The 288,358-nt window shown below is 42.7% G+C and overlaps 2 protein-coding genes and 1 long non-coding RNA gene across 20 annotated transcripts; 1 reads left to right on the top strand and 2 right to left on the bottom strand.

Moving 5' to 3' along the window:
* Positions 1-31,251: 31,251 nt before the first annotated feature.
* LOC135973146 (SRRM2 protein homolog rsr-2-like) lies at positions 31,252-33,641 on the bottom strand. Its single transcript, XM_065554842.1, has 2 exons — positions 32,728-33,641; positions 31,252-31,772 (listed from the first exon to the last, which is right to left on the bottom strand). The coding sequence occupies exons 1-2, from the start codon at positions 33,272-33,274 to the stop codon at positions 31,252-31,254; spliced, it is 1,068 nt and encodes a 355-aa protein (XP_065410914.1). The 5' UTR covers positions 33,275-33,641.
* Positions 33,642-113,463: 79,822 nt separating this feature from the next.
* On the bottom strand, positions 113,464-251,181 carry FBXW11 (F-box and WD repeat domain containing 11). Of its 18 annotated transcripts, none has more exons than XM_005284091.5 (16): positions 250,916-251,181; positions 239,511-239,590; positions 229,081-229,182; positions 218,811-218,894; positions 182,532-182,594; positions 179,385-179,610; positions 155,727-155,913; positions 154,792-154,882; positions 132,119-132,256; positions 131,367-131,485; positions 130,082-130,331; positions 128,701-128,819; positions 127,873-127,983; positions 126,519-126,597; positions 124,750-124,938; positions 113,464-115,997 (listed from the first exon to the last, which is right to left on the bottom strand). In XM_005284091.5, exons 3-15 carry the CDS (start codon positions 229,129-229,131, stop codon positions 124,777-124,779), a joined length of 1,680 nt encoding a protein of 559 aa, XP_005284148.1. In that variant the 5' UTR covers positions 229,132-229,182; positions 239,511-239,590; positions 250,916-251,181; the 3' UTR covers positions 113,464-115,997; positions 124,750-124,776. The 18 variants fall into 18 exon arrangements, with proteins under 18 accessions (XP_005284148.1, XP_065411956.1, XP_042706700.1 ...); XM_065555884.1 differs by lacking the exon at positions 250,916-251,181 and adding an exon at positions 243,337-243,370; XM_042850766.2 differs by lacking the exon at positions 229,081-229,182.
* A 165-nt stretch (positions 251,182-251,346) lies between these two features.
* On the top strand, positions 251,347-281,330 carry LOC103307590 (uncharacterized). The gene is made up of 3 exons (XR_510180.4): positions 251,347-251,720; positions 279,203-279,289; positions 280,123-281,330. It is a non-coding gene; the product is annotated as an uncharacterized LOC103307590 (long non-coding RNA).
* The last annotated feature ends 7,028 nt before the right edge of the window (positions 281,331-288,358 follow it).

The following is a 288,358-nucleotide window of genomic DNA, read 5'->3' as shown; positions in this document are numbered from 1 at the left end:
TGGCGAGGCTCGGGCTTTGGCCCCCCTGCCTGGGCAGTGGGGCTTGGGCTTTGGCTCCCCTGCCCGGGGTGGTGGGGCTCAGATGGGCTCAGGCTTCAGTCCCCCTTTCCTGGGGTCATGTAGTAATTTTTGTTGTCAGATGGAGGTTGCGGTGCAATGAAGTTTGAGAACCCCTGCACTAGACCACACTGCCTCTCCTAAAAGTAAATGAAAGGGACAAAACTGGTTACATCTATTCTTTTACTTTTCCAAAGAACCCCCTTCTGCCCCCACCCTTCCCTCTTTTTCATTTGATACCAATTTGCAGGGCAATGCTGTTACCAAGAGAATCATGTCTAACAGGATCTCTAACTGCCTTTCACATTGCTATGAGCGGATAGGTATGGAACTAGACAGCCATGTCCAGCTCTATTAGAGCAAAGCAGCCTCCACTGCCTGCCTCAGGGATGTTTCTTTCACAGCTATTTGCAAGACAGCCACCCATTCAGAAAGCATTATTGCCAGGATTCAGCCACCACGAAGGGGACCTATTTTTGTCTCTCTATAGTCCAGATCATTTTTATTAGTTTGTATTACAGTAGCACCTAGAGGCCATACCCCTCCCCACCTCCGAACATACACATCACAAAGAGATGGTCCTTGCTCCACAGACTTTATAATCTAAGTATAAGACTATAGACAACAGGTGGATGCAGACAGACAGGGGGAGCACATGTAAACAAAAGGATACTGGACAACATAATAAACTGCGGTCACAGCAAACATTTACTAAGCATAGGAGGCCAAGCTTTTCTGTCTGGTATTTGGGCTGGCCAGTTTTATTGTAGGGTTGGTGAGGATCCATGTCACACGTGATGATGATGAGTGGTATCTCACCCCTCCCCCATATATGCATCCAGAAAAAAAAGTCCCTATAGGCATTGTTGCTCTGGGCTTTAATGGCAGTATCTATTGCAGCTTTCCTTTCTCATTTATTACCATAGGACATTCCTTGAGCTTCTCATTCTGCAGGAGCAAGAACTCTGGTGGACAGTGGGTCAGATCTTCAGCTCCAGTCAATGAGCATAGCTGCACTGATGTTCAGCCCTGGGCCACCCCAAGACTGGGAGAGGCAGAAAATTGATGTAGAATCACCTTTCCCACCCCACCCCCCACACTTGCTCAGGGCTGCAGAGGAACAAGTCTGCTGTTGAAATACGTTTGATAAATAATAAATACTTAGATGCACAGATGGAAGGTGCTGTAGAGTTACAGTCTCAATGTACTTTATAAACCTTCATTCATTCCACCTCGCAGCTCACTGTGCAGCGGAGAAGCACTATCCATATGTTACAGATGGGGAAGCCGAGAGATTAAGGGCCCGACTTTCAGTTTACTCAATAGGAACTGCAGTACTCAGTTGAAAAAAATCATTGAAATTTCAAAACTCGGAAAATTACAGCCAGCTCAAGAGCTGGCCAAAAACAAATAGTTTTCTCCCCCACACACACCAGATTCAAAGTTCCAACAAAACATTTCTTTGAAAACTCGACATTTGGCGTATTTTGGCCAGCTCAAGTTTTGGTGTTTTTATTTTGCATTCTTCAATGCCTTCTACTCCAAGAAGATCATTACTACTGTAATTTAACTGCCCCCTTAATCAACAGCAAAATGAATTCATAATGAGCCAGGTTACCACCTGGATCCTCAGTACCCAGAACAGTTATTACTAGGATGTGTGAAATAGCATCTCTAGCTTTCTCCATAGGCTGCTACAATGTGTATGCTCCATTGGCCTCAAATGGTCATGGAATCCATTAATTACAATGCTATGGTTTCAAAACTTTCCAATAAGATCCCTCTTCAATAGGTTGTGTGTTACACACACAAACATTTGTGCAGTCACAAAATATAGCATAACTATCTTGAAAAAAGAACAGGAGACTAACACGTCTGCTACAGTGAAACCTATCACTATCTTGAAAAGATGTTCTTAAGATATAAGTTCTTTCTAAACAATGCAGTCAATATTACAAAGAAACATGAAGGACAAGAGCTAGTCTATAACGTGATTATGGGGTTTTGCTATTATTTATTACTACCCTCCATTCTTGTGCTACACCTCTCATTATTTATATTGGTTTAGCGTTTTATTGTGTCCTTTGTGCATGTAAAATAATCCAGTGGAGGAAAACTTTGCAAGGGGCTATTTCCTTTACAACTTTCAGAACAAGACACACACACCCCCATCCTTCCCTCCCCAGCTTCCACTAATTACCCAATTTAAAAAATGATTTGCAGGATTTCTGAAGTAGAACAGAGGAGCAGGACTGAAAGGGGAAACCTTTACGGAGCACAGGATGAAATGCTTGGTTGTCTTAATGTTATATTCTTTTAGGGGTTTGAGCCTCATTTAGTTAAATCATTAACAGTAGTGAAATGTACATAATAAAAATACTTTGCAATTATAATGTGTATTCACTCCAAGAATCTCAAAGCACTGATAAAGAGGAAGGATGCCTTGCTGGGTACTGGCTGGGATCCAGGAGAACTGGATTCAGTTCTGGTATCTAGTACAAACTTCCCATGTGACCTTGGCTAAATCATTAAATATGCCCATGCCTCACTTCCCCATCTGTGAAGTGGGGGATAAGGGGATACTTCCTTTCCCTACTCTTTTCTATATAGACCATATGCTTTTTTTTCATAGATTCTAGGACTGGAAGGGACCTCGAGAGGTCATCGAGTCCAGTCCCCTGCCCGCATGGCAGGACCAAATACTGTCTAGACCATCCCTAGGGTGACCAGATCACCAAAGAAAAATATCGGGACGCGGGTGAGGGGGGGTGACGTGGGGGGGCGTGGCAGGGGGCGGGGCCAAAAAAAAAAAAAAAAAACTTCCTCCGCAAGTGCTGGAGGGAGGCCCGGGAGACTCAGGGGAAGCGCGGGGCCGGGGTGAGTAAGAGTCCGGCCTGGTCCCGAGCAGGCAGGACTCAGTCGGGTGGTAAGGAGAGGAGGGGGGCGGCCCGCGGGGCCAGGCGGCGGTTGTTCTCCCCCCCGGGCAGCAGGACTCGGGAGCAGCCGCTGCTGCAGCTCCCACTGCCGCGGGGGAGGAAGCGGCCATGGCGCTCCGCGGCTGCGGCTCTGGCGCCCCCGAACCCCCCGAGCCGGGGCCTGCTGCGGGGACCCAGTAGCGCGCACGCTGGGCCCAGCCCCTGGCCAGCGTCTGGGCTGCTGCCCAGCTGGTGCTATCCCGCGGCGGCCCCGGAGTGGGGGCAGCAGGCCCCAGCCCCCCCGTCCCGCAGGGGAACGAACGGGGCTGGGCGGCCGATGCCTCCACCCCGGGGCCGCCGCGGGATAGCACCAGCTGGGCAGCCCAGACGTGCCTAGCCAGGGGCTGGGCCCAGCGTGCGCGCTGCTGCAGGCCCCGGCTCGGGGGGTTCGGGGGCGCCAGAGCCGCCGAGCGCCATGGCCGCTTCCTCCCCCGTCGCCTGGCCCCGCGGGTCACCCCCCTCCTCTCCCAACCACCCGAGTCCTGCCTGCACTGCGCCAGGCCGGACTGTTACTCACCCCGGCCCCGCGCTTCCCCTGCGTCTCCCGGGCCTCCCTCCAGCGCTTGTGGAGGGAGGGGGAATGGTGAGCCCGGGGAAGAGGCGGGGATTCGGGGAGGGAGCCAATCGGGGGAGGAGGGGGCGGAGTCGGGGCAGGGGGGGGGGCGCGAGCACTTCCGGGCTCGAGGCTCGGGGCATTTCCTTGTTTGTCCGGTTGTCCCGACCGCATGTCGGTCGGGACGCGGGACAAACAAGGAAATATCGGGACGGTCCCGATAAAATCGGGACGTCTGGTCACCCTAACCATCCCTGATAGACATTTATCTAACCTACTCTTAAATATCTCCAGAGATGGAGATTCCACAACCTCCCTAGGCAATTTATTCCAGTGTTTAACCACCCTGATAGTTAGGAACTTTTTCCTAGTGTCCAACCTAGACCTCCTTTGCTGCAGTTTAAGTCCATTGCTTCTTGTTCTATCCTTAGCGGCTAAGGTGAACACGTTTTCTCCCTCCTCCTTATGACACCCTTTTAGATACCTGAAAATTGCTATCATGTCCCCTCTCCGTCTTCTCTTTTCCAAATTAAACAAACCCAATTCTTTCAGCCTTCCTTCATAGGTCATGTTCTCAAGACCTTTAATCATTCTTGTTGCTCTTCTCTGGACCCTTTCCAATTTCTCCACATCTTTCTTGAAATGTGGTGCCCAGAACTGGACACAATACTCCAACTGAGGCCTAACCAGAGCAGAGTAGAGCGGAAAAATGACTTCTCGTGTCTTGCTCACAACACACCTGTTAATACATCCCAGAATCATGTTTGCTTTTTTTGCAACAGCATCACACTGTTGACTCATATTTAGCTTGTGGTCCACTATAACCCCTAGATCCCTTTCTGCCGTACTCCCATTCTGTATGTGTGAAACTGATTTTTTCTTCCTAAGTGGAGAACTTTGCATTTGTCTTTGTTAAACTTCATCCTGTTTAACTCAGACCATTTCTCCAGTTTGTCCAGATCATTTTGAATTATGACCCTGTCCTCCAAAGCAGTTTCAATCCCTCCCAGTTTGGTATCATCCGCAAACTTAATAAGTGTACTTTCTATGCCAATATCTAGGTCGTTAATGAAGATATTGAACAGAGCCGGTCCCAAAACAGACCCCTGCGGAACCCCACTCGTTATGCCTTTCCAGCAGGATTGGGAACCATTAATAATAACTCTCTGAGTATGGTTATCCAGCCAGTTATGCACCCACCTTATAGTAGCCCCATCTAAATTGTATTTGCCTAGTTTATCGATAAGAATATCATGCAAGACCGTATCAAATGCTTTATCCACAGGACTCGTTATCCTATCAAAGAAAGCTATCAGATTGGTTTGACATGATTTGTTCTTTACAAATCCATGCTGGCTGTTCCCTATCACCTTACCACCTTCCAAGTGTTTGCAGATGATTTCCTTAATTACTTGCTCCATTATCTTCCCTGGCACAGAAGTTAAACTAACTGGTCTGTAGTTTCCTGGGTTGTTTTTATTTCCCTTTTTATAGATGGGCCCTATATTTGCCCTTTTCCAGTCTTCTGGAATCTCTCCCATCTCCCATGATTTTCCAAAGATAATAGCTAGAGGCTCAGATACCTCCTCTATTAGCTCCTTGAGTATTCTAGGATGCATTTCATCAGGCCCGGGTGACTTGCAGGCATCTAACTTTTCTAAGTGATTTTTAACTTGTTCTTTTTATCTGCTAAACCTACCCCCTTCCCATTAGCATTCACTATGTTAGGCATTCCTTCAGACTTCTCCCTGAAGACTGAAACAAAGAAGTCATTAAGCATCTCTGCCATTTCCAAGTTTCCTGTTACTGTTTCTCCCTCTTCACTAAGCAGTGGGCCCTACCCTGTCTTTGGTCTTCCTCTTGCTTCTAATGTATTGATAAAAAGTCTTCTTGTTTCCCTTTATTCCTGTAGCTAGTTTGAGCTCATTTTGTGCCTTTGCCTTTCTAATCTTGCCCCTGCATTCCTGTGTTGTTTGCCTATATTCATCCTTTGTAATCTGTCCTAATTTCCATTTTTTATATGACTCCTTTTTATTTTTTAGATCATGCAAGATCTCGTGGTTAAGCCAAAGTGGTCTTTTGCCACATTTTCTATCTTTCCTAACCAGCGGAATAGCTTGCTTTTGGGCCCTTAATAGTGTCCCTTTGAAAAACTGCCAACTCTCCTCAGTTGTTTTTCCCTCAGTCTTGATTCCCATGGGACCTTACCTATCAGCTCTCTGAGCTTACCAAAATCTGCCTTCCTGAAATCCATTGTCTCTATTTTGCTGTTCTCCCTTCTACCCTTCCTCAGAATTGCAAACTCTATGATTTCATGATCACTTTCACCCAAGCTGCCTTCTACTTTCAAATTCTCAACAAGTTCCTCCCTATTTGTTAAAATTAAGTTTAGAACAGCTTCCCCCCTAGTAGCTTTTTCAACCTTCTGAAATAAAAAGTTGTCTGCAATGCAGTCCAAGAATTTGTTGGATAGTCTGTGCCCCGCTGTGTTATTTTCCCAACATATATCCGGATAGTTGAAGTCCCCCATCACCACCAAATCTTGGGCTTTGGATGATTTTGTTAGTTGTTTAAAAAAAGCCTCATCCACCTCTTCCACCTGGTTAGGTGGTCTGTAGTAGACTCCTAGCATGACATCACCCTTGTTTTTTACCCCTTTTAGCCTAACACAGAGACTCTCAACACTTCCATCTCCTCCTATGTCCATCTCTACCTCAGTCCAAGTGTGTACATTTTTAATATATAAGGCAACACCTCCTCCCTTTTTCCCCTGAATATCCTTCCTGAGCAAGCTGTACCCATCCACACCAACATTCCAATCATGTGTATTATCCCACCAAGTTTCAGTGATGCCAACGTCATAGTTGTATTTATTTATTAGCACTTCCAGTTCTTCCTGCTTATTAGCCATACTTCTCGCATTTGTATATAGGCATCTAAGATACTGGTTTGATCTTTCCTCCCAGTTTTGTCTGACCCTCCTTTCTCTCTGCCAATATAGCCCACACTCCCTCTCGTTTCCGACCCATCTCCCAGGTCTCCATGTTCCCCACTTACCTGTGGGCTTTGCTCATCTGTCCCCGTCGAACCTAGTTTAAAGCCCTCCTCACTAGGTTAGCCAGTCTGGGTCCAAATAGGGTCTTTCCCCTCCTCGAAAGGTGAACGCCATCTCTGCCTAGCAGTCCTTCCTTGAATAGCATTCCATGGTCTAGGAAGCCAAAGCCCTCCTGGCGACACCATCTTCGCAGCCAGGCATTCACCTCCATGATGCATCTGTCTCTGCCCAGGCCCCTACTTTTGACAGGAAGAATAGAAGAGAATTCCACCTGCGCTCCAAACTCTTCAGGACAAGGTCTCATACTATGTGTTTTTATTATGTCTAGCACAGTGGGGCCCTGAGCTTGGTGAACTTCTAGCCACTCCTGTAATACAAATAATAAATCTTGACTCTTTATGCAGTAGACTTAGGATCAAATCCTGAAGTTCTTACTCAGGCAAACTCCTCATGAACTCTAGTTAGCTTCAAGGGAATTGGTCTGAATAAAGATGGAGTAAAAACTAAGGATTTGGCCCTTGACGTTTAATCCAAAGGTCAGTTGATTAAACGCACTCTTTCCAGTGAAGTTTATGCCACCATGTGCTCTAATTAAATGTTGATATTTTGTTTTGCCCAGTGCTTCTTCCAATATTGCTAGTCAGCCAAATGTACAGTGACTTTTTTATTCCACTCCAATAATACCTAGAATAATATGGACAGATTGACATAAAGGAAACGTGTGAGTCAAGGCATCTAGGGTAGGAAAAATAAAGGTGACCCATAAAGTACTTCACCAACTTTCCTAAAGACTTCATGTTTGTAACTTATAAATCATGGAAGTTTGTTCCATAATGGCTTTGCCAATTATGCTACATTGCACTGAACATCTTTAAGAGCTCATGGTGACACAATGACTTGTTGACTGAATGTATTTACACAAAATTTCCTACATCAATCTTGGGGCACAAATGGAGGTGATGTAATAAAGCTGTGAAACAACTATCAACTGTGAAAAAAGCCAAAGCTGTCTGGAGGGCTGAGAGTCGCATTTCATTTCCAAAAAACTTATGCTGACGGTCTGTGCTTTGGAGTCAAATGTCCCCATGAGAGAGAGCTTGGAAGAAGAACTTTATTTAGAGCAGCGAGTTTCACATTGTGTCTGACTAGTGCTTCAGTGTAGTGGTGTCCACCAACAAGAGCCACTGCAGTTAGAAGCATATCAATATTTCCTGGAATTTATAACTCAGCCATAAAAATGTGTTCCAGACCTTGGCATTCAGGATCTCAGCCTAATACTCAACAGAACACATTGGGGGGAAATGGGGATGGGGGTTAACTAATTTGCAAAAGAAAAATCAGTTTATTTTCCATTTAAAATTACAAGAATCTATTTCCTAGATTTCCTTGGCCAATTTTTGGAGTCTCTATAGGCCAAATTTCCAAAGAAACAAACAGATGATCCCTCGGAAATAAGCCTGCAACTGTCATACTCCCAAAACCACATATCTACGCTAGAGAAGAACCCCACTAACGAAGTTCAGAGCTGATTCTAAATTCACAGCCATTCTGATATAGGGGCATTGGTTCTGCCTATTATACAAATGAGAGCTAGAGTCTATTCTCTGCTAAGCTCACAGGTGTTTAGATCTGGCATTATAGTCTGGGCCCATTTCCAATCTGCATATGCTAAATGTGTGCTTATAGGTAGGTAACCAGCTTGTATATGCAAATATATTGGTTTTTGCTTACACATGCATCTGTTTTAACTCACCCATGAAAACTGGGTCACGTAAGCGCAGCTAGTCTCGCTTTTATTAAAGAATCTGCTGTAGGCATAGAGCGTGGCGGGCATGAGTAAACTTGCATACAGCTTGATTTAAGTGCAAGATTAAACTGAAAACAAGGGCCTGACAGGCTGAGCGCTGCAGACTATGTTTGCAGGCTAATGAGATAAGTTGAAACACTTTGAACTGACAAGCTCGAAATGTAGATAAGGTGAGTACGTAAGAGATTGGTCCTTACATGATCCATGCAATGTCCAAACCAATTAGATTCAAGAAGTAGAGATAGTAGTAGCTAGGAAAAATGTTTATCAACTGTGTAGTGTGTGATATGATTTGAAATTGTGTATCACCCTGTACCTAAACCTTCTGCATCTGAGCCTGTCTAGTGGGGGCACAGAGCTGTTACATGCCAATAAAATAACATGAATGATGAGCACGAGTCAAACCGAGGTTTTGGATCCCAGAATGAAGTGTTCTCCCAGAATTGGACAAAGTGTTCTGGATAAGGTGACTGGAAAAGGTCTTGGAGGGAATCCCAACATCTGCATATATTTTAGGTCAATGTACTGCTCTCAAAATGGGAAGCATGGATATTCTGAGGCATATAATTATAGGGTCCAATCCAGCCCTGATCTGATAGAGGCATATGGACAGATAAGGTAACAGACTGAGGAAAGCTGCAGCTATGAGTCTGCAAAAATGAGCTGCAAACCTTATGAGATCAGATGTCCAGTACGGTGTAAATACAAAGAACAGCTTCCTTCGTAGTATCAGTCTAAATTATCAAAAAAGCCCTTTTTGACCTGAATATCTATGAATCTATTTTGGCCCTCCCCATTCTGTTCCTGTCCCATGTTGGGATGCATAGAGGCTCATGAAAATGAACAATAATGAGAAAAAGCCCAAGCAGTTCCAACTTGCATAAAGGGTTTGGGTTGCATTTTGGCAAGAGGTTGGTTCTAATTCTATCCCATCAGGTTCAGGCAAAAATAATACAAATAACCAATTCTGGGTCACAGGTGCATAAGGGTAATGGTGCCCCTTAAGCTTTTCTCACTGGTATTATTTGCATATGGTTGTGGGAGGGATACAAAGCCATCTGATCTAAATCAAGCTGTGTATGATCATTTTTGATATTGTGCTTGATGGAAACTCTCAGTGGGGTTTTAGTGCAGTCATGTGTCTAATATTATGAGATGCAACATTACATAAAAAATAAGGTCGTGGGACAGCAGACTGACAGACTGTAAATTTAACAGTAATCCAGAACTATTAAAAACACCAGCATGGCATCTATTCTAAACCAGCCTAACATCTGGGATATCAAGTCATAAGAGAAACTGTCAAAGCTGCATCTTTTCACAAGGAATTGCAAGGATGCTTGCCAGTTGTGTGAGGCATGAAGAGTATTACGGACCATGGCCTTTTTAAAGAGGCTATTTCTCTGCCCAAGTTGTCAGTTCCCATTATTAACAGTACAGCTTTCACTCTCCTGGCCCTGAACTAGAGAGGCCTGTGTGCTAACATGGTTTCAGGGGAACCCTGAGAATGGTGAGTAATTTGGCAATGCTAATCTAAAATTCACATCTGCCAACAATTACACCCGCTCACCAGGCACAAAAGAATTTTGCTTGTTTGTACAAAACTGTAAATGAAACATGGCATTGGCTTTCAAACACAAAGATAAGCCTGTCATTACCTCAATTGCACATTATCAAACTTTTAGACATGCCAGCAATTAGTCTCTGGTTTCCAAATTGTAATGTGGCTGCATATTAACCAGCATTGTTTGCTACCCCTGCATATTCTTTTCATTCAGAAGAAATTAGTCCAGAACCAAATGCATGAATATACCTTTTTATAACAGAATTAATGTATATGTAAGCAAATTCATGAGAGTTCCTCTGAATCAATGCATCAGGGGGTAGCCGTGTTAATCTGTATCCACAAAAACAACAAGGAGTCCGGTGGCACCTTAAAGACTAACAGATTTATTTCTTCTTCAAGTGAGGTTTTTTACCAACAAAGCTTATGCCCAAATACATCTGTTAATCTTTACGGTGCCACTGGACTTCTTGTTGTTTTTCTGAATCAATGGTCTCTGGGTTTAGAACAGCCAGCTGTTATAAAACAAATAGATCAGGGTCCAATCCTGAAAGGTGCCGAGTGCCTGCTGGGACATGCTGAGCATCCCTAACTCCTATTGATTTCAATGCGAAGGTATCTCAAAGAAGGTGCTCAACACCTTGCAGCATTGTGCTCTAATTATGAAGAAGGGTGAAGGTGGTTGGCATTAAAGAGAAGAACAGCACACTTGGCTGTATGTACACTGCAACACAGGTGTATCAATGGTTTTGGGTGAGGCCTGGCATCAGTGATGCATGTTCCTCTTGCTCCTGGAAGTGCACCTCATCTTCATTCATAAATACTCTGCAAATGTACACATCACAGAAATACAAAATGGCAACATCGCTGCTCACTTCCATTGAAAGAAAAGTTCTGGACTGTTAGCAGCACAGCAAATACTATAGTAAGAATTAACTAAATGGGCAATTAACTCCCTTTGTAATTAAATCACAGATTATTACACCACTGTTAGAGAGGAAGAAAAGATAGGTATGAACAAAGGGCTGGTCTACACTGAGGGGGGGGGAGGGATCGATCCAAGATACGCAACTTCAGCTACGCGAATAGCTGGGGGTCCAGATGGCACGGGATCGATGGCCGCGGCTCCCACGTCGACTGCGCTACTGCCGCTCACTCTGGTGGAGTTCCGGAGTCGACGGTGAGCACGTTCGGGGATCGATATATCGCGTCTCAACGAGACGCGATATATTGATCCCGGATAAATCGATTGCTACCCGCCGATACGGCGGGTAGTGAAGACGTACCCTAAGATAAGAGTTTAGTAATACTACCAGCTATACAGATGTGTAATACTGCCCAGCTAAGTGGGATAAGAATCCCAGGTGTTTGTAGTTTGTATCAAATGTGTTTTATGGACTTTATAATCGTGTCCTGGACTGCCTTGTGGTACAATGAGTTCAATTCCTGGTCTCTGGGCACTAGGATTGTCAGCCATCCAGTTTTCAACAGGAATGCCCAGTCGAAAAGGGACCCTGGTGGCTCCAGTCAGCACCGCCAACCAGGCCATTAAAAGTCTGGTCGGCAGTGCTGCAGGGCTAAGGCAGGCTAGTCCCTACCTGTCCTGGCTCCGCGCTGTGCCCCGGAAGCAGCCAGCAGGTCATCTCCTAGGCAGGGGGGCCTGGGGACTCCACGCTCTGCCCCCGTCCCGAGCACCGGCTCCGCACTCCCATTGGCTGGGAACTGCAGCCAATGGGAGCTGCAGGGGCAGTGCCTGCGAGTGAGAGCAGTGCGCAGAGCCTCCTGCCCTCTCTCCCCCGCCTAGGAGCCAGACCTGCTGGCCTGTTCCAGGGCACAGTGCGGAGCCAGGACCGGTAGGTACTAGCCTGCCTTAGCCCTACTGTGCCGCTGACTAGGAGCCGCCTGAGGTAAGCCCAAACCCTGAGCCCCAGCCATCACACCCAAAGCCCACTCCTGCACCCCAAACCCCTCATCCCCGGCCCCAACCCAGAGCCCAAGCTGGAGCTCTCACACCCCCTGCATCCCAACCCCCTGCCCTTTGAAAGTGAGTGAGGGTGGGGGAGAGTAAACCACCAAGGGAGGGGGAATGTAGGGAGCGGGGGGCAGGGTGGGGCCTCGGGGAAGGGGCAGGGCTAGGGTATTTGGTTTTGTGCAAGTAGAAAGTTAGCAACCCTACTGGGCACCAAGTGTTTTCTCAGCTACTTCAGGGCAGCTGCTTTGAAGTCAATGGCAGTGGTACTGATGGAACCAAGATGAAAATGTGGCATTTGCTCTCCAGAGGGAGGTTCAGGTGATGGGCCTGTGGTACTTGAGCTGGCCAGGTCCCATGAGTGGTATCTCAGAGGTAAACAGTAATCCAGGGAGTTGATTTTAGACAATGGGGACCCTTCTTTTGGTAAAATCAGTTAGTACAGGGGAAATGGCCATGAGGTAGTTGACTGATAAGCTGCTGCTGTCCACAGTCACATGGGCAAGGAGAGGGGGAAACACAAGAGTCAGTGCTCCCAGCAATGAGCAAAGCAAGGAAAAGAAAGAATGAAAAACTACCGGTATGTCTACACAGCAAAGAAAAAACAGGTCAGCCATGGGTTTTTCTTTGCTGTGTAGACATACCCTAAGGGTACAGTGTTGCTCAGTGCTGTGCTGTTAAGCAAAGGAATTGTGGGGAAGAGACCAGAGGAAGACTTTTGCGCCTAGTGCACGATCTCTCCATAGCACTTGAGAACAGTAGGAGACTGGCTAATGCACCAGCCCCATGGGCTCATGCTGTGTCATGTAGGTAAGTTCTGACCCAAACTAGGCAGCACGTACAGCCCTGTCAATGAGAAGCACTAGCTGAGAGCACACACTTCCCGCAATCAGGGCAGCAGCAAAGTGCAGTCCTGTGTGTGTCCCTTGAGCCCACCCGGGATCCTTCTGGCCAGAATTCCGTAGCAGCCAGCAGGATCCTGGTAGCAGAGGATGCACCTGCAGAGGGAAGGATGGAAGGGGGAGAATCCTGCTCCCCCCGCCCTCTGTGCCAGGCAAGGAAGGACTGGGCCCTGAATGTGTTCCACTGAAATACTAGGAGCTGATATGTAACAAAACTGCTGAATTAGAAGCACATGTGTTAGGGTAGAAGTATGTGATATAACTGGCACCATAGAGACTTGATTAAAGCAAGACATTGACTTGGAGATTAAATTACTAGAGTACTGAGCTAGAGAATGGATGAAGGAAACAAAGAAGGAGGAGGAGTGACAACAGGGGAAGGGAGAACATTGTGTCAGCAGAAAAATGAGAGGGGGGAAAAAGGAGATTTTACTGACCCAATAGAAACAATTTAATTTAAATAAAGAAGGAAAGCAGAAAAGCTAGTCCTTGGCTGCAGATATCCTGGCCCTCAGGCAGGGTGGGAGACCAGGATATGTTTTTGAAAAAAGAGCAGGTGGTTGTAGCAGTCAAAGAGCCAGATGAGATAGTGTGTGAAAAAGCCAAGGAGGTCACAGTTCTGTGTGCTACACAAACTGAAGAAAACAAGGTTGGAGGCTATTCTGGGCTTAACTACTTGAAATAAGCCAAGCATTACCCAGCAATAAGGGCTTCTGCACATAATATGCACACCACAGAACTGTGTAAACCCCACCGAGCTAATGGAGCATTAGCATCCAGGAACAAGGGAATAGCACCAGACAATGGATCCAGTAACAAATCAGGGATCAGTTTCCAAAGATGAAAGAGAAGTCCAGCATTAAAATAAAGGATGCCAGGGGAACACAACTTCCCCTCTTCTCCTTGGCTTGGGTAAGCACTCCCTCCTCCTCAACTGGTACCATGAAAATTCCTTCCCATTTCAAAAATTCTGATTTAGACTTTAAGCTCTTTGGGGCAGGCACCATAGTGCCTAGAGCAATGGGACTCCCATCCTTGGAGGGGCCACTAAGTGCTACCAGAATACAAACTGAATCATACATAAAAACAACAGTAATATTTACTTTAACTACTGGAGGAGGAGCTCTCGACAGATAACAGAATAAGTGATGTCACAGAATTGAAGCACTTACAGTAGACAGTATCAGGCCTGGATAACTTTCTCACAAACATTAAAGGAAGGAAGCACAGACCGGTGAACTTTCAAATACTATTTGATTAATTCCATTAGACTCCAGTCTCTCCAAAGGTTGGAAAGTGCCCAATGTAACAGCATTAATTTTAAAAAGGGTCAAGAGTCAAGCTCTGGGTATCCCTAAGCCTTCAACTGCCAAAAGCTGGGACTGGACGACAGGGGACAGATTACTCAATAATTGCCCTGTTCAATCCCTCTGACATCTGGAATTGGCCACTGTCAGAAGGCAGAATACTGGACCACTGGTCTGACCCAGTATGGCCATTCCTATGTTCTCCCCACAGCTCTACTACTGGTTTTTAGTTTAGCCCTTCAGGGACATGTGATAGTTGAAACCAGTAATATACCAACCTTGCAGAGGGATTTCTAGACCAATCTCACTTTACTCATAGGTAGCACAAGAGATATACAGATCTATGGGGAAACAACTAAATCTACACACAAATCTCTGCCTCAGTTTCCTCACCATTCTTGAGCATTCTGTCAACATCTGTTCAGGACACCATAATTTTGCTGCACCTCCTCTCCTGGACCTCACTCCTCTGGCTCAATATTCTCTTCCTGTTCCGGTCAGAGAGAAAGCTATTCAGAGCAGACCTTGTCCTTTTAGAACTTCCAATCTGTCTGTCAGGTGACCAGCCTGATCAGTCTCAAACCCCTGTCAGGTGATCAAAATCCCAATCAGGTGATCTATGGCTTGGTTAGTAGACCACCTGGAAGAGGAGATCTCCCTGGGTAGCAGCCAGTTCTTTGTCCAAGGGTACTTCCATTTGAACAGAAGTAATGATCCTCCACTCTTAACCCTCTGCCAAGTATTTCTCCTTTGTGTTTCAGCTCAGTATGGAGACTACCAAACCAAGGGGAAGGCACAGAACAGTTTTACAATCAAAACAGCCCTCACAAAGCAAAATGGACATTCCAAATTGCTATAAATACATCCAGACAGTCATTTTTCACAACAGGAAAATATTGACATGAATTTTAGGGGAAGTTTGCCATATGTTGATGAATGTCCTGGAAAAGCTCTAATCAATGAAGGACGGATAGGAATTGTGGTTAATGACCCTGATGGGTTACCTTGAAGATATTGCTACCATGATAAAGTAAATTTAAATGGGTGTCTTACCAGTATTTGCCATTCCCAAAAGTCATGAGTCAGACTCCTAAAAATCATGAGTGTGGGTTTTTTTTGTTTGTTTTTTGTTTTTTTAAGTAAAATGATGTTTTTGGTTTGTCTTCTGATTTTTGAACTCCCCCTGGAAACCCCCAATGTAAATGTGAGTCAAAGAGACAGACAGACAGACAATGACAGTACTGCCAACTCTTGCAATTTTTCACAAATGGCAGGATTTCAGAAGGTGCTGGAGCTCATCTTGTGATGATGCAAGAAGCTCCGGGGGGGGGGGGGGTGTCTCTAAGCTGCTTGCCATTCTCACATGAGAGGAGAAAAGAGCCCAGCCTGGCTCCAATCCCTCTTCCCCCCTCCCCTCCTGTGAGAAACAGGGACAGAATGGCACCTTTACTCTTTCTCCTGCCATGGCAGCACCCAACAGAGAAAGGGGCAGAGGGAGGCAAAGAGCGCCTTCAACTGCCCCCCCTCATGCCCAGCCTGGGAATGGGGAGAAGGGACACTGTTGTGCCCCCTCAGGCATGGGAGAGGGGGCTGAAGTACCCAGGAGGAGCAGAGGTGAGGCTGGGAAGGCAGAACTGAAGGGGGCTGAACTGATGGGAGGACTGGATGGAAACAGGATTAGTTGCTAGAAAGGGACCAAAATGGCCTTACACACACACACACACACACACACACACGATAGGCAAGGGGAGTTCAAAAATCAAAAGACAGACTGAAAAAAACAATTTTTTTCCCCAAGTCTTATGATTTGGGAGCCAATCATGATTTTACAAGATCCATCTCATCATTTTTCATCTCTTGAGGTGGTTTCCCTCTGTGGAAGAGTTGACAATGGCATGATGGCTGGAGTTCTTTGCCTTCATGGCCAGATTGCCTGCATTGGGGCCAAAATGACAAGAGGAGGCAACTCTGTATTAGTGTCATTGATGTCAGTGGGAGTAAGGTACTAAATAAAAGTAAGAGCAGCAGAATAGGACTCTTTATTATTTCTATTAAGGTAGGATGCCAGTTGAGATTATGCTCTCATTATGCCAGGTGATGTACAAACACACAGTAATGGCCCCAAAGGGAGATCACCAACTAAACAGACAAGACAAAGAAAGGGTGGGAGGAGAAACAAGAGTGACTTACCTCAGATTATATGGGGGGTGGGGGGTCAGTGGCAGAACCCTTGTCCCCAGACCAGAGCTATGTGAACAACACATTTTTCAGTTTTCTGGCAATTCCAAAAAAATTATTTCAGATCAAACAAAATTTTGGGAATTTTCAGCAAATCAAAAAAGTCAAAAAAAGATGTAATTTGGGGTCAGTCTAAATGTTTCATTTCAATTTCACCAATTTTTAACGTTTCCTTTTCCCCCCCACAAAATTATGAAAATTTTATAATAAAAAGTCATTTCAAAGCAAAAAATTATATTTTTAAACATATCTTCCTGATGTCAAAACTTTTGGAATTTTGTTTGGTTTTTTCTTTTCTCTAAATGAACAATTCAGCGAAACTGACACATTCACAAAATGTTTTGATTTTGCCACATCTGCATTTTTTTACCAAAAAGAGTTTTGGCTGAAAAGTTTTGCCCAATACTAATCATCAGTCCCAATCCACTACATTGCTGACTGTCCTTCATGCATTGACATCTTGCCTTTTTCACTGCTGGAGTATTAAACAACATCTAAGTTGTTCCATCGTTCTAGTGCCTCTTCACTAGCAAAAACTGAAAATACACCCCTTTGATTGTGCCATAATTTACATTTCCTGGCCCTTGCCAAAAAGCTTTTGCAAAATTTGCAGAATGCCATGGATTAGAAGAGATCTAGAATCCAAGAGAAAGGAAAGGTATATTGGGAAACACTCAAAATTCAGGATAAAATTTCCACCAGGAAAGTTTTCAGAGTTTTCCAAACCTCTTGAGGAGTTATTGGCAACCTCACTGCTGCAGAGAGCTAAACATGCAGTGTTAGGAGAGTATTTCAAAGACACAATATGTAGTGTCTGAAAAAAATACCCTGGGTATAAAAGACGAGAAATAGGACATTGCTCTTTTAAAATAAACGAGTGTCCTTTATAGTTAAAGTGAGGTTCACTAAAGCACCTTAGTATCCTTTTAGAAGGAAAGTTACTACTAGACTTTAAATATACCTATGCTAGTATTTTTATTATTATTTTGTATAGGAAATATTAAATATGAAAATCACATTTAAATGTTATATGAACCTGAACTGATAAAAGCCAAGAAATCCCAAGTTAAAACTGGCACTGTTCTCATCTTAGGCAATTAAAGGGGAGAAAAAAAAATATTAAAGTGCCATATGGCCCAAAAAGGGATTCTATAAAAATGACTTCTCGTCTTACTCAGCACATCTGCTCCCTGTGCATATGTTCAGAATCATACTCCAGTTAGAAAAATAAGCTTTGACTCTGGAGTACTAAGAGAGCTATGCCAGAACGAGTTGGATTCGATTCTGGCTCGTACATCATCAGAATTGTTAGCTGGTCCATTTGCATGCCCAATGTAGCTGCATAGATATAAATGATGGAAAAATTTGGGTTGCAGAATCTGTTGGTAGAAATTACGTGCAATCCAGAAAGACTACCTGGACTGTCAGATTCCAGTTTGAGTTTGCAGGGCTGGCAGTTAGAAAAAACATATTTTTACTTGGAAACTAAAAAATGACTTATTAGGATTTATTGAGATCCAGATTTGTAAAGGTATTTAGGCACAAAGATATAGATGGACATCTAGAGGCATCTATCTGCATATTTAGGCATGTACATACCTTTAAAAATCTGGCCTTGAGAGACAATCAACATGGTTCCACCTGATGCCAAAGCTACTTTTTAGAGCAAAATTTCATTGTATGGGAAAAGGGGTTGATTTAAAAGAAAAACACAACTAGCCTTACTTTTTGGGTCTGCAATTTGCACACACAATTATTTATTAGAGCAATTGTGTGAGTACACTTATTGAAAGTGAACATCAATGTATAATTTCCAGCAAACTGTTCTAAATGAACATTCCTTTTTCTGAACAATTCCTAATTAGAGATTTTGTCCTTAGAAAGCAGCACAATGCAAGGGTGTCCTCTGTCACCTCATTCGTTTGTCCTATCTATTGAATTACTTACAATACCCGTGAGAGATTCAAGGAATCACAATCCATAACAACAAATTGTATTGCTCTTTTTGCATACAATATCCTGCTTTAGCTCAGTGAAATACAAGCCTCCATTCAGTGCCTTAAATAAGTCTTAATGACCACCAGCACTACATCTGGTTTCCACATAAACAGGGCTAACTCAGAAACAATGCTCAATTATTTATTCAGTGATTTTGATTAATTTTCCCTGATGAAAGTCTCTAGAAGAATTCAAATACCAAAGGGTACCAATCTCATCCAATTTAACTAAACTCATAACTAGGGAAGGTCCACAATTTTCCATCAATTATTTTCAACAAATAATTTAGTTTTCAATTAAACAAATATTTTTGCAGAAAGTGTCTGCTTTCCTCCAAAAAATTTGGTTTCGCATTGTAAAACCTAAAACCTGAACATTGAAATTTTGTCAGTTTTTCATCATTTTGGGCCAAATTTTTCAGTCAAAATATTTTTGGATTTCAACAGTTTGGGGCCAAAACTTTTAGTTGCCAAAAACTGAAACAAATCCAGTTTTGATTGTCTGGGGAAAAAATTCTGATGAAAGTTTTGACAAAAACGACACAGCTTTTGTCAAAATGTTCTCGGGGGGGGGCAGACATTTTCTGACTAGCTCTGCTAATAATGCTGAATCTGCAACACCTTTAATATATCTACATCAATGCCCATCTATAAAAAGGGAAATAAAAACAACCCGGGAAACTACAGACCAGTTAATTTAACTTCTGTGCCAGGGAAGATAATGGAGCAAGTAATTAAGGAAATAATCTGCAAACACTTGGAAGGTGGTAAGGTGATAGGGAACAGCCAGCATGGATTTGTAAAGAACAAATCATGTCAAACCAATCTGATAGTTTTCTTCGATAGGATAACGAGTCTTGTGGATAAGGGAGAAGCTGTGGATGTGGTATACCTAGACTTTAGTAAGGCATTTGATACGGTCTCGCATGATATTCTTATCGATAAACTAGGCAAATACAATTTAGATGGGGCTACTATAAGGTGGGTGCATAACTGGCTGGATAACCATACTCAGAGAGTTGTTATTAATGGTTCCCAATCCTGCTGGAAAGGCATAACGAGTGGGGTTCCGCAGGAGTCTGTTTTGGGACCGGCTCTGTTCAATATCTTCATTAACGACTTAGATATTGGCATAGAAAGTAGACTTATTAAGTTTGCGGATGATACCAAACTGGGAGGGATTGCAACTGCTTTGGAGGACAGGGTCATAATTCAAAATGATCTGGACAAATTGGAGAAATGGTCTGAGTTAAACAGGATGAAGTTTAACAAAGACAAATGCAAAGTGCTCCACTTAGGGGGAAAAAATCAGTTTCACACATACAGAATGGGAAGAGACTGTCTAGGAAGGAGTACGGCAGAAAGGGATCTAGGGGTTATAGTGAGCCACAAGCTAAATATGAGTCAACAGTGTGATGCTGTTGCAAAAAAAAGCAAACATGATTCTGGGATGTATTAACAGGTGTGTTGTGAGCAAGACACGAGAAGTCATTCTTCCGCTCTACTCTGCTCTGGTTAGGCCTCAGCTGGAGTATTGTGTCCAGTTCTGGGCACCGCATTTCAAGAAAGATGTGGAGAAATTGGAGCGGGTCCAGAGAAGAGCAACAAGAATGATTAAAGGTCTTGAGAACATGACCTATGAAGGAAGGCTGAAAGAATTGGGTTTGTTTAGTTTGGAAAAGAGAAGACTGAGAGGGGACATGATAGCAGTTTTCAAGTATCTAAAAGGGTGTCATAAGGAGGAGGGAGAAAACTTGTTCACCTTAGCCTCTAAGGATAGAACAAGAAGCAAAGGGCTTAAACTGCAGCAAGGGAGGTCTAGGTTGGACATTAGGAAAAAGTTTCTAACTGTCAGGGTGGTTAAACACTGGAATAAATTGCCTAGGGAGGTTGTGGAATCTCCATCTCTGGAGATATTTAAGAGTAGGTTAGATAAATGTCTATCCGGGATGGTCTAGACAGTATTTGGTCCTGCCATGCGGGCAGGGGACTGGACTCGATGACCTCTCGAGGTCCCTTCCAGTCCTAGAATCTATGAATCAAGACTTCAGAGATGTGATAACTAATATTATTTATGTAGAGCTGAGACAACTTGATATAAATGAGGGTCCTTCCTCAAGTCTTGTACTTCCCACAGGTCCTACTGGTACTTCTACTACTTTAGAAAATAGAATGCTACTACTTTTCTACTTTAAAAGATAGAATAAGCAGCTGTTTATGGCAGGGAAAGAGAATTTGCCTTTTAAAGGCCCAAAGACAAAATGAAAGGTGATATTAACCACCCAACTGGAATTCTGTGGCTCTGCAGCGGTAATTCAATGTTTGGAACTGATTACAATGTACAGAAACTCAAAAGACATCCACATGAGAAAGCATTGAGGCAGCCTATTATTCCTTATGGCAACAACAGTTTGCTCCTTAACAAAATAGACTGTGTCCCACGTTAGGAACCGCTCAAAGGAAATCAATTATCTTGGAATAATAATACAGTTTTTATCCACTTCCCAGATACATGGGCCACCAAGTTTTCCTTCATGACTCAGTCAATCATGGGAGAGTTTTTCCAGGGGATAACACTACTTAACTCTGAATAGCTGAATATTACATTCTTTCTACCCAGGGTCCCTCTGCTTATTCACACCTTACCCCTAAGGAGCTGCTCTCTCCTCACCACAAGTGCTATTTATCATTTCCATCTTCAGGGCCTTTATGGCTTCTTCCCAATGCTCATTGTTTCTTGAACCTGGTAACTTCTTCTGGGTCTTCAGAGTGCAGTAGGTCTGCTCATGTCTTTTATGCTCCCAATCCATGGAGCAGGGAAATGGAATGTATAGAGAGGCGGGGTGAGGGGAGTGTTACCACCATCCTATCAGCAAAGCAGAGGAGGGAAATCCTCGCCCTCCCTCACTGCAGCCATTGTAGATCTTTACATCCTGAAAAAGAAAACATTTCATTAAATAAGAGGGAACACAGCTCTTTCCTCCAGGCAGAAATGTCAGCCAGAGTCCACCATTTTGGAATGTGCTTAAAGGCCACGCACTAAAGAGAATTCTTGTGGTGTGCTCCTTTCTGACAGGAAGAATTATTGTGGTCTGTCTTTGCAGTGCCATAAGAATGTGCTCCACCAGAGTAGCCTAGTCCATTACAAGGTGGCATTGTGGAAACCATGGTGACCTGTCCACAACCTGAAAACACTGCAGAAGATGGTTTACAACCCAAGCGTACACAACTTACTCTACCAGAACACCCCATCACGACAAGACCCAGAGTTGTGGCATTCATGCCTCAGTTTCTCCACTACAATCTTCAGCCTACTCCTACTCCCTCCAGCCACGCTACTTTAAAGAGTTCATCCCCTTCCAGGGTAACAGAGTCTCTTAGTCCACACCCAACACAACAGCAATACAAAAGGGTCTTTGGCCTTGCTAAGCTTAGCCTTCTGCTCCCTCCTTACAGGCGGGCTGCCAGCAGCACTAGCCTGTCTCACTATCTATCCTCCTACCAAAGGCTTCTGGCAGGCCACAGTCTTCAGACAGTTCCTAGCTCAAGTCTAGCTTCTCACCTCACATCAGAGCAATCCATCGACTTTCCTCCCCAGCCAGAGAATTCTGACCACCCCGTTCTGCGGGGAACAGCTCTTCTTAACTCCAACACCCAGCACAGGTGGGGGAAGGGGGTGCTAACTAAACAGGGCAGCCACTCTGTTACACCAAGTAAAACCCACCCACAATGTGCTTGTCCTGCCTTGAAACCATTATTTATTCACCTAAACCATTTGAATGTTATATTAACGTACTTCACGTTAAGACGTTGGGCCAAGATTTTCAAAAGTAGCCTATAGGTACTTGCTATGTAAGGCATAGGCATAAGTTAAGCTAGTAAAGCCTATAGGCCTCAGACCTGTGAAACAGTAGCTTAGCTAAACAAGGCACAAGACCCCAAAAAACTAAGCAAAAAACGTTAACCAAGCTATGGTGCTGGAACTAGGGGTACTGTGTGTGCTGCCACACCCCCTGGCTTGAAGTAATAATAACAAACATCAAATACATGGTTTCCATCATCAGCACCCCCACTATAAAAATTGTTCCAATACCCTAGATCATAAGTTATAACAAGATAGAACCCTGTAATGATAGAATGCTGGTAACCACAGGATGCTAGTTTAGACCAGCTTGGGATATTTTAAGTTAGAAACATCAGTGGATGTCTGACCACTAGAATGCCATGGTAACTAATGGATGTATGTGCTAATGAACCTTGAGGAAAACAGATTAGTTACCTATGAGCACCCCACCATCAGTAGGGTGAGGAAATACCAAGAAGGAAAAGAGGATGAAACCCCTACTGAGCATGCATTAGACAGAGTGGCATCAGTAAAACACATTATTCATTTTGTATCTCAGCCTGTGTGCCTTGGGAGATGTAAATCTGGGGAGATGACAGGATGGCTACAAACCCACATTCCTTTCATTATTTATTTGGTCATGACTTGTTTTAAACCTGTTTAAATCCTAGCTAAAATGATCTCCCTTCACCCAGGACTACATCTCCATCCTCCTTCAATACAGCAATAACGGAGTCAAACAGGATTACACCTTAAGTCAGCTGTGCTGGGTGGCAAGAAACAGGACCAAATTCATCCTTTTTTTTATTCCTTTGACCTCAATTTGGCCCTTAGTGTTAAAGAAAACCCTAGGTCATTAGTAAAGTTACAATATTTCCAGGGCATTTTACCATTCTGACCCATTATCCCCTTCTCAATCCCTTGTTTTAAGGCCTGTCTCTCTCTCTCAAAACTAGAACAATCCCAGTCAACCAGGACATCTGGTCACCCTAATGAAGGGCATATGGAGAAGGGCTAGGATCATATGAGGGGAAAGGGGCTGAAATTTGCCAATAAGGAGGCTGATGATGTAGAAGCTCTAGGACAGATTCCAGGACATGTAACTCTTGTGTCTCACCACTTTGTAGAGAGCCTCACTGCAGTAGCTGCCCAACTTGATTTGCTCCAGCAACAGGTGACATTCTGCTAGAGGTCTTTAGATAGATAAGATAGATCCCTCTTGTATACTCCTATGCTACTTACAATCCAGAAGAACCCCTAACTGCTTCACAGCTCTGCTGCAATGCAACCTCCTTTGGGCTGTGTCATATAGATATAAAGGATCTGGGAAGTTGTACACCAGTCAGTCTAACTTCAATACCTGGGAAGATACAGGGACAAATTATTAAACAATCGATTTGTAAGCACCTACAGGATAAGGAATAGCCAGTATGGATTTGTCAAAAACTGTCGTCTTTGACAGGGTTACTGACCTAGTGGAGGGGGGATGGGGAAGAGGACCGTACATGTGATATATCTTGATTTTAGTAAGGCTTTTGATACAATCTCACATGACAGTCTCATAAGCAAACTAGGGAAATGTGGTCTAAATTAAATTACAATAAGGTGGGTGTACAACAGGTTGAAAGACTGTACTCAAAAAGCAGTTATCATTGGTTCACTGTCAAACTAGGAGAAAGTACTTAGTGGGGTCTCTCAGGTGGTCACTCCTGGGTCCAGTACTATTCTATATTTTCATGAATGACATAGATCAGCATTCACATTGAACTCCCTCTCAGTACCCAGCACAAGCCATGGAAGCTAATGGGCCAATCGGCAGACCGAATTCCGTGATAAATCCTAGTCACATGCCACCTGAGGCATATTGCACATACACTAAGAAAAAAATTAATGACTTGGATAATAGAGTAGAGAGTATGCTTATAAAATTTGCAGATGACACTAAACTGGGAGGGTCGCAAGCACTTTGCAGGACAGGACTAGATTTCAAAAGGACCTTAACAAATTGGAAAATTGGTCTGAAATCAACAAGATGAAATTCAATAAAGACAAATGCATAGTTTAGTTGGAAAAGAAAAATGAAGTGCACAAATAGAAAATGGGGAACAACAGGCTAGGCAATAATACTGCTGAAAAGGATCTGGGGGCTATAGTGGATCAGCAATTGAATATGAGCCAACAATGTGATGCATTTGTAAAAAAGGCTAATATCATTCTGGGATATATTAACAGGAGTATCATATGTAAGACACGGGAGGTGATTGTCCTGCTCTACTTGGCATTGGTGAGGCCTCAGCTGGAGTCCTCTGTCCAGTTCTGGGTGCCATACTTCAGGAAAGATGTGGACAAATTGGAGAAAGTCCAAAGGAGAGCAACAAAAGTGATAGAAGGTTTAGAAAATCTGACCTAGGAGGAAAGGTTAAAAAAAAAACTGAGAAAAGATGACAGAGGGGGGACCTGCTAACAGTCTTCAAATATGTTAAGGACTGTTATAAACAGAAAGGTGATCAATTGTTCGCCACATGCCCTGAAGGTAGGACAAGAAGTAATGGGCTTAATCTGTAGCAAGGGAGATTTAGGTTAGATATTAGGGAAAACTTTCTAACTATAAAGGTAGCTAAATTGTGGAACAGGCTTTCAAATGAGGTTGTGGAATCCCCATCACTGGAGATTTTTAAGAACACGTTGGACAAACAATTGTCAGGGATGGTCTAAATTACTTGGTCCTGCCTCAGAGCATGGGTCTGGACTTGACTTCTCAAGTCCAGTCTTACATTTCTATGATTCTATAGGAGGTGGAAATTCCTCCTGGAACTTCAGCACTGTGACAAAGTAGCTTAAAAGGCAGCAGGAGACAGGTTCCATGTTCTATGGACAAACAACGTCCCTTATCTTATAGGGCCCTCAGATACTACTGTCATGATCGCTTTGGAAATGCTTGACCTAATAATAATACATTTCCAATATGAGTGAATCATATGCTCCAGCTAAACTATCCTGTTCTCTATATCATAATGTATGTAGAGAGGTGAGTCATATAGGCCACATATCTGACCACAGACCCTCAGCCAATCTCGCCTTAAAAGCCAACTGCTTTTCTTACCCTGCTCCTACAGACCAAACATCTTTCTCTCTAGCTGCTTATAGGGTGCTTCTGTCACCCTAGTGTCTGAGCACCTCACAGACATTAACAGATTTATCTGCCCAACACCCTCATCTTATTCTTGTTTTAGAGAACGGGAACAAAGGCCCAGAGGAAGGAGTGATCTGACCAATGTCACACAAGGAGTCTATGGCAGAGTTGGGAGGTGAACCCACATCTCCTGATCCAGTGCCTTAGCCACAAGACCCAGCTTCCTTCGTCCCAATTTCTCACTAGTCAAAAAGCCACATCTTCACTCCTCCCACCCTCCCTTTTGAGTAAAAACCACATCTACCTCCTCCTCTCTGCAGACTGGAAATTGTCTGTTAATTATTATTAATCATATTGCAGTAGCACCTACAGGCCCTAACCAATACACAGGCCACACTGCATTGGGCATCATACAGACACAGTGAGAGACAACCCTGCCCTGCAGAGCTCACAATCTAACCAGAGAATAGACACAGGGTCGGAGGAGAACAAGAGATACAAAGAGGGGAAGTGATTTGCCCAGGGTCATGCCCCAGGCCGGTGGCTGGAGCTGAGAATAGAGCTCAGGGTCTATTACTTATACTAAAGTCCCTTTATACCACCCTGCCAGAGCCCTCTTAATGTAAAGGAGACTGAGACCCCAGGTCTCCCGACTCCCAATCTAGAACCCTGTCCAGTAGGCCACACTGCCTCCAGGATTTTCTGTATCTTACTGACTCTTCTGAGGTGGGTCAGACACGCACACACACAAAAGAGCTTTTAAATGGTGAAAATTACAAGGCCCATTGGAACCACAGTCCTTTATCACTGTCCTTACTGCTGCACTTCCTTCTCCTCCATCTGTACTTTGTGATATTCACACTACAGGCTCTCCAGGGCAGGGACTTGTCTCCCCCTACTTTACCTGTAAAGAGCCAAGCATAGCATGGGCACTATCCAAACAATAAAAAACATTGTTATTTCTGGTTTGTAGTGCCTAGAGGTCAAAATCAGGGCCCCATTTTGCTAGGGGCTGTACACACACATAGTAAGGAACAGTCTTTGCCTCAAAAAGCTTACAGTCTCAATCCCCCATCCTTCGTCTGTCCTGATCAGCATGAAGCCCAATGTGTCTACATGTGGCAGACCTCCTGTGTGCAGTAGAGTCATTCCATTCCTGCCCAGTGCATTTTTAGTAGATAAGGTACCTAAGGTCTGATGTCCTGGATGGAAATTGAACTCAGATCCCCTGAGTCTCCTTTCAGTGTTTGAACCACAAGACTATTCCCCTCCAAAGCCAATTCCATCTTCAGCCTTTCTATTCTACAAATAGTTAATTTAAGGTCTGTTGTGCCCTTCTTCTTCCATCCTGTTTGATTTTCTTTTTCTGTGTTATGTCCAACATCAGTCATATCTGCAAAGCCTCAAAAACATGCCTGATGATGAGAGACTTAAGGGCTCAATTTATTTTGCTTATCAAAGAAAAGATTAGACCAGGGATCAGCAACCTTTGGCACGCAGCCCGTCAGGGGAAATCTGCTGACGGGCTGCGGGAAGCGGCGTGGGCCAAGGGATGTGCTGGCCACCGCTTCCCGCAGCCCCCATTGGCCTGGAACGGCGAACCACAGCCAGTGGGAGCCGCGATCGGCCGAACTTGCGGATGCTGCAGGTAAACAAACCGTCCCAGCCTGCCAGCGGATTTCCCTGATGGGCCGCATGCCAAAGGTTGTAGATCCCTAGATTAGACTGTGATCAAGTAATCTCTTAAATAGGGAAGAGACATCTGAAAGTAGGGGCCTTTTTGCTATAGCAAACACAAGCATAAGAAGATCCAATGGCTTGAAGTCAAAGATTGAAATATACAAATCAGAATTAAGACTTAAATTTTTACCCTGCACATAATTAACTAATGGAGCAGCTTTCCCAGTGACATGCTGGAGTCTCCATCACTTGGAGTCTGTGATTCTTGACTGGATGTTATTCTAGATAACACTCTCTTGGTTCAACCACATTATTAGGCTCAATAATGTTCGCTTGGGCCTTGTCTATATTAAAAGTTCACTGGTTTCACTTTCAATCAATTTAGAAAAATAGTTAAATATATGCAACCCCCGCGGGGACACAGTTTGTTTTAAACCTGGTTTGTACTGATTCAGCTTAATGAACAATCATATTAGGCCAAATCAATATAAGGCAGGTGTGACAGTTATTGCAAACACATGCAGAATTTTTGGGGACCATATAGTATTTTTTGTCTAAACCATGAAAACCTCCAAATATTGAGTTGGGCTAGACAGCATGAGCTTCGGTATATTCACAGTCCTTTGCATCAACACAGGTGATGTGTGTGTGTTCCTGGCTCAATTGCTGCAGAATCTGGAATCACTAGCATTTGATAAATGCAAATTCCCCATCACCATTTATGCAAAAAGCCTTTGAAGATCCCCAAGAGAACCATTGACTAGTGCTCACCTGCTACAGGACTCCAGAGATTAAAGGCCCTAATGGTATAAAGAAATGGCTGCACTGTGCCAAAAGGGTCCAGTTCTTGATCTGAAACCTAACATGACCTGGTAATTAGGAGAGCAACCCCAGCTGACAAGTTTGAAAGATTGATGCCTATACCAGAGCCCTATGGTGGAGTTGGGGGTGAGTCCAGATAAGATTTATAATGTATGTGCATTGATGTACTGTTTTTTGTTTTTTCTGTAATAGTTTTGCCCTAGGCATAAGTGCATTTGGCTTTGTGAACGCTGGCTGGTAACTAGTATGCACTGTTGTAGTCCTTGGAGAAAGGGTACCCAAAGGTGCTAGGCCCCAGTCAGACCTGCTGGGGAAATCACACTGAGGTGCAGAAGGACTGCTAGTCTAAACCACCAGTCTGGAGGCAGAGAGACAGGGTCTCTCCCCTAGAAAGGTGACAGCTAGGAAGCCTGAAAGTTTCAGCGGGTGCCCTCAAGGAAGGCCAGGACGACGATCCAAGGGACAGTTAAGCCTGAAACTGTGACACCAGGTTGAAATTGATTTGTGAGTGTTCACAGCAAGGATTTCTCTATCTTAAGTAAATCTGCTTTAAAATGACACCTTCAGTTAAACTGGGGCAACTTTGCATGTAGGCAAGGGGTCAAATTTTCCAAAGCCTCTAAGCAACTTAGTCCCATTTTCAAAAGTGATGTAGACACTTAGGAGCCTAAATCTCACTGAAATACAATGGGATGCAGCCTCCTCAGGGTACATCTACACTACAGCGGGGAGTCGGTTTAAGATACGCAAATTCAGCTACGTGAATAGCGTAGCTGAATTCGACTTATTACAGCCGACTTACCCCGTTGTGAGGACGGCGGCAAAATCGACTTCTGCCGCTTTTTGTCGGCGGCGCTTACTACCACCTCTGCTGGTGAAGTTAGAGCGCCGATTCGGGGATCGATTGTCGCGTCCCGACGGGACGCGATAAATCGATCCCCGAGAGGTCGATTTCTACCCGCCGATTCAGGCGGGTAGTATAGACCAGACCTCAGTCTTACAGTTGTTTTTGAAAATTTCATCCAAGGTCTTAGATGGCAGGAGAGAATCAATGCCCCTCTACTGCAGGGGTCACAGCGGGAGGTTTTATGGCCTGTGTTATATAGCAGGTCAGACTAGATGATCCTAGTGGGTCCTTCGGTCCTTAAAATCCACAGTCTACAGGGCAGGGATCTTCTCTTTGTAGTTGTCCTGTTAGTCAGTGAGCACAATTGTGTGTGTTGTGCGACAACAACAACACACAGCATGGCTATCACCATAGCCACTGAAGTCTCCTATCCAAAAGTACCTTATCCACCATAAATCAGCTGGGCAAATCATGACATGATCCTACTAGTATTCGTTTCGTACCAGGGTAAGTCAATTGAGTTTATGGAGACGCTCCTGATCAATGCCAAAATAAGTGACAGGAGAATTGGCCTCATAATGCTATGGGTATGTCTACACTACGGGATTAATCCGAATTTATATAATTCGGATTTGAAAAACAGGTTGTATAAAGTCGAAATGTATGCGGCCACACTAAGCACATTAATTCGGTGGTGTGCGTCCAAGTACCGGGGCTAGCGTCGATTTCTGCACCGTTGCACTGTGGGTAGCTATCCCATAGCTATCCCATAGTTCCCGCAGTCTCCCGCGCCCATTGGGATTGTGGGTTAAGGTCCCAGTGCCTGATGGGACAAAAAACATCGTCGCAGGTGGTTCTGGGTACAGCCTCACCTTCTCCCTCCCTCCTCCCTCCCTGCATGAAAGCAACGGACGGCAGACAACCATTTTCGCGCCTTTTTTCCTGGGTGGGTGAACACTGCAGACTCCATACCACGGCAAGCATGGAGCCCGCTCAGCTCAAGACAGCAGTCATGAACATTGTAAACACCTCGCGCGTTCTCGTGGAGTTTATGCTCAGCCAGGACCAGAAAAACGAGGCGAGGAGGCAGCGGCGGCGGCAGCGCAGCGACAAGCATGATGAGGACATGGACACGGATGCAGAATTCTGTGAAACCACGGGCCCCGGTGCTTTGGAGATCATGTTGTTAATGGGGCAGATTCTATCCATGGAACGCCGATTCTGGGCAAGGGAAACAAGCACAGACTGGTGGGACCGCATAGTGTTGCAGGTCTGGGACGATTCCCAGTGGCTGCGGAACTTTCGCATGCGTAAGGGCACTTTCATGGAACTTTGTGACTTGCTGTCCCCTGCCCTGAAACGCCAGAATACCAAGATGAGAGCAGCCCTCACAGTTGAGAAGCGCGTGGCGATAGCCCTGTGGAAGCTTGCAACGCCAGACAGCTACCAGTCAGTCGGGAATCAATTTGGAGTGGGCAAGTCTACTGTTGGGGCTGCTGTGATGCAAGTAGCCAAAGCAATCACTCAGGTGCTGCTGCGAAAGTTAGTGACTCTGGGAAATGTGCAGGCTATAGTGGATGGTTTTGCTGCAATGGGATTCCCTAACTGTGGTGGGGCGATAGACGGAACCCATATCCCTATCTTGGCACCGGAGCACCAAGCCACCGAGTACATAAACCGCAAGGGGTACTTTTCAATGGTGCTGCAAGCACTTGTGGATCACAAGGGACGTTTCACTAACATCAACGCGGGCTGGGCGGGAAGGGTTCATGACGCTCGCGTTTTCAGGAACACTACTCTGTTTAAAGGGCTGCAGCAAGGGACTTACTTTCCGGACCAGAAAATAACTGTTGGGGATGTTGAAATGCCAATAGTTATTCTTGGGGACCCAACCTACCCCTTAATGCCATGGCTCTTGAAGCCGTACACAGGCAGCCTGGACAGGAGTCAGGAGCTGTTTAACTACAGGCTAAGCAAGTGCAGAATGGTGGTAGAATGTGCATTTGGCCGTTTAAAAGGTCGCTGGCGATCATTATTGACTCGCTCTGACCTCAGCCAAAGAAATCTCCCCATTGTTATTTCTGCTTGCTGTGTGCTCCACAATCTCTGTGAAAGTAAGGGGGAGACCTTTATGGCGGGGTGGGAGGCTGAGGCAAATCGCCTGGCTGCTGATTACGCGCAGCCAGACACCAGGGCGATTAGAAGAGCACACCAGGAAGCGCTGTGCATCAGAGAAGCTTTGAAAACCAGTTTCATGACTGGCCAGGCTACAGTGTGAAATATCTGTTTGTTTCTCCTTCATGAAAACCCGCCCCCTTTATTGACTCATTTTCTGTAAGGAACCCACCCTCCCCCTTCCCCCAGCTTTCTTTCAAACCAAATAAAGTCACTATCATTTAAAAATCATTTATTCTTTATTAATAGATTAGAAAAAGAGGGAGGGAACCCGGGTGGTATTTGGGAGGAGGATTGCTGGGAAGGAAAAAGCCACAAAGAAAAGGTTAAAAAAATGACAGCCTTTTGCTTGGGCTGTCTACTGGGGTGGAATGGGAAGGTGTACGGAGCCTCGCCCCCCCCCCCCGTGTTCTTACACGTCTGGGTGAGGAGGATACGGAACATGGGGAGGCGGGAGGGTGGAACAGGGGCTGAAGCGGCAGTCTGTTTTCCAGCAGCCGTTCCTGAAGCTCCACCAGACGCCGGAGCATGTCTGTTTGCTCACGCAGCAGCCCCAGCGTTGCATCCTTGCTCCTCTGGTCTTCCTGCCGCCACCTCTCATCTCGAGCGTCTCTCCTCTCCTCACGTTGGTCCCTCCTCTCCTCACGTTGGTCCCTCCTCTCCTCACGTTCACTGGCTTCTTTCCTATACTTTGAAACTGTTTCCTTCCACTCATTCAGAGGAGCTCTGTCACTGCGGCTGGATTCCATAATTTCAGAAAACATCTCGTCTCGCGTTCTCTTCTTACGACGCCTTATCTGTGATAACCTTCGGGATGGAGGAGGGATGCTTGAGGAATTTGCAGCTGCTGTAGGGAGGGGAAAAAAGAGAGAATTGTTTTAAAAGCTACATTTTGCAGAACAATGCTTATACTCTTTCACGGTGACCAACACTATTCACATTACATAGCACATGTGATTTCTGTGCAAGGTCGCATTTTGCCTCTTAATGCTGAGTGCCTGTGGCTTTGCTGCTAGAGATCACAGGTCTGGGCAACAGAATTCGGCTTGCATGCGGCCATGGTAAGCCATTGTTTTACAGCTTCTGCGCCCTCCTTTCCCACATACCAAGCATAGCCTGTAGAGTGCTGCGGTTTTTCTGTTAACATTCAGCAGCAGCAGCAGAAAACAAACTAACCACCCCCCCCTCCCGCCATGAATTCTCTGGGATGATCACGGTACCCCTCCCCCCACCGCGTGGCTGGTAACAGGGAAGTTCCCTGCTAGCCAAACGCGAAAAACTCAGGGCCAATTTCCCATCTGCGCTTGGCTAACTGCAGGGAAGGATTTCTTTTCCGCCACAGGCAAACAGCCCAGTAGGAACGGCCACCTCTGTCCCCTTAATTAAGTTCCCGTATTTCAACCAGGTTACCAGGAGTGATATCACTCTCCTGAGGATTACACAACAAGATAAAGAACGGATGTTGCTTGAATGCCAGCAAACACCGGGACCATACGCTGCCAGGCTTTGTCAGGCAATGATACCAGATTACTTGCTGCAAGCATGGCGTGGTCAAGTGTCCTACCATGGAGGAGGGAATAAGGATGCACTGCCCAGAAACCTTCTGGCAAGGCTTTCGGAGTACCTCCAGGAGAGCTTCATGGAGATGTCCCTGGAGGATTTCCGCTCCATCCCCAGACACGTTAACAGACTTTTCCAGTAGCTGAACTGACCGCGAATGCATCCCAAGTCCTCAGGGCAAAGTAATCATTAAAAACCGTTTGCTTTTAAAACAAGTTTTATATTTTAAAAGGTAAACTCACCTGAGGTCCCTTCCATGGGGTCAGAGTCTTGGGTACTGGCTTGGGAGGCTTGGGAGGGTACTTCAGTCAGGGTGAGAAAAAGATCCTGGCTGTTGGGGAGAACGGAGTGCTGGGTGCTCTCTGCAAGCTCATCCTCATCCTCCTCCTCCTCCTCTCCCCCATCGGCAGAATCCTCAGGCGTCGCTGATGAGACTATCCCCGACCCAGAATCCACGATCACAAGTGGGGTAGTGGTGGCAGCCCCCCCTAGAATTGCATGCAGCTCGGCGTAGAAGCGGCATGTCCGCGGCTCTGACCCGGAGCGACCGTTTGCCTCCTTTGTTTTTTGATACGCTTGTCTGAGCTCCTTGACTTTCACGCGGCACTGCTCAGAGTCCCTATTGTGGCCTCTCTCCGTCATGCCCTTGGAGATTTTTTCAAAAGTTTTTGCATTTCGTCTTTTAGAACGAAGTTCTGCAAGCACTGAATCCTCTCCCCATACAGCGATCAGATCCAGTACCTCCCTCACGGTCCATGCTGGTGCTCTTTTTCGATTATCAGCCTGCATGGTTACCTGTGCTGATGAGCTATCTGTGGTTACCTGTGCTCTCCACGCTGGGCAAACAGGAAATGAAATTCAAATGTTCGCGGGGCTTTTCCTGTCTACCTGGCCAGTGCATCCGAGTTTAGATTGCTGTCCAGAGCGGTCACAATGATGCACTGTGGGATAGCTCCCGGAGGCCAATACCATCGAATTGCGGCCACACTATCCCTAATTCGAAATGTTAAAATCGATTTTGGCGCTACTCCGCTCGTCGGGGTGGAGTACAGAAATAGATTTAAAGGGCCCTTTACATCGAAATAAATAGCGTCGTTGTGAGGACGGTTACAGGGTAAATTCGAATTAAAGCTGATAAATCCGAATTAAAGTCGTAGTGTAGACCAGGCCTATGTGTAGTTCATAATTAATTGCTAATAATCCCATCAGACAGCTAGGTAGTTGAAATATTTCTGACAGAGTGGTGGGATAAGGTGGCAGAGTTAAGGGTGTTTGCAGAAGCTTAACTCTGCCTGTTCCGACCTTCAACAGTTTAGAGCCCGATTCTCCATTGCCCTGCAATTTGTTCAAAGGGCACCAGGGCAAAGTGAGTGCAAAATGCTACCATTCTGATTTGCACTGGTGTAAATGTCTGCACAGATGGCAGAGGAACAATCAAGTTATTCATTATTTTAATTACCCAGATCTAACAAGGGCTTTTTCACTCACTGCATACAGACAGCCAGACCCTTAGCGGACGTAAATCAGCATAGCCCAGCTGAAGCCAAGACTGCTACCATGATGTGCATCAGCATTCCATTCTGAATACTATCTTGCTTGGGAATAAAACTAACATTGCATCTTCCATTAACAGATCCCCACTCCAACCATTGTCTGATTCACTTCCTCCTCTGGTTGAGAGGCTCCCTGAAGCACTGGGAGAGGAACACGTCTCCTCATCTACTGTAGATGTGATCTTAGGGACATTCTCTGGAACCAAGCCCTGGAGCAATTATAGCTGGCAAGAGTGCTAGGAACCTGTGGATACGCCCCCAGACTTTCTGCTTTGGGTCATCCAGTCTGGGCGCATCGGCATGATTGAGATACCCGAGTCTAGCAATTGTAAGCCCAGGTTTACAATGCAGTGTGGACGCTCAAGCGTGGACTTGGAGACACTGAGTCCAGAGGTGCAGGCTCACAATGCAGTGCAGACATACCCTTACAGGGAGAAGAGGGCTGAGTTGTCTGGATAATACTGCTTTGCACATTCAGACTCTAATGCTGACTCAAACGCTGGAAACAGAATCCAAACCCTAGTGGCTTTCAGCCTTGTACCTTCAACCTAAACACTGACCTTCCCCTTGCTTTGGAAGCTATTTAATAATAATCCTCAGCATTTGTTTAGAGCTTCCCATATTCAAACTAATTTTATAGTGCACACTAACTAATCTCCTCAGCGATATTAGGATCCCCGTTTTACAGACGAGAACAGAGACGAAGCTGATTTTCCCAAGGTCACACAGTAGCTCAGAGGCAGAGCTGTAGCCTAACAAATGATCATTTGGAAGTAACTGCGTCACTGACCACACACACGTACCATGCTGCAGTACAGTGCACTCTGCAAGATGTGTCCAGTCCATACAGCATTTTGAAGCTTGCTTTATTGTGTCAGATACATAGATGAATATTTTCCCCTCACACAGGAGTTCTGACCTGCTCCCTTTCTGATCTGGGCCAGTTCACCCCTCCTTAGGCAACCTGGTGACCCCAAGCTTCCAGAGATCACCATATTGATGCCAAACGTAGTGTAGACACCCGATCTGCATGGCACATTGAAGCCCAGAACTCCCAAGCTCAAGCAATTTGCCAGTCTCCGCCTCCCAAGTAGCTGGGATTATAGGCGTGCACCACTGCGCCCGGCAGGTAAGCAGACCACAAAGAGAAGACGAGCAACTGCTGCCTGAGCAGCCAAACCTGTTTGCTCAGAAGGTAAATCACCTTCAACGCCAATGTGCTAAGCCAGAAAGCCATTAATTCAGCATACTGGAATGGCAATATATAGGAGGAGCTTTCTGTCCTTTTATGGCACTTTTGTTAACATCACACTCAGTGGGATTGTTAAAGAAGTTACAGCATCTGTCTGCTGTACCTTAGCAAGACCAGTCAGAGCAGGGGAACAAACAAATTGAACAGCCAAACGTGAACAGCCCTCCACTCACTCCCCCCAGATTTACACTGTTTTAACTCCTTTGGGCCAGATCTTTTAATACACATCGAATCTTGATTTTAAAATTGCCAGTAATGGAGAACCCACCACAACCCTTGGTAAATTATTCCAATGATTAATTACTCTCCCAATGAAAAGTTTATACATTTGCCATCTGCATTTTTGTGGCTTCAGCTTGCCGCCATTGGATTGTGTCACACCTTTGTCTACTAGACCAAAGAGCCCATTGTCAAATATTTTTCCCCAAGTAGCTTCTTATAGACTGTAATCAAATCAAAGTGATTGCAAAACAGTACTGTTCTGATTTAATAGCATTTACTCCCATTTTGCACTCACTTTACACTGTTTAAATGACTGCACAAGGGGCCCAGTATGAATTGGGCCCAGTATCAGAAAGCTGAGAGGTCATCCGTGTTATTTTCAGTCCTGGGATGAAAGCACCCCAAAAGGCATGACATTTGAGAACAGCTGCACCATGTAATCCATTCCTTTTTCAGGTTTGGGTGAGCCTGCTCAGAGATACTAGAGCAGCTTGGACACGGCAGCTTTTTACAAACAAGGACATGCACCTCTGGGACGCCTCAGCCAACCAAGTAAATAGAAGCTTTATTAGGGGCTCAGTCCTGCAAAGTGCTGGGCACTCTGGCCTCATCCAACACAGTGCTTAAGTATACAAGGGGTCCTGCTAAGTCAGTGGAACTATTTGTGTTCAGCGTTAAGCACATTTTCAAGTGCTCTGCTGGACTGGAGCAGACAGCTTGTCCACCCTTGCAGGACTGAACCCTAAGGGCTGGTCAACACTTGGTTTAGTAAGTTTACCAAAATCAATATAAACATATTTATACTGCTCAAACTGCATCCACGCAAGGTGTTGCACCCATGAAACAATAATTAAATCAATGCAAAAACTGCATGTAGACAGAAGCCTAAGGGACTACTTTGACCAAATTTCTTTTCATTGTTGTTCCTAGATGTAGAGTTATTCCCTTCCTCCACCACTGTGTAAATGAGATTGAAACACAGAGGAGGAGCCAGTTATTTCCCCCTACCCTCCGTAATGTAATACTGAAACTCTGTGTGTAGATGGTGCATGCAGAAAAACCTGGTTGAATCAACCAAATCCACTCAAATTAACATCCAATTACCAAGCCACTAATTGTTTATGGGTTCATCATCAGAGGCTGCTAGAGAAGCCAGTTAGGTAACACTGCTTAGTGGAACATTGATTACCCTGGGTTTGAGGTTCTTTTTGTGAAGCCTCTTTCATAGTTAGGTTACATCAGAGCTGCTAGTCATGCCAGCTAGGATGCTCTCCGGGAAGTATCCCGGCACCAAACTCTGATGGGATCCTGGAAACAGTTGGAGTGTGTTCCCACCCAAGTTGGGTGCAAATATGCAGTGCAAGTTCTCTGCTTTTGGGGGGAGCAAATCAAAGAATCAGCTTGCCATTTCAGTCTAATAGAGTGTGAAAATGGCTCTGCTGAGGGACCAGATTTCAGTTGTTACCCTTCTAGTGGAAGACCCAGAAAAGACCCAGAAAGCAGTTTAACAATCAAGCAATCTACCATGACACCAACCAACAGTATGATCTTACCATAAAGCACTGTCCTTAAACTAAAATCGTTGACGCAAAGGGCTGAGATGTGTGGCAGTTCTGGATGCAACCTTTTGAAAATCTGGCCCAGCAGTGTTTGTTGGAAGGCAAAACTGCAGAGAAAGACCTCCTGCAGTTTCTGGTGTAAGGGGATAATGTTCACAGCAAGTACTAAATGAGTCCCTAAATGGTTTTTTTGGGACATTAAATGCTGAAGTGAAACTATAAGCTCCAACCCATGAACAAGGTTCCCACTGGATGACAAGACTAAAGAAGAATGAAGAAACCACAACATAGGAAGGGAAAAATGCTTCTCTTACCTCAAGCATGTCTGAAAAGTCACAGCTGCTACTGCCTTCTTGAGCTTTCCACTGACAGCACTTAGAACAACTACCTCCCAAAGGAGGGCTTGGAAAGTAAATCATTGTTTGAGGAAGCAGCTAGTGAGGAAAAGGAATGACATGACTGGAGAGGCACTGGGTCAACATTTCAGATCACCTCCTCTGAAGTGCAAAATTTGAAGACCCAGCTCTTTGTGGGCACCCAATGGTCCTAGACCCCAAGCCTGCAAAGACACATTATTCTTAACTTCACGTGCCATGAGCAGTCCCACTGAAGTCACAGAGCATCAAACACGGTACACGGGCACATGTTTGAAGAATCAGGGCCGTAAACTGTACTCTTCAGGGCCTAGAAACAGGTCTATCTTTGTATTTGTACAGGACCTAGCCCTTGGTGCCTAATCCATATTGGGACTTCTAGAGTTGTACCATAATATAAGTAATACATGGTTACTTTGCATGTGAATTGGGTAGTTAGATGTATTATTACCTAATCTATGCACATCACATGGTACTTCTTAAACCCCATTTTCACAGAAACCAGAAGGGACATGAGGTTTTTATTCCTCCCTGCTTTAAGGAACATGAATTACTGCCCTTTTTGTTCACTGTCAAAGCCCATATTTAAACTGTGGCCAGCACAGTCAAGTTTACTGTTTAGAATATTTGAGGTTACTTTAAGTTGTGCCTAAGTGGATGTTTTGGAATAGTTGGTTAGTTTTGGCCTCTCTTTCCATAATACATTGTGTGTGGTACAGCCAGTCACCACATTTTCAGTCAAATATTTTGATGCTTGGATTTGGTTTGTTAAAGGTAGGAAAAATCAAACGATTTAGGATACGGGGACAAGATTTGGCCAGGTTACCTGTTCAAAGAAGCCTGACAAAAGCCTGCTGCTTTATAGAGAATCAGAAAGGTAAGGCTGGAAGGGCCCTCGAGAAGACATCTAGTCCAGCCCCCCTTCTTGAAGCAAGACCATGTATAACTCGACCATTCCTGATAAGTGTTCATCTAATCTCTTAAAAGCATCCAAATGGGAATACCACAGCCTCCCTTGGAAGCCTATTCCAGAGTTTAACTACCTTTATAGTTAGAAAAATTTTCCTAATATCTAACCTAAATTTTTTTTGCTGCAGATTAAGCCCATCACTTCTCATCCTGCATTCAGTGGACAGGAAGAACAATTGATCACAGTCCTTGTTACAACAGCACTGAACATATTTGAAGATTTTTAGCAGGTTCCTCTCTCAGTCTTCTTTTCTCAGGACTAAACATGCCGAGTTTTATTAACCTTTCCTCATAGATCAGGCTTTCTAAACCTTTGGAGATAGTCCAGAGGAAAGCAACAAAAATGATTGATTTGTCCACATCTTTCCTGAAGTGTGGCACCCGGAACTGGACACTATACGCCAGCTAAGGCCTCACCAGTAACAAACAGAGTAGGACAACGACACTCCTGTTAATACACCCCAGACTGGTATTAGCCTTTTTCACAACTGCATCAAATTGTTGATTCATATTCAGTTTGTGATCCACTATAATCCCCAGATCCTTTTCAGCAGTACTACCCCCTAGCCAGTTATAGCCCGTTTTGTAGTTGTGCATTTGATTTTTCCTTCCTAACTCTAGTACTTGGTACTTGTCTTTATTTCATTTTGTCTTGATTTCAGATCATTTCTCCACTTTCTCAAGGTCAATTTGAATTCTATTCCTGTCCTCCAAAGTGCTTGCAACCCCTCCCATTTTGATGTCAGCACAAAGTTAGAACTGAGTGACATCATGAAGTCTTTAGAAAGTTGGGGATGAGCTTAATTTGTACAGTGACTTTCAAACAAATGAGCATCTTATATTAACTCAATTCTCACAACTTTATCACAACTCTAATGATATTTGGTGTTTTTTCTTTAACCTTCAGCTCCTGGAGTCCTGTGATCATGAGAGACTCAGTTTTCATTAAAAACAGAAAGGAGGCTTCTAGCCCTCATTTTTGAAGAAAAGCTTGAAAACATGATCAGAGTTTACCCAGGTCTCCTGAGTCCCAGTGCAGTGCACTATCCTTTAGGCCACACTGCCTTCCCTGGCACATAATTAATTATCTTCCACTTAAGTGCACAAGCACTTAAAAGCAAGGAAGGGAATAATTATGGATATCCTAAATCTTGGGCCACCCTTATAACAAGTACATTATTCTGACCAAGTGTAAAGTAATTCATGTTTCATCATTTTCCTATTGCTGACCTTAAAACTGCCTCTTATACAAGTCAATCTCAAAATCATCTTGCATTTCAACTTTTTGGTGTAGTGTGATTTTAAAGCAATTTGGGACACTGCAGACTCAATAGATGCCAAATTACTGATTTGACAAGAAGAACTGGGAAAAGGCGGCCTCAATCCTGCATAATCTTCACACATGTAACTTGACTCATGGGAGTAGTCCTATTGATGTCAATGGGGATATTCATGTGAATAAACTTAAGCATGTGTGTGTTTTCAGAATTGAGGCTTACATTGCTTCCTATTCTCGGGCCCATTTTTCCAATTCTCCATCTTCCTTGTTCAGTGTTGTTATTCATTATTTGCTCTGACTGGAGCCTCTAGGGGCTATCACAGCCCGGTTGTGCTAGATGGTGTACATGCGAAATAAAAAGACAGTCCTTGCCCTACAAGAGCAAAGCATGTGATGAGAGAATAGCTGGAGAAAAATAAATAAACGAGAGGGGCCAGGATTTGAAGGCTGCCTGGGGACCCATGGACCCTCACAGTGTCTCCCTACTCCCTCCTTTCATATAGCCAGGGTCTCTCCTCTGTCCCTTATAGGTCCCTAGGTGAAGTAAGAGGTGTGAAGCCCCATCTCCATCCCCACCTGTGGCACTATAATTCATGACTGAATTTGGGGCCTTTGGATGAGCATCTCTTTAAAGTACCAGTGGCCCCTTCACATGATCTTGCCGCAGTAGCTGCACAAGCCTGCCTTCTACCTGGCTGTGGCTCCATCTGTTTTCACATCCCACTGAAAGCATTCATTGCCTATAGTGCAACTAACGTGCTTTCCTAGTGTATAACTTAGCTCTATAGCCTCCATGATTATATGCAGCGGTGTTGTAGCAAGGTCGGTCCCAGACCTGAGGAAGAGCTCTGTGTCGCTTGAAAGCTTGTCTCTCTCACCAACAGAAATTGGTCCAGTAAAAGACATTCCCTCCCCTGCCTTGTGTCTCTGCTAGCTCTATAAATATTTTGGGGACACAGCTGGGCAGAAAGGCTACACAATACAATCGCAAATGTGATTGTATTCCTGCCTATTGAAGGCCTGCAATACAGTTGTTTGAAAAGAGAAATCATCACTGACTTGGCTAAGGAGGTTCTTTCTCCTCCCTCTGTCCCCAATCAGAAGAGTGGGTCTATAGTTTAATTTGTATAACAAAGTTCCAGCTGAGCGGAAGAGGATGAGGTAGGAAGAGGCAAGAAATATGTGAGATAACCTATGATATGTCCCTCCTTATCCCCCTCAAACAGGTCCACAAAATATACCCAACTGACACTATTGTCACCCATTTAGCTAATCATAGAATACCAGGGTTGGAAGGGACCTCAAGAGGTCATCTAGTCCAACCCCCTGCTCAAAGCAGGACCAATCCCCAGACAGATTTTTGCCTCAGATCCCTAAATGGCCCCCTCAAGGATTGAACTCACAACCCTAGGTTTAGCAGGCCAATGCTCAAACCACTGAACTATCCCTCCCCCCAATATTGGGGGGTCTTCCAGGTTGTTTCTGTTAGGAGAAATTGATGGAGTTTCATGTACACATAGCTGCAATCACATCAATCTCCTTCCTCTGCATCTGTTATCAGACCACCCCTTGGGCCACACGGCCCACCCAATGCCCAGGCTTTCATGCTGCCTAGTCCTTGGGTGGTGGTTTTCCATTGTTTCAGCTATCACTAAACAAAGCAGCTTTTAATAGCTCCCTCATTTAGCCTAAAGCTCCAGCATGATGGCTGCCTTCCAACAAGGTGGTGTGATTGCCCAACCCCCAGCCTCTTCCTGGAGTGGGCTTTATGGCTGCTTTGATTTATTGGTGGACTAAACTAATTCATTATTTGACTGAGATTATTTTTTGCTGTCTGTTAATAATCATTTGTGATTATAAGTCTAGGTAATTGTTAAAGTTCCCAGATTTTTGTGTTTGGATGTTTTAAATTGTCATCTAAATCTATATAGAATTTATTAATTAGCTTAATTAAACTTGTGTTTGTAGGAAAGGAAATTAAACCGAAAGACCAAAGCAAAGACCATGATCAGCAGCTAAGCACAAATTGCTGAGGGTGGAACTAGTATTTAGCGTGTGATTTAGCAGGGGAGGTGTCAAAGAAATTGCCAGCAGGGTGGGAACAGGGTGTAAGGAAGGAATCACTACTGAGCCAAGTATAATTGTCCCCTGAATTGCTGCTCTCTGCTGATAACAGCTAACCAGACTGAAATCCCATACAGTCTGTTTGGCACTAGACAGCTATTAGGCAACACCGTTGATTATTCTGTGTTCCAGTTCTCCTGTGGGGTATACCGACCCTGGACATGTGCCCAGGGATAAAAAATAGGGACTGGAATGGGAGGAAGAGCAAACTGAGAACAACCAGGAACGTGGACAGGATGCTGGTTTGATTCATGAGATTCATGACCAGGGCTGAGTTTATATGACTAGTTTCCTTTTCCAGTCAACCATGTCTCCCTGAAGTCATCTTTCCAGCTTAGCAGAGCTCATCATGAATCAAATCCAAACCAAAGAGAAGCGACTAGAGAGAGGAATTAGGATGGAGAGGGAGAGCATAGCAGGGCTGAATTGGGAAGAACAACAAGGAAAATGAATGCATTGAAGAGAATGGAGGCGGGATATGGAGATGAGGAGAATGGTATACTAGGAAGGGGAAAAGAAGAGGGGATTGGCTATATTCAAACGTCAGTAGAAAGAAGCAGCCACAATGGATTAGATTCCCAGGTGGTGTAAATGGGTGTCACTTCATTAACACCACTTTCCATCAGCTGCAGATCTGGCCCAGTGACCCTAGGCTTCAGGATAGGCCATATTCATCTCTGGACTGTAATCCTTCCCCACCCTAAGAAAACAAGCAGCAGCATCTGTTTCCAGAGCTTGCGTTAGCCAAATGGAAAAGGTGCCAAACACCTGAAAAGCCATATGTGAGGCTCTTTATGTTTTAAAAAGAAATCCAATTTTACTGCCAAATAAGAGAGTTCCTGCTGCTTTTCTGTAGAGAAATCATGACATCCAGTGGTCAGTTATGTTAATCACAGGGGCTTTACGTTAGCCCTTTTTAGCCCATACCTGCTCTTGGAGAGGTACCAGAAGCTGCCTCCATCCTGACTCTGTGTTCAGCATTATTCCACCCCTTATGGATTTTTGAAGCTGTTCTTGTTACTTTGGCTTCAAGTCAGCTGAGTGTTTCTTCATTTTTCTATCCGTGAAGTTCTGAAGCCCTGCTCTATGGGACTTTAAGGCGCTAAGGTGGGGTTTAATCTTGTATGGCAGAGACATGTCCTCTCCTTGACTTCCATAGGTCCCTCAACTCCTTTTCAGCAGTGCCTTAGATCTGGGTCCCATTCTCCCCCATATGAGAATAACCCACACAGAGGAAAGGAAACTCCATGTCTTTCAGGATATGGCATTTCCTCTGATTTCTCCCATCGCAGGACAAAGTTAAGAGAATGGTTTTGCTCATTAGGGAAGAAACACCCTCTTAGATCCAGATAGGTTATGTGAAGCAAGGGGAACACATGTAGATGCAGGCTCCTGTCTGGCTTCCCTCCAGACCCTTCTGTAGCAGGGTGGACACCTGCTCCTGCCTGGAAGGGCCTGAGATAGCCCAGGGAGTAGGCAGTGTGAAGGCTGAGCTGATTAGGGAAGTGGCTGCAGCAGGGGCCATGCCCCAAACAGCCTCAGCAGGCCCTATAAAGGCTGGGAGCCAGGAGCTCAGGGTAGAGTCTCTCTCTGCCTTGAGAGAGAGAAGGGCCTGGCTGCAAGGAGCTAGACAGGATACCTGTAGTAGAGCAGGGCTGGGGAAAGGCTGAGGAGCTGGGGAGCTCCAGCCTGGATAGCCCCAGGCTGCGGCCTGGTAGTAGGCCAAGGGGTACTGGGGGTTGCAGTGGGCAGCCCAGGGCTAGGCCAAGGCAGCAGGTCCAAACCCCCCTTGCCAGTGATGAGTGGCCTATACTGCAGACTGCCCCAGGGAGCGGGGGCTAGTTGGTGACTGGCAGTGGCCTAGTGCTGAGGCAAGGTGGGGACAGAGGGTGGGGGTTCCCCAGGGAGGGGAGACCCAGATCTGTGGGGTACTGCCAGGGGACAGCATCCAGAGCAAGGGGCACCGGAGTCCTGGGAGGGACACAGGGGCCAGCAGTAGGGACAAGGCGGATCACCGGCCTGCAGAGGGCGCTCCAGATGCTGGACGATCTGATTCCCTGGAGTAACCAGTAGGGGGCGCCACAGGGCTGAGTCTGTACCCTTACACCTTCAAAATGGGAGCAAAAATGATTCCCGCTCAGGCTGCATAATGCTGTGCTGTGTGTTGGGAGATTCCAGGGGATCCCTTACAGGTGCCTTGCCATCTCCACTCAACTAGACTCCCACTGCTGGGGCAAGGTGGGAGCATACAGCCAAGGTAGAATCCCCCTCTGCAACAGGTGCAGGCTCCATCCACGTATGGATGTTAAGGAGAGCATGGGACCTTTATAAAGTTTAAAGCATGGCTACTGTGTAAACAATTCACAGTATTGCTACAGATGTGAATACAGTAAGGCAGGAAGAACCATGTCCATGGAATGGAGTCATCGAGGAGGAGAAAGCTCCAGTGGGAGCCACTACCTCCACAACTGGGGTTGTCTTTGTTCCTATGTTTGTTCAGCACCCAGCACAATCTAGGGTACTTACCAAGTCCCCATCACTGGAGTATCTGAGTACCTCACACTCTGTAGTGTCTTTATCCCCACAGCACCCCCATGAGGCAGAGCAGTGGTGTTACCCACACTATACAGATGGGGAGCCGAGACCGAGAGTCTAAAGGCTAGATCTGTCACAGCCTTTAAGCAGCTGAAGATGCAAATGGTGCCTGGGGGGGGGGGGGGGGTAATAAAAGCATGTAGGCACCTAACTCCCTTTGATTTCAAATGGGAATTAGGCACCCAAGCACTTCTGAAAATCCTCCCAGATACCTATCTTCACCTTTAGGCATCTAAATAAATTCACCTTTGTCCGGCTTGTCCTCGTCCGTGCCTCCACGAACGCAAGTCGACGCCTATTTTGTTGTGAGCAGGTTCTTTCCATTTCTGGCCAAAGAGTTTTGTCATGGGAGCGGCCCAGTGTGTTTTCGGTCTGCCCAGCAGTCGCCTGTGGTCTTTGGGGATCCAGTCACTGATGCGGGTTGTCGACATATTGTTTTGCCTGTGGACTACATGACCCGCCCATCTTCGCTTTGCGTCATACATCGCCGATATTGTGGATAATACTACTTCCCAGCCTCAGATGAGGACTGCCTGGGCAGGTTTAATTGAAAATGGTATTGTTTATAAAGCACTGGGAAGATGAATAGTGCAAAATATCATCATTATATTCTCATTAAGGATGAACAGGACAACCGTTGCATAGGTTAACCAGCCAGAGGCTCCAAGAAGTGAGGCCAATCCCCACCAGAAGGGAATGTACAGGGCAAAAGGTCAAAAACCCTTAAGCAAACCAACTACCCAGCAGATGATGTCTTTGGCCAAGCTTCTGAGGAGATGTATAAACACACCTCCTTGGTTACGTGCCAGTAAAGGTCCACTGACAACCACAAATAGCTGTGTAACCACTGCAAACAGCTGGAGATTGGCAGAGAAAAACAGGCTTGGCAGATCTCTTTCTAGCCATTAATAATGGCACCCACTGTACAACCCTCCAAAGAGAAATGAAGGAAAAGACCACTTGCGGCTAAGAAGGGCGGCATGGTTTCGTGGCTACAGCAGTGGAGTAGGGTTAAGAGGTTCATGCACTCTGCTATTAGCTTTCTGTGCCCTTAGGCAAGGCACTTAACCTCTCCATGAGCCAGCACCCCATCGGGAAGCCAGATGACTCTTCTCCACCTTGAGATTCGTAAATGAAAAACCCTATAGTAGCGCAAACGTATCACTGTTATTGATGTAGAATTTTGTACCCCGAAGGAAGGAAAAAATTGGCAGCAATGGCAAAATCTGTATAGATGAGCCAAGTGGGTGAAAACCTATCCTTCTAGAATAGGATGAATGTTTCACCAGACTCAGAAGAGAGAACACTGAATCGAACCATTTGAGCAACGCACAGGACTGCATCCAGTCAGGTACCGATCATTACATACTTTGTGCGATTGCACAGGATCCACAAAGCTCAACATGAGCCATGAGGAATTTTTGTAAAGGCAGGGGGAGTAAAGAGAATAAACATTAGATCATAAGACTGTGCTAGTAGGACCATTCTTGTGTCCTTCTATTGTCTTCTTTCACCAACGACCAGTAGAATCCAAGGTCCAGATTCTCAAAGGTCCTTAACATTCATCAGTGGGAGTTAGCCTTTGAAGATCTGACCCCAAGTGATTTGTCTCTGACTTGACCAATGCTGAATACATCAGAGGAAAACTTATATGCCATATTGCATCTAACGACACCATAAAGATGGTTACAATTTTTCCAACCAGAAAGATTTTTTGATGTTGTTAAAAAAGGGCCTTTTTTCAAAAACAAAAAGCTTGAGAGAAATTTAATTTTTTTTTCAGAGATTTTCGCAACATGAAATTCTCATTTACATAGCAGCTATTTTTTTTCCTGGAACTTACTCAGCTAACTTATTTACCTCAGTAACATCCTGGGGCACTGAGTTCCACAGGTTAATTATACATTATGTAAAAAACAAAATGGGATTTCAGAGGCATGATGCTGCTTCAGGGTGTTTGTGCAGACCCTTGGCACATGCAAAGCTGGGGAGGAGGGGGGCTGATGAATGCACACTCTTTTGTGTGTTAGGATTATTAATATTTGTATTGTGGTAGTATCTATTGGCTGGACCAATATCAGGGCCTTGTTGTGCTAGTTGCTGTACAAACGCTTAGTAAGGCTCTAGCCTGAAAAGCTTACAATCTAAATAGACAAGGCAGACCAAGGGGAAACAGAGGCATAAGAGAGACTAGACTAATGGCACACACCAGGTCTCCTAGTTCAGTGCCTTTTCTCCTATATTGCTCCTACCTATTATCTCCTGAGAACACAAATTCTACAGACAGACTGCAGAGTTTGTGATGAAGACTCTTTGTTCCTATTTCATTCAGTGACCCCTTGTTTTCATGTTCTGTGACAGTTCATTTGAGGAACTGGTCAGTTTTCATGGCATCTTTCTTAATCTTAAGCACTTCACTTATACCCCCTCTAACTCTTCTCTTTTCCAGGCTAAACAACCATAGAATCATGAAACTCTAGGGTTGGAAGTCAGGTTCAGCTCCCTGAACTGAGGCCAGACCAAGTGTCATAGGGTACTTCTTCAGCTACCCAGAGTGCCTTGCTGCCTAGCCTAGTTCCATGGTCCCTCAGTCACAAACACATACAGGCTGTTTCCCTTTCACCACATTTACCGTTATTCTTCAGTTCTCCAGCATGCAGAACATAACACAGGCATTCTGTGGGAGGACCCTTCTACACTGCTCACTCTCTGAGCTCTCCTCCCTGTGCTTCCTGTTCCTCCCTATTATATCCTCCCAACTACAGCTAATCAGATCATTAGCCCAGCAATTGACACCCAGGTGTTCCTAATCCCCCAACAGAAAATGGTTAATTGCTCCCCACTGAGTCTGCAGGCATACCTGTGCTGCAGTAATGTCAGTGATCAGGGTGCTACAGCTGTGTCACACCAAGGAAACCCAGACTAGCCGTGACAGATGTTTGTCTACCCTATTCTTTAAAACCTCCAGTGAGAGAGATCCCACAACCTCCTTTGGAAGCTTTTTCCAGAGCTTAACTACCCTTAGAGTTAGGAAACATTTTCTAATATCTATCCTAAATCTCCCTTGCTGTAGAGTAAGCCCATTACTTCTTGTCCTATCCTCAGTAGGCATGGAGAACAATTGATCACCATCCTCTTTATAACAGCCCTTAACATATTTGAAGACTTATCAGGTTCCCCCTCAGTCTCCTTTTCTCAAGACTAAACAGGCCCAGTTTTTTTAACCTTTCCTCATAGGTCAGGTTTTCTAAACTTGTGATCATTTTTGTTGCTCTCCTCTGGACTCCCTCCGGTCTGATCACATTTTTCCTAAAGTGCAGATCCCAGAACTGGACACAATACTCCAGCTGAGGCCTCATCAGTGCAGAGTGGAACAGGACAGTTCCATCCTGTGTCTTACATACAACACTCCTGTTAATACACCCCAGACTGATGTTCGCAACTGCATCACATTGTTGATTCAAATTCAATTTGTGATCCACTATAACCCCCAGATCCTTTTCAGCAGCGCTACTGCCTAGCCAGTTATTCCCCATTTTGTAGTTGTGCGTTTGATTTTTCCTTCCTAAGCAAAGTACTTTGCATTTGTCTATTGAATTTCTTCTCGTTGATTTCAGACCAATTCTCTAATTTATCCAGGTTGTTTTGAATTCTGATCCTGTCCTACAAAATGCTTGCAACCCCTCCCAGCTTAGTGTCATCTGCAAATTTTGTAAGCGTACTCTCCACTCCGTTATCTGTCATTAATGAAAATAGTTGCTATTAGTACTATTCAATAATCCCCAGTTCTGCAATGTTTTCCCAGATGTAAACCCCACCCAGACCTCTAACCATCTTCTGACAAGCTTTTGAGCGATTTCCAAACCAAAGAGGTTTCCAAATCGAACCTCCAAAATGTTTGAGGTTTTCCCATCTCTGCATAGTACTTTCCAAGAGCACACTCCCACTGATTCTGAATGCAGCCTTCGAAAATAACCCAAGTGCAGTCAGGAACCAGTCTGGTTACTTTATAATGAGTGTGTATGCTCTTGGGAAGTATCACGCGGTGATGGGTAAACCTCAAACACGTTGAAGGGTCTGTGCATAATAAACCTTTTTGATCTGAATGTCTGACCCACTAAGGAGATGGTGAGCATGCCTGCACACAAACATGCCAGCCCTGATACAAGAGCAATTATCACAATGGGTAGATGGCACATTCCTCTACGCACCCAGGCCTGTCAATGGGGACAACATTCCTGGGTTTTTAGTATGCAAAGAAAATGGGGAGAAAAAAACAAACAAACCAAAACTATGCAACTAAGGTTACAAATCAGCTTGCCCTACTTTATAAACTCCCACATTGCTCTCAGATCTGCAGCTGCATAGGATTCCAGCCAGGACAGGTTCAAATGACAGCATGATCTGTTCTTCTCAGTGCTCCAGAGCCACGTGAAGTGTAAGCAGGTTTGTAAAAACAGAGCTCTGGAGGGAGGACCTGTTCTTTTTTGCCGTTGCTTTTCTTGATCCATACTGAAAGTCGTTTGCACATTGGAAGTGCATAGTTTGCTCTTGGAGTATATGTAACTCACTGATCCATGTGTCTTACAGGTCCCTCTCTGTGATCGATCCACAGAGGATAGGAGTTTGTTACAACCCCCACCTTCAGAGCCTGGCTTTTTAGCTGAAGCTGTAGAGACTTGCCTTCACCTCTGAAGGTCCCCAGTTCAATCCATGGCATTGGCCAACTGGGAGACATCACATAAAGAAAAAAAAATTCTGGCAACAAGGTTGGGACTGGAAAACAAAAAAAAGAAAAAAAAGAGTCAAGTCTCCATGAAAAAGCCCTCTGTTTCTCCTGTCATGGATTGGCTGCTGAGTTCTGTAGATGGAGGGCCTGATTTTCATTGACACGAAGACCGTTTTGCTACCACTCTGGCAGGATAAAGGAGCCATCCCCTTGAAGGCCTCATTGCACTGCCAAAGCTAGGTAAAGGCCTTAATGTAAGAAAGAATTAGGCCCAGTGGATTTAGAAGGTGCAACAAATGGCATCGTAGTTTAATAGATGCATACTCTGCACCGTGCACCACTGTAGAAACCCCATTAGTGCGAACAAGTTGTGACAAGTGATACTAGGGTTATGTAGTTGCATTGTGCCCCACAAAAAAGCTGGTCTTAAATCTGTCAGTGGGATTTAGAGTGAGTATGAACAACTGCTACTATTGGACGTCCAATTGAGTAATATCTGATTTCTAATTTTAACTTTCAAGAGGAACTTTTTGTTTGGTCTGGCCTGGCCAGAGAGCCATTGGCAGGTGCCTTCAGCTCTAATGCTAATATGTCAGGAATTCAGCCTGGCATCCTGTGTCCCTGTGCACTGATGAGCATTTGTTGTTTCTCAGTGAACTCTCACTTTCCTGTCTGCCTTCGGAGTAGGCCTCTAAGAATGTCACAGAATAGGAGGTTTGCAAATCATGTGGCACAACTCCCAACGTACTGTAGGCACTTGAATGAATTCAACTATGCGCGCCTCCTCCTCAGGTGAAACAGAGTTCACAGTCAATCGAAGTACCTGGGAACTGTTATCATTTTTAATCTGATGCTCAGTGTGATTGGAGAGTTGGGCAAAATGGCTTGGAAACAGGAAGAACTGAACCAAAATGAACCTGCTTAGGTTTAAGGGCTGAAAAAGCTTTATATAATTTTGTGAAGCCGCTGCATTTCTGAGCTCCAGGCAGTATGGGAACAGAAATGGCCAAAATACTATAACAAAGAATGTTCTCACAATACAGTGATCACACTTCAAGACATTCCAGTTTTGCCTTAGGGCTTCTCTAACACAAGTATTGATGGAGTTCAAGTATCCATGCAGATCTGTCTCCAGGTCCTAAGGAAGTGTTGCCTGGGCTGCTCCAGGGCCTCTGCCGCCTGACCCAGCTGAGTGATTTCAGCTTTGATTGCTGGATAGGCTGCTGCTATCTGCAGCTTCAGTACATCATCTCAGCACCCTCACCTGCCTCAGCGATATCTGCCACCTTCCAGCTGCCTCAGCCCAGCCCACTGCCTCAAAGCCCTCCATTCTCTTGAAGCTACTTCTGTGGTGAGTCTTGAGAAAAAAATTAGTGGCATAGAGGACTCCTAACGGAGTCCTTGCCGCCCCACAAGCACTCCCAGCAGAAGATAGAAGCCACTTTCTCCACTTTCTAGTCAACTCTTGCTTTATCTAGGCACCATTACCCAACTGGGCCCAACCATGCTGATGGTCAGGGTGAAGTCTCACCCCAGGCACATTTGGGTAGCTCTCTTGTCCTTTCATTTCCAAACAGAGATAATGGCATTTGATTGCCTCCAACCTCAAAATTTAACTGTATTTTAACCAAAATGCCCAAACTGCCATGTAACTGAAATGCAAATGAGGCCTGACCCATTCAGTCATTTCCCTTGGTCATTAACAGCAGAGATCTCCACCTATGGAGCCCCTGTCCATCCGGAATTCTCAAGCAGCTCTGGGCCATTCTTCTCTCATGTCCCCAAGAGGTGGCAATTGCTAGCTCCCTACTCTCTAGGGCTACAAGCCACAGGGCTTACACATATTTTAACAAGGCATTACAATATTGGCCTTAGGACTCTGGAAGAATCTGATATATGTCCCAGCAGCAGCTACTATGATACCTTCAACATACAAAGAAGCTACTTTGATTTTGTTGACAACATTTGGGAGCCAATTACTTTTCTAAGTCAAGCGAAGTTTTAGAGGATTTAAGACTGATCGTATTTCAGCTTGAAAAAAATACATTGTCCCAGTGAAAAGCTGGTTTTTGCTCCCAGTGGCTGGGTTCACTTTCTGACACAGCTACTTCAGATGACTGCTGGCAAAATCAGAGCAGGTAATAATAGAACCTGGTGCTATTCTATTTGGAAGAATGATAGCAGCTGTCATTACCTCATCTGGGCTCAAACACCCTGATCTCAGCCACTGCTTCATATTTAAGATTTTATCTACCTGGAGGGAGATCTATACTTCAATGGCTTAGCTTCTATCATCCTCCTGATGGTACTGTTGGGTGAAAGGTTTGGTTGCTATAGCAAAAGGCCCACGCCACCAGGTAAGGTTGTAGGGAAAGAGATACCTGTATTCTAATTTACTTTGGGGAAAGCATTTTGGTGATACCATTTTTCCAATATGGATTAGTCTAGAAACGTCAGATGGTTTCTTTCATGAACCCTGGACAAGATATGGGCCCCGATTCTTGGCTGGTGTAAACTGGCATAGCTCCATTTAAATTGATGACAGTATGCCAATTTATACCAGCTGGGGATCTTTGTACATAAAACCATGTTAGAGAAGATGGGGAACTTACTTTGGGAGCTACATTTGGGGAAATGAACCAGTGAAAGCTTCATTGATGTAGAAGAATAATCATCTACATGGACACAGGCATCACCATGCAGTATTAGCCCTGTTCTTCGGTTGATGGGGTCAGAGCTCTCAACAGTATGCAGCACCTCACACTTTGGAACCAATTCTGGCTCTGTTTTGCATTTGGGCAGCGTTCCACCATCCATGCTGCTCTGGGAGCAGCCCCCCAGTAGCTAGCTAGGAGGAGAGCCTGTGATGCACGCTCCCATCTGTATGCATCCATGTCACCAAGCACAAGTCACACCCACTCTGTTGCCAATAAGGGAGGAGCTGTGAGCATGGGCCACTGGCTGCTGCTACCCTTAGCCTGGGACAGCCCAGAATTGCCACATTCCACAATAGCTGAGAGGCCTGCAAGTGACAGGTCAAGGGCAGGCGCACACAGAGGAGAGCAAATGGGGAGATGGGGGTAATGCAAAATGGGAGCAAACCTGTGGACTAGGCAGAGAGCAAATAGTCTGCCAGAACAGCCTATTGCCAAAGGTCCTAGGAGAGCAATTTGCCTCTTTTGGTAATTGAGCCATCCCTAATGCAGTCCTGGAAAAGCATCCTCACTCCAAGTCTAGAATACAATGGATCCAGGAAATATTAAATCCAACTGCTGTGGAGAAAATGTGTTTTATCAACAAAAAAACCCATTTGATTTATTCTCTAGACACTCAGTCACTGAGTTGTGCTATCTAATGTGGTGAGACGACTTCTAGGGAACTAACCTCTCTCTGCCATGACTCACGGTGTTTGCTTTTCCCCTCTTGCTTTACTCATCTGATTCCTTCCTTCTTATGATTCTAGACTAGTTGAAAGGTTGTAATTTGTACTAAGGGCTGCGGCTTTTGTCAGTAACTCGAGCCAGAGAACTGAGTTATTCTTGCCCTTCCCTTGTTTCTCTGTCTCATTCTCTCCTTGGCTGGAATCTCACCTTGAGCTAGAACCTACAAGGCAGTACCTGAGCAGGCAGTGGGGTCATTTCACTGTCTGGTGAGCTTCCCTCCCATGTTATTTACAGTGTGCGAATTGGCTTGGATACCATTTGTGCTGGGTTACATATTTCATTTTTACTAATCACTTACCATGACAGAGCACCTTTCATCCCAAAGTGCTTTCCACGTGATATATTTAGACACACAAATCACTTCAATTAGCACTGAAATACAGCCACCTTTGGGTTAGAATGCAGCATTAGGGCCTTGTCTTCACTGCAGAGTTAACTTGGGCTTTATTCACATGTTGCCCCTAACCCAGGTCCTGTCCATACATAAAAACTGTGAGACCTTCCACCTGGGCTAGCTGGCCCATCCTGGGCTATAGGCTAAAGCCAGGTGCTGCTTACACTCAGGCTGGTTACCTGCCTACTTTGCAATGAGGACACAGGCTAAACTACTCAAGTGTTGAGCGTGCTCCAATGCCTTCCCACAACTTCCCCAGTGTGCCAAAAAGGATGGACAAGTTCTCCCACAGTGCACTGGGAAAGAATCATAGCTCACTGGAGTGAACAAAACCATGGGATAGGCCACAAGCTCTTAGAACTGCAGTGGCCGAGCTGCTCTATGATGCTTTCCCAGTGAATTGTGGGAGAACTTTGTCCCCTTTGACACTAGCTCTGGTTGCAGCGCGGGTGGCAGAACATGCCCAAATGCAGGACAGGGAGCAAAGGTGAGTGCAGTGCCAGTGTGGGTGCAGTCAAGTGGACACACTCCAGCACGGCTTTGCAGTACAGCAGCTCACCCTGAGCTAGGCTAATCCATATGCTAAGACCCAAGTGCAAACCACCCAAACGCTGCAGTGAAGATGTACTCTAAGGTGGCTCAAGATGAGGCCCCAACCAGTCAGAACTGTTGAGCCCCTACTTTGCTGCAGTATTTCCCATCCCACGCAGGCATGAGTTAACATGTACAATAGAATACAGTGAAAATGTACCTGCTGGACATGCAGGTCCACAGATCCCCCAGCTTGCCAAGAGTCAGCTGGTCCCCTAGAAGGGAAAGTTTCCTTCCCTGCCATCCCACCCCCATCCTCATCCTGAAGGAGCTTGTGTTTCCTGTGTTACCCATCCCTACAAAAAGTGTTACCCACTCCCAAACCTCTTTGCAAGGATGGAGAATTATCACACTTCTGCGCCATCCCTCAGTGGGAGTCTTTATTGTGCTTTCTTGTTATTTAAGCCCTTCCCTAAAACTGGGGCATTCCACATATTTATTGCACCCCTTACAATGAGGATTTTGGACCAGCAATGGTCTGTAGCAATACCAGAGTCAGGCCTGGTTGGTACTTGCACAAGAACCCTCCAGGGGAAGCTTAAGGAGCCTCATTAAGGTAGCGTTCAGGATTCTCTAGCTGGTACCTGAGTCCATGCTGAGCCGGCTTCCTGGGAGAGGTTAAAAAAAAATGTGCCGCTGGAATTGTTCTCTTTCCAATTGGGCAAAAAGTCTTTAAAGCTGCCATAGCAGGTTGCAAGAGAATTGGAGTTAGCTCCAGTGACCTGGACAAATTCAGAGCTGGCCAATTTAAAGTACATTGTACCTGCCTTAAAAATGTTCCCAGGGTATTTTGAATTGAAACAGGTATTCTTAATCACTTAACAGCTGCACATTGTTGAACAGCTGCAGTGGTCTGCACACTTCACCTACCACTGAAGCAATTCTTGTATCTCTACTTAGCTTAGGGTGACCAGCTGTCCCGATTTTATAGGGATAGTCCCAATATTTGGGGCTTTTTCTTATATAGGCTTCTATTACCCCCCACCCCGTCCCGATTTTTCACACTTGCTGTCTGGTCACCCTAACTTAGCTATATACGGTCATTTGGAAACCCCTGAGATGAAAAGCTCCATATAAATGTATGATATCATTAATAATAGTATTCTTCCATACCAGCCTTTTGTCTCGCATTCTGGGGTGATCAACAGAACCTGGTGATCTTCCTGTCCCCAGTCCTCTAGTTAGTCGTGGCTCCTCTCTAACATTGTAGCAGTTTGGATCGGATTCATTTCCCATCATTTCGGTTCACAGGGCTGCAGACTGTGTTTCTGTACTTGGAATAAAACTTCAAAGTATTTTTTCCCGTCTAAAATAAAAGGCCAGCTTATTTCTTAAATGACTGTTTTGAACTTGAATCCAATATTTTCAGTTAAAAAAAATGTTTTTTAAACTGGAAGCAATCCAAATGATCCACAACTTTTATAGCCCAGCTTCCTTATGAGTCAGGATATTTACTGCCAGATAAATATTATTTTAACTTTCGCTCTGTGGCGTAGCAGTGACATCTAGTGGTTAGTAGTTAGCTTAATGAATGGCTAGGTGGAAAATATGACACTCTGGGCATTAGGGGACTGCTCCAATTCCCATTATCCCATTGTTGAAAGTCCATTAGCTTTAATGGAAATTGGATCAGCTCCTTTGAATCCATCAGTATTTGTCATTAGAATTTTCTGATAACAAATCCTGCATCTTGGCAGGGAGTTAGAACAGGTGACCATTGCGGTCCCTTCTAGCCCTAGGGGTTGATGATTTTATGACAAGCTGTAGTTTTCCTCGAGTCCTCATTTATGGGGAGCAACATGAAATGCAGTCCGGTCCCTTCCTTGGTCCATTTTGGAGCATCTCAGCAGGAATGTGCATTAGCATTCTGGTGCCTGAAGTTTTTATTAAGGCAGCCCATCAAGTGCATTTTCTTCTCTTTTTTTCCCCCGTGACCCATCATTACATATTTGCACCCTTTATCCTGGCACACGAACGCAGCCCAGCGCAGAGGCAAGGGAGAGGAGCATGAGCCCACCTACAGCAGCAGCAGCTCCCTTGACCATGGCCACGTTCTTTGGCCCTTATGACTCAGGGTTGGCAAGGCCAAACGTGAGTGGCACTGTGACCCCCATGCACCAGGTCACAATGCTCAAAGTGGAGACCTGGGGCAGCCACACAGGACAGGAGCTGCCGGGTGAGTGAGGACAGAGGTGCACTCTCCCACCCTCCCTCCCCTCCACACCAAGCCAGGAAAAAAATGTATGTTTGCCTAGGGCACTGCAACCATAACCCATTGGTGTGTAGGGACCCACCATTTAGGAAACACTGCATTAGCACATGCTAGCAAGCACCCTCACCTCAAACGAAAACAAGGAGAAGTAACGTTCTCATTTTTCTACTGCACCATGTGCCCCAAAGCAATTTACACCTTGCAGCCTAAATACCATGGCCACGATCCAGCTCCCATTTAAAGCAGGAGCGGGACCATGTCTTAAATACTAACAGAACAAAGGCTGAAGTCCTTATTTAGGCCCTGCTCCAGCCCACACAAACATGCTTAACTTTAGGCAAGGGAGTAGCAAAGCCCTCAAGTTTTGACTCTATGCTATTGCAGCGTTCAGGCAGCCCAAGTGAAATTGAGAGAGTCAAGAAACATAAGTTAAGGTTCCTACAGCAAGATTAGAGTAGCCATTTTTCTCAAGTGTAATATTTTATATTCCTGGTGTGGAAGTTGGTTTTTTAAGTATGTAGCTTAATATATTTTTGTTTATTATGGAATGGCATTAAGATTACATCCTATTTCCATTATAAAGCCATGGTTTTAGCTTCCCCTTCCTTCCTGTCAGTGTCTTTGCCTTAGAAAATTAGTTGGGCCCAAAAATTGTCAGATTTCCTCTGAAGGCCAAGGAGAATGTGTCTGCAAAGTCTGAAGAAAATTGTTCTGGTCATTAAAAATGGCTCCGATTTGAAATGTTAATGCAGTTCTAATGTTCTTTTTGTCCCTCTGGCTCAAAAACAGTTTGTCACTTGTTCAGACTTTCCATGTAGTTAAATTGCCAGCCCTGTTCAAAGAAAACAGGTAGTAATTAAACAAAGCTATGAAAGAATTTTTTTGCTTCTAGTTATGGATCTTTTCTCCACTGGTGTTTAAATGGGAGATTTTTGCCACATACTTCAGAGAAGGAGGAGCAACAGCAATTTTATGTTTTGGTAAGAACGCTGCCCTATGTTGGCTGCTTGCAGCTTAGAAAGACCACAAGGATCTTTCCAGAGCCAATGGTGATCTCCCTTCAGCTTAAGTAAAAGCCTGTGTTATGCAGCTGTAGGACCAGGATTCTAGTTTTGGCTCTGCAGGTGTGTGTTTTACTGTGGAGGGATTTACTTTTCCCTTGGGCAGCAGTGCCAAGACTCAAGAGGAAAACATTGCTGGGAGGCATCTAACTTAATATTCGCTTTGAGTCTGCTGTTCGCATGAGATATTGCCAAGTGCACCGCACCTCCCCGCAAACACCCAGGCTTGTCAGTGTGTGTGTGTGTGTGTGTGTGTGTGTGCGGGCGCGCGTGTGCCTTTCCATATGATGATCAGTTTTGAAATCCAGACCTAAGAATTGAGACTTTTTTCCCCCGTGTATGTAGTCAAGTGCATCCTTCTTTCACAAACAGCAGGGTAAGGAACTGAACAGTCAGATGCCACATTTCACTCAAGCACCAGAGCGGATATCAAATTAAAACCCATGGCTGAGTGTTCCGAATACTTAGTGAAGCTCAGATCCAGAACCAAATTTGGCCACTTGGATCCTACTTTATTAAGCGCCTACAATCAAATTAGCCCAAATTAGGTCCTTAACTCTCATCAACCCCATTTGCCTGAACATACACCAGGCAGAGTCCTTTTCAAGACCAGCTATCACAGTCAGACATCATCTCCAGAAATTACACACTGTTCCCTCACACAAGGCAACATACTGTACATGCTGAAAAGTGACACGTCAAAGCCGTCGCCTGGGAGAGACTTCAGATATTCAGGGATATTTATACACCTGCATTTTCAAACATGCTCTAGCTTCTCCCTTTCTAAATTCATGCAGTCCCGTTAAATGCTCAGCCTCCCTGACCCAGACATGCCTCTTTTATCTGATCAACCAGCTGTTTTTCTGACCTGCTCCCATAAACATATTTGCATGTTGATTTTGCAGTTCAATGGGAAAAAGAAACCAGACAACCGGCTATGCATGTGACTTTGGTATGTATCCAGCTACCATACAGCAACCTCTCACCCTGTCCATTTATTTGTCTGTTTAGTTTACATGAAGTGAAATGGCCTGTAAAAATGGCCCATAGGGTGGGTTATGAATGATTTTTTTTTAGTATCAATTTTAGTATTTAGTTTTCCATGGGAGAGATACTGTATTCAGTCTGCAGTCAGATCACCTCAAGCTGTGATCTCTTAAGCTGAAAGGTCAGTGTTTGGCAGGGAGAACTCCACGCTAAGCCCAGGCAATGGGGATGACTGGTACTTTTTCTTCTCAGTGAGTTAATACCAGTGTTAAGGGTTACTGTGCCGCTGGAACTGTCTGTCACATGTGGTCATGAAGCATCAAGTCAAGGTCTTGACTGCTAATTGGTCATTAAAGATCACATAGCACTTTGCACCCAATACTTGAGGTACAAATTTCATGAGATGCTGTATCAGCTGCTTTAACACTGTAGCTAAGGTTTTTCACAGCCTTGCATACTTGAAACCTAATTCAGTCTCACTAAGCCTGCTGCTTCTTTTGTGATGCCACAGCTACAGACAAAGACATGAAGGCAACGCACATAATGGGGCAACAGGAGCTTAATCTGAGGCAGTATGGAACACCTCTGGCGCTAAATGAAGTCAATAGGAGTTGAGAGCACTCAACGCAGTAAGGTTTGGGTCCCATGGTTTTCAGAGGAGGAGATGGAGAAACTCATTCTCCATCAGATGGAACTAGTGGAGTCTATACATTAACACACTGAATTCCTGAAGATAAATATGACTCAAAAGCCCTAAGATCCAATACTGCAGTTAGGGGGAATAGGAAGTCAGGCAGTTCTAACAATCAGAAGAAGCACAACATGTTCGTACTGAAGAAGTTATCGAAAAAGCTTCCATCCTGGGCCTTGTCAACAGTAGGGTGTTTTTTATCATAACCTTCCACCATGGGATCAACTCCACCACTGGCAACGCTACTGTAGACTTGGCACTGGCAGCCATATTGATAGGCCTGCTCTGAGCAAAGTTAGACGATAAGGTAATTAAACCCCTTATGGCTGCCTAGCACCCTGTCTACACTAGTGCACCTACTGGTGGGACTGAAACAGTGGTAGCAATAGTGGGAAATTTATGGCAAAGAAAGTCTAGTGTAGATACCACACTGATGTCAAGGCTCCACACCCACCTTTGCTGATTTCCCCCTTGTGTGCATAGCCATCATTTACAGTCAGATGTTGCCTCCCATTCATTTTCATTCCCTTGTTTTGACTTCTGTAGCCCTTTCCCTTGTAGAGGCAAACCAACAGTAAAGATTGCAGCTTGATTTTCAATCCCATTGGAATTCTACCAGAGGCAGATGCCTAACTCCCACGGGCTCCTGTGAAGATCCCAGCCTGTCTGTGTAAGTAAAGTCGAAGGCCCATTCACTTACACTTGGTGTTGCAAGCAGATGAACTGTAAAGAATAGAGCTATGCTCCTTCCCCACCTGGCTGTTGGGGATTAAAATGACGTGTCAATCTGAACCTACTCGTAAAGTTATAATGGGATGTCAAGGAATTTATTGCCAAGTCTGAAAAAGAAAAACATTTCAACATCCCTACGGCCTCTCCACAGTCCTATAGCCTGCTGAGAAGTAGGCTCTAAAAGTGCTGTCCTCACCAATTGCTGTGACCTTTGACTTCTATTTGGAGGCATTGTTTTTCACTCAGCTATAAATAAGTGCCTGAATTCTGGGCCTTTTCAAAGGGAACATGCATCTGGAATTTTATGTGGCAAAGCTTGGGTTAATGCTCCAGCAGTTTGTATAGGCAGTAAAAGGTAATTGCATGTAAAACTTGTGCAATCCCCTATGTAAGGAGCTTTGCTCCTCACAAATCATTCAAATTAGACAGGGGGATTGAGCATGTTCCCTTGAGTACCAAAGTTGGTCTTCCCAGTTCTATTTTTTGTACCTTACCTGAAGAGTGCAATCATGATTTAATATTTTGCTCTAGACCTGGATGTCTTCTGGCCCAAATTTGAGAAACAGGAGAAGCTAGGGCATCATAACATTGTATCTAGGTAAGCTGTCAGAGTTCATCAGTTGGCAAAAACAGTGTTACCATTTTTAATCAAACTAGTTATTTTTCTATCATTTAAACTAAAAATATCACTGAATTCCTTATTTTGTGCAATGAGCAAACTCAAAAATAAATAAATAAATGAAAAACCCACCACTGTTTGTGTGCAACTCTAGGAGATTTTATTCTGCAACTCTGCAGCCAAGCTAGCAAAGGAAGCACAAGCTAATGAAGAAACCCAACTCTCAGAGCTACACTTGCCTTCTTGACAACATTCGGAAGGATCTGATGACCGGAATGGAAGGCAAGGCAAGGCAAAATCCTAAAGGACGAGAGTAGAACTGGTTGCAAAAAGATAAGGGATATTCAATTGTTAAAAATCGACATTCACATTTTTTGCTTTGATTGAACTTTTCCATTAAATTTTTCTTTTCTTGTCTTCCAAGAAAAGTTTCAAATCAAATTTAAAAAAAAAAATTGTTTTACTGGAGGAGGGGGAAAAAACCCTCTCACTTTACTTTTTTCCACTAGGGAAAAAAAGGGGGGGGTTATTACCCATGGAAATGGAACACCACATTTTTGAAACAGTCTAAAAAAATGGAAGTCGTTCATTTTGAAAATTTTCATCATAAAATGGTACATTTTGACCAAAAGTCATACAAATATTCATTTTGAATCATTTTCCCATAGAAAAATAAACTTTGGCCAAATTTTTTCAACCAGCTCTAGAAGACAGTACAAATAGTTGCCCAATATTAAGGACAAAGCTGGGGAGGGGGGAATTTTGACAAAAATAGTAGAACTAGGAACTAAGTATCTGGGTTGCAAAGGGAGACCTGCTGAGGCAGATCCAGCCATGTGCTGGAGCCAGTGTTGGGATAGAACAAAAGCTGCTGGTGCTTCTCCTATTTGTGGACTGTGGGGGCCAGCGCAGGGCCTTCTGGGTCACTGCAGGGTTACAGATTCACCAGGACACTGGGCTACCCCAGACATGCAGGCTCCCACCTTCAGCCTGGCCCCGGCTCACTCTGTCCTGCCTGACAGTACCCCAGTTTATTGGCTCCATGCGCCAGGGGTATTCTGCAAACAGTGGAGTTCTGCGGGCTCCGTGAGCCCTTTGTGACAGCCAGCTGATGCAACAGGGCCATAGGGTAACCAAGAATTGGGCTCCCAGTGTTAAAAAGGGTTGGAATACTGACCCAGCCCAGAATTTTCCAAAGAGCCTAATAGAATTAGGCACCTAAACCCCATTGAAAACCAGTGGGATTTGGGAACCTAGCTTCTTCAGTCTCCTTTGGTAAGTGGGGAACTGGGATACTGGGAGGAAACACAAGGAATAGGGTGCAACAGGGGAGACGTCCTGATGGCATACTGAAAAAGTAGGGCAATCGGCTAGTTATTTTAGATGCATTTGTGTGCAGGTAAGAAGCTTGGGAAACAAGCAGGAAGAATTGGAACAGTCAAGGAACTGTGATGTGATTGGAATAACAGAGACTTGGTGGAGTAACTGACATGACTGGAGCACTGTCATGGATGGGTATAAATTGTTCAGGAAGGACAGGTGGGGGAGAAAAGGTGGAGGAGTTGTACTGTATGTAAGAGAGCAGTATGATTGTTCAGCGCTCCAGTATGAAACTGGCGAAAAGCCTGTTGAGAGTTTTTGGGTTAAGTTTAGAGGTGAATGCAACAAGGGTGATGTCATGGTGGGTGTCTTCTACAGACCACCAAACGAGGAGGATGAGGTAGACAAGGCTTTCTTTGAACAACTAACAGAAGTTTCCAGATCACAGGCCCGAGTTCTCATGGGGGACTTCAATCACCCTGACATCTGCTGGGAGAGCAATACAGCAGTGCACAGACAATCCAGGAAGTTTTTGGAAAGTGTTGGGGACAACTTCCTGGTGCAAGTGCTGGAGGAACTAACTAGGAGCCGTGCTCCTCTTGACCTGTTGCTCACAAACAGGGAAGAATTGGTGGAGGAAGTAGAAGTGGGTAGCAACCTGGACAGCAGTGATCATGAGATGGTCAAGTTCAGGATCCTGACAAAAGGAAGAAAGGAGAGCAGTAGAATACAGACCCTGGACTTCAGGAAAGCAGACTTTGACTCCCTCAGGCAGGATCCCCTAGGAGGCTAATATGAGGGGGAAAGGAGTCTAGGAGAGCTGACTTTATTTTAAAGAAGCATTATTGAGGGCTCAGGAACAAACCATCCCAATGTGCAGAAAGAACAGCAAATATGGCAGGCGACTAGCTTTGATTAACAGAGAAATCTTCGGTGAGCTTAACACAAAAAAGCAGCTTACAAGAAGTGGAAACTTGGACAGATGACTAGGGAGACGTATAAAAATATTGCTCGAGCATGCAGGGATGTAATCAGGAAGACCAAAGCACAATTGGAGTTGCAGCTAGCAAGGGATGTGAAGGGTAACAAGCAGGGTTTCTACAGGTATGTTAGCAACAAGAAGGTGGTCAGGGAAAAAGTGGGACACATACTGAATGGGGGAGGCAACCTAGTGACAGATGATGTGGAAAAAGCTGAAGTACTCAATGCTTCTTTTGCCTCGGTCTTCACAGACAAGGTCAGCTCCCAGGCTGCTGCATTGGGCAGCACAGCATGGGGAGGAAGTGAGCAGCCTTCAGTGGTGAAAGAACAGGTTAAGGTGCTGAGGGAGTTGGCTGATGTGATTGCAAAGCCATTGGCCATTATCTTTGAAAACTCGTGGTGATCGGGGGAGGTCCTGGACAATTGGAAAAAAGCAAATATAGTGCCCATCTTTAAAAAAAAGGTAAGAAGGAGAATACAGGGAACTATAGACCTCACCTCAGTCCTTGGAAAAATCATGGAGAAGGTCCTCAAGGAATCCATTTTGAAGCACTTGGAGGAGAGGAAGGTGATCAGGAACAGTCAATATGGATTCACCAAGGGCAAGTCATGCCTGACCAACCTGATTGCCTTCTATGATGAGATAAATGGCTCTGTGGATATGGGGAAAGTGGTGGACATGATATACCTTGACTTTAGGAAAGCTTTCGATACAGTCTCCCACAGTATTCTTGCCAGCAAGTTAAAAAAGTATGGATTGGATGAATGGACTACTACAAGGTGGATAGAAAGCTGGCTAGATCGTCAGGCTCAACAGGTAGTGATCAACAGCTCCATGTCTAGCTGGCAGCCGGTATCAAGCGGAGTGCCCAAGGGGTTGGTCCTGGGGCCAGTTTTGTTCAACATCTTCATTAATGATCTGGATGATGGGACGGAGTGCACCCTCAGCAAGTTCATGGATGACTCTAAGCTGGGGGGAGAGGTATATATGCTGGAGGGTAGGAATAGGGTCCAGAGTGACCTAGACAAATTGGAGGATTGGGCCAAAAGAAATCTGATGAGATTCAACAAGGACAAATGCAGAGTCCTGCACTTAGGACAGAAGAATCCCATGCACTGCTACAGGCTGGGGACTGACTGGCTAAGTGGCAGTTCTACAGAAAAGGACCTGGAGATTACAGTGGACGAGAAGCTGGATATGAGTCAGCAGTGTACCCTTGTTGCCAAGAAGGCTAACAGCATATTGGGCTGCATTAGTGGGAGCATTTCCAGCAGATTAAGCGAAGTGATTATTCCCCTCTATTTGGCACTGGTGAGGCCACATCTGGAGTATTGCATTCAGTTTTGGGCCACCCACTACAAAAAGGATGTGGGCAAATTGGAGATAGTCCAGCGGAGGGCAATGAAAATTATTAGGGGGCTGGGGCACATGACTTATGAGGAGAGGCTGAGGGAACTGGGCTTATTTAGTCTGCAGAAGAGAAGAGTGAGGGGGGATTCAACAGCAGCCTTCAACTTCCTGAAGGGGGGTTCCAAAGAGAATGGAGCTTGGCTGTTCTCAGTGGTGGCAGATGACAGAACAAGGAGCAATGGTCTCAAGTTGCAGTGGGGGAGGCCTAGGTTGGACATTAGGAAAAACTATTTCACTAGGAGGGTGATGAAGCACTGGAATGGGTTACCTAGGGAGGTGGTGGAATCTCCATCTTAGAGGTTTTTAAGGTCAGGCTTGACAAAGGCCTGGATGGGATGATTTAGTTGGGGTTGGTCCTGCTTTGAGCAGGGGGTTAGACTAGATGACCTCCTGAGGTCTCTTCCAACCCTAATCTTCTATGATTCTTTGAACATCCCCTTCCCATAAGGCCTGAGTGGAGTATTTAAACACCTAGGATTCTCCACTGCCTTGCATCATATATAGTCATTGTGTTTTATATCCATCATGCACTCTCTTTGCATGGTGTAAATGATTGCACAATGCAGGCTGAATCAAGCCTGAGTTGTCTAAATGGCAGGAATTCCATTCAGGCAGGATAAGCTAAAACGGCCCACTCTGTGTTAGCAAGACAACCCCAGATGGGCTGGCATGAACTAAATGACAGGATCAACCCACTTACTCAACACTAGAGCCAGGTGGCCAAAAGCATGGGAGGGGAGTGATTTCTGAGTTACGAGCCAAGCATGTGTTCTTACCATGGGGCTTGAATGTGTTTGGGGAAAATTTAAGACTCTGAGTCTTGGGACACTTTGGACAGAAAACTCCCTGCTCTTGGCTGGAGGTGCTGAGAGACAAAGCTGCTCTTGCTGGAGTTCTGAAAATAGTTCTGCACCTGTTTTTTGCTGCAGCTTTGCCAACAAAAACGCCTGTCGGAGGGTGTAAATAACTTGTCAATAAAATAGACAAGGAAACAAAGGATCTACTCCAATCCTCTCTCCCCTATCAAGGAAATAGCCCAGTCCAAGAGTTCAAACCCCTTGCTGACCACTCAGAAGCCAAGACAATGGGTTACCGAGACAGCATGTTAAAATGTGGAGAGTAAAAGAAACCAGACACCATCAAAAACCATTTAATAAAATGTGTTCCCATTACTACTTCTATGTTTTAAAAAAAAAATCTGGTGTCTATTTAAAAAATGAACTGAATGTAACTGAAAGACTGAAAATCAGGTCCCTTGTAGTGTCTCTCAGGTTGGGCAACCAGAAAAACAGGCTCCAAAAATCAGTAAGCAAACTTGGCCTATGGCTTTGAAGTGGGGACAGGAAAGTCAGGCCTGTGTTTAATACAAGACAAGAATTAAACGGGCTATGGTTGGAATAGATATGGTGTGACGGGAGATAAAGAACAAAGTTGCTCACAACATTTTTGGGGGTGAAAGGTTTAAAAACAAGAAGGGTGTGAGCTGGCGCCGAGAGAGGCATGGGAGCTGTAGGAGCAAAGCTCAGATAGCAGAGGGTGGTTATCTGTGGAATAGAATCCCAAAGACAGCAATGGAAGCTGTGATTGTACATCTAGCGGAAGGTTTTCAAGAGTGCTCAGTGTTGACCTAACTCTGCCCCTCCTACTGAAGTTTCCCATTGACTTTTAATGGGAGCAGAATGAGGTCAGTTTGGGAAAGCCCATCCACACTGGATGAAAAGACAGACTGAAAATGTTGGAGAGGACCCAGAGCACAAACACTAGCTGGCTGGGCCTTGAAGCATTCCAGAGACATGGCAATCTACAGGGCTAACATAAAGCCAGCTCCTCCTGTCTCTTCACCCATCACTCCGAATAGCTCCTACTCCTGTTGCTCCAGGGGAAGTAGATATTCTTACTGCACAGCACCTCAGCACATGTTGAGCCCAAGGATGAATACCTGGCCATACATTTCACATGCAAAAGGTCACTATGCACAATTTTTTGTTGAGTCGGCATAATCCACCAGCCAGATTTGAAAAGGGGTCTTACTAATGAGTTAATTACCCATCAGGTAGAAAAATGTCATTGCTACCATGTTAGGCACATAGCTGGTGGTCATCACAAGGCTGTAGAGGTGGGAAGTGGTGCATTTTTTCTATATTATGTATTGTTTAAATGTTATCGGGCATTCAATTTGAAAAAAATCATAAAAATCACAAAAAGATCCATAATTTAAAGAAAATCTGATGTTGACTGAGATTGGCAAAAGTCTGGTACAAACAATATGAGCTTGTCTGTACCATCTCCTAATGTGGTCATGTGAATTATGCTAGATGGGATTGCATAAATGTAGCAGAAGCCAGACTTCTTGGAGGAGAAGCCAGATATATATTATGCCCTAGTTGATAGTCAGGAAGCAGTACACCGGCCTGCCAGACCCACCAGTGGTGTCTGGCATGAGATGGCCATTAAGCAATCTCTCAGCAAGGACTGTGGGAAGCATCAGCATCTCTGCACAAAAGATAAGGCTCTGACCAAGTATTACCTGACTGCACATTTTAAGGCAACTGTAACAGCAATGACAAAACAAATGTGTGGGATGCAGCCTTCTACAACAGATCTCTGCGAAGAAGCTACCACAACGTGGATGGCTGCAGAGGAAACTGCTGTCCAAGATATTATAAAAGTTGTGGCTGAAAGAATAGCAGATCCTCTGAAAATTGAACCTGGAACAAGCCCAGACAACAAGACAGCCACTTGTGAACATTGCAATGTCTCCTGGGGCCCCCACCTGAAATTGCAAAATAGTTGTGCATTATCAGAGAGAATGGCACACAAGAAATGAAGCAGTAGGTTGCAAATCTTTGATCCTATAAAAAGGCTTAATCTCAAATTATTTGGTAATCGCAACAAAATAGTTGAACAAAAGAAGCAGCAGACAGCACGAGCAGTAACTATTGGTCATGAGATATTCAACAGGCTGACAATTATTGTCCAGTCCAGATGTTGATAACCAGAGTTTGATGAAATATGAGCTGGCATCTGTCCACTTTCCCTCTTCAACTTGGATGAATCTCTAAGACAGACCCAAAAGAGCAACACGCTGTCTTAGCTTGAGAAGAAATCTGTCAACTGTTGAGTTACCAGCATCTGACAAGCCAACATTAGCTATAACTGACCTCACGATGCATCTGCAGATGGTGCGCGCTGAAACTGCCAAGTGCAAAACTTTGGGGGCGCTGTCTGATCAGCTGCTGAACATTAGCCTTGGATTAAAATGACAATACATAGCTGTTGGTGGTGACAATTACGCAAATGAAGAATCAATCAAATCTGCTAAGAGGGGAATGTCCAAACACAAGAAGTTCAGAACCCCACTGTGTTAGCACCATTACCAAAGCAACGCTTAAAAACAAGATCAGCTTCAAAGAATAAATCAGACATTGCCACCTTTCTCCCGAGTCAATGGATTGTGAAGTGTGAACTGAGATCACCACCTGGTCGTGAAGTATACCTTGATGGAGGGTTTCACAACATTGCATGAACAGTGAAGGTAGTGCCTGCCAAACATTCTTCAGTACTGGACCTCGAGGCAGATCACGAGGAAGCAGTCAGGCACGTTGCTCATTCAAAGCAAACGCTTGGAGTAAACAGGGTACTAATGTGGAGCTTGGACTCAGATGTTACATCTATGTGCCCAAGATATTGCTCTATTCTTGGAATAGATTAATTCTATTTCAAAACTTGGCACTGGCCAAAAGAGAAGAGATTCATTCCCATGCACAGAGTGGCTATGGATCTGGGAACTAAGTGTCTCATTCTGCCAAAGAATGAGAAGTGTCTCATGCTGTCAGTGGATGTGTCTACTTCAGCTTTCAGTGGCATGGGAAAAAAAGAGATGGCTGAAGACAAAAGCTGAGAATCCAGAGCTCGCAGAGGGTTTGAAAGGTCTTGGGAGCAGTACATTTCAGATAGAGGAAAGGACAGAGGCAGCCTGGTATTTTTATTGTACTGTGGTAAGAAACTGTGGATAATATGCACTATGAGTTGTTTGCTAAGAAGAAAACCAGTGAGAAATTGCGACCAACGATGGACTCCTTCGGGCAGCATCTGAAACATGCAAATACATGTGGAATCATGCAACAATTCAGCATCTTCAAGTGTCCCTTGTCAACAACTGTTGGCTGATAGTAGCATGGGATAGCTTGGGCCTCACATGATGGTGCTGCCACCTACTACAGAAGCCATCCTCACCTTTGTGCAGCATGGCTATGAGAATACCTGGGCAACAAGGAGATGCAAATGCCACAGGGAAGATTTGGTGTGAGCTCTTATGCCGGCAGCTGTGGCAGTGTGGCAACAGAGCATTGAACACATCAGTCACAGATTTGGAGGGGGAGGAGAAATGTTTCAATCATCTGCAAATTACTGTGACTATTTTTATGAGTAAATATAGCTTGAAGGGGTTGCTGCATTAGACATTCAGGAGCTCAGTTATATGTAGAAGGTTACACAAGAGTATGTGGTTATAATGTATAATTCACATGATATATTCATACAAGACATTCTATGGTCCTAAGAGTAATTACTGTTGTATAAGCAGTTTACATGTATTGTCATAGTTCTCAGTGATAGTAAGACGATAATTTACAGTCGTACCATGCGTGCTTTAGATTTATGTCTCCAGCCAAACAGCGTCAAAAATATATGTTCTATAATTGGGGAGTAAGGGTCTTACTACCAGTATAACTTCATCAAAATAGCATACAGGGAAAGTTCTCAAATCAGTCCATTTTACAAATAATGACAAATATTTTGATGTGTTACATGGTACAAACAAACTCATATTGTTGTGTGACTACAGTCTTTTGCTTGAGCCAAAAGCAAAAAAGTATGGGGGAAATGCATATCTATCAACTGGGGCTAAATATTTCGCAAACTGTACTATTTTGAGTACATAGTTGTATTATCAATTATATTTAGAAGTTTCCTGACAATTTTGGTCAGAACTGAACTATATTTCTCTGAGTTATGGCCCTTTTTGTGATTTTATGATTTTTTCAGATTGGATGCCCGATTATGTTTAAACATTACATGATACAGAAAACCTGCACCACTTCCCACATCTACATCCACCCTTGTCATGACCACTAGATATGTGGCTAACGTGGTAGCAATGAAATTTTTCTAGCTGATTGGTTACCCCTTAGTTCCCAAAATGGGTCTGGGTTGGCAGACTAACATCTTTAAAGGGAAATCTCATTAGGAGTCCTGTCTCCATCAGTGCACTGGCTAAGAAAGAGCATGGCACAGTCAATTTCTGCACTGGAACGTTTCATGTGGAATAAATTTAAAACGCACCCCTGGGTGCAGGAGTTTCCAAACTGTGGAGATGGTGGTGGAAGAAGTAAAACTCCCACCAACTCTCACTTGAATGTGTGTTTGCACTAACATTCATGTTGGAAGTCTTCACACAGCGAGCTGTGTCAGTGATTTCACTGCTGTTTCAGTTATCATATAGGAAAAAAATACCACCCATCTTAAGTCATTAATAGCACAGTCTGAATGACCAACTGCAAATAGTCAAAAGCTAATCAAAATAAACAGTTTATCCACAGCCCATAGGCTGAAACAGTTTCACATGGAGTATTCAGATAATTCTGAACAACAAATTCACACAAATTGGAGTTTTTGCAGGAAATCCACTAACAGAAAAAAGGTCTAAATTTGTCAAATAAATGATGTGTTACAATTTCAAACGCTTTAGCCAGCTCCACCCATAGCAAAAATTTGAATCTTAAATCTAGTAGAACAAGGTGGGATGTATTGAAATATATAGATAACTAGCAACAGGCATTCACAAGAAAACTACTTGGCTCTGAGGAGCTAGTGGACCCACAAGTCACCAGCAGAAATTTAGATCAGTTCTTTGGAATCCACACTATTGGGCAGGGTTCCAAGTACTCGGCATCCACAATTAGGCCAAATTGTCAAAAGCACCCAGCACGTAGAGCTCTTTTGAAAATTCAGCCACTTATTTTGGTTCCTAGATGGGAGCTGAGCTGTGTTGAAAACCTGGCCCTAACCACTTGAAAATGACGAACTGGCTTTGGACCCGGTGTTGTCTCTCCGTGGGCATAAGATGCAAGAGAAAAATGAAACCGTGAGGGCAAAAGAGATCCTGTCCAAGAACAACAGTCAGAAATCGATGCTCTGCTAACTTGTTTTCTAACTGGGCCTCCCTCCCAGTTCACCCCAAGCGGCACATGGCCTGAACTGCTGATGGATCAGCACCAGCACACATATAGCTGTAAATAGATCCTATACAATGGTGTTTCATTTTGTATTTTTCAGCTTGCCAGCAGATATATATATGCCGTGTGTCTGTGCGCGTGAGCGAGAATTTAACCCTGGAATAATAGCTACAACACTGCCCATATTATTTGTATTATGGTAACACCTAGAGACTCCAGTCAGGATCAGGGCCCTATTGTGGCATAGACAATTGACTTGCCTATGGTCACACAGCAGATCGATTGCCAAACTAGACACAGACCTCAGGCCTCCTGACTCTCAGCCCAGTGTCCGATCTGCTAGACTGTACTGCCCCTCATAACTGAAAAAGTGTACAGCTCTCATGACAGGTGGGATACCTTCCCCATCACCTTCAGTTCTTCTCCATCACTGTGTTTACTACCCCACCATTTCTAGTATCACCTAGTATCAGAAATGCTCCCAGTTCCACACGCAGGGCCAGGTAGGCAGGCAGAGCTTCAGAGTCTCAATGCGTGGATGAGACGATGGTGTAGAGAGGAGGGGTTTCCATTCATTAGGAACTGGGGAAAACTTCTGGAACGGGGGGAGCCTATACAGGAAGGATGGGCTCCACCTAAACCAAAGTGGAACCAGACTGCTGGCACTAAACATTAAAAAGGTTGTAGAACAGTTTTTAAACTAGGAGATGGGGGGAAAGCCGACTGCTGCAGAGGAGCATGTGGATCGGACAGAGACTTCTCTTAGGGGAGAGTCTAATGATAGAGAATCTCCAGGTTATAGTCAGGAGCAGAGGATGGAAGAGGATAAAGTAGGGGCCAGATCAGATGATAAAATAAAAAGAATCTGATACATCAGAAAAGGGCAGACAAATAAACAGTGGTAACTATAGCAGGACCGCTTGGAAATAGTGACCATAATACAATAGCATTCAACATCCCTGTGGTGGGAAGAACATCTCAACAGCCCAACACTGTGGCATTTAATTTCAAAAAGGGGAACTATGCAAAAATGAAGGGGTTAGTTAAACAGAAGTTAAAAGGTACAGTGACTAAAGTGAAATCCCTGCAAGCTGCATGTGCGCTTTTTAAAGACACCATAATAGAGGCCCAACTTCAATGTATACCCCAAATTAAGAAACACAGTAAACTAACTAAAAAAGAGCCACCATGGCTTAACCATGTAAAAGAAGCAGTGAGAGATAAAAAGACTTCCTTTAAAAAGTGGAAGTCAAATCCTAGTGAGGCAAATAGAAAGGAGCATAAACGCTGCCAAATTAAGTGCAAGAATGTAATAAGAAAAGCCAAAGAGGAGTTTGAAGAACGGCTAGACAAAAACTCCAAAGGTAATAACAAAATGTTTTTTAAGTACATCAGAAGCAGGAAGCCTGCTAAACAACCAGTGGGGCCCCTTGATGATCAAGATACAAAAGGAGTGCTTAAAGACGATAAAGTCATTGCAGAGAAACTAAATGGGTTCTTTGCTTCAGTCTTCACGGCTGAGGATGTTAGAGAGATTCCCAAACCTGAGCTGGCTTTTGTAGGTGACAAATCTGAGGAACTGTCATGGATTGAAGTGTCACGAGAGGAGGTTTTGGAATTAATTGCTAAACTTAACATTAACGAGTCACCGGGACCAGATGGCATTCACCCAAGAGTTCTGAAAGAACTCAAATGTGAAGTTGCGGAACTGTTAACTAAGGTTTGTAACCTGTCCTTTAAATCGGCTTCTGTACCCAATGACTGAAAGTTAGCTAATGTAACGCCAATATTTAAAAAGGGCTCTAGAGGTGATCCCGGCAACTACAGACCGGTAAGTCTAACGTCTGTACCGGGCAAATTAGTCGAAACAATAGTTAAGGATAAAATTGTCCGACACATAGAAAAACAAACTGTTGAGCAATAGTCAACATGGTTTCTGTAAAGGGAAATCGTGTCTTACTAATCTATTAGAATTCTTTGAAGGGGTCAACAAACATGTGGACAAGGGGGATCCAGTGGACATAGTGTACTTAGATTTCCAGAAAGCCTTTGACAAGGTCCCTCACCAAAGGCTCTTATGTAAATTAAGCTGCCATGGGATAAAAGGGAAGGTCTTTTCATGGATTGAGAACTGGTTAAAAGACAGGGAACAAAGGGTAGGAATTAATGGTAAATTCTCAGAATGGAGAGGGGTAACTCTGGTGTTCCCCAAGGGTCAGTCCTCGGACCGATCCTGTTCAACTTATTCATAAATGATCTGGAGAAAGGGGTAAACAGTGAGGTGGCAAAGTTTGCAGATGATACTAAACTGCTCAAGATAGTTAAGTCCAAAGCAGACTGTGAAGAACTTCAAAAAGATCTCACAAAACTAAGTGATTGGGCCACAAAATGGCAAATGAAATTTAATGTGGATAAATGTAAAGTAATGCACATTGGAAAAAATAACCCCAACTATACATACACTATAATGGGGGCTAATTTAGCTACAACAAGTCAGGAAAAAGATCTTGGAGTCATCGTGGATAGTTCTCTGAAAATGTCCATGCAGTGTGCAGAGGTGGTCAAAAAAGCAAACAGGATGTTAGGAATCATTAAAAAGGGGATAGAGAATAAGACTGAGAATATATTATTGCCCTTATATAAATCGATGGTACGCCCTCATCTCGAATACTGCGTACAGATGTGGTCTCCTCCTCTCAAAAAAGATATACTGGCACTAGAAAAGGTTCAGAGAAGGGCAACTAAAATGATTAAGGGTTTGGAACGGGTCCCATATGAGGAGAGATTAAAGAGGCTAGGACTCTTCAGCTTGGAAAAGAGGAAACTAAGGGGGGATATGATAGAGGTATATAAAATCATGAGTGATATGGAGAAAGTGGCTAAGGAAAAGTTATTTACTTATTCCCATAACACAAGAACTAGGGGTCATCAAATGAAATTAATAGGCAGCAGGTTTAAAACAAACAAAAGGAAGTTCTTCTTCACGCAGCGCACAGTCAACTTGTGGAACTCCTTACCTGAGGAGGTTGTGAAGGCTAGGACTATAACAGAGTTTAAAAGAAAACTGGATAAATTCATGGTGGTTAAGTCCATTAATGGCTATTAGCCAGGACGGGTAAGGAATGGTGTCCCTAGCCTCTGTCTGTCAGAGGGTGGAGATGGATGGCAGGAGAGAGATCACTTGATCATTGCCTGTTAGGTTCACTCCCTCTGGGGCACCTGGCATTGGCCACTGTCGGTAGACAGGATACTGGGCTAGATGGACCTTTGGTCTGACCCGGTATGGCCTTTCTTATGTTTTTACCTGCTGTCAGGACAGCTGGGTGACCTGCCATGGCTGGAGCAGCAGGGACAGTCTGTCAGAACTGCCAGGCAGCTGGGCATATCCCCAACCAGATAGTGACATTGAGCAGACTGGAGTAGCAGTGTTCATTAGGAGCTCATATGCCTGCCGTGGGGTCACCTGATTAGACCCTTGCTTGTGGACTGGCTGAACCCTTAGGGCTTGCATGGAATTAATTCACATGGTTCATCGGGCTCAGAACACTCAGCCTCAGGGATGACTCAGACTGTAAGGCCAAAAGGGAACTTCATGATCATCTAGTCTGACCTCCTGCACATCGCAGGCCACAGAACCTCACCCACCCACTCCCGTAACCTTTGGCTGATCTACTGACGTTCTCAAATCATGATTTAAAGACTTCAAGTTACAAGGAATTTGCCATTTACATTAGTTCAAACCTGCAAGTGACCCAGGCTGCAGAGGAAGGCAAAAAAAAAAAAAAAAAAAAAACCAGGGACTCTGCCAATCTGACCTGGGGGGAAATTCATTCCCAACCCCAAATATGATGATCAGTTGGACCCTGAGCATGTGGGCAAGACCCACCAGGCAGATACCTGGGAACGAATTCTCTGTAGTAACTCAGATATTTGTTGCTAGCAGTTGTAGATCAGCTACATGCCATCGTAGGCAGTTCCATCATACCACCCCCTCCATAAACCTATCAAGCTCAATCTTGAAGCCAGTTAGGTTTTTTGCCCCTTGTAAGGCTGTTCCAGAACTTCACTCCTCTAATGGTTTCAAGCCTAAACTTGTTGATGGCGAGTTTATATCCATTTGTTCTTGTGTCCACATTGGTGCTTAACTGAAATAACTCCTCTCCCTCCCTGGTATTTCTCCCTCTGGTGTATTTATAGCGAGCAATCATATCTCCCCTCAGTCTTTGTTTGGTTAGGCTAAACAAGCCAAGCTCTGAGTCTCCTCTCATAAAGTAGGTTTTTCATTCCTATGATCACCCTAGCCTAGTAGCTCTTCTTTGCACCTGTTCCAGTTTGAATTCATCTTCCTTAAACATTGGAGACCAGAACTGCACACAGTATTCCAGATGAGGTCTCACCAGTGTCCTGTATAATGGTACTAACATTTCCCTGTTTCTACTGCAAATACCTCGCCTGATGCATCCTAGGACTGCATTCGCCTTTTTCATGGACATGACATATATCCAGGTCAGAACACTCACCACACCTCGAAATTTGATCCCAGTTCATTTTACACCAAAGAAACACCCCGACAAAGCAAGACTCAGTAAGAGACTTCCATTCATGTGCAAAGGGCCAATCAGGCAAGGAAAGGCCAGGGAGCCCAAGCAGTCAGGGAGACAGAGGTGGAAAGGAGAGTGAGACTGGCACAAATAACTTCCAGAGTAACAAAAGCCAGACACTAGGTGAAACAGGCAGAGGTAAGAAATTAAAGATTTATCAGCACTGAGCCTCACCTCTGTACTGCTTTCCAGAGGCATCATTGCTGGAGAAATAGGGCTACTGTAAGGTTTACTGGCTATATACACAGTTTAAATTCATTTTCCTTGTTTCATTCATACAAAGTCATTCTGCAGGCATGAGGGGACTAACTGGGAATGGTGCAGCCAGATCTTTGCTGGGCTCGTTCAATGGCATTGTGTGGCACTCTGTCCACCGGGCATGTTAACCTGCATCCCATCTCATATGAAATACACCATTTCTGCTGCAAGTGCTCAAGCATGCTACCTTAACATTTGTTCGCCATGAGTGAGTATTAGTGACATACCAGGGTACAGTTGAGACCAGTGGGGGGCTGTGTCACCTCTGCCCTGCAGCCTTGGGTGCCTTACAATGCCTTGCTAAAGTAGCTCCCACCTGGGCTGCTCACAAATAGCCTTCCATCATGCATGCCACACCCTGAGTGTCTGTGTGTAACTGCAGCCTGCCAGCTACACCCTGACTCTCACCAGCCTGGGTTGTACTGCAGGATGACCCCAACACACCCCCAGTCTCAGATTTCCCCCCTGAAATGTATGCCCTGTACTGCCCAGCCCTCTCCTGGACAGTACGAATATATTAAGTCCATTATTCCTTTAAGGGAATAATATGCCAGTTTATTACCTTAAATAGTTATTCAGACACTTCAATTTAAATACACTGAATTAGATAAACTAGTAAAACAAGTTACTAACTACAAAGAGATAGATTTTAAGTGAGTACAAGCAATGAGGCATAAAAGTCAAAAATGGTTCCAAGAAAGATAAAGATATAATGTTTACTTATGCCCAACACATTATAATACATTCAAGCAGTTTCTCACCACATTCTCCAGCGGACCAAACTCTCAGGTCAAGACCCCCCCCCTCCCCCCCACCCAGAGCCCAATGAATACTTCCTTTGTCTCTTTAGATGCAGTGAATGTGATGGGCAGGGAGGGAGGGAGAGGGAGGTGCCTTGGAGTGTTTGTCCCTCATTTTTAGTTTCACTCCGCCTCTGGAAAAACATTTCCAGCTGGACACTAGGAGACAGAGTCTGTGCGGAAGGATGTTCCCTGCTGACTCTCTCTCACCTGTTTGCGCTTCCTTTGTTTCCCTTCCTACTTGATGACTCTGTTTACTGCTTAAATGCCAATTAAGGCAAGCACATATTTCTTCGTTTAGGACAGACCTGTTTGCCAACTTCTGCCTGAGCAGGGCTGTGGGGTTTGTTGTAACATCATACAGGAGGAACCTATAACTTCACATGCAGTGTTGCCACACATTTTATCAGGACACCACTGACCAGCAAATTATGAGTTTTTAGATGATACCTTACAAGGCATACTTTGTACAAGGATTATTACAATCGTGTGTAGGGTGTGAATACAGGGGTGTATTCTGGCACAAGTAAAATTCACACTCATATTTACTCCCTCTGAATGTGCAAAAGAGGCACAAGCCTGGACAAGGTTTGAACCTGCAAACACCCAGCTGAGTTGATGCAATTAACCCAGTGGGACTACTCACCTGAGTCACATTTTTCACATGCTTAAAGTTTGCAGACGTTGGCCCAGAATTTGAATGACTGCTCCTGAGTACTTGCCTCCTGCATCCTCCCAGAGTGGTACTTTCCACATCAACAACTAAAATAATTTAGTACAAGGAAAAATATAAATAAAACCTGACCAAGAATTGGTGTTGGGAGGGTTGTGCATGTGGATGCTCTTATGCAATTTCCAATCCCATTTGCAGACCCAAGCAGTTTGGATTCTTTAGAAGCAGCATCCAATGTTCCTTGGTGCTTCTCTTACCGACACTCTTAATGCCAAGCCTGTTGTAATTTGCATCTGCAGAGAAGAACTAGACCCTGTTCATGAGGGGAAACTAACACACTTCTTTGCCCTTGACAATGATTTCGAAGGGAAAGCTAATCCACGCTCCACCTAGTCCTTGCCATGAATGTGATTTGTTCTTCCTTTGTTCCAATCCTTGTCAAGAGAGCCCTCCTGGAAGTTTATTGCCTTACCATGCTCCGTGAAACGTGATCGTATTGGAGCATGGTTGGACATTTGCTGCCTTTCTGCCCAGTTCAGTGTTCTCGAGCCATTCCATGCAGCAAGCACAGGCCAGTGGTACCATGCCAGAGGGGTATTGTTTTACAGAGCAATAAGCACAGTGACAGCGAAAAGGAGACCTTTCTGTGAACCCAGGTGTAATGAACCTCCGGCTGTATCTCTACATTAATAAGGGATCTCTGGTGGGATGGGGGACAGATCCAGGATGGGGCTGCAGCACTGTACCTTAAACTCAGCAAACAACAGAGGCCAAAACCACCGCTCAGAATCCCTTATAAAAACATTCTGTATAAAGAACAGCTACTTCAGACGCAGAGCTCCAGGCTGGCATGCTGGCTAACCACACGCCTGGCCTCAAAAACTCAGCCATTTCCATGCCAATCGCCTTCCTTTACAATTCTTGGTTCACAAGTGGAAGTGCCTGGTGGACAGTCCTGCTTTCTCAGGCCTTGCCCCAGCCTGCTTCTCTGATAATCAGCCTTTTAAATTTGGCAGAGACAAGCAGTGGCAGCCTTAAAGTAGCCATTTGGCAGCTGCCTGCTGCTTCCCCCTGCTTTTTTAGCTGGCAAATATTCCTGATGTGGCCATCGGTCTTTCTGCTCATTAAGGAGATGACAGCCTCCCAGGGCTCCTCTGCACCAGCCCCGGTCACCTGAGCTAGGGGAGCTACTCTGTGAGCTCAGAAAACAGGCCCCTGACCTGCTGGGGAGCCCAAGGCCCATGCACTAACCTGCATATTATGCAGACACTTCACTGTGGGCTTTCCAGTGTCATCTCCTATGTCACTCACCCACAAAGGTAGGATGCCAGGCAACCCTCCATCTGGCTAAGAGCTGCTATGAGTCAACTTGTCACTTCAGAGCAATGCCCGCTGTTCTCACGCCATTGCACAGTACTCTGAGGACCTGGCATCCCAGTGAGGGGCAAAGCTTGGGAACTGAGGGAAGCGCTCACTGGCATGTAATAGACCATCGGGTTGGCTGCTCAGCCACTGAGCAGTGCCAGGCCTGCTGTGCCAGGCTATTCCTGGGGAGAGATGAGGGGAGGGGTTGTGTGTGGGGCTGACTGAGGAACAAGAGAGGCAGAAGTGGGAGACGTTGCTTTGGAAGAGACCACATAAGAGGTATTTTTGCTTGTATGGTTGATGGGTGCAGGTCAAACACATTAATGCAAAAAAGTCCCCTGCTGCCTGGAGTGGGGGAGTCCCCCCTCAGGTGCCAGACCCACTCAGGAGCAGCTGGGAGAGCGGCTGGAGAAAGCGATCCCTGGCAGGGGAGAGAGGGATGCTGGCTGGGGCAGGAAATCAAGGTTGCTGGTTCTTAGCATCCCCTTTTGGGCTGCCCTGGGTGGCTGAGAGGGAGGGGAGCCTTCTGCTGCTAGACACTCCCTACGCTCAGGAAGAGCCAGTTGCACTCCAAGTCCGCTCTCCCCAAGGCTCCAGAGTTGCTCTTTCTCCCTGCCCTGCGGGGGAGCGGCTCCGAGCTCTGGCTCATACAGGGCTGCTGCTGGGGCTGCAGGGGAAGCGGCCCTTGATCTCTGCGCTGCAGGGAGGGCCCAATTCTGACAGCTCGGGGTGAAAAGTGCAGGGCCCCGCTCGGGCCTAAGCACATGCCAACGTGCCTCTCGAGACTGCTGCCCTGGAGGGGTACAAGCGGCGCCTGGGCCACAGGCTATTCCCCCTCAGGGCACGTTGGTCCCACCACATGAGAAGACTGCATGGGATGTGGACAGCAGGAGAGGATGGGGGAAGAGCTGCCAGCTCAGACTGCACTAGGCAGTGCTATGAGCAACGGGGAGGAATGGGGAAGCCTGAACAGAAAACCAAGGAAGGAGGGGACACGGCCAGCCTGGCATGAGAGGCAGATGATCTTGGCAGCAGCAGAGACGGGTGGAGGCAAGAGAGGGACCTGAGCACAGAGCAGAGTTCATACCATGAGGAGGAGCGAGGAAAGGGCAGATTCTGCACCTGTGATAGAGGAAAGCACCGGGGGGATTTAGAAAGCCTGGCAAGAGGTGTCAGAAAGGACCTCAGGGAGCAACCTCAGGGAACTGTTCCCCACATCCGTATAAAGGATGCAGGAAATGCTCCTGAATCTGCCAACAGCAATGTCACCTGTGCAGACCACAGCGGCTGTTCCCTTTCTGCTGCTTCAGCTCTGGGGTGGGGAGTCAGGTTATTTACGCAAGGATGCCTCCTGATTGCTGTTGTCCCAGGACAATTATGTGCTATCTCCCCTGGAGGACTGTCATTGCATGATGCAGCCCCACAACATTTCAGCTAAATTGGGGACAACGCCATCACCAATGCAGCAATGTTCTGCTACCCAAAATACGTCTCTTCCCACACTCCCAGCAATTCCTGCATCCTGCTCCAAAAAGTGAGTCTGTAAAAAAAATGGCATGGCGGGGGGCCCTGCATATTGTTTGTCTTGGTTTTTACAGGTGAAATGGGTTCAATTTGCAAGTAAAAGGTTCTTTTCTATCTGCCAAACCAACAAATTCAAGATGGGCTCAGGCAGTGAACAGAGCTCTTTCCGTGTGTCAAATATCATACAGGTTCCACAGGCCAAATTAGGCCCCCAGGGATGCCTGTGCAACCCCACTGCCTCCACTTCGCGCCGTCAAGGACGCCTGTGCAACCCCATTGCCTTCACAAGGTGCCCCCATGCAGGAGGGGTTGGATAGAGGGTAGGGTCCTAGGGGGGGTTGGATAAGGGGTGGGGGTCCCAGAAGGGGATGGTCAGGGGAGGAGCAGCAGGAGGGGTTGGAAGATAGTCAGGGGGTGGGTAGTGGGAGGGGTTGGATGGGGGCAGGGGCCAGGCTGTCTGGGGAGGCACAGCCTTCCCTACCTGGCCCTCCATACAGGTTTTTTTTTTTAATTAATTCATAGATTCATAGATTTTAGGACTGGAAGGGACCTCGAGAGGTCATCGAGTCCAGTCCCCTGCCCGCATGGCAGGACCAAATACTGTCTAGACCATCCCTGATAGACATTTATCTAACCTACTCTTAAATATCTCCAGAGATGGAGATTCCACAACCTCCCTAGGCAATTTATTCCAGTGTTTAACCACCCTGACAGTTAGGAACTTTTTCCTAATGTCCAACCTAGACCTCCCTTGCTGCAATTTAAACCCATTGCTTCTGGTTCTATCCTTAGAGGCTAAGGTGAACAAGTTTTCTCCCTCCTCCTTATGACACCCTTTTAAATACCTGAAAACTGCTATCATGTCCCCTCTCAGTCTTCTCTTTTCCAAACTAAACAAACCCAATTCTTTCAGCCTTCCTTCATAGGTCATGTTCTCAAGACCTTTAATCATTCTTGTTGCTCTTCTCTGGACCCGCTCCAATTTCTCCACATCTTTTTTAAAATGCGGTGCCCAGAACTGGACACAATACTCCAGCTGAGGCCTAACCAGAGCAGAGTAGAGCGGAAGAATGACTTCTCGTGTCTTGCTCACAACACACCTGTTAATACATCCCAGAATCATGTTTGCTTTTTTTGCAACAGCATCACACTGTTGACTCATATTTAGCTTGTGGTCCACTATAACCCCTAGATCCCTTTCTGCCGTACTCCTTCCTAGACAGTCTCTTCCCATTCTGTATGTGTGAAACTGATTTTTCCTTCCTAGGTGGAGCACTTTGCATTTGTCTTTGTTAAACTTCATCCTGTTTACCTCAGCCCATTTCTCCAATTTGTCCAGATCATTTTGAATTATGACCCTGTCCTCCAAAGCAGTTGCAATCCCTCCCAGTTTGGTATCATCCGCAAACTTAATAAGCGTACTTTCTATGCCAATATATAAGTCGTTGATGAAGATATTCAACAGCGCTGGTCCCAAAACAGACCCCTGCGGTACCCCACTCATTATGCCTTTCCAGCAGGATTGGTAACCATTAATAACAACCCTCTGAGTATGGTTATCCAGCCAGTTATGCACCCACCTTATAGTAGCCCCATCTAAATTGTATTTGCCTAGTTTATCGATAAGAATATCATGCGAGACTGTATCAAATGCCTTACTAAAGTCTAGGTATACCACATCCACAGCTTCACTCTTATCCACAAGGCTCGTTATCCTATCAAAGAAAGCTATCAGATTGGTTTGACATGATTTGTTCTTCACAAATCCATGCTGGCTGTTCCCTATCACCTTACCACCTTCCAAGTGTTTACAGATGATTTCCTTAATTACTTGCTCCATTATCTTCCCTGGCACAGAAGTTAAACTAACTGGTCTGTAGTTTCCTGGGTTGTTTTTATTTCTCTTTTTATAGATGGGCACTATATTTGCCCTTTTCCAGTCTTCTGGAATCTCTCCCGTCTCCCACGATTTTCCAAAGATAATAGCTAGAGGCTCAGATACCTCCTCTATTAGCTCCTTGAGTATTCTAGGATGCATTTCATCAGGCCCTGGTGACTTGCAGGCATCTAACTTTTCTAAGTGATTTTTAACTTGTTTTTTTTTATTTTATCTGCTAAACCTACCCCCTTCCCATTAGCATTCACTATGTTAGGCATTCCTTCAGACTTCTCGGTGAAGACCGAAACAAAGAAGTCATTTAGCATCTCTGCCATTTCCAAGTTTCCTGTTACTGTTTCTCCTTCTTCACTAAGCAGTGGGCCTACCCTGTCTTTGGTCTTCCTCTTGCTTCTAATGTATTGATAAAAAGTCTTCTTGTTTCCTTTTATTCCTGTAGCTAGTTTGAGCTCATTTTGTGCCTTTGCCTTTCTAATCTTGCCCCTGCATTCCTGTGTTGTTTGCCTATATTCATCCTTTGTAATCTGTCCTAGTTTCCATTTTTTATATGACTCCTTTTTATTTTTTAGATCATGCAAGATCTCATGGTTAAGCCAAGGTGGTCTTTTGCCACATTTTCTATCTTTCCTAACCAGCGGAATAGCTTGTTTTTGGGCCCTTAATAGTGTCCCTTTGAAAAACTGCCAACTCTCCTCAGTAGTTTTTCCCCTCAGTCTTGATTCCCATGGGACCTTACCTATCAGCTCTCTGAGCTTACCAAAATCTGCCTTCCTGAAATCCATTGTCTCTATTTTGCTGTTCTCCCTTCTACCCTTCCTTAGAATTGCAAACTCTATGATTTCATGATCACTTTCACCCAGACTGCCTTCTACTTTCAAATTCTCAATGAGTTCCTCCCTATTTGTTAAAATCAAGTCTAGAACAGCTTCCCCCCAGTAGCTTTTTCAACCTTCTGAAATAAAAAGTTGTCTGCAATGCAGTCCAAGAATTTGTTGGATAGTCTGTGCCCCGCTGTGTTATTTTCCCAACATATATCCGGATAGTTGAAGTCCCCCATCACCACCAAATCTTGGGCTTTGGATGATTTTGTTAGTTAATGGAAATATCCTATCTCCTAGAACTGGAAGGGACCTTGAAAGGTCATCGAGTCCAGCCCCCTGCCTTCACTAGCAGGACCAGACCGGATCTGATTTTGCCCCAGATCCCTAAGTGGCCCCCTCAAGGATTGAACTCACAACCCTGGGTTTAGCCGGCCAATGCTCAAACCACTGAGCTATCTCTCCCCGCGATGTGGCCCTCAGGCCAAAAAGTTTGCCCAGCCCTGTTGTAGAACGTTCATTACCATACACAGTAAATGCAAACACTCTACACGTACAAGCGTCACAAGCGGTAGCCACTGTGGGAACCCTCATTTAATATCTCTGTGTTTGTGCAACCAAAATTTCAACCCTGATCTTGTATTAATACATGTGCAGAGACCAGCTTGGTTTGACGAGGCTGATTAGAAGGGAACGTTCCGATAGATTTCAGGTCTCTTAGAAATACAATTTCAGTCTAATTCAATAAGCACGTATTGGTGTGGCAAACTGCAAGTGCTGGCACCGTATAACCTCACTGTCAGTCATCATCATCTGTCAGTAAGGTCCACCCAGGACAGTGGTACGCTCTGTGTTTGAGCCAGTGTCCACATCAGCAGCGTCTAATTCTGATCCAGTGGCAGGTTGCTACATAATATCACGTAGTATACTTAATCCTGGTTCAGCACAGGAGGATGGACTAGATGACCTCTTCAGGTCCCGGCCATCCCTCCATTTCTATTTTCCATAGTGTGGTGCCATCTCTCCCGGGGCCAGGCAGCTTTTCCCCCATTGTTTGTTTTTTGATGAAATGTCTTGTATGATTTCTGACAGAGTCTTCAAGTTTGCTTGCACTTCTCTGTATTCTGGACATTGGATGAAGAAGTGCCTCTCTGTCTCAATCTCTTCTTGGTCATGTTACCTGCACAATCTCCCTTCTCTGGCTTTGGTCTCTAGGTTGTAAGTCTACAAACCCTAGCACTTCTTGATATCGGTGGGATGCTTGCTCTCTCTCACACACACAGACGTACATGCAAACAGACACTACAAATAGCGTATCATATATACTAAGATGACACAAAGCCATCACTGTATTTCAATCAAGTTCTTCCCCATCTCAGACTGAAATATGCAGGTAACCTTGCTATCCTACTGAAGGAATTAATCTGTCATTAACAATGTCTAGACACCTGTTAGAATGACAGCTCTTCTCACAAACTTTTATTCCACTCATCTCATGCAGAATTTTCCAACGCAAAAGACGCACTGACTTCAGCCAATGATTGAATCGCCTTGTCCTGCTGCTCTAAAATGATCAGCATAAAGGAAAGATTTATTATTAGCGTAGGGAAGATGGATGGCCTTGGGGTTAATGCACTAGACTGGGACTCAGGAGATCTGGCCTTCATTCCTGGCTCTGCCATGGGATAGTCCCAGTGATACTATGGACAAGTCACTTAATTTCTCTATGCCTTAGTTCCTTTCTCTCAAACGTTTTCTGTCTTGTCTGTTTAGATCATAAGCTGTTTAGACTAGGAACCATCTCTGTGGGTTTGTACAGTACCTGGCACAATGCTTGTTTCATTATTTTTAATATAATTTGGCACTTGGGGCTTTGCTCAAATTAAACCAGAAAATCAAGCTAATCCAAGTTTGAAAGAAAGTATCTTCTATTTGTCAATGGATGCTGTGAAAAAAATCAAGTAAAAGCCATCCGGAAGTCTTGGGAGCGGAGAGAATTAGATTTGCCCCAAGCAAAACAATTTATTAACTGGATAGCCAGCAGCATTTTATTGGACATTAACTACAACTCAAATCTAGCTAGTGGGAAATGGCAGCCTTCCGTTAAAAGACGGAGGGATTTTATATAACACTAAACTACTCTGAAAGCATTTGTTTCATATCTGATGGAGAGTTTCACCTATAAGAAGCATTCGCTGGTACGTGTTTAAAAAAATATTTCCATATGCTAGAGGAATGCGCATGGCTTGCCAAAAACTGGTTGTTACAACAGCAGGCCAAGGCCTGTTTTTAAAGGAAAAACTGTTGCAGAAAGTAGGTATGCACAGAGGTACACTAAAGCAACACTAACTGCAGTGACCTTCAGATGACCTCACCCTCCTCATATTACAAAAATGAAAAGGGAGTTAGAAAATCTGAGGCTAATTAAACCTTTTTCTTTTCTTTTTTTCCTGGAGACATGATGAAATTTCCTGAAACAAAAACTTTAGCAAATTCTATAAAATACTTCTAACTTTGGTGGAAAAATAAATGATTGCCTTTTTATCTCCTCATTCCTGAGGTGCAAAGCTGGCCCACTTCTGTTTGTGCAGATGGACTGGAGGGAAAACACCCAAGGAAGAACCGAGTGGCGAGATTCTTGGCACAAGCCATTAAGTGTAAAGTTATTCTCAGGGCTGCCTGTTTGTTATTGCAGCAGGAATCATTAAGATGATCTGGAAAGCTGCTGCCTGGGAAAACGTGTGAAGGAAGGATTGTGTGTCCTGAAATGTGATTTGGGAGGAAAGCACTGTCTGTCGGGGTGGGATCCCTGGGACTGACCATGAAAATGGCTTCTACAATGACCATGCTCAGAACACACCTGGGTCACTTCAATAGATCTTCACCTCTTAGAACTCCAGCAGATCTAGTTTAGAACTTCCTCTTAGAATATTTGTCCTGGTCAGTCCTTGAAGCAGGGATCAGTTGCTGCACTGAAGAGCATGGGTCTCACTTCACCCTCTCCTCGATTTGCCAGTCTACAGCTGCTGTCCAATAGATGAATATTCATTACATTAAGGCACAGCTTTCTCAGCTGTGCATCAATGGAGCCATGGCCAATCAAACCCTACAGCCAATTGGTGGTATTTCTTTTATATAATGGATCCAATCCCACAACGCCTTTTTGTGCTGAATTCTCCTTGATGTCAAGGCAAGCTCCTCAGAGGTGCAGAATGGGGCCCAAGGAGGTGTTATTTGCTGTAAGTAGCTATGACCGGACATCTCACTATTTGTAATTCAGATTCAACGCACACATACATTTGTGCACACATCCAATGGATCTAAAATAGCATGCACTATGCATTCTTGTGAGCAGTAGACTGGAAAATCAGAATGTGCATACAGTGCCGTTTGTCTGACAAAACAAATATTTAGGATAGGGTACAATGAGCCCAGATGGCCTGGTTGAAGGAAGCAGCTGAATTCTCAGTTCAGCTCCCAGTGTCACGTGTTCACACATCACAGTCACAGCTTTCTCTTCACTGATGGCATCAGCACACAGGCTGCTCACCCTTACCCGTTCAGCTCAGGGAAAGGCATATGGGCAGGGAGAAGAATGAGAGCAGATAGCTACCTACCACTGTCCATGCTTTCCCTGTTTGGTGGATAATGAATGTGTCCAGGATTGTCAGGGCAGCAGGGACTTCTCTGTGATGTTATTTCGTTTAAAGGATAAAATAACTGCTCCAGTTGAGCAAAAGGCCATTGAAAAATTCAAGGTCTGTTTCTGATCTCAGAGTAGCCTAAGTAGAGATTGGTCAGGGTAGAACCAGCCTGAAATCAGCTCGACACCATGGACTAATGAAGAGCTAGTTTGCAGCAAGATTCAGAATTCTCTTTACCCATCCTGTTATCCACCATTTCCCTGTGGCGTACACTGCTGGGCTCCACTGTCCCCCACACTGAAAAGGTGAAAGGCCATTGCCTATCCCTCTTTGGGTTCAAATCTGTGGTCTCTGTCTAGCCTGCTTCTGCCCAGCACCAGCCACGAAAGCATCATCACGCCCGGCCAGCTATTGTGTGCGCCAATGACATCTCCCCAGGGAGCTGGGCTGGCAGCAGCCTGGCTTGGGATGACCATATGTGGTCGCACGGACAGCTGCACCTCTTGGCTCGTCTGCAGAGGCAGATTGATTTATTTTTATAACACGGGGAAGTCTAAACTGAGAGAAGGATTCTGCGGTGATGCGAGCAGAGTAGATATGAATTCTCTCTTTTTACATTGCCATTGCCCTGCATGGATTCTCCAGGCAACACAGGCTTAGGCTGGTGCAGTTGAAGGGGTCTCCACTGGGTTAGTTTTCTGAGCGATACACAGAAAAACTATGATACCGAATGTACGATTTGGATGGGCTCTGTCAGGAATGAGGACCTTCAGCTGTGCCTGCCCAGTCTCCGGGGAGCCTATGAGCATGGCCGAGCCACAACAGGGCCGCCCAATTGCCCACTGTGTGTGAGTGGCCAAGGAAGTCAGCATGGTCGTAGAAAGAGAAGTTGTCACTGGGATTTGAGACCATGGACAGCAGGTATCAAAGGCAGGGGAAGGCTGAGCCTACCTAAACTGCCTGCATGGCCCCGCCCACAATCCATCCCCAGACCCTCTCCTGCGGCTCTTTCTTCCCATGTGGCCGGGACCCCGGGCCAGTGGCGCCCAAACTGGGGGACTCAGGCGGCCATAGCCTGGGTGGGCAGGGACACAGGCTGTGGGCTGCTCAGGCCCGCCGCACCACGGGCAAGTAGAGGGTCCACCACGGTTCCGCACAGCTGCCGGCCTAGCTCTTATCATGGCTGGGCTGCGGCTCTGCCCCCCACCCCCAGCCAGAGCTGGGTCAGGGATAGCTGCACGGGCAGCTGTGGGGAGCATGGGTCCCGCCACCAGCCCTGGGCAGGAGACCTGGGACAAGGACAGGGGGCTGCTTTCACCTCCACCTGAGGTGGCCCCCCCACACACTTTTGGGAGGGCTCTGGTGCCCTTGCCCTGGGCTGGGGCTAGTGGGGGCCAGCCTGCAGACAGGGACTCTCCGGACAGCTGAAGCCGGTGCTTGTGCCACCCGCCCACCCAGGGCTGGGGGCCGTGCTTCCCAGGGTAGGTGGGGGGCCACGCTACCCACCCTCCTACCGCACTCAGCTGCCTGCCCGCCTGCTGCTCTGGAGCTCAGGCTGGGGGCCATGCTGCCTGCCGACCTGCCCTATGGGGGGGGGGGTGGCGGCTCTGGTGGGGGAAGGGGAGCGGGAAGGGGGGGCCCAGACAGACTGGGGGCTAGCCTCCCTAAGCCCATGGTTCACCCGCTGAGAGAGAGTCCATTGTGGGCTTTGAAGTCCGGATCACCCCTTTACATTGGAGCCAGCATTGGCTAGGGAGCCAGTGCAGTGAGCAGAGCACCAGGGCGATGTGTTTGCGTCACCCTGTGTAGCTCAGATTGGAGTGAGGGGCCCTACAAGCAGGACAGTTTTAGACAGACAGAAGTTGGGCTGTGGAACCATCTGGAACTTCTTCATGGTAGTTAGTCACCTTCACCCCCAGGAAGAGCTCTGGGCAAGTCATGCTTAGAATTAGGAATCTTGAGGGTCCCCATGGTCAGTTCTGCCTGGGACAAGAAAGGGTGCAGTCCCCGGGCCAGCTGCTGATGAAAAAAGGCATTTCTGTAAGCAAACGCTTACCACCCGCTCACCATGGAGAACTGCACTCCTGCTTCTCCCCACCCCGGTTGTGCCCACCAGATTCTATCTCATTCTCAAGACCCATTGCTCCCTTCATTTTGTTTTTGGTCTGATTTTTGATCATCAGTTCCTTGGGCCAATTGCCCTGGACCAAATTCAGAGGGGATGCAAATAGTGGTGAAAGTCACCTATGGGTGAGGGTTTATCGATGCATGTTACACTCCAATGGGGCAATAGCAACAAGCAACCGGGTTGCAAGGATTAACAAGTATAGGTGAAAGGTTTCAGAGTAGCAGCCGTGTTAGTCTGTATCCGCAAAAAGAAGAACAGGAGGACTTGTGGCACCTTAGAGACTAACAAATTTATTAGAGCATAAGCTTTCGTGGACTACAGCCCACTTCTTCGGATGCATATAGAATGGACATAAATCTATCTCCCCTTGTAAGTATTCTCACACTTGTTATCTAACTGTCTGTCTGTACTCGGCTAGCTTGATTATCACTTCAAAAGTTTTTTTTCTCTTAATTAATTGGCCTCTCAGAGGTGGTAAGACAACTCCCACCTGTTTATGCTCTCTGTATGTGTGTATATATATCTCCTCAATATATGTTCCATTCTATATGCATCCGAAGAAGTGGGCTGTAGTCCACGAAAGCTTATGCTCTAATAAATTTGTTAGTCTCTAAGGTGCCACAAGTCCTCCTGTTCTTCTTTTTTCAAGTATAGGTGACCTGCTTTGATGTGCCTCAACCAGCTCAGCATTCAATTTTAAGAAGCTCACCTATCCAGCTAAGCATGAGACCATCACCATCATATCAAGGCTCCACAAACAAAACCAAACATTTTTCTGTCCACAGAACAGAAGGAAGATTTTTGGGGCAACAGCATCCTGACCAGTTCCCTGGATCTTGCTTCCTAACTCCTGACTCAGTGCATTCCCATTTGAGAGAGAAATGTTTGCAGTTCAGGCCAAATCCTGGTGGTTTGGACTTTTCCCTTCACATCTTAATTATCATGGTGTTTGCTCTACGCTGCAGCAAGGGTGTGTCCCCTGGCCTGGAGTGCATGCCGAGAAGAACCACGGATGTGTGCGCGTCGGGGAGAGGCGATTAGAATGTATTTGAATGTAACTGGCCAAACCAATCCAAAGGGATTTGGGATCAAGGGTGCACATTTCCAGCAATCCCAACCCCTCCCCTCAATCAGTTTTCCCCATTCCAAGTCTAAAGAACTGCTGAAGTACAGACAGTCAGTCTGCAGGACGAAATGCGCATACACACACACCAAACTAATCAGAGACTCACCGTACTTAGAGACAGGAAAGACATGCTAGGTCATCTAGCACATCGACTGGCTAGTGCATTCATTGTACTGATATCAGAACCCCACGCACAACAAGATCCTGCATTTTAAATGGGATTCCTCCACCCCCAGGGATGCAGTGTTTTTACAGTGGTGATAGTACATTAGGAAAATGATCAACGGAGAATGGTCAACCTCCAAAACTTTTCAGAGGCCTCTGTAAATAAATATCACCGCCGTATTCAGTGCTCCCTGTAGTAAGGGGAGAGCCTACTCAGCAATGTTAGCTAGTTAGCAAAGAGAAGACAAAGCCACAGACAAAGCCTCTGTGTATATAGATTATAAGGCCAAAAGGGTCCACTGTGATCATCTCATCTGACCTCCTGGATAGCACAGGACTGAATTAATTCCTGCTTGAACTTGAATGGAAGGAGGAGAGAATATATACTTAACTCCTTGGAGAGCCAGGCTGTGAACTTCCATGAATTGACAATCTATTCAAGAAAGCTGGTCAAAATTTTTTCCAACAGAACTTTATTCCATTGGACAATGCTGATTAGAGAAAATGCTGAGATTTCAACTTTTTACCCTATTTGACTCCAGCTAGAGAGATTAAGGCAAAAAAACTCCCCTGCTGCTTGCCACAGCTCCCCCAAAAAGTGCATCACAAAAGTAACGATAACACTTCTCAAAGACAGTACATGGCTCGCACAATGCTCACAATGGCTTCTTTCAAATCCAAACTCACTCGTTTGGAAGAGGGACTGAATTACTCTAACTTTTTAAAGACAGGCAGCCCTTAAGAATATTCCCCTTTGTAGCACCTGATGAACTGGCATGAATGAGGGGTTCAAGGACTCCAAATTAAATCGCCACTTCTTGCCATGGAGAGCAATAGGAAGTAGCCAGCCACCCACATTTGAGAACCTACCCATTCCCCCTGGTTTGAAACAGTAGCAAGTGATGCAAGCTTTAGAGATGAGCTAACTCAAGCACAAGTTGTTAGGCTGAATGTCGGACACTGAGCAAAGTTCCATGACCTGTGTTATGCAGGAGGTCAAACTAGATGATTGCAATAATCCCTCTTGGCCTTAATATCTATGAAATTTAAAGCACCCCACTGTTAAGAGGCACTCAGATCTGGCCCCACCAGATCCCACTTTGGCCCTTTGCTCTTCCTATCCAACTCTTTCAACTGAGAAAGCTTCCTTCATTATCAAATCGCAAAAGCAATAGAGAGCATGTTTACGTTCAATACCACCATAATGGGTAGTTCCAGCTCCTGTCTCAACAGAAGAATTATAGAGGGAATTCACTTTTCTTATGAGCATTATGTTCCAACAAATTAAAATAAATACCCCAAGCTTTCTCCAAAAAAAAAAAAAAAAATTAAAATCTAAGACTGTGGAAAAAATAGACACAAGAGATACAGACGTCTCATTTTATTTGCACTACACTTTGCCAAGAAAAAGCTGAAACTGCAATTCTTCTAAGAGTTCAGACAAGGAAAGCTGTTTCTACTAAGAAACTTCCATCTGAAATCTGTCTGAAGATAAAAGGCCACCCAGTTAGTGGGCAGATTTACCATACTGGCTACTGCAAGGGATCAGAGGATAGTTTATGGAGCTTGGCAAGCAAGCCACCTTGTTTGCACTGCTGTATGAAAGGGAAGTTATTAATAGATTGATACATTTCACATGAACGTGCTGGAGCTAAGGAACTTCACCCACCTACTAGAAGAATCTATAAACAAGTAGTGGGAACATGTTTTACAGCTTGTTCTCCAAGTCCAGAAGGGAAAACCTTCTACATTCTCTCTGTCTTCTTCCCCTCATTGGCAAGGTCAGCCAATTCTTGAAGTCATTGCAATGGATGGGACCCTAAGATGAGCTTCCAAGGATAAGTTTCCAAGGATACACATCGCTTTCATTTCTCCTTCAAAATTACTGTTCATTGCTCTTCCAATGGCCATATGTCTGAATTATTGGCACCAAGAACCTATACTCTCACTTAAAGAAGCTCTTTAAAGGTGAACTGAAAAGTTGATAAAATGCAAAGTAATGCACATTGGAAAACATAATCCCAAGTATACATATAAAATGATGGGGTCTAAATTATCTGTTACCACTCAGGAGAGATCTTGGAGTCATTGTGGATAGTTCTCTGAAAACATCCACTCAATGTGCAGCAGCAGTAAAAAAGCTACCAGAATGTTGGGAATCATCAAGAAAAGGATCGATAAGAAGACAGAAAATATCATATTGCCTCTATATAAATCCATGGTATGTCCACATCTTGAATACTGTGTGCAGATGTGGTCGGCCCACCTCAAAAAAGGTGTTCTCCAAGTCCAGAAGGGATTGGAATTCGAAATTGGAAAAGGTTCAGAAAAGGACAACAAAAATTATTAGGGGTATGGAACGGCTTCCTTATGAGGAAAATTTAAAAAGATTGGGACTGTTCAGCTTGGAAAAGATACAACTAAGGAGGGATATGATAGAGGTCTATAAAATTATGACTGATGTGGAGAAAGTAAATAAGGAAGTGTTATTTACTCCTCATAACGCAAGAACTAGGAGGTCACCAAATGAAATTAATAGGCAGCAGGTTTAAAAAGAAACAAAAGGAAGAATTTCTTCACACAATGCACAGTCAACCTGTGGAACTCCTTGCCAGAGGATTTTGTGAAGGCCAAGACTAACAGGGTTAAAAAAAACAGGGTGGATAAAAAATCAATGATTTTTTTTTAACTGGATTTTTTTGATAAAATGCTTTTTGAGGAAAAACCTATCTAAAGATAGTTTTAATTAAGATACATTATAGCTCAAAGATATCTCATCATGGAATAGGGATTATAAATTATAATTCTATAGTATGAGACAATATATTCATGTAATGTTTAAGAAAAGTTTTGTAAATGAGTTCCAATAGTTCATGGTTTAGGGACACAATTTTATGGAGTTCCAGGGGCTTCTTTATAGATTATTTAGGTTAATCTTTCTATCTACCTAGTGGGACTCAGTGCTCAGTCTAGAACAGGGATCGGCAACCTTTGGCACATGGCCCGTCAGGGAAATCCGCTGGCAGGCTGGGCCAGTCTGTTTACCTGCAACGTCCGCAGGTTCAGCCAATCGCAGCTCCCACTGGCCACGGTTCCCTGTTCCAGGCCAATGGGGGCTGCAGGAAGTGACGCAGGCTGAGGGATCGCAAAATGTGGATTTGTATCTCCAGAGATAACATGCTTGTAACAGCAAAAATGTTTTAAATAAATAAATATATAGAGGTGAGAAATAACAGACCACAATCCTACTGTCCCTCTGCAGATTTGTGTACACAGAGTCAAACCCTTACTGCTCTCTAAAAGTGCAAAGTTTCAAAAAGTTCAATGAATAGAAGATTGTTGGGGGCGGAATAGATCTGGACAAGGAGAAGAAGTCTGGAGATAAATGTGAGAAGGGAGGGACAGGCAGTAGAAAGTGAAACTGTTTGAGCAGCCTATTCCAGAAGTCTTGAAGTCTTTCTGAGTGTAGCCTTCATTGATTTTGAGATCTGCCATACCATTCTCTCACGAGAAAGAAAAACCTGTAATGACAGCAGGCGGTAAAAGAGACCCAGTGTTCCTTCTCAGGAGGAAGCTGCATTGAAGATGATGAAAGGAACATGTCTGAACATGCAGCATCTTCAGGTTGGTAAACTTTTTTATTTCATATTTCTTTCTTAAGGACTGCCCATCTTCCTTCTGGACTATACTTGAATTCTCATGTTTGAGCAAAAAATATAGTTGTTACTCTATGGTACTATCATTTTAGATGCAGTTGTGATAAAAAAATAAATAGTTGAAATAGGCAGATCTTCCTTTTACAATTTCACCTTTAAAGTAGTACTGAGTGTCAGTGAATGCAATGAGTAATACTAAATGAGCAGTATGGTAATAATAATTAAATAACTGCATTGACTTGTTTTGTTTAGGAGAATCCATCCTCAACATACAGGATTCTGAAGACTATCCACCTTCAAGATCACCATCATTTTCTATAGTTTCAGAGTTATCTGCCAATGATAGCATTTCAGTCACATCATGTATGTCACATAGCCACAGTAAATCACTTGTAGCAAAAAGAAAAAATATCTCTATCATCCAGAAACAACCATCGATAAGTTTGTGATAAGAACCAGCAGATTACAAAAAGAGGTAATTGATGAAAAAACTGCCCGGTTTGTTTATGCAACAAACTCTCCTTTCCCTGTGATTGAGAACCCACACTTCATTAACATGGTTCAGTCATTAAGACAAGGATACAGTCCACCCAACAGAGCAGATGTCGCAGGCACTTGGATTCAGAGACAGTTGAAGTGATAATCTCACTTTTAACAGCAGTAGCTTCTTCTGCTGGTGTAGAAAGAATATTTTCTTCCTTTGGACTAATTCATTCCAAATTGAGAAATTGTTTGGGACCTGAAAAAGCAGGAAAGTTTGTTTTTCTTTTCCAGATTATGAACAAACAGGAAAATGAAGGTGAAGACGACTGAGTTAGCTGCAGAAGCCAATATTTTAAGTTTCTCATGTTGACCTGGCTGACAATCGATTTAATTTTTGTTTTGTTTTTTAAAAAAAATTCATTTAACTATTTTATTTAAAAATAATTTTAACCAAAAACAAACTTGATTTTAAAAAACTTGAATGTTTAACTAAATTCAAAAATTCATATGCTTGGTTTGTAAAAATATTATGTTTGCTGTTGAAGAAAAAAATCCAGAATACATAACGTTTTAGTTAAATAAAACAATTTAAATGTCTGTCTGGTGATGCTCTCCTCCTAATACAGGATGGCAAGAAAATTCTCCAAATATTAATGATTAAACTGTTGAATTGGAGATAGTTCACCTCCCAGTGATTTCATAAATATCTGCTTCAATTACCTTTGGTAAATGAAATAACCGAACAATCATTCATTTTCTGATATAGCTGTAAAACTAATCTGAAAAGTTTTCAAAATAAATCTCTTTAAAAATGTATAGTGTGTACCTTCTAAAAATGAAACCTACATCTATCTCTGAATTGTGAAGAATATATATTAAGATTATAACAACCAACAAGAATGTACTTTTATGTAGAAATGCATGATTAAATTGAGTCTTCCTGACTAGTGATTTAAATCACTTATCAAGTTCAATATTCCTGTCTCTCCAATTCCTTGTCATCTCTTATTAATCCCTAGGTATGAATGGGTCAGTACAGTAAAATAGTGGTATGAACTCATATGCTCTGCCCATCAGCTGAGAAGAATGAATCATTGAGTATGCACCAGAGGTGGTGGAGGAAGTGCTTGCAAGTACTGTCAGAAGAGATCCTGGATAGGATGAATAGTAGAGCCTGGCAAAATTCCTGTCACTCACGAAATTCCAATATTTTGACTTTTTTTTGGTCCCAAACTGGGACAAAGTTGAAATATTGAACTATTCTGCAGAACTATAAGCTCTGAAAAAAATTGATTCCATTTCATTTTGGCTTAGTTCAACATTAATCTGTGTCCCCTTGAGCTGCCACAAAGCCCCATTGGAGGTGTAGTTCAATTACCTCAAGCCCTCATTTTCTTCTATGAGTGATGCTCCTCAGCCAGACTACATCTCCCAAAATGCACTGTGGTCACATGACTCCCATGAGCCACTGATGAGTTCAGCCAGAAAGGAGACTGTGGTGCACCATGGGAGATGTAGTCCAAGCAGGGAGTCCTGGTCATAGAGGAGAATGGGGCATGAGACAGCAGAGGAATCACAGTCCAAAGCAAAATATTCCATTTTGATTTTATCAACAGTCGAATTTTTGGCAAAACTGAAATTTTCCTGCAGAACATTTTGATACTGTGAAAACTGCATTTTCCACTGGAAAAAAATTGACAGAAAATTCCCCACCAGCTGTGACAAACAGGCAGTAGCCTCTATGTCCAGTCATTGTGTACAAACTTGCTGCAATACCCTCAAGCAAAACAGGGACCAGAGCATTCCTGTTCTGGAGCTACATTGGCTTTTCTCAGCCCAGCTGCACTTCCCAGATGTTTTCCATTAGATCCCTGAAATAGTTTTATGAGAGATGTGGGGAAAGCTTTAGAAACTAACTGGCCTGTAATTTCCTGTTGGGGATCTGGCCCCTTTTTCAGAATAGTGTCATTATGTCAGCTACTTAGCCATGCTTCGGGGTGAGCTCCTAAAGAGTGTGGATTTATGAGAATATGCCTGTCCATTTGTCACTCCATCCTCTTAGCACTCCTGCCTGTATTAGACAAAGCCATTTGCCTTGCCCAGTTGTCAAGAGTCCCCAATGGGGTAACAGTCAATTCCTACACTGTGCTTCCTTCCCAGACCTGAAGAGCTCTACAAAGCTCAAAACCTTGTACCTTCCACCCACAGAACTTGGTGCAATAAAAGATTTTTATTAGATTATTATAAAAGACCCACCTTGTCTCTCTCATATCCTGGGACCAACATGGCTACAGCAACACTTCCGACAATTCCTACATTGTCCTCTTCCACCCACAGCAAGCAAGCCAAAAAATTCATGTTAATACCCATCCTTTGCATGGCCGAGAACTGGAATGGTTGCGTCTCTTGTTGCTCACCCTTACCACTGAGACTGGAGGCAATCCAACTCTTCGTTTCCAATATTATTTGTTATAGATTAAGTTCTTTTGGGGGGCTTGCAATTTCTTCATAAACTGATCCTGCTTTTCTTGTCACATTGACTACTTGTAGGTAGCTGCCAGGGATTTAGAAGGAAAGTTTTCAGAACATGGGTCTCTTCACAAAATTGTTTGCTTTGACACAATGCCAGCCACCGCCTAAATCACCTGGTATTGCTTCTGTTCCCTAATTGGATGTCAGAAACATTTTAAAACAGACAAATAAAATGGCAAGTCACACACTCTCCAGTATGAATTGTTTCAGACCAATAATTTTTGCCAAGTATTTGTGAGACAAAAGCTAAGTTAAGTTACTGTATGATAAAGGAAGGCGAACAGTCAAGGAGGGGCATGGCGGAAAGGGTTACAGGTTACAGCAGCAGCAAGCAGTTGATTTGGCTGATGAGGGACAGGTCCTGATGGGTTTGGAACAGTACCATGACCATGAGGGGGAAGACAAGTGTTCAAAGACCATGTAGAAGATGTGTGCATTGATGAGGAACTTGGAGATGAGTGTAGGAAAGGGGATCCACTGGGGTTCTCCAGAGCCTGAGGAGAACAAACAGCCTCTCACTTCCCCTCCAAGCACCTCAGCAAATCAACAGGCCAAAAATCCTTTCAGCCACTGGCAATTCCAGTCCCTTGGCTCATAGCTGACTGTCTCCTCAGGTTCTAGAGAGATAGGGAATCGGTAGCTTGAATCCAAAGTGGTTCAGGGATTGGGATGCACAGGTCTCTTGGTCCTAGTCAATCACCACTGAATGCACAGATCTGTCACCAGCTTCTTTATACACCTCCCACTCTGGAGCTCTGATTGGCTCAGCTCTCAGATCGTGAATGTGTAGAACCTGCAGGACTGCTTGCATTTAATGGAAACTTTCTGTATAGCTTGAGGAAAGGTACGCCGCATATCTTGTAACGGCCACACCCCTTCTCCTAGAACAGGGTGGCCAACCTGAGCCTGAGAAGGAGCCAGAATTTACCAATGTACATTGCCAAAGAGCCACAGTAATACGTCAGCAGTCCCCAATCAGCTCCCCCACCCTGCTCTCAGTGCCTACCACCTACCGACAACCCCGCCAATCAGCGCCTCCTCCTCCCTCCCCGTACCTCCCCATCAGCTGTTTCATGGCATGCAAGAGGCTTCAGGGGAGGGGGAGGAGCGAGGGCATGGCAGACTCCGGGGAGGGCACGGAAAGGGGTGGAGCAGGGGCGGGGCCTGTGGCAGAGCAGTGAGCACTCCCCGGCACATTGGCAAGTTGGCACTTGTAGCTCCAGGCCCAGAGTCAGTGCCTATTCAAGGAGCTGCATATTAACTTCTGAAGAGCCACATGTGGCTCTGGAGCCACAGGTTGGCCACCCCTGTTCTAGAAGTCTCTGGGCCCTTCTTACTATGTTGCCGCACCCGGCTCTCTGCCTGCACGTGTGCTGGGTAAGATTCAACTACGTTCCAGGTCTCCCCCCTACTGCTTCTTTCCTTTTCTTTCAGCTTAAAAACAAATTCAATGCTGCAAGATAACATGTGGGTTATATCACCACGCAGCTTCCAAATTAGGGTTACCATCCGTCCGGGTTTCCCTGGACATGTCTGGCTTTTTCAGCTTTAAATGGCTGTCCGGGGGGGATTTCTAATAAAGTGGAAATGTCCGGGATTTCCCCCTTCCCCTCATGCAGAGTGCGGCGCGGCTGATTGGACGGCTGGGCCTGATTGAAAGCCGCTCGCAGCCACTGGGGCCTCTAGCAGCCAGAGTCCCTCCCCCTCCCCTGCTCCCTCCTCCCCCGCAGAGCAGCGCCTTATTTGTTTGGCTGCATGTGGAGCCCACAGCTCTCCCTCGGCCTGGTGGGGGGGGGGGGCAGGCAAGGGACAGGGAATGGGGGGGTTAGATTGGTCAGGGGTTCTGGGGGGGCTGTCAGGAGAAGGGGTGTGGAGAGCGGTTGGGGCAGGCAGGGGACAGGGGGGTTAGATTGGTCGGGGGTCCTGGGGGGGCTGTCAGGAGAAGGGGGTGTAGAGAGCTGTGGGGGCAGGCAGGGGACAGGGAACGAGGGGTTAGATTGGTTGGGGGTTCTGGGGGGGCTGTCTGGAGAAGGGGGTGTAGAGAGCAGTTGGGGCAGGCAGGGGACAGGGAGCAGGGAGACTTAGATTGGGGGTGGGGTCCTGGGGGCAGTTAGGGTGGGGGGGACAGGTAGGGGGTATGGGGATTCTGAGGGAAGCGGGAGGGGGAAGGGCTAGGGCGGGGCTTGGGCAGCATCCCGTGTCCTCTTTTTCGATTGTTGAAATATGGTAACCCTATTCCAAATGGTATTGACCACTCTTGGTCTCAACAAACCTGGAGTGGAGTAGCACACTCAAATCTAGAGCTAAAAGACTGCATCCTATTCTCAGTCCCCTGCACTGGAGTTCCCCAGGGAGTCTCACTCTTACCTTAACTTTATTCATCTTTAGGGCAGCCCCTTCATTTATTTTTGAAAATCCCAGTGATGCCTCTGAACGCATGTCATGGGCATGATTGTCAAGAGGATTAGAAAGAGACCATCCTGCCCTGGTATATGACTATGCTCTGACATCATACAGTCACCATGGCATCTCCACTAATATGCTCATTGCAAGACCAGTGGCTAATAAAGAAATGTGCATCCAGTTTCAGTGAACACCACAGCAGAGCCCTCCTTCGCCTCACCTCTGGGACATTTTATAAAATTATTTTTTAATTCTAATGTGCAGCTGTGAAGCACCTAGTTCTGGAAGAGCCCTACTGTTCTCCTCTCCCACCTCCCTGTACCAGGAGGTTCTTTTATGAGGTACCAAACAGTCTGTTTCCTCACCCCATGCAGCAATGGAATGCATGTGTCAGTGTGAACACACTTACCCTGGTTTAAATATACTGCTTGGCTGTTTCTCATAAGCATTCCTTTTGCCCAAAGTGACACAGTACCTCCTGTCCAAATGATGCCATACTGGAATCTTCTCCTCCAAGAATCTGTTGTCTGGGCCACTCCTTCCTCATCACTGACGTGCAGCCTAGTGACACAACACTCTTAAAGGGAGGCACATGTAATGGTGGAGAGACATGCTGGACCATTATGACAGACACTGCACCATGCATTACTTCTCATGAACCCACAAGAGTCACCCTTCATCGAGCAGATCACTATGTACCATTTTGGTTCTGAAGCACATACTGTTGTTAGAGGTTGGGATAAACCTCAGAGAAGCTGGTGGGTAGTTTAAGGTGGTAGAAACAGTTGAGCTCCTTTAAGGAATAATTGCAGTCTCCAATCCAAACCAAAAGGTGCAGGTCACTGCCCAAAACAAAGGCACGCTCAGGAACTTGAACTATGGGCTTGTCACACTTAAAACGCTATGGCGACACAGCTACGCTGATGCTGTTGTAGCACTTCAGTGTAGACATTACCCACACCAATGGAAGGGGATTCTCCCACTGGCGTAGGTAATTCATTTCCCCAAGAGGTGATAGCTAAGTCTATGGCAGAATTTGTCCATCAACCTAACGCTATCTACATGGGGACTTAGGTTGTCTTAACAACGCCCAACATAGTTCAACTGACCTAATTTTCTAGTGTAGACCAGGCCTGTGCGTGAAAGAGGCTTGGAGAGGTGAGCAAGGAAACTCTCCTGTTTGATGCTTCCTGTGTTCAGGGAAACAGGACTTTGTACATTTTTTGTAAATAAAATTGCATGAAGGGTACATCTTCCTTCCTGACCAATTTCTCCTCCCAACTGGAAAGCCCCCCCGCCCCACACAAATACCTCCAACTTTGTAGCTAGCTGCTCAGGTCAAAAGAGGTGACACTTTTCTCTAGGGTTTCTTACGTTGTTGGCATAAGGGGGAAGACCATGCATGCCAGTGTCCTCTCTACTCCTGGCCCAGCCTTAGCATTCCGATTGCCATATTTCAACTACTTTGTGCCTGAACAAGGGATCCAGAAGATTGTAGCCCAACAGAAACAACTGAGGTGAACTCAAACAGCGTTTGCCCCCTAACGTGAACCAATTGCAACAGGGATGAGATAAAGCTATGCTGACAAATACATGAAAAGCAACATACAGAGGAAGAGCATAGAGCAGCCTGGACACAGCAGCTTGAGTTTCACACTTAGCGCTGCAAATCTGCGCTGCTTTCTTCCAAACCTTTCATTGTCTATGCAGCCTCATCCTGTTTGCAGTACGAATGAAGGGCAGCTGGCTGCCCTGGAATCCAGAGCACATGCTGGCAGGGAAAGAGGAAAGCACTTTGAAGAACCTGCTACCTGCATCAAGGCCATTTGCCATCAGACTGCACCTGTGGCGTTCATGGTTTCTGGATAAACAGATAGGCATTGCCCCCAGAAGTGTCCTTATGCTAGACCAGGAGACAGCACCCCTCCTGCTACAGTCAGACTTGGCCACAGTGATCTGCCCATTCACAATCTCCAGGCTCCATCACTAATACACTGTACCTAGAAATTAAACCTTTGGAAAACGATCTCCAGTTGATTCAGAACCCAGCAGCTGGCTTGCTGAGTAGCACAGGATGCCAAGATCACATCACCCCAGTGTTCTGCTCTCTTCACTGGCTTCCTGTGGAATACCAGGTCAGAGTCCAGGTTTCAGTCCTCATCTGCCAAGCTCTCCATGGGTTTTGCCCACGTCACCCAAGGGACTGCCTCACTCACTGTGATCACAGCCTCCCACGATAGTCACAACCTGCCAGCCAGGAGAGAGGTAGACTTGCGCAAGGAAGAGGCAGAACTGTGTAGGCGCAAATGAACTCAGAGTAATGATTGATAAAAAACAGACTACAACCCCTGCCTAGATATTCTCTTATTACTAACACATTCCAAAACTTTTACACACTGTGTACAGGAGTTAAGGGAGTTCACATTTGCAAGTTACTGAAGGAAATTTGCTCTCAGCCTGACCCTATACATTTTCCTCTCGTCACAGCATTTCCAGAGCTAGGAGTAAAAGGACTGATCTCTGTTTACAAAGGGGGATAGGTTGACAGATAAAAGGAAAGTCCCGTAGATCCTTTCAGCGCAGGAAGATTCTGTAATGTTTCCTGTAAGCTTGTTTGCATGCTTTTCTATGCAATTTAGGGAGGAAGAGACAAACAGGTTGTTCCAGATGCTTCCTTAATTTAGTTCATGAAATGACTGAGATGTGCTTTTTTACTTTAAGCAGTGTTTGTTCATGAAAGATGGCAACTGCTTCTGAAGCCAGTTTGCTGTATCCAATCTACTTCAATTGGATTAGGGAACAGTTGTTATTTTTACAGTATCGTATTTGCCTCTGATAGGCTGACTTGGTATGAATGTATGGTGAAAGCCAGATAGAGAATTGATTGATGCCTAAACAATGCTTCTATCTCAAGAGTATCTGCTATGAACAAGGAAGAAAGGAAGAATGAAAAGAACCATCAAGTTATGGCCAAATCTAGCAGTATTAACTCCAGCTGAACTCCCACCAATGTCCATGTGATTTTTATCTGCATAGTTGGGAAGTGCAGTTCAGTTAAAGATAAACGGGATATCTAGGAAAAGAGTCAAGTCAGCAAAGGGTTAACACATCTAAATGGGAAATGGTTAGCTGTAAATTCCTCTTCTCAAATAGCACATCTGGCTAGCAAGGCCTGCTAGGGAGAGGAAGGTCAGAAGAGCTAAGAAGCAGGTAGCACCTGCTACCTGTCTGCTTACACATATCCAGAATGGTACTTGCATGGTTGAAACACATTAAATAAATATTAACACAACCACCTATGCACTAGAAACCAGAAAAGCTTTGTAACCACTGTCACGTTCTGGGGTGCAATCCAGATGAGCATGGGGTTGTGTCACCATCTGCCTTTTAGCCCTGGGTGTCTTAAATGCTCTGTGGCTGTGGCTCACAGCCTGGACACTGACGGCCCGCAGACACGCATGCACTGAGCGTCTGTGTATTAAGCAGCACTGAGTCAGCAACTCTGACTCCAACCATTGACTTGTTACACCCCATTCAAACTCCAGCATACGCCAGCCCTGGTTACATCTGGCAAGAGGACCCCAGCGCTCTTCCAGTCCCAGATTTCCCCCACATTGTCTGCCCTGATGTGTCCTACCCTCTCCTGGAACACTCAGAGAAATAAGGTTTGTTTGCATCTCTAGAGCAGTGGTTCCCAACCTTTTCTCTGCTGCGGCACACCATAATACCTTTAATTATTTAAAGGCATGCCACCATCACCTGGATCGATCGGTCTTCAGCTGTCGTTAAGACTGCACCGATCACAACACGTCCGCCATTCTTCTCGCATTCTTGCCTTTCTTCTCCACATTCGTCTGAAACATTTTACAATGTCATCTTCCCACCTTCTTGGAGGCCGACCAGGTGGTCTTTTCTGTTCGCGCGGGTACCACTCAGTAATGATTGCGTCCACCTATTGTCCATGAACCGTGCTATGTGGCCCGCCCATCGTATCTTATTATATCTGCTTTCCACAACAATATCTTTCACACCACTGCGTTCTCTAATCGTTTCATTTGGGATACGATCCAGAAGGGAAATTCCCAACATAGCTCGTTCCATTGCCCTTTCAGCTACCGACAGCCACATGCCACCATATTGTCTCCAAATGACCTCACATCCTCTTACTGCCTCAGTTTAAGCTGTTTACCACCCTTGCCATTCACAATTAATAACGCTGGTTTATCAATAACTTTATTGTACAGACAGTAAGAAGTATTTTCAGTTGAATTACACATTCACACCAAGACACTAAATAAAAAGTTTTATTATTTGTTGTTTATTATGCAATACAAAGTTGTACCAATCAAGAAACATCAACTAACAACATTATTATGTATCAAGATTTATGGTATTATCTTTTCCTCTTTGAGGCATCACTTCTTCTTTTGTATGGCTTTGGAAGTGAGCAACATCAAATGCCAAACTCCACATCAGGTATCCAAGCTTAGCACTATCTGACAGAATGGAACTCCGAAATGCTGCCCTGAATTTGATGAACAGAGCAGTGCTGCACACCGTGAGTCACAGGCTGTGATGAATGATCACAAAGTATATTAAAAAAGTTAAAAATAAACCAAAAAAACCTGCAATGAAACATCTGATGCACAGAGTCATTTAATCCTGGGAAGAAATGCTGACAGTGCCACTCTGAGCTCTTGCTTCACGATCCTCAGACACTCTGTTTGTTCTTGATGCAAGTCAGGCTTGAAAAAACTTAACTCACACAGGAATGTTGTTGAAAAGGGCAACAGAATGGAGAAAGCATGGTCAGAGATTACAGAGATATTTGCCTCACACCTTCAACCCAAGAGAGTCCAACGGCGTATCATCAAGCTTTGTTTTCAAAGTGCCGTCCATCCTTAATTCAGCAAGCTGGCCTGGAACAATTATTGTAACTTCTTAGCGCTTTGCATTGCAGAGGAACTTCAAAGATCCCAGACCCAGTCGAAATCTATATTAATTGAAGGAAAATATGAACTGAATTGTTCTTCCAGATTTTTTAAGTTCTCAGAACTGATTTAGACCAACATACTGCTAGCAGGATCTGCTGCATTTGCCAAGAGGACCATTTCTATTGTTCCTTTTGCTACTTTTTCACACTATAGGGGTAATTTAGACCTAAACCCGTGCAGTTTCTCTGTGCTGACGAGAACATACTCATTTCTACCTTGCATTTTCCTGTTTATTTCATTGATGTAGCAGAATATATCAGCCAGGTAAGCAAGCTTTGCGCACCATGTCATATCAGCAATGAAGTCTATGTACATGATTTCTCCAACGTTAGGAACATTTTGATCTCCTCTCTCAGCTCATACAAGCATGAGATAACTTTTCCACGGGAAAGCCAGCATACTTCAGTGTGCAAAAGTAAACTCTGGTGCTCTGTTCCCATTTTCTTATACAGAAAGGAAAAAAGACGTGATTTTAAGAGCCATGATTTTATGAAGTTCACTCTCTTTACTGCTCTAACACTGAAGACAGTTCATCTGGTAGTGTTTTGGCAATGAGAGCTTCATGGTGCAGCAAACAGTGGGTCACCAACATATTTGGGTTTTGTTCACTTACAAACCCCTCCATTTTGTCTTCAGCTGGCTAAAGAGAGGGCCTCTCCACACCCAAAGATATCTGAAAGAAACGGGAACAAAGGACAGTGATTGCAAGGGGTGAGAGTGATTGCTGGACCCAGACTAAAAGGAGATTAGTCTGTACAAGGAAGCATTCTGGAACTGGTGAGGATCTTATCTGTACTCAATTGTATTACTGTATTAGGCTTAGATTTGCGTGTTTCATTTTATTTCATTTGGTAATTCACTTTGTTCTGTCTGTTACTACTTGGAACCACTTAAATCCTACTTTCTGTATTTAATAAAATCACTTTTTACTTATTAATTAACCCAGAGTATGTGTTAATACCTGGGGGAGGGGGGGCGGGCAAACAGCTGTGCCTCTCTCTATCCATGTTATAGAGGATGAACAATTTATGAGTTTACCCTGTAAAAGCTTTATACAGTGTAAAATGGATTTATTTGGGTTTTAGACCCCATTGGGAGTTGGGCATCTGAGTGTTAAAGATAAGAATGCTTTTGTAAGCTGCTTTCAGTCTAGCCTATAGCTGTTAGGGGACATGGTTCAGACCTGGGTCTGGGTTTGCAGCAGGCTAGTGAGTCTGGCTCAAACCAGGCAGGGCACTGAAGTCCTAAGCTGACAGGGCAGGAAAGCAGGGGCAGAAGTAGTCTTGACACATCAGGTGGCAGCTCCCAAGGGGGGTTCTGTGATCTAACCTGTCACAGTGGCATAGTCGGCAGGATCTGTGCACAGCTGATTGCTTTGAGAAACTGGTAGTGATTTTAAGTGAGGTGGCTGGAGAACAGACAAAGTGGTTACTGGTTTGTTATTTTCTGTTTGCTTATTTTGGGCAAGGGAAGCAGGGACAGAAAAGGAAGCAAAATAAGTAAGAGGGAAGATCAAAAGAAGCTAAACCTGCACAAGTTGCTAATTACCCAGAAAGTCTGAACACCGGACGCTGGGAAAGTCTCTATTAACTAAGAAGCCCCTGAACTGAGTGCATCCTAGTTTCAGTGAACTGCAGAGAGGGTATGGTCCAGCACAGGAAAGCAGGAAAATGACTACCAGTGAAGCAGCTACTAAAGTAGAGCTGGCTAGACAGGAAGCAAAAGAGAAAAAACAAACATAAGAGACGGATGGAATTAAGACAATTAGAAATTAATGCAGAAGAAGCTGCCCACAAGAGAGCTATGGAGGCAGAAACAGCCAGGGAGGAAGATGCCCACAAGAGAGAGCTATGGAGGCTGAGAAGCATAAACTGGCTGTTACGAAGCTGAAGAGACAAAACCCTCCACCTGCTGGCTCCACTTCCCCAAAAATCCACAAATGGAAGTGACTATGTCCACAGTATGATGAATCCAGCGATACTGCTGAATACTTCATCACCTTTGAGAGACTGTGCATCCTCCATGCAATCCCTGAAGACCAAAAGATGACCACATTGATAGCAAAATTGACCGGCAGAGCTCTGGACATATTCAATAAGATGCCTATTGATGATGCTTCAAACTATGGTAAATTTAAGGAACTGGTTTTGAAACAGTTTCAGGTTACACCTGAAACCTACAGGGTTAAATTCAGGAGTCTTAAGAGGGGATCTGGATTGAGTAATGTGGCTTATGTAAATGCGATGAGAGATTTGGTAGATAAGTGGATGAGGGGGAAAGGCTTTGAAGGAATGTGTGATTTGGTTACTCAGGAACAATTCCTGAATATGTGCAGTGATGACATAAAACAGTATTTGTTGGACAAAAAGGTGGATGCAGTGGGTGAATTAGCTGGGTGTGCAGACTCTTATGAGCAAGCACAAGCTGCAATCAAACATAAACCACTGGCTGAGGGATACAGGGTTGGGGGAAAGCAGAATCACCGCTTTACCCCTGGGAAAAAGGAGTCTGGGCGTTCACCTCCCCATTCCCGTGTTACTCGTCCCAAATGTCCTGTGCAAGCGTTGACAATGCCCAACGATCTACAACCTATCCTGGAAGACGATCCTTCACTCTCTGAGCTTGGGAAGCAGGACAGTCCTCGCCTACAGACAACCCCCCAACCTGAAGCAAATACTCACCAGCAACTACACACACACACACACACACACCACACCAACCTAGGAATCAATCCCTGTAGCAAACCTCGTTGCCTAATCTGTCCCCATATCTACTCTAGCGACACCATCAGAGGACCCAACCACATCAGCCACATCATCAAGGGCTCATTCACCTGCACGTCTACTAATGTTATATATGCCATCATGTGCCAACAATGCCCCTCTGCCATGTACATTGGCCAAACCGGACAGTCCCTACATAAAAGAATAAATGGACATAAATTGGACATCAAGAACGGTAACATACAAAAGCCAGTAGGTGAACACTTCAATCTCCCTGGACATTCTATAACAGATTTAAAAGTCACTATTCTTGAACAAAAAAAACTTCAGAAACAGACTTCAAAGAGAAACAGCAGAACTAAAATGAATTTGCAAATTTAACACCATTAATTTGGGCTTGAATAGGGACTGGGAGTGGCTGGCTCATTACAAAAGCAGCTTTGCCTCTCCTGGAATTGACACTCCTCATCTATTATTGGGAGTGGACTACATCCACCCTAATTGAATGGGCCCTGTCAACACTGGTTCTCCACTTGTGAGGCAACTCCCTTCTCTTCATGTGTCATTATATAATGCCTGCATCTGTAACTTTCACTCCACACATCTGAAGTAGTGATGTTTTTTACCCATGAAAGCTTATGCCCAAATAAATGTTAGTCTTTAAGATGCCACCGGACTCCTTGTTGTTTTTGTGGATACAGACTAACATGGCTACCCCCTGATACTCGACAGTGACACCTTGCATGCATCATGCCTATGAGATCACACTGTGCAGAGGACACCATTTTTTCCTCCATTCGGTGTGACCACACGTATGGTGCAGAGAATGCCATTTTGCTCTTCAAAATGGGGTCCTCCATGCTGTCCAGGGTCTCGACAGGAAAGATTTCATTAAAATGGGGCCATACCAGCAAAAAGTTTGGAAAACCCCTGCTCTAGCTACATTATACATCAGTGTCCTTAAGTGCCCCACTGATTCTTCAGCTCATACCCATCTCCAGCAACCTAATACACTACTCCACCCTGTAGAACAGGATTCTAGACATCCCGCTGATTGAGACTGATAAAGTTAAACCACACAATTATATGTAATTGGGTGAGTAATTAGATCTAATTGGCACCGATTCCTAAAGTTAAACCCATTGACAAAGCTCTGGTTTGGAGAGGGTGACCAACCAAACCAAAATGGTGTGTGTTTTAGGGTGACCATCTACACAATCAACCTCTTTGTAGAGTGACTGTTTTTCTAGCTATCGCACATGCTTATGCAGCTGAATTTTGCTTTGAATAACTTGTTTATGTTTACACACACATTAGTGTGTAAGTAGATGATCCTACCCTCACTCTGCCTTTCCGACAAGCTAGTTACAATTCTTTATTTTTGGTTATTTCTCAGCACATGCTCTGTGCCAAAATATTCAAGACATGTTAGCATAAGGTCTCTGAGCAAGCAGTTCTCATTCCATATTCCATGCCACCATGTGTCACACCTTCACAAGACAACGGAGCTCCAATAAAGCAAGACCTGCAGCACCATCATGGTTCTAGGGGAGGGAGTCTTAAGTGCCTTGCCCTTTCCATGCTGTCAAATGAATGTGTGGGGGGAAGAGAGGGGCTGGTATGGAAAAGGTTGAGAAGCACCTATTTTAGGGTATAAGGAGGATTGTAATTAAATATGAGAAACAGATAGACCCAACAAAGCAGTTTCTTACGCGGCATTAAATAGAATCAATGCTGGCTCAGAAGCCAATTTTCTGTTGCATATAAAATTTAGACCCTAATTCTCAACAAAACCTTGTTTATTTGCAGGCCATGTCTACACTATGGAATTGTAGAAACAATCTGCCTCAGTGCTACCATCTGTTCAGCGGGACTTCCCAGAAAAGACATATGGTGCAAGGAATCTAGTGAATTCTCCATCACTTGAAATGTTTAAATCAAGACAGGATGTGCTTGTAAAAAAACAACCAGTTACCTACCTTTTGTAACTGTTGTACTTCGAGATGTGTTGCTCACATCCATTCCATTCTAGGTGTGTGCATGCCCACACGCACAGTTGTTGGAGACTTTTGCCTTAGCAGTATCTATAGGGTCAGCTGTGGTGCCCCCTTGAATGCCGCACTCATGTGTTGGTATATTAGGTGCCGCTGACCCTATGCCCTCTCAGTTCCTTATTGCCAGCAACTCCCACAGAAGGGTAAGAGGGCAGATAATGGAATGGACATGAGCAGCACATCTCAAAGAACAACAGTTCTGAAAAGTAGGTAACCGTTTTTTCTTCTTCGAGGGCTTGCTCGTGTAAATTCCATTCTAGGTGACTCACAAGCAGTATCCTCGGATGTGGGCTCAGAGTTCACAGTTTAGTGGCTTGTAATATTGCCCTACTGAAACCAGCATTGTCCCTGCTGGATAAGCACATAATGGGATGTAAAAGTGTGGACAGATGACCAGGTGGCCGCTCTACAGCTGTCCTGGATAGGCACTTGGGCCAGAAAAGCTGCCTTAGGAGGCCTGCGCCCTGGTCGAGTGGGCCGTGACAATCGCTGGGGGTGGCACCTTTGCCTGATCATAGCAGTAGCAAATGCAGGCGGTGATCCAAAAAAAAATTTGAGCGAACACCAGACGACCTTTCATCCTGTCGGCCACCGCAACTAACAATTGTGTTGACTTGCAGAATGGGTTGGTCCTTTCAACGTAGAAGGCTAGTGCCCTCCTGATGTCTAGGGAATGCAGCCTACGCCCCTCCTCCGACTTACGTGGCTTTGGAAAAAAGACAGGTAAGAAAATGCCCTGACTTGTATGAAAATGAGAGACCACCTTGGACAGTTGGGTGCGGCTGCAGCTTGACCTTGTCTTTGTAAAAGACCATACACAGGGCGGTTCCGAGGTGAGCACCCTAATCTCAGAGACCCAGTGAGCGGATGTTACTGTGACCAGCAACGCGACATTCCAGGACAGAAGGAGAGAGCAGGAAGCCAGAGGCTCGAGGGGGGGGGGGGGGTTTTCCATGAGCCGCGACAGCACCAGATTCGGGTCCCACAGAGGAACAGGGTCCTTGACGTGCGGGTAGAGGTGCTCAAGGCCCTTGATGAACCTGGCCATCATGTCCTGGGCAAAAACGGATACCCGCAAGTGGCGGATGAAAGGCCAAAATAGCAGCCAAGTGGACCTTGATAGATGAAAGGGACAGGCCTTGGAGCCTGAGATTCAGCAGGTAGTTCAGGATTAACTGCAGTGAGGCCCTCTCAGGCCAAATGCCTTTATCCAAGGTCCAGCAGCCGAACCGCTTCCATTTGGCCAGGTAGGTCACTCTGGTGGAGGGCTTTCTGCTGCCCAACAGGACCTGTTGGACATCAGTCGAGCACTGCTGCTCCTGCTCATTCAACCATGCAGCAGCCAATCCATCAGGTGCAGCATTGCCAGGTTCAGATGCAGAAGACTGCCATGGTTTTGAGACAGCAGGTCCGGCCGGAGCAGGAGCTGTAACGGAGCAGCCACCGAGAGCTCCAGCAGTGTGCCAAACCAGTGCTGGTGCAGCCAAGTCGGCACTATGAGGATCACCCTCGCCCTGTCCTGTTTGATCTTCAAGAGGACTCTGAATTAACAATACTGGGGGGAAGGCATAAAACAGAGCCCCCGACCACGGGAGCAGAAAAGCATCTGAGAGAGCCTCTGCTGATCCCCTGAATTGAGGGGAAAACGTGGCATTCCCTGTTCTGTCTGGACGCAAACAGGTCCACTTGGGGAGTTCCCCCACTTGTGGAAGATGAAGCTGACCACTTCCGGATGGAGGGACCACTTGTGATGAGATGAGAAGGTGCATGATCAGCTTGCCCTTAGATGCTGGGGTTTTAGCCAAGTCTGCTGCCTGGTGCGGTGCCGGTTGGCCTACTTGTTCTTTAGCTGCCAGGGCCGCTTCACACAATGAGGGCCCTTGGAGAGACCAGGATCCCTGGAGCCAGATCCCTGGTCAGGCTGGAGGGGTCTGGCCTCCGCGGTACCCCCCGTGATGCTCTGAGGCAGGCACGTGGCCTGACATCAGTCCTTTGCCCAAAGCCCTTTTTCCTTCTGGTGCCGGGGAGCTCTTCTTTTGCTGCTTCTTAGGCACCAGTGAGGGGGAACAGTATCGGGTGGAGCCCAGTGCCAGTGGTGCACTCCGCACCAAAGCTGAAGTGCTTGGCATACGGTCCAAGTGGGAAGGCTCCAATGGAGGACAAAGCACAGCCTCCATGAGGAGGGCCCTCAAGCAGATATCGCACTCCTCTTGGATTCTAGGTCGAAAGCTTTTACAGATTTGACATTTGTCCTGTCTATGGGAATACCCGCAAACACCCGCAGCTGTCATGAGTCACTGATGTCAAGCATAGTTTGAAGCCAGGAGAGCAGGGCTTGCCCAGCTCCAGGATGAAGTCCCAGTTGGGATTCTAACTACCAGCTAACCTAACACTTAACTTAATGGCTGGCTAAGTACCTACAAACTATATACAAAGAAGATAAAGGCTGTAAAGAACCACTAATGCTCTTGCAATCTGCAAGACAAGGTGCTCGTCATGGGCGGTAAGAAGGATCTGAGAAGGCGTAGGGTCAGCGGCGCCTAACATACCGACACATGAGCACAGCATTCAAGGGGGCACCACAGCTGACCCTACAGAAACCGCTAAGGCAAACGGCTCTGACAACTGTGCACGTGGGCACACACATGCCTAGAATGGGATCGACTTGTGCAAGCACTCAAAGAAGAAAAATATAGCTCAAACAGAAGTTATGGGCAAAATTACTGGGTGATTACTCAGTGAATCCGTTGCTTATGGGATGCAGGTATGTGATCTCACTGGTCCTTTCTGGCCTCAAAATTTATGAATTTATACGAACACTTGAGATCTTCCATGTACATATGCAACACTAGACCAATTTATTAGACGTAGAAGAGTTTGAGGAGGCAGCCCTGGCTGTGGGTTCCCCCTCTGAAATTTATCGTCTCCCAAAATCCCACATGCAGATGTAGCCTGAGTGCTGGCTTTAGTTTATTTAGTTCTGATAAGAAAGGGGGTCACATTAAATACATTGATCAAATTCTATACAAAGACTTGATGCTGTTTTAGCATAGATCAAACTGATGGGTTAGGGACAGGGCCATGTTAACGAGCAGGAAGGACTATCAGGCAGGCACTGAATAATTTACCCCTTCCCACTTTACAGTAAATATTCATACACAAGTTGCCCTGAACATCTCACTGGATCCCCAGCTCCTCTCCCACATGAAAATAAGCACTGTAAGTGACCTCCGGATGTGATGGATCTTTTCCTTTGTCTTTGGTCCCAGTAGAGCTTTCCTGGGAAATGGACAACATTCTGAGCGCTACATTTATACCCCCTGCCCTTTAAAAAAAAAAAAAAAAAAAATCAGTCACTGAAAGACCTGACCTATTTAAATCTGCATTGCCTACAGTTGCAATTCGAAACCCCATCAGACTAGACACTGAGGGCACTATGTTTTCACCTGCAAGTTTCAAAAAATGTTTGGGTCGCAATACAATTCTAATATAATTCACATATACACAGCACCTTTCATCTCTAAATTCTTTACAAACTGTGTACATAAACTGCCTCAATGCAGCCAATTCCAGGGTGCCTGTCTGCTGATCAGCAGATAAATTAGTGCACAGCACACTTGAGGTAGAAAAGGAGATCAGGGAAACCCCCTGGGTCTTCAGGCATCAGAAGATCTTTAATATGTACACACAGCAGATGGGACCTTGTTTTCAAGATTAAACCCACACCATCATCCTAGAACTCTCACAGTAAACTGCACATTACCCATCTTTTCCCTTGTGGAACAATGGTGTTTCTTACATTGGACTAATCAGGAGCTCTGAAAAAACCTTCCAGCACAGAACAGATGGATCTAACAGTAATCTAGTTATGAAAACAGATCAACAGTTGAGACTTGTTTTTTTCCAGAGGTTATCAAAGGGCAACTATACACAGTGCCCAGTAACACTGAAATTTGACAAAGGAACAAGTGGGGAAGAAGTGGAGGAGGAAGAATTGAGTCCACGTCTACTATGAAGTGTTTGATTGTTTGTGTTTGTTTTAATATACAAGGCTATCTCAGACCTTGAAACTGGATTATATTCAGTCTCCTTTCCACCCATTTCCAGATGTTCCTCATTTTTGGCTGCAGGATGCCCTGTGCTCTGAGCCTGATATTTTAGGACACTATTGCTGCATCATGCATAGCACAACATATCACTCAATTATGGTAAGAAAAAGAAATCAAGAGGAATCCTGAGATCATACAAGGGTGTGAGCACGCCAAGCAAAGATGATGTCTTGACTAATTTAGTACAAAATTCCATTGGGAACAAGGCAGAAATATCTGATGTTATTTTGTATCACAAATAGTGCTGACTGCAGAGAAAATCAAAGGCCACCCTAGTAAGAACCAGATATAAAACTTTTTGAAGAAGTTTAGTCTGAGTGCATCTAGACCTAGAAAGTCTTACATTCTAGGATTTTTAAAAAACAAAACAAAACAAGAAATCTCACAAGCTTAAAAGGCTTAGTCAGATAAGGCGACTCATTGAGACTTTCAGACTGATTTAGAAAAATTAGTGTTTTGTAACCTTTTACTTAGAATCTCTAATCTAGAATGAGCTAAAAACATATTCAAAATTATATACATAGGGATCACTTTCCTTTCATTGAAACATCCATATTCAGAGTGAAAGTCAAGAGTTATTTTGAACAACATTATCCAATAGTCACCAGGATGAGACATGAAGAATCAAGTTACCCAACTGAAGTTATAGGGGGTAATTTAGGGAGATGGTATGTAATTATCGAAACTGGGATCTAGCCAGGACACTAGTTTTAGGAAAAGGTTCATGGTACCTTTAATAACCACTAAGGTTATGGCTTCTCCTTTTCAGTCTTACCCAAAAAATGGCACCATCCACAGAAAAGTGATCCCCAGTACTGAGCACAAGTATAGGTAGGAAGCTGGTACAGTATTATGCCAACTGCACAGATACCTCTGTCAGTGGTGAATTAACTAACACCCAATATTGACCAGCCATAAATTTCCAACTTTCCACAACTTTGTATATAATTTCTTCCAGGTTTCTCTTCTCTCCCCACACCTTCTCGCTCACACCAAACCGCATAGCTAATTTACAAGGTTCACAGCAGGACAAGGCTTCTGTGTTGTTTTTGGCCACAGTGCCACCACAATTGGACATTGTGAATTGGCAGCAAGCAAACTCCTCTCTCTCTCTACTGATGTCACAGCTTTAGTAGAATGTACTACAGATTAGAGTCCCTGATTGTCACCACAGATCCACCAACTGCTTGGAGGACCCATCAGAACTCAGTTGACAATTCTGTCAATCCATGAGGCAGAGTAGAATCTTAATAAAGCAGATATGTTGAGTCACTTTTCTGATCATGAGCACACTTTAAGCGCTGTTTGTGAAACAGTTTGGGCAAGGAATAAACATGTTGAACTAGGTAAGACTCTGATCTGTAGCTAGTAAACAACTAAAAGCAATTAAGACAAACATTTGTTGTGCCCCCCCACGCATGTTTCAAATTCTAAAGTATATGGGCTTCGGTCTTATGCGTCACACCACTCCCAAGCCAGCACTGAATTACTACACATTACTGTATTATTGGTTAGAGGCATTGATGTGCTAGAAAAGTTTTTATAAGGTAATACAATAAAGTATAGGAACATTGTATTAAGAGCATTAGCTTTGATTTAGCATTTGAAGGAACTATGCATTAAGCTTGGATTAATTAATGCATAATACTGACATGGGTTAGATGACGTTACTTAGCAATTTATTGGACAAATGAAGTTCAATTTTTTTTTATTAAGCACATTCCACGGTACAAAGCTTTAGATCATGAACAATATCTGTACAATTTAACAGTTTCAATCAGCTGTTCATACACAAACTTTCCAAACGGGTCATTGGCAAACATAATTACAAGTTAGAATTAGACTATCCCAGTGCTTTGAAACATTAATATAGCAGTAATGTACAATTGCTCAATTATGGTTAGCAAAACAAAGTCCAGAGTGCAGCCAGGAGTCCCAGGAGCCAAGTTCCTTGGGTGCCAATCACAAAGTCCACTGCTATGTTACACAAAGCACAATCAAAGAAGGTGAGACTGCATGTTCAAACACCATTATCTCCCAAGGAAAAACATGAATTTAATCTTACACATGCATAAAAAAGGACTCCATTCTTCATAAACAAATAGTTGTTTCTTCAGGGCTGCAACTGATGTCTTTTTTTAAAAACAGTTTAATATTAAAGCTATTAGATGAAAAGGGTAAAGTAAGCCACTTTCACAAACTACTGTCAAGCTTACCAAAAGGTGATCTTACAGACGCTTATCGAAACAGGATATCTTCTGTACTTCATGAGGTTTGATCATCTCAAAGAAATAAATATCTTTGTAGTAACAAGTTAAAGGGAATTTCCTAACAAACACTGATCCCAACACCTCTTTCTCAATTGAATAGAGGACTAACTGTAAGTTGCACTTTTCTAACATTTCAGTAACGGCTGATGTGCGCTTCATTCTGAATTTGCCCGACATGAAGGTGGATGACATCTAACCATAGCTGTTGCACTGGAAATTTAGTATTAAATCACTGGTCATCTAAAGTGTTACCGACATTCTTTAACTCCCCTCGACCAAAAAAGGGAAAATCTGAAACCAAAAAGTGCTGCCAACAGAAGACGAAATACACAACAAATGACGACAGAGAAATGACTGGCTACATATCCGTGACAACATATTTCTCCCCCAGGACAATAGGTATATCTTACACACTCTTGGTTTTAGTGCATTTTCAAACTAAGCATTAAAGAAAACTACTGAAAACTGTAGTCATACATGGCAACTTAATCGGACAACACTATAAAGATGGTATTTATCTGGGTCTTGCTTTTACAAAGAAAAATATGATTAAATAAATGTGACTGTATAAATTAGAGAAAGGAGAACCACGACAACGTAAGAAGGAACTACTAAGACATTTCCTAATAAGGACATGCTAACAAACAGAAACATTGACCATGGCATCACAACAAGGTCATAGTGTAACAGCTATGGGTAAGTGATCTTAAATTCAACTTGAAGTCTGGTCATCATAGTACTACCTTGAAGGGGCCTCTACCCCGCCTCAATTGTTACAAGTTACATATTTAAATAAATGTAACTTTGGCTGATGGCATTTTTTCCATTGAGCAGCCAAACTAATGCTATGGAAGGACATTTGTAGAAGTGTGGCAACCTACTAATTAAAAAAAATTGTTTTGTAAATACTGCGGCACAAAATATAAGATACAGAACATAAATTAAACTTTTTTTAATTTTTAAAAAGTTTAGAAATTACATTTTAAAATATGTAGTTCCCATTAAAAAAAATCCTAATGAATACTGAAAACTTCCTTTTGCAGAGAAATATTTCTATGTAATTCATATTAATCCCTTCAGTGCCAGTAGTTAGAATGTCCTGCTGCCAAGTGCTAACACATTTTGTATTAGTGTGTAGTGTCAGGAGATCCTGACTTCTAGCACCTGGAGGTTAAACTGTTATGTACATTATATCGACATGCTTATACAGTATTTGAAATTATGAGGCAAGCACACATGGAAAGATTTTACTATACCAAACATTAGGAAGAGTAGGACGGTTGTATTACAGGGCACAGTTAAAGGAAAAAAAGACTGTGCTATACAACTACTTTAGATAATCTAGCCTGATTTACAGGTAATGTTTAAATTAAAAGAAATTATTGGTGCAGAAACAAGTAAACTGTAATCCAAAAATATTACTGATCCATTCAGAAATATTTCTAATAGTCCAACGTACACCCCTATCAAACAAAACAGGCTCTGAATTTGTCATGAAGTCTAAAGGAGCATGGTGACTTTGAAAGCAAAACTCTGTACATTCTGGGTATGTGTTTGGCACCCAAATTTCACTGGAGAATATTTTTCTTTAAAGTCAGACAAAAGTGCAAAGCAATATAAATTAGGCCAAGTCCTTTCTTGACTTCTGAATTATTTCTGGAAAACAAGCCATCATAGTTCAGTTTATATGGACAATTTACACATGAAGCTTTGGATTTTTCACTGCAGTGAAAGGCAGGCTTCTGATTTTCATCTACTTGAAGTCAGTGAATTTGTAGTAAATTCCTTAGAGGAGACCACTGGGGACTGAAGGGGAGCAGGAAAGATTGAGAGAGATACAGAACTGCGCTGCTTTGCATCTACACAGCATCTATCACCAATTCTGACTTTAGCTGTGAATCAACATCTTCAGGCATGTAGTAGCCGGATATCCAGTAGTTCAAGATTGTGGAACCCTGAAAAAGATAAAGACAAGCTGAAACAATGGAAACTATAATCAGGCCAAGTATAATCTATTATTTGTAGACATATGGCAGAAGTTAGTTGGTATCCATCACAGAACCACCCCCCCATGCACTCTGAGCGCACATGAAGGCATTAGCCCGCTAAAATAAGGTGTCTAAATATGCCAATCAGTATAGCACAGACTCCTAAGAACAAAAGTGTTAAAGGAACCAGGGTTCCTTTAAATGATGCGATCAGTACAGGGTATGTCTACACTGCAATTAGACACCCACAGTTGGCCCATCGATCAGGGTCCCAGGCGCCTACATCACAATTAAAGAGACCTTTAGCCTGAGCCCTGCAAGCCAGAGTCAGCTGGCATGGCCAGACACAGGTGTCTAATTGCAAAGTAGACATACCCTTAGAGGCTCAAGAGGTGACAATACCACCACTATAGGGCATCATTTTAATTCTATTGATTGTGGAACCTGGACCATACTTTAAATCAGATTTGTATGCGGATTGGGATTTGCACCTTTTTAAGCTTTTGAAAATTCAGCCCTATAAACATAGCAACTTTGAATTAAACTGACCTTTTGTTTTATATCACATGTAAGGAAAAGTCTTTGCTAGGTCTTTAGGGACGGACTGGCAGGGGAGGAGGAGGAAGTGTAGTAGTTGGTACAACAGGCTTCGTTCCAGGTTGAAACTTATCTAATGGAATTTCAACCTACTCTTAACACACCTCAGAAAAAAACCCTCTTCTTCTACACACCACACAACACTATACAGAAGTGACCTAAATGTTATCCATTTTCATTAAAAATATGCATCGGTTATATCTGGTTGGATTGAATTTTTAATCATAGGTCTAAACAGTTGCATTGGGAAAACTGGCTTGTGAAACCATTCACCTTTTTGTTTAAATCAATCCAACCATGTAAACTATCCTTTATTCTATTTTTAATAGGACTATTAAGTTCAGTTACTTGTTATATTTATATATGAAAATGAGACTTAATGATCTTGAGAAATGAGCCCACAAATCAGATAATTAGAATATTTCCACAAGAGCTACCTTTTCACACAGTTATATGATTACACTATTTGATTAAATAGCTTTTCAAAACTGAAAATTCTTACTGTAATTAAACTTAAAATAATTAAATCTAAGGTTAAATTTCACTTTCCATGCCCCAAAAACATGCTGCAGACTTTGATGAACTGCTCTATTCATGAGACTTTCATAGTTGAAAGTTTAAAACATCTTTCCCCCCCCAGTGCTTAAATAGAAGAATATTAGACTATCATATGGTAACAATTTTTATCATGTTACAATAAACAAAAGGAATTCAACAGAAGGCAATAAAACTTTCTTATAACCCCCTGCCAGGTCTGTCAAAAATGATCCACTTTGAAGAGGCATATACATTCGGAGACTTGTAAAAATGGGTACAAAGCTTCTTTTGAGAATGCAGAGACGTACAGTGTTTGGGAGCATATACAATTGTTCCATTAAATATCATAATAAAATACTGGATATTTTACAGTGATATTTTACGTAGATTTATGTTTTTGAATTCTGATTATGAAAAAAATTCAGGAAAATGACACTGTGTGGTTCCTTCTATCCAAGAAATAATTACATAACTACCAAGACCAGTTAACTACAAGGATATGCAGCTTTGTATGTTTTCAATTCTCTGTATAATATGACAAGTCAGAAACAAACTGCTCCAAACTGTGTCAAGTGTACGGAATCTGCAGGGAAGTTGCTAAGTGCCAAAAAACATTTCATTTTGCACCAACGAATCTTAACGTAATCAAAGTGAGTTTGCAAGTGAGGGGGCAAGAGAAAGAGTGAAAAGAAGTCATGAGGCTGGTAGACTGCTGACCAAATGGAGTAAAATGCCTAGGAGTGAATTGAAATAAACTACAGTGGACTTTTAGATGCCTATGTAGTTATACTTCTGACTGGCATGAAAAATAGGATAATGCTTCCATGATTGGAAGGCAATACAATATCACCCTCCCAATCATATTTCTGCACAACCTTTAAGCCATTCAAAACTATCTATACCTTTTTGGGGGGAAAATATGTAATTGGTATACTGGTGGATTGTTTTATTTTGTCACTAAGAAAGTGTGGTTTTCCCACCAGGTGGCTTGTTCTAAAGGCTTCAATCAATCAGAAAAAAGGAAATTGTTTGGGCAGGGTGTAAATCACATGGTTAGCATTTGCTGTCTCCCAAATACTGACCCATGAAACCTGTAATATGAAAGGTGCCCTGTTTATGGTGAATGCAATTCCTTTAGGCTTGATACGACTCCCATTAAAGCCAATGGTAGTCTTTATCCATTTTAATAGGAGTTGGGTCACATCCTTAGAGGCACAACCAGTGGCAACTTTAGGTAGGCCAACACCATTACTGAAGACACTGCAGTAATATTGCAGCAATTCAAACAAATCTGAATTTTTAACACCGTAAGCCACAGGTGGGCCGTGCTGAAGGAACTAGCTAATAGGGGCTCTGAAACTGCCCATTCTCCTGGCCAGGCTGACATTCCTTTTAAGCTTGTTGCCTACCTGGTATACATAATGAATTTAGCAGACAGAGAAAACAAAGTCATTTTCAGACCTCTGGTCGTCTTCTTTAAGGAGAGTGTAAACAGCCAATAAGGGAGTTTTATGCATGCCAACCTTTAACCGTCTTGCAGCAGAATTCTTAATTTCTCAAAGCTTGTTCATGAACTTCTATAGTTTCCTTTAGCACACACTTAACTTTTTCTATATTACAGTGTTTAGATGATGAATATTAATTTAGAGTGGAAGTTAACAGAAGATAGATGTACTCAAATTAATGAATGGTGTAGGAAAGGTAAATTAGGCAATCCTATTTAGAGACTGCATAATTAAAGACTGTGGCAAGCATGAAACTGACATTTCTTAATTCGAGTGTCTGATTTGCAACCTAATTTTCTAACCTTTTTAAAAAAAATTTGGGAATTTTTGTTTTCTCTCTCTATAAAAGGTAAAAAATTAATAGCCATGCATCGTCAGTGGATTTGAACACTGAGCCTTCAGCATTGCAGCACACACTGCTACCACTTGAGCTACAGGTCTGCAACAGAAGCATGAGACTGCTGTTATCCTATGGGGATAGAATGCTGGGTCCTGGGTGTTGAGGAAGCCCAGCCTGCCATAGCCCTCTTTCTGTCCTTCACCACTCAGGCGATTGAGAGAGCTCCAGACCAATGTGGTACCCCCAGAGGAAGGGAAATGGGTCACTGGGTTCAGGTGGATGGAAGAAACCAGCCTCTCTCTCTTTGGCATGTTCATGAGATCTGTTATTAGTTTAATAAGCTGCCCACATTTTCCTGAGGCATGCAAGTGAGAACTGCAATTTATAATGATTTACTTCTCAACAAAAGCAAAATGGAATTTCATTAGGCAAAGAAAAGACATTTCACTAACAAGAAGGCTACCCCCTAGAAAATATCAAAGCTCTTCTGCAAACAATGAAATAATTTGTGGAACTCACGGTTACAAAATATTGGGGCCATGAGCTTAACAAGACTTAAAGAAGAAACAGACGTTTACATGGAATGCAATATTGTTGCAGTCGTGTTGGTCCCAGGATATTAGAGAAACAAGGTGGGTGAGGTAATGTTTTTTTATTGGACCAACTTCTGTTGTGTAGCTTGAAAGCTTGTCTTGCTCATCAACAGAAGGTTGGTCCAATAAAAGTTATTATCTCACCCACCTTGTCTCTCTGATTTATATGGACAATGAGACTATCCAGTTACATTTGATAGGAAAACACTTTTTAAGAGAGATAAAACCTCGTGATTTTGGGCATAAGCCACACTACTACAAATTGCCTCTGGTAAGAAAAAAATTGTCCTATGGGCAAGCTTACTCCATAATTGTACTCTGTGAGGTGCCTGACCTTCCTCTAAAGTATCTGGTACTGGCCACTGTCAGAGACAGGATACTGGACTGTATGGGTTTCAGGTCTGACCCAGTAAGGCAACCTCTGTTTCCAAGTCTCAACATTCACTACTATATATAATATGAAGTGCAACTGTTGGCAACCACATGAATGACATAAGAAAAAGACTCCACTGATGTAGCAAATGGATCTACAGCAGAGTTTTTACCCAATATAGTTAGACAACTAAATATATATTGACTGTTGCAGAGAAATGGAAACAGTCAAACTTCATGTGAGTCTCTTCTGATGGCTTCAAACTCATTTTTCCTAACATGATGTATTTTTTCCTTTTGAAAACTTTTTTATTACTGGTGGCTATCACAGGGAATTGTCATTTATGATGAACATTAGTCAAAATGGCATACATCTCAGTTTCCTGGAGACCGATGGGCAGTGCTGGCTAGTCCCAGAAACAGAAAGATAAAAGCCTCAATGAGGAGCACAATCTAACTGAACTCTAAAAGGCTCTTATTTAGTTTCATAGAAAGTTGTGGCCTGTTATGTGCAAGAATACTTTTTTCAATGTTACTGTAATTACAAGCATGCCTCCATTATATAACAATTTCCACATGAAGCATTTTAAAGTGCTATAGATCATTAAGGCTCACAGCACCCAAAGAAGGTAGAAGTATAAAGAAAATCTTGGCGTACAGGTTACTATGTTCTCTGACAAAGGGCAGATCTGCTCTGCAACAGATGTGCCCTGCTCAAAGGAAAAATCTCTCATATCCATACTACTAATGTAGAAAGGGGCATTATGTGACATACCCAAATTCACACAGAGCCAGCAGAACAGCCCAGGACAGAATCTGAGGCTGGAATATTGAAAAGAGCTTCATGTTGGCCTTACGCTGCTCTCCATTGAAATAAATGGTTGAACTCATAGCATCATCAGGACAGCTCTGAACACTTCTGAAAGTCCCAACTCCCAGTGCCCTCTGTCTAGTTACTGGATCACAGGTTCCCTCACACACTACGTGATAAGCTTTAGGTTCTGAAAGAATCCTCCCATTCTAACCAGAAAATGCGTAGGTAGGAAGCACAGCATACTTGCCAAAAGTACCTAATTAATGGTCAAAACATTGGTTATTTTTAAATTGTACACATTTTTAAATTGTGTCATTTTAGAACCTTTGGTTTAACAAACATTCTCAGCAGGGTGGATAAAAATCAATGATATTTTTAAAAAATAAAAAAAAATATTATTTTTTTGATAAAATGCTTTTTAAGGCAAAAACCTACCTAAAGATAGTTTTAATTAAGATACATTATAGCTCAAAGATATCTCATTATGGAATAGGGATTATAAATTCTATAGTATGAGAATATATTCATGTAATGTTTAAGAAAAGTTTTGTAAATGAGTTCCAATAGTTCAAGGATTAGGGACCCAATCTTATGGGGTTCCAGGGGCTTCTGTATAGATGATTTAGGTTAATGTTTCTATCTACCCAGTGGAACTCAGTCTAGAAAATACCATCAGAGATGCTTAGTTTTGCAGTTCTCAAACTGTGGATTTGTCTCTCCAGAGATAACATGCTTGTTAACTGCAAAAAATATTTTTAAATAAATAAATACATAGAGGTGAGAAATAACAGACCTCATCCCTATTGTCCCTGTGCAAATTTGTGTACACAGAGTCAATCCCTTACCTCTCTCTAAAAGTGCAAAGTTTCAAAAAGTTCAATGAACAGAAGATTGTTGGGAGTGGAATACATCTGGACAAAGAGAAGAAGTCTGGAGATAAATGTGAGAAGGGAGGGACAGGCAGTAGAAACAAAAGTGAAACTGTTTGAGCAGCCTATTCCAGAAGTCTTGAGGTCTTTCTGAGTGTAGCCTTCATTGATTTGAGGTCTACCATACCATTTTCTCACTAGAAAGGAAAACCTATAATGGCAGCAGGCCGTAAAAGAAACCCAGTTTGGGAATATTTTAATGAAGTTCCTCTATCTGTGGGTAAGACAGGCATGCGTGCAAAATGCAAACAGTGCAACAAAGAAATGCAAGGCCTGGTTGCCCAAATGAAACAACATCATGAGAAGTGTTCCTTCTCAGGAGGAAGCTGCGTTGAAGACAATGAAAGGAACATGTCTGAACATGCAGCATCTTCAGGTTGGTAAACTTCTTTATTTCATATTTCTTTCTTAAGGACTGCCTGTCTTCCTTCTGGACTATTCTTGAATTCTCATGTTTGAGCAAAAAATATAGTTGTTACTCTATAGTACTATCATTTTAGATGCAGTTGTGATAAAAAATAAATAGCTGAAATAGGCAGAGCTTCCTTTTACAATTTCACCTTTAAAGTAGTACTGAGGGTCAGTGAATGCAATGAGTAATACTAAATGAGCAGTATGGTAATAATTAAATAACTGCATTGACTTGTTTTGTTTAGGAGAATCCATCCTCAACATACAGGATTCTGAAGACTATCCACCTTCAAGATCACCATCATTTTCTATAGTTTCAGAGTTATCTGCCAGTGATAGCGTTTCAGTCACATCATGTATGTCACATAGCCCCAGTATATGACCTGCAGCAAAAAGGAAAAAAATATCTCCATCATCCAGAAACAACCATAGATAAGTTTGTGATAAGAACCAGCAGACTAAAAAATGGTAGCTGATGAAAAAACTGCCCGGTTTGTTTATGCAGCAAACCTTTCCGTACGATTGAGACCCCACACTTCATTAACATGGTTCAGTCATTAAGACCAGGATACAGTCCACCCAACAGAGCGGATGTCGCAGGCAAATTACTGCATAAAGTGTATGAAAGAGAAATTGAGCAGTGTGCAAAAGGTCTAGACGGTAAAATTGTTAACTTGAGTCTTGATGGGTAGAGCAATGTCCACAATGATCCTGTTGTATGTGCTTGTGTGACAATAGAAGAAGGGAATGTCTTCCTTACACAAACAATTGATACACCAAGAAATGCACACACAGCTGAATACTTACAAGAAGTAGCAGAAACAGTTATAACAAACTGTGGGGGGAAAAAATTCAAATGTCTAGTATGCAGTTGCGTCACAGAAAATGCTTCAAATGTATCCAAGATGAGAAGAAATTATTTAGAAGAGAGTCCCAAGCTAATAACATGGTTGCAGTGCTCATTTGATGCTCCTCCTAGCCAAAGACTTCAGTGTTCCAGAAATAAAGGCTAATGTTGTTGAAATGTTGAACACATGCTGAGTACCCTGAAGCCTACTTCTGTAGTCCTGAACAAAATGCAGGGAAATAGCTGACACTGTTGAAATTTGGAAGGAACTGAGAGAGATCTTAAAAAGAGAAATATGCAATGACAGAGTTAAATTACAAGCATTAAAAAAAACAAATGGGACAAGCATTACATCCAGCTCCTTTTCTTGCAATTATTCTCAATACTCGGTACCAGGGTCAAACCTTAACTGCTGAAGAAGAGGAGTTGGCTATGACATGGACATCCAGCAATCATCCCTCCAAAATGCCAACTATAATAAACTTCAGACCTAAGGGTGAACCAGTCAAGAAATATGTTTGTTGATGATGTTTTAAAGAAAGTCACACCAGTGAACTGGTGGAAGTCACTTAAGCACTTGGATTCAGAGACTGTTGAAGTGATAATCTCACTTAGCAGCAGTGGCTTCTTCTGTCGGTGTAGAAAGAATATTTTCTTCCTTTGGACTAATTCATTCCAAATTGAAAAATCATTTGGGACCTGAAAAAGCAGGAAAGCTTGTTTTTCTTTTCCAGATTATGAACAAACAGGAAAATGAAGGTGAAGATGACCGAGTTAGCTGCAGAAACCAATATTTTAAGTTTCTCGTGTTGACCTGGCTGACAATCTATTTAATTATTTTGTTTTATTTTTTTAAAACATTTCATTTAACTATTTTATTTAAAAACAATTTTAACCAAAAACAAACCTGATTTTAAAAAACTTGAATGTTTAACTAAATTCAAAAATTCATATGCTTGGTTTGTTAAAATATTATGTTTGCTGTTGAAGAAAAAAATCCAGAATACATAACGTTTTAGTTAAATAAAACAATTTAAATGTCTGTCTGGTGATGCTCTCCTCCTAATACAGCATGGCAAGAAAATCCTCCAAATATTAAAGATTAACCTGTTGAATTGGAGATAGTTCACCTCCCAATGACTTCATAAATATCTGCTTCAATTACCTTTGGTAAATGAAATAACCAATCATTCATTTTCTGATATAGCTGTAAAACTAATCTGAAAAGTTTTCAAAATAAATCACTTAAAAAATGTATAGTGTGTACCTTCTAAAAATGAAACCTGCAACTATCTCTGAGTTGTGAAGAATATGTATTAAGGTTGTAACTACTAACAAGAATGCACTTTTATGTAGAAATCCATGATTAAATCGAGTCTTCCTGACTAGTGATTTAAATCAAATCCACCCTGATTCTCAGTTTGAGATTTATGACAACTCAATATCTTTTTAAACGACCTTGCTATAAATTCTTACATTTCTCAATTGTAAATGTGTTGCAAAAATATAGTGGTTAGTACATCAACTATCTGATTAGAGGCAGGAGGAACAACAGTGAAGATGTAGAAGATGAGTTAGATACTATGATGTTTTAAGCGTTAAGAAACAAAGCCTGATACTGCACAAAGGCTTCCTGATCCAAACAGCAGCAGCATCAACAGCAGATACATTAGGAGAATTCAGTGACAGCTGATATATAAATTACTATGACCAGCACCAGGCAAATGACAGTGAATACACAAGTACAGAATACATTTAATATAATAGAATTTACCTTATGAGGCTAGTAAAGTGCAGACTGTTATCTGGAGATGTAAGTGTACGTTCTGGATGGAGAGCGTGTCTCATTCTGGGCACTGGGTGGCACATTTAAGAAATCCCAAATCAGAATTGTGTCATCGTGGGAACTACTAATGATCTGAAATTCATCAAACTGGAGTCTAAACACACGTCCTGAATGTTCCTATAAACATTAAGAGTTCAGTTAGTAGGCCAGGAGATGGATCATCTTTCACTAATTTCATACTCAAACACTCATTTGGACACAAAATTAGAGATGAAAGTTTTGACTTGCTGGTCAAGGTTCATACACAGGTCTGAGAAGAATTACTGCTATTTAAATATTGCAGCAAATACAGTGGCTTCAATATAAAGTTTGTGTAGACCATGAATTTTACTATGAAGTTGAGAACCAGAGAGATAAAGGCTGAGAGAACTACAAGCCAGCTGGACAGACTGCCAACGGAGAGTAAGCAATTAAACAAAAGATTGGCTAGTGCTGACAAGCTGTCAGGGTTTATCTGCTGCACAAAATTTTGTTGTATGTTAAACAGTGCTGCTACTTAAAGTATTGTGCAGTCCCCATAAGGCACTTCATTAGCCATTCCAGGCCCAATTATTTGTAAAAGTAGGCAGAGTTTCAATACGCGCTCTTGAGAAAAAATTCTAAAAGTGGCCCCTCTAGGAACTCTTTGCAGGAACAATACCAAAATGGCACCAGGACTTTGCACTACCACAGGACCCTGCAAAGGTCTGTACTTGGCCTTGATGATCCACTATAGTAAGTGATGGCATTGTACCGTTTAAAAAATGTTTAAAGGACTGGCCAAAAGTGCCATACTGATAATCCAGTGACTGGAGTCTGAAGTCAACGCATACAGTAATTGAATTATACTCAAAAAATAAGAGGTCAGTGGAGTCCCCCTGCCCATTCAATACTTGATCTCTATGCCAAGACTGCTAAGGGAGCCAATTACAGTTTTTGTGCTGCGGGCTCTTCTGCAGGAAGTGGACAAGCCAAGATCATTTCACACAAGCCATCAAATAGATACCATTTAAGCAATGACTTCTGGTCACTACTGACTCGGACAAGGTTCAAGCTTTGAATCTGGAGATGAAACGCTCTGTATAGTCCATGACCCATACAATGAGCTACCCAATGTCCCTCCTACTGCCATAAATCAAAGCCTTTATCTATTAAAAAAAAAAAAAATCTAAGGTAGCCACTTAAAATATGGTAGTCTTCTTTGAAATGATTAGAGTTCCTATGGTAATCTCACCACAAGATCCCCTCCCTTCCTGCATCTATTCTTTCCATTTTTACAATTAGGTGAAAGGGTTAAGGAAGGCTGATAGTATTCCAAGTTGTTTCCATTTAATAGAAGTCCATTTATTTAAAGCCAGTGGTACAATATTTATATGATATTAAAATACCACACCAGGGACCAGAATGGTTTGGATGCAATGTCGTATTGATTACATTTTTAGACTATTTGAGAATACCAAGCCAGAAGAGCTTAACAGCTCAATTTTTCTTCTATGCTCAGAGTCAACAAGAATTCAGTGCACAATGCAGCATGCCCAATCCTCTTTGTTTGTTCCCAGCTCTGGGAGCAGAGCAGAATTTGCAGAATGTGCTGAATTTCTTATCTACCCCAAATACTCAATGCATTTGCAATAAAATTTAACATTAAAATGTTCACTTTTGCCAAATATAAAATAGTATTTTTGTTCAAAACTCCAAATGTATCAATGTTTACATACCACCAATGTTCGCAAGCATAGTGTGCTGGCTGGGGCACGAGGGTCAAGAGCAGCTTGCAAGTCCCAAACTTTAATTTTGCTATAAAATGAAACAAGAATGTTGGTTATTTTATTATACTAGAAATGTTACTTCAGTTATAAGCATTACAAAAACATTTGACTCAACAGAAAGCAAATGTTGGAATCTCCCCAAAGCTAACCTATTAGCAATAAGACAATATTAGCACAGGACTAAAGAAATTCTAAGACTAAGTTCGTTGGGGGCTGGGACCATCTTGTATGAGCACAGCAACTAGCACAAGGGGGCCTTGATCACTGATTGGGTGTCTAGGCACTGCTGCACATATATATACATAAACAGAATTATTCACTTCTGCATCTGGGGAATATTTTGCATATTGATTTAGAACTGAGAAGACCTCAAAGTCTAGCATACTGCTGATGAAATGCAGGGAGAACAGCCCCTTGGAATCTATTTAGGATTACAGATCCCAGGAGAAGGATAGAATCAAAATAACCAATTCAAGTTGAAAGGAGTTCCTGACTTGCCTTCAACAGCACTTGAACTACAATTCAGCCTAATACCAGAGGTGACAAGCTAACAAGGAGAATAAAAGCAATGGGATAATCCATGTCCCTGTACAGTTTCCTTGAATTCACTCAAGGTTAAGCCATTTTCCTTTACAGGTGACTCCTGATGTCCTCATAGCAGCCCCACACCACTAACTTTAAGGCTTCTATCAGAGAACAGAAGATATTGCAGCCTCTCTGCTGGACTGTGCTGCTGCAATTTCAAAATTTTGTGAGCTCATATTTATATAGCCTCAGAATACAAACAGTCTCAGTGCTGGTGTCTAGTAAAAAGGCAGCCAGACCTGTTGGGAAGCAGGGAGTTTCTCAAGGAGTGATGTTTACGGGGTGGAAACAAAGTGAAGTGTCTATTCAGAACAGACACGACTTAAGACAAGCTATTTGTCCATTCTAACCAGCTTGAGCTGTACAGCAAAGCCATCATATAAACTTGATTAGTAGAATTCTTAATTCTGCAGGGAGCTAGAACTACCTACCTACCCCAATGAACAGAGTTAAAGAGCCCTAAGAACAAGTTACTGGAAGGAGCTGCAGAATAAAACAGACCACATAATATTCAAAGGCTACATTCAGGATATAGGTAGTCTGCATTATTGAAATCTACAGGAAGTGGGCAACACCCAGGTTAAATGTAAATATGTCATAACCAGATCACTTAGACAACAGGATGCAAACCAAAAGAGAATCCTCATTGTGTGGGTTAAGGTGTGCTTTACTAGGAGAGACATGAATAACTTTCTCAAAGTGTGTTTGAAGTACATACCCGTCATAGGCTCCACTAACAATTCTCTTGTTATCAAATCTGATGCATCGAACCAGTTCTTCATGGCCTTCTAGTACTCTTAAACAGGCACCACATTCAATATCCCATAACCTTAAGGAAACAGAAGAAATGGATCTTTGAGAAACGCTCGTGTGACAATAGCGCTCCAATCCACTTACTCATGCTGCAATTTCCATTACAATATAATCTTTATTGGGTCTCTGAAAACTAGAACCATACTACTTTGCAAGAAGGTACACCTGAGGCCCCTGTACGCAGTCCCCAGAAGGGAGTACACGGCAACTCAGACACATTCCTAGTCAGTCTGCCCCACGGAATTGGCTCGATCATTTTCCAAATTAAAGGCATTTTAAAAGTAAAGGCTGGAAGCTTGTGACTATTTCAATATAAATGAGTTTATTGCTGAATCCATCTCCCGTTTTATTGTGCAGATAAAGCCACGTGTATCAGAGGTATATGCAGTAACTGAAATAACCTGGTGCTTTAATTGGACCCCCAATTTCTCCAATGATCTTCAGATCAATAGACTGTATTAAGATGTGGGATTCGTAAATTACATTTTTAGATGCTGACATCAGCCCAACAGTTTGTGAGCTGCACTTGCTTGAGTATATGTTGTATGTTACCTGTTCCCTCCTCATCAGTGGTTGCCTGTTCTAATGCTGACAAGACACATCAAAAGCTAAATGATTACTGTGCTATTAAACTGTAGGGCAGGTTCAAGATACCTAGAAAAAAATCCCTTCTTTTTACATTTGCAAATACACACTCTCTCCAATATGCTGTTATCAACGGTCTTCAACCCACCTAATGGTGTTGTCTGATGATCCACTCACAACTAGTCGATCCCTGTACTGAAGGCATGCAATGCCACGCTTGTGCCCATTTAGAGTACGAACAAACTCACATGTGCTTGTACTCCAGACCTGTGGAAAAAATTAAAAACATTCAATTTTGAGAGAGCTCGAGGTTTTATAAGTTAAACAGAAATTATGTTCAAAGTTCATTAAAAGAAATCAGGACTCCGAAGAAGAACTTTGAGGGAAAAGCTGAACGAAGGCTTAGACTGTGGGCTCTTCCGGGGCTAGGACCATGGTATATTTTGTATTTGTACAATGTGCATCACAATGGGGCTGCAAACCGAGCTGGGTCCTCCCAGCACTGCTATAATACATAAATCTGTTCAAATTGACTAAATCATCTTAAATTTAAAATATTAAAAATGTTTAAACTTTTTGTAAAGCAAGTAAGCATTGCTTAAGTAATTTTAGAATTCTGACTGAATTTAAATGTTGTCTGGTTAGCAATCAGATCACAAAATAACAGGCTTCTAGACACAAAAGTCTAGTCTGAATATCATTAACCTATTTTTTACCATTGACATGGCCAACAATCTACTGCTTATTTAAGACAAGACCAGGGACACTTGACTTGAGGCTGAGAGAAGAATGTTTGGGGGTGGAAAGATTGGGGGTCAACGTTAAATGAATTGTTTAGAATCTTTGTGCATTTTTTTAAGAAGTTGTATTTAAAGTTGTAAAGGGTCTAATGGGTCATTTCCCATAAGAATACAGTACCTTTGGCAAGTGTCGGACATAACTTTGCCAGAAAAAAGCTCTTGGCACAGTTTAAACCAGCTGTGGTTCTAGGGAGGGAGGGATGGAAACAGCTTTGTTGTATAGTAAGTTTGGGGTAACTAAGATGATCTGGCGGTCTTCAAATACAGCATTTTAATCCCTCAAACATGGCAAAATTTTGTTTAGTTGCTGAGAAGGTATGATGGGAAAAGGTGGATGCCTATACATTTCATGTCTAGAATAGGATTGCCAATTTATAGAAAACACAAATAATTTGGAAAAAAAGCACAGAAAAGTGCTATGCTTAATTTTCTAGCCAATTTCAAGACTAATCATGAGTAGATTTTAAGCTTTTTATAACTTTATGATAGAAGCCACAAAAAAATGTTATAAGTCAAGTTATTTTCATAAAGGCTTTAACATCTAACGGGAAGTGATAGATGAATGATAAAGGAATAGCCACAGAACTGCTCACATACACATTTGGGAATTGGATTTTAAGCACACATTCAACAACTCTAAATTTTTCTGAAGTGGAATTTTTTACACATTAATCATTTTGATTTGTAGTTTCCTGAGTAAACAGAGCAGGGCTCTTTCTGCCAACTTACTTTAATGGTCCTGTCACCTGATGCAGAGACAATATACTTGTCATCAAAGTCTACAACATTAACAGCAGCACGATGGCCAACCAACACGCGACGTAAGGTGATATCAGTAGGTGATGCCATATCCCAAACAGCAATGGACCTGTCCTTTGAACATGTCACCATTAAGCCATTACTGAAACGCAAATGAAGCACTGCCTCGTTGTGATGAATCAGTGTGTTCAGAACTTCGCCTGTGTTTACATCCCAAACTCTGGGGGGGTGGAAAAAAATGAAATTTATCCTGAATTAACTGAGATGACTATACACATTACAAACAGGAAATGTATGCAATGAAGAGTGGTCTGCTAGTCTGAGGGACAGCCCTCCTCAACCATTTTATCTCTCTCGCTGCCCAAAGTAGCTAAGTCTCATGGCTTGCTTCCAGAAGTCATTTTAACAGAAAAAGGGGCTTATGTATAAAATCTACAAATCAAGCAGAGGCTGACAATGGATTACACCAAGGACTGGTAATGAGATACAAATCTTTTACCTATATGAAAGATGCCAGTTCAAGTTCAGGTCAGTAGCAACTGGAAGTTACTGCCATCCCATAGCTGTCCACTAGCTCATGTGAAACGAAGAGGTGGTAATCTCCCCTCAAGTCGTAGTGCAATGGCATCCACACCACAAAAGAGACCATAAATGGCTCTCTCAGAGATTAAGAACTCATTGGACATGGAGAATGAAGTCTCCTCCAGGCCAAGGCAACACAGAACACTCCAAAGAAACCTGCAATGACTGACTGTGCTGTACCTGGGGCAAGCATTGCCGTTTCCAGGGCTGTCACTACAGCCCCTTTATCGAGCATTAAGATCACATAAAACTTTAAACCTAAGAATACAGGAATGGCCAGCGATCGAATGTCAGTATCCTATCATCAATGGTGGTCAGATTTTTCAGAGGAAGATGCAAGAAACCCTAAATTGGGCAATTATGGAATAACCCACCCGGCAGAGAAGTTTCTTCCTATCCCAGTCAGATGTTGGCTTATGCTCTGAAACATGAGGGTTTATAGTTTTTCAAAACTTTTGAAATTCAAATCCTACAAGTATGCAACTCTAAAGCTTGGGGATGCTAGAAAATACTGCATACGGTCTTTTGCTGTATCATCTGTCTAGCCCTTAAAGACACAGTACTATATTTGTTTTGTGGAGTGGTCCTTATGCTTTAGTATTTGCAGTGGATTATTTGTTTTGAGCATCCCTACCCCAGACTTGAGTTCATTGGGCTAATACTTGAAGCTCACCTCACTGTAGAGTCCGAAGATCCGGTTACAATGACTCTCTCGTCATACTGCAGGCAGAGAACGGAGCCAGTGTGCCCTGTTAATATTTTCAAACATTCCAAGCTTGTCTTATCCCAAATCTGTCAAAAACAAAGATATGGGTGAAATTTTGTCTTTCACTATTTGAAGAGAAGACCAGTTGTGGCAAAGAGAATCCATGAGCAATCCAGCATGCACATTCTCCTGCAGGTGTGGACCTTGAGCCTTCGCTTCTGTTTTTATGTTCTCCTGCCTTGCCAAGGAGACAAGCACATACTGGACAGATCTATGAAACTGCCAACCATGAGAAAGAAGTTTGTCGCCCATAAGGAAACATTTTGTTTCATAGGGAAAGAGCAGAAATTAGCAATAATCCAAACCATTAACAAAACCATAGGATGCAGCCAAGCAAGGGGGCACAAGCCATCTGTTTACAGTAAACCTGATTTCACAGACTGTGTTGATTTTCAATCTGGTCAAAATTGCCATGACTGGCAGTCCACATCACTCATGAGGCAACACACAAGCAGGGATATGTTACCAGCTTCCCCTGAGAGAGCATGCTAAACATGCCATCCTCAGAAAGTGCTGCACAAACACCTCTATCCCACAACAAGACAGGAGAGATGGGCCCCAAGGAAACAAGCAGCACCTGACAGCCTCCTTTCCAAGTTTAAAGCCAAGACAGAGGCAGTGGCTCATCTCTCTAAATAAAGAGGAAGGAAGTGTATTACCTTGATGGAGTTATCCCGTAGGCCACTGATGATCTTTTCATCATCATACTGTAAACAGTAGACACCTTTGCTATTTTCAGAGCGGCACTGAATTCTTTGCAAGTTGTGTCGTCCACATCGCCAGTTAGATTCTATAGTCTAGAAAGAGAAAAACTATTTATACCAAGTGATGAATAAAGCAGTGTATGTTTGTTAAAACCATGATTTCTTGGACAAAAATATGACTTGGATTTTCACCTCAAGTAAAATTCCTCCATGAGCACTGACATATTTGGTTCTTTTGGGGCTATGTACTTTTAAATCATGAGCATATTTCCAATAGCAAATATGTAAAATAGGACTAATTAGAATTATGACTTTTGCATTTTGTCAAGACAAAGCTATAACTTTTTGTCATTGTTACAACCATCAATCTTGCATCAGGGTCTCTAATGCTTGACTTAGGCAGATCCCTTTCTATAATGGGAAAAATTCAGTTTGATCATTTAATTAATCCCATCATCTGATATAGGTTATGCAAAGCCTCTGTTTTTATAATTCAGGGACATCACACTACACTCAGTCTCATTTGGGAGGGTGAACAACAATACAAATTTGTTTGAAGTCCAAAATGGAGGTCACATCTGTTTTGAAAACTTCAACTAAACGTGTCAAATAGCAAAATATAGTAACTGATGCTGTTTTTCTTAGGAACCAACTTTGTGAAATGTTTTTGTTATACATCTCATTTTAAACCCTGATGAAAACCAAGAAAAAAATAAAATGAAAACATGAAATAGGGACTATTATAAAAATGAAAATTTACTATTGGGAAATTGCCTTTAAATTATTTATAAGATGTTATCCACTATGTGTTCTTCCTAAAATTCTCTTTTAAATATGAAATAATTCAGCCTCTCACTTTGATTTTGTGGTGTATACTTTGCTGGGGAAATAGAAAATTCAAATCTGGTATATTTTAACAATAGACTGTAATCAATTTAACATTAAAAGCAGATTTACGTTCCATCTTTTAATAAACTTTACATTGGCGATAGGACACATGCTGAGCCATTTCAAAGAAATCAGGAATCCTGTTTAGAAGATTTATAATAGTAATCATAAAAGAATCAGTGCAATGGAACAAACAAAAAACTACAGCACAACATATGGAATCCCTAGATACACTGGGGTATTAATCACCCTCTGTTAACACACAGAAAAACAGATAAGTCATATGATAGATTGCAATGTTTGAAAGAGAAAAAACAGGTGAATGGGAATTCAGCAGTTGATGAACTGAAGATTTGTTCTGGAGAGCTTACTTATTGATATCTTGATGCTATACTCAATTTATAATCTCCATTACCCCTTCTAGCCCCTCAGGGCACTCCTACTAAAGCATCTCATCTCTGAATCAGAGATCTGAACTATGTTTTGTCCCTCCTGGTTTCCCCCCAAAAGCCTGCAAAACCACCCAAGAACATAAAACTGATTTTTTCAAGGACAAATCAAGACACAAATTTGATTTAATTTAAAAAAAATGTTGCTGTCCAATGGTATCTCATAACGCATTCTAGGGAGACCACATACCTATTTACCCCACCAACACTCTTCCTGAAGTGCCAGAAGGGTACAATTGGCTTACAGAAGATAAGAGATGGTGGTAAGCAAAACAGCAAGCTATGCTGTCAAATCATCCACTTTTTTCCCTGCCCTTTGGTGACATTTACAAGAAAATTAAGGCAGGAAGACAGTTTTCATTTTCAGAGCAGCAATACTGGTCAGCCAATGCTTCCAAGTTTTTCAAACTGTGGATCAGCAACTTGTACATTGAGCATTAAATAATTATGCTCTGCTTGTATGTATTGAGTTTTTGACCACCATGCCAGATTCAGCCCTGGGAGTCTATTGTAATGTGCCTGGCAGAGATCAGATTGCTCATTACAATATTTGATTAGGTTTATCTGGTTTAGGGTTTTTTGCAGGGGGAAGAGGTAGCCATTTAATTTTTGGTTTACCGTATTTAGCTATGTTTATTTATTTAAAAGGTGATATTAATCACCTGCCCTCTGAAGGGCAATATCATTTAATGTTCTGGGAACAGAAGAAAAGACATTCATTTTAATTCATTCACTGTTTCTATTTAGTTCAATGCTCAAAATTTCACCAATGGAAGCTACTTAATAAGGTTACCATATGTAAATGTTGGCTACAAATGAAGGAAACTGAAATATTATTTATACATTTGTCTGAGCACTATGAAGCAGTAAGTCATGTGCAGGTGTATATTTTAATTCTATGCGTCGATGTCATTTCATTTAGACATTATGTGGTGTGGCTACTGTGGGAAAATATTTCATGTTTTTGAGAACCTGTAAAATCCCCTTACACGGCATAAATTTTCAATATACTGGGAAAGTAGCCACCATACACAGAGAATATACAGCAGCATTACAATTTGCAATAGAGTGGAAACAGATGTGAGTATAGAGAAATAACATTTTAGATGACAAATACAGCTGAGTGGGTGGGCAACTTGGAAGACCCTCTACAAAGGAGAATGTTAAATACAGTACTTGCAACCACATAAAAGCTTCTTGCTATATGAAATTTCGGTTGTTATTCAAAGGTGAAGCTGACAAAGATTTCACCTGCAACCTCCTCAAGCAGATATTTTAAAATAAATTCTGTGTATGCAGAGTGGGTAGGTATTTGTATGGAAGGAGTTATTACATTTTATGCACTACAGCAAACGTTATGGAATTAATGCTACAGAAATCCAAGGTTCCTTCACACAATTAAATTACAAAACCTCTGCCACTTACCACCTGTAATTTTTATATACATCACCTCAATAAAGCTTCAAATAAAATAATAATAAAACCTCCTCTAAACTCAGTTTCCAGAACTACAAGCCAGACAAACTTAAATGCTGGGAAATACCAGTTTCCTACAGCATATACACACCCACAGTTTCACACACTTCTATAACCAAAGTCAAAAACAGGAGAATCAGTAGCTGAAAGTAGCTATCAAATACACTGTACTCTCACAGGATAATAAACTAGAGGAAACTCTCATCCAAGCAGAGCAGATAATTTAATTCAAGGTAATTTGAAATCATTCATTTTAATCATGAAAAAGAATAAAACAAAATTTTGATTTGGTTTTGTTTCCTAGAAAAGTTATCTCCAAAAGTTATTTCCATCTTCCTTTCTGGATATCTGGGATATGCTAGGAAAGAAGCCAGAACATCTCCGATGGCAGGTGTATGACTGGTCAGATAGAAGAACATGAAAAAGGGGATGGCTGAAAGAATCCATCTGTTCAACAGTACACAGAGAGAGAAAACTAACGGGCTTTAACATAGAAGATATGCGAAGAGCGGCCCAGAACAGACAGGGATGATAGAGCCTTGTTAGTGCTCTAAGCAACGTCTGACGGTAGGGAAAGGATTCAGATTCAGAAGTGTTCTTTTTCCTGGGTTAAGCATCACAATATTTATATTATCCATGGGATGTGTTAAAAATATAGATTATCCACCTGCTAGGTTATGTTCATTTGTTTGAAAACACACACATTTGCCTTAATTATTTTTTGACTGTCATATGTGTTATAGTAAAAAGTGCACTTGGTTCACCCTCACAGGCAGAGGTGAATTTGTATCTCCTGCAGCACAAATAGGAGTCACCCACTGGTGAAGGGCATGGGGCAGTATCATTTCCATGCTTCCCTGGGGGAACCATTTTAAGTTCCTTCAGTTTACTTGCTAAAACATTAGTAACAGTTAGAGGGATTTTCCTCCTGAAATATTACAAGCTTTTGTGGCAACAGCAGCCGAAGACCTGCCATCCCACCCACATTCCTCCTTCTGCTAACTGACTAATTAAAAATTAAATACCCACTAGAGACATCTATGGACATCACCTGGGTGAGAAACCCTGGCACACCTCAGAAAAGAAGAGCACATCCTGAAATTCTTACCAGCATGCTGGCCCTGTGCCCTGCTTGGGAACTTCATTTTTCACATGAGCTCCCTGCGATGGAAGAGAGCTTCCTCCATCTCTGATTCCACCCCATGTAAGTACGCAGGAGGCAGGTTTGTTAAGAGACAGTACAGCACTTAACAACTGCACAAGCTTTCAATAGACAGTCTGCTCAAGCTTGTGGAGACATCCAGTTTACACTGGGCATGCACAGAGGTTTAACAGGCATAGCACTTCCATCTTAATAACTTGATATAGAATCATAGATGTGTAGGGCTGGAGAGAGGTCATCTAGTCGAGCCCTCTACTCTGAGGCAGGACCAATTACTCCTAAAACCACCCCAACAGATTTTTGCCTAATTTGTTTTTAAAAATCTCCAATGACAGGGATTCCACAATTTCCCTTGGAAGCCTATTCCAGTGCTTAACCATCCTTACAGTTGGAAAGTTTTTTCCTAATAATATCTAACCTAATCCGCCTTTGCTGAAAATTAAGCCCCTTAATTCTTGTCCTACCTTCAGTGGACATGCAGAACAACTGATCAAATATGTTAAGGGCTGGTACCAAAAGGAAGTGAAGACCTAACAGATCCCCTGGCCCCCATAACTTCTTTTTTGAAGACTAAACATGCCCAGCTGTTTTTTTTTTTTTAACCCTTCCTCACAGGTCAGGTTTTCTAAACCTCTTATCATATTTGTAACTCTTGTTTGTCCACATCTTTCCCAAAGTGTCACGCCCAGGCCTGGACACAGAACTTCAGTTAAGGCCTCACCAGTGCCAAGCACACTGGGACAATTACCTCCCATGTCTTACATACAACACTCCTGCTAAAACATAGAATCATAGACTATCAGGGATGGAAGGGACCTCAGGAGGTCTAGTCCAACCCCCTGCTCAAAGCAGGACCAATCCCCAACTAAATCATCCTAGCCAGGGCTTTGTCAAGCCTGACCTTAAAAACCTCTAAGGAAGGAGATTCCACCACCTACCTAGGTAACCCATTTCAGTGCTTCACCACCTTCCCAGTGAAAAAGTTTTTCCTAATATCCAACCTAAACCTCCCCGACTGCAACTTGAGACCATTACTCCTTGATTTGTCATCTGGTACCACTGAGAACAGTCTAGATCCATCCTCTTTGGAACCCCCTTTCAGGTAGTTGAAAGCAGCTATCAAATCCCCCCCTCATTCTTCTCTTCTGCAGATTAAATAATCCCAGTTCTCTCAGCCTCTCCTCAGAAGTCATGTGCTCCAGCCCCCTAATAATTTTTATTGCCCTTCGCTGAACTCTTTCCAATTTTTCCACATTATTCTTGTAGTGGGGGGCCCAAAACTGGACACAGTACTCCAGATGAGGTCTCACTAATGCCGAATAGAGGGGAATGATCTCGTCCCTCGATCTGCTGGCAATTCTCCTACTTATACAGCCCAAAATGCCGTTAGCCTTCTTGGCAACAAGGGCTCACTGTTGACTCATATCCAGCTTCTCACCCACTGTAACCTCTAGGTCCTTTTCTGCAGAACTGCTGCCTAGCCATTCGGTCCCTAGTCTGTAGCAGTGCATGGGATTCTTCCATCCTAAGTGCAGGACTCTGCACTTGTCCTTGTTGAACCTCATCAGATTTCTTTTGGCCCATTCCTCTAATTTGCTAGGTCCCTCTGTATCCTATCCCTACCCTACCCTCCAGCGTATCTACCCCTCCTCCCAGTTTAGTGTAATCTGCAAGCTTGCTGAGGGTGCAATCCACGCCATTCTCCAGATCATTAATGAAGATACTGAACAAAACCAGCCCCAGGACCAACCCTTGGGGCACTCTGCTTGATACCGGCTGCCAACTAGACATGGAGCCATTGATCACTACCCGTTGAGCCCGACGATCTAGCCAGCTTTCTATCCACCTTATAGTCCACCCCAGAATGAATTACCCCTCCCCCTTTTTTTTTTTGCATCACATTGTTGGCTCAGATTCAATTTATAATCCACTATAACTCCTTTTCAGCAGTATTATTGCCTAACTAGTTATTTCACATTTTGCATTTGATTTTTCCTTTACTTTCCACTTGTCTTTATTGATTTTCATCTTGTTGACTTCAGACTCTCCAATCTGTCACAGTCTTTTTGAATTCTAATCCTGTCCTCCAAAGTGCTTGTGATCTCTCCCACTGTGGCATCACCTGCAAATTTTATAAGCATACTCTCCACTCTATTAGCCAAGTCATTAACGTAAATATTGATCAGTACTGGACCCAGGACAGACCCCTGCAAGACACCACTACATACGTCCTCCCAGTTTGACAGTAAACCATTGATCATTACTCTGAATATAGTCTTTCAATAAGTTATGCACCCTATCTTATAGTAATTTCATCTAGACCACATTTTCTGAGTTTGCTTATGAGAATGTCAAGTGGGACTGTGTCAAAATCCTTACAAAAAAAGATGCATCAAATCTACAGCTTCCCCCAACCTACTAGTGCAGTAACCCTCTCAAAGATGAAAATTAGATGGATTTGGCATGATTTGTATCTTGATAAATTCATGTTGGCATTTGCGTATTACTCTATTATCTTCTAGGTGCTTACAAATTGATTAATAATTTGTTCCAGTATGTTTCCAGGTATTGAAGTTAGACTGAGTGATCTATAATTCTCTGGGTCCTCTCTGTTCCCCAAGCCTAGAGCCATAAGAACCTCATGGCTGCTGGGAATCTTTCCACTACTTTACCCCAGCCTCAATTTTTTGGCTCTTACTCCTGTGAGTAGCTCTGGTGTCTCCCTCTCCTGTAGAATTTTCTATGTAACTGCAGAGTTAAATTTACATGAGTCTTGCTGCATCACTGCCCCCAGGATTCTGAAGAGCAGACGAGAAAATGAGCAGAGTTGTCACTTTCACTCAGCTACTGCTTAGGAAAGGTAGAAGCAGCAGCTGTGTCACTGGAGCTGTATGCCTGCAGCCAGAACTGTCCCTAGGGTACAGCAAATGAGGAGGTTACTCACCCTGTGCAGTAACTGACGTTCTTCGAGATGAGTGTCCCTGTGGGTGCTCCACTACAGGTGTTGGTGCGTCCCTGCGCCTTCGCCCGGAGATTTTTGCAGCAGTACTCATAGCGGCCACGCATGCTCAGAAGCTGCCCCCCCGCTGTGACTGTAGGTTAATAGTACGCATGCGTGGCCGGTCTCCTCAGTTCCTTCTCTACCACGGAGGCCCCCCAACTCCGAAGTAGAGGGGAGGAGGGTGGGTAGTGGAGCACCCACAGGGACACTCATCTCGAAGAACGTCAGTTACTGCACAGGGTGAGTAACCTCCTCTTCTTCGAGAGAGATGTCCCTGTGGGTGCTCCACTACAGGTGACTTAAAAGCGGTGTACCTTAAGGAGGTAGGGACTTCGGATCTGGTAGGAACGCCATTGAAAGTACCGCCCTGCCCAAGCGTATGTCAGATAGAGGGCCTTGAGTAAGGGCATAGTGTTTAACAAAAGTGTGGTCAGAGGACCAGGTGGCTGCTTTACAAATGTCAGCCAAGGAAACTTTGCGTAAGAACGCGACCGAGGCAGCCAGAGATCTAGTCGAGTGTGTTCTAATGCCGTCTGGAGGTGTAACCCCCTTTATCTGATAGCACAGTCGGATACACTGGGAGATCCAGTTCGAGAGTCTCTGGGTAGAAATAGGTGTGCCTTTGGAGCGCTCTGCAATAGAGACAAAAAGTCTAGAGGAGGTTCTAAAGGGTTCGGTCCTATCCAAATAGAATGACAAGGCTCTGCGAACATCTAGTGTATGCATTGAGGTTTCAAAGGAGTTCGCATGTGGTTTCGGAAAAAAAGTCGGCAGGTGTATGGGTTCATTAATCTGGAATGATGAATGTACCTTTGGAAGAAATTTGGGGTGTAATCTGAGGGTAACCTTGTCTTTAAAAAATATCGTATATGGTGGGTGTGCCATGAGAGCTGCTATTTCTCCTGCCCGTCTGGCAGAAGTAATTGCCACTAGAAACGCTGTTTTCATGGAGAGGTGTAAAAGGGAGCACGTGGCTAGGGGTTCGAAAGGTTGTTGAGTTAGGGCAGACAGTACCAGATGAAGGTCCCAGGGGGTGGTTGGTGGTTTAATGTCTGGGTATAAGGTTTGTAGTCCCTTGAGGAAACGCTTCGTAGTAGCGTGAGCAAAGACAGACGTATCATCAATTCTGTCGTGGAAAGTCGTAATAGCAGCTAAATGGACCCTGATGGAGCTGAAAGAAAGGCCGGATTGCTTAAGGCCCAAGAGATAGTCCAATATAAATGAAAGAGGTGCCGAGGTAGGAGAAAGGTGTTTGGCAGAACACCAATGTGTGAATCGTTTCCACTTTTGAAGATAGGTCTTGCGAGTAGATTGCGTTCTGCTATGTAGGAGCACCTGCTGAACTTGTTCGGAGCAATCTAATTCGCGTTGGGAGAACCACGTAGGAACCAGGCCTTGAGGTGAAGCATGGATAGGTTGGGGTGGAGAAAACGGCCGTGCTGTTGGGATAGAAGGTTCGGAATAAGCGGCAGGGAGACTGGTGGTTGGATTGACATTCTGGTGAGGAAGGGAAACCATGGTTGTCTGGGCCACGATGGGGCAATGAGGATCACCTTGGCTCGATCCGTTCGTATTTTTATCAGAACCCTGTTGAGAACTGGTATCGGGGGAAACGCATAGAATAGGTTTCGGTGCCATGAGATCATGAATGTGTCCCCCAGGGAATGTTTGCCCAGTCCTGCTCTGGAGCAGAAATTGAGACATTTCTTGTTTTTTGCAGTTGCAAACAAGTCTATGGTTGGGTAACCCCAGGTACTGAATACATCGTGAATGGTTTTCTCGTCTATCTCCCACTCGTGGTCCCATGGGAAGCGTCTGCTCAGTTCGTCCGCTGTGGTGTTCATGATTCCGGGAAGATAGGCTGCTGATACCCGGATGTTGTTCGCAATGCACCAATTCCAGAGCTTCATCGCCTCTGTGCACAGTGAATGGGAACGAGCTCCGCCCTGCCTGTTTACGTAAAACATGCATGCAATGTTGTCCGTCATTATGCGTACGTGATGATGCTTGATTAGTGGCAGGAAGTGACGGCACGCGTTGCGAATGGCTCGAAGTTCTAGAACATTGATGTGCAGGGAGGTCTCGGTTGGTGACCATAGTCCCTGTACTGTCTGATGAGACATATGTGCACCCCAACCTGTCATAGATGCATCGGTGGTCAGAATGCGTGATGGAGCCTGTTGAAGAAACGGGACTCCAGAACAGAGGTTGGAGTGGACGGTCCACCAATGTAGCGAATCTTTGACTGGAGTAGGCAGGGAGAGAGTCTTGTTTAAAGAGTGCATATTCGGTTTGTAGACCGTTGCCAGCCACGCTTGGAAGCACCTCATGTATAGGCGTGCATTCTGGACGACAAAAGTGCACGAGGCCATGTGGCCTAGTAGTTGCAGGCAGTCTCGGGCAGTTACCTGAGGGCTGCCGCGAATAATTGTGGCCAGTTGGTTTATGGAATTGAAGCGATCGGGTGGGAGGGATGCTAGCCCCGTCCGGGAGTCGAAGTCTGCGCCTATGAACTGCAGGTGCTGGGTGGGGCGTAATGTGGATTTGTCTCTGTTTATTTGTAGGCCGAGAGATAGAAAGCAATCGATTGTGAGCCGTGTGAACCGGAGCGCCTCGTCGAATGTTGAAGCTTTGAGGAGGCAATCGTCGAGGTAAGGGAACACTATGACCCCTTGTTTCCTGAGGTAGGCAGTGACTACAGCTAGAAGCTTGGAAAAAGCACGGGGGGCTGTAGATAGTCCGAAGGGGAGTACCCTGTATTGGAAATGTGTGGAACCGAGGGTAAATCGGAGGAAACGTCTGTGGGCCGGATGTATGGTGACATGGAAATAGGCATCTTGTAGGTCGAGGGCAGAAAACCAGTCGCCCTGCTCCAGCGCTGGGATTATGGTAGTGAGGGTTACCATCTTGAACTTTTGCTTTTTGATGAATCTGTTGAGCCGCCTGAGATCGAGGATTGGTCGCCATCCCCCATTTTTCTTCTCCGTTAAGAAACAATGGGAGTAAAAACCCTTCCCTCTGTGTCGCTCTGGCACGATTTCTACTGCTCCCAAATGAAGGAGATGTTGCACTTCTTGGAGGAGTAGCTGCTCGTGAGAAGGGTCCCTGAAGAGGGACGGGGAAGGTGGGTGGGTGGGAGGTAAGGAGAGGAAGGGGATGACGTATCCAATTGTAACCACCTCTAAGACCCACTTGTCGGAGGTAATCTTCCTCCATTGATGGAAGAAAGGTCGTAGGCGGTGTCCAAAGATAGGTGTGACGGCTGAAGCGGGGGTGTTGCTTTCTAAACCCTCGACCAAGTCTTCAAATCTGCCTATTAGCTGGTGGGGGTTGAGGTGCCCCTGCAGAGTTTGGGCGACGTCGCTGAAATCTTGGTCTTTGACGTTGCGGCTGTTGCTGTTCCTGCGGTCTATGGGAAGGTTGTGTAAATGCGGGATAACGTGGCCGGTGGTACGGTTGGTATCGATATTGTCGTCTTCTGGTCGTAGGTGCCTGGAGACCTAGAGACCGGAGGGTTGTCCTGGAATCTTTCATTGAATGAAGCACTTCATTCGTGTTAGAAGCAAAGAGTTTGTCACCGTCGAAGGGAAGATCTTCAATTGTGTTCTGAACTTCGCGAGGAAAAAAGGAAGAGGAGAGCCATGAGCCCCGTCGCATGACTATCGCTGTAGCGGTCGATCTTGCCGCTGTGTTGGCTACATCGAGGGCTGCTTGGAGAGCGGTGCGTGAAATGGCTTGGCCCTCAGAAATCGTAGCTCTGAATTGTTGTTTTCTTTGTTCTGGAATGTCGTCAATAAAGTCCATTAACTTATTATAATTTTTATGGTCGTATTTTGCCAGGACTGCAGTATAATTAGCTATACGAAATTGGAGGGTGGAGGATGCATAGACCTTGCGACCAAAAAGGTCCAGTCGTTTGTTATCCTTGTTGGGTGGGGCAGAACGAGAATACTGTTGTCTAGCCCTCTGGTTCGCAGCGTCTACTACCAATGAATTTGGTGCTGGGTGGGTAAAAAGGAATTCAGAGTCCTTTGGAGAAATAAAATACTTCTTGTCTGCTTGCTTGCAGGTAGGTAGGCTTGTCGCTGGAGTCTGCCAGATGGACTTAGCGGGTTCTAAAAGGGCTGCGTTAATTGGGAGTGCCACTCTGGAGGAAGAAGGGGGCTGTAGGATGTTCGTTAGTTCATGCTGCTGTTCGGTGACCACGTCCAGGTTAATTCTCAGGTCACTAGCCACTCTTTTAAAGAGGTCCTGGAATTTTGTATATTCATCAGAGGGAGTAGGAGGAAGGGGAAGCAATGCTTCTTCAGGTGCTAGCTCCGTTTCTGTTGGAACAGGAGTAGGGCTAGGTTTATCCTGGGAGCGTGGCTGTGTTGCCAGGCGTCTCGTGTCAGTGGCATGTTCGTTATAAGATGGCGCTGGATCAGTATTGCGCCTGGTCGAATGGCCACGAGGCATGTATTCCCGAGGGTATGATGCCCATGGTGCCCAGTATTGCCATGGTGGCGGGTAGGGCATAGGTGGTGCCATCCAGGGGTTCACCCCCCAGGAGGCAGGATCCTGAGAGTGGGATGAGGTAGTTTTCTCACAACCCTTATTGCCCTGGGTTCGGGACTGGGAGTCATAATATGGTGAAAAAACTCCCTGTGGATCTGCTTCCTCCTCACTGGAGGAAAACTGCTCAGATCCTGACTCAGACATTGAAAAAGAATATGCATTCATGAGCGGAGACTGCAAGGTAGGTGATACTATAAGATATGCTGTCTGGGTAAAATGAGTTAATGAGGCTCCTGCGGGAGATGAAAGCTGAGCCGGGAGAGGCTGCCGCACAGGAGCATTCCCGCGATCGGGGTTTCTGCCTGTGATCTCTGTGTCAGAGTGCACCGCAGGGGTCGGTGCCGCGGTCGGTGCCGGGCGAGCAACATCAGGCTGCCTGGGGTCAGGCATGCTGTGAAATGTCAGCACCGTCTCAGTCGCGGTGCCGAATGGTGCCGTAACTGAGGCAGGCAACTGGAAGCCTGATGCCTCGGCACCGGAGCCTCGCGCCGCCGCGGGAGCCTCAGGCGGCTTTTGCGCGGTTCCCGAAGAGCCTGGCTCATGAAAGTTACTGAGGCGAGGAAACACAGGCAGAGAGATCGTTGATCTGCCTGGAGATATTTTGTGCCTCATAGCCTTGTTAGGTGAGGAAGGGTGTCCCTTCTTTGTAGATTTTCTCAGCTTCAACGCCCGGGTCTGAAACTGACCCGATAGACTTTTGAAGGAGGAGAAGTTTAAGTTTAAGCTCCCTGTCTTTTCGTGCCCTGGAGCTGAGTTTACAGCAGTGGGCACATTTCTGGGGAATGTGAGCTTCCCCCAAACATTTTATGCACTTTGAGTGTCCGTCCGATAATGGGATAGCTTCCTTGCAGGTAGCACAGCGCTTGAAACCTGTGGAGCCCGGCATAGCCGCGGCTGACAGAAATTTTTTTTTTCTTTTTTTTTTAAACAGATAAACTGGGTAAGTAACTATATTAACAGAGAAAACTGACAAAAACTGGTTACTAAAGGGTAATTGAGGCAAGAGTGAAGGATTTTCTAATGAGTCTGCTGAGCTCCGTCTCAGGCCGGGGACGGTTGAGAAGGAACTGAGGAGACCGGCCACGCATGCGTACTATTAACCTACAGTCACAGCGGGGGGCAGCTTCTGAGCATGCGTGGCCGCTATGAGTACTGCTGCAAAAATCTCCAGGCGAAGGCGCAGGGACGCACCAACACCTGTAGTGGAGCACCCACAGGGACATCTCTCGAAGAAGAACAGGGCACCTGCCCCAGGACCCGTGCTTTGGGGGGCCCCCCGCTTTGTGAGGATGCGGGTGAGCAAAGAGCCCCCCTATCAACTCCCCCCGCTCCTCAGCACCTCCTGGCCGCCGGCAGGCCCCTCAGATCAGCGCCTCTCCCTCCCTCCCAGCGCCTACTGCCAATCAGCTGTTTCACTGCATCTGGAGACGCTAGGGGGGAGAGGAGAGGAGCGAGGGTGCAGCACGCTCGGGGGAGGGGATAGAGCTGGGGAGAGGGAGGGGGAAGAGGCATGGCGGGAAGAGGGGGGCTTTGGGGGAAGGGGTGGAGTGAGGGTGGGGCCTGGGCAGAGCGAGGGGGAAGGGGGGCTTGCCAGATAGAAACTCAGCGCCTATGTCCCAGACCCCGCACCCTCCTTGGCACAGCCCTGCCTGCAACCTCATTAAATGCATGCATCAGGTCACATTCATAAAATTCTCTTCACAAGCACAAGAGAATTTGTTTAATTTTTAAATATAAGCTTATATTCTGTAGAAATTGATGGCTTAGGGTCTATTCACCAAGAAAGTTCCCACTTTATCATGGGTAAACCATTAACTGAAAATACAAGCGAGACTGTCAAGGAGGAAAGGGAAGGATTAGCTTAGAAAAATGACTGCAACCATTTTATCCTTATGAGTAATGAAAAGTTATTTTATCACAATTACCTCCTTCGATAAAATAAATTGAAGAAATACATCTCCACTGGTATAAAGGTTCAACAGGTAAATCTGTAGAACATAAGATTAAATTAAAAATAAAAAACAGTATGAAATCAGCTAGGTAGGCTGATGACTTTTACGGGAGCTAGAAACAACTAGCTTGGTAAAAAAACTTCATTAAGTGTCTTAGTAATGTTACCAAAAATGAATTTCTATTATTCTGTTTTTATGTCCTTATTTAGATATATCATACATATAGATTCAGAATAAGTTTTAATAAAGACATAAAAAGGTCACCTTTGCTGAAAATGCACCAGAAAACATTCCCCGTGAGTGAATCAAAGGCTTCCTGTCTTGCTTTAATAATCATCTTGGACAGGATAATCAAGATATGCTTTCAAGAACTGTCTGCAATAAAGCAAGGCTAACAATTAGGGAGATAATGCTGAAAGCCAAGCTAGATCTGAGTATGACATGTGCCTGGTTCAATTTTGGGTAAATCATGCTTACATTATAAATTCAAAGATCAGAAGAGGACAAAACATGGCAAAAGGTAAGGGAGTCTGAAAAATTCACTCATCAACTCACTAGAACAGTGAAAAAGCTTTACCTTGTGAGTATCAGGGCTGAAGTTATTAAATTCTGCAGAATTTAAGACCTAAATATTAAATCTGTTATCTGAAGGCTTGAAAAAATTACTACACAACTACAAGATAGCCTGTTAGCCAGAGAGAGAGAGAGAGAGAAATATGGGGGACTGCAGAACACCAGCAATGTATTAGTGAGTAGACCTACCCCCAGCCGCTGGGAAGAAGAAGAGTGCTAGAAATATCGAAGATGTATACACCTGCACTGAGACTGAGAAAGAAGTGGGAGGTGGACCTGTGGAAAGTCTCTGGATACAAGGAGTAAAAAAAGGGTGATGTCATGGTAGGCGTCTAATATAGACCACCTAACCAGGATGAAGAGGGGTATGCGTTTATTTTTTAAACAACTAACAAAATCATTCAAAACACAGGACTTGGTGGTTATGTGCCCTGCTGTATTATTTTCCCCACAGATATCTGGGTAGTTGTAGTCTCCCATCACAATCATGCTGGAAAGGCATATTGAGTGGGGTCCTGCAGAGATCTGTCCTGGGTCTGGTTCTATACAATATCTTCATAAATGATTTAGATAATTGCATAGAGAATACACTTATAAAGTCTGCAGATAGATACCAAGCTGGGAGGGGTTGCAAGCACTTTGGAGGGTAGAATTAAAAATGACCAGACAAACTGGAGAAATGGTCTGAAATAAATAAGATGATATTTAATACAGACAAATGCAAAGTACTACACTTAGGAAGGAATAATCAACTACACAAACACAAAATGGGAAATGACTTCCCATGACTATAGAAAAGGAACTGGGGGTTCTAGTGGATCACAAACTAAAGATGAGTCAACATGTAATACTGTTGCAAACAAAAAAGTGAACATCATCCTGGGACGTATTATCAGCAGTGTTGTAAGCAAGACACTCTACTTCACACTAACAAGGCCTCCACTGGAGTACTGTGTCCAGCTCTTGTCACCACACTTCTGGAAAGATGTAGACAAACTGGAGAAAGTCCAGAGGAGAGTAACAAAAAAGATTAAAGGTCCAGAAAACATGACTTATGAGGAAAGATTGAAAAAACTGAATTTATTTAGTCTCGAGAAGATAGCAATCTTCAAGTACGTAAAAGGCTGTTATAAAGAGGAGGGTGATAAATTGTTCTCCTTAACCACTGAGGACAAGACAAGAAGTAATGTGCTTTAATTGCAGTAAGGAAGATTTAGGTAAGACATTAGGAAAAACTTCCTAACTGTAAAGGTAGCTAAGCTCCAGAATAAATTACCTAGGGAGGCTGTGGAATCTCTGTCACTGGAAGTTTAATAACAGGTTAGACAAACAAACACCTGTCAGGGATGGTCTAGATAATACTTAGTCCTGCCTCAGTGCAGGGAACTGGACTAGTGACCCACTGAGGTCCCTTCCAGTCCTACATTTCTATGATTCTATGTATCTACATTTCGTTGGTCTGTTTACATCACTGAACAGATAGCACAGGCAAAGCAGATTTCGCTTTGCTTGGCTATCAGTGTAAAAACTTTTAAATAATTTAAATTACATCCAAATAAAGATAACTGCTCAAATGATGGGATACTATCCCTGGTAAGGACTGCAAACTGAAAAGACCACAAACTACCTTTTGGAAGAAGCAGATATCAAGGTAAGTATTTCCCAACAAGGATTTTAGAAACCTTGTAACTCAAATACATGGAAATTAAATCAACATGACAGCTTCCAGACATAAGAAGTCATGCCTTCTTGACAGCAGGGAGAGATCGATAGCTGATTTTTTTTTTTTTTTATTGGTAATGATGCCTGAGCAACATAATTCAATCCCTTCCAGCTCTCCAAGGGAGATTTAAAAAAAAAAACCACCTTACAACCCAAGGGCAAGGAAAATGGGGAGGGAAAGCGTGAGAGTTACTGCAATGATATATGCATCAATAATAAACAGAACAGCTGATAGTACACAACTATCCAACAAAGGCTATATTACACATTTTGCTTTCCATTTGAGATTTACATCACTATTTAAAAACTGACTGTGTGATACCATGAAAAATATAGTTAGAAATATATTGAACTAGATACTTATTTGGCCACCCTGGCTGTTGTCTGAGCACATCCTACATGCTTAAAAACACACTCAAGCATCCCCCTATTTGTCAATAGTTTCATTTAAGGAAACTTAACTACCCTTTAAAAAAACCTACCACTAATGATAAGCTCTCAAACGAAGATAACTAGGATGTATACAGCTGGCCAGATTTTTCAACAAATTTTCAGTCATCTCACTCCAATACTGTAAATGTTACTATAAAAATGTACATCTCTACCCCGATATAACGCGACCCAATATAACACAAATTTGGATATAACGCGGTAAAGCAGTGCTGGGGGGGGGGGCGCTGCGCACTCCGGTGGATCAAAGCAAGTTCGATATAACACGGTTTCACCTATAACGCGGTAAGGTTTTTTGGCTCCCGAGGACAGCGTTATATCGAGGTAGAGGTGTATTTCCTTTGAAGTAGAGCTTTGGCAAAAAACAAACAGTAAAGATCTTTCCCCACCTAATCTTAGTAATGACTCCACTGAAGAGCCTCTTTCCTCTTCATGTTTTGTCTCTTATGGCCAAGATTTTAAAAGCTAGCTTGTATTTTTTTTAAATATGAACTCCCTTAACTATTGGAAGAACACATGGAGTCTATTTGATGGCCTAGCCACATTCTTTCAGGGAAATCTCATTTGATATTCTCATTGTAATTAAGCAGATTACAGTCTCCACAGAAGCAAGATGAAGGCCCTTCCCTTGTATTTCAGGACATGAAGAACATGTACAAATAATCTTCTTGACAGACCATGAGGAATAGATTATATTTGTGCTAATTCTAAAGGGATATATTAGTCCAGCTTCATAGATCATATGGAAAAGGTCCAGGGACTTGGAGTTGTGGTATCAAAACTATAAAACTTACCCTATTATTTGGCAATTTGCCTATTACTGTAGTCCATTTAAAACAGTTTATCTGCACCACAATATTTGTGGACTGTTTCCAAGTACAGAGTTAACCGGACAAACTCAGATGATCTCCACACAGATTTTGCAAACCCACATTTCGTTTTCTCAAACACAACACTAGTTTTCCCTTTAAGGGAGTTCCTAAAGTACTTAGCTTGGGTGTTCAGCACCAATTGATTTGGAAACACCTGAAATTACTGGACTACTTCTTATTAAATAAAACCTAATTAAATATTTGGCCTCATTTACTTTTCACAATAGAGGTGGAGAGAGTTGCATGCCTTTTTTCAGGAATTTGTTTCAGATCTCTAAAGTGTCCCTTCTCATTCAATGATTGCAGAAGTGACAGTATATTCTAGAAATGTATTTGGCAGAGAACAGATATTGGCACTAATAAATTTTCAGAGAGGCAAAGGAGCCTCAATTTGCCAAATCATAGGCTGTATTACCTTGCAGCTATTATCACCTTGTGGCTGCATGGACTTTTGACCCCAAATGCTAATAGAACCCAAGGGAAAGAATTAAATTAGCTCTTTATCCATCCCTCATTTTTGCTTCCAATTGTCAATTTGTTTTTTAGATTACTTTTTGAATTCTGTCATTCAGTCAATCCAATGGAGAAAGACCATTTTTCTGCTGCACTTATCCTCACTTATGACCCCAATTTAGTACCAGCTGCATAAATTAATGAAATCCCTTTTGTTGTTAAAATAGTTTAACAATGGGTTCTGGTTTATCCTTGTACCTTGCATGTGAAATATTGATAGTGAGAAGTCAGTCATAATGTACATTTTGTTACACTAAAAATGTGGTCTTCAGGTAAATATCTTGAAAAAACATGTTTTTGCCTTCTGAGTGCTAATGTGATAGTCACCAGGAAAACAACTTAAGTGGTGTGCCAAAGATGGATACTGAATTTAGAGTTCCTGTGGAAAGGTAGGCATCACAAAGGTAGGGATTACACAGGATGATGTTACAGATAGATATTATAGCACAAGGTTTGAAGTAAGAGAACAACACTGCTTTTAAAAATCAACAAGGATAGAAAATCTTTCAGACAATGAATGGCCCCTAAGATGAAGTCTGGTATTTTTACAGCAGTTTTCTGCATGATCTTTAGAAGAACTCAAGAACGGAGGGGATGAAATTAAATCATGCTGTACCCCTCTACCTCCACCCTTTTGTTATGTGACAAAGTTCCTCCTCTATCTTGGTGGGTCCTGTGCTTATTGGCGAATTTTCTTGCCTCAGAGATTCACCATGTGGGTTGGGGAACAGCCCAGAGACCTTCCCCTCTGGAAGAACCCACAGTCCAGGTCAATTGGGAGGTTTGGGGGGAACCCGGGCCCGCCCTCTACTCCGGGTTCCAGCCAAGGGCCCTATGGACTGCAGCTGTCTATAGTGCCTCCTGTAACAGCAGCATGACAGCTACAACTCCCTGGGCTACTTCCCCATGGCCTCCTCCAAACACCTTCCTTATTCTCACCACAGGACCTTCCTCCTGGTGTCTGATAACGCTTGTGCTCCTCAGTCCTACAGCAGCACACCCTCTCACTCTCAGCTCCTTGTGCCTCTTGCTCCCAGCTCCTCACACTCGCACCACAAACTGAAGTGAGCTCCTTTTAAAACCCAGATGCCCCGATTAGCCTGCCTTAATTGATTCTAGCAGCTTCTTCTTAATTGGGTCCAGGTGTCCTAATTAGCCTGCCTGCCTTAACTGGTTCTAGCAGGTTCCTGATTACTCTAGTGCAGCCCCTGCTCTGGTCACTCAGGGAACAGAAAACTACTCATCCAGTGACCAGTATATTTGCCCTCTACCAGACTCCTGTACCCCACTGGTCTGGGTCTGTCACAGTTAGCTATACCTAGAGAAAAGGGGTCCAAGTGCTGTAGCTGGCTTTTTGTGTTGCAGACTTTCAGATTGAAGGACTGTATCAACAACTTGTTCTGAGAGTCCACAGGGAGAGAGCCCTTATGAATCATACCTTACAGAGACATTTATTGGAAGAATTAGAAATGATGGGACCTTAGAAGAGAAAAAATTATCCGACCCTTGACTACTAGCTCAAGAAATTCAGGGTACTAAAAGCATCAACCCTAATCCAGGATGGAAACATCTGGAACATGTGAACATTTCCCAGGGCTTAAATTGAAAAGAAACATTTGAGCAGAGAACAAGTCCCAAGTTGCACAACTCCTCAACCCATCTACAGTCTTCCCTCCAAATTAGCAACTTCATAGGACCAAGACTAGGAAAATTTTGCTGGTATAAGCTGAATGCTTCGGATTCTGGAAGTGAGAGTTGGCTTAACAAGAGAGACTTCATATCCTTAAAAGTCTAGACAAAGACATGTCTGTTTCCTGAATATGGACAAGCTAAGGCTTACACTGATTTTGGGTAGAGTGAATTCCAGAGTGAGAGCCTGTAAGTGAAAGACCTGGCTTCCTTTGAGTAGTTAGCTTAGGTGTCCTGGACAAATAAAGATGGCATGTTAAGTAGGAGTGAGTGTCTGGTGCAGCCAACACCCATGTGGGGTTTGGTGGGTGGTAGCCAGCCCCTTGAATTCACCTGATGTCGCTGACAGCCAATAAAGAGTATAGACTAGCGTTTTATAAATTTACAAATCTTAAGGCCAGAAAGGACAGTTATGATCATCTAGTCTGACATCCTGAATAAACATTAGAATACGACTTAGTATTCCACCCAGTGATTCCTACATCAAGCTCGTAACTTGTGATTGAGATGGAGCATGTCTTTTAGAGAGACCTCTAATCTTGATTTAAAGATTTCAGGAGGTGGAGAAGCCACAAAATCCCTAAGAAAGCTGTTTCAATGGTTAATTGCCTTGACTGTTAAAAATTTAAGTCTGACTCTGTCCAGCTTCGGCATCCAGGCATTGGATTTTATCATCTCTTTGTCTGCTACCTTAAAAAGCCCTTGACTGATCAAGCTACCTCTTCAAAGCCCTACGGAGTCCCAGAGAAAAGTCAATGTTAAAATGGAATTATGGTTATAAGTTTGTATGAGTAATTTTGGGGAAAGACTTGATAGAATATTTTATTTTACAGACACCAAGCATTAGAAGGCCAGGACATTTTAAGTTAAGGATACCTGCAAAACACCAAAACGTTATGAAAGTATAGAAATGCAAGAGTTAAGGTTCTCTAAACCACCGTAACTCTGATCCTGTATGCTCACCTCCCTTCATGTGAGTTAAAGAGACAATCCATACCTTCTACAGGGCAAGGTTATATTCCATATTCAGCGTATGAATGTAAGTACCAGTTGCCGACTACAGAAATAGCATCTTCAAAGCCAGTTCTCCTCTGCCCTTTGACATACCAGCTACACCAACAGCTTCCCACTTACCATACACATATGCCCCTCAACGCAATGTGCCACACCCAACCAACTACACAGTATAGTTAAGAGACTACAGGAGAAACATTACCTACCACATATCACTTTCACGTATCCTTGTTCCAACAGAATCCTCATTCACAGACAGCCACCTTATCCCTGTACATTTTACAAGTACTACACAGATTCCAGAGGAACCTCATTTAATGAAAGATGTGACAGGCCAGGACCAAATGTATTTTGAATGGCAGTTATGGGAGGAGAGTTACAGTTCAATAAAATACTTTGAGTCTACATTTCCAGATTTTGAAACACCTGGTATCTTTGCTTGTTGTGTTGGGGATTTTTTTGGCTTTGTTTTGTTTTGAAGATGTGAACTCTCAAAAATGTCCATGACATCAATTTTCTTTTAAATTTTTTTAGTACAGTGGGTCTTTAAGATACTGTTTTGAATTTACAATCTTAAGTTTAATTTTCTTGGAAACTTGTACAGTTACAAGAAAATGTCTCCATCAGACTTATAGATTTCACTGATATCGCCCCCGAACTTTGTAAGATCACTTAAAACACGCAAGGCTGGATTTTTTTTTATTATTATTTTTTATATTCAATCATAGATATCAGGGCGGGTTTTGGCTTTTTTTCGGCTTTTATGGCCGTTCATTTCCTGTCAGTTAGGGTAATCAGTTTCAAAACTTTCATATCTCTAACTCTGGCCAATAACAAAGATGCACAAAGGATGCAAGTAGTAAAAGAATTTTTAGGCCCAAATACTGCTATTTTTGCTACTTACTTGAATGGGAACAAGATCTGGCCCTTACTAATGGAGAAGGGGGCTCCAGCAAGAAATAAAACTGAAGCAATGGAGGGAAGCCTGCTGCCTAAGCCAGGTGACAATCACAGCAAAGCATGGGTTAAACCAATACCAGAAGGATCTTATTTCAGGAAATCAACTTCAACCATGTTAAAGAACTTGTATGCAGAAGAGAAAAGGATAAAACAAGCTCTCTCACCACACAAGTATGTAAAGGTGTATGGTGCACAACCAACAAGTACTAATATCGTGGCTGATTTTATTTTGCTTAGGCTTTATTTTATGTTCAGATCTATACTTGAAAAAATCATTTGAATTGTTATCAGTAGCTTATTAAAATATATATTTGAAAATGAGAGTTAGAGTTGATTTGCGGGGTAGCTAAATTTTACAGACAGGTTGGAGTTTTGAGTAATTTTGTTCATGAAGTGCTAGCCATACAAGCTCACATTTCCCATAACAGAATGATTCCATTATTTCACATCTGCCTTAACCAACAAACACGTTTCTTCACTAATGAATTTTGTACCAATAACTTTTATGTCTATCACCTGGCTGAAATAAATGCATTACAGTTTTTGGTCTAAGGAACACATTTTTATGGCAGATACATAGCTAACTGGATAAGACTAAGCTTTTCTTCTAATATGTGAACACCAAGATGACCTTAATCTGTCAAAAATATATGCTGAAAAGTAAATAAGCCATAACTTTGTAGCTCTTTACAAGGTAAGCAAAATATCACATTGTCAAACAAAAAGTCATTTCTGCCTCATCTTTATCCCTAAAACGCACTTTATGTTATAACCATATTGTAGACTCTTACTACAGTCATTCAAGAAAGACAAAATTCTGCACTCCTTGTAAGGACAGCTATATTTGTTATCTTGAGTCTCTTAAAATTAAGGGGGGAAATGAAAATATTAAATAGATCTTGGTATTTTAATGTTTAATATTAGAAGTTTAAATCTGAACTTTTAAAAAAGTTAGGATAATCAAATTATATAGAAAAACTGGTTATACAGTATGCATGTGATTGTCTTGGGGTGCACGAGACTATTAAATATTATAATTCTGTTAAGTCAGACTTGACATTTCATTTCTGAAAAGTCCCAAAGTCTTTCAGAAAAAGAAACATACTTCTAAATTGACATTACCAAGTTACCTTCATATTGTATTTACTCTATCCAATAAATTACTGCACATATTTACTGCATTTTCCTGGCAAATTAGAATTAGTACTAGAAATAGTGTAATCAATTACATAATGCATTATATTTAAAAATATACTCTTCAGGAATATATATCAGACTAACAAACGATCAGGAAAATGTACTAGCTTGAAAAAGTTATTTGCATTGAAAAAGTTGTGTTGGAAAACATACCTCTATATCCTGTATTATCTTTGGGTATAATGACCTGTAAAATGAATTTGGGGGGCCATCTGTGGGTCTGTTTTTAAACAGGTACTGATCCCTAACAAAGAACAAACAAAAAAAGTTATATTTTCCAGTATGACATTAAACCAAAAATCCCTGCACAATGGATAACTCTGCACTAAGCTAAAACGCAGCATATACATTCTCAAACAATACTTTTGATACCTTAAAGTCTGTTAACCCATGCAAAAGAATAACGGCTGTATTTAAAAATGTTTGAGGTTCAGAAAAGGATTGCTGGGTTTCCCACCTTTGACAGGTCTTGAGTCTGAGTCTGCAGTTTCATGGGCATGCTATTACAAAGCACAGTAAAGCAAGATGCTAGAGAGGAAAAACACACAGCGGAACCTCCCTCTCGATTTGCAAAAGATGGAAAACCCCCGTTTTCCCAAATCTGGAACAAAGTATTACCAGGAAAGAAATAAAATTTTTGAATTCTAATTAGCCATTTCGCAAAAGTTTAAGTGGCAATATTTCTCTTGACAAAGTACCTAACAAGCATACTGAGTAGCTTTCTGTACTCAGTGTTGCACATTACAGTTCAGAGGTAATATGGATAAATATGCAAAAACTGCTACAGTGAGACTTTGCAGAGTAAAATTTACCATAAGAACTCGAAAAGTGAAAAGCAATGGGGTGGGCAGGGAAATCGAGCAAGATATCGGAAGAAAAAGGGAGCAGATTAAACCAATACAGGTTTTTAATACCACTTATGCCCCTCTCCCATCTATCCTAACCACCCCCACACTTCTCCACAGAAGATTTACGAGGACTAACAATACCATAAATTTACCTTTTGGCAGAACACTGGATTAGGGACATTTGTTATGAATAGCCTACAAAGCTGGGTGAATTAGTTTACATATTGCAGTAGTACTTACCAACCCCTTCTTTCAGAGAGCCCTTTCCACAGTGGATCAGTGCGCACCATTCTCTCAATCAATTTCTTCCATAGCATTCCCTCAGAGATAACTCTCTGCCATTCCTTACACACCAGCTCTGCTGCACAGAGCGATCTGGCATCAAGATAGGAAAGGATATTTTCTGCTATGTGATCTAAGCCTTGCTCTACAAAAAATAAGGACAATCAAAATGTCAGTCTTGACAGTAAACCACTAAATGATCTCAGCTTGTGAGGTACACTCAGGAAAAAGATAACATGGTTCTACTTAAGGCACTAGAGCAGTACTAACACAAATACTTGTTTTATAGAAGGGCTTAGTGCTGTATCATTATGGATAAATTACCGAACACTACACAAGAAAATAAAGTGGCATTATGATGTAAGAAATCAAACTTGAAAATAAAGTACTAATAACCTGAGAAAAAACATACCAACTGCACTGAAAATTAAGCTTAGGAGTTAGATAAGAAAATACAACTACCAGTAAGGAAGCACTGAATTCAAAATGACACAAGAAGCAACATTTTGAACAAGTTAATAATTCTTTATTCTCTATTTCTAACATCTTTTGCATACCAGAATTCCACTCTATGAAAGCTGGGCTATGAAAGTAAACCAGAATTCACCACATTGCATTAATAGCACAACAATTATTCTGCAGCTTCTTTTCTGCTCCATATTAATTCCACCACAGATGAGGGGCAGGAATGCTGAACTCTTTTTCAGAATATTAGAGTTTGCTAAATGACAACACAAATGAAACATTTCATATTTCTCTTCTCTTCCATTCTTCCTTTTTATGATTAATTCCTACCCTGGCAATGTAGAGTAAATGAACACAGTATATGATCAGATTCCTCTTGAGCAAAATGCAGACATATCCTTGTGAGATGGTCAGGAGAAGTATTGGAAAGGATGCTGTAGAACAGTGTTTCTCAAATGTGGCCACCGTGGCCATCAGGGGTTTTTCTTGTGGCTACAGCCTCTTGGGCAGTGATTGGAGAGGAGGGGGGAGTGGCAAAGCATTCACCCCTTCCTGGGGGCCACCAGTAGGGGTTGGGCCCTGCCCCCCTCTGGAGCCACAAACACCAGTGGAGCAGACAGACAGCATGAGTTCTCCCCTTTCCCAGGGGCAGTGGGGCTCAGGCTTCCGGCTTCAGCCCTGGGGGGTTGGGCAGCAGGCTCTGGCCATGGGGCTTTGGGTTCCAGCCACAGAGCTTCAGGCTCCATCCACCAGTCACGGGGCTTTGGGCTCCGGCCCCAGGCTCAACCCCCCTCCATCACCCATGGCCCCCCTTCTCCAGCCCTCCATTGCCCCTGGCCCCCGCTGCCTCACTACCCACCTCTCTATTCAGAGAATAATTTATCACCCAGATTGCCAGGGCTGAGTAAGTCTGCTGTGAAAAGCGGTATTAAAAAAAATCTACAAGTATCAGTTTTCATAGGAGCAGACTTACTAGCTAGCAAGTCAAAAAAAAGAAAACAGCAACCAAAACAAACAAACAAAAAAAAAACAAAAAAAAGAGAAGAACATGCAAAGTACCTGATTTTGTTCCTATTCTGTTTAGGTCCAGTAATGAATGGATTTTTTACCATATTAAAAATAGCACAACTGTACATTATTTTTATTATCAAGTCTGAAAAAAATCCTACATAAATTACAATGATTTGTACATGTGCATATTTATTTGTTTTTCCTAAAGTAAATTAAGTATTTTAGGAAAAATTGTCAGCGCAGCCACCAGTAAGAGTTGGTGGCCGCACTCTAAGGCCACCAAAAAATTTCTGGTTTGAACCCCTGTCAGAACAGGAGTTCTCACAAGGGTTCTCCACCTCACAAGAGTTCTCCACTTTCTAATGTCAAGGTTAAACACCTTTTCCATTAAGCTGTTACCACAACCTGAGAACATGCTGCATGACCACTCCTGAACTTACTTCAGAAACTAAGGGTTCTTAACTGTATACTAAAGAGAGCACACACTTTAAGCCTTGTCTTCACTACTGCGCTGCAGTGGCGCTGATGTACTGTGTCCAGTTCTGGGCATGACATTTTAGGAAAGAGGTGGATAAATTGGAGAGTCCATAAGAGGAGCAACAAAAATGGTAAAAGGTTTGGAAAACCTGACCTATGAGGAAAAGTTACAAAAAAACTGGGTGTGTTTAATCTTGAGGAAAGACGGTATTGAGGGGGAGTTATCTTATAAGTCTTCAGATTTGTTAAGGTCTGTTCTAAAGAGGATGGTGATAAATTGTTCTGCATGTCCAATGAAGGTAGGACAAGAAGTAATAAATTTTAGATATTAGGAAAAACTAAGTTTAAGGCTAGTTAAACTTCCTTATTAGGCTTCCAAGGGAGGCTGTAGAATCCCCTCACTTGAAGTTTTTAAGAGCAGGTTGGACTAAGACATGCCAACGATGGTCCAGGGCTACTAGTCTTGCATCAGCTCAGGAGGCTGGACTTGACCTCTGTCTGTTCCTTCCAGCCCTACATTTCTATGATTCTATAATTTATACAAAAGAATTTGGATAAACCTAATTTGACTTGGTAGCCGCAAAATCTGCATTATCTTTAGAAAGTGCTTTGTTATTGATTCTTGATTGCATGGATATCATTTAAAACAGCTCAATAGCCATTTCTTCTGCAATTTCCTCTCTTCCCTTCACCATTCATTAATTTCCACAGGGCTTGCCTAACTAATATGCAGTTCAGTGAAGGACTCTATAGAAACATTCTTAAATAGATCTCTTCTTAAATTAATACTGTTTTCATTGCTAGGTTTAAACTAAGCCATCAAGAGGTACAGTAGCAAGTGAAAAAAACTGTCACCCAGAAAATTTTACACTTGGCAAAGAAATCCTTGACATATACTATCTGCTACAATTTGACATATACTATCTGCTAAAACTAAGGTATCTACACCTCTACCTCGATATAACGCGACCCAATATAACACGAATTCAGATAGAACGCGGTAAAGCAGTGCTTCAGGGGGGTGGGGCTGCACACTCTGGCGGATCAACGCAAGTTCGATATAACATGGTTTCACCTATAACGTGGTAAGATTTTTTGGCTTCCGAGGACAGCGTTATATTGGGGTAGAGGTGTATACTGGAATTCTCTGATTAGTGCTATTTTTAATATGGTAAAAAATCCAGGCTCTTTGAAACGAGTAATGGACCTAACAGTGATTTCCCAGTGGACAAGTGATGGACCTCACTCAGTAGGCCTTTTCACCAATCCACCAATGAAGCTTAAGTGTGCATATTCTTCTGAAAGCTGGATCCTAATTCTTTTAAAGGCTAATCTGAATATATATCCCTGACCTGCTGTCTAAATTGTTTCTACCTTTGTTCAACTTTAAATGAGCTCAAACTGCTTACTAGCTAGTACTCTTGATATAAATTAATATTTAGACTAAAGATAAGGTGCATAAGGGAATGCATGCAGCACCCCATATAAATAATCAAATACACTGATGTACTGGAAAACCATTGGGTGCATCTCCACTGACTTCAGTGGAGTTGTATGTATCACTGACATTACCCAAAACATCTAAAAGTTTAACGTTGTAGTCCAGCTGTAGAATAAAGATGACCTTATCTGATGGATTCTGTTATGAGGAAACATGGTACAGAACAATGACCTGCATCTGCCTGAGCAGGTGGGCTAGATTCTGGATATTTGTGTGTTTGGACTTGGGCAAGAGAATGTAGTTGATCTACAAGGTGTATCCAAGCAGTGGTCTAAAAAGGCAGCCATTTCAATATGCCTCTTCCAGTAATCAGAGTTTCAAGCTAGAAATTAATGTTCTCCGAATATAATTACATCTGCTGCAGAGTGCATGACAGCAGCAAGTGTAATTAGAAAACAACGACCACCTGGAAGAATGTCTTGTCTCAATTGCTGAATAAATGCATTAACTTCCCTGGTCAAGCCAATATTTGAGTAACTGATCTGGAAACTTGGAACTCTAGGGAACAGACTCAGAAATACAGAAAAACATATTTTCTTGATATGGCTTCTGGCATCTTTTGCAGCCAAAGAAGGGAGCTCTGCCAATGGGCTCTCATTTGGTATAACTTTGCTTTACTTGTGAGTCTCTTTTGACTCCATTGTCACAAAATGGCATTGCTAAAGTCTCTCTTTGGGTCCGGAAGTTTAGGTTTGTCAGAATCTGATGGTAAAGAATACGATTTAATCCTAGAGTCTGAGACTTTAATGTGCCCAGTGACTTCTGTGGCTTCATCCCCCACCCAAGTGGCTGAGGCCGGAGCTTCCCTCTCCCCCGCCACTTACAGCTGTGGGCTGGCGCCAGAGCTGTGTTATGTGTACTCCCCCCTCCCTCTCCAGCTGGGGCCTGGGCTTGGAGCTGTTCTTCCCCTCTTTCCCAATGGCCCGAGCTGTCCCCCCCCAGCAGCCATGGCTGGAGTTGGAGCTGTCCTTCCCCCCCGCCTCCCCACCAGCAGCAGCAGGAACAGTCAGTTGTGTGTCATTCTCCCTCCATCCCCCCGGCCCCCGCACTTGGGCTCTCAGTCAGGGTCCCCCAACGGTTATTTTTAGTAAAAGTCACGGACAGGTTGCCGGCTTCCATGAACTTCTATTTATTGCCTGTAACCTGTCCGTGACTTTTACTAAAAATAACTGAAAAAAATCATAACCTTACTAATGGAGTACCATTTTTGCCATCAGGAGCACTGGTGCAAGCTTATTGAACTATCTCTGAAGAGATGATGCTGGAATAGTATCTGTTCTCTCTGTGTAGTTAGAGGTATTTAAATTACAACATTACGCTGCCTTTATAAAGCCAAGATAAAGACGGTTACCCAGTTCTGGGATTTATGATATAGTAGCTAAGGCAAAATGATTCTCTGGTGACATCCTGTGGATAGTTACCTGTATCCTCGGAGACAGGATGCTGAGGTTTCTCAACTGTTTCTCAAACTAAGCGATCAAATTCCTCAACGTTGCATTTATTTTTGGTCCAATTAATCTTACTGCAACATTAGAGTTTAACTTAGTCTTAAGAACATGGACTGCTTTTGCATTTGGTCTAGCTGTAAAGATTTCTTCTAAATATTGCAACTAGTGTAAATCATTCAATATTTGCTTTAAGATGACAGGTTCAAGACAATGAACCATGAGCTGTTATAATTGTCTTGTATAAAAAAGTCATTCAAATAAATGGAGTAGGATAACTAATTCTCATTTACCTTTTCTTAATTTAGAAAGGACTTGTCTACACTACCGCTTAAGTCGATGTAAGTCGATCGGGGGTGGTTTTTTCATCCACTAAGTCAGTAACCCTGTCAAAGAAGGCAATTAGGTTGGTTTGGCATGGATCTGTTCTTGACAAATCCATGCTGGCTATTCCTTATAACCCTATTAGCCTCTAGGCGCTTACAAATTGATTGTTTAATAATTTGTTCCAGTATCTTTACAGATACACCTCTACCTCGATATAACGCTGTCCTCGGGAGCCAAAAAATCTTACCGTGTTATAGATGAAACCGCGCTATATCGAACTTGCTTTGATCCACCGGCGTGTGCAGCCCCCCGGAGCACTGCTTTACCACGTTATATCCAAATTCGTGTTATATCGGGTCGCATTATATCGGGGTAGAGGTGTATTGAAGTTCGGTTGACTAGTATGTAATTTCCTGGTTCGTCTTTGTTCTCCTTTAAAACAGGTACTATGTTTGCCCTGCATAAAATAAATGCTAACACTTCCGAGATTGCTTCAGCTAGTTCCTTAAGTACCCTGCTGACTTGAATACATGTAACTTATCTAAATATTCTTTAACCTGGTCTTTCCCTATTTTGGTTTTCAATTCTTCCCCCTGGTTAATATTAATTGTGTTGAGTATCTGGACACCATTAACTTTTTTAGTGAAGACAGATGCAAGAGAGGTATTAAACATCTTAGCCATCTTCATGTCATCAGTTATTAGCTCTCCTTCCCTGCTAAGTAGAGGACCTACACTTTCCTTCATCTTTCTCTTGGTCCTCATGTATTTAAAGAACCTTTTATGTCCCTTGCTAGGTGTAACTCATTTGCCTGATTTTGTCACTATATGCTTGTGCTATTCTTTGTACTCCTCCTCAGCAATTCATCCATGTTTCCACACTTTTTGTAGGATTCCTTTTTGATTTTCAGATCATTAAAGAATTTCTGATGCAGCCATACTGGCCTTTTACTATTCGTCCTATCTTTCCTATATCACCAAGTTCAAACAAGCAAGCCTTTATCAGTCAGAGGTTCCCAACTTTCATTGCTTCCAAAATGGCAATTCCTTTTCTGATTATGGATCTTCACTGATCAATTATCAGGACTTTACCAATAGCACCTGCTATGTCAGCACATTTAAGTAGACATTTGAGGTGTTCGATATAGCATGATCATTATGGTAAACTTGTTCTTCTAACCTGCACCTGTCCCACTAATTCTAGTACATATTGTAACTCTAACTTTCTAAATCCTGCTTTTCTTTAGGACAATTTTGCAAAAAGAAAGTTCTCTCATTTGATTTTATGGCAAACAATAAGAACACCTTCACAGGCTAAAAATAAGGAAGGCAATAAAGCTGTACTGACTGGACTGTTTTCAGATTTTGATGCTGTGGGAGGTGTAGGAGGAAAGGAGAAATACACCCATATCTTAGAAGGGAAACATTTTATATAGTTGTAATATATTTTTTTGAGATTTCAGTAGAAAACTGCTAAACATCGCTGCTTAAGTCGACTTTTTAACAAGTTCAAATCAATAGCCTTAACAGTACTTATACAGAACAACTACATCTAGTGTCCAATTAATTAAATGCCATATTCTCAATGCAGTATACTAACCATCCCAACACACAGGACAAGCAAATCAACATTTGACAAAGGAAAAATAAAATGCTTTTTACATTAGCATTAATAGCTCCCAAAGTGAATGGAGCACTGGATATGGCAATTAATCCTTTTACCCCGATACTGTAACATAGGGATTACTGGGTAAACAAAAAGGTTCCCAAGTTCCCATTTCGCTGTATTGTTTTCATCTCAAAAGCCTCTATACCAGTGCTTCTCGTACCGGTCTGCGAGCCATCGGCTGCCGGTCCGCGGCGAGTTTCCTCATAAGAGCGTCGAATAGGATAATAATATGGCACAGGTCCCTGGCACATTGGGGGAAAAAATTGCCGGTCCCCCACATCAGATAGCTTGAGAAGCACTGCTCTATACAGCCCCTGCTCCAGGTCCCACTCACTGACCTGCTCTCCAATTACTTGCTTAGTTTTCTCTACCCCTGTAATTCTACAAAAATACAGGGTAAAGATCTTAACGCACCTAACAGTGTTGGTATTTAGATAAATGGTTAGGTAAGCAATGACTCCACATACAATTAAAAGGTGATATAGCTCTGTTTAGCTGATCATTTAGTTGTATCACACCCTGCAACAACACTAAATACAAAAACTTTGGGATTAACTGTAAAAACTGAAGTCTACAGAACATTCTTTGCAATAGATCACAAAGTGCATAACCTAGTGTTCTGAAGGAACTATACTTAAATTATTATAATGCAAAAGTACATTAAACTGCTGGACCAGGAGGTAATCTTGCCTCTAGAAGTCATTTTTAAAATGAGCTAAATGATTCTGGTGTCCACATAATTAGCTTTTTACAGCATCAGCAGATCTGCAAATTCTGAATTTGTCAATCTGTACCTCCAAAACTCCAGTTATTTCCCAATGTAAACTATAGAAATGTTCTTTCTTTTTTACCATAAGGGTACTTTCTACCAACTGCAGCTTGCAAAAGAACAGAGGCACTGGAGCTGTCTGCAGACTCAGGAAAAAGATAATGCATCAGTTACACTAGGTTCACATTGGAAGGTTATCGTCACAACCACAAGAACTAGAACTTTTTTTAAAATGAAAGCTTTGATTCTGCAAAAGTTGATGCCTGAGAAAGTTTCCTACTTGTCACTGACAAGTGGATTTTCCAAACCCTGGTTAATGAAGCTTACCGCAAAAGCTAAATGCTCCCTTTACCATTACAACCCCTCATTCTCAATCACGCAGCAATGGTACTGCACTCACCTACGAGAACAATTACTAACAGGTGAGTAAACAGAAAATCATGCAAGGCTGCGAAATGTGTCTAGGATGCAGTGCCGGCTCCAGCTTTTTTGCCGCCCCAAGCAGCGGGCGGGGGGAGAACCCGATCGAGCTACCGTCAAAGAGCAAGACAGCGAGTGAAGGACCCGCCGTCGAATTGCCACCGATCCGGAGCGGGCCGACTGGGCTGCCGCCGAAGTGCTGCCGCCGCTCCGGACCTTTGCCGCCCCGACAGCGGATGCACTGCCGCCCCTTTCCATTGGCTGCCCCAGGCACCTGCTTCCTTCGCTGGTGCCTGGAGCCGGCCCTGCTAGGATGCATAGTCCAGGTAATCAATGAGATTAAAATAAGTTACAGGGGACACTACTAGTTTAGCGGTAAAACAGACACATTTTTTAAATTACATTTTTGCACCGCAGAACACCACTTGTCTTGACTTCAACTCTTACGGTCGGGGGAATTTGTAACCAAATCTACATGCAAGCAGGAACAGATATGGATCAGAGTTTCACTCCTGACTGAATGTTTAAGAAAAAAGGCAATACTTTGTAAGTTAACACAATAAAAAGGTAAAGGTTTACATATGTTCCATTTGAACACTGCATTTATCTCTTTGGGATGCAGGGGTGTTAGTAACTTTATGATTAACCTTAAACTAACGTATAATTGAAGTTAATCCAACAATTATTCAACCATATACCGCAGACATACTGCAGACATTGATTTACTTTATGTTTTTTAGCAATGTAATCAAGTGCCAGTCTTTCAAACATGGCATGAAATGTATCTTCCTTCAAAATGTCAAACGTAGAGAAATAATTCCAAATGGAAAAAAGTGACAGGGCATATTACGAAAGTTCATATTAAGTTAGCATAAAAGCTAAATCTTATAAATTTATCTCTTACTGCCATCTCCTGGTAATAAACGAAATAATTATCCTCCCTAAAATAAACTGGAATATTTGCCTTTGTTATTTTATGTTCTGTAAAGCTACAGTTAACTGTTTTAGCTACTGAAATAAATTACATTTTAATAGCATGAGCTCAGCAAATGTGAAAATGTTTTATTACTACTCCAATGTGCTTATGCTATCTTGTACATGAAAACACTGAATAAATGTAAGTATGAATTAATTTTGAAGCCCTTCTATGGTTAAGGGGCCAGTGCCATTTTTGTTATTTTCTCAGTGGCACAAACATTTTAAAACTTGAACAAACTCAAAGAGACTTTTCCAAAAGGAAAAAACACGTTGGTTTTCAAAATCAGTTAAGGCTGTTAAATGCAAACAGTGGACTTATCAGTCAAAAACTCAGAGTATATAAAAACCGAAAGCCTCATAGATTTTACACTGCCCACAATCATCAAGTATAAAAACTCATCTGAGAAAACTCTATATTTGAAGTTTATTGAACTGTTGATGAATCTCATATGTAACATATGCATATGTAATTTATATATAGATTCATAGATTCTAGGACTGGAAGGGACCTCGAGAGGTCATCGAGTCCAGTCCCCTGCCCGCATGGCAGGACCAAATACTGTCTAGACCATCCCTGATAGACATTTATCTAACCTACTCTTAAATATCTCCAGAGATGGAGATTCCACAACCTCCCTAGGCAATTTATTCCAGTGTTTAACCACCCTGACAGGAACTTTTTCCTAATGTCCAACCTAAACCTCCCTTGCTGTAGTTTAAGCCCATTGCTTCTTGTTCTATCCTTAGAGGCTAAGGTGAACAAGTTTTCTCCCTCCTCCTTATGACACCCTTTTAGATACCTGAAAACTGCTATCATGACCCCTCTCAGTCTTCTTTTTTCCAAACTAAACAAACCCAATTCTTTCAGCCTTCCTTCATAGGTCATGTTCTCTAGACCTTTAATCATTCTTGTTGCTCTTCTCTGGACCCACTCCAATTTCTCCACATCTTTCTTGAAATGCGGTGCCCAGAACTGGACACAATACTCCAGTTGAGGCCTAACCAGCGCAGAGTAGAGCAGAAGAATGACTTCTTGTGTCTTGCTCACCTGTTAATGCATCCCAGAATCATGTTTGCTTTTTTTGCAATAGCATCACACTGTTGACTCATATTTAACTTGTGGTCCACTATAACCTCTAGACCCCTTTCTTATAAGAATATAAGAATGGTCATACTGGGCCAGACCAATGGTCCATCTGGCCCGGTATCCTGTCTTCCAGCAATGGGTAGTGCCAGATGCTTCAGAGGGAATGAACAGAACAGGGCAATTTATTGAGTGATGCATCTCATCATCCAGTACGAGTTTCTAACAGTCAGAAGTTTAGAGACACCCAGAGAATGGGGTTGCAGAAGCATGTCAGGTTCTGAAAGCATATGCTTTCAGATGAATGTGTTGGGTTTAAATTTTGAGGTTAAAGATGGAACAGCATTTTGATCATAGGTAAGTTTGTTATGTAGTGATGAAATATGGATTTCCTTGTACTTTATTAGAATACATGTTTATTTATGTAAATTATTTAGGTAGACATTTGTGAGGTCTTTGGACATTTCTTTTAATCACTTGGGGTTTTTAAGTGATGTCATATTTACATTATATTTAGCAATTTTAACTTTTTAAAAACAATGTTTTCGGTTTTGCAATTTCTTCTAATTGCATTTTCTTGTGAAAGCAAGACTTTTTAAAAAAAATTCAGTGTGATTAATAGATAATTCGATTATTAAATCCGAGTGAAGTGAGCTGATGAAATGGTAGTAAGGAAACCATCTTTCCATCTCTCCATTTTTAAATGTTTCAACTTGAATGATGGAAACTCATGCCTAGTTTTCAAATAATGGTGATTTAAAAAAAATCTGAACCTTTGAAAATTGTCACTTGTAAAAGTCAGTGTCCAAAGCTACTTAACATTTCAAATTTGGTAGAGTAATGAGATTTCAATGGATAGAAAAAAAACACAAAATCATTATAAGCTTCATAAAAAATGTCTCCTTCCTGAAATTTTAAGTTTTAATCTCAAAAATGCTTAAATTATTCAAAAGTTTCAACACATTCCACTGGTCAAAGAAATATAACCCTAAAAATCAGACAGCCTGAAATATCTTGACTTTAGCAAAGCTTTTGATACCATCTTCCACAGTATTCTTGCCAGCAAGTTAAAGAAGTATGGATTGGATGAACGGACTATAAGGTGAACAGAAAGCTGGCTAGATTGTTGGGCTCAATGGGTAGTGATCAATGGCTCAGTGTCTAGTTGGCAGTGGAGTGCCCCAGGTTGGTCCTGAAGGTGGTTTTGTTCAACATCTTTATTGATGATGGGATGAGTTGCACCATCAGCAAGTTCGCAGATGACACTAAACTGGGAGGAGAGGTAGTTATGCTGGAGGGTAGGGATAGGATCCAGAGTGACCCAGACAAACTGGAGGATTGGGCCAAAAGAAATCTGATGAGATTCAACAAGGACAAGTGCAGAGTCCTGCACTTAGGAAGGAAGAATCCCATGCACCTCTATAGGCTGGGGACCGACTGGCTAAGCAGCAGTTCAGCAGAAAAGGACTGGGGATTACAGCGGACAAGAAGCTGGATATGAGTCAGCAGTGTGCCCTTGTTGCCAAGAAGGCCAACAGCATATTGGGCTGTATTAGTAAGAGCATTGCCAGCACATCTAAGGAAGTGATTATTCCCCTCTATTCGGCACAGGTGAGGCCACACCTGGAGTATTGTGTCGAGTTTTCGTCCCCCTACTACAGAGGGGATGTGGACAAATTGGAGAGTCTCCAGCTGAGGGCAACGAAAATGATTAGGGAGCTGGGGTACATGACTTACGAGGATAGGCTGAGGGAATTGGGGTTATTTAGTCTGCAGAAGAGAAGAGTGAGGGGGTATTTGATAGCAGCCTTCAACTACCTGAAGGGGGGTTCCAAAGAGGATGGAGCTTGGCTGTTCTCAGTGGTGGCCGATGACAGAACAAGAAGCAATGGTCTCAAGTTGCAGTGGGGGATGTCTAGGTTGGATATTAGGAAACACTATTTCACTAGGAGGATGGTGAAGCACTGGAATGGGTTACCTAGGGAGGTGGTGGAATCTCCTTCCTTAGAAGTTTTTAAGGCCCGGCTTGACAAAGCCCTGGCTGGGATGATTTAGTTGGTGTTGGCCCTGCTTTGAGCAGGGGATTGGACTAGATGATCTCCTGAGGTCTCTTCCAACCCTAATATTCTAGGATTTTAAATTTTGAACTACAGAAAAAAGCCAATAGACAGCCTTTTGATGGAACCTCTGGCTGCAACCTGGGCATGGGTGCACCAAGTTGGTGTTATCTTCTGCAACATCTAAGTTTCATTTTAAACAAATAAGTTTCTAGCCATTATAGCTTAGAGAGAACTTTCATACATGAATTGATTGTAAACAGTTGCAGTGATATCACCCCAAGCCCACGTTTCCTATACTGCAAAATGAACACTCGGGGGACGATGCTCTTGCATACAGCGTGCAATCCTACTACCACTGAAGTCAGAGGCAAAAAAATTATTTATCTCAATAGAAGCAGGATCCAAACTATCCATACATTTCTAATATTTTAGTCCAATCATAACTTTAGACAACATGAGTTTTCATGAAGATTTGACTACACAAAGAGTTTGAAGGGGCAGTAACAAGTTATTTTGGAGCTAAGACACAAATGTTAGACAACTTTTTTTAAATGACTAACTTGTACTTGAAAACACAGTTGGTTAATTTTATTCAGACTTAACAAGAATTGCTCTTTTGCAGAGTAGTTGTGGTATTAATTAGATCAAAACTATTTTTCAATCCAAAGTTAAAGAAGTTAAAATAAGGTGTCAGAATGGAAGCTAGATCCAACCAGCTACCATCTCTCCAACAGCAGAATTAAGACACTGATGCATCTTTCATGGTCCATTAATCCACATTTCAGGTGACTGAAAGCACACAGCTGCAACACACCAAAGGTTTGTATTAATAGACCAATACCAATAAAACGTAGTGTTGTGACCTATGGATCTACTATTAAATTAAACTAGATACAAATAAGAGTTTACTGATTAACTGTTACTGATGTTACAATTAAACTCAATTAACTCATATTAAGAAAAAATGCTCCTTTTTAAGAAGGAGAAAAGAACTGCAGTATTTCTTTGGTATTATCGAAACACATCAAGCTTTCACTCTGGAAAACCACCTGTAGAGTGTAATTACCCAGAAATGTTTTGCCCAGTATGCCTTCTTGATTCTTCAATTTTCTACAGGTAATTCACATCATAAATGTGATGTCCACATTTACTTATATCAAATCAAACTAAAAATGTGGAAATGTGCGCTTTATCCAAATGAATTCAGCAGTAACATGTCCAAAGCCTAGCTACTATGACAGGCCATTTATAAGTACCTCAGACACTAAGCAGGAATCTCTCACTCAACTCATTTTAAAAAAAATATGTAGTTCAGATCCAGAATACCATCAAAAGGCTACAAATACACATTTTATACTTCATGTCTGTTTATATATTTAAAAACACACTTGGAACTGAAAGAAGCCATAAACTAAACATTTTCCTTAATAAGCATGTCTAGCATTTATTAGTATACTTTTCAGAGAAACAAAACAATAACATCACCCCCCTCAGAGAGTGTTCTGGTAGTTTTATATAAAACAGTGAAAAGGTACAGCTGCTGGTGATTATAGGTACCAGATGAAGGTTTGGTTTAATTTCAATAATAAATTAAAACAATTAAAATCCAGAGAGATTTCAAAGCTCAGTGTGTAAATATCACTTTGTATGAAAATGAAACCCAAATGCGGGATGTCAATTCCATGCAACTGACTAAAGCTGGATATGAAACAGTAGCTTAGATCATGAGACTGCACAGATTTTTGTTATTTTAGAAACAAATTTCAAAGAACTTTGGCAGGATTTTACTTGCTCAATACAGTGTACAGCTTTTTTACATACAAAACAGCTGCAGAAGGAACCTTATTTTTCTAGGCAAAGGCAACATAAGATATTATTACAAAGGTCGAAGTTGCAAGCTGACTAAAAAAAATCCATGATTTGCATAAGAAAATGCAAAGTATCGTAAAATTCATTTAACTTTCATTTAACCTTTATTAATTAAGGCACAAAGGTGAAATCAATTACTCTTACAACTAAATTACCTTTTATTATGAATTAATGTCTACTTAGTACAAATAATATTTGACATACTAAAAGAAACATGGTCAGCATATTTAGAAGAATCCAAAGCTTTTCTTAATGAGTCTGAAAACTGTAAAAGGCAAGTAACATGGTATTTGCAACAAAACTGATTTGACAGTCTCTGGCAATATCCTATCACCTTTGTGAAGTAGTAAGGGTTTGCCTTTAGTTTGAATGATATACCGTTTTTCCTTTAATAACAGTACTTACTAACCACAACCTAACCCTGTAAGAAAAAACCCTGTAGACTAAACATTCTACCACTGCTTTTTGAAAAGCATACCATAATTATCACTTTTTCCACTGAAGAGAAAGGAAGCCAGAGACCGCAAACATTTTCCATTTTCCTTGCATTCGCACAGGTGTAAAATTCAGAATGGACAGTACCAAGCAAATACTACTTAAACTTCTCCCTTTGAAGTCTGAAAAAGGGAGCTTAATTCTTTCAGACAAGTTATTTTCAAAAACAGGTAATTTTTAAGAGTTATCTTTTAACACAGTTTTAGCCAAATATGGTATTAATTTATAACAGCTCAGAGCAAGCTGCCTGGAACTTTTATATGCGAGTTATTCATGCACTACATACTTAACTACATGTTTTCCTGATATTTCTAAATTTTCATCACTGAAGCAGCAGCACCACACATCAATCTCCCTGCCCTAATCACTCTTTACAGAGAAATTCATCAAGCCTTAACACAGTTTAGTTAAGATCCAGAAAGTAAACTAGCACTTTCTAGTTTAACTGCATGATCCTGTCCGACATAATGCACATCCTTCAAGAGACAAAAGGTATACCTCAGACAGATCATTCTGTGCACCTGCATACAAATGAAATTTAAGACAATCTCAAAGTACTAAAAAGCCACTGCATCCAGCAGGGGGTGTGAAGCACCAGCCTCTTCACAACAACGAAACTACAACAAATCTTCAGTTCTACAGAAAGGTGGGTGGGAAATGGATAATCTTTTTGAATGTGTATTTTAAGCAGAACAATTACAAGTAATTATCCTTTCTTTAAAGACACTCAACAAATGACAAAGCTCTAATGATTTCTCTATGAAACCACATGCAACATCAGTAAGAAACTGCAAGCAGTATAAAGTGTAAACAAAGTGTACGTACCATGGTTAGTAAAAATAAAGATTTGTGTGGGAGAGAGTTGAAGTATGATTGTAGTAAATTTATTTTACACCAGAGTGGATGAAATTTATTTACACTCCCTGGATGAAAATAGATTAGATTGTTGACGTAGCTAAGACAGGCATGCAAGCATGAAAAAATATCAGCAGTAACTAATGCCACCTGAAATGGTGTTCATAGCACTCAACAGCTTAGCATAAAGTTGGAGCCTGAAGCTCACTGAAAGTTTGTCACTATCACCTGGAAAAATGGTCTTCCATGTCCAAAAACTGAGTTCACAAGCACAATGGCCAAAAAGTTGCTTCTATAAATTTTGTAAAGATTCCATCATCCCATTACAGATGAGTTTGTTTAGATTTCTTTTTAATTAACTAAACCTTTTGACATATTCATGCAAGGATAAGAGCGAGGACACGCAGTGAAGGATGCAGTGTAGTTGTAGCAGTGTCAGTCTCAGGATATGAGACACACACGATGGGTCAACTTCTGACAGAGACCTGAAGAAGAGCTCTGTGTGGCTCAAAAGCTTCTCTTTCTCTCAGCAACAAAAGCTGATCCAATAAAAGATATTACCTCACTCAGTGAAGGAATCTAACAGGATAAGAGATGAGGAATGTATTCAAGCAGTTTATCCGGGACATGTAAAGTTATCCATTCATTTCCATTTGAATGTGTACATTCCACTTATAGATGCCTGTGCAGCAAGAACTCAATACACCTTCTCAGAAACAAGCCTATCAGCTTTTAGTCTCTCAGAAGCCATGCAAATAGGGAGAGCAATTCCAGGCTGGAATGTAGAAGTTCCCCAGTTCTGTGTGATCAAATATGGCTACACATGCATCTTGGTCAGCAGGAGACTAATGAGACTGCAGAACCCTTGTCTTCTGCTCAGCTTAGTCAGGACTCTTACAACTAGAAGTAATGAAGCAAATGAATATGAGCTTCCCTTCCCAGTGGATAGAGGTGTTTCTTGTCACTGCAGGACACTTGTAGTGTGTCCCCCCATGTGACAATATGGTTCATTTATAAAACGTAAAAAGTAGTTTCATGGGGGTTTATGCAATATCTCCTTCCTCTATGGATACCTCCTTGTAAAATGAGAAAATAGGGAAAAAGTTAAATACTCTACCAATTTGAATGTTATTTTTACTAGTGTTCCCCCTCCACTCTTTCAAAGCAAGTTCTGTGAACTATCTGAGCCCCCATCTGATCTTTCAGTAGCGGTTTGTCAACCAATAGTCAATTTGTAGATAAAGTGAGTTAAATTCGGAATACTGAGCAGTTCCCAATTAAGAGACTGAAATAGCCACAATGCAGCTTGGCTCCTTAGGGTGAGGGAGCAGTTTAAAACTGCCACTTTCAACCTCTCATTCCTCCAACTCCAGCCACTCACTTCCCCACACATCTTTTCATCTCTATCCATTCAGGATGAATTATCTTTTATAAATCACAACTGAGAGTTTTAAGAATTACAAATATTTTAATTAAACAGTGCAGGTCATGGCCTGAAATCTCTTCCACGCTTCCATACTAAAGGATGATTTGTGGAAAGTAATCCACATTAGGACACAATGTATTTGTTTAAAAACTCAAAAATTGCTTTAGTTTCTTCAGTATTATTTTCTATCTTTCCAATCTTGCTCAGAGAGGAAGCAGCTAAGGAAGGGGTGGGCAAACTACGGCCCAGGGACCGCATCCGGCCCTCTGAGCTAAGGAGATACTGAGACCTGCTCACAGCCCGTGATAACCAAACAGTTAACACCACTTGAGAGAGAACAAGCAACTCTGGTTTTGACTGAAAAGGTGATTTCAAACAGGGCTATTTTTAAAATTTTATTTTTAAAGAGCATCACCTTTTCAGTCAAAACCAAAGGGTAGTTTGAGCTTTCCCACCAGTTTTACTTTTCGCAATTGGCACCTACTTCCCATTTAGTAACATGCAGTTCCGGATGACAAACTTAGTTTTTACGGTAAGCATTTTGTTAACCCCGCCAACATCCCCCCAAAAGTTATACTGAACTGTAAGGGCATATACAGTGTTTCAGTTCAAGAACACCTGAGCAGAAAAGGGAGGAAAAGTAGTTGTAGAATTTTTAATGTCTTCTTAAACTTCTCCCCACTTCAGGTTATCATTTTTGCATTTGCCCATTAAATATAATGGATATAGTGATACATGAGCAACAAGGTCCCAACTGTACATCACTGTGACTTGCAGCATGGCTCAGATTTCAAACAGGCGCAAACAGCCAACTGAAATCATAGAATCATAGGACTGGAAGGGACCTCGAGAGGTCATCTAATCCAGTCCCCTGCACTCATGGCAGGACTAAGTATTTTCTAGACCATCCCTGACAGGTGTTTGTCTAACCTGCTCTTAAAAATCTCCAATGAGGGAGATTCCTCAACCTCGCTAGGCAATTTGTTCCAGTGCTTAACCATACCTTGGTCCCAGCCCGGAGCATCCTCCTGTACCCCCAACCCCTCATCCCCAGCTCCACCCCAGAGCCCGCACCCCCTCCTAACATCCAACCTAAGTTTTTCCTAACATCCAACCTAAACTTCCCTTGCTGCAATTTAAACCCATTGCTTCTTGTCCTATCCTCAGATGTTAGGAAGAACAATTTTTCTCCCTCCTCCTTGTAACAACCTTTTATGTACTTGAAAACTGTTATGTCCCTCTGTCTTCTGTTTTCCAGACTAAATGTATATGCCTAGTGATTTTCTAATGGCAGTTGGAGCACAACGAATTTCTACATTCTATTGCTGGACTGATGCAAGACGTCTCCTTGAGCCAACAGCTTTAGAATTTTGAACCTGGAGAATTTCTAACTTGGTCACAACCAAGAGCTGGGTGGGTATGATGGATATCTTTACAGAAAACAAATACTGAGTGACAAGTAGAGGTAAAAACCCTTTGGGGGACTCTGAAAATGTATCCATATGTAACATGATCAACCAAATGTTCCTTATCCTAAGTGTAGCACAGCTTATTTGTAATGTCTGGTGAGCATTCTAGTATAGATGTGTTTTTCAAACGATTAAATCAGAACCCAAAAGCATTTGGCACAGAGGTTAAATTATTGTGCATCTTTGTTTAACTTATTCTCATCTCTCCACAGCAGCAACATTCTGGATGCAAAGAATGTTTCTATAAGCAGACCATTCCACTCAACATGAACGGTCAGTTCCATCTTAGGCCTTAATTCTGTTAAATGTATTCATTTTAATCCAAACCCTAGTGCAAGAAAGCCTTCCCTTACAAACATGGATGAGACAAGGGTGCACACTTGCCCTTTTTGATATGCTTAATTTTCAGTGGGCCTTTTGCTACAGCTCTTCCCAGAGATCAAAGGTTTACAAAAGATGCTGTGCACCGCAAACTATGTTCTGAAGATCTGAACATGCACATCACAGACCCAGAATAATTTTAAATACTTATTTCAAGCTATTCACTCCATATACTCTGGTATCTAGGTACAAGAGAAATTGTAATAAATTTCAAATAATTTCTCTAAATCCCTTATGCAATTCTGCCTTTTTTAATCCATTTCCTGTACAACTGAAACCAAAATGGCAATGTTTGCAATTGATCTGATTAACTTCTATTATGAAAGTCATTCATAAGTGATTAGAAAGACTAAAAGTTTCAAAGAGGTCTGAACTTAGTTTGACTTGTTTGGGTAAATTAAACAAGATAAAAATGAATATTTTGTATTTGTTATTTCTGACTTTTAGTCTACTACAAATTGCAAAAAGTTAAAGACTTTAATTGACAAGTATTCAGTATAGTAACTTCCTATTTTAAAATAATTACAGAAATAAAGGAATTAATGTCTTAAATTCTTATGGAATTAATCTGTCTCCAAGAATGAGGATAAAAATAAAATTTGTCTTAAAGGAAAATAAACATCATACAATATATGCCCTAGCATTGAACAATGCCATACAGTTTATATCTTGCAGAAAGTGTTAAAATGGTTAGAATCAATAGCTTTCACATACCACAGGTTCAGGTGTGGCAAGATCTCATAATTGCAGCTCTCTAAGCCAACATCCTTACCTCTAACTATAAAGCATAAGGAATAGCAATGTAAAATGTTACAACTGGAACATTGCATAAAGAAGAATCTATATTTTAACATACACAGAGTAATTAGCATATACACTCTGATCCTGCAAGTTACAATGCACAAAACAAACCCTTGTGCACCACGTGTTCCACAATTTCAGTGGAGATCTTTTTGGATGTAGGGATCTGCTCACACACTGAAATCTGCAGGATTGGGGCTCTAATAAGCAAAAACTAGTCAATTTTAAAATGGCAAGTTGTTCTTAATGAATGAGTGGATAAGAATCTTCACACAGTGATAGAACAATAAAGTATGTTTGCACAGATGCCAGACAAATACTATATACAAATACCTAGTACACAATTTTTAAAATATCTCCAGAAAAGCTGGGTAAAATAAAAATCACAATTCTAGGCATTTTCACAATACACAAGAGTAAAATAAACCTGCGTTTAAGCCATGAAATTTAAAAAAAAAAAAAAAAAAAAAAAACTCTTTCATTAGCTAGTAAAAACCCTTTACATATAGAGAATACATTTCTACATGACAAAGTTAAAACAGTCCTAAAAATTTAGGATCAGCTTTTTAAAGGTATTCAGGTGTGGTGCCTAAATATCGTTAATAACCAGATCTTTAATGATTCATGGTGTGGATTATGTCAAACCTGTCTTTTACAAAGCTAGAGGATGCCAACATTTGTGTCAATATATCTGGGGTGGGTATTCTCTATCATCATCTATGCCACCTCCATTAGATTCCTCTAAGTGAACATTTCCGCTCCGCCTCCATATATATTTAGTATAAAAACATTTCTTCTAGTATTCCCCAATATTTATTCTGATATCCTTTCAAAAAGGAAAGTTTGCTAGATTAAAAAGATAGTGTTTTCCTGTGCATGACAAAACACACTTTGTATAAGAAGCTTATAGTGAATGAAATATACAAAAATGATTTGACAGGATGAAAGGAAGGCCAAATTCAAGGTCAAGAAGGAAAACAACCCTATTTTTTTCCAATAAAGCTTTCAGTGTTTATGCTGTAGCTAAAAATAAATACATTAAAAAAAATGAGATTTTCTCCAATCACACTAAAAGAAAGCTAAAACCTAGGACAAGCCCAATTAATACTGTACCATAAAGCTGCTTCATTCAATGTCATGTCTGCATTACAGCTGTCAGAAACATCAACAATCATTTTTTGAACAAAAGAGCAACCATGCAAAGCTGATCACTGTGTGTGGAGACACTGAACTCCTTAGAGGAATGTTATCTTCAAACAGGACTTGAAGTTAGCATTTTATTAACATTTTTGAATGTAATTGCCACCTTTATTTTCTGAAAATGTCAAACATTTTCCAACAGAAGTCTGAATCCAAAATGTACATTAATTTTCATGCTCACATGGTCAATATTTGCCTGATAGGAAGATTTTTTTTTAAGTACATTGTTTTATTGACAATAAAAGCTGCTGGCAGCAAACATTTTAAATCATCAATGTATTTAATATAATATATATAATAAATATAAATGTGTATATGTAAATATGAGGACTTATAGGACTCTTTTATATGAATAAGTGATATGGATCATTACAAATCTTGGTAATAGATATCTAGATTCTACACTGAAGTTCAAGATAAAGCAGCTGCAAACTCAAACTTGTGTTCAAAAATCCACTTTCTTAACTGAAGACCACACTGTATAAATGCCTTGACCAGACAGGCCTGATTTTGAAGTTGCACACTTTTTAAATATCTCCCAGGAAAATAGAAAGCAGATATCCACTTTAAAAAAGGAGACTGGGGCAGGAGATCTATAGTATCTAAAAGCTGAGCGGGGTCATTTCTGCAGAAAAAGCTAGGAAATTCACTGGAAAGAAGCAACCCACAATTAAATTAGATTGAAACATCTTGTATAAAGCTAACTTCTCATAATATTGATCTCATCTTTCCCCCTTCCCTTCATAGTCTACCTTTTTTCCTTCTGTATTTTTTTCTTGTCCAGTTTTTTAATTTCCCTTTTTTTCCTTCACTCCCACTTTGTCCGCAACTGCTGAAGCCCAGACCCTCACCTGGTCTGTTGGAATGGCGTCCACTTTAAATATGAGCTGGCACCTCTGGGACAAGTAGAAAATTCTCTGCCCAGTGGAAAAAAAATTTAGGCAACAGCAGAGTGAAACTGACATGTACCTGGTTGGTTTCACTGCTTTGCTCCCCATTTGTAAAATGGGGATACTACTTGTTTTTTCATCCCTTTGTCTTGTCTCAAGACTGCAAATGATTTAGGATAGGGACTGTTTCTTACTGTTGTGTATGTACAATGAGGCACCAATCTCAAATGGGACTGTTAGCCACTACTGCAATACAAACCACCACCAGTTTGGTAGTGAACCCTTATATGAAGATTTGAAATAAGTGAATTATGTATAAGTAACTAAGTAAAATACCAACATGAATGTTTATAATCAAAACTAGATTCCATCTCATAATACATCATTGGCTCCTAGCGTCTTTTTTCTCGTCTCCTTTCCTTTCAGTTTCTATGGTGTCCCTTACTAGGTTTTCAGGTTTCCCAGAGGTGCTGAGGTCTTAACAATATCCTGCATGCCTAGAGGGAAGCAGTTACAATTTTAGTTGGGAAAAGGATAGACAGAAGGAAAACAAGAATAGCGCTGCTTGAGTTCTTATGGTCATCCAGCTCTGACAGATTTGCCCCCTCAGCACTGCATCAATTCAATCAGCTGCCTGTCACTATCAGTTTCTCAGTAGCTCAGGCCTGTTTGATTCAAACATCAGAAAACATGGTGTGTTGTGCTGGTGTCATCTGACAAACAATAAGTACAATGATGTGCATAACAATCTGGTATTCTAGCTATTGTTTCTATGACTGCTCAATGCAGAGGACAGAACAACAGATGGTCAAAGCAAACAAGGGAGAGAGAATATACCAATAAGGGAAGACAGGAGAATGTGAAAGGCTAGGAGAGGAGCAAGATTACAAAGAAAGAAAACTGACAGATATTAGGTAGAGCAACTCCTAACCTTATACTAACAGAGCATTTGAAGCAAATTTATTTGACTGACTTGTGTCAATTTCATCATAACGGCCTGGATTTAAATTAGCAGCCTTTTCCAATGGCTGGGTAGACCAGGTTCTGGACAGTGTTTCAATGTTTCATTAACTACTGTTAAACACCATCAACTATTAGGGACCCCTCCATCAGGTGGTTTCTTGAATTCCTAAAAGACAAGTGGTTTTTCTCATATCCAACATATCCTGCAGTGGTTCTATTGTATCTACTTTTTTTATGTATTATTATTATTATTATTATTATAAATCACCACATGCTGAATGTATATATTTTTTTAAAAAGGTAGATGCCTCTCACTATCAGAAATCAGAACACAAACCAGGAAACCAACCAATCCTTGTAGCTCTTGCTCAGGCAACTGTGAAATATAAGTTGCCTGCCAAGCAGAAAAAAGTCTAAAGCTAAAGGGATTATATGCACCTGGAACAGTAGTGCTCCATCCTCTTTTGGACTTGCATAAAGTATGCACAGGTATGAACAGTCTGCTAATATACAAAATACTGAAGAAAGAACCAAACTTGAACTGTATAAAAATTTTACAATTAATTTTTTTTGATTAAGTCAGTAGCAAGAAAGCCCAGATGTCTAGACTAGTTTATCAAAGCAGACAGATTTAAGATTTCAGTTCACTTTTAAAAAATATGTGAGAAACCTAGGACAAAACAAAAAATGCAATATAGGCTTCACAAATCAAAGCCATGAAGGCTAATGGTATTTTCTACATTAGAGGGTTTGGTATGGAAAAGAAATCTAGGATGAAGTTTGCAATTGAGAAGCAACTTTTACAATAATTCAGATCCAAGTAAAACAGACTGCTCTTTAAAACATACTAGTTAAACTGTATTTATGTGGAACAATACTGGCATCCAGTGGCCAGTTCAATTAATCACAGAAATGGCTGACAAGTTATTCTAGTATGTATTTACCCAATGGGAGAAAATAAAAATATGGTGGCTGTCCAGAAAAATATACACTATTTATAATCTACATTTCTCTATAGCAAAATACACACTTATCTCCAATTCTTATAGATACGTTTGTTACCTGGTAAAGCAGTGATGAAGTCCCGTTGTAACATGGGCTTCAAATAAGAGTTAATATGTCCATGCTGATAGTGACACATTCGTGAAATAAGGTGTTCCACAAATTCAACCTGATCTGATTCAGACCACTGGTCAAAATATTTAATACACAAGTCTTTTTCCTTTTCGTAGTTTCCTTCCGATGGTCGCTTCCTTGAGACTATCACGGATGAAGTTCCATTACTTATCTATTTTTAGAAAAGATAAAATAGTTAATACTTAAATATCAGCATGCAGAGTCAGGTAAGAGTAATTTGAACTCTGAAAAAGGGGCTGAGAATGCAAGGAAGTGCATCTTAGCAGAATGAAATTTTAAAGTCTATAATAAAAGCGATCATCTATGCAAAAAGATTAACTTCAACATTCTGCTTTCATAGATGAGATTACTGGAATTTGTTTTCTTATATAATTATAAATGATCAATTACACTGAAAAACTAAAAATCTCTTCCCATTTACAATTATTTACAGAAATATTGAAGTGATCATTCAACATAGTGGGAAGGCTCTTATTCACATCATTACTTTCTACTGCTGTATTCCTTCCACAACTTCCATTGGTTTTAATGGATGTAATTATACAACACAAATCAGGAAAAACACAATGCTGATAATAATTAGAAATATAAAATTAAAAGTTGTACTGCCCATTTCTTGCCCCATCATTGAAAACTGACAGGAATTTGTAAATTATAGATCCTTTCCTTAACAACAGTCCACTCCTGCCACCTGAGGGTGTCCAAATGCCAACACCTAGGACCATTAAATGGGACCTTGGTTTTTAATTTTCCACTTGGGTGCCGTAAGAGATCTCGCCATGGATGACACACCACTACAGAAGTTAAATTTTTAATAATAATTAATTAATGGAGATATCCTATCTCCTAGAACTGGAAGGGACCTTGAAAGATCATCAAGTCCAGCCCCCTGCCTTGACTAGCAGGACCAAGTACTGATTTTGCCCTAGATCCCTAAGTGGCCCCCTCAAGGATTGAACTCACAACCCTGGGTTTAGCAGGCCAATGCTCAAACCACTGAGCTATCCCTCCCCTCCAATCTCTATTCTTTCACTCAAGAATAGAAGAAAGAGTTCAAGGCCATACTGCCTACTTCCATGATACTTCTTGGTACCAAACATTCTCAATAATTGGTAAGAATTTCTAACCATCACTGTGCATACACCACCATCTAGTGTTTGAATCACATAATAAGCACTATTATAGGATGACAAGACATTCTGGAGTTTAGGCAGGAAGAGTGATAGCAAGAAACAGGACAGCTCCACTAGGAACAATAGTATACTGACATCAGGCTAAGTGTCACTTGTACCCTGAAAATGTGAGACTAGAGCTTCCAGATCTAAAACAGTTATGCATTAATCCACTATGCTATATGCAGACACTTAGGCCTTGTATACACTGCCACTTACAGCACTGAAACTTTCTTCACTCTGGGGTGTGAAAAAACACCCCCCCCCCCCCCGAGCGATGCAAGTTTCAGTGCTGTAAAGTGGCAGTGTAGATAGTGCTACAGCGCTGTGAGCCATGCTCCCAGCACTGGTAGCTATTCCCCTGACAGAGGTGGTTTTATTACAGCGCTGGGAAAGCTGTCACCCAGTGCTTGCGACTACACAGCCACACTGAAGTGTTGCCGCAGCTGCACTTTAACGTTGACTGTGTCGACATACCCTTAGATGTGCAAATTGATCCACAGAGCATTTCAAGGTAGGTCTGCAGAGTTTGTAGGAAAAGAAGTGATACTTACTGCTAATTTCAGTTTGCTCCAGGATTCCTTAAGTTTCCAAAAGCCTCTTGAAACTAAAGAATAAATACCACTTAAACCAGCAGAGTGGTTGTTTCATGCCTTTCTTTGCTGGGTGTTGCTCTGGTGTACAAGTTGAGCAAAGCTCAAATTTGCAAGACACCAAAATTGCACAGGTAGTAAACATAAGGGAGGAAAGAACTAAACAAGTAAGGGATTGCTTGTAGCCCCAAATGCTTTCAGGGAAAATTTGATACAAACATGGCTACAAACACCACCCAGAAAAATAAAGAGAACAGAATTGAAGGGGAGCATGTAACCAAGCAGCCGCACATATCTCAAAGATTTTCTTCCTCTTCCCTTTACTTTTTCACAGAAAAAAAGCGTAAAGTTTCTGCACATGTGGTCTGTGACCAGGTCTAAAAGGTTAAGGTTTGAGCAGCAATGTCTCAAGAAGCATTTGTTACTGACATTCCATATTTTATTCATCTACCTCTTCTTTATACATGACAATAGTTATACACTACACCATCTTTTGGATTATTCCGCTTGTATAGGGAGTAAAGTTCATAGCTAGGGAGATGACCATTTAAATATCAAAACATCAGCACACAAGGAAAAGTTGCCCTATAATCTGTTTTTTAAAAAGGACAAGATTTTATGGACAGGCAATTTTGACTGCTTATTTTACTCTGAAATAAATCCATAGATTTACGGATTATTGGTCTCAGGCAGAGACCATGTGACTGCCTTTACACAAGACTTCCTCCTTGTTTTAGAGTCAACTCTAGTCTAAGCCGCATTCCATATAGCAGGTTAAACTTCTCAGAAGAGATGACTGATTACCATCTGGCAATAACTGATCAAATTAAATCCAGAGTCAGGAAGGAACTGTGTTTCAGAGCGTAAAGGCAGTAAGCTTGGAATACACACTCACCTTCCTCTAGAGAACAATATCTGTTATGCATATTTCAACAACGGTCAGTTTTCTTGCATTGGTAGGGCAGTGCTAGACCTTGTTCTTTCCATTTATGGCCATTGCACTATGTCTCTATTTTATGAATTTGTACTGTAATGCATGTTTTGATGATGAAATTGTCTCATGTCAAGGTAGAGTGAAAAAAGTTTTAAAAAACTGGAAAGAACATGTCATGTATAAATTGTCCATCACTGTCATCTTCTACCTGAGGACTCCACTCTGAGCTAAATATATGATGGCATCAAGTCTACTATGCATAAGTGGGACATTCAATTTGCAGGAGCAAGCTTTCTCAAAGGCAGAAATATTGAAAATAATGCCGACTATCTATATATCATTTACTGCCTTCCCTTGGGCACCTCAGTCATACCTGCCATAGGGTATTTTTCTTTGGAGATTCATCTTCATTCTGATCCTCCATTACTGATGTGTTCTAGGAAAAAACAGAAATATTATTTTAATTTTCCTCTGCATGTGTTTAAATTTTGTGGCAATTCCATGCCTGTGCAAACATTTTGAAAAGCACATCCCAAAAAGATAAAACATTATTTTCCTATTGAACAATACAAGAAATTTCTAGTCACAAATCTAGATACCATAAATGTTAAGATTTCCAATGAACTAGAGTATGTTCACTGATTCCATTTACAGTAAAGATAATTCCATTTCTGACCCCTCTTCAATTTCCATCAACAGGCTCTCATCTAGCCTTTTTAATGATCATCTCAATGGGAAATAAATCCATTAATTAATTAGAATTAAACTCCCTCAGGTGAACAGGAAAATTGCTGAAGTGATTAAACAAGCAGCTTCTGATGTGAAGTCAAAATACATACATCTAGGGTGAAAAAAACAGTCAGTACACCTTCTTATACATGTAATAGGACATAAAAGACCTATCAAGTCATCCAGCCCACTAAGTCAGTGTAGGATTGTTCCCTACAGACTACTTTGTAGCTGATTGCCATTTACAGTTCTTAATGTCCCAAGAGATTTGGAACCTGCCATTTCCCTTTACTTCTATTTTCCTTTCAAGAATTCTGATAGCTTTTTCACTTCCATCTTTACCAGTATGTATCTCACTTCAAACTTCTCTTTCCCTTTTCACTTTCTCCTGTTTTCTTCCCTTCCATTTTTTTTTTATGGAAAACCTGACATCCGCCTCCCTCAACATCCATGCTCCATTCTCCCCTCGAGCTTTCCTTTTCCCCGAGTTCACACCTTTTCTCCACTACCTGCCCACATTCACTCACTCGATTCTGCCACTAAAACTGAAACAGTCATGCATTCTCTCCACCAATCAAACTCATGAATCCCAACTTACTCAATGCTTCTCCTCATACCTCTGCAATCAGTATTCACTGGACTCACCCTACATACCCATTCCCTCTCCTCCCCTCCATCACTCATACCTATAAGAAATTGGCCAATTGATAACGGATTGGCAAAGGGGCTGTCAGGGAAAGCTGTGTATTTTTAAAAAATGAAAATTACAGATATTTATACAGATGTGTATATTTTGATGTTATCCCTCTTTCCTTCTCCTTTATATATCACTTGTTCTGGAGGAAAAAGTAGAATTAAGATGAGTCTTATACCCACTCTTGCTTGTATATTTTATCTTGCTTCCCTGCCCTTTTGGGGGGTGGGGGGGGGCTCTCTCCATTATGAGCTCACTCTGATAGAAACTGTACACACAACTGCTTAGGAGCCGACTCCCCCTTCCAGGGTACTAGCTGTGTTCTGAACTCACATTTACCACCCTTCCCCCCTCCTCCACAGTTTTTGTCATGTGATAATAGTGAATCACAGAAAGCAGCTTTATTTCAAAAGAGGAAGCTTATTAGAAAAATAAAACAGCATTACCCATAAAGCTATACTCACTGACCCCCCTGTTAACTGTAGAGCTTCCCTCTAAAACATATTTGAGTCCCTCCTGCCTGGCTTCCTGTTACAGAGAAATGGCATATCACTTTTGAAGAATTACATTGTGAAAGTTCTGCACATTGCCAGCCAGAGGAATATGCCTGGAAGAAAAAAAGCAAACTCATCTGCTTATGATGTAAGCAGCAGAGACAAATACAACAAAAAGTGGAGGAGAAGAGTCCAAATACAGACAAAGGCAGTTCTATTTATATTTATTTAAAAATTTCATACATTTCTTTGAGGTGACTTATACATATGTTAAGCACAATTACACTTGAAAAAGCTACACACCTTTGCCTCATGTTTTAAAATGATCATCTGGTTGGAATTGTGTTATCTGGTTTTTAAACGCAGCAGCACTGTCACCAATGTAAACACCGCTTTTTATGCATGATTCTATTTGCTACTGCACAGCTATCCAGAAGGAGCACGAATTAAGAGACGACAATTACTGGTACTCTGCCCATTCATACCAATAAGTGATACTGGAAGACTAACAAAAGCCCAGTGAGTTATCAAGGATAACGACACAAAGTCAAAAATATTCAAGTGAAAATTCTGCAGGAAGTACAGGTGCAAATGCCTAAGAACTACTAACAATGGAATAAATTAGTTGCACCTGTTTAAAGAAGAGTATAGATCGGGGGTCAGCAACCTTTCAGAAGTGGTGTGCCAAGTCTTCATTTAATCACTCTAATTTAAGGTTTCGCATGCCAGTAATACATTTTAATGTTTTTAGAAGGTCTCTTTCTATAAGTCTATAATATATAACTAAACCAGGGATCAGCAACCCCATTGGCCTGGAGCGGCGAACCGCGGCCAGTGGGAGCCGCGATCGGCCGAACCTATGGACGCAGCAGGTAAACAAACCAGCCCGTGCCAAAGGTTGCCGATTCCTGAACTAAACTATTGTTGTATGTAAAGTAAATAAGGTTTTTTAAATGTTTAAGAAGCTTCATTTAAAATTAAATTAAAATGCAGAGCCCCCCAGACTGGTGGCCAGGACCCAGGCAGTGTGAGTGCCACTGAAAATCAGCTTGCGTGCCGCCTTTGGCACGTATGCCATAGGTTGCCTACCCTTGGTATAGATCATCTCCCTTTAAAGGTGAAATATAAATATAAAAAAAGAACAGTTCGTTTCACATGATAGCATAGTAAAAAAAAACTCACTGGTAACAGACCACAAACAACTGAAATGAAAAGGAGGTTGAATGCTCTTTTAATCTGATGATTTGAGGTTGGTGTATTCAGCAGACCAACCCAGGTGAAAGATAAAATGTTGCCACTCCCCTCAAAAAGTCCAGCATATTTGAATCAGTCTTGTTTCCCCAAATAATTCAATTCTGAGCTGCCATCCCACCTGGACTTGATTCCCACTACTTTTCTGCTTCTTGCTCCCTCCCCATCTCAACACAAACAGCTGAGAGGTCATTTTTCCTCACTCCCCTTACCACCAAGAAAAATGAGCAGTGACTAAGGGCTTGGCTACACTTGCAGCTGTAGAGCGCTCTGGGTTAAACCAGCCTTCGGAGAGCACACTAGGGAAAGCGCTCCAGTCTGTCCACACTGACAGCTGCAAGCGCACTGGCGTGGCCACATTTGCGGCAGCATTGGGAGCGGTGGATTATGGGCAGCTATCCCAGCGTTAAAGTGGCTGCAACATGCTTTTCAAATGAGGGGGGTGGGGTGGAGTGTGTTGTTTTTATGTGGGGGGAGAGAGAGTAGGTTTTCACATTGCTGAGAGTTTGTCAGCATGCTGTCTTGTAAGTTCAGATCCCTCTAGCCCCCCTGCCTCTCTCTCACTCACTCAGTAAACGCCGTTGCAGATAACTCCTCGTTCACACTGGCCCTAAGGCGTCTCAGCCAATACACAACAGTCCTGCAAGTGGAGTACCAGGAGCGCTCTAGCCAGGGAGTCAGAGTGCTCTACGTGCCTTGCCAGTGTGGAAGGGGAGTAAGGTAGAGCGCTCTGGGAGGCTTTATTGAGGTATAAAGTGCCAGGGTAGCCAAGCCCTAAAAGGCTGCTCTGCTCACTTACTCCTTGTCTTCCATAAAAAAGGACCAGTAGCTCTACAGCGCCATTTAATCAAGAAATAAAATTAGTATAGTTATAATAAATCTTCTAGACTTTACACTCCCCAGAGCAGAGACTGTCTTGACACCTGTCTCTTGTATAGTGTGGAGCATGCTGTAAGTGATGTCCTTGTAAAGGATCTGTAAATTAAATATACTGCCATCTTCAAAACAATTAGTTTGTAATACAGTCTTAAAGAAAGATAAATTTGTTTTTCTCTCCCTGACTTTGTATTTTCACTTGGCTAATATTTAGCCTTTCCCCACTTCAATGACGCACTACCAGTTTGTTTACTTTTCAGCCTATTCACCATAAGAGTTTATCTAGGACAAAAATGTGTATGTGATGGGAATGTTAGTTAACATGTAATAAACTTTAGTAGGGCCCAGGGAGAGTACACTTTTAATATGTGATAGCTAATTACATGGACATTTCTAGGATCCAACTCAATCAGCTAGTAGGTGTTAAAAATAAACAGTGCGTGGTCTATTAGGACAGAAGTTTAGAATGCACTGGCTAATACGTTATATCCATAGAAGTTTGCTATTGGAATGTGTTAACTAATTGGACTAATAGGCAGTGGTAATGATACAACTGAGTTCCTTTGGAATCTAGAGAATATCCCAGTATTAATATATGCATAGTATTGTCTATGAATCTTTTAGTTAAATTACTAGAATGCGGGTGGAATTATCACAATAGGGAGTTAAAGCATATACTTACATCCTCCCTCATAATCCTGATCTTCCTTGCCCTGCTCTGACTCCTAGTTTTCCAATCTATCCCTTTAATTCCTATAGTCTTCAATCCTTACAGAAACTTTGTGGAGCCTTGAGATCTCAGATGGATCCCTAGGCCCCTAATGCAGAAACTGCAACAGCATGCAAGTATCCTAGGGCATGTCTTGACTGTTTAGGTTCTGGGCTCCACACAGCTAAGCATTAAGGATCAAACTGTACAAATGAACAAGAGAGACAGGTGAAATGGAAGTGTTATTGAGTTGGAAGGCAAAACTTTGATGTCTCATGGGTGTGAGAACTCCACAGAATATTATATGGAAAGGAAGAGGAGGAACATAAATAATGAGAGAAAAGCACAGGAAACATTGAAATGAACATGCTTTAGAAAATTTTGACAAATTCTATGAAATTTACTATGAACATTTTAAATACTTCCCTTCCCACAAAGCTGACAACCTAAATAGCATTAATAAAAACTTATCAATAAAATCTACAACTCCTAGATAAGTGGAAAGAATTTTGTACAGGTGGGTTAGACCACTGCCCATCAAGCCAGAAATTCCGACTGTGGGAATAGTAGATGCTTCACAAACTGGTGAAATCCCCATAATGCATGTAACCAATTGAACAATGTTTTGAGTATAGGTGGATACAAGAGTCATCGTCAGCCCCATGAAGCAATTAATTTATGCCCTGAAACATGCAACTGAGTGCCCTTGGTATAACTACAAGAGGATGCCATAAAATTACAAAGTTAACCAACTGGAGTTGTTTATAGACGAGAGAGAAAAAAGGGAAATTATACAGAGAAGGGGAAGAAAACAGAAAAAGGAGAACGAAAAACCAATGCAGATGAAAAGCACAGTAATGAATTATACTATAAACCTACTATAGCATAAAACTGAATTTTAGTTAAATATAGAACTTTTGGAATGTGCCAAAATTTTAAAGCCAATTCACTTCCCAGGTACATTTGGAAAAATTTCACAGTGTCTGTAACAATGTGATAGGAAATCTTAATACAGGGGGTTTCTGCCATCCCCCTTACAATCAACTGGACTAATACTAACCATGTTGCATAGATTAACAGAAAAAGCAATCATTACACGTAATCAGGATTTCAGAACATCTTCCATTTTCTTTTATATACCTGGGTATATAAATCATCCCAACCATAATCAATCATTGTTGGTGACAAAAGTAATTATATGAGTAGGCATAACATAAGTACCTATTACATAAGAAAATACTATTTTTCTAGTGTATATTGCACAACATATGTCAAAGTTGCATATAGATTTCCAACCTGTTTTCCCCGAGATTAACACACTAAGACGAATTTTTTTTAAAATAATTAGAAATAAAGTGTTCCAAAATCTTAATTATGTTTAACCATTGCTTTTTCTCTTCATCTAAACCACATGGTTAGTATTAGTCCAATTTATTGTAAGAGGGATAGCAGAAACCCCTGTATTAAGGGTTCCTGACACTTTATATTACAGACATACTTGTGACATTTTTGAAGAGCTCCATCACCCCCAGAACTCTGAAATGTACAGAAAGATACACCTGGGGTAAAGGAAGTGCCATTTTGGGCAGCACTCAATCTATAGCACTGCTGGCGTACACCTCACTTCAGCATTTTAGATAGCACTCACTCCATGCAGGACACAGAAAAAACAGATCCTAATGTTGCTACACCCCATCAAAATATTCTTTGGCCTGCACTGAAAACCAGAAGACCATGAGTTCTAGGCTCACTTCTTCTGACTAGAAGTAATAATTCTGAACCCTCACAATCCTTTTTGAGGAAGACTTCATACCCCACTGAGAACTAGAACCCAGATCTCCAATATGACAGACCCAAATCCAACTCACCTATCCACACGGCCTCTCAAACAACCTCTCTCTCAATCATCAGCTGTGTTGCCTGTAAAATGGGGCTGCTCAAGCATAGGCAATCCACTGTTTTATTTCAAATCATGCTGACACATGATGTGTATGGCAACTGAACAATCAAATTTATGCCTTTTCCTTTTTAGACACCTAGCAAGTTTCATACCTGGAAGTTCAGAAATCTCAGAATTAAGGTTGTCCATGAAACCTTAATTCAGCTCCGTTGTGTGTATGCATTATGAAAATCTTTTATTATTTGTTTTTTTCTCCCACCAGACCCCTGCCTCATTCATTATACAAGCCGCACAGGCTCAGCGAATGAATTAGGGTTGTTGGGCGAACCTGGCTACTGTCCGTAGGACACCTGCCTCAAATGGTCTGGAAGTTGGAAGGAGAGAAGAGAATGGGGCAAGAGACTACAAGAAGAGAAAGGATAGTCTCGTGATTAAGGCAGTCAGATGCCATCCAGAAACAATCCTTACCCTGTCAGATTTCTTATGTGATGCTAAGCAGACACACAGATCAACATTTTCTCAGGTGGCCATTGTTTCTGCATTTCCTGGGCACTCAACTTGACATACCTGGAATCTGATTTTCCGAAGTGCTGGAACTCAACTGTCCCTGTCTCTAAAACAAGGGTAACGATATTGCATTCAGATATTCCAGTGATGAGCACCACAGAAAAGCTCATGAAGAAATTAATAATTGTGTATGTTGCAAGGCTTCAATGGTGTACAATAAAGCGTGCATGGTGTCACACAAGGGATAAAGTAGATAAATATTGTACAATCACTATATTTCCTAAGCACCATCCATCCCATGCACAGATGGAGACGGGGACCTGTAGACAAAAACCTAGAATGCAATCATGTAATTAAAGATTATGATACCATACACAAGGGGACAGAAAAAAGGTGTTTCAAAACATAATTCTGGCATTTCGTAACTACTGAGTGTGTGACTTTGCAACCTTAACATTCTTGTAACATAGCTTTGTGTATGTAATTACAGATTGTGCTGATAGCAATGCCTAAATTTAAGGTTGCCTACTACTTCCAATCACAAAATCCTGTTTTCAATTGTTCGTAATTTTGCCAAAATAATTGTTCTGGCTAAAAAGTTTTTAAAGTCAGGTATCTTTGTCTGAAGTTTTATGGAAAGTCTCCAAAAAAATGGTTCAGCTATTTCCTAGAATGAGGTTAGGAAAGATGATTTGTCCATGTTAAAAAAAACAACAGTTTAAACTGAGTAGCTTTAACACCTCCATGCTTTAGAGCAGGAATCAGAAATTTAGCAGGGGGCCAACGCTGGTGTCCTAGACATGCATTCTGGCATCATGAAAATCCTCTGAAATTTGGCCGTTATGAGACCCTGAAAATTGCAGTTTTTAACATGACCAGCAGAGGGTTAGAGGCGCCAAAGATTCCATCTGCACTGAGCATGCTCCATCCCCACACAGCTCCTATATGCCAATTGGACTGCACATGATTCATCCTCAGGTAGTGACTGAGCATGCTCCATCCCTGAGCTACATAGACTGAACACCATATTCCCTTCAGTTGAACCGCTTGTCTGCCAGGGGCTGCTGCAGTACCAGGCTGCAAGTGGACTCACTAGACTCAGGCAGCATGGAAGAAAGAAGCAGCCTGACTCAAATGCAAAGGGGTGGGCAGGGAGGGAGGGTGGAAGGTGCCATGTGTGTGGGGACAAGGGGTAATTTGGGAGACATAAAACCCCACTAGCAAAATATCCCATCTCCCTCTAGTGGTTGGTCCCCATAGGCCTGGTCTACACCAGGTGGAGAGGGAGAGAGAATCAATCTAAGTTACGCAACTTTAGCTATGTGAATAATGTAGCTGAAGTTGATGTACTTAGATCTACTTACCGCGGTGTCTTCACTGTGGTAAGTCGACGGCTAACACTCCCCTGTTGACGCCGCCTGCGCCTCTCCCCCGGTGGAGTACCGGAGTCAACAGGAGAGCACTCAGCAGTCCATTTATCGTGTCTAAACTAGACACGATAAATCGACCCCCGCTGGATCGATCGCTGCCCATCGATCCAGCCAGTAATGTAGACAAGCCCATAGTGGATAAGAGCTAGTACTGCTACCAGTAACTCCATTGGCCTGAGGTCTGGGCTGTCAATTTAAAGCTCCCAACCAGGTGTGACCCATATGAGAGTCAATATGGTTCCAGAAAACAGGATTTTTTTTTCAATTTACTGCTTTTTTAAAAATGAAGAAATTACATTTAAACCATTATGTTAAAAGAGCAGTAAGATTACAATGTTAGTGCAAAGGATGGACACAGGACTGTGTACTGTATTGGGCTGATGCCTGTAGGAATCCTGCGTCATTTGCTGCAGAAGTTAGAAGGTGTAATGTGAACAGGGCAGGGGAAATGCTGGAAAAGAAAGGATAGTCTTCTGGTTAAGGCAGTTAAATACTACCCCAAGAACTGGATTGTAACCCTGCCTCTGCCACAGCACTTCTGTAAGACGCTGGAAAAGTTACCAATAAAACGTTTTACAGGTTCTAATTTAACCTTAGTCTCTGTGCCTCAGGTCTCCATCTGTAAAATGGGGATTATCCCACCTTACTTCAAAGGCCACCTTACTTCTGGCATTTCTTAACTTCTGAGCACTTGACTTCAACTTTAATGTTGGCTTTTTCTAGGAAAGAACACAACAGCAAAATATATTTTTTCAAGCCAGAGATGCAGAGCCCATCACTACAGTTCTGCATATTCATAGCTTCTGCTGCTGTTGCTTTAAGTATAGGAGAAATGGTTCAAATAACCTAGTGGACTGACAGTTGTGCGAACCACCAATAGTAGGCTGGTTCAAATATTCATTTAGAAGACACTAAATATCATAGAATCATAGAATATCAGAGTTGGAAGGGACCTCAAGAGGTCATCTAGTCCAACCCCCTGCTCAAAGCAGGACCAATTCCCAGCTAAATCATCCCAGCCAGGGCTTTGTCAAGCCGGGCCTTAAAAACCTCCAAGGAAGGAGACTCCACCACCTCACTAGGTAACGCATTCCAGTGTTTCACCACCCTCCTAGTGAAATAGTTTTTCCTGATATCCAACCTGGACCTCCCCCACTGCAACTTGAGACCATTGCTCCTTGTTCTGTCGTCTGCCACCACTGAGAACAGCCGAGCTCCATCCTCTTTGGAACCCCCCTTCAGGTAGTTGAAGGCTGCTATCAAATCCCCCCTCATTCTTCTCTTCTGGAGACTAAACAATCCCAGTTCCCTCAGCCTCTCCTCAGAAGTCATGTGCTCCAGACCCCTAATCATTTTTGTTGCCCTCCGCTGGACTCTTTCCAATTTTTCCACATCCTTCTTGTAGTGTGGGGCCCAAAACTGGACACAGTACTCCAGATGAGGCCTCACCAATGTCGAATAAAGGGGAACGATCACGTTCCTCGATCTGCTGGCAATGCCCCTACTTATACAGCCCAAAATGCCGTTAGCCTTCTTGGCAACAAGAGCACACTGTTGACTCATATCCAGCTTCTCGTCCACTGTGACCCCTAGGTCCTTTTCTGCAGAACTGCTACCTAGCCATTCGGTCCCTAGTCTGTAGCAGTGCATGGGATTCTTCCGTCCTAAGTGCAGGACTCTGCACTTGTCCTTGTTGAACCTCATCAGGTTTTTTTCGGCCCAATCCTCTAATTTGTCTAGGTCCCTCTGTATCCGATCCCTACCCTCTAGTGTATCTACCACGCCTCCTAGTTTAGTGTCATCTGCAAACTTGTTGAGAGTGCAGTCCACACCATCCTCCAGATCATTAATAAAGATATTAAACAAAACCGGCCCCAGGACCGACCCTTGGGGCACTCCGCTTGAAACCGGCTGCCAACTAGACATGGAGCCATTGATCACTACCCGTTGAGCCCGACGATCTAGCCAGCTTTCTATCCACCTTACAGTCCATTCATCCAGCCCATACTTCTTTAACTTGGCGGCAAGAATACTGTGGGAGACCGTATCAAAAGCTTTGCTAAAGTCAAGGAATAACACATCCACTGCTTTTCCCTCATCCACAGAGCCAATTATCTCATCATAGAAGGCAATTAGGTTAGTCAGGCACGACTTCCCCTTCGTGAATCCATGCTGACTGTTCCTGATCACTTTCCTCTCCTCTAAATGTTTCATAATTGATTCCTTGAGGACCTGCTCCATGATTTTTCCAGGGACTGAGGTGAGGCTGACTGGCCTGTAGTTCCCCGGATCCTCCTCCTTCCCTTTTTTAAAGATGGGCACTACATTAGCCTTTTTCCAGTCATCTGGGACCTCCCCCGATCGCCATGAGTTTTCAAAAATATCTATGCGGGATGAAAAGTTTATTACTACAAGATGTTTTGTATTTATAAATTCACTCACCAATTTAGTATGGTCTTTTATCTTTCAGTAAAAAATACAAAATCAAGCTCTTTAGGAGTGTTTGCTGAGTAACCCCAACTCATCTAAGATCACAGAAATGAGCTCCCATCAGGCACAGGAAAATAGGCCCACAAGGCCCTCGACATTTGTTTTTTAGATGACTAAAGCACAGGTCTTAATTCAAGTGTATGAAAACAAGGGAAGAGGAAATGTCCTTTTTTTGGTGTTTGTTTTGTTACTATACTTCCTTAAGCCACCGCCACTACCTGAGGGAGCTAAATTTGCATAGCACTCACTGCTTTGGATGGGTCCCATTCAGCAAAAAACACATCTAAGCTACTGGGCAAAAGAAAGCTCTTGGAACTCCTACCAGTTGTTTCTAGACCGTGCTTGGTAAAGACTCCAATTTTTATATATAACTCCATTTAGGTGTCTGAAATTAGAAGCTCCACCTCCAGCCTATTCCCCTTTGATTGCTGGAAGGGAGAACAAACATTCTGTTCCCCACCTACTTCCAGCCCAGAGCATCCTGCAAAAGTGAGAGGAGGCCCCTTCTGTACTTTTCTCCAACCTCAATTTTTGGGTATTCCTCCCCAATAAAAACTCCTGTGCTTACCGCCTCTGGCACTCATTTTCCCCAGGCAACAGCAGAGTGAAATTGACCGGAATATCATCAGTTTCATTGTTTCTAAGCTTCTGAACAACAGCAGTGAATGTTGACAAGACTAATCAGTTTTTACTCAGCTGCAGCTAGACAACTAATGAAAGAGCTGCACTAACTCAACCTGAATGAGAATCAACCCATAAAGACAAACCAGTAAGTGGGAGATTCCTAGAATGGTATACTGTCCAGGGAAGCTAATTCCAATTAGAGTTAAAGAGTCAACTTCGTAATTTTTCTCTCTCCAGACCAAACCAGAAAAGTTATTCTACAGAAAGCTAGTTAAGTGTCTCCCCCCCCCCGCCCCCAATGCAATGAAAATTGTACTAAAAATATGTCAAAGTCCTTCCATGGCTTTTTGTTTTAATGTATTGAAAGGGGGGGGGGAACCTGTGGATGGATTCAAACAACCTTGAAAATTAATAATCTAAGCCTGTTTCAAAAGCAGTGGCCAGAACTTGCTAATTTACTAAGCAGGGTTCAGGCATGACGTCCTGATAGGAACACAGATGTTACATGATCATGAATGGGAGACAGTCTTGCAACTGTGAGGGAGGTGTCCATGAGACATTGGTAAGATGCACTATAAAAAGTTGAAGAACCACTAGTTTTACACTACACAAGGAGATACTAAATCAACTCACTTTTCTTACAACAAATAATGTTTAGAGTAATTGCCCGCATCAAAGTCCACAGATGCCACTGTGCAGAGAAATGCTACTATTGCAGTAGCTCCAACCTCAAGGTTAGAAAGAGGTAATAACTATTGGCACATATGTAGATCTGCCAGTATTTGTTTATACCAATCAATGAGTGATTCACCTGCTCTCTTGGCAGAAAGAATTTTACTCCTGCATTTGATGGCAGGCTACAGTGGAAGGAAGGAGGCAGAGATTCCATCCTGGTTACAGTTGGGGGGGGGGGGGGGGGAGAGATGAGGAATTATCCAATTAGCAGTAATCAGTAATGAAGTTATAAGGCTCTATCTTCACCGCCAAAAAAGGTGTGTTTACAGCAAAATAACTAATGCACACTAGCTATCTTGCTGTAAAATCCTAGAGGAGATGAGGTTCAGGCAGTTTTTACAGCAACATAGCTAGATTAGGGCAATGGGGGGGAGGGGGAGGCGCAAAAGAGGGTGTGCTGATCTCTCCTAGGCCATGCTGCAATAAAAACTCCCTCAGCCTGTATCTCCACTACTTTTTTTCAGCGCGATAATTAACATGGGTTACTTATCTTATAGTAAACACACAACCCTTTTTGGACAGTGAAGACTAAGGGCTTGTCTACACTGGCAATTAACAGCGCTGCAACTTTCTCGCTCAGAGGTGTGCGTTGCCAGTGTAAACTAGCCTTAGATAAGACTCCCTCATTGAGAAGGGGAAAAGGAAGTGGGAGAGTTGAACAATCATTTTTTAAAAGTTATATTGGGTGATAGAGGAAGACATCCTTCCTCAGAGCAATGAACAGCAAGAATGTGAGAAGTTTATACTCCTGGGGGAATTCTGTGCCACTGCGTGTGCGCAGAACTCACCTCCCCCCCAGATTTCTTTACTTCTCCGCAGAAAAATGACTTTCTGATAGGGAAGCCGCAAGAGTGGTCATGCACCTCTCCCCAAGAATGCAGGTGCATCGGTTCAGGCACCCAGAGCAGCCAGCAGAAAGGTAAATCACTGCAGGGGAGTGGGGGATGCTCCGGCCAGTGGCTCCTACTATGCGCCAGGCTCAGCTGCTAGTCCTGCCTGGGCTAGGGGAGGCCAGGACTTGCTCTTCCCCTGAAAGGAGCAGCCGGGGCGAATTCACATCCACCCCCAGAAACCTCCCGCAGCTGCAGGAAGCTCCGCACCCTCCGTCATCACTCCTCAGCTGCTGGGAAAAGCATCACCATGCAGGGAGATGCTCCCCCCTCCACCTAATCTCACACATCCAGACCCCAACTTGCCAAGCTTTCATCCCCACCCCCTGCAGCCATAACCCTCCCCACCAAGCCCCCTGCACCCAAACCTCCACTCCACTGAGCCCTACCCCTGCATCCAGAGACCCCCCTTTCACACAGACACTCCTGCCAAGCTCCCCACCCCCCGCACTTGGACCCATCCGCCAAGGCCTGCCCCCCCCCCCCACATCCAGACCCTCACCCCTGCACCCAGACACCCTCCGACAAGCCCCCCACACACCCAGACTCCCCCACTGAGCCCCAGCCACCTTCACCTGAACTCCCCTGCAGAGTCCCATTGCCCCTGCACCTGGAACCCCTCAACGAGCCCCTGTGCATCCAGATTCCTCCCACACGTGGATCCCCCACTGAGCTGTCCACACACAGAACCCTCTCATCCCACACCTGGATCCCCCCCACATTTGGATCCTGCTGGGCTGAGCCTGCCTGCCCGCACCTAGTGCGGAGGGGCAGGGCCCTGAGGGGTTTCTGGGGAAAGCCTGGCCCTTGCGCTGTGTCAGGGCCAGGTGCTTCCTCACTGCTGAGTCTGTGTCCTTGGGGGCGGTGTCCGGGGAGTGGGGGGGCAGGAGGGGCGACTGCAGGGTGATCTCCCACCTCCTGGCAGCCAGTAGCCTGTGCTCCCCACTGCCATGCTGGAGCCTCCACATTTATTCATTGACAAATAAAATTTGCAGAATTTTAAAATATTGTGTGCAGAATTTTTATTTTTAGGCGCAGAATTTTTAATGTTTTGGCAAAGAATTTCGTCGGGAGTGAATGTATAACATCCTGTAGCATTGGTTGGCAGTCTATTCTATTTCAGTATAGTTATCAGCTCTTTAACATTCAGCAATCATACAATTTGTCCCAAAGGCAGGCTAGGGAAAAGTTATACTTCAGACTGGCAATTTGTCTTTCATACCAAACTGAAAATAAAGCACAATTTTAATCTTATTTTAGGTTTTCAACAGAGTAACTGACCTCTGAAACAGCTTACCAAGGTATGGTATAGATTCTCTGTCACATGACATTTTAAATCAGAACTGGATGCCTTTCTGAAAGCAATACTCTAATTCAGTGGTTGGGTTTCAAACCTTTTTCATTTGTGGACCATCCCTAAAATATTTCAAATAGAGGTTGTGACACTGCACCCCATATTCTTCATAGTTATATTATTATATGATTATGACACAATAATGATGGATTTTATACAAGATAGGTCATGTGAGATATCATTGAAAAGGTTATGATTTACTGAAAATGATTATCCTACTTGTATGCATGTATCATTTTTGTATCTGAAGTTAAGAATATTGTCTATGTATCTATTACAAATGTGTTTACACATAGGGAATGTCCACTAGGCAGAATGCTCTCAGTCTAGAGAAAACAATAGGCCTTAGAAAGCAGCTTATCGCCCACGGGGGGTAGGGGGGAAGAGTATGACACAACACGACTCTTCCTGAGGATGCTGCAAACAGCCCCCGAGTTATGGCTACAGGGACATGTGATCAGATCACCTGGTGCGGGACTCCATCTTGAGATACCAATGTTTTTCCACTGACTGGTGTGGAAACCAAGCTTGGAAACAAAGGGCTCCCGCCATATGCAAAAGCTATTTAAGGAAGGGGAGTGACATCATTATGGTTCTTCACTGACTCCCCACCCAAAGAGACTCTTGGAAACACCTAAGGAACAGAGAGACTCAACTGGGGGATGTGCTGGACCCAGGCTAAAGGGATTTTTAGCCTGTGAATGGAACACCTGGGGATTTTAAGCTGTAAGCAAGTGTAGCTGGCCCCTTAAGAATCTTCAGCCTGCTTGTACCATCACTTAGGGTTAGAATTTGCAATTCATATCCCATCTGTGTAGTATTTTAGGCTTAGCTTGCGTGTTTTGTTTATTTGCTAGGTAATCTGCTTTGATCTGTTTGCTATCCCTTATAATCACTTAAAATCTCTCGTTTGTGGTTAATAAACTTGTTTTTGCTTTGTCTAAAACCAGTGTCTGTCCTCTGGTGTCCATGCCTTGTCGTGGCGAGACAGCTTGCATGCTCTAACAATCCCCAGAGTCAGCGTTGGTGAGGGCTTTTTGCTCCTGGTAGGTTCAACCATGCCGGATTGGTCTGTGGGGGAGGGGCCTGACAAAACAGACACCCTAGTCCTCCAAGTTGGGGGTTAGGCACAGGGCTAACAACAACAAAAATGTGTTACAGAAACAGCGACAGAGAAATTGACCATGACTGTGTGAGATGGCCTTCAGGAGTCAATGACCCGTATGACTGCCAGTAGTGAAAGCCAAAAGGAAGCCACTGGCATGAAGACTGAAGTGCTCAACACCAAGACGAAAACCAAACTTGGTTTTTGGAACATATAGACAAAGTACAAAGTAGGGAAGCTAGCTCAGGTCACAGCAGAGATGGGACACTACAGTTTACACATCATGGATGTCAGCAAGAGCAGATGGATGGGATCAGGAAGATTAACAACAGCCTCGGGAGAAACTTTGTTGTTTTCTGGACGGGATGATGGACAACATGAAGTGTTGCCATCCTTTTGAAGAAGGGAGAGGAGCATTCCCTGCTTGAATGGAAATCCATCAGCAGCAGACTTGTGAGAGCCAGACTGAAAGGGAAACAATATCATCACCCTGGTTTAGTGCTATGCTCTGACAAATGACAGTGATGAAGTAGTAAAGGATAAATTCTACCCTGCACTACAGGAAGAGTCAGAGAGAGTACCACGCCATGACTTAACTGTCGTCATGGGAGACCTGAATGCCAAGGTCCATAAGGACAATACAAACAAGGACAGAGCAATGGGAACACACGGGTGTGGTAATATGAATGAAAACAGAGAAAGGCTTGTTGATTTCTGTAACATGAATGACCCAGTCATCGGCGGAACCCTATTTGAATATCGTGAAATTCACAAGCTGACATGGTGTTCTCCAAATGGCAGAGATAAGAACCAGATTGACCATATCATGATCAATGGCAAATGGCAACGCTCACTGACAGATATGAAAGTGAGAACGGGTGCAAATGTTGGCAGTGGCCACCACCTTATGACAGCCTCCATCAAGCTAAAACTGAGAAATATGGGTCTACCAAACAAGGTACAGTAACTCCTTGCTTAACGTTGTAGTTAAGTTCCTGAAAAATGCGACTTTAAGCGAAACGATGTTAAGTGAATCCAATTTCCCCATAAGAATTAATGTAAATGGAGCGGCTAGGTTCCAGGGAATTTTTTTTTCACCAGACAAAAAACTATATATTATATAGATATACACACAGTATACGTTTTAAACAAACAATTTAATACTGTTAACAGCTCTGATGATTGTGAAGCTTGGTTGAGGTGGTGAAATTAGAGGCCAGAAGAGGGAGGGATATTTCCCAGGGAATGCCTTACTGCTAAATGATGAATTAGCACTCGGCTCAGCCTTTAAGGGTTAATGTACCCTCTCAGACAAGGCAGCACAAACATGAGGGAGGGGAGACAGCATAGCAGACAGAGACACACCGTGTGTGTGTGAGTGTGAGAGAGAGAGATGCATACTGCCCCTTTAAGTAAGCTGACCCACTCTTAAGTGCATTGTCTTTTTAAGTGGATCAGGACGTTAAGACAGGCGCTGCTGCCCCAAACTCTGTCTCTCTCCATCCGTGTCCCCTCCCTGCTCTATATGGAGAAGGGGTAAGTGGGGTGCAGGAGCAGGGGGGAGGGGGACACCATGACATTAGCCCCCCCTTCCCCTCCTGCACAGCAAGCAGGAGTCTCTGCCTTGGAGCTGCTCCCAGAGGGCAGGAGCAGCACACGGCAGTGGGGGGAGGGACAGCTGAACTGCTGATTGATAGCCTGCTGGGCAGCTGCAGCACAGGTAACTTAGGGGAGCGGGGAGCTGATGGGGGGCTGCCGGTCCACCCTGGTTACAAGCCCCCACCAGCTAGTTCCAACGGGCTGCTCTTCCTGCAAGCAGTGGACAAAGCAGGTGGCTGCCAAACGACGTTAGAAGGGAGCATTGCACAACTTTAAACAAGTGCATTCCTTTATTGATCAGCAACGTAACAATGAAACAACGTTAACCGGGACAACTTTAAGTGAGCATTACTGTACATAGACATGATGATACTGACATGCTGAAGTTTCTTGTAATACAGAAAGCCTTCATTCTGCAGTTAAAGAACAGGTTGGTAGGACAAAGTAACAGCAATTTATAAACAGAGCCGTGAAACCTATCTAGGCTACAGGCAGAAGAGAAGGAAGGAGTGAATTACACCCAGCACATGGAATGCCATAGAAACCAGACAAGCCCTGAAGAAAAAAGTTTTAGACGCAAAATCCCAGAAGCTAAAGGACAAATACCACAAGCAATATAGGAAGGCACACCAGGAGGTCAAATGTCTTGTGAGAGTAGACAAACGGTATTATATTGATAATCTGGAAACACAAGCAGAGAATGCAGCTGCTCGTGAACCAGGGACCGTCTACAAAATGACGCGGCTTATCAGTGGTAAACGGCAGATACCAAAAAACACTCTCATGAGGAACAAACAAGGGCACCTACTAACAACCGAAAAAGAACAAGAAATGCGCTGGACAAAGCATTTAAAAAAATTGCTGAACAGGGAGCCACCTAAAAAGGAAGCCAGGAGGCAGAAGATCTTGATATCAACACAGACACCCCAACTAAGGAAGAGATCATTCAAGCCATCAAATCCTTTGAAAATGGGAAAGCTCCTGGCAAGGATAACTTGAATGCAGAATTGTTCAAGGTAAATCCTAAATTAGCAGCATCTATCCTGGCCCCTCTATTTACATCAGTCTGGTAAAGGGAAAAAGTGCCAGATGAGGGGACCAATGAGATTATAGTGAAGATAACAAAGAAAGGAACTCTCAATGATTGTAATAACTGGCGTGGTATCATTTATCTGTGCCAAGCAAAGTATTGTGTAAGATCATAGTACAGCGTATATCAGAGGCAATTGATAGCGTTCTCAGAAAAGAGCAAGCTGGTTTTCAGAAAGTATGTGGCTGCACAGACCACATCTTCACTCAACGAAACATAATAGAACAGTGCTTAGAATGGCAACAGCAACTCTACATCAATTTCATAGACTTTGAGAAAGCTTTTGATAGCATTCACAGGACCAGCCTATGGCGCGTGGAATTCCTTTTTGCATAATCAAAGTCATCAAAAGCTTCTATTTCAACTTTACATGCAGTGTTGATCACAATGAGCTCAATTTTGAAGTAAAAACAGAAGTTCATCAGGAGGGTGTCATATCTGCAATCCTTTTCAACATTGCCATTGACTGCATAACGCGGCATACAACAAAAGACGTGCCAAGAGGCATTAAATGGATACTCTTCTCATCCCTTGAAGACCTGGCCTTCGCAGATGATGACGCTCTCCTATCACATACCCAACACCATATACAAGAAAAAACAACTCGACTCAGATTCAGACAGCAAATTGGACTGAAAATCAACCGCAATAAGACACATCATAACCTTTAATATTGCCTCACCATCACCAGTACGGATAGAGTATTATGTTCTCACCAATGCAGAAACATTCACATGGGCAGCACCATCAGCCAGGACGGCGGAACAAGCCAGGACATCCAGAACAAAATCAGTAAAGCCAGGAACAACTTCAGGAGCTTAAATACAGTCTGGAAATCATCAAAATACAACACCAAAAACACACTCAAGATTTATCAGAGCTACGTACTTTCAACACTACTTTATAGTGCAGAATGCTGGGACATGAGAAAGTATGACATGTCAAAACTCTCTTCATTCCATACAACCTGCCTCAGAAAAATCCTCCATATCTTTTGGCCCAGAACAATCTCAAACCAAGATCTATTGACACAGTGCAGCCAAGAGGATCTGAGCACCATCATTGCCAGAAGGCATTGGAAATGGATCCGTCATGTGCTTTGGATGGAAATTAATTCCATCATCAGAATAGCAATAAGATGGACCCCTGAAGGCAAGCGAAAACGAGACCGCCTGAAAACAACATGGCGAAGAGCTGTGGAAGCCAAGCTGAAAGACCTGGCGCACAGATGGGGAACCATTGAAAGACTTGCCAGAAACAGACAGGAGTGAAGGAGCTTCGTCACTCCCCTAAATGCCAGAGGCGTAATAGGAACATGATGATGATGATGATGATGATGATGATGAAGAAGAAAACCAGTGTGTGTGGAAATCATAACTCGGCGCAGAAAGTTATCTCTCTCCACATTGAGGGAGGAGGCAAATTTCATAAGCTTACGCTGTACAGTTCCCTGTGCGGTGCAAGACACTATAATTTTGGGTTTACACTCCAAAGACGGGGGTGTGCCTGAGTAGCTAGGAAGTTCCTTAGCTGGAGCCTCCCCATGCAGAGCTGAGCACAGCATCTGCATGTAACTGCAGCTGGGTGTGTCCCTACCTGTATGTGTGCTGTTGAAAGTGCAGGCTGGAGCCTGGGAGAGGGCTTGGCAGGCTGGTCATAGCAGTACAGTGGAAGGGAGCCCAGGCTGGTGGGTCGGGGGGGATGGGGGGGGACCTCAGTGGTACCCCAGTTCCAGGTGGAACCCGTCACAGAAGTGCAGACTGCTTTGGAAATCTTAGTCATAGTCTACGGCCCCCCAAGGGTCTGCGGACCACAGATTGAAAACCACTGCTCTAATTCAACCACAAGTTGTGGGCTCAGTGCACGAGGTATTAGGTGATCATTTTACAGTCTGTGTAAGGCAAGTTAGACTAAATGATCATAACAGTCCCTTCTGGCCTTAACTATCAATGCTAATAAGTTGTTTAAAAACTGGTAACATTGGTTAAGATTTTCAGAAATGATTAGTGATTTGGGGTGCCCAACTTGAGACATCTTAACAGGGCCTGATTTTGCTGAGCAGTCGCCCTCAAAAATCAGACCTTTTTAGGAAGTCTCAAAAGTTGGGCACCCATACATTGACTCAAAATCAACAGGCACTTCAAAATATTGGCCATTATGTTTCTCTTTGAAAAAGTCATTTATCTTTCTGAACTGAGCTCAGCTGAGTCTGGTATATGCAAGCCTTCTCTTCACCCTAACATACCCAAAGTCAAAGGGATGTGTGCAGATATTTTACACATTTTTAAACGTTAACAAGTTATCTGTTTAATTTCACTGTGATTTGATATCTTGTAATTAGCACTGTATGTTTTAACTTTGTTTCTAGGATACCAGCACTTGCCATATGTCACTAACAATTTAATATGCATAATTTCTGTAAATATTTGAATTTGCAGATCTGATTCAATATTTAGTAAGCCTGATACCTCACTTTCCATTTCAGAAGTCCTATAAACAGGTCACTGCATTTTTCCTCCCACCTGTCCCTTTTTAGAAGAATTGTTGCCACCAGCAATAGACTCAAAAATGCCCAATAGAATTTATTAAAAACCTTTTAAAACATACTTGATCATTGCTTGCCACGTGTAAGTTTCAGTTACAATACTAATCAACAGGTAAATTTAGTGCTTTAAAAATCTGAATGGAAAGCTTTCAAATATTGCCCCCCAGTTAGTTTCAGACATACTGGAGCAAGAGTTCCCCTTAGCTCAGTGGTTCCCAAACTTTAGCAACCTGTGAACCCCTTTCACTAAAATGTCAAGTTTCGCAAACCCACTTCTAAAAATGAATATTTCCAGGGATTTTCTCCTTTACCTGAGTATAAATTAAAAAAGCAGTGATCTTGGAAATATAACATTTGTTTTTATGACATGCTTATTCCACACTATTATCTATCATTACAGTATTTTTATTACATTATGAAAACGGCAACACTCTTCCAGGATCTCACTTTCATAGCTTGTATCACTTTGAATAAGCCTGTTATAAGAAAAGGCTCCTATGTTTCATCAAGGAGTATAAGATGTGAAACAGCATGAAGGTATTTAAGAAGCCAACTCAAAGAGTTCCTCCTATACAACATTCAGGTCTTGAGCAGTGCAGGCAACAAACGCACGTTACAACAAAGCTTAAACTTGTTGTTCATAATAATTTTAATTATTAATAATACTAGCAGCCTATTTAATTATAAAATCAGCAAAAAATATCCACCTCCCTTTCCATTTCTTATAAGGAGTCTTGAAGTTTAAATCTCCTCAGTGTGATAGATATGTTTGCTTTGATTTGCTTAGCTCTTGGAAGCTCAGGGGCTCCAGGCTGCTGGCCCCATGCTGCCCGGGGTTCCTAGGGACAGCTCTGTCCGCCATTAGGGAATTTTTTCCCAAGAACCCCCTATAGCATTTTGTGAACCCCCAAGGGTTCACGAACCCCAGTTTGGGAACCACTGCCTTAGCTGATGACTGCAGAAATTTTTGGTGGTAAAAAGGCACAACTGTGATTTTGTTTTGTTTTATTTTATTTTTAAAGATGCATCCATAGGCTAGTCATGAACTATTGCTGCGTTCACTTAAACTAAGAATTCTCTAAAGGTGTTCGTTCCATTTCCGGACTGGAAACTTTCGCACAAAAGATTAGACACCTCATTCTCTGTGTTCTACTTAAAGCCACAACAGAAGTAACCTCTAGATTTTGGAGTATGAATTTTAAAAGCTAAAAAGCATCCTAACCTGTAAAGTAACATTTTTAATGATAAGATGAACTTTACTGCTTATAGAACTTCAGAAATGGGACGCATATCAAAATGCAGACAGACCCTTAGACTAGAGCAGGGTCGGCAACCTTCGGCACTCGGCCCATCAGGGTAATCCGCTGGCGGGCCACAAGACATTTTGTTTACATTGACTGTCAGCAAGCACAGTCCCCCGCAGCTCCCAGTGGCGGCCATTCGCTGTTCCCAGCCAACGGGAGCTGCGGGAAGCGGTGCGGGCCGCAGGGACATGCTGGCCTCCGCTTCCCGGAGCTCGCATTGGCCGGAAACAGCAAACCACGGCCACTGGGAGATGCAGGGGGCTGGCTGTGCCTGCTGACAGTCAACGTAAACAAAATGTCTCGTGGCCTGCCAGCGGATTACCCTGACAGGCCGCGTGCCCAAGGTTGCTGACCCCTGGACTAGAGTAATAGAGTGAGTAAATGGCTTTAAACAGGGGGATGGTCAACTATTGTTTTAAGTGTTAAGACGGAGACTGGACAAGATGACCTATCGAGGTCCTTTCCAATCCCACATTTTGACAATTCTATGATTACTTTAACACTAAAGAATTTTTTTTAACATTGCGCTTTTTACAGCACTTTATATAGTCAGTTTCACTCTTTCCCCTATATATTCAGTTAGTTTCTAGCTTGCCTGCATTTTTCACTCAGTAGCGAGGGGGAGAGAGAGCATTTAAAAAAATAGGGAAACGTGGGTATTAAAACCACAGGAGATAGCAGGTGGTTCCAAAAGCAGGTATAGTTCCTGAAATTACTTTTTAATTTTTTTTAAAAATTCAGAATTCAAGTTGACACTGTTCCTTTAAATCAGATTTTAAATGGTCTCCTAATTACTTCCCATAGGAGATCTGTCCGAGTAAGAACTGCAGGATCAAGCCTAACACATTCAATATATAACAGTATTTCAGATATACAAGAATTGTGGTTTAAACACACACGATATTCAGGGTGGCTAGAGAAGAGAGAACAGGGCTCAAACTGCTTGTTTCTATCACATTACTATGGTGTTATCTTACACAAGGACAATCAGTACTGTACTATATAACTGTAGCAGTTGATGAGTCATCCCTGCACCATTCTGATTACTGAACCATGAAGACCTGCAAAACTTGTAGACTACATACACTTTGGTATACTGCCCACATTTGACCACAAATTTACCTTTTAAAATGCATTTTTCCATCCCTGCCTCTCAAAACAAAGCATTACAGTTTCAGGCAGAATCACCTTATTCCCAAAGGGAAAATTATTTTAAAATCTACCAGATATCTAAGATTAATTTTTTAAGCTCAGTTCTAACATTTTTCATAGTGCCTGCTGCCCAGCTCAAATTGAAGGTTAAAAAGAGCTGACAACACAGAAAACTCTTAAATACTAATAGCATCCAGCTGTAAATGGCCAGTCTATGAAACTCACTAACAATACTGTACCAGAATCTCAGCAGGTCAAATTTGCTTCGCATCAGCAGCTACCACAGCAGTTTCTTTCCAGTCCAACTCTGAGCAATAATTCTCTGTTATCAAATTCATAGACACTCTCATTGTTTCTTATGGGACTAAAGCCTAACACATACAGAACACACATACTTCCAAGGAAAGATGATTATTTTCTAATCAGCTATCCAAACAAGACATTTAATCATAACTTCACCCTGTGAAAGCTTTGCTACTATTGTCTAATGATCGACAGTCAAGCTCTCTCTGGAATTCAATTCCTTAGATATATGGACACCACAAAATTATCTAGAAAGGTTCCCGTAAAAAGATGTGCAAATTATTAATAAATAATAATAATAATAATAATTCCCCATTGTTGCCTGGAATGAAAAAATTTATCATACTCCACAAAAAAATAAAGTGTTCTAAAGCAAAGCATTAGCTTCACAATTGAGAGTAAATACCAAGGGTACCTAAGATCAATGGAATATTTAGTTATGAAATTGATTTTCTACCTTTACACGTCACACAACTTTCAGAAGGGGAGAGGATAGAACATCGCAATTTACAAAAATCAAGGTTATTTCAAGTTTTAGTTCCCTGAATTATTTTATTTAATTCAAAATACTATTCCCAGTTCTCCCGTGTGAAACAGATCTGATAACCTGGCTTCCTGTGGTTCGCCCAATTAATTTTTCCATACAATTTCCAATAAACTTTAGAAACAGAAAATACGGGCCTTCTAAGTATTAAGCAAAGCACTACAGTGGAAAACCATCTTTCCATTAGATGCATGTGGCAATTTAGTTTCAGGAAAGACTTTAAATCCACCAGCTGCATAAAGGATTAATTCAAACTAGTGTAGTAAATGGGACTTGAGTTGTGGATTGCCAATTACGCCTCCTTTCCATAAGCACACGTTTCCTCCTCCTAGTTTCAGGCCCATTTATATACACCTATTTAAAATATTGGCTTGAAATTAAAATGCATTCTGTAGGATGAGAGTAAGATTTAAAAATTAAATTGAAGTTTTTAAAACTAGTATTTTATAATAAATGCTTTCTGAATAGCAAGAGGAAGTGTGTTTAAGAGTTTTCAGCAACCTTTTAATTTCCCTATAAACAAAGAGCAGAGTAGAAATCTGATGGGAAAGTACTAGTTTAGTTTAAAAGGTGATTATACTTATTGGTTGTTTACCAATAAATGTGGCAAAAGTAACATCAATCTTTGGAGGAGGTTCACATGGATTTATAGATATACTCTATTACAGAGATTATTTTGTTTTTCAAAAGTCTTCTGTATTAAGTCTAAATTCTATTAGAACTTCCATACTAAGGCATATCTAAATCCAAGGAGGCAGAAAGAACAGGCAGTCCCTCCTACGCAATACATAAATCTGTTGAAGCAGAGTGCAGTTCAACATCCTCCTAATACTCTCCTGGAGGCAGACAGGCAAGTAACTAAGTCCTCGAATTTAGGAAATATATTGGTCGGGATCAAGGGTAAATATATTTGCAAGCTAAAGAGCCTTAGCTGAAGATGTGAGCTGTTTCAAAGGTCCTTCTGGGGGATGCAAGCTGAATCCATGGTTCAGGTTATATATGAAAATGAGTTTAGCGATCTCATTTTAAACTCCACTTGTCCACAAAACCACCAGTCTGCCAACTGGAAGAAAATACACAATCAAGAATGGTCCAGGATAGAACAAAGGTGTGCTTAGGAATGCTGTGTAAGGAAGACTGAACAGTGGTTGCCTGTATTAAGGTGGTGCTATAAATTCCCAATTACACAGGCACCAAATTCACCAAAGTAAAAAAAATATATATATATATTATATATATTCCAGATCACTATTAAACAGTTCCTTCTTCCCAATTTATGGGATGCTCTTAATCTCTGTATACCTACTATTAAAATATTTTTGATCATATTCTTCCATTTTATAAAATTTACTAAAAGCCAGGATCTCTGAAGCAGTTTTATTATTATGCCCATGAACAAAATGGTGCTGTAGGGGAGAAAAATACAAATAAAACAAGTACAAGCATATACACTAAGCAAATTAATTGAGTGACAAGTACATACACTGCATTCAGAAAAAAACAGCTGAACAAAAGATAATTTAAGTGATTCACAGTCACATCAAAACTACTACATGTCTGCAGTGTCAAAATTCCGCTGTAGTATTTAATACTCCTGGATTGAAATGTCAAAGAAGCTACAGTTTTAACTATATATTCAAGATTGTTTTCTTTACAGACACCCCAGTTTTCAGGCTCAGATATTTGCACTCCTTTCCTCCACAACCCCTCTCGATCGCCCTATGAAGCATAATTGCATCCGTTCATATTTGTTCTTGTTCCTTCCCCCTCCTCCCAGTAATTGGCAGTTTTAATTGGTAATGTAAAGAGATAAGACAATCTATAATTACTTTAACCAACCTTTGAGGTGTACTGTGGAAATTGGGGAAACCAATACAATCAACCAAATTCCAGAATGCAAATCCTCTTTGCTAGCCCTCATTTTAATTTGTTCATTTAAAATTTTGATTTTGTTAGAGTAAACAAGTGTGGGAACGGAAATGGACGGGAGAATCTATATCAGGGGTCGGCAACGTTTGGCACGCGGCTCGCCAGGGTAAGCACCCTAGCGGGCCAGGCCAGTTTATTTACCTGCTAACGCGGCAGGTTCGGCCAATCGCTGCCCCCACTCGCCGCAGTTCGCCGTCCCGGGCCAATGGGGGCGGCGGGAAGCCGTGGCCAGCACATCCCTCGCCCGCGCCACTTCCCACCGCCCCCATTGGCCCGGGACTGCGAACTGCGGCCAATGGGGGCCGCGATCGGCCAAACCTGCCGCGTCAGCAGGAAAATAAACTGGCCTGTCCCGCTAGGGTGCTTACCCTGGCGAGCCGCGTGCCAAACGTTGCTGACCCCTGGTCTATATAAACATGCAACAGTATCAGGAGTGAAATAATAATGCAAGATAAAAAAGACTAGAAACAGTTGACTGTTCCAAAAATAGGGTCATATCTCCTATAAATCCCATTTTTCTCTAAAGACACCTTTAGACTTAAGCTTCATGTCCATCATGGTTTTTTGGATTCTGGTAATAAGGTTAGAGCAAACATTCTTTCCGCATTTTATGCCTTTTTATGTTAGTCTATTATAGATTTGACAGCTCACTCATCGAGTTGTACCAGTCCATGATATTCCTCTTAGCCACAACCTTCTGGCCAGTCACCAATGTAAGTGTACTTTTGTAGTCATGGCTAGTTGGGCATCCAAAAACATTGAGAATTCCTAAAGGACTTTAAACCCGTGGACTGACAATTTAAGGACAGATGCCAACAGTGGGAGATGTTACAGAGGCTCCTAATTCTTCAGAGCGCTTTTTTCAATCTTGCTTGAGTTCAGCTTTAGCTAGTTTTTCAAATGAAGATTTTTGCTAGGTATTAAAGCTGGATGACTGAACTCTTTAGATTTAATACAAACTAGATGAAGGGGGTCCACATACTGCTGGCCCTTCTGCCCTAGTCAGCTCACCAAGTCTCCCATCAGTTTCAGAGAGATGTTGAATAATACGGGAAAAAGTAAGCACTGAGAAACTCTGGAGAAGACGACTTTGGAGATCGAGGAACAGTTAGCCAATCTCTGGGTTCAGTCTGAATCATTTCAAGGAGCTTGTGTTTATCACAGAGCTTTTTGGAGACAATGGTATCAAATACCACAGAGGTCCAACAAGATGAACAGGGATACAGTTATCTTGTCTATGAACAGGAGGATGTCATTTAGATCAACAACTGCTGTTTGCTGCCATGTCCTGTTCTGGAGTGTGACAGAGATCCAAAATAACAGCTGCTAATAGGCTGCAATCGAGCATTTTCGCCAGCTTCTTCATTAACAAACTTAGAAAAGGGAGAATAATGACTGCAGGGTGGTCTGCAAAAGTCTCATGTTGAATGACTGGACTGCATATTTAAGAGTGAATGGCAACTTTCGTAGGATGTTCTGACTACCTGTTAGGAGTTCCAGGTATTGTCTATACTTTTACCATCCAGGGATGACATGGCCAGAAGTCACAGGTGGCTGTCCCAATTGTGTCATTGTTTCCATAACTGCTACGTTTGTGAATAGAGCAGCTTTTTGGCAGGACTGATAGTCCTGTTCATAGCTTATTCTTGATGGACCAGGAGATCATTCCTGATCTGGGGGATGATCTTCTGTGAAATAGGGTTATTCCATTCAGTAAGCGGTGCTGTGCTTTGGGATTGAATAGATGCAGCTTGGATTTACAGAGTGATTTACAGTTTGGAAAAGTTCTGTGGGGCATGGCTTTGTCGTCTCTGACACTTTTACAGCCGTGACAAAGGTATGGAGAAACTGTGGTCAAATATCAGATCGAATTTTTGATGCATTCACTTGAGCTTAATGTCCTGCATGGTTCTTTGCATTCTTGTGATGTTACAGAAATATCCTTCCATGATTTTATGCATTTTTCACTCCTGTTGTCGCTCATCTCTTCAACAGATCGTTATATGCTGGAGACAGAGGGTATGATTTTTCCAATTGTGCGCACAACTGTGCATGCAATTACCACACTCATATACACAAATGACAAGCTATTTGGATTTGGCCCATTGTCTCACCAGTTTTGTTCTTCAACTAGAATAGGCCTTTAAGTAATATCTGCTGAACATCTTATAAAACCAGAGAACCAAAATCCACTGTTATTCATTAACAAATATTTTCTGCAATGAGTTCCATGAAATATTCTCAAAGGAAACCACCTAAGAATAATTAATTAAACCTTAATTTTCTATGATACAAGCAATCTTTAGAATTTAATTTTTCTCTCCAATTAAGTTTTCAGTTAAAAACAGGGTCCCTAACCCACTCCACATACTGGTGTTCTGATACTCTAAAGTTGTCAATTAGGACTAATTCTAGATGATCTATATAAATGCATTAACCTCCAACTTTAATCCCGCTACCATGACACAATCCTACAATTAAAGATTCCACAGCCATGTCAAAAGTAGGGAAGGTCAGGTCCATTTCTTTAAACTTTACGTATTAGTCCTCATTAATAAAATCTGTGTTCAGTATCTAACCAAAGTGCAACACGTAATTTTTTCCCCTCAGAGATCATATTCCCTACAGACACGTTAGATTATCTCATTATTTATTAACTAAATAAAAAGGCCTTGATTTTAAAGAGTAGAATGATTTTTTTTCCCCTTATTGACTTCATTTTTACTCACTGTTTCCTCCTCTACAAGCACCTGACTAGATAAGGAATTCTTTAAAGGGCATTTCTCAGCAGACATGTTCTTCTATTATTTTTATTAGTAGGTCTGACTGCATTAACATGTTTCTCCAAAACGTGTAAACTTACAGCTAGAAAAACACTTCATAAGAAATCTAAAGAAAAAAACATGAATTTATACAAAGTATTTCTAAAATGCCTATCATGACAGCATCAAACAGTAATGGAATATATTGCTTTTAAAGTAACTGAAGAAAGGATATACATGTGAAACTCAATTATTTCCACTCCTCCCAAATATCTATTGAAAATTAAAAATTCTTCAACACAGGCAATCACACAAGTTCTATAATGGGATTTTATTAACAGCGTACACCAGGGCCGGCTCCAGGGTTTTGGCCGCCCCTCCTGTCCAATGGCCACCAGGATAGTCTGGAGTGTTTCCATCTTGCATTTCAAGGTTTTGGGACATGCTTGTTCAGAAATGTGAGGTAACGAACTGCTCTACTGATCACTAAGGCACTAAAACAGGATGTGATGCAGACTACAGCCTATCTATGAAGAATCTGAAGGTGGTGTGAAGGAAGCTGATGCACATCTGTGAGGTTTTATTTTTTTAGGATGGAGACAGGAACAAATTTATGTTAAGGGTCCTGACCAAATCTATTAAATCTTTTTGGATTGTTTCTAAAACTCACTTGCCTGATGTGGTGAGAGGCCATTTCTTTTCCATGAGGAACAGGTTGTTCTCCCATTTTGTAGTGAAAACTTTGGGACTGTCTAGTTATGAAAGTACTCTGTCCTGAAAATTCACATCTGGAGCAACCTTCCTCTGCTGTATCAGTTTTATCACACTTGGTTGATGGGTTTCCACAACAGTCTGTTCAGTAGTCTGTTATATTCTATTAGGTTGAGAGAGATCTCTGAACTTCTTGAAGGATTCCACCACCAGTTTGTCAAGCAGCTCCCCAAAGACCTCTCCACTTTAATATACTTGATACAGCTAAGAGTTATTGAGTGCAGTTGCCTCCTTCCCAGGATCTTAAATATAAATAAATTAATGGAGATATCCCATCTCCTAGAACTAGAAGGGACCTTGAAAGGTCATCGAGTCCAGCCCCCTGCCTTCATTAGCAGGACCAAGTACTGATTTTTGCTGCAGATCCCTAAGTGGCCCCCTCAAGGATTGAACTCACAACCCTGGGTTTAGCAGGCCAATGCTCAAACCTCATACAGGATAGCGCTACATGGCAAGGCCTTCCCAAGAACCGCAGTGCATCCAGTAAGTTGAGAAAAACTTTGAACCAGACTACCTGTTAAGTCCTTTGAGTTTTCTTAGCTTTACAATGTAGGGCATCCAAAAAAGCATCTGTCCATCCAAGAATGGCCCCAGAACAGCAAGCTGACGCTATTAATGCTTGTAGGGCCATCAAGGCTGCTTCCTAGTTTCTCCCAAGTGAGCATTCCATCCTTCTGTCATGGGTTCTTTTGGTAGGACATCCGCCAGTGTGTATGCAGGGTAACGTATGAGTCCAGTTTCAAATCCTAAGGGAATTTCTTCTTTCATTGTTTCACTGCCTTATCTTCCTGCTCCTTCTTGATTTCTCCTGTGGAAGTGACAGACCAGCAATAATCCTCTCGGGCAGAGCAGTCTCAAAATACACCTGCAAACAGTCTGTTCTGCATTTCTTCCTTCTCTATGACAGAGTTGTACTTCCTCTCAGGATGAGTACACATTTTTCCTAGTGCTTTTACTTTTGGTTTTCCTTTCTGTGACCTGCACAGCAGTTTGTCCCAAGAAGGCCCCAAAGAACAATGATAACCTACTTCGGATTTTATAAATTGCACTCTCCCCTTTAGCTAATGCCTCAGTTTTAGTTATCCCAGTCAGACTGTGGAATGCCAGTGTTGAAACAGTATTATACCAATTTTCTCTGGCAACTGGCCCTGTAATTATTTCTACTATTTTTGCAGATTCTTTTTCTGGATTCATAAAGGGAGAGAAATGCAAGATACACTAATTTTTCCTCAATGGAGTCAGAAGATTTAGGTGGGTAGTCCTTTAAAATCTCTGATCTGACCTCTTCATACACCAGAGAAAAAGATGCCTCTGGATTACTGGGGAGGATCTCAAAAACAAGGCGCTTTACCTAGGAGAGAAAATCTCATGGTAACACCACTGAATATGAGGCTAGACCAGATAGTAAGAACCTCCTCCTTCTAGTAAATCTTGATTCAGGATGGGGAGAGTGTGAATTTGAATGTCTGGCTGAGAGGATCCTAAGCAATACAGTGACTGGCACACTACTGGCTGAGAGTTGACGGGGCGGAAAGGCCTCTTCCCCAGTAGCTGTTAAGTGTATTGGGCTAGTTTTGCTTTGTAATAACTACTTCTTTTGGGGGATGGGACGGGTTTTTGCTGGAACTGATCTGCTGGAGCTACAATGGCTCATTACGGGAGTTTGTGTTGGTTTTGAAGAACTACTCATGGATCACTGATCTGTCCTTGAGAAAGTAACTGTGGTACATTTTTCTGTAGAGGCTTCCTTCTTCAGATTCAGTGGCATGTCCTTTCCAGGCTGAGAGAAGGTGAAAGCCCTGGGTCTTAGTAGCAAGAAAGTGGACAGAACCCCATTCTATGAAAGGGGATAAGTTGTAGGAGCCGATCTTTGGTTTATTTTTATTCTTCTGTTTGGCCTGGCACATTGAAAAATGGCTGGTGCAGAAAGGAGAAGTACAGTGAAGTTTCTCAGTAGGGAGTCAAAGAAACAGTCTTGCCCTAGGCACACAACTCTACACAAAGCAGCCCTACATGCAAAAAGATGACAAAACAACTATTGAATTGGTAAATGAATTTTCTAAAAATTTTAGAAAATTCAAAGGCAGCAAAGAGGTCTCTGTCTGCATACTCACAGCTGCAAAGGCAGTGCAAACTGGAAGGCTGTTTAGAGGGAGACAACTAAGTCCTTAACAGGCTCTCAAAGCTGCAAGCAGGTTGAAGCTCCACTGAAAGATCCTTGGTTCTGCTTGTGCAAGTGTTATTCTTTGTAAATTTACAATTACTTACATCAGGCGAGATAGGTAGACTTTGCCCAGAAATTTACAAATTAGCAGTTTGCCAGGCAACCAAAAACCCCACCCCCTAACAAAGGCAATTGCAATTACCACCACCTGTAAGATGGTTATATGGTGAAGACTACACATCATCCGGAAATGCTCACATTTATATATGAACAACCTAGCCACATCTCATGTTCCAGTGTGCTGTCTCTACCTGCTGCACCTGCATACTACAGAGGGTGATGAATGCAATCTGCTCCATTTGATACAAATTAGGTAGGATTTTCAGCTCCCTAACGAGTTACTGACAGTCCCCTCAAATGGTCAAAATTTGGCCGTTGTCCCAGTAAGAATATTTGTAAACTTAAAGAGCATTGGGGAAAACACTGAGATATAAAATTTATACAAGTGTTAATGCAAAAGGTTTCCTAACTTTAAAACAAAAATCACAGAACAGCACCTCTGCTCTTTTGGTCAGGAATTATACTAAAGAGGATGCTTTAGTTCACAGTAGGATGCTAGGGCAGAAGGACACACTTGGTACATGTTAAGACAAGTAGAGCAAATAACCACTCTCCTCTACTTAAAAATAAATAGATTTATTTATTTAAAGTCCTAAGTGAATAGAATCACAAATGTTTAAAGAATCACTGAAGGAAGTGCTTTGACAACACTTAGTATGATCTTCGGTCTGAAACGCAGAGCAAAGGAAGAGTATGGGCTTGTTAGTCCTACACTATACATTTGTTTATTAAATAAGTATCAACATACAGTAACAGATTAGGCTCAAGAGACAATTTCACAACACATCAGGAAGCACTTCCCCTCCCACCCTCAACCCACCCCGCCCAAAGAGGTTGCAAAGGTAACAAAATTGCAAGGGCTGCAATTAGACTACAACATTTTTATAGTAAAAAAAGTTGGTGTCAGAAGATGCAAAATTACAACGCATGTTCTATTACAGAAACCCTAGCCCCATAATAATCTGATGTTTAGTCACTTGTATTTTCTCCAACTACACACACACACACACACACACACACACACACTAAAAGTCAATTGTCCAACTACAAGAAAATGGAGTCAGCACTGTGTACATTATAAAGAGAGTTTCTGGGTACATAATATACGCAGATATTCTTAAACTTCAAACTTGACTGCTTTTGAAAATTCCAAAGATACAGCATATTTTTGGATTTTCATAAAGCATTTGATACTATCTCATTAAATCTTACATGCAAAATTAGTTTGAGTTCACTGGCACAAACACACTCGAACTGTAAACTGACTGAAGGTCTATAAACAGAGAGCAATAGTAAATGGCAATATACCAAATCTGGGGGAGTTGTCTAGTATTTTATCAGAGATCATTGAGAGATCCAAAGTTATTTAACATCTTCATCAACAATTTAAAAGATGGAATGTATGTTAATGAAATCTGTATTACAAACATGAGGAGGACAGACATAACTTAGAGAATTTTTTCACTTGACCATAGAGGATAAGTGCAGAGTCCTGCACTTAGGACAGAAGAATCCCATTCACTGTTACAGACTAGGGACCGAATGGCTAGGAAGCAGTTCTGCAGAAAAGGACCTAGGGGTTACAGTGGATGAGAAGCTGGATATGAGTCAGTGTGCCCTTGTTGCCAAGAAGGCTAACGGCATTTTGGGCTGTATAAGTAGGGGCATTGCCAGCAGATCGAGGGACGTGATCATTCCCCTCTATTCGACATTGGTGAGGCCTCATCTGGAGTACTGTGTCCAGTTTTGGGCTCCACACTACAAGAAGGATGTGGAAAAATTGGAAAGAGTCCAGCGGAGGGCAACAAAAATGATTAGGGGGCTGGAGCACATGACTTCTGAGGAGAGGCTGAGGGAACTGGGATTGTTTAGTCTGCAGAAGAGAAGAATATGGGGGGGGATTTGATAATTGCTTTCAACTACCTGAAAGGGGGTTCCAAAGAGGATGGATCTAGACTCTTCTCAGTGGTACCTGATGACAGAACAAGGAGTAATGGTCTCAAGTTGCAGTTGGGGAGGTTTAGGTTGGATATTAGAAAAAACTTTTTCACTAGGAGGGCGGTGAAGCACTGGAATGGGTTACCTAGGGAGGTGGTGGAATCTCCTTCCTTAGAGGTTTTTAAGTTCAGGCTTGACAAAGCCCTGGCTGGGATGATTTAGTTGGGAATTGGTCCTGCTTTGAACAGGGGGTTGGACTAGATGACCTCCTGAGGTCCCTGCCAACCCTGATATTCTATGATTCTATGATAGGCCTACTGAGATCAGAAATACAGGTAACAAAACAAAACAAAAAGATTCTGCTCAGAATACGCTAGGCAAATCCGGATTTGGGGAGGGGGGAGGTCAACAAACAGCTACAGCTGGAAATAAGTGAACTGGGAAGTAATAATGCTGAAGAACTTGGAAACAACAGTGGACTAATTAGACATGAGCTTGCAACTTAATCTAGCCAAAAATAGGCCAAAGCAATTTGGAGCCATATAAACAAAGACATGTCACAGGGCATGGAAGTAAATAGTCTCTATACACAACTCTGGTGACACTGCATCTTCGTTACATTTAGTTCTGGATATCTCTGTCCCAGAACAATGCAGACAAATTAGATGGAGTTCAAAACAAAGGACTAAAAGGAACTGAGGCAGAAAGATTAAGAGAACTACTTAGATCTTGGCTAAACAGTTATTATGGGATAGGGATATAGCCAATTTATTTGAAGGGTGTACTCTCTAAGAAGGGAGATTTAAATCAGTACAAGGCAAAACTAAAAGAATTTCAACTCAACATAAATAGATATCCTTATAGTGAGATATTAGACTGGTGAACAGTCTCTCGAGAAATGGTGGATGCACTATTGGGCAAAGCACTAAAAAAATGTACTAAAGATGCATGTATCATCTAATTCCACGTGCTGTTCCTACAGTTTAAGTACAATCATAAAAAGGTTCTCATAGGAAGACCCATGATTAAATCAATTACAATTTCTGAGAAAACTGTAGACTATGTTCACTAATTTGCTCCTTTTTTCACCTAATGGACTGACAGCTACTATAACAGTAGTCTCTACTTCCTTGAGGAAGACCATCAACAGCAGTTTTTCAAAGATTGTCTGGAAGGGCAATATGTCTGAAATCCAAGCCCAGTATAATCACTATAATCACCGAGACCTTAACTTTTTCCACACTGTTCTGGATAGGAGAGCGAATGGAATAAAGCATAAAGCAGTGCTGTTGGGCCAGCATTGCGAAAAGATATATAGAGCTACCGCCTCCTTTGTTCTTGTTCATGGAGTAGAACCTGTGAATCATGATGGACTGCTTGGATGTAAATAGGTGCATAACTGAGCACTCAGAATTCCTAGGTTAGCAATTTAAAATGTCACTAGGGAAGGCTCAGGTGGTTCCACCTCCTGCCTACTTAACAATCATCTGTAGAACTGAGCTTTTCTTCCACGTGTAAGAAAAATCTTTTAGCTCATTTGAGCAGGAAAACTGTTTTCTTGTGCAGACAAGAGGATCTGATGCCCTCATTGATTCAAAGGCCATAAGAAAGGATTGCCCATTATCATCAAAAGATGGTGATGTTTCAAATGATCTTTCAGGGAATGCCAGACAGATAGCCCCAAGCTCCAGGGAATCTATATTCCAGGATGCCTCTTGCTAAAGCCAGCAGCCCTGCAGCATAAATTAAGAGAAATTAACTCCCCATTCAAACGTGCTGGCCAGGTGCAACCAGATTCGCGTTAAAAGTCCTGACTTGAAAAGGTCCTTCGAAGATCTCAGGAGATAACTGCAGGTCAAATCAGATCTTGCTTTACGAATGTAAAGAGGTGTCTTCAAAGATTTCTACTGCCCACTATAGTAAAGATCATCTATGGACTTTGATCTATGTTAATGTTGTCAATACACATCCTCATCAATTATTGGGAGTGGACCACATCCACCCTGATTGAATTGGCCCTATCAACACTGGCTCTCCACTTGTAACGTAACTCCCTTCTCTTCGCGTGTCAGTATATTTATGCCTGCATCTGTAATTTTCAGTCCATGCATCTGAAGTTTTTTTTTACCCACGAAAGCTTATGCCCAAATAAATCTTAGTCTTTAAGGTGCCACCGGACTCCTCGTTGTTTTTGTGGATACAGACTAACACAGCTACCCCTCTGATACTTTCCCTTACATTGACAGGTGTTTAATTATGTGTCCTAAGAGACAGTATCCATTTCAGAATTTCAGTCTTCCCATTCTAAATTTTAGTTTCCTGCAATATTTGTTCATTGACTTCAGGACCATAACTGCTCAATTCTGCCAGACTGCCTGGGCAGCAAAAGAAAGATGAATAAGTCCTTTGGTAGCATTCCCTCTTCAAGATTGATGAATTTAAACCCATTTTGAAGTATTTATCTGGGAAGACAGGAAATGGAACAGGTTTGTTTTGTAGATCTTTGAAATTTTATGGGAAATGGCCAGCAAAGGCTGTACATCTCCCATCTTACCAAAAAGGTGAAGGCACAGTTTCTGAATATCAGAAGACTCTGTTTCAGAAAGGCCCCAAGTCCTCTGAAAGATGGAGGGCATTACTCACTGTTTTTGTTGCAAAATGGTTGTCTGTTGAAGCTAGGTCTGCCACGTGTCCTGGTCTACTGTCCTCAGGAACAGCACCTATGATCTGTGGAATTTTGAAACATAGCCTTAGAAGGGATGCTTACTTCTGTAAGATCTAAATTCTCCCCTGTTGCCTAGAAAATGGGACAGATCTTCATCTGCCACCTCAAAACACTCCTTTGTCAAGGAGTTCCCCAGTAATCCTATCCAAGGTCTATTTAAAAAAAAAAAAATCTGTCTGGATGCATGCCTATCAGGACCTAATCTCAGAGCTATTTTCTGGCTGTTTCATTAACTGCTCTTGGTCTGGAAGTGAAACAGAGTCTAGGAATAAGTTGGATACAGAGGCAGCAGCTGAAAAAAATCTAATGCAGTAGTTCCTTCAGGTCTGAATCTTACTGATAGGTAAGTGTTTAAATACTTTCCATCCAGGCTCAGATGGAAAGTAGGTAGAGGCAAGAGAGGTGCTATAGTCACAAAATCTAATAATCTGCCCTTTGAAGAAATAACTGTCTCTAACAAGGCAATATTTACATCAACTTTTGGAGGGTCATGCAGCTTTGCTTTAGTTTTTGGCCTTGTAATTAAGATTTATATCTGAACATTCTAGTCAGATTTGATTAATATTGATAGCAGGAAGATGTAAACAACGATAATCAGCATTTCAATATTTAATTCTCACAAAACCCTCAAGGTGTGTAAAATGAATGATAATTCTTACCTATCAAAATGAAAAAAAATATTTTATGATCTGCTCGAGGCCCTGGAGGGAATCATTAGCAGAGTCAAAATTACTACTCACTAGTGCTTGGCTTCTAACACCATATTCAACCCACCTGATTAAGTATCAGAGGGGTAGCCGTGTTAGTCTGGATCTGTAAAAGCAGCAAAGAGTCCTGTGGCACCTCATAGACTAACAGTTGTATTGAAGCATAAGCATGTCATGCACCCGATGAAGTGGGTATTCACTCACGAAAGCTCATGCTCCAATACGTCTGTTAGTCTATAAAGTGCCACAGGACTCTTTGCTGCCACCTGATTAAGTTGCTTTTTTTAGATTTGGTTTGTTGCTGCTACAAGACTGGTTCTAATTAAACTAGGATCAGAAGATGATGCCAGGATATATAATGCTGAGTGACTACATGGATTGAACTTTATGTCCTAATTCAATATCTAAACATGAAACTGCCTCTGGCAGTTTAATAAGTTTTCCTTCAGTTGTCCGGATGTTCATAGAAACCTATTTCTTAAAACTGCACAACCACAAAAATAATACTTCAGAAAAGGCACACAAACTGAGCTGTGACAGACCACCAATTATCACTTTCCAACTTGTAATATTAAGCATAGAAGGAGGGTTTGTAGCGAAGCAACCTGTCTAATGACACAGTAAGGGACTGAGTCAAGAGGGCTGGTTTCTGTTCCCCACCTTCCACTAACTCACTGTATATCTTTAGGCAAGCCACGTAACCTCTCTGTGCCTCAGCTGGTCTGTCTAAAATCGGTTTGATAACATATCTCTAGCTCAGAGATATGTTGTAAGAGTTAATGTTCATAAAACTTTGTCAGACACAAATGAAAAGCTCAGTATTTCGTTTTTAACTGAAAGAATATTTGTTATGATTAATGTATGAAAAGTTCCATTACACTGCTCTACAGCCAAAACGCTTCTGAAATAAATGTAGTCAAACTTTACTAATTCTGGGTCACTGAGAACAAAAATGATGCTTAAAATTGTTGATTGGCTCTAGTTTTCAAGATATGCTATTGGGTCAGTATAGACGACCCTTGACTTGGGAATGGCGGAGGATAAGTGAGTTATAAAGGGAAGGTATCTCAATTTAAACCAGAAATGACTACATCACATCTTTGACTGGATCTATGAATAAATCTATGACTGGGTTTGGACAGTACTTGCTTTTTAGGCAAAACAATGAATGATGCAATCTGAAGCTGGTATTGCGTCATACATGATATGAATTGCATCATGTTATTCCTAGAAGTCATGGATGATGCAATCATAACGAAGCTTACATCACTCTACTGAACAAATTGCCCTATATCAGCTCTAGAAATCATACAGTGCCGTGCTCTCTTATTTGTCAGTGTTTGATTTTGCAAAGGGACACATTTCTGTTTAGCCAAAGTGAGCAGAGACGCCTCGTACTTGTGTGAACAGTGCAGATAACTTCTGCTATGTTTGTGGTGAAGTGACTTTTGCATCACAAAAGCGCAGTATAACCACTATGGTTAAGAAAGCCTATCACCTTTATTTTGGCTGCAAAATTGGAGATCAGGACAAGAGGTGGGCCCCACACATATGCTGCAACACTTGTGCAACAAATCTTCGCCAGTGGTTGAACAGGAAATCTATGCCTTTTGCAGTGCCAATGATTTGGAGAGAGCCAACAGATCATACCAGCAATTGTTACTTCTGCATGGTGCCTCCAGTTGGGAAAGGTGTGTCAAAGAAGAAAAAGTGGACTGTGCATTATCCAAACATTCCATCAGCTATACGCCCAGTACCCCACGGAGAAGGACTGCAGGTTCCTGATACACCAGAATCATTCTCACTTGAGTCAGACGAGGAAGAGGAAGAGGATGAAACTTCTGGTCCTGAACCATCAATGTCACAGGACCCACATTTTCTCCCATCCTCCTCCTCTGAACCACACCTCATAACACAAGGTGAACTGAATGACCTTGTCAGGGATTTGGAACTACCCAAGAGTAAGGCAGAGCTGTTGGGCTCCAGACTACAGCAGTGGAATCTCCTGGCAGGTGATATTAGGGTTTCCATGTTCCGTGACCATCAAAAGGATCTTGTCCCATACTTCTTCATGGAAGGTGATCTTGTAGCCTGCAACAACATCGATGGTGTGATGGCAGCCCTCAACATCGTTCACGATCCAGATGAGTGGAGTCGGTTCATTGATTCATCGAAGACGAGTCTTAAAGCTGTTTTACTGCATAATGGCAATGTTTTGCCATCAATTCCAGTTGGTCATGCTGTCCATATGAAGGAAACCTATGACAACATGAAACAACTTTTGAGGTGCATAAACTATGACCAACATCAGTGGCAGCTTTGTGGCGATTTGAAGGTTGCTGCTCTCTTGCTTGGTCTGCAGACTGGATACACAAAGTACTGCTGTTTTCTCTGCGAATGGGATAGTCGTGCAAGAGATTTCCACTACATCAAGAAAGACTGGCCACTCCGACAGTCATTGGAGCCTGGGAGGAAAAGTGTTCAGCATCCACCACTTGTTGAATCAAGGAAGATTTTGTTACCACCCTTACACATCAAGCTGGGTCTGATGAAGAACTTTGTCAAGGCCATTGACAAAAAACAAACAGCTTTCAAGTACCTCCGTGGAAAATTTCCAAGGTTAAGTGAAGCTAAGATAAAGGAAGGTGTCTTTTGTTGGTCCTCAGATTCGTGAACTTCTTCGAGATGATGCATTTGACCATGCACTGCGTGGCAAGGAAAAGACGGCATGGAAAGCCTTCCAGTTAGTGGCAATAAATTTTCTCGGAAACAACAAAGCAGACAACTACAGGTTGTTGGTGGAAAACCTCCTCAAGGCATACAAAAGCCTTGGTTGCAACATGTCACTAAAGATACATTTTTTGCACTCTCATCTAGATTTTTTTCCACCGAACTGCAGAGCAGTGAGCGACGAGCACGGCGAGCGATTTCACCAGGACATTGCAACAATGGAGAAATGCTATCAGGGCAAATGGAGCCCATCAATGCTTGCAGACTATTGCTGGACAGTGACAAGAGATGCTCCACTTAATGAATACAAGAGACAAGCCAAGAAGCGCCGAGTAGACACTGAATAGGACTAAACTATGTACATAATAGTTTTTTGCCTTTTGTTTCATAATAAATTTTACTTATATAACCCTTTTGCTGATTTTTAAAGTGTTACATAAACAGGACAGGTGAAATATTATCATGTAAAGCAACCATAAACACATGAAAAGACCTAGGTTTACAATTTATGATTAAAACTCTATCTACACAATATACATAGACATAAAATGTAAAAACTTAAGTATCTTAGAAACAGTAGCCAATCAGTTGTTTTAATTGTCATATTTGAATTCAGCACATCAAAATACATAATAGCAGCACATTTTATCTCTGAAGCAGACGATTTCTCAAAAATTGTAGACCAGTGTTATTTGTACTAACATTTGGTGTTTGAATAACAGACCCAAATACCACATTATTATTTTGGGAAGCTATTTTTGTTATGAAATACCACCAAAAGGGAGCTTAGGTAAGTGAATACTAAATTGCATTTTGTTGTTTAACAAAAAAGCAGACTCTCTACTTTGTTTTAAGAGTGATGGTGCTGAATTTTCACACTACTAAGCTTTCATTTGCTTTACAAAATACTCTATGTATTAAATACAAAAAATCCAAATTGCTCAGGGCAAGTAGAAAGCTTTACCAGGAAAGTATCAACTTCTACACAATTTAAGAGTCCATTTAGCTTTCTAGACCTTACTACTGTGAAGAAAACGTCCAAATGTGAACTGAGTGTAAATCAATGTAGTATCATCTTCCTAACAATACACGTAAATTTCTCCATTACCCCTGCTGCTGCTCGTAACTTCCCAGTGGGCCTTGCCAGTGTTCATGGATATTCAGAACATGCTTGGACAGCAATGAAACCAACAAGAATTGAGTCAGTTTTATTCTGCTGCTGCTTGGGAAGGCTTTAATAGCAGAGAACATAAAACGGATCTGATATGGCAAACCATTGCTCCATCTAGCCCTGTCTCTGATATTGGTCAGTCGCAGAGCTTTAAAGGGGAGTATACAAAACAGGCCAATTTTGGAGAGATTCACCAGTCTTCCCCTCCTGGCTTTGTCAGTCAGAGGTTTAGAGTCGCCCCCCGAACATGGCGTTACATCCCTGACCATCATGGCTAATAGCCATTGATAGACCTATCCTCCATGAACTATAGTACTTTTTTGAACCCAACTATACTTTTGGCCATCACACCATGCCGTGGTAATGAGTCCCACAGATTGTGAGGCAATTAATTGTGAGGCAGACAATAAAGCCATTGTCAGGGGTGGAAAACCCAAAAATTAAGGTATGGGGAGGGATACTGTATTGGAGATCCCCTGTTGGAAGGGATGGAGGCTGATATAAAATTTGGAGCACCTGCGCAGGATCCACACGAAATCCCCAGATAGGATCCTACCACCCTCCCCTTTCTGGAATCTTGGAGAGGCAAGCTGGATTTCACATGGGCATTGGCCCTCCTTGGATTCCTTATCTGCTCATGGTTAGTAAGTTTAGCCCTCTGAAGCATCTGTTTAAGTTTCCAAGCCTTGTGTGTGGATGCACAGTGAGCATAGCCGTGGGAAGGAATACTGATCGGATAGTTAAGTACTTTTTGTGTTTTTGACCAGCTCTTGCTAATCTACAAATATATTTCTTGAAATTTGAATACTTATGAGGTCTTGTTGCTGTTGTACTAGCCTTTGTAAAGTTAGATTATTTTAAAATAATGAAATAGAAAACTGAGTTACAATTAAATACAGTACATAATATTTTACCCTTTACAATTCAGGAGCATGGCTTTGGAGAAGGCATCAGGTAAAATTTTCAAGACTAAGATAAATTCCCCAAATTCTGGATATTCTTACATTAACTACTATGTTATACAACCAGAAATAGAACTAGTGGCTCAACACAAGTAGGTCAAGTGTACTGATCTCTCATTTAGGTCCTGGATTCTGCAATCAGATCCATGCCAGAGGAACAACTGAAGTCAAAACTAAAGTTTTGCACAGGTGCAAGAGTCCACCTGTGTGGATTCAAGTCCAGGATAACACCTCTAGATGGTAAGCATTTTGGGTGCATGGACAGTCTATTTTAAGCTTGTAAAGTGGCCAAGAAAATGGGGCCCCAATATTTATAACGGACACGCAAGTACGTACATAAGGCATTTCTAATATACCCATCTTAATAATAAGCATCAGATGACAGTATTTCAGTTAGTAAATGTGACTGAAAATCTCCAAATGATTTTAAATGTTTTGAACAATAGAGTAGCATGGTACAGAACTCAGCTTGCAGAAATGCAAAATAATGCATGTTGGCAAAATATAATTTTTTCACATATACACTGATTGTGGATTTTCCAAGTTGAATCAATGACAGACTGAAGGTGCCTGACTAGCATGTCGTAACAATTAAAAACAATAAATTTGCCTGCATGAAAAAAGCACAGCAAATAGATTAACAATGGTCAGCTCTCATTTGGAGAATAATATCCAATTCACTGGCTTCAGAGGACATTTGGTCAAATCCTATGGCTGGATTTGAAGAGGGTCTGGTTAATTTTATGAATGCTAATGACATTTTTCATTATGCAAACTAAGGTCAGAGTAAATCAGGATTCATCTTTTAAGCTGCTCATACTTTACTTTTGAAGCATTACACAATTTGAAAAGGTCAAAGATTCAATGAGGGCTCACTGAAGTCATTCTTAAATCCCAAGCCACTGAGTATTCACGTCTTCCGCATTCTGGTCTATTCTCTCATCAATGCAGGAGGTTTTTGTGCACATAATGCAAATAGGAGTTACCTGTGTAAATCCTATGTACATCAGTGAATGAAGAAACCTTTTACTTCTCCTTCTGAAAGTGCAGTTAGTCATTGCCCTACTTTTATTTGTCCTATGGGGACATGAAGCGCTGCTAGTGTACATACTCTATTCTTTTTACCTGAACACTGATTTTTAAAACAACTTAGACATCTAGCCTTTAGAAAAAGTGAAGGACAATTAATGCATCTGCTATCATCCAAGAAAGAACAAAGTCAGTTTCACTTTCCGATTCCCAGCGTGGCAGTATTTGGGTTGGAGACATCAAAGGGGAATTACTTGTTTAAAAGCAAATGTCCATGTTTTTTGTTTCTTTGGGTTTTTTTTTAAATTGTGGGTGCATACCACTGGTCATGATTTTGTAAAAGCTGGCTTTTCCAGAAATTTATGTTTTGGATCAAATGTGAATGGTCTGTGATCCTTAAACAGGACCGTGCCAAATCTTATGCTATTTACAGCTCCCACTGAACTATACCACACACTTTCTACACAAACTGTCAACAGAGCTCATCCAGAACAGAAAGATACTGAGTGAATGCTCAAGCTCAGAAGTTGCAACATACGGGACTAATGCCAGGGAGGAATTTCTACAGAGTAGATCTCCAGAGTTGAGACAGGAATCAGGCACTGTAAAAACGTTTCTATCCCTACATACAATGCTGAACCCACTCTGGACAACTTCACAATAATCCTATCAGTGGAGATGGAATCTGAACGTTCACACATTATTGAATCTTATTAGTGCCATCTGCTAAGACTAACTGATACTTAACACACCCTGTGCATGGTGCGCTCTGACACAAACATTTCACTGCAGTTACATGTAATGACTATTTGACATGGCAGCTAAAATTAAAACAAACTTAGATGAGAGCTCACAAAGTATCACAAATTGAGAAATGTTTTAAGTGTTTCATGATGCATGTCCAGACATCACAGATTCACTAGCTACTATCTTGCAGAATTATAGCATATCACATCAACGATATAGCACAGATTTCCAGATTCCAATGTGACAATATACTGTATTTCTTAACACGCTCCTTTAGTGGTGAACTATAGCATAAAAAGAAACATGGCCAAAGTGAATGTCCAATATAATGAATGTACTGCGCACAAGCTAATACACATTCTCCTCTAGTCTAAATTTCTATCTGTAGAATTTATAGAGCACCATATCATCTAGATGTCAGATGACACTAAGAAAGGTTATCTAGTAATAGCTCTGATTTTGTATATTTATTAGCAATGATATCCACTGGACATCTCATTTGCATTCTTGTATTGATATTGTGAATTGCTTTAATAAAAATTAAATTATGGGGAACACCACAAGGCTAAGTTGATTTTTTGAACATACTGACTGATGACTGGAGTTTCTGAAGAGCTGATTACAAAGAGGTTGTGATAACTTTGAAGCTATTTGAGATTCAATGGTAAAGGATATCTTGCAATATCTGAATCTTAAGTCTGCTATGAGTGAATGAGTGTAAACCCTGTGTGGAATAACATGCAATTTGGACTTATCAGCTAGGTTGGCTGTATTTCTGAAAGTTTACTTCTGCAACCATGTGGGAATCCTGCAATAGTTTCTCCTTGAGATCTGCAGCCCAGTAAACTGGTATCTTAAAGAGTCCAGTAGGGTAAGTGCTGCTTTAGAAAACCCTCCCATTCTGAAACCCAAACTTCTCAAAGTGGGTCACGAGGGTGGCTGAAGGTTGTGACATCAAAGGCCTCTCAGAAGCTGGTGAACTAAGGGAAGAGGAGCAGCTCTACCAACTATGAGGAATACTATTTAAAGGTGCTAAACAGGCAGCTGCCTCAGCCCCACTGCTCACAGCAGTCAACCACTTCCTAAACCCTATTCACTACCACCTTCTAACAAGCCTTAAAACAATACTAGTCCACAGAACCCACCACTAACTTACACCACCCCAGCAGATTTCATCTCCCTCACCATTGCCTACCAGCCCCTTCACAAAACCAACAATATTTCTTGCTGTGAACCAAATTCCACAATACTTCACAGTCACAACGGATTGCGTGTGTAACTAAAGGACTATGGTCATGACAAAAACATGCAGCTGATTTTGGGGTCCCACATGGAAAAATTGAGAACCCCTGCTGTTAATCTCTCATTTTACATTACAATACAAAAAAATATTTCCTCCTACTTCAGGGTATATCGTGGGTATGGGATAAGGTGGAGACTGGCTTGTATTAAAGCCAAATCATGAATACAACAACTCAAGCACCATAACACTATGGATTGGAATTTCCATTTCAGTCAACCTGTGGTTAAATTTTACAATGTTAATACGTCTTGGATTATGCTATCCAATCCTAGACACATAACAGGGAAGAAAATTCTCTAACTTTTACATTTGGTTTATTAGCAATGCTTTCAAACACAAGTCTTCTGAAACAAAGTAATATTTGAGTTTTCCTGTTATCGTTTACATTTGTATTGAGATGGAAGCATTTTGAAACTTTAAAATGAAAACCTCAAATCTGCCAGAACTAAAAAAAAAAAAAAAGATGGTTTCTTGAAATAAGAGGTCATTTTCAGAAAGATTCTTATTTCACTGAAGGGTGTTCACAGTTGGTTGGTTCACTTAAATTCAAACAGAATCTGAACTGCTAAGACTTCTATTCACAAAAACAATTCCTTCCAGTCTTAAATTCCTGTGCACATGAAACAGGTTGCACCACTGAATTCTCCTATTAATATTTTAAAAATACAGATAGAGGAGAGATACTGACAGTATATATTTGCACTGTTAAATATTTTATGTATTAGTGTATAGTACTTAAGAAAATATACATGCTCTGTATTTATTTTCCAAGCTATGTTTCTTATGGATTCAAAACATTTCACTAGTACCAAAAATACAGACTTTTTAATTTGCTATTTTGTAAACTTGCTCTGCGCAAACAATTGGAAACAGAAATTCTCCCCCCCTCCAGTCACTGCCTATAAATTAGGCAGGATTGATTTACACCATTTACTAAAAATGAAAAGCAAAGGAATTTAAGATTTATTGGTCTTGCATTTATAGGAGCTCCCATCTTTACCGTATTATCTTTTCTAAAATCAAGAACTATATAAATAAATAAGTCAAAAGAGCTCTAGGACTTTCTGCTAACAAAACTGTTCTGTATTCAAACATGCACAATGATGGTAACTTAATGATGTAACCAGGACCATACTAGTAAAAATCTCTTCCCCTGAATGAAAAATCAAAAATTGTATTATAGGCCATTTAGGACATTGCAAGTAGTTTTTAAAAGAATTGACAAAGCTCATTAAAACAAGTTTTTAAACCAAAAATGAAAAAGCAAAATGTAACAGGCAACATGCACAACTATACTATTTGTATCACAACTTCAGGCAATAAACACAAAAGCTCACCACCCCCCACTGAAAAAATAATCAAGTTCACACAGAGCTCTCTAAATGACTCCTACAAAACAGTTAAGTAGAAGAATTCAGAGAAGGATGCACAAAAAACGTTTAGCAGACTTAACAATTAGATTAAACAGAGCCCTGAGAGAGTTTAACAATGTTCACAGTATACGCATAACACATTTACAACAAGAAAGAAGAAAGGCACCTGGAGACATCTGACACTGGGCATGCTCTGCAGGCATCTCAGTGCGCACATGCTCTCTACCAGGTTGGAGCAGCCTAGCCACAAAGACCTTGGCACAGAACACTGCAGGGTGACAAAAAGGAAGGAAGAGAAGAAGCAGTTAGATGCCACAACAAATCACTTAATGCAGGCAACTCATTAGTATGTTAAAGTGGATACGTATTTGTTTACTTCTATGTTAATCAACGGTTAGGGGCCAACAACAAAACAACTACTGAAGATTCTTTTAAAATGTTATCTTATCACATGAAGCCTAACGAGTTGATTTACCCAACTGCTCTCTCCTAGCACCTACTCAAATATTTTAGCCTATGATGCACGATATCAATTGTCATAATTCATTTTCAACATATTCTGCTCTTGAATAAGTTCAGAATCTTGCATTCAAGCATTGTTATTGTCAGAAAAGTGACTAGATAAAAGTGGCACCTTCTTAATCTGCTTCCTGTGGGTATTCAGTCAGTCATACTTGCTTGTTTTAGTGTAAATTTTGACAATTTAATTTTGCATTGTCCTAGGACACAGAACTATGGGCTTGTCTTCACTAGAAAAGGAGGCGTCATTAGCATACAAACTTGAGGAGCTGGATTAAACTAACATGGTATTGCACAAGATTTAAGTCAGACTTTAGGTTCACCCATGTGACTATGTCAAACACGACTTGCCTCTGTTTATACTGTACTGCAAAGTCTTCTTTAAACATCATGTTAGTTAATACAACCACTTACAGTCATGTTCTAATTTGACCACATTTTCTAATAAAAAGAAGCCCAAGGAAAGAGCTGAATTTTATTCTTCCTCAAATATAAATGTTTTTAAAAACAAAAGTACAAACTGCAGGGCAAAATTCTGCTCTCAGTTATACATGTGCTGTTACTTATTGAATGAGTTACTGACAAAAAACAGTGTTCCACAATAGGCCTAAATGAGGGAAGATTACTGTTAATGACAAGCCGGAAAAAATGAGCTCAGCTACCAGATTCCAAGTTTTTGGTGGTTAGAAGAGTCTTTTTACTTGCAAACTGGGGAAATGTGATGTGGAAGTCACACAAACTTTGGAATCTCATTATGCCATATTTCACAGAGTCAATTTTCAGGATTTAGCAGTACAGTACACTTAAGATACAGAAAGAGTAATTAAAATGGATTCCATTATTCACTACTGAGCAGCAGGTAAACCCAACTCTAAGATTGGCACAGTCTTAGTTTTCAATGGCTTTTCAAATTCACAAGTGCCCTATTTAGCTTTTATTACAAACATCAAGTCAAATGCATTTAAAAACTTCCCAAATTAGTTTGTACAAAGTTAAAGCAGCCTGGGGCCACAGATGAAAACCTTTGAAAAGCAGTTATTGTGCCAATATTTAGAAGGGGAATCCAGAGCAAGAGAGATAAGAAAATATGGTTTTAATAAGTTCCCTTATGTTTTTCCATTCAAAATTAAAAATGTTTACACTGTACTAAAAAATAAAAACTATAAAGGCCAAAAATACCATGATTATGGCCAATCTCAGAAATTATTCAAATTTTCTCTTCTACTCTATGAGCGTGAATGTATTTGGGCTGTGCCTGAAAAGATATGACTGAGTAGATGCATACACCTCATTTACAGATGTAAAACTAAAAATGTTACTACTCCAAAGAAGTTAAAATAAATTTGCCTTCAATACCCAAGCATAATCGTATAACCTTGTATTTAGTTTTTGGAAAGTTCATATTTAAAATTTGAAAAAAGGTGATTTTCACTTACCTACCAAATTTCAAGTCTGGAAGCCTATCTTTGCCCCACAATAGCTGATGTACCCCCATCTAAAGCTTCACTTCCCAAACTATTTTAAGCGATTCATTGGCTATAGTAGGGGAAGCTCAGAATCCTAATCTCAGAAAATATTGGCAAGTGAGTTAAAATTTTCAAAAGTATTTTAGAATAAAAGTGTGTTATCTTTAAATCTAAACACTCATTCTAATAAATATGATAGGCATTAAACTTAACACACAAAGTTTGCTGTTCACCTGCAACTCCACTCTCTGGCTTAGTGGCTTCTCCAAAAATTCTCAGGTAGCTTGGTGAACTACACACAACCACAGCTGGCCCATGTCAGCTGGCTCAGGCTGTGGGACTATGTAAGTGCAATGTAGACATTCAGATTTGGTCTGGAGCCCATGCTCTCAGGCCCTCTCCACAGTTGGCGTCTCAGAGCCTGAGAAACTACACTGCAATTTTATAGCCCCTCAGGGAAAACCCCATGAGCCTGAGTTAGCTGACCCGAGCCCTGAGACTCGGTGCCATGGGTTTTTTAATCACAGTGTGGACCTATTTAGTGGTTTATACATCTGATCATATATGAGGGAAAAAACTTAATTCAAATACTGATTTTTGGCATATATACTTCAATGTCATGAAGCATGTCACTGTATGTTAGTGATTGAAGCAAGTTCGTAAACATCTCAGGTATAGTACAAAGTTTTTTAAAAATTTGTCATTTTAGTCTCAACTAATTTGAAGAAAGAGTCAGTCCAGTTTCTAGATCATTTACTACATTTGTGTTTGTAAAATGCTCTAATTAAATGATTAAAAGACTATGAAGCTTTGGAGAGCCACATGCAATTCATAAACTTTCAATTTAGCTAAACCATTCGGCAGAAACATTGTTTATTTTCATGCCAAGTTTAAGCCAAATGGGAACCTTTTCTTCCAGTATTACAAATTCCAGAATAAAGGGATTTATAAAGGAAAAACTAAGACTCTTAGCTATAGCAGTATTATACTTTACTAAACATGAGACAGCTTCAAATAGTGCACATAAGATTTCACAATAAAATAGGAAAATGCAAGTGAAATATTTATGTACTTCAGTAAAAAACAAAAAAAGTGTTTTTGATCTGGTGTAGCGACCCACTAGCTACAACTGGAGGACAGAAGACCTATCACAGTCAATGTAATACACATGAAGATGTTTTACCTTTTGCTTTCTAGTAAGAATTTGGATCTAAGCTGGTAGTTTCCACATTTTAGCCCAACAGGACCTTAGACAGCTGCGATGATCTAAAGCTGATGATCTCAAACTAAGATAGAGAAAGGGAGGACTGAAGAGGAAGACGCATAACGGACAGTAAAAGTAAATTTGGTGGCTTTATCTCAGACCGTGTCAGATTTGTCCACCACAGGAAAAAAGGAAAAGTAAACATTCCTTTCTTGGGTCAGAAGCAGAGTCCATCTTAGACATACTTAATGCCAACTATTAATTTTACTATTTGGTGCCCAGATAGTATAGCACTGTACTTATTAAAAACACCTAACAGTTAAATGCATCCCAAAATCTGCAGCAACGAGCCATCTCTACATGAGACACACTAAACACAATAGCAGGGGTACAGCACATTAAAACAGGATCATTGGCCAGAACGTGGGGGAAAATTTCCACAGCTGAGTCAACTCAGGTTTCTTACTGCAGAAAATAGTTTCATACTCTTAGCTACTAGCACAGCAATTCCAAAGCTCTAGAGAGAGCAACAAAAAGGGTTAAAGTATGGCAAGACTTGCAAAAGAAGAGATTGAAAAAACTAGGGCAGTGGTTCCCAAACTTGTTCCGCCGCTTTTTCAGGGAAAGCCCCTGGCAGGCCGGACCAGTTTACTTACCTGCCGCGTCCGCAGGTTCGGCCAATCACGGCTCCCAGTGGCCGCGGTTCGCTGATCCAGACCAATGGGAGCTGCTGGAAGCGACGCGGGCCAAGGGACATACTGGCCGCCGCTTCCAGCAGCTCCCATTGGCCTGCAGCAACGAACCGCAGCCACTGGGAGCCGCGATCAGCCGAACCTGCGGACGCAACAGGTAAACAAACCAGGCCGGCCCGCCAGGGGCTTTCCCTGCACAAGCGGCGGAACAAGTTTGGGAACCACTGAACTAGGGATACTAGACTGAAAGGAGACCAGTTTGATAGGTCTTCATAGGATAATTTATTATAAAGCAACATCACAAATTGGTCAGACACTTTTATGCTTAGAAGTCACTCAAAGTTAGTGGCTGAAAAATGTAATGTTCAAGTAAATACTTGACAGCGTACAGGCCCTCTGCATAATTCACTGACAGATGGTCACAATCAAATTGTAAATGCATTTATAAGTGAAACTGATGTGATGACCAACATTTGGAGTTAAGTAGGCTAAGATAAGGCTAATCAAATCTCATGCTTCAAGGCATAAAATGATTACCTTTGTGTGGGGTGGTTGGTCAGGAAGTCACACACTCCTAAGTCGTGTCACATTTTCCAGGTGAATTATTTTATTTGGGAGTAATAGGGCTTACGGATTGTTCCCTTTTCCTCAATATTATTCTTCAAGCATCAGGTATAGATCAGTATCAGAGACAGAAAAATGCATTGTTCAACCATTGTTCTGATCTTTCAGAAGTCCTATGTTTCTAAAATGATCTACATTCATTTCACTGTGATTAAAATCAGTTAACCTCCTATAAACAATCATCAACTAATTTGGCTGTCTGACACCAGATGGGGCACTTTAAGATCTTAATATTTAATTTTTTAAATATAAAATTAGGCTACCTGTAGAAGTGTTTGCTGCCCTACGACCCATCACAGCAAACAATAGGATTGGAACATCTCGTGATGTCTTGAAAGGTGGGCAGTTAGGACTTCTCAGATGAGGATTCATGATGTGGAAATTTTCTCTCTTTCCATTTATACCAGAATTTGTCTGTGGCATCCTTAAGGGGGAGGATGAAAACTGCTTTCCTTGTAAGCTTTGTTGTTTAGGGCACCAGCGGTTATATGCAAACAGTGCTATTTTGATTTCAGCTATTTTTGTTAAAGAACTCTCCAAGTCAATAAAACCTTTGGATTCAAAAGTCAAAAATTAAAATTCATCTAAAAGTGGGAGATCAGAATGTTTCTGAAACTTTTACACAATCATTCAGTTGTGACTATCAGATTGTTTAATAACATCCCCTAGAATAGCTCAAGGAAAGCTCTATATAAAAAAAAAAAAAAAAGTCCCCCAAAGTGGAACCAATACTCATTCTGTATCCAACAGTGGTAACAGTATACTGCTACAGTTAAGGGTATCAACATTTTTATAATAATTCCTTTTTGTTGAAGATTTTATAAGTATTATAAACTTGGCATTGAAGGTCCCAACTTGGGGATGATTTTTTTAAACTACACAACTTTAATCAATTAAGCTCTCAAGGTACCAGAGGGCAGAAAAATATTTAGGGTTTTGGACATTTGTTTCTATGCAAAAAACAACAGCTTTGTCTTTCAAAATGAGAATTTACTGACTTAGTCCAATATGGACATGATCTTTTGGTATTTTAAAATGACAAAGATAAAGATACAATAAATCAAATGAGGTTTAAATAGTAGCTAAAGCACACTACCTCATTTTTAGAGGTTTGGGTTTTTTAAGCTAGAGGTATGTGAACAGTCTATATACAATCTATCCACATTCCCAGGCTGTCAACTTCTTTTACAGTTTAATGTAAGAAAGAAAATTAAACCAAAAGTCCGTTCAGTTATGTTAAGAGTCCCATTTAAAACCAGAGTCTGAAATGCCATCCCTAGCCAACTCTCTTGTGCCAATAAATTAGTCAATCAATAGCTAGTATTCTGAATTTCCCCATATAGAGATCCATATTTGCAACATTTAAGCTACAGTAGGAAAAGTTAAGCCTTCGCTTTCCCTTGATTTGTGGATACAAAAGAGATACACGTTATCACAGTCTTCTGTAACTTGGTGAGGTTTAATTTGCTTTGGTTTAACCTCAACAATAGTGGAACTGGAGCTTCCTCTGCTAATCTTTAATGCATATATGTGCATTAGCACACAGCACTGGAAAATTAAGACTCATGGGTTAACTGCTGCTACTTAAAATGCAGTTCTAGGTCTGGGATAGAGACAAGACATCTTCGCTGGTAGTCTACACCTAGTCCTCTTAACAAGGGTCACTAAAAAGAAAGCTTTGTCCTAGTGAATGGAAACAAGATATGACCATTTCTGAAAGAAATTCCATGATCACAAGTCAAATTTTAATTTAGGTTCTAAGACCCCTCCTCCCCCCCCCCCAAAAAAAAAAAACAATGAATCACAGAACAAATTGTAAAGTGATAATGCTATTCAAGGGCCTTCAGTATTTTACACCCAGCAGGGAGTAGTCACCAGCTGCAGTCGATCCCCTTCAGCTAGCTGAGGTATCATGCAGACCTTATCTCGCATTTTTACTTTACTTACATGACTCACCCAATATAGTCATAAGCAGAACTAGTAGGTATTGAGAAGAAGTAATTTGAAGATTTGCATGTGGTGGAAGAGTGCAAATTCTATTAGAAAAGTATGCTTATAAGTTGTGAATATTTAGCGGAAATAAAGTGTGAGACTTGCATGCGATAGGAGTAACCGTGTTTCACAAGTAGCAGCTTGGCTTGATAATGATGCATTCTTTTATGCTGTGCACTTAAATACACACACAGTTCAGGATGTCTTGTGCAACCTATTTCTATTAAAATGTTCTAAAATGCAAGACAATTTGTGTCAGACCAACAGTACTTTGGTACCAACAGTACCACTTCCCCTTTAATATCAAAACCAAGTTCTCTTGTGCACATGCAGTGTAAGCACAGAGTCTCCAGAAAATATTTTTTGGAATAGTGGTATCATATCACCACCTACTCCTAAACAAAACACAACTGGTGTATCTAGTCCGAAGTGTCTACATTCTAAATCGAATGTAGCCTGAATATCATGTTTACAATATTTCTAAATCATATGAGGTACCAAATGCATGTTATGAAATCAAAGTTCTAGTTCAACCCAGGAAGGGCATTTAGTTACTTTCTCATTTTATTCACAAGTCAAGAAACTCTCTTTGTACAACAAAGTCAATTTACTTTTCCATTTTAGAACTTGAGATTAACTAAAATACTTTAAGATTGAGTTTCTCAGAAGTCAGCGCATACCTACTCTGTTGCAATCAACCAAATTCATCTTAAAGACTTTGTGAAAGTTTTGGTCATTTCTTTATTGTTTAAAGTGCTAAAAAGATTCAAGAAACTGATCACTGAGTCTCTCGTCCATTAGATAATAGTCCAGTTAAACCAAGTAACAGGCATTCAAAAATCAACCCAGTGATACAGCTTTCCAATTGTCATTCAATATCTGTGTATAATTTCCTTGAACTTTGGGAAGATTCTTACAAATTCATTAATAAGTTAGTTTAAAAGTAAGCTATAAATAGAAAGAAATTTGATCTATTAAACAAGTTCTCCCTTTTACCAAACAGTTCTTCTACACAGGACTATATGAATTCACACAAGGGTGATCAATACTGCCGTCCCACTTTGTTCCTGAAGATCAAAGTACATATTTGCTACAAAAGGAGTATAAATTCAGTGGGGGAGAGATTTAAGTGCTTTTCCTTGAGCATAAAAAAAAAAATCTTACTCCATTTTAATTTGTTCACCAGGAAAAGACTCATGAGATGCAATATCTTGTTTTCATAAAGACCTAAGAGGACTACCAGAGAAAACACTAATACAATTACATCAGTGTCACTAAATGATATTAACTGATTGAGACAAAGCTGTATTTTCCAACATATATTACATCTAAATTAAACTTACTTTCCCTAACACACAGGCACCCCATCTCTAATGGTGTTCTGAAAATTCAAAAAAGTTATGTTCCCTTCTAGACTGGCAAATCAGCTCTGTTACATTAAAATAGTCTTTTTGGAAGGACAAAATGAAAAGCAGTACCTTACTTTCTACTCTCTCAGACACCAGAAAGAGTGGTGTCACCTACCTGTCTGGAAACAGTAGCACAGCATGCTAACAGTGTATCAGGTCTGAGAAATAAGATGAAAGGTGGAAAGTGGATGTGGGGAGTTGTCAGAGGACTAGCAAAGACTTACTGCATAGCAGTTAGGCAATTAGAAAATTATGTTTGAAAATGGTCTTAGAAGTAATGGTAGAGTTAAAGAGCAGGCTCAGGATCTCTCATCAATGGGCTTGTCTATGTTAGGATTTAAAGGTGTGCTAACACTTGATAACTAACATGTTCTAACAGTCTTGCACACAAGGTAGAGTGTAATTTTAACATTTGCAAAATTGGTCAAATTAAAGCATCAGTTTAGCACATTATAAAGTAGGGTTTCACTTTCAGGTTTCAAATACTGCAGGAAAAAGTTTAAACACACTGTAACTTTAAAAAATTGTGAAAGCATTTCCACTATTTGTACAAGATTTAAATACTGGACAAAACTTAGGCCCTACACCTTCAAACACTTATATATGTGGTTAACTTTACAAAGCAAGTAGAGCCACTCACTTCAATATGAATAATCCTTTTTTATCTTCCAAAAATTGAATATAATTTCATACAAACCAATGTGTATTAAAATCCCATAAAGTCAAGTGACTACGGTACTCTTGATTTGCAAGAACAGCTCATTTTCTGATTCAATTTTTAAATTTTTATTTTAAATGGTTTGCATAAGGCAACCAGAAATGTAGTTTCCCTATTTTGATTTCTTCATTTTTCAAAAACCATGTCAGGCTCACTGTTGAATTTTCATGGTTTTAAAAAAAGAACAGATGGGGACTACCAAATATGCCATCAGTAACATATTCCCCATTGTAATTCCAGAACTAGGTTCAACTACTGAGGTTCATGGGACCCAAAAAACCCACAACATGTGATCTTCTCCAATTTTAAACAGCAGCAAATACTTCTTAAATTCAGGTTAGCCTGAAAGTTTCCATTTGTCCTCCATAGTTCAGAAATTGAAGATACAACAGAAAGAAATACCCAGGGCTTCCCTCATCCTAACCAAATAAAATCCAAGGCAGCCAAAATAAAATGAAACCCAAAAGCTGCAGACGTCAGTAAGGATAATCATTAATTTATATTTTAATCTGTTAAACCCAACTACAATTTTTCATATATAAATAAAAGAATTACAGACCAAGGAAATGAATGTATAATTCAGCAAAACAAGAAACATCACACAAGACCTAACCACAAAAGTTACTTCTATATTAAAAATTGATTATTGTAAGAATCTTTGTTTTAAATACAAGTAATGATTCTCTTCAGAACAGAACACACAGATGCCCCAGAAGTATCAAACTTGGATGGAAGTTAAGGTTAAACCAGATGTAAATCTAAAAAAAAAAAAAAAAAAAAAAAAACAGGAAATGGGAGACTCCTGAAAAGCTAACAAGGGGTGTGTTGTCCTCAACACACTGAGTTTAGTGTTACTACCATTAGGAATTATACACAAATCTGTTGCATATGAGAGGACAGAGGATGAAGAGCATTGGAAATATATGGAATACTTTGTCAAGAGAAGTCCATTAAAGTAATTTAAGTGAGAGTAAAGATGAATGGCAGCACAGGTAGAAGGCCTAGATAGCCCTCTGCTAACGTAAGATAAGTACCCTTTTTCTGTCCAGCCATCTCCTTTGTACTTAAAACAGATCCCCACCTCCCTACTACACACAAATACCTTTCAGGGCTGTTTAAAAAAAAAATCTAACATTGCAGTATTTTAGAGATATTTCAATTTCTCTTTGAGAGAGAAATCTATTCTAGGTCACTTGAAAACTACAACTGAGAAAAAGCAATTTGTTTGTACCAATCTACTGTAAAATCAACCTGCTGTAACTCAACAAAAATTGCCCAAGAAAGCCAATCATTCAAACTGGCTCATTTGTGTTTTATAAACTAACTACATTCTAAATTCAACTTTTATTAAGAGTTTAAAAATGTCATACCAAGTGCTATGTACACTAGGATTTCTAATTGTGCTTTAGCTCGTCAATATACGCACAACTAGAAACTGTACTGCAGACAAAGAAAAACATTTGTCCCTTGTATATATTAACAATTGTAAATTGTAGAGAACACAGGATAGTACACGGTTAAAAAAATCACAGGATAGATAGGGTCAGCAATGTAACAATTAAGGCTTAACAAAAAAGGTCCTGAAAGTCTGAACTTCTAACTTCTTCAGCATCTTAAAAAAAACAACAACAAAACAGTATTTTTTCCTCCCACTGTTGTCTTGTATACTACCTACTTTGAACATCCATGCATGCCTAAATATTGTTTTCTATTTCACCAGGAGATACAAAGTTTATGGATTGTACTCTGTTCTAAAAACGTATCCATTAGCAAAAGTAACTTGCTAAAAAGTTATACATGTATATTCTGAACATATTTACTGTTTTTAAACTAAATACACACGGTAAATAGCTAACATTTTTTCATCCTGTAATATTTTCAGGGAGATAATGCAGAAAAAGCGAAGTGTTGAACTTTCAGACAAATGCAACTAAGCAGAAGCAGTAAGATATAGTACAGGGTAATTTCTTACCTGAAACTTTGTTTCTGAGCTCCAGATCCACCAATCCAGAATGAATGGGGATTCGAATGGGGTTTCCTTCTCAGACTTGTCTGTCAAAAGAGAGCAGCCAATCATCTTCAGCTTGGTGTACCTACTTCTTTCTTGAACGAAATCCCAATTACGTACTCCTAATGCTGTTAGAAAGACAAGGCAACCTATACAGCTTACCATGACTCCGGTAGCAACTAAATTTAGAGGGGTCACCGGATTGGTGGATCTAAGACAAAGAAACTAATTTACAGAGAAGAAATTGCTCTTTCCCATGCCCTGAATCAACCAATCCAGAACAAGTGCTTTTAGGTCAAAAAATCGTTTTACCAAGATTAAGAGGGATGAGAACAAACTATAGCTCAGAAAATGAAGTATGTGCTATAGCCTCAACCACCATTTACATCCAGGGAATATGTTTCATTAATTACTAGAAGGTTAATTTCCAGGTTTCCAAAACAGACATCGCTTCTTAACCCATGATGCTGGTTCTCTCTCAAAACGTTGCTCTACTAAACTACCTCCACAAACATGCTTTGAACCATTTTACTACAATGATTCTTGGCCTTTTTCTGAGTCTCAAAACAAATTCAATTTTCCCTGAGTACACCTAGTAAAAGGTAACCTTAACAGCTTTTCTAATCTGAATTATGCCAGAGTTCAGTGTATTTGTAGTATCACTGTCTTTCTGAAAAACTAATCAGAGAAGACTGCAAGATAAGATAAACCATTCTCTTAAGATAATTATTAGAAAAATTTGTCCTTTATATTGCCAAAATCAAATGACAAAGCCTAAAATCAAAGGCAGTTCATGTGCTACCTTTAGGTGTATATGCAGGTTATAAAGTGGGTTTAAGTGGCAAACCTACTAGAGCAGAGGTTTTCAAATTATGGTCCGCGAGCTCCATTCAGGTGGTCCGCGGATAGTTCCCTCTAAGGTGCATGCCTGGGTAGCTGCACACGTGAGAATGAAGGGCCGCCCACTAATTAGTGGAGCCACGCAGGCATGGCTCCACTAATTAGGTGCCTGGACCCTGGAAAAGGCGCACATATAAGGTGAGGTGGTGGCCGGGGGGGGGGGGGGGGACGGACGGACTAGGCGGTAGGGGGAAGTGGGGTGAGAAGAGGAGGTGGGGGGAATTTGGGATATGCTGAGAAAGAGGCGACTTGCCCCAGCTCCAGGGCTGCGACTGCCAGGAAGAGATGGCCCTCCTTCCCAGCCTCAGCTGTGGCTCAGGAGAGACCCCCCTCTTTACCAGCCCCAGCTCGGTGGCTGCCACAGTGCGGGAGAGACGGCACATCCATCGCATTAGAAAGGTAAGACTACTGATATTAAAATATGAGTTGTGTGCTTTTATTTGTAGAACAAAAAACGTTTATTAAGGGTTTTTTTTATATATATAACGTGCTTTTATCCAAAGCACTTTACAATAGTTAGCTAATGGTACAAACAACATTTGGAAAGATCATTAAATGGTCCACCGAGACCATCAGCAATTTTCAAGTGGTCCAAGGGAAAAAAAAAAAAGTTTGAGAAACATTAATTAGAGGAAGCCTTCAAGAACACAACCATTAGAAGATGAATCCTGCAGATCTCTTATTGTGCCTCTTGCACCACTAACTGTGGATAGGTATCCAAAAGAGACTGAACTCCCTTTGTCCAGATATTGCTCAAAAAAGTCTAAAGTTACAAAGATACATAATTTTTTTAGAGTATCTATCCTCATGTTAGGAAAAGAAAACTTTTTCTAGAACTTGGGAAGATACTGTCAGGGCCACAGGTTCCAATACTTCTGCTTTCCTCATCAACCCCTCCCACAAGCCAGTGCATTGATTGTTCTAGTATCTCCTCAGGAAGTGCCACCTACATCAAAACAAAGGGACTTTGGAGAAAGATGGGAGAAAAACAACTGCCATTCACATTGGTTGTGTGTACCACTAATTTATCAAATCTGAAACTGCCTGGAACAAACTAGGGAAAGGATCTTCTGCACCTGTGTGTTCATGTGTTACTTTATTGCAGACATATCAATAAGTCTGCTGCAAAATAACATTTCAAGAAGACAAAAGGACTTGAGAGTTTGACATTAGGTCCAATCTATGATTTCAAAAGGACCTCAGTAGTTGCCATGTACATCACAACTAAGCAAGCCACAAGATGTCTAGGCATATGACTCTCACACATAAAGAGCACAACATAGCTTCTCAGGTAGTAAGAAAGCCACCCGAAATACCTAAATGAATCATTTCTCCAAGCAACGATAGAGTCAGAAAGTCATGAGAAGGAATGACCAAGTCACTATGAAAGCATCTCCTAAAAGTTCTGTGGAAATATGCTGCAGCATAGGTCTCAATTTCTTTGGAAGTGAAAACCTGCATCATGGAGACCCAACTTGAATGTCAAAGTTTCCTTGTTAATTTTAGTTGCATGGGCAGAGCTATCTTCTTGTTTAACAATTCTAACCAACTATAAACTCTCAATGAACCAAACTGATATACTATTTGCCATACACAAAGATTGAAGATTAAAATTAAAATGTGCAAATTGCTGCCACAGACTAAAAATTCTATGTTCAATTGGCATTGCTACATATTTTTAAAAGCTCAGTAAGTTAATAAAATGAAGTCTTTTCAGCCATCACTGCAGAAAAGTGTACACTCCACAAATGATATACAAGTCATAAAGATCCATAGAGTCTAGAATTTAATATTCAAGGATAGAATTTATCAAAACTAGAATTACTGAGGCAGCTGTATAGCTCACAGAATTGACACAATATAGTGAGCCTTTCACCTGTAGATCACTGGTTTCAAAAAAAAAAAAAAAAAAGAAAGAAATTCAGTTACTTAATACTGATCCTTAACAGCAATTTAGCAGCTTATGTAAAAAGAGCCTTGGTCTCAATTCCTAGTTAACAGGTGCCTATATCAAAAAGATCACTACAGTTTTCACCCTTATTTGTACAAAATGGGCCTTGGTAGCTGAAATACCTTCTAACCCCTAATGATGAAGGTTGAAGCACGAGTGCAACTGTGTGGAAAAGCTTGGGTTACTACTGCCAGGGCTATAGCTGTGTGTGAATATACAGGTGACTTCAATTTCCCCAGCTATTTTTTTTTTTTTAACTGGAGCAAATTTACTTGATTTTCATGAAGTTACTCCTTTTTCAAACTAATTTTTTTTACGTATGACATGCATTCAAGTATTTTAGCACCAGAAGGTATTGGTCATCTACTACTAAAACACTGGGAGATAACTTGGGGAAAACAGTACATGGAACGTGGTAGGCTGAACAATATAGCAAAGCACGTTAACCAGAGTAGTCACACCAGGGAGGTCACAAATTGGGAGGAAGGATTTTGTTATGCCACAGGCTTGCAAAATGTTTACAATCTACCATAGTTTAATAAAATGTCCTTAATGCTCACTGTGTGCATCTGGGAAATGTGTCCCTCAAACAGAGAAAGAACAAAGTGGAAATGCATGGCCGTGCCCACTAGCACAATCTTTTCTCCATTAAAATTTGAAAAGTTCAGAGAAGTGGATATTTTCTACAATTAATGATCACTAACAATACCCGTATGTGCAAATGTCAGACTCGGAACTTAGAGAATATAACAATAAAACAGATAGTATCAGTATAAAAGAACGTCACTATCGGAAAAAGCAGGAACATAAAGAAGCAGGTTATTTATAAAAAATCATTTAAAATGACACCGTATACATTCCTATTTCTCTCCCTTTCCATTTGTTTCCTCACTCCCTTCTTTGAAAAAAAAAAATCATGTTAGAGCAGCACTCCCTTACCTCTATGCTTCCTTTATTCTCCCCAATCTTTTCCTTTCCTGTTGGCATCCTTACTGTACCATCTACTTCATTTAGAACCTCTGAGCTGCAAAGTAAGAAGCAATAGCAATTTCACTTTGCCCACCACGCCACAAAGCTTAAAAGCAGTAAGAAATGTACAATTCTAGGAAAAAGGTTTAAGATTAAATTCAAGATGCCAATGCAACAGTGACTTCTGAAGTCGGTAACATTACTGCAGTAAACAATATGCATCAAAGAACAAATGCCAGATTGATACATCAGGTAGCAAGGGTGTTTCAGAGGACAGGGAAGGAAAGGAGGAAAGAAAAAAAGGGTACTGCATCCAACCTTCAAAACATATCCCCAAGTCCCATCCATGGCACAACCTGCATTGAGCCGTTTTACTGAAGTAACCAGGAAATATCATGCAAAGAATACCAGAAGTCCAAGTCTGCAGTAATGCTTAGAATAATCCTGCTTAAGGATGCGGATACAATCAACATTGTCTGTGAAATACGCAAGGTACAGGGGATATACCATGCACTTCCAATCAGTTTTAGAAACAGGAGAGGCCCAACTGAAAGTTTCAGATCATACAAGTGCACGATGACCATAGGAACGCATTGACATGTAACGCCATAGTTCTAGCAACACAGCGGTATCCATCAGGTCTACAAACAATATTTTATATCAGGGGTCGGCAATGCTCAGCACGCGGCTTGCCAGGGTAAGCACCCTGACGGGCCGGGCCAGTTTTATTTACCTGCTGACATGGCAGGTTTGGCCGATCGCGGCTCCCACTGGCCGCAGTTCGCCGTCCCGGGCCAATGGGGGCGGCGAGAAGCAGCGCGGGCGAGCGATGTGCTGGCCGCGGCTTCTCGCCACCCTCATTGGCCCGGGACGGTGAACCGCGGCCAGTGGGGGCCGCAATCGGCCGAACCTGCCACGTCAGCAGGTAAATAAAACTGGCCCGGCCCGCCAGGGTGCTTACCCTGGCGAGCAGCGTGCCGAACGTTGCCGACCCCTGTTTTAGATGTTAGAGCTTCCATCTAAAAGTATTCTGGCTCAAACTAACCTATTTAGAAAACTCAAATCAATTGTCACTGGTGTCTTGCGTACAGTAAAGAGCTTTGAGTGTACTAGGCAATTTAAAAGTGATAATTTCATAACTCCCACAAAAGCAGCATCTGTTACTTCTTCCTCTCTATGACTTGTATAGCTGCTACTATAAAAATACAGGTCAATACCTAAAGATTCACTCTTCCTTTTTCCCTAATCCTTTTCTTTTCTCTTGAACTCCCCTCCTCTGTTCCACACATCTAAATTCCAGCACACCTCCCTTCTTACTCTTGTAAATCCTTTTCCTCATTTCAGCTTCTGGCACTGGCTTTCCCCAAGATCTCGCCTTCCTCCCCTCTCTGTCCATTTTCCTCACTCCATCACCCACACTCTGCTGGCTCCAATCTAAGTAATCTCATTCCTATTCATTTTCTTTCTGACTCAATCCCTCCCCTTCCTGACACTGACAAAGCCAAAGCAATCGGTGTACTCTACAGACTCACTTCCACCTTGTAGCACTCTTTGAAAGAGACTCTCCCTTTCTGGCAGCATTTGTAGCTACAGTCTTCTCACATCTCCTGCCCCAGAGACGACTCCTCTCTCCTGCAACTTTAAGCCATTTTCTCTAGTCACTCCCTCAAGCACACACCACCTCTCCTTCCTTTTTCCTCTGCATGTGATTGTCTACTATCCTGCAGTCTTATTTGCATTTTTCCCTGACATTTCGTTGCTCTCCTTCCTTAAATCCCAGTCCACTACACAATCACAAGTGGTTTCAATCTCCATGTTGCTGACCCACCAATTCTGCCAAAGTAATGACTGTAGGTTGTGAGAAGCAATAGGCAAGATTGGTAGGTATCAATCCCACTGAGAGAGCACACTCACCAGTTATTACTCAGATTCACAACCTAGAAGTCTTGTTAGTTCCGCATTTGCTTCGGGACTTCCAGGTAAGAAATGTTTCCAAGATTATTTTTATCAGCTACATTTGGCAAGAAGAGTACCTCCTTTTCTTTCAGATGTAGACATAACCATTATCCATATCTCTCTGACCTCAAGATGGACTCATTATAATAAACTGTACATTGGATTGCACCTTAAAACCATCTGGAAACTTAAGCTGGTGAAGAATGCAACTGCCCACTTGCTTAGCGGTGTTTTGTACAGACAGTATATTACAGTGCTGCTCTGAGAGCTGCCTGAGTTGCAGAATAGTTTCCAGGTGGAATCTTGAAGGGTTTTTATTTTTTAAGTCCTAAATTGTTTGGGTCACAGCTACCTCCTCCAATTGTGATCATCCAGGTAGCTTAAGCTAGCACCCACTTGGTTTACTAGGGAAGGAGTTGCTGATGAGGTGTGCTCATGTGAAACACTTGATTCTGGAATTCAGTTGCCTTCTGAATTGAAGATCTTCAGCACACATTGCATGGCTTTTCCAGGAGGAGGTGGAGAGGTTTTTGGCAGGAGCTTCAATTATAGTTAATTTATTATTTATACCGAGGCACTTAAATGGTGGGGTGTTTGTATTAGATGGGCAGAAACTCCAGGCCATAAAAGTAATTTGTTAAGGAGGATGCGTTTCATCGATGCATTTTTAAAATACATGTTTAAGAAGGGTATAAACAGGTGCTTTTCAAATCTTAAATTAATCTTACTTCTAAATTCTTGTCCTTCTATAACCCTCCCACTCCACTGCAGTGTTATGTTTAATTTAGACTGTAAGCTCTTCAGGGCAGGGATCTGTGTTTGTAAAGTGACATGCACACCGAGAATGCTGTAGAAGATAGCAAGCTCAGCACTTGAAAAAATCTTTGAACATGTTTGGCTTCCTACCTTGATAAACAAGTCTTATGAATCCACCAAGACAACTAAGGCCTGAGAATAAGGATTTATGTTTCCACCCTGAACCAGATCTTACGGTGCACCATTAATCTTACAAATATGTACTTTGTTTTATATTAGATATACAATATTTTCCCCTCTAGTGCCTCCTTTCACCACCACTCATTATGCAAATCACAAGTCGGCAACAATTTTTTTGCTACCAATTAAAAAACATGGTGATAAAATAAACAGTGCAGCTGAATGAAAAGGACACTTTTAAACAGAAAACAAAATACACAAGTTGTCATCAATAATCTTTGATAAATATATATTTCTAGTAGTGTCAAATACCTGAGAATGGATTTTACTGAAAGGATAATGAAACTGAATGTTACATTATATTCAGAGTTTAAATGCCATTCAGAACTTGGAGCCAAAAATATCATTTATCAAAACGGATGGGTGAAAATTTTGCTCATTTTCATATCTTCTTAGGATGAAGTGCAGAAAATAATTTGATTTCTTGAGTGGTAGGAAGGTTAAGTTTACCTAACTTTACGAAGTGTAATTCAAAAGCGTTATTTTTATGTGTTCATGGAAAGTTAGGGATAGAAAAAAAAGCCTTTTGGACCATTCTAGTCAATTATCTGTTTACTTCTGGTTACTTCCTTACTGTGTATTTTCTAGTGATTTGTCCAGTCTATACAATGCATTTCACCAAAACTGGGTAACTACTACTTTACTACGATATTTGATATTAAAGTCATAGCAATTGTGTCAGATTCATTTTCATAGTCCAGATGGCACATCTGCTACAGTCTAGAAACAAGTTGGACTTCCAGGTTTCATATTTCCAGAGTATGTTCTCCAAGCAATGTACTCCATGCCTGCAAAAGAGGCTATTCAACCTTAGCTACTACTACCACATGAAAGTAACATTGCTAGATGATTGACCTCCTTCACCAGAGGTTAAGTACTAGTAAAGTTAATAAGTCAAGGTGGAAAGATTTGCAAAAGTACAATAAGATTATCTAAAATGCAAGCTGTCCTATAGAATGTTTAAATAAGTGAGTATAGGTAGCACACTCACTAAAGCTTATTTGGAGCATAACAGATGCAATTTAGAAACCTTAAAATATTTCACACTTGGCTTTACAAACAGAACCATTATCACACCAGAGTTAGTTTTCTTTTCTTTTTTTTTTAATAAATGCAATCAAGCTAAGGAACAATTTAAAGCTAGAACATCATGTTCTGAAACTCTCATGCTATTAACATATTGATACATTATCTTTTGTTTATCCCTGAATTCAGTCACACAGAATTACATTCCAGTTGCTACTGAGAACACACACCACACATTTGCGGAAAAAAAAAAAAAAAGTCTCACGTATAATCAAATACATATTCATTCCCAGCCTTTGATGCAGTAGATGCAGTAACCAAAACGCTAATTGCTATACCAAACAGGAAGGCACAAAAAAGCTTGCCTTTATAATCTTAATGCTTGTATCTTATTTCACTTACAAGAAACGTTCTAAATGCAAAAGCGCTGAAATAAAGCTTGAGTTTAAAATGGTCTCCATTTTAGAGATGCTGGCTAACATTAAGAACAGTTGATAAAAAACTGCATATTCTATTCAAATGGCCTTGGCTAGTCTTTTTTTTTTTTGTACATAGTGCTTTTCATTTGTGCTTACTTTACAGTTCCCAGTTTTCCACAGATTCTTAAGTCGAATATCTCTTAAGAAACAAGGCAAAACATTATCAAGTTGTTAAAAAAATAAATGTTTGTTTATGAAGACTCTGTAGATTCTATATAATTTTTAGCTCAGGAACAAAAGTATGTTTTACTTTTAATGCTAGTAATAGCAGTATTAAGTGTAAAAATATAGAAAACAGTTTGTAAATATGGCTATGTAATAATTTGTAAGATATACTTTTTTTTCCCCCTTCATCTTGTTAAGCTTTATTTTTCTTAATTTTACAGAAAACAGCAGCTCTGGCTTTTATCCTCATACATTCACTCTTTACGAGCACTGCAAGACTATACATACATTAGCCAAAGTAACCATACATTTTATTGGATTCTTATTGCATAACACAAAGAAGCTTTGATTTTTGTTCTTTAAAGAGATCCAAAATCTTTTAAAGTATTTTTTTAAAATCCCATCATTGTTTTTTTCCCCATTTCCCATAAGTAATCATAGCTAGATTAAATCATTCAAAATTCTTATTTGCTTTAGTTAGTTAGCAACACAGTAAAACCAGAAATTATTAAAATGCAGATGAGGCGGTCAAAAGACCACCAAAAAAGCTAAGTAAAACTACTCTACCTACCTGGCTTAAACACCAGTTAAATTTTAGCACACAGCCACCATGAGTAACCACCCATTATACGACGCAAAATAGCCCCTAGAATTCAGCTTGCATATTTTATATGCAATGCTTTTTGTTACTTGTATCTACATAAAACTCATTCCTGAACAACTAGATTTTTCCTCCAACTGATGCCTTGACTGGCATCACCAGCTATTGTTTGTAACATTACAAGCCATTAACATGAAGGAGATTCTGATGTCATCAACATGTGGCACCACTAAATCAGTAAGGATCAAGGAAGTTCATTAAGAACAGCTACTTAGCTACAGACCTCCGTGATCAGCACCAATGAGTTAATGAAATGCAGAAAGCATGATGGTAAAATGACTTTCAGAGAAGCTCTTGAGTTTCTGCTACTTAGTAAAAAGAACAAGATACAACAGTGCTCAGCCATGATGTGCAGATTTTATAAAGGGAGTTCACAGGTTTCCCAAACCAGGTAGTTTGCTCAGACTATATTACTAACAGCATGTGGAAGTGCCTAAAAATCCCAATTTGTGTCATCTTATGCCTATACAGCACCTACCACAATTCCAATGGTCAGTTAAAGCATGCAAGAGACATCTTACTATCTACATTATTTGTACTGCTGAAAGAAGATTAGCCATACTGGCTCAGACCAATAGTTCATCTAGTCCAGCATCCTGTCTTCCAACAGTGGACAGTGCAGATGCTTCAGATGAACAGAACAAGGCAATTATCGAGTAGCACCTAGGAGCCCCACTCATGGACAAGACCCCATTGTGCTAGGCACTGTACAAAAACAGATCAAAGATAGCTATGCACCATCACATTTAAATTTCTAATTAATAGGTAATGTTTAGTGCAGGCAAACTAGTACACAGAAAATATTAATCTTTATCGCCCATTCTAAACTTCCCCAGCCACTAATTTAAAAACACACTTTTCCCCCTCAGATGATCTTCTTATAATTCCTTTAACATTTTATGACTGCTCTTACTATTTCTATAAAGAACCCCTCCTCCCTCCAATTTCCCCATAGCCAACTTTCTGGCAACCTAAATTTAGAGGCATAAACATTTAGTCTCATGGTACATCAACTATAGTACCCAGGTTTTGTTAAGTTACACAGTTTGGAGAATTATTTACTGCATTGAACAATTCACAAAAGGTTTACTGCTGCTGCTGCAAAATATAAATTAACTCAGTAAATGCTTGCTCACTGAAATAAAAAAAATATCTTTTCAAACAAACTACAAACTTCAGGCTTAAGGAGTAAAAATAATTCCAAAAAGATTTTCTATACACTAGTCACTGTAAAAATACTGTATTAATTACAAAATATATTTGGTTGAAACAGACCTGAATGCTAAGGCATAAATTCTTTACATTCTAAGACAAACCCCTTTACATACTTGGTAATCAATTTAACCAAGTGATTCAAAAATACTGGGTAGCAAAGACTATTTCATTATAACCTATACTCAAGAGAAAGTTAAAGAACAAGATGCTGCATCTCAGGAGGATCTCCATGAACAAAAAAGGACAATGACTAAATTCTGAATGTCATCTTGTTTAAAAAACACCATTTGTTTAGCATTTTTTAATATATGCCACATAATCCACACAAATCATCAATTATTTGTAGAATTCAATAAATCTTTTAAACTACTTGTCAAATCCTAAAAAAAATAAAATCAATCACAAGCCCTTTTCAACTGCTCTCATAACGAAGGCTTTGAGATCCTGGTTGGGGGGGGGGTCCATATTTTTGGGAGGGGAGTGGCTTATTTGTTGAGTGACAGAACGAGGTTATTCTGGGGAACAATGAATGGGGGGGGGCAGAGGACAGGAGCGGGACTAGAGTAGGATGCCAGGAAGGGTGGGGGAGGCCCATTTGTTGGCCCTGGGGGTCTCGTCTTGGGAAAGGCAGGGGGCTCCCAAAGCCCAGCCCCGCTCACCAAACCGCCATTCGGGGGCCAGGGGGATTATCCCGATCGCGCACCTTCCACAAGGCCCGGGCGAATTCAAATGTCACCTTCGCTCGGGGCGGGTAGGAGGAAGCCCCCCTGCGGCGGGCTTTAGTCCCAGCGCCCCCGGCTGTAGGGGCTGGGGCCAGCCCCCTCTCCCAAGGCCCAGGACCGCTCCCCCCACGGCGAGGCCTACTCCTGGCTCAGCGCGGAACCTGGAGGCCCTCTCCGCCCCGCGCTCTCCTGCCGGCGGGACGAAGGGGGGCGCCGGCCTAGAGGAGAACCTGAGGGAAGCGACGGGGCGGAGCCGGGAGGGCAACCCCCGTGGTGGGGGAAGGGCTGTTCCGGTCGGCGGGCGCTCCGGGGGGGGGGGGGTCACTCACCATCAGCTCGATAGTCTTGTCCTCGATCACTGAGTCGGGCTCCATAGCGGCGGGCGGCTCCTCGTCCCCTCCCCCCCCGCGCCTGCCTCCCGCAGCGCGGAACCGAAACCCCACTGGCTCCAATCTCGGGCCGCCGCCGCGCCGCCAGCTGCTCCCTCCCCCCGCCCGCCGGACGGACAGACGGACGGACGGACGCACGCTGTAGCCGCCGCGGCGTACCCGCGCCGCGTTCCCGGAACAGGAAACGCCGCACCAACGCCCCCCACCCCTCGAACCGGAACGCCCGGAGAGCCTACAACTCCCGGCAAGCTCCGCGGCCCCTTCCCCACACAGCGCGGAAAGGACTACAATACCCAATGGGTATCGCGCCCAGAGCCTGTCCGGGGAAGCTGGGCCGGGAGACCATCTTAATGCATGCTGGGAGTTGGAGTCTTTTGAAAGTAGGGACAGAGGCCATCATGGGGAATGAGGTTGGGGGGTCACAGCCTCACGTGCCCTCACCCGTCCAGGCTGCCAGGCCTGCAGGGCACTCCCTAGGCTGAGTCAGGGTGACGGGAGATACGCCTGAGGGCACCCTCCCCTCTCATGTGCCTGTGCCCGCCTCCCTGAGACCCACCAGAAATGCCCCCTTTACATTCTCAATCCCTGGGGCAGAACTGTCACGCAGAGAAACCCGCCTGACCAGCATTTGGGTGAGAGAGACCTTCAGGACACTCGAACAGAGACCCCCGGGACCGAGGCTATTAGGTGCTGCAGGATCCCTGACGGTTTCTGGGTCAGGGTTAACAACCTGTGGCCATACCAAGTAAGGTTGCAAACATATTTAAAAAAAAAATACGGGACTGTTTTCTTAGCACCCCACTCCACTCCTCCTGATATTACTAGTATTAATAATAAGCAGTACTCACCTATATTTGCATTTCTTGCTGCTTTTTGCAACACTCAGCAACTCCCGATCTTGTTGTACAGAGATGAAAAAATAAGGGATGTCCCTTGTCATAAGGGCCTGCTGGCAACCCTTATATCAAGCACCCTAAAACATGTTAGTGTGCCACGTGATTGCATTATCCATTACTCTTGCCCTCCCTACATGTGTCACGCCCTCACATGATACTCAAATCAGTCTATATAGCAAGCGCTTTAGACCTTGGGACTGGCTAGCAGGTGAAGTTAACTGGAGCGCTGCGTGCTCAATACCTCTGAATAGCAGGCTCTATTCCTTTAACTTAGGGTTACCATTCCTCCGGATTTTCCCGGACATGTCCGGCTTTTTGGTCCTCAAATCCCCATCCGGGGGGAATTGCCAAAAAGCCGAACATGTCCGGGAAAATACTAGTCCCCTGCTTACCTTAGAGCGGCTCCGGCAGGCTGCGAGCTGCAGGCGGATTCCCCCGCTGCCGCGGCTGCTTCCCCCAGACACCTCAGCTTTGTGTAGCTGAAGAGCAGAGCTGCCCGAGCACTACCGGCTTCACAGTTTTCCGAGCAGCCCCCAGACCTCCAGACCCTGCGCCCCCAGCCGGGTGCTTCCCCAGCGCAGCCGGAGCCCGGGAGGGGAAGCGCCCGGCCGGGGGCGCAGGGTCTGGGGGCTGCTCGGCAAACAGTGAAGCCGGTAGCGCTCGGGCAGCTGTTTCGCATGGCTGGGAGGGAGGAGGGGGAATGCAGGGCACTCAGGGGAGGGGGCGGAGTTGGGGCAGGGACTTTGGGGAAGGGGCGGGGTTGGGGTGGGGCCGGGCAGGGAAGGGGCAGGGCCCCGTGGAGGGTCCTCTTTTTTAATTTTTAAATATGGTAACCCTACTTTAACTGTGTTAAAAAGCAATATACAATTTTACATTACTATATAAGTAATAAGAAATAATAGTCTTTTATTCTCACATAGGCCTATTCTCTGATGCCCTAAATCTCCCTGACCCCAACTTAAATGCAGTAGATCTCCCTCACTTTGATCCTTTCAGAAACTACCTCCACACAGCCACCTGGCATAGGGAGCAGGAACTGGGTAGATCCAGAGCACTACTGTGCTCTGGCTTTTCTCAGTTGGATATAGCCTCGAGGGGGTCATAGGCAGATTAAGTGTAAATTACATCAGACTTTCTCAAACTCTAGCCTGAACAGTTTCTGGGTGGGACCTGAAATTCCTGTCTTAGTGTAGTTGTATGCTCTTGTATTTGAGAAAATTCAAATTATTACTTAAGGTTTTCTGTTATAGTCCCTGTGTGCTCACTCCAGTTCCAAGTGCAGTGTCTTTCATGCACCCAACAGGGCTTCAGGAACTGAGCAGGATTGCAATTTAGTGACTCCTCCGGAGCGTCAGGGCTATTGTAGCATCTCCCCATCGCTCTCAGTGCTCCTGGTACTGGTGCCTAGCTAGCATGAAGCTGCCAACAAGGATAGAGAAAGGAGATGGCAACATCCAACTGCCGCTCTGACCCTTGCCAGAGGGGGACACCATTGTAGGGGCAGAGACTAAAGAGAAATAGGGACTCAAGGGGCAGGAACAGAACAGGAAAAGTGCTTAAAAAGGGGCAGTGGTTAAAGTAGGTTGAAACAGGAACAAGACCTCTCCTTAGACTTTCAGCAGCACCAGCCATTGAGAAGAGAAGAGTCTATGCTCCCTCCTTCTCTTTAACCTCTACTGAAGGGGGAAAAGAATGAGGGAAGCAGAGTCTCAGGGGGGAATGGGTTGGAGGGGTATAATGGGAAATAAAATGGATGAGGCTGCTCTCATGGGCCTCCCACTCAACGCCTTAAAGCTCTCCCACTACCTCCAAACACCACCCCATATGGCTGCCTTCCACTCTCCTTGCTGCCCCAGGTTGCCCCAAGTCCCTCCAGTATCCTGCTCTGCACTAGCTACCTTGGTTCTCCCAGCCTTAGCCCCTTTTTTGACAGTTGGAGAAAATGAGCGGAGAAAAGCTCACCAGTTCACTCAAAGATATAAGGCCCTTATTGTGACATTCTATACCTTAGGGGAGGCCCCTGTAGCCCCCATATTCCTCATTTTTATGTAATCGTGATCTTACATATAAAGCATGCCTTGTAAGGTACCAAGGAAAAGGTTATGACCTGCTGAAAGTAATTTCTCTATCTAAATAGGTATATCATCAATGCATATGAAGTTATGTGAATGTGTTGTATGGTTGTTGCTAAAACATGCTGTAAGGGTATGTCTACATTTGCAGAGTTTTTGCGCTGTAAGTTTCACTAGTGATAGGTAACTGGTGAAAGAAAAGCTCTGGTTTGTGTATTCACTCAATTCCTCAGGCATCAGAGATTGTTTGCACTACCAGCTCTTCCATTGCTGTGCTGTAGGGCAGCTATCCCACAGCTCTCTCAATAGGTCTTGTGGGAAGTGGGGGGGGGGGGTGAGTGGAAGGCATTCTGGGTCCCTGCTCAGTGCCCCGTGCTGCCCTACTTCATGTCTCAGGAGCCCCATTACTTCCTTGTTTCTTCCGTGGCATTTTTTTTAAAACCTCCTGCTGTCTGGCTGCTTTCCCCGCCACATCTACAAACAAAGGAAAAGGGAGCTTCAAACTTCCCAGGGCTTACAGGGGGAGGTACAGACGTCCGTCCATCAGAGCTGCAGCGATGCTGGTCAGAGTGGTCGCTTTTGGAACTGTGGGATATCCTTCGGAGGCCAAAAGGTGTTTACACTGGTAAAAAGTGTCTTCACTTTCACAGCAGCGCAAAAAGAACAGCGGTAAGTACTGTTCACCTCTCGTGAAGGTGGTTTTCTTTTTGCGGTGAAACTTCTGAGTTTCACCACAAAAAGTCATTAACAAGTGTAGACGCTCCCACGGTTTTAGCACCAAAAAAAGGGACTTTTTGCGCTTTAAATGGTAAATGTAGACATACCCTTAGTTGGGGAAATCAGCCAGATATTAACTTCCTAGAGACAACAGCAAGATCACCTGCATGAGGCCACACCAGGGGAATTGCTCAACTTTGCCCGGAGACTCAGCAATGCCCCCAGTCATGCCTAGACTTGCATTCTCCAAGCACATGGGATGGAGGGCATAAAAGAGACCACAGGGCCTTTCTCCTTCACCCACCTACACTGCAAGCAACAAGGATGCTGAAGATGTGAGACTCCAACAGAGGAGACTGGCACAGATTTCAAAGGTGAAATCTATATACTGTGGACTGCAATATCCAGTTGGGTTAGAAAAACTGCTTAATCTAAATCAGTGGTTCCCAAACTTGTTCCGCCACTTGTGCAGGAAAAGCCCCTGGAGGGCTGGGCCGGTTTGTTTACCTGCCGTGTCCGCAGGTTCGGCCGATCGCAGTTCCCAGTGGCCGCGGTTTGCTACTTCGGGCCAATGGGAGCTGCTGGAAGCGGCGCGGGCCGAGGGACATACTGGCCGCTGCTTCCAGCAGCTCCCATTGGCCTGGAGCAGCGAACCGCAGTCACTGGGAGCCGCGATCGGACAAACCCGCCGATGCGGCAGGTAAACAAACTGACCCGGCACGCCAGGGGCTTTCCCTGCACAAGCAGCGGAACAAGTTTGGGAACCACTGATAGGTGTTGCCCAATCTAATAGGGTTGAGAGTTTAGACTGTGTGGTTATATTTTATTTTATTTTATTTTGATAACCAACTGACTTTTTGCCTACTAAATATCACTTAAAATCCATCTCTATGTGATTCATGAGTGGCTCTGGAAGCATTCATGCAATCTAGCTGGGTGTGGGGTCTCCACATGTGGTTGTGCTGAGTGATAACAGCACCAGGAGGGGTTGCTGCTGGTCACTAGCAAGGCATTGTTAGAGACAACCCAGGCTGGAGAGAGTTCAGGGGGCACAGCGGTCCCACAGTGCCAGGCTGCACTCCAGGAGGATCCTGTCACACACTCATATCACATAGTTTAATATTCTAGTATTTCATGCAGAATTGTCGTATATTTGGCCTGAGTCCCAGTTTCCCTGTTTCTGAATTTGGGGCAGCAATGGAGAACACAAAGATGACTATAAGCTAAGCCCCCTTTACTGTGGTCTGAGAGCAGTTTTATGCCAGCCAGGGAAGCCCCTAAACAAAGGAGTAGTTTTAGATGCCATTCTGCCCACTTAAAGCCCCTTTTCACTGCCAGAGGGACGAAAAGTGGCCTTAGTGTAACTGAGAATTAGGGCCCATTATCTGTAGTTGCTGAATTCACTTACCATTTCCGTACCTTTTGACAACGTACGGTTTATTAATTGTAACATTCCTGGCATTTCTTTTTTGTAACTCTTTCACTATCTTTCTAGCAACCCTAACTTTCAAGTAAGGGTTTTGACTGATATTCATCTTAATGGTATAGTTGAACGTTCTCTTTTCTATCTAAAATGACAGTTGAAACAATACAACAGAGCGTTACATCCGGATTCCTTAAAGACTTAGCACACACCAGTACAGCTGGACAGTAGTAAAATATGAGATTAAGAAATTGAGGTTACTGCTAGCTCCATCTGTACACATGGTAAAGGGATGTTACTTGTCATTTATGCCCCTTAAAAATCAATTTCACTTTTTGTTTATAGTGAGTTTCAGTTTCTTAACTGTAACAATTTGTTTAAAGGCAGTTGTTTTCATTGACATATATATTCTTTTTATTAATTTTTTTACTATGTAAAACAACTAAAGCCCATGGAGAGAGAGAAAGCCGTGACAGAATATATAAGGAAGAAAAAATACTACTATATGATAGTTGCTACTGGCTGGGCTTTGCAACCTTTTACCAGTAACAATCAATTAAAAGTATACAGAAATATTTATGAGTCAGGAATGAACGGCTAAAAGCTATGAATAGTTAACTCAGTCTACCTTATACATCCACATTGGGAAGGAAACTGTCCTCAAAATCTATAGTAGGTATGTCCCATTCTGTGAGAGTTTGTAAGTATATCCCATTCTGTGAGAGAGTTTTTATATTCATCCCCTGCACATGCATTTGAGTTTTGCATGGTCCTGGTTCTACTGGGCGAGCAGTGAGTTTAGTCCTCAGGAAGGAGACAGTCTGTATAAAATGTGTTATCCTTGCAAGTAGTAGGTTTCCAGATGTCACATATGGGCTTGCATTAGAAATCCACTCACAAACTTAAGATAAGCTTTTTCACCATGAGTGCAAACCCATACCCATTGCAGTATTATCATTACTGGTATCCCACCAACAGTGGGCGAAATTCATGTGTGTGCAGAGGGCTAGCACAGGGTCTATTGTTACGGGAGATTTCTATTCAATTATATTAAGCCAATGATGTTTGTTTACAAATGCTGCTTTTAATTCAAAATCTTTTAATTTTAATTAATCTATTCTAGTAATTAAGGTTGTGGCCCGTCTAAAGGAATTTCCAGGAAAAGCCGCAGTTGGCTAACTGCCCCTTGAAAGGACACGGATACAGCCCTCTGATCAAAAATAGGCAAACAAGCAGTAAATTCTTCAAAAACAAAAATATTTATTTAGAAGTGAGTGAGTACAGTAAAAGAGTAGAGATAGAGATAAGAGAGTTACAATTAAAAAGGAAATGAAGCAGCGCAGCAAATAACGACAACACTACAATTACAGTTTCAATTAACTCTGTAGCATATACAATAATATAATCATTCAATTAATACTCTATACCTTATAACAATATAGCAATTAAATATATAACAATATATTAATTAACATTCAACAGTAAACCTGTAAAACTAAACATCCAGTAAGCGCTGGCCTGGCAGTTACTAAATGGATAGGGAGAGATCTCACTGAGATCACAGGTACCCAGCTTTATTTACAAGCGAAACCCATACATGCTAGGATGGTAAATAAAAAAGATTGGACTTACAAGGGCTTTCTTAATCCCTCTAAACCGTCTTGGAGGTCCTTCTGCTCTATGTTTTGGGAGCGATGTTAAGTAGGGTTACCATACGTCCGGATTTTCCCGGACATGTCCGGCTTTTGGGGGCTCAAATCCCCATCCGGGGGGAAATCCCCAAAAGCCGGGCATGTCCGGGAAAATCGGGAGGTCAGCCGGGCCGGCGGGGAGCCGGGTCAGCCGGGCCGGCGGGGAGCCGGGCCGGCGGGGAGCCGGGTCAGCCGGGCCCGCAGGGAGCCGGTCAGCTGGGCCGGCGGGGAGCCGGGCCGGGAGCCGGGGGGTGCGCCGGGCCGCCGGGGGCCGGCAGTGCTGGGCGGGCCGGGGGTGGTCGGCCGGGGCCGGCACCCCAGGGCCCGAGCTGACCCAGGCTGGAAACGCCGGGGGCCAGCCTGGGCCGCGCCTCCTCCCCCCACACCCTCCTTACCTGCTTCAGGCTTCCTGCGAATCAAATATTCGCGGGAAGCAGGGGAGGGGGCGGAGACTTTGGGGAGGGGGCGGGGTTGGGCGGGGGTGTGGGCGGGGCGGGGGCGGGGGCCGTGGAGTGTCCTCCATTTGGAGGCACAAAATATGGTAACCCTATGTTAAGGGAGCGCTGGTAGCAGTCTCCTGCAATGGCTGCAGTCTGATGAGGCTTCCTGCTCCTGAGGTAAAAGCGGCTGCTCAGGCAGAAACAGTGGGAGCCTGTTGGGTGGCTGCGATAGCTGCAGCAGTGGCCTCTGCTGGCCGGGTGGTAGAAACAGCTGTTGCCAGGGGCAACCCTGGAAGGTTAGGTGGGCTGCTGCTACTTTGCAGGCAGGTTCTTCTTTGCAGAGTTCCAATGCTTCTTCTTAGCTAGCTTTTTCTGTGTAGGCATCTTCTTACAGGTGTCTGGCGGTGTTCCACTCTCTTGCTGGTCCGTTCCCTACAGAACTTTAGCCTGCTGGCTGTCGTCCTTGTATACGATTTGCTCTCCCAAGCTCAGCCAATCAGCTTCGAGCTTTCCGTAGCTCTGCCCACTCCATAGACTTCTGTGGGGCTACAATGTATTTCTATGGGATTGTGATGAGTCATCCTCCACAGGAAGTGATGCAATCCTATGCCTTGATTACATTGCCTGGAAATGATGCAAACCTATCATCCCTATTCATTCCTATGGGCTTCAATGCATTCCTATGGGGGTTTTCTTAGCTGACCTTTAGATGAACCCTAGCTACTTCCTATCTGGAAGCCCCATGCATTTATATGGGCTACAATATATCCTATGGGGTTTCTCTTAACTGACCTGTGGATGACCCCTAGCTACTTCCTGTCTGGAAGCCCCTATGTATTCCTATGGGCTCCAATGTATTTCTATGGAATTATGCTTACTCATTCTCCCCAGGAAGTGAAATTTACCATTGCATTAGAGGAAGTGAGATTGTTACATCATAGGCAATGGACCCCTATGTGCCCTAGAAATTGAATCTCTCCTGATATTATATCACTGTATAGCCGCCATTACTGAATTTCTAATTTAAACGATTATTAATTTCTCTCTCACTAAACCTCTATTCTTAAAACTAATCACTACTCTAAGCATCCCAAAGGGTCCTGACACTATCACCACTCTTTGTATGTCCAATTAAGCAAGTTATAATTTTCACGAATTTAAACCCCTACCTGAGGTTTTTCTGCAAACCTTCAATTTAAAGTATTATAAGGCATTTCAGGCAACTGAGGCAAAATCTCTCGCCACACTATGGATCACATAAATACCACTGAAGCCCTCATAATCAGCCTTACCTTAGCAGGGCTGGCCTTACCATGAGGTGAACTGAGGCGACTGCCTCAGGTGCCAGACTGTGGGGGGGTGCCACTAGGACCCAGAGTGTAAAAAATTGTGTCTGCTGCTGGTGCATATGTTTTCTCTCTGCTCTAGATGCACAGAGATGGTGGCGTGCTGTGCTGGAAGAAGGAGTTCACAAGAGTCATAACAGGCAGGTAGGAAAAAAGGTGAGAGGGAATAAGAGAAAGCAGCAGGAGCTGCAGGAAGAGAGAGGAGGAGGAGCCTCTTATTTACTTCTCTAGCACCCCAAGGAGCCTGGACTGATTAACACCAGCTTCTCAGGGAGCTTCCTGTTTCCTGCTGCTTCCCTGAATCCACCTGAGGAGAACAGGCAGTCAACTGCAGTAGTAGGAGCTAGTTAGGCCTTTAAGATGCTGATATCTTCCCTCACTCAGGCCCTGCTACCAGCCTGCTTATTTGTCCCCTTCAATTGAGTGTGGAGAGCCACTATAGCTGGCATAGAACAGCAGTCATGGGTGAAAGAAGAAAATGCCCCTCCGGGGTAGCATTCAGAAAAAGCAAGCAAAGGAAGTTTTTCTATCTAAGCAGGAAGGAGCTCTCCTGAGATACATAGGCACAAATGTTCACGGTGATCCTTCCGGCCCCACTGAGTATATGAGTGGTGAGGAGATGCCTGATCTTCCAGTTAGTCAGAGTGCAGGTGACCTGGCAGCTACTGCAGCATCCATATCTCCAACTCGAATGGATGTAACCATGAACATTCCTGAAGAAAAGTGTAGATCATAGAAGAGTGCGGTGGAGACGCAAGAAACAGCTGCTGCTGAGTTTAGTTCCTTAAGTCTAGATGATCCAGGACTGTGGACCACTTGAGCAGTAGTCTGAGGTACTTCCTTGTACAGCATGGGCCACAGCAAGTGAAAAACTTCATGTTCCCCAAAGACAATGAAAATAGAAGTTTCCATCCAACACATTACTGGCATGAAATCCCCAAGGGTGACAAAGTGGAGAGGCCATGGCTTATGTACTCAAAACCCCAGAATGCTGCATACTGTTTTTGTTGCAAACTCTTGCAGTCTAATGTTCCAGCCACATTGGGTTCTACAGGAACAAAGGACTGGAAGAATCTGGCTAGAAATCTGGCATGCCATGAGAAGGCAGCAAAATCACCAGAGAGTATTCCATAGGTGGAAAGAGCTTGAGATGAGACTAAGGTGAAAGGCCACCATAGATGATCAGCATCAAGAGAAGATTGCATCAGAGTCTCTTTACTGGCAAAATGTTCTGAAAAGGCTCATTGCCATTGTGAGAATGCTTGCTACCCAAAACCTAGCACTGTGTGGCACTTCAGTTCAGCTGTATGTGCCAAACAATGGAAACTTCCTTAAAATTGTGGAGCTGATGGCTGAGTTTGATGCTGTACTCCAGGAGCATCTAAGAGTCACCACCCAAGAAATGTACACACACCACTACCTTGGAAAAACAATTCAAAATGAGATCATACATTTACAGGCAACAAAAGTCAAACAGAAGATTGTGGCAGATCTGAAGACAGCAAGATATTACTCTGTTATTCTGGACTGCACACCTGACATCAGCCGTACGGAACAAATGACTTTAATGGTGCGTTTTGTAACAACAGAACCTAGTGAAATTGTCCCTGCAATGGTGACTGTCAGAGAGCATTTTCTAGAATTTATTGACATTGATGATACTACAGGACTTGGTATGACAAATGTGCTTCTTAAAAAGCTGGAGATACGGAAATTGCGATAGCTGACAGAGGTCAAGGCTACAATAATGGTGCCAACATGAGAGGAAAGAACAGAGGAGCACAGACACGGATCCGAGAGTTAAACCCTCGAGCTTTTTTTGTCCCATGCAGTTCTCATTCATTGAACTTGGTGGTCAGTGATGCAGCATCAGCTTCTAGTGAGGCTGATGAATTTTTTAATATAATTCAAAGCATCTATGTATTTTTCTCTGCATCAACTCATCAATGGCAAATTTTGAAGCAACATCTGGGAACATCCTCTCTGACAATGAAACCACTGAGTGCCACATGATGGGAAAGTCGAGTGGAGGCGATAAAGCCTATCAAACACCAAACTGGAAAGATAGATGATGCCATAGTGGAGGATAATGCAATGACAGGAACTGTTCGTGGGAGAACAGTGGCAGAGGGAAATGGAATCACTAGAAACATACATAACTTCAAATTTCTGTGTGGCTTAGTGTTGTGGTATGACATACTGTTTGAAATAAATGTTGTAAGCAAGAGACTCCAAGGTGTTGACCTTGATATATCTGGAGCAATGGAACAACTGGACAAAGCAAAGTCATACCTAGTGTCTTACCGGTCAGATGAGGGATTTCAAAACGTACTGAAGAGTGCACAGAAGTTGGCAGAGGAACTTCACACTGAAGCTATTTTCCCATTCAAGAATACAAGAGTCACCGAAGAACACAACGACGCTTTGATTATGAGCCACGGGATAATCCCATAAGAGATCCCAAACAACAATTCAAAGTTGAATTCTTTAACCAGGTATTAGACTGTGCAATACAGTCAGTTGAAGAACATTTCATGCAGCTCAAGGAACACAGCAGTATATTTGGGATGTTGTAGGATATTCCAAAACTCCTCACTATACCTGAAGAAGACCTACACCAGCAATGCAGGGCACTAGAGACAGTGTTGACACACGATGACATGTGTAATATTGATGCAAGTGATTTAGGTGATGAACTGAAAGCCCTTTCAAGATACATTTCAGCAGGATCAACTCCAAAGGCTGTTCTGGAATATATGTGCACAAATAAGATGACCACCCTCTTTCCAAATGTTTTTGTTGCTCTGCGCATACTTCTAACACTTCCTGTAACAGTTGCCAGTGGAGAACGCAGCTTCTCCAAGCTGAAGTTAATAAAAACACATCTACGCTCCACAATGATGGTCGGCCTTGCAACCATCACAATAGAGCAGGGGTGTCAAACTCAATTGCACAGGGGGCCAAAACTCAAAACTCGCGGGCCGAACAGTATAACCATTTATTTAACAGACTAAATATTTATGTTTTTTAACCATTAATATGAACCAAAATACAGGATATCATTCCAAAATAAATACATTTCAACTTAAAATATTTTGCTCTTCATAAAAAAATATCCTGTCAATACAATACATTCAAAATCTGTACATGCTGGAATATTAAAAAATCTGAAAATATAAATAAAAAATTGAATTTAAAGCAAAAGTATAATCATAACAAATCATAACATTCCATTTTCTTGTCCTATTTAGTCAGAGCCTGATACTTGGAGTCTTTTCTTTGCAACAAGTTCGTTTATGTTTGGGGTTAGGTTCTGTGTTGTGAAGATTCTCAGGATCGATTGCAGGTGTTCATCAGTGAGGCGACTCCTGTGTGACGTTTTGTTAATTTTCATCACAGAGAACAGCTGCTCGCACAGATATGTGCTGCCAAACATGGACAGGATTCGAGCCGCATGTTGGCGGAGCTGCGGCATCGCTTCAGGAATGAAGCGAGTGAACTGTGCTGGCCCCGCAGTGTCGTACTTTGCCTTCAGTGTCCCGTTACATTGCAGTTCTATCAGCTCCATCTGCATTTCTACAGGTGCGGTTTCCACATCGACTGCAAATGGGTTGCGAAGCAGCTCGAAGTTACTTTTCTGTGCCTCAAAGTCACTGAAGCGCCGTGCGAACTCAGTGCGCAGCGCGCTGAGTTTTTCAGCAAAGGTGGCATTTGGGAAAACTGTGGCACTTTCTTGGTTCCGTATTACTTGGCAACAGGGAAAGTGAGACAAGTTGCATTGGTGCATTTGTGTCTCCCATAAGCGCAGCTTCACTTGAAATGCCTTCACTGCATCATGCATATCGGTTATTATGTGCTCCCGTCCCTGGAGTTGAAGGTTTAAAGCGCTAAGATGCGACGTTATGTCAGCCAGGAACGCCAACTCACATTTCCACTTTTCATCCCGCAGAACTGTGCAGTCTTTCCCCTTACTGTCCATGAACTGGCAGATTTCCTCTCGCAGCTCAAAGTGTCTTTTGAGAACTTTTCCCCGACTTAGCCACCGGACCTCCGTATGATATGGCATATCGCCAAACTCGCTATCTATTTCCCGCAGAAAAGACTGGAATTGGCGGTGATTTAAACCGTGGGCTCTGATAAAGTTGACGGTTTGTGTTACAGTGTTCATCACATGATCCATTTTTAGGACTTTAGCACTCAGCGATTCCTGGTGTATGATGCAGTGATACACTGTCAACTCACCGGCACAGTTCTCCTCCCGCATCTTTGAGCGCATCCTTCCCACCAGTCCATTTTTTTCACCACACATAGCAGGTGCGCCATCTGTTGTAAGTCCAACGAGTTTTTCCCACGGCAGTTTCATGTCGGTTACACTTTGAAATACATTTCCAAAGATGTCTTCTCCTTTCGTTGTCCCGTGCATCGATTTAATGTCCAGTATTTCCTCTGTTACGCACAAATTGGAATCCACACCACGGATAAATATCGCCAGCTGTGCAGTGTCAGTCGCGTCAGTAGTTTCATCCACGGCAAGGGAGTATGCAACAAAATCTTTTGCTCTTTCAGTCAACTGTGTTTTCAAATCAGTCGCCATCTCACAAACCCGATTAGCAACAGTGTTTCTGCTGAGGCTTACATTTGCAAACGCTCGCGTTTTATCTGGACAAAGGACGTCGCACACTTTCATCATACAATTCTTTACGAATTCCCCCTCGGTAAACGGCCGTCCTGATTTGGCGATCTCTTCGGCCACAATGAAACTTGCTTTCACAGCAGCTTCACTTTGTGATTTTGCTTTGGTGAAAAACGTCTGCTGGGATGTCAAATTCTTCTTCAACTCCTCTACCTTTTGTAGCTTCTGTCCTGCGCTCAGGTTTTTGAATTTGTTCTCATGTTTCGTCTCGTAGTGCCGTCTTAGGTTATACTCCTTCATTACAGCGATATTACTCCCGCAAAGGAGACACACTGGTTTACCTGCAATTTCAGTAAACATATACTCATTCTCCCACCGGCTTTGAAAGCCTCGGTTTTCAGAATCAATTTTTCTCTTGGCCATTGTTGGGGTCTAGCTTTGATTTGATATTAGCGTTGTATACATCAACAGACCGCGAACTTGAACCGCGGCTTGCCGTTGGCGGCAATTGCACTGCATCATGGGATTTGTAGTGTGTGTTATTGGGGCGTCATATCACAGGGCCATTAAAAACAGATATATAAAACGATTTCGCGGGCCGGATATAATTGTATGGCGGGCCGGATGTGGCCCGCGGGCCTTGAGTTTGACACATGTGCAATAGAGCATGAGCTGTCCCAGACTGTGGACCTTCAGCAGGAAGCAGTTCAGATCTTTGCAACCAAGAAGGCATGGAAAGTACCACTTTGATTATTCAAACAGATAAAAATGCCAGTGTTTACTATGCAGACAAGAAAAGTTACATTTGTTGTTCAGGCATTTGAAAGTTAAGTGTTACTTAAACTTTTTGAACAAGGCATTTTAAGTTGCTAGTTCTCCTTTATTGGGATAGGTAGCAGAGCAGTACCATGAGAGGAGTAGAGGAAGAAGGCAGAATTGAGATCTTTCAAATTTTAGGCCCTAGCGAGGGGATATGGGGGTGTCATTTGAGCTCCCCGCCTCAGGTACCAAAATGTTGTGGGCCGGCCCTGTAACTTAGACTTAGATGTTTTGCTGGCCTCTGCCTAGGGATGAATTTCCTCCACAGGGCTGCAGTGAAAAATGATTGAGATATCTGTCATTTCTATACAGAGTTTTGAACCTGGACCTAGAAATCTATTGGCATGAGGTTTTATAAAAGTTTATTTTTACAAAATGTAACTGGGGGACCAGGTTTAAGTTCCCAACATTCTTTTAACCTTTTCATTGTCATCCTTATTGCTTCCTTAGTAATAATGCTTTCCATTTCAATTCACCCTGTAATTCAGAAGTCAAAACAAAAATAACCTAGAACTCTACCACAACCAAATATAGATGTAAAAGGTGATTTCCCATAAACTAAACAACAACATACAGTGATAAAGCCCAAGTTTTACATATACACCTCTACCCCGATATAACGCGACCTGATATAACACGAATTCGGATATAATGCGGTAAAGCAGCGCTCCTGGGGGCGGGGCTGCGCACTCCGGCGGATCAAAGCAAGTTCGATATAACACAGTTTCACCTATAACGCAGTAAGATTTTTTGGCTCCCGAGGACAGCGTTATATCGGGGCAGAGGTGTAGTAACATACAGGCTAGTATGTATGTGTAGCACTGCCTTCTACTGGATGAAGTTAGAAATCCTCGCTTCTGTCAGACTTTATACTGCTAAAAGCTAATAGATTGTTCCTTAGTTCAAATGGTAGAACTTTTGGAGAAGGAAATTCTGAATTAGATCCCTGCTCTTGCCATGAAATTCCAAGTCGCCATGGTTGTCAAAGTTCTAGATTACATTAATTTATTACACTTATGTCAGAATTGAGACCTGAACTCCTATGCAATGACTGGTTTTGAAGACAAACTGTCTGATTAGGGCAGTACGTAATGCATTGATTGTTGTGTGTGTATACCAGTGCCCTCTATTGGATGAAATGAGGCATGGTTAAATGTGTGTCTTAGACCTTATATTGCTAACATCCAATGGAGATTCTCCTTTAGCTCAAGTAGTAGCGCCTGTACTTTTGGAGCAGGTGTATCTAAATTCATTGCTGCTTTTAAGTTCTGAGTACCCCTGGTATGCAGCATAGGGACAACTAGAAAGATCTAGGTGGCCACAGAGTTGTTACAATATTATTATTGACTGAGAACAGAGTGTGCTCCTTGTCCTGAGAAACTTTCAATCTAGGTTAGATGCAGACAGACAGAATGGGACAAACATAACAGCTCAAAAAAGAGGAGGTGCAGTTCCGTGGCACAAACCACACTTACAAGGCACCATTAAATTGCTTGATCACGGGATGGTGTCCCAGACAACTCCATTGAAATAACTGCAATCTGCATTCTTAGCAGTGAGCTGGTTTTTCAAACATTTGCCAAACTCTTTAGTGTCTGCATTCCATTTCCAGGCAGCCAGCCTGCTAGCAAAGAGCCAGGATCATCCTCTACCAGGCTCCATCATGGTGATGCAGAGTGACAGATTCAGCTCAAGCATCTGCAGACTTTGGCTGAGAAAAGGCGGTTGGAGCGACAGTATGTTAATAAGTCTGGAGACAAAGCAGTGATGATTAAATCTCAGGTGCTTTGGTTTACCAAGGTCACACAGGCTGAAATCTGATGATGCAGCAGGGACGCAATGCAGCTGTAAGCATTGGAAATCAGGGGCAAAAAATGTCACAAACAGCAATCTGCCATAACAGTGTAGCATTAATGACACTGTAGCCATGGTGACAACTGAATTAGAATGAAAGTTACTAAGTACTTTCCTAACAATTATCTTTGGAGCTGAAATTTTTTATATTTCTTTTTAATTTGGAAAGTCATTTTTAGAGCTGTGGTGTGCGTGAAAAAAGGCTAAACAAAAACTGTTCCATGTTCTTTGAGTTATTGGTGGGGGGGGGGGGGAGGGTTGGGTTTTTTTGGGTCAACAGTTCTTTTCAGATGCTTTTATCTCCTCCTAGTTTTGTCTAACACCCCAAAGAGATTTGATCTAACTTTTGGCCAATGCAGTGCAGAATCTTCAGTAAGGAATGTGTGCTTTACTATAGTAATGTTTTTTTTAAATGGTTAATAGAGTATGAACAAGTGAAAATAGCATGTGCAGACTCTTTTCCTTAGTGATCCAAGTGCCTGCTTCAAGTCCACAGGAGGTGCCAAGAGGGATTTATTTTATTTATTTAGATGCGTAAAAATGCTACTAAAGGTGCTTAGCCATGCACTCTAGGCACAACAAAAATACATCCTAAATGCAGCAAACAATCCCCCTTCTTTCAAACAATTCCCACCCTTACACACACACACCTAATCTCACACACACGTTCACACACCCACTCCTATTTTCAGCTGCCTGGGAAAAGAGATGAGCCTAGCAACGTATCCTGAAGATCATCAGATTTGAGCTATTTCAAACCAAGTTGGAAGCGAATTCCAAAGCTGTGGGGTATTCACAAAGAACACCCGACCAGCAGCCCCTCACATTTTATACCAACAAAGCTCTAGCTCAAACACCTCTGTTGATGTCAGCTGTGGCAGTATAAGCAGCACACCGACTGCTATCCAGACATGCTCAGTTTACAAGTCAAACTGTGGGAGTTTTATTCTAGCTGCCAGACCTGGAAATTCAGCTTGGAATCTGACAGCCAAGCCAGATTCTTTCCTGCTTGCACATCACAACCAGTAACTAAGGACTTACAGGCCAAATTATACCCACAATGACGTGTGTAATGCCATTGACTTCAACAAGTTTGCAAAGGTGTAACTGACTGAGATTCTGCTTATGATGCACAAGATGGAATGAAATTCATCTCTCTCTGTGCTGTGTTCACTCTTAGTTCTGTTAGCCACGTAGAGTCAGTAGATACTTATTTTTGCCACTAAAAATCAGCAGATTTAATCCTTTATACATACCGTGGGCAGAACTGCTGACTAAGGAGATGCCATTTTACAGTTATTTTTCAGAGTACAACTGCACATTCAGAGATAATCTTCTGGATATGAACCAGTACAATATCATCTTAATAATCAAATAGACAGAAACAACTATATGAGATTTGAATTGCTCCTTTCATCTTAATGGGGTGTATAACTCTGGAGTCTAATAATGACAATTGGAATGTCAACATTGTTAGCTCTTTTTCATGCTGATCATTGCTGCAGAAATATCCAGCCACTTTGGGATTGTGGATAAGAAGTGGTGGCTGGAGATTGGGCAGAGAACCATTACTCTTATCACCAACTGACCTCAATGACCTTCTTTCTAAGCACCTTCTTGATTATTCAGTGGAGCTGATCTAAACTCAGAAAACTCCTTCCACAGGAAAGACGTTTTGAAATTTCCTTTCATCCCAAATTAGAACAAAAAAGTCAAAATTGAAATTTTGAAAAAATTTAGTTTCAGAAACATCAAAACATTATATTTTGAGAAAGTCAAAGCGCTGTGTTGCAACTGTATCACAGTAAAGTTTAACACTATTGTCAAAACACAGCGCTTAGGTAACTGTCATAAATTTGGACAAAATCAATATGTTCCCACAAAACATTGATTTTGTCAAATCAGCACATTTTGCATGGAAAATTTTTCAACCAGCTCAATTATCCACTATCATTATTTGTGCCTTCTCCCTGCATAAGTATAAAGGCCCTGTGTTTCTCTCATACACAAAGACATGCAGAGAGGACAAACAAAAACAGAAACAGGGCAAGCAGTGGGGGGGAGGGGGACCAGCAAAACTAGTGAAAGCAAGGGATCCCCAGCTAACCACACAGAAGGACTCACTGTGTACATCTCCAACCTCTCTCCCCACAATGGCTAATCTGGCCTAGTAATCATGCTGCCATTGACTGAAATTGCAAACTGTTTAAGGAAGGAAATGCAGTTTCAAAGCCCTGTCATCTTTGCATAACTTTTACTGGACTTGTTCTGGGCATAGCATACTGGCTAAGAGTCTCCTCCCTCAATACAGGCCTTGCTCCCATCACTCTCCACCCCCAGGCCAGTCAAAGGACTGTGCAGATTGTATTAAATGGGTGACAGACAGTTGTGCGAAATGGTGAGCACCCTACTTAGCCATTTTTCGCCAGTGCATAGCCCACCAGATATTTCTATGGTTTTACCTCCCTCTACATAGCGTGGCAAAGTGACCAAAATGATGGTGAAACTCCATGCAGATACTTCGGAAAGAATGGAACTCATGGCTAGGGCTACCATATGTCCGGATTTCCCCAGACATGTCCAGCTTTTCGATCTATAAATAGCCGTCCGGGGGGGATTTCTAAAAATCTAAAAGTGTCCGGGATTTCCCCCCGATCGGCTATTTATAGATCGAAAAGCGGCGCTGCTCGGCAGCCAAAGCCCCTTTTCGGTTCCCCCCATCCCCTGCAGCCTTAGCACGCCCCAGGCCCCGCAGCTGTCTTCCCCCTCCTCCCGTCCCCTGAACACTCCGCCCCCCCCTGCTCCTCCCCCTCCATTTCCCGCAAATCAGATCTTTGCGGGAAATCTGAAAAGAAGCAGGGGCAGGTGGGCAGCAGCAGGTAAGCTGGGGCGGGGGGATGCGAGGAGCGGGGCTCCGGGGAGGTGCAACGCAGCCCAGTCTGGCCCCGGCCGGCCCCAGTGGCTCCGGGGCACCGGCCCCAGTTCGAGCCGAGCGCGCCGGCCCGGCCCCAGCGGCTCCGGTTCCAGCCAAGCACGCCGGCCCCGACCCCAGCAGCTCGGGCCCCAGGGCGGCCGGCCCGGCACCGGCCGAGCACCTCCAGCCTGGCCTCAAACCCCACGACTCCGGCCAGAGCGCAGCCCGATTCCTGGGCTCTTGTTAAAGCCGGCCCTGGTCGGGGGACAGGGAGTGGGGGGTTGGATGGGTCAGGAGTTTGGGGAGTTGTCAGGGGGGCAGTGGTGTGGAGAGGGGTTGGGACAGACAGGGAGCAGGGGGGGTTAAATGGGTCGGGGGTTCTGGGGGGGCTGTCAGGGGGGCAGGGGTGTGGAGAGGGGTCGAGGCAGACAGGGAGCAGAGGGGGTGGGATGGGTCAGGAGTTCTGGGGGTCCTGTCAGTGGGCAGGGAGCAGTTGGACAGGGCATGGGAGTCCCCGGGGTCTGTCTGGGGGTGGGGGTGTGGATAAGGGTCAGGGGACAGGTGGGGTCCTAGGGGGGCAGTTAGTGGCAGGGGTCCCAGAAGGGGGAAGTCAGGGGCAGGGGTCCCAGAAGGGGGCAGTCAGGGGACAAGGAGCAGGGTGGAGTTGGGGGTTCTGAGGGGGGCAGTCAGGGGGTGGGAGGGAGTGATTGGGGCGGGGCTAGAGCGGGGCTCCTCCCCCCCCCCCCCGTGTCCTCTTTTTTGACTGTGCAAATATGGTAACCCTATTCATGGCTAGAGAATGGGAACTTGTCATTCCTAAGTGACACAGCTACTTTATCTGCAAATTCACCTCTGTTTTGTTATATCAATCCTCATTAGTGTATGTGAACACTGATATTAAGTGGTTCATCCATGCAATTTTAAGTGGCTTTCATGGCGCAGGAAATTTAGGATTCTAGAAGGATCTAAAACTCTTTTGCAGAGAATAGAAATGCAGTTAAGCTTAATCTGGGAGCATCTCATGGAAATTCAGTGGATGCCTTTCTTTGAAAATCCCAGCCTAATTATTTCACCCTCTAAAATATAGACCCTATGATTTGTATTTAGGCTTGGAAGGATTAGATCTTTATTGGTAAATGGCGATAAACATTGATGACTCTGTCCACACGCAAACCAATGAAAAAAATATTTCCATCAATAAAAATCAAAATTTACAGATAAGCAAAGAAAGAAAAATGCTGCTTGAGAACTGAGAGTTTGATTTAAGCATATTTACTTTGTATATTTTCACATGACGTTGAGAATTTGTATTTTCACAGGTATAAACCATATCTTTTTGAATCTCAGTGAGGACTGCCATTAAATTATCTCTCTACCCTCAGAATTTCCCCCACTGTGAAAATTTAAATTGATAAAAAATCAGAAAAAACAGAAAAATATAGATATTATCCATCAAAATTATACAAAAACAAATACTGAATTCTGCCCACGCTATTTGTATTGCATTCATTGCTGATTGGATGCCAAATGGGCAGTAACAAGTTACCACACTAGAATAGTAAATGAGCCTGTTTAGAAAAAGAATTGTTTAACCATATAGCTGGTGAAAGGATGATATCATAAATGTTATTGGAACAGCAGAGACAAGTGCACTCTGAGGATCAAAATGTTTATTTCCACCTTAGGGGAAAATATGTTTTATCTGAAATGTGATGGTGCTGATGGATTTTTAAAGCACTGAAAAAATGAACAGATTTTTAATAACTCTTCTTACTGGTGCCTAATAATAGACACAGTAACTCCAGCCAGACACTAAGGGATAAACAACCGTTCCTCATACAGATCTCATATGACATAAGATAACTAGATTAAGAGACAGATTACTGTGAGTGAGGAGGAATCAAAAGAACATTGGACTTAACTAGGATAAATCTGCAAAGCCCAAGCCTGGCAGAAAATGAATCGTGACCAGTTGTCTGACATTTTCCTTATCTTTACAAGGCAGAACTGAAATTATATAAAATACAGGATAGTGCACACAATAGCCAAGGCAATAGTGCTTGCTAGTTCCAACTGTGACACATTATCTGATGTCTAATGGAGCTCCTGCAGGTTAACTGATCCCTCTCTGACAAGGAATCTCCACATAGAAGAGTTTACAGCACAGAGCTAGGATTTCTGGAATGGAGAAGAGACTGTTGGTGAAAGATGCAAAACAGCAAAACAAAAGCTCTTTTGTGATAAAGTACTTGCTGCTTCATCTTGAATAGGGGTCACAGAAGGCCTGGATAAGTGGAACCAGTGCCTGTTGTGCTGTGAGATAGCTTCAGCCATCAAGAGATCATACATGAGTATAATGTCCCCCTTGCAGGCCAGAGGGTAGGAGGGGGAGGGGAGGTGTCTCCCGACAAAAGCATGGGGGGATTTGGGAAGTGGGGGAGAGGCAAGGGTATAGCCAATGAGTTTATGACTATGTGGGATCCACTAGTCACATTATGTATAGAGACCTACCAAATTTACAGCTGAGAAAAACGCATCACAGATTGTGAAATCTGGCTTTTGTAGGGAAGGGGAGCTTGTACCGTGCGCCAGGCTCCAGCTGCTAATCCGGCCAGACTGGGAAGGGATGGGACTTCCTCTTCCCCTGAAGGGGCCATTGCTGTAGCTGGGTCAGACCTACCTCTGAAGACAGTGCACCCGTGGAGCTTCTTGTAGCTGGGGGAGGTTCCCAGAGGTAGGTCTGACTCAGCCCAGGAGTGGCCATGGAGGGGAAGAGGAAGTCCTGTCCTTCCCCAGCCCCGCTGGGACTAGCAGCTGTTGCCCGGCACATGGTAGAAGCCCATGGCTGGGATGCCCCCAGCCCTGCCCATCCCCAGCTCTGGGCCCAGTGTTAAAGGGGCCTTTGGTTGGTTGTGGGGGGGAGGGAACCACGGCACTCCCAACCATAGGGTCCTGGGTGGTCGCCTACCCAAAAGGCCAGCCCTGCCCATCCCCCAAAAGTGACGACACCCCACCCCCCCATACCCTGCAACTCTTACTTCTGCGCTGCTGCTTGTGGCAGCGCTGGCTACAGAGCTGGGTGCCAGGCCAGCAGCCGCTGCTCTCCCCAGGCAGGGCAAAAGTAAGGGTGGCAATCCCATGACTCCCTTTTGGGTCAGGACCCCCCCGCCATTAAATTTCAAATGTAAATATCTAAAACGGTGAAATTGACTATTTTTAAAATCCTATAACTGAAATTGACCAAAGTGGACCATGAATTTGGTAGGGTCCTAATTATGTGTGTAATCAGCATGTAAATGATGTTACGTCACTCAGGATTCTGCCTGCTTGTTAGGAGAAAGGAGTCTATCTCCCCAGCCCCTGTGGTCCTGGACACAAAGTCCTTTTATCCTTGCTTTGCTCATTTGACCAAGATATGGGCATGACATACCTGGAAAGGGAATGGGAACGATTTGTTGGAAGCTAGTAATTAAATGACCCTGCGTATATGGATTTGTATATCTTACCTGTTGCCAGAAAAGAGCAGGCCCCTCCACAAAGCACTTGTTCTTTTTGGTAGGCACTCCTCTAGTGCAGTTTGTATGGTCTTGCTGTGCAAACAGGGAGCCCAATCTTCAGCTGGCATAAATCAGCATAGTTCCATTGAGGCCAATGAACGTCAGAATGTTGAATGGTACTAAATCCTTCATATTGCAGCACTGGCAATTCATCCCTCTAACTCCACACACTACCACTTAACATCTGTGTAGCTGGTGGACAAGACATCCTGCCAGATGTAATAAGATGTCTATGTGACCCACCTCTTGAGAGAGGCTCCACTGACTGATTGGAAGAATATATGCCAAGTTCCCCTGCACTAGGCATATCCACCTTACAAAGCAAAACAGTAACAGTTCATGGGAGTAGCTCGGATGCCAGGTGAAAAAGGACACAAGAAAAACAAATGCAATTTAGCATGTGAAGTCTCATTAGAGCACCAGGAGAATGATGGATTAAACCAACTGTGGATCTTCATAAGAGAAAGAAAAACCACTGGCCTATTTTTTTTTTTTGCCCTGGATTTGCTCACATGCTCCTCTCAGACCCCTGCAGTGTTCAACCAAACCCATTAAACCTCTCTTCTGTCGCAACAAATGCAAGCTGGATTGCATCAAGTCTTTTTCCAATGCCCACGGAGAAAAATAAATCCAAGGCAGTTTGAGACATCAGATCCCCACTGCCCCTTTTGGCATGCAACCACAGGTCTCACCTTCAAACAGATGGAAACTTTGGAAATGAATGCCAGTTCTTTTAGCAGACTTGAGTGTACTTTTACATATTTATAGCATCTCTTTAATTTCCATAATAACCTGGATTATGAAGGAGATTAAAGACTGTACTGGCTGGTGTAGGGAGGAGGGTTTGGATTCCCGAATCATTGGAAGGGATTCAGTGCCTGTTTGAATTACACAATCTGCACTTGAACTGGAGAGGTACTGGTCTCCTAATTAAAATATTGGGCCACATTCTCTGCCCTTCTCTGTCCCCTTTGTGTTACTCTAGAGATGTAAAGAGTCAGATTGTTTTTATCTCCCCTGCTCAGGATTTCTCCAGTGTGGGGTAGGAACAGGGAGTTCCCAGCAGGTGTAGAGCTGGCACTCAGCTCCTATACTACCCCTCCTTTTGGTCCCAACATAGGGGATGAAGTGGATCTGTGGCCACAGCATTGTGCTTCCCAGCTGGAGGATGGTCATGGAGGATCATTGCCAGTTAAAATAATTTAGAGCAGCCCCAGTGCTGCTCCAAATTTTGCTGAGGCTGGTGCAGAAATGGCCAGAATGTCAGGTAGCCATAATTGGCTAACGCCCCCCCACCACACACATACTCATCCCTCTGCTGCACCAAACTGTCACAACAGAGAATCTGGGCTTTTATTACATTGGCTATGGCTGCACTTCTAGCTGGGAGTGTAATTCCCTACATGGCTCTCTACACTCCCAAGCGGTGCCTCCCATATCTACACTGCTATTTTTTAGCAGTGTAGCATCTTGCTGCCTCCCTATTGCCACAGCCTTTCCTCACGACAGCAAAGGGGTCAGCCGAAGCCTTTCTCTGGTGAGTGTCCCTGCCGTATGCAGCTACAAATGTGGATGCAGCTACAAATGTGGATGCAGCCTGCCTTTCACTGCAGCATGTAGTTACACGTGTAGTGCCTGTACTCTACATGTCCCCATAAGTGTAGACACAGCCCTAGTGAGTTTCAGTAACATCACCTTACATATCGCCTCTAAATTTGATCCACTAAATGGAGATGAGCCAGGTCTAATAAACAAGGCAGAAGCTGAAGATCAGTAAGGATCAGATTATATCAGGATTGAAATGTAAAGGAGGGTCTGCAGAAAGGTCAGTCACACACATTGGACTTAAAGAAAGCAGATGTTTAAGGAATGCAAAGTGAGCTACAGAAAATTGGATGGAATTTCATGCCTGCAAGAAACATGAAGTGCAGAAGAGGGAAGTGTTTACGATCCAGCTGGGGAAGATGAAATCAAAATCCAACCCAGTCAAACAAAACAAAAACCTAACAAGGGACTAGAGGCTTAAGTGGCCAAGTAGGGAGGTAAAGACCAGCATGGAAGAGACAGAGGGCATTTCAACATATGATGAAGCTGGGCGAGTTACAAAGAGACATCATGATAGCCAAACAATTGAGGAAATACATTATGCCCAATTCACCCTGGTGCAACTGTATGGATTTTAGTGGAGTCATGCCAGGAATGAATTTAGCCCTTAATGTTAAACAAGCTCTTGTTTAACATGGCTGCTACTCTGAAAGCTCTTGTCTGAGTGTTTCCCATTTTCATTTATTTCTCAGAGCTCTAGGCATTTGCATAACTTAGAAAATATCTAGTCACGAAAGGGTCAGATTTACAAAGGGATTTAGGTGCCTGAAGATGCAGCAAGGCATCTAGTGAGATTTAGAGAAGTGTCCAAGTCCCATAGATATCAATGGGAGTAAAGCACCTGCTTAGGTGCTTTTGAGTATCACACTAGGTACCGATCTGCATCTTTAGGCATCTAGATGTCCTTGAAAATCTGGCCCAAAGGGCATAAAAACATACAAAGCCCCAACCCACTGAGCTAAGCCACAGAATATAGAAACAATCAATTATCTTCTCCCTCTACATCTCAACACCAAGTCCTCTCCCCTTTCCTCAAAAGCCAGAGGAAACAGATGGGCTCTACAGTGCGTCCTGAATGGTGAGAGTTTCAGGTTTATTTGGAATTAAGCCAAGAATGAGTTCCAAAGTCCCGGGCCTTATGTAGAAAATACCTAGCTGCAGCCATCTCCCTGTTAGAGGCACCTCTGCTGAGGCCAATATCAATCATAGGGAGAGGGGACCTCCCACGTAGATAGGACACTAAGCATTTAAGACCCATAAACAGAACTCCACCAGGAAATCAACTGGCAGACAGTGCTCATGGAGATGCTACACTTCACAAGCAAGCAGCCATGTTAGTCCAAGTCTCTGAAGTCTTAAGGTGTAGCCCCATGTAGAGCACATCAGGTTCAGATAAGACATGCATGGATGTCATGGGCATACGAAAGGCACCACAATCCATGGCTTCTCACTACAACTCCCAACCTAGGAGCCTGCAGTGCCCTCAGACAATAATAAAACTTGGCCCTTCCATAGCAGTTTTCACCCAGGGACGTGAAAGTGCTGAACAAACATTAATTAAGCCTCAACACCCTGAGAAGGAGATGAGCCTTATCCTTCTTGTGCAGATGGAAACATTGAGGCAGAGTGGTTAAATAACTTTCCCAAGTCAACACAGCAAGTCAGTAGTAGAGCTGGAAGTAGAAGAGGAGGTTACTCACCTGTGCAGTAACTGACGTTCTTTGAGATGGGTGTCCCATCTCACTCCAGGTGCTGGTGCATCCCTGCGCCTTCGTTCAGAGATTTGTACAGAAGTACCCACACGGGCCACATGCACACAGTGCCTGCCTCATGCACTGCTGGTGCCTTAACAGCGTGTGTGCGGCCGTGATTCCTTAGTTCCTTCTCTACAATGGAGACACTCCAAACTCTGAAGTAGAGGGGAGAAGGGTGGGTAGTGGACAGGTAAGTAACCTCGGAGAGAGAGAGAGATGTCCCTGTGGGTACTCCACTCCAGGTGACTGACAAGCAGTATCACTACGATGGCAGGGACTTCGAATCTGGTAAGAAAGCCGTGGACAGCACAGTTCTGGCCATTCGAGTGTCAGTCAAGGGTCCCTGAGTAAGGGCGTAGTGTTTGGCAAAGGTGTGCTCTGAAGCCCAGAGGTGGCAGCCTTGCAGATATCTATGAGGGGAATGTTACATAGGAATACAACAGACATTGACACAGATCTGGTAGAGTGTGCCTTAATAGAAGTTGGAGGATGTATCTTCTTTAATTGGTAGCATAAACAGATGCAGTCTGATATCCAGTTGGATATTCTCTGGGTGGATATCGATTTGCCCTTAGATCTCTCTGCAATTAAAATAAAAAGTTTAGGGGAAGCCCTGAATGGCCTAGTCCTAGCCAAATAAAAAAGACAATACTCTGCGCACATCAAGTGTGTGCATTGCTGTTTCAAAAGAGTTTGCATGCAGTTTAGGAAAGAAGATTGGTAGATGGATAGGTTCATTACGGCAGAAGGATGAATGTACCTTTGGGAGAAATTTGGAATGCGTTCAGAGTGTGCCTTTATCCTTAAAAAAAGATAGTGTAGGGTGGGTCAGCCATGAGAATTCCAAGTTGTCCTACACATCTGGCAGATTTAATTACCACTAAGAATGCAGCTTTCAGAGATAGGTGTAGTTGACAGCAGGATGCTAGTGGTTCAAATGGCTATTGTGTCAAACATGTGAGGACCAAGTGGAGGTCCCAGGGTTGAGTAGGTAGTCTGATGTCCGGGTACAGGGTCTGGATGCCTTTGAAGAATCTTTTTGTGATAGTGTGGGTGAAGATACTGGTGTCACTGATCTTGTGGTGAAATGCTGTGATTACTGCCAGATGTACCTTTATGGTACTGAAGGAGAGCCCAGATTGTTTGAGCTCCAGAAGGTAGTCCAGTATGACTGGAAGAGGTGAGGAAGTAGGAGCGGATTGCCTGGCAGAATACCACGCTATGAACCCAGACCATTTATGGATATAGGTGATGCGTGTAGATTGTGTCCTACTATGTAATAGTACAGTTTGCACCTGCTCGGAGCAGCCTAGTTCTTCGTAGGAGAACCATTGAGGAGCCATGATCTGAGGTGGAGCATTCCTATGTTTGGGTGGTGTAGATGGCCCCTGCATTGGGACAATAAGTTCAGAAGCGGGGGGAAGGGAGATTGGTGGACAAGTGGACATTGCGTTAGAAGTGGGTACCACAGCTGTCTGGGCCATGTAGGGGCTATCAATATGATCCTGGCCCTCTCTGTCCATATCTTTAATACTACGTTGGTATTGGTGGGAATGCGTATAGTAGGTTGTCATTCCATCTGATCGTAAACACATCACCCATGGAATGTTTCCCCAGACCCACTCTGGAGCAGAATTGGAGGCATTTCTTGTTGGTCACGGTTGCAAAGAGATCCAGTTGTGGATAACCCCAGGTTTTGAAGATGTTGTGTAGGATGGTGTTGTTTATTTCCCATTCATGGTTGAGTGGGAAGGATCAGCTGAGCTTGTCCGCTGTGGTGTTTTGTGCACCGGGCAGGTACAAAGCGGAGATATCAATATTGTGTTGGAGGCACCAATTCCAAAGTTTCATAGCCTCGGTGCAAAGTGAATGGGATCGGGCTCCCCCTTGCCTGTTTTATATAAAACATAGAAGCAGTGTTGTTGGTCATGATCCTGATCTTTTGGTTCCTGATGAGTGGGAGAAAGTGGAAGCAGGTGTTGCGGACCACTCAGAACTCTAGAAGATTTATATGTAGTGAGATCTCTGTAGAAGATCATAGTTCTTAAGCGGTATGGTGTCCCATGTGTGCCCCCCAACCAATGAGTGATGCATCTGTAGTGATTATAATTGAAGGGGATTCCTGTAAAAATGGGACCCCAGAACAGAGGTTGTATGGTCGAGTCCACCATATGAGTGAGTCCTTGATATTGGTAGGCATGGTGAGAAGCTTGTGTAGTCTGTGTACATTTGGTTTGTAGACTGTGGCTAGCCAACCATGCAGGCATCGCAAGTACAGGCATGCGTTCTTGACCACAAAAGTGGATGTGGCCATGTGGCCTAGAAGTTGTAGGCAGTCATGAGCTGTGACCTGTGGGCTGTTCTGTAGTTTGGCAACCAGATTGTTTATGGTGATGAATTTGTCAATTGGAAGAGATGCGAGGCCAGTTGTGGAGTCGAGGTGTGCACCTATGAACTCCAGATGTAGAGTAGGGTTTAATGTGGATTTGTTTGTGTTTATTTGCAGGCCACCACCCTGAAGGCAGTCAATGGTCATGTGTGTGGATCGGATGGCTTCCTCACGAGTTTGCAATTTGAGGAGGCAATTGTTCAGGTAAGGGAAGATTATTATTTCTTTTTTCCTGAGATGTGTGGTAACCACCACGAGGATCTTGGAGAAGACACAGGGTGCTGTTGAGAGGCCAAAGGGTAGAACCCTGTATTGGTAGTGGTTTGTTCCCAGAACAAATCTAAGAAAACGTCTGTGGGCAGGGTGTATAGTTACGTGAAAATAAGCATCCTGCAGGTCGAGAGCTGAAAACCAATCTCCCTGCTCCAGCGCTGGAATAATGGTCATTAGGATAACTATTTTGAATTTTTGCTTTTTGATGAACTTGTTGAGTTGCCTGAGGTCGAGAATGGGTCGCCATCCCCCACTTTCCTTTCCGTAAAAAAATAATGGGAGTAAAAACACTTTCCCCTCTGCTGATTGGGTACCCACTCCACTGCTCCTATTTGCAGAAGAAGTTGTACCTCTTGGTGGAGCAAGTATTCATGAGAGGGGTCCCTGAAGAGGGACGGGGAGGGGAGGTGGGTGGGGGGGTATGGACACAAAAGGGATGGTATAGTCTCTAGGGCCCATCTGTCTGTAGTGATGGCTCGCCAATTGTTATAAAATGGGAGCAAACGGTGACCAAAGGGTTGAGTAATTAGTGTGAGTGCAGGAGTGGGTGGGAGGTCTTCTATGTCCTCGACCAGGGCTTCAAATCTGTTTGTTAGGTGGAGGAGTTTGGGATGCTGCTGATTGTGGGGGGAGGCGGCGTTGAGGCCTAGGTCTCTGGCATTGATGCTGTTGCTGATCGTATGGCCATTGTTCTTGTTGTTGTTGTGTGTATGCCGGGTATCGCAGGCATTGGTAAGGCTGATACCTATATTATCTCTTTCTAGAGGCTGGTGTATGGATGCCTAGTGATCTCAGCATAGCCCTGGAATCCTTCATGGTGTGCAGAACCTCATTCGTCTTTGCTGCAAATAATTTCTCATCATCGAAGGGGAGATCCTCCACGGTGTTCTGTATCTCACGTGGGAAAGACGAAGAGTTGAACCATGAAGCCCAATGCATAACAACAGCTGTAGCGGTGGACCTGGCTGCGGTGTCCGCAGCATGAAGGGCAGCCTGGAGTAACGTGCGGGAAATTATTTGTCCTTCAGAGACCACTGCCTTAAATTGCGGTCTCTTTTCTTCTGGAATAGTTAATAAATTCCATTAATTGCCCGTAATTTCTATGGTCATATTTGGCTAGGAGGGTGGCAAACTATGCCACACCAAATTGCAGTGTGGAAGTTGCATAAACCTTGCAGCCAAATAAATCCATTCTTTCACTGTCCCTGTCAGGAGTAGTAGACCGGAAATGCTGCTGCTTGTTTCTTTGGTTTGCCGCTTCCACTACCAGTGAGTTTGGTGCTGGATGTGTGAAAAGAAATGCTGAGCCCTTGGAGGGAACATAGTATTGCTGATCTGCCCTCTTGCAGGTCGGGGGTATAGTGGCTGGAGTTTGCCAGATATTCTTGGCCGGGTCCATGACAGCTCCATTGATTGGGAGGGCAATCTTGGAGGAGGCCGCAGGTTGCAAGATGTCTGTCACTTCATGTTGAGTCTCTGACACCTCCTCCATAGTGATCTTGAGTTCACTAGCCACCCTTTTAAATAGGTCTTAAGAAGGGGTAAAAGAAAATAAAACTTGTCTGACTAAAATACTATACTAACTGTACTAACAAATGAAGTATGCGAAAGCTAAAAAATGTTGAGCAGGACTGCTGAGCTCCATCTCAGGCCGGGGCAGTAGAGAAGGAACTGAGGAGTCACGGCCATGCACGTGCTGTTAAGGCACCAGCAGCGCGTGCACAGCCCGTGCGGGTACTGCTGTACAAATCTGAGCGAAGATGTGGGGACGCACCAGCACCTGGGAGTGGAGCACCCACAGAGACATCTCTCGAAGAAGAATCCAGGATTCATGACTTTTGACTAAAGTTGGTTGAGAATTTTCTGTCTGAATGATTTTCTGTCAGAAAAATGCAGTTTCTGCAAACTTTTGATGAAATATTTTGATTTTTCTTTTGGGCAAATTAAAAATAAATATTTTGTTTTGTGGCAATTTGAACCAAATCAGAATATTTTGTTCTCTGAAACTGACCCAAAAGGTTTAGTTTCTAATCTATTTTCCTATAAGCACATTGCCTTATGGGAGTTGTAGTTAAGGCCCTCATTCTCTAACCAAGCTGCTTGGTGCATCATGGGAGATGTAGTCCAGCCAGGGAGCCTGACCCTTAGGGAGAATCAGAATCTTGAACTATACTCCATAGGCATCGACTCCGTGGGTGCTCCAGGGCATGCTTGCGGTTCGGGGTGGAATTAGGTGGGAGGAGGCAGGCAGGGTTGGAGCAGGGACAAGAAGAGGCAGGCGGCGGGGGGGAGGCTTGGGAGAAGGGGTGGTGTGGGGGCAGGGCCTGGGGCAGAGCAGGGTGTTGAGCACCCCCCAGCCCGGAGGAAACCGGCACCTGTTATACTCCCATGAGACAATGCACCACAATGGGAAAATGCTGCTTTTAACGTTGAACAGACTTAAAATAAAGAATCTTGGCTCAGTTCAACAAACTGAAATGAAACATTTAAATTTCAGAAATGTCTAAACGTTTCATTTTGTTTTGAGCAAAATGAAATATTTTGGAATTTCTGTTTTATGTAAAATTTCAATGTTTCATCCCAATTTGGGACAAAAACCAAATGCTAGAATTTCCACCAGGACAAAAATTATGAATTTTGCTCCACTTTGCTGACCCATACTTTAACCCACTAGGCCACTCACCCTGCATTTATTTCACAATTGTTTCCATTCCAGGTTTTACCCACTTATTGATGACCAACTGATCATGGAATTTGATAGCCTATTTTGACTTGATCTTAATTTCCTTCTGTATTATTTCTTCCATCCATGAAATGAGTTTTATTATGTATATTTTTGTTTTTAACCCCCACCAAGCCCCTGTGTGAAAAGAAGCAGATGATTTCATTTTATCATTCTTTCTCTCTCTAGTCAGTAAATTAGCTTGGACATTTCCTGAGCACCTCCAGGTGAAGTACCACTCGGGTTTGCCATCAGCAACCAACAAGAGAAGAGGGGCAAGCAATGAGCAGGAGTTGCTGCTGAGCACTACTCCCTCTCATGCTGCTAATTGTGGTTACTAGAGACAGACAGCTGTGCTAGGAGCTGTGTGGGGCAGCTGCAGGAACAGGCAGAGGGAGGGATGGGCAGGGAGTGGAGTTTGCTCACTGTAAGGGGGTCTGGGGAGAAAAGAGAGCACGGGAGGGAGAAAACTGGAGGGAGCTGGGAAGGTCGGCAGGACAAAGGGATGTCCGGATGGTAAACCTTGGTCATGCTAAGGCAGAGGCATGGCCATGGCCCACCCACTTAGCATCCAGGCCCACCCAAAGTTGGGGCAGAGCCTCCCAATCCACTGGCTGGGGACTCCTGATCCTAGCTCAGTGTCCAGCTGTGTCCCTCTCCTGCTGGTCCCGTGTGCTGATGCCATGGTCTCCCGCCCCAGCTAGGGGTGTGGCTCAGGGGAGTGGGTCTGGTTCCGGGTCCATAGCGGATTAGCCACTGGCCCTGGGCCAACGGGGTCACCCCGATCCGCTCCTCCTGCCCGGCGCTCCTGCCAGGGAGCGGGTCAGGGCATGGGAAGAACACTGGGCAGGTGGAGTGGGGCAAGCCCTGTGCCTCAATCATGCTCCCTAGCAGGAGCGCCAGGTGGGGGAAGCGGGGCAAGCCCCCATGCCTGGACCTCACTTCCCCAGCAGAAGGGGGGCTGCGGAAGGGACCCCCAGTTGTCATAGCCCAGCCAGGTCTCCACAAAACCTATTTTGCATCTGTCATTGCCCGCCCACCTGAAAGCTAGGACCACCCAGTTTTCCTGTTGTAGCTATGCCACTATGCTAAGGAGATGTTTGTTTCTTTGTTCTTGGGGGGGGGGGGGGGGTTACACTTATTTGAATCTGACTATGCTTCAAATTGTCAAGGTCAGAAAAGTCCAATGGCCAGACACTTGAGGCAGCATTCAGCCCCTCCCTCCCTCTCCCCCGCCCCCAGAGAATCAAGGGCCTGCTACCATCACCTGATCCCCTCTAGCCTGTGTCTATGATGCTGAAGGACCAGCATTCTAGTCCCAGCAGCTCTCCTCCCAACTATGTATGGTAAGTCTCACACCACCTTGACAACCATGTCAACCAACACATTCTCTCTTTCCTTGCTAGACTTCAAGTGCATTATACAGTATGCCATACACAACGTATTATGCTAAGGAACATTGTGTAGATGGTTAGACTGCTAGATTCTCAAGACAATTAGTAAACAAAAGCTTTGTTAAGCAGCAGCTAAGGTTGGTGCAACAATGGAGTTCTTCCAAACCTAGACAATCTCATTCTATAGAACAATTCTTCTACCTCAATGGTATGAAAATCTGGAAATGAACAGCAAGCATTTCACTCTTGCCCACCGCCTCCCACCATCTGCTGACAACTACTGTACTTAGGCTAAGATTCTCACCAGTGACTGGTGATTTTTGGGTGCCCAACTTGAGATCCCCTGTAAGGAACCTGATCTTCAGAGAGCAGATGCTCAGCACTCTCTCATTATCAGGGCTCTTTAATGTATCTAAAGTTGGGCACCCAAAATCACCAGTCTTGCTCTTAGATATCCTCTGTTCTGCTACATTGAGGGTAGGACCTTGGCAGAGTGCATGGTGCTCAGAGCAACATTAACTCACTATCAGTTTTCTGATAGTAACTGCCTTTGATTTTTTGAGTATAGCGTTTGCAGTAGTTTGGCTTAGACCCTACTCCTCACACATTTGTTCAGACCATACACCCCCTTTTTGGAGCTGGAGAATCTTTTGTTAGTGTTTCCCAAAGTCCAGAGGACATGCACTGATCTTTTGGTTGTCTTCCAGAGTCTCACCTTTCTTTTTATTTTTTTTAAGTAAATCTTTCAGTTATAATTGCAAAGAAACCTTGAAAACATGATCTGTGTGTAACCAATGCAGTGCTTGTCTTCCTGAGTTTGCAGAGAGCCTGAAACAATAGCTGAGGAATAAACTACTCCATTCAATACAATGGGTGTTAACTTAGATGATAATGATCAAACTTTGCACACCAACATTGTTAACTATTTCACTGCTCAAAGGACATAGCAAAGGAGAAGAAATGGGTTATTCTAGAAGGAAGTTGATAAGCTGGAGAGAGTTCAAAGAAGCCCCACAAGAATGATTAAAGGACTGGGAAACATACCTTATAGTGACAGACTGAAGAAGCTCAATCTATTTATCTCAACAAAGAGAAAGTTAAAGGGTGACTTCATACCCTTTTTAAGTACCTACATGGGGAACAAAATTTTGATAATGGGCTCCTCACTCTAACAGACAAAAGGTTTATCAAGATCCAATGGCTGGAAGTTGAAGCTAAACAAATTCAGACTAGACATAAGGTGCAAATTTTTAACAGTGAGGGTAATTAACCGTTGGAACAATTTACTAAGGGTTGTTATAGATTCTCCATCACTGGTCATTTTTTTAAAAACCTTGGATTTTTAAAAAATCTGCTTAGTTCAAACAGGAATTAATGAATTTCTTTGGTTATATAGGTCAGACTAGGTGATCACAGTGGTCGCTTCTGGCTTTATGATAGATGAATTAGGAAGATGAACACAATCTACTGTGAGGGTACACCCAGACTACCCGCCGTATCAGTGGGTAGCGATTGATTTATCGGGGATCGATATATTGCGTCTCGTTAAGACGCGATATATCGCTCCCCGTCGATTCCAGAACTCCGCCGGAGCGAGCGGCGGTAGCAGAGTCGACGGGGGAGCCGCGGCCATCGATCCCGCACCATGTGGACCCCAGGTAAATCGATCTAAGATCCATCGACCCTCCCCCCCCAGTGTAGACCAGCCCTTAGTGACTAATTATTTAAAAACAGGGCAGACTGAAGCAGAGTGATCTTGGGCCTGGTCAACACTATGACTGTAATTCGGATTTATCAGCGTTAAATCGAATTAAACCTGCACCAGTCCACACAACGAAGCCATTTATTTAGAAATAAAGGGCTCTTAAAATAGATTTCTGTATTCCACCCCGACGAGCGGAGTAGCACCAAAATCGATATTGTCATTTCGAATTAGGGTTAGTATGGCCGCAATTCGATGGTATTGGCCTCCGGGAGCTATCCCACAGTGCACCATTGTGACCGCTCTGGACAGCAATCTGAACTCGGATGCACTGGCCAGGTAAACAGGAAAAGCCCCGCGAATATTTGAATTTTATTTCCTGTTTGCCCAGCGTGGAGAGCACAGGTGATCACAGATAGCTCATCAGCACAGGTAACCATGCAGGCCGACAATCGAAAAAGAGCACCAGCATGGACCGTACGGGAGGTACTGGATCTGATTGCTATATGGGGAGAGGATTCAGTGCTAGCAGAACTTCGTTCGAAAAGACGAAATGCCAAAACTTTTGAAAAAAACTCCAAGGGCATGATGGAGAGAGGCCACAATAGGGACTCAGATCAGTGCCGCGTGAAAGTCAAGGAGCTCAGACAAGCCTATCAAAAAAACAAAGGAGGCAAATGGTCACTCCGGGTCAGAGCCGCGGACATGCCGCTTCTACGCCGAACCGCATGCAGTTCTAGGGGGGGCCACCACCACTACCCCACCTCTGACCATGGATTCCGAGGCGGGGGTAATCTCATCAGCTACACCTGAGGATTCTGCGGACGGGGAAGAGGAGGAGGAGGAGGAGGAGGAGGAGGAGGACGAGCTTGCGAAGAGCACCCAGCACTCCGTTCTCCCCAACAGCCAGGATCTTTTTCTCAGCCTGACTGAAGTACCCTCCCAACCCAGTATCCAAGACCATGACCCCAAGGAAGGGACCTCAGGTGAGTTTACCTTTTAAAATATAAAACTTGTTTTAAAAGCAAGCATTTTTAATTATTACTTTGCCCTGAGGACTTGGAATGCATTCGCGGCCAGTACAGCTACTGGAAAAGTCTGTTAATGTGTCTGGGGATGGAGCAGAAATCCTCCAGTGACATCTCCATGAAGCTCTCCTGGAGGTACTCCAAAAGCCTTGCCACAAGGTTTCTGAGCAGTGCAGCCTTATTCCGTCCTCCATGGTAGGACACTTGACCACGCCACGCTTGCAGCAAGTAATCTGGTATCATTGCATGACAAAGCCTGGCAGCGTACGGTCCTGGTGTTTGCTGGCATTCAAGCAACATCCGTTCTTTATCTCGCTGTGTAATCCTCAGGAGAGTGATATCGCTCATGGTAACCTGGTTGAAATACGGGAATTTAATTAAAGGGACAGAGGTGGCCGTTCCTACTGGGCTGTTTGCCTGTGGCTGAAAAGAAATCCTTCCCTGCAGTTAGCCAAGCGCAGGGGGGGGTGGGGAATTGGCCCTGAGCTTTTTGCGTTTGGCTAGCAGGGATCTTCTCTGATACCAGCCACGCGGTGGGGGGAGGGATAAAGCAATCATCCAGAGAATTGGATGGGGGGGGGGGTAGTTTGTTTTCTGCTGCTGAAGGTTAACAGGAAAACCGCAGCACTCAACGGGCTTTGCTTGGTATGTGGGAAAGGAGGGCGCAGAAGCCGAAAGACAATGGCTTACCATGGCCGCATGCAAGCTGAATTCTGTGAGCTCTAGCAGCAAAGCCACAGGCACTCAATATTAAGAGGCAAAATGCGACCTTGCACAGAAATCACATGTGCTATGTAATGTGAATAGTGTTGGTCACCGTGAAAGAGTATAAGCATTGTTCTGCAAAATGTATCTTTTTAAAAAATTCTCTCCTTTTTTCCATCCCTCCAGCAGCTGCAAATTTTTCAACCCTCCCTCCTCCATCCCGAAGGCTATCTCAGATAAGGCATCGGAAAAAGAAGACGCGAGACAAGATGTTCGCGGAAATCATGGAATCCACCCGCAGTGAAAGAGCTCATCTGAATGAGTGGAAGGACACGGTTTCAAAGTATAGGAAAGAAGCCAGTGAACGTGAGGACAGGAGGGACCAATGTGAGGACAGGAGGGACGCTCGAGATGAGAGGTGGCAGCAGGAAGATCAGAGGAGGCAGGATGCAACGCTGGGGCTGCTGCATGAGCAAACAGACATGCTCTGGTGTCTGGTGGAGCTTCAGGAATGGCAGCAGAATAACAGAGTACCACTACAGCCCCTGTATAACCTCCCTCACCATGTTCCATAGCCTCCTCACCCAGACGTGTAAGAAAGCGGGGGGGGGGGGGGGGAGGCTCCGTACAACCTCCCATTCCACCCTAGTGGACAGCCCAAGCAAAAGGCTGTCATTTTTTTAACCTTTTTTTAGTGGCCTTTTCCTTCCCGCCGATCCTCCTCCCAAACCCCACCCGGGTTCTCTCCCTCTTTTTATAATTAATTAATAAAGAATAAATGATTTTTAAATGACAGTAACTTTATTTCCTTTGAAAGCAAGCTGGGGGAAGGGGGAGGGTGGGTTCCTTACAGAGAATGATTCAATAAAGGGGGAGGGTTTTCATGAAGGAGAAACAAACAGAAATTTCACACTGTAGCCTGGCCAGTCACGAAACTGGTTTTCAAAGCTTCTCTGATGCGCAGTGCTTCCTGGTGTGCTCTTCTAATCGCCCTGGTGTTTGGCTGCGCGTAATCAGCAGCCAGGCGATTTGCCTCAGCCTCCCACCCCGCCATAAAGGTCTCCCCCTTACTTTCACAGAGATTGTGGAGCACACAGCAAGCAGAAATAACAATGGGGAGATTGGTTTGGCTGAGATCTGAGCGAGTCAGTAACGATCGCCAGCGACCTTTTAAACATCCAAATGCACATTCTACCACCATTCTGCACTTGCTCAGCCTGTAGTTGAACAGCTCCTGACTCCTGTCCAGGCTGCCTGTGTATGGCTTCATGAGCCATTGCATTAAGGGGTAGGCTGGGTCCCCAAGAATAACTATTGGCATTTTAACATCCCCAACGGTTATTTTCTGGTCCGGGAAGTAAGTCCCTTGCTGCAGCCGTTTAAACAGATTAGTGTTCCTGAAGACGCGAGCGTCATGAACCCTTCCCAGCCAGCCCACGTTGATGTTGG

The sequence above is a fragment of the Chrysemys picta genome, chromosome 8 (genome assembly GCF_011386835.1).
Source record: "Chrysemys picta bellii isolate R12L10 chromosome 8, ASM1138683v2, whole genome shotgun sequence".
Classification (NCBI taxonomy): Eukaryota; Metazoa; Chordata; order Testudines; family Emydidae; genus Chrysemys; species Chrysemys picta.
Note: the sequence above shows the minus strand (reverse complement) of the source record. Positions and strands in the feature narration are given on the sequence as shown.

Excerpts from the sequence above, each read along its gene's own strand:
- FBXW11 (XM_005284089.5), bottom strand. The coding sequence starts at position 250,960 with ATGGAGCCCGACTCAGTGATCGAGGACAAGACTATCGAGCTGATG. Across the intron at positions 218,895-229,080 it reads CCAGTGTCAGATGTCTCCAG|ATCATAGGTGCTGTTCCTGA; the intron begins GTGCCTTTCTTC and ends AAAATTCCACAG. Across the intron at positions 154,883-155,726 it reads CTCTCTGAAAGAAGGGGTTG|GGATCAGTACCTGTTTAAAA; the intron begins GTAAGTACTACT and ends GTTCTTTGTTAG.
- LOC135973146 (XM_065554842.1), bottom strand. The coding sequence starts at position 33,274 with ATGCAGGCTGATAATCGAAAAAGAGCACCAGCATGGACCGTGAGGGAG. Across the intron at positions 31,773-32,727 it reads CCCCATGGAAGGGACCTCAG|CAGCTGCAAATTCCTCAAGC; the intron begins GTGAGTTTACCT and ends CCCTCCCTACAG.